The following is a 273901-nucleotide window of genomic DNA, read 5'->3' on the forward strand; positions in this document are numbered from 1 at the left end:
GGGGATAAAGAGCCTCTTCTTCCAAGCAGAAGAGCCAGGGGAGCAGGGCTGGGATGGAAATCATGACAAGGAGTGGGATGGACAGAGACCAGGACAGAAGGGAAAGGGTGTGAGGGAGAGGGCTGGGCATGTGGTTCCTGGGATTTGGCACCTCTGCAAGGATGGATACTTGTTTCTGATGAGATCTTTATTACATTTTGTCATTGCAAATTTTGATTTATCTTTAATTAGAGATGAAAACCAGGTATAAACTATCCTGGAGCAAAGGAGGATGTGGAAAACACCAACCCTGGGATGAACCAGGGGCTGAGCAGCCCCCACTCCTGGGGCACCACATCAAAAGTGGGAATAATTTCTTTTTACAGAGAAAAAGTCATCACAAGTGAGGGTCCCTCATCCTCAGAGAAAGGGCAGGGGGCCTTGCCCTGGCTTTTCCCAGCACAAATTGCCCTTGCAGTCCCCACAGCCCCCTGGGCAATCCTGGCACAGCCAATTCCCATTTACAACCCAATTTTTGCTGACAGCTTAAGGTGCAAATGCACAGAAATCCATTCCAAACTTCCTGAATATGGATTTTGTTATTAGTGGGAGGAAGAGCCTGTTATTCTGGCAGCATCCCTTTATGTAGGAAAATTAATAAACTCAGTATAAATGCTCTGTTTCCATCAGCTCTGGGCTGTCAGTGCTGGCAGCAGGGAGCCACTGCAGGTTTGGTGTGAGTGGGTCCTTCACTCTCCACATTTAACTCTTTCTGTGCTGCCTCAATATCAATTATCTTCTAATCAATTGCTGTTTCCAGGTTGTTTTCCAGCCCCTGCTGTTATCAGTACCCTGAGCCTGACTCTGGCCCCAGCCCATGGAGCTCCTGAGCCCCCCAGTTCCTCTCAAGGTCCCACCTGACTGGAGGTGTTTTGAGGGAGAGGAACTTGAGGAGCTTCACTTTGCACGGACATTGTTGAAGGGGTGTCATTTGCACTGGCAGGAGCTGGTACCCTGCTGTGATTGGCATCTTGATCAATCAAAACCCTCAGCTATGGCTCCCCCTCCTCCTGCAGAGCCCTACTTCACTCCAACCTCGATGTAGTTATGAAGCAATGCCTGTGGTTTTATAAGATTATTGTTTTACCCAGCTGATGGTTTTGGTCCTGTGAAGCACAGGCCAAAATGTCACCACCAGCACTGCCATCTCCCTCGGGTTCACTGCAGGTGGTGCAGATTTTTTGTGGATTCTTGCACGTCTCAGAGCCTGGAGAGAAGGAAAGCCCTGGATTCTCCTGCATTTAGGATGAGCTGGTACACAGGTCAGACAAATGCCAGGGAGGAGTCCCCGTTATTGGGGTAAAACTGCTCCAACAGGGACATTTTCAGCAGTATTACACTGTGTAGTTAACTTTCAGCAGTATTACACTGTGTAGTTAACTTTCAGCAGTATTACTCTGTGTAGTTAACTTTCAGCAGTATTACATGGTGTAGTTAACTTTCAGCAGTATTACACTGTGTAGTTAACTTTCAGCAGTATTACATGGTGTAGTTAACTTTCAGCACTATTGTGCTGTGTACTTGACCTCGCTGACCTTAAATAATTGCATCTTAAAACAGTCTTAAAGGAGCTAGTTAAGGGAGGGAGTGCAGCTGGCCATATTTCAGCATTGATTTTCTGCCAGCTCGCTGTACTTTGGATAACTTGAACTCCACAGATCCCTTGCTGAGCTCCCCTCCCTGGGATGGGGCTGCCCCCAGTGCAGCAGGACAGAGGGACAGGATGGGATGGGCAGTTTGTGTTTCACCTACTGAGACCCCCCCCCAGATGATGCTTAAACCCAGATTATGTGTAAACAGGAAGAATTTCCAAGTTTTTCTAAAAGCTTTGTAATGTTTTGAAACAACTTTATCTCTTAATTCAGAAGTCAGTTTGAATAACCCAAAATGAGATCAGCGTGGAAGGGCTGGAAGATCATCTAACAAAGAGCAGCAATTCCTTCCCATTCAGCTCAATTATCCCTGGCTCAGTCTTGGGGAAACAGCCCGATTGCTTTCCTGCCAGCTCCTGGCTGCAGAGTTAATAACATCACAGGCTGCGTGTGATGCACCAGAGCACTCTGCAATTACTCCTGGAGAATCGCCCTGGGAGGGGCTGGGAGGGCTGCAGGGGCTGGGGGCACGTCGGGAGGGGCCTTGTGTCCCTGAATGTCACCCTGACCTTGCTCCTTTTAGTGTCACCCTGTCCTGGCTCTGGTTGTGTCACCCTGTCTTTGATCCTGTTGAATGTCCCCCTGTCCTGGCTCCTGTTGAGTGTCACCCTGTTGTGGCTCCTATTGTGTGACCTGTCCTGGCTCTGGTTGTGTCATCCTGTCCTGGCTCTGGTTGTGTCACCCTGTCTTTGATTCTGTTGAATGTCCCCCTGTCCTGGCTCTGGTTGTGTCACTCTGTCTTTGATCCTGTTGAATGTCCCCCTGTCCTGGCTTCTGTTGAAATGTCCCCCTGTCCTGACTCCAGTTGTGTGTCACCCTGTCCTGGCTCTGGTTGTGTCACCCTGTCCTGGCTCCTGTTAATGTCACCTGTCCTGGCTCCAGTTGTGTGTCCCCCTGTCCTGGCTCCTGTTAGTGTCACCCTGTCCTGGCTCTGGTTGTGTCACCCTGCCCTGGCTCCTGTTGAATGTCCCCCTGTCCTTGCCCTGGTTGTGTCACCCTGTCCTGGCTCCTCCTTTCGGGGTGCTCCAGCACGGACAGACCGCACTGGTCCCAGGCGGGATGAGACACACCAGGCTGATCCCCGGATACCCCCCCCAGGATGAGGCACACCGGACCCATCCCCGGTGTCCCCCCCCGGATGAGGCACACCGGACCCATCCCCGGTGTCCCCCCCTCGGATGAGGCACACCGGACCCATCCCCGGTGTCCCCCTCGGATGAGGCACACCGGACCCATCCCTGGATCCCCCCCTCGGATGAGGCACACCGGACCCATCCCTGTTCCCCCCTCGGATGAGGCACACCGGACCCATCCCCGGTGTCCCCCTCGGATGAGGCACACCGGACCCATCCCCGGTGCCCCCCCCTCGGATGAGGCACACCGGACCCGTCCCCGGTGTCCCCCCCGGATGAGGCACACCGGACCCATCCCCGGATCCTCCCCTCGGATGAGGCACACCGGACCCATCCCCGGTGTCCCCCTCGGATGAGGCACACCGGACCCATCCCCACTCCTCACCTCGGATGAGGCACACTGGACCCATCCCCGGATCCTCCCTCGGATGAGGCACACCGGACCCATCCCCGGATCCCCCCCTCGGATGAGGCACACCGGACCCGTCCCCGGTGTCCCCCTCGGATGAGGCACACCGGACCCATCCCCGGTTCCCCCCCTCGGATGAGATACACCGGACCCATCCCCACTCCTCCCCTCGGATGAGGCACACCGGACCCATCCCCGGTTCCCCCCCCGGATGAGGCACACCGGACCCGTCCCCGGTGCCCCCCACAGGATGAGGCACGCCGGACCCATCCCCGGTGCCCCCCCCGGATGAGGCACACCGGACCCATCCCCGGATCCTCCCTCGGATGAGGCACACCGGACCCATCCCCGGTGGAGCCGGGCCGTGAGCAGCAGCAGCAGCAGCAGCGTGCGGCAATTCTGCTCCCTGGCTGCCGCACCGAGCCCTGCAGCTGCCGGGGCTCCGGAGCTCGGGCTGGCACCCGAGGCAGCACACAGGGGCTGCGAGGGGCTGCGAGGGGCTAAAAAGGGCTGGGGCTGCTCATTCCGGCTTTGCAGAGCCTGGACCAGTCCAGAAACAGCACCTGGGCCCTATGGAGGCTGAGGATGCTAGCGACGGGCACCCCCGGACAGGGGGATGGAGGAGGGCTCTGCCCAGCTCCCCCCGGGCAGGACACAAGCTGTGACAGCCCAAGCAGGAGCTGTGTGTCTGGGGAACACGGGCAGAGCGGTGTCTCTCACCTGCTCCGAGCCCTGGGCGGTCCCAGGCAGCGAGAGCCCCGAGAGTGGCCGTCCCTCCTCCCGGAGGGATGCTCCGGGCTTGGCTGCACCGCCCGGCTGTCCCAGCCCTCGGGCACCGCGGCTTTCCCTGCAGATCCTGACCTCGGCTCCTTTATTTCCAACTCCAGGCTGTGACCGTTCCACGGTCAGCCAGACCCATGGACTTGTCCCCCCTCAAAACCAGGCAGGAACTGGGATTTCAGCAAAGAAATAATAAACTGAAAGAAGAAGAAATAAGAAACTGAAAGAAGAAGAAGAAGAAGAAAAAATAAATAAACTGATAAATTCAAATAAATAAACAAAACAAAAAAAATAGGGAATACAAACGAACCGTTAAATGAACACAAAGTGTAAATTCCCAGTTACAGAGCGTTTCCAGCCCCTCTGGCTGCTGGGGAAGGGGCAGCCCAAGCCCGGTGCCCCTCACAGGCTCCCAGTGCCGAAGGGAAGGGACGGTGAATTAGAGGTGTCAAAGATTCTGTCAGCTCAGCTGGCAGCCTGAAGAACCTGGTGGTTGCAGGTGGTTTGGAACCCGTTTTCCAGGCAGTGATAATTTCAGATCAACCTGTGCCTGTTTCTGTGTCCTCAGGAGTGCCACGAGCAGAAGCCAGCTCGGGGGTGATGAGGTGTCCGTGCTCCCCGTGCTCTGCTGTCCCCCCCAGGACTCCCTAAGCCCAGCCTAAGGGGAGGGGATAGGCCAGGCTTTAACTCCTCACTGCAGTGAATAAACGCTGGGCGCTTTCACCATCCCTGGTCCATTCTGATTCCATCCTCACACCCAAAACCTTCCCTGGCTCGCCTGCCAACGGCGTTTTCCAAGCTGGATCAGCCCTGTCTCTGGCTGTAAAAGCCAGCAGAGCAGCGAGAACGATCGAGGGCAGCACACGGGGAGCCGGGGAACCCCTGACTGCAGGGAACCCTCCCTGTGACCACTCCCCGGCCGCTGCCACACTGCCAGGAACCACAAACCCAGGCTGTAATCCCTCCTTAAGCATCTCGGCAATGAGAGGATTAACCAGGGATCTGCCGTGGCCGTGTGCCATGGCTGAGCCTGAGAAATCCCGACGGGAATTCCCGTGCACTCCCGAGCTCCCTCCCGTCCTCCTCTCCCACACAAGGATGCTCCCGTGTGGCAATTAATATCGCTTGAAATTAATATTGTGGGAATTAATACTGCTTGGAAAATGGGTTTCAAACCACGTGCAACCACCTGGTTTTTCAGGCTGGCAGCTGAGCTGATAGAATCTTTGACACCTCTCTAATTCACCGAAGGGAGGTTTTTTTCCTGTGCCCTCCCCATTTCCCTCCCGCCCTCTTCTCCCACACAGGGATGCTCCTCCTGTCCCTGCTGTGCTCCAGCCCTGGGCTGTGAAAAAAAAACCAAAAAACATACAAAAAAAATAAAAAAAAAAAAAAAAAGCTGGGATTTCAGCAAAGAAGGTTGAATACATAAACTGATAATCTCAAATAAATAAATAAATGTAAAGGGGAAAACAAAACAAAAAAAGGAAAAAAAAAAAAAGTAAACCACAACCCAACAGAGAATGCAAACAAACCGTTAAATGAACACAAACTGTAAATTCCCAGTTACAGAGTGTTTCCAGCCCCTGTTGATGAGCAGCGCCCCATTTTCCAGCCCTCACCCAGACCTGTGGGGAGGGGATGGATGGGGCAGGACCTGTGGGCAGGACACCTGCCAATACCTGGAGTCTCCAAAATCTCCCCCCAGACTGACCCTTCCTGCTACAAACTCTGACCCCCAGGTGCAGCCCCGCGCTGGTCCCCAGCGGGATGTCCCTGGGGCTCCCTCGGGGATCCAGGCACGGTCACATCGCTGCCAGCATCCCTGCTCTGCCTCTCTCTGCTCCATCCCCCCGGCCCTGTGGGGGCACAGCGCCCTCTCAGCTCTGCCCCCAGCTCCCCACACCCCGCACAGACATTACTTTTAATGATGTGCAAATCGGCTCAGGGCACAGCGATCAATCCCGGGCTCGACACGCTGGTGAGGTGACCTGGTGGCTCTTTGTTCGGGGGCAGCAGCTGAGGAGGAGGAGGAGGAGGATGAGGAGGAGGAGGAGGGAGGGAAGGCTGCTCTGCCCGGCGCTCCAGACACGCAGGAATTGATTCGGGATTGTTTCTGAGCAGCCAGCGATCCAACAATCAGATCTATTTCTCTCGCAGGTCTGAGTGCAGAGCTCTATTATTCATACTCTGGCTGTAAGTTATGGCCAGTGTCGTGTCAAATGTACCAATTCCAGCAGCTTTAATGGAGTTGGCCTCTGCACCCCTCGCCAAGTGGCAGCTGATATTTTCTGCCCACATCCCTTGTATCTACAAGGGGAAAATATCGAATGCTCCCTGTGGCTCTTGTTCCAGTGCCTGTGAAGGGGAGGGGAGGGCTCCTGGCCCTGGTGACACCACGTGTGACAGTGTGCACATGGCCAGGCACGTGTGGCTCCTGGCACTGCCACACCAGGGCACCCCAGGGCCACCCTGTGTGTCATGACCAGCTGGGCTTTGCTCCAGTGGTGGCACCCAAGGATCTCAGAGAGGAGAAAAGCCCAGCTCCACGTGCTCACAGCCCTCCTGGCCCTTTGGCCACCACTTTGCCAGCCAATGGCCAGTGCAAGCTGCCATGCAGGACCTGACTGGGAGCCTGGGCATAGCAGCGTGCAGGATGCTCACTTCCAGCCAGCCCTCCCTCATCAGCCTCTCTCAGCTCATACCAGTGAAATACCCGAATGGGTGGAAGGAAAAAACTTGAAATCCTGCCACTGAGAGGTTGGAGTTTCCCCTGAGCTGCTCTTGCTGCCTTCTCCTCCTGCCCCAGCCATGGAGAGGCCGCAGTGGAAGTGAGTGTCGTGTGCTGGGCATGGGGATGGGGGGAGGAAATGCTTCCTGCAGGTGGGAACATCCTCCAGAGAGCTGGAGGAGCAGGGCAGTCCCTCTGGAGGAGGGCAGGAGGGTGGGTGGTGCCAGGGGTGCTGTGGGAGGCCCTCAGTGTGCCACCACATGTTCCCTCCTGCACACCCCTTCCTGACCTCATCTGGGAATGCTCCAGCACTGGGAGGGGCTGGGAGGGCTCAGGGAATGTTCCCAAATTCCCTGGTGGCTACACATCCTATCCATGCTCCAACACTCCCACTGCAGCTGGGACAGAGACCCTGCAGACATTGGTTCATGTTCTGCTGCTGCTCAGAGCTCAGCCTTTGGCCCATAATTGAACCAAATGTTTTAAAACAAGCTTTGATCCCTTGGAAAAGGCAATTCTCCTGGCTGCCCCCATCAGCATGGCACCTGTAAACAACTGGCAACATGCCCACCTCCTAATTTTAGTAACTAATTACCTCTCGTTATCTTGCATCAGGCAGGTGGCCAGCATGTCACCAGGTGATGAATACAGTTCACACAGCAACATGAAGCTGCATCCCTCACTCACCACCAGAGCCATCCTGTTTGCCCTCTCCTTGTTTGCCTTCATAAAGCAGTGAGAAAGGCAGGAAATACAAGGAATCAGTATTTACTGCTGGATGAGCAGCTGGGAAGGCAAAGGAGCCATAGGGCTGGGCCAGGATCTTCTGGAGGCAGGAGAAGTGGCTTTGAGGAATTTGTAATTAAGATTTAACCCAGGAGCCTCTAATGGGCTTGTAAATCCTCTGCCCCTCTGCATGACCAGTGCAGCTGTGAGCTGCTGACACCCTGCAGAAGGATTTTAAACCTAAAGGTCTTGAACCACAACAAGACAGAAGGAGGATTTCTCTTGATTTGCTTTCCACTGGTTTCCCCCCCCACCTCCATTCTCGCATGAGGCTGGGAAGGACCCATTGTATCCCATTGCATCCCATCCCATCCCACCCTATCCCATGGATCCCATGGATCCCATCCCATCCCATCCCACAGATCCCATCCCATCCCATGGATCCCATCCCATCCCACAGATCCCATCCCATCCCGCCCCATCCCATGGATCCCATGGATCCCATCCCATCCCATCCCATCCCATTGCATCCCATCCCATCCCATCCCATGGATCCCATCCCATCCCATCCCATCCCATCCCATGGATCCCATCCCATCCCACCCTATCCCATGGATCCCATGGATCCCATCCCATCCCACCCCATCCCACCCCATCCCATCCCATCCCATCCCATCCCATCCCATCCCATCCCATCCCATCCCATCCCATCCCATCCCATCCCATCCCATCCCATCCCATTCCATGGATCCCATCCCATCCCACAGATCCCACAGATCCCATCCCATCCCATCCCATGGATCCCATCCCATCCCATCCCATCCCATGGATCCCATGGATCCCATCCCATCCCATCCCATCCCATGGATCCCATCCCATCCCATCCCACAGATCCCATCCCATCCCATCCCATGGATCCCATCCCATCCCATCCCATCCCATCCCATCCCACCCTATCCCATGGATCCCATCCCATCCCATCCCATCCCATCCCATCCCATCCCATGGATCCCATCCCATCCCATCCCATCCCATCCCATCCCATCCCATCCCATCCCATCCCATCCCATGGATCCCATCCCATCCCATCCCATCCCATCCCATCCCATCCCATCCCACCCCATCCCATCCCATCCCATCCCATCCCATCCCATCCCATCCCATCCCATCCCATCCCATCCCATCCCATCTCCATCTCCATCCCATCCCATCCCATCCCATCCCATCCCATCCCAATCCCATCCCATCCCATCCCTCAGCTCCTGCACGTGGCTGGTCACAGGATTGTGCACTGAGCCAATAAATTCAATTGTGGTGGCTTCATCAATACCAATTTTGATGATGCTAAAAAGAGCCTGACCAGAGGCACCAAGCCTGCTCTCCAAATTAAAACAGACCATTGTTTCACCCCTGAAATTGTCCCATTTTTTCACCCCTGAAATTGTCCCATTCCATCAGCCATAAGAGCATCGCTCAGTCACCTTGGGATAACAGGTGTGGGGGAGCTGGGTGGGCTTGGTAGGAGGAGGCAGTGGGTGAGTGTCCGGGGCAGGAGGGCAGCTGAGGGGGGCAGGAGAGCAGGTTGGGGGTGTTTGGGGCTCAAACCTGCCGAGGGCTCAGTCCCAGCCTCACCCAGGCTCCTCCAGCAGCAAGGGCAGGCGAGCACTTGCAATAATGAGGTATTCAGCACTGACACCTTTTAATTCCCCAAATGATCAACTTGCAGCAGATTAGAGCTGGGATGGCTATTTAATTAACAGACACGTCAAGCTTGCTTATGAGTCATTAAAAAAACCCACCCTAATGATTGACTTGTTAATACGGAAGAAATCAATTAGATTTTTTTTCATTCCTCCTCTGAAGTTTTTGGATCCAGCCAAAAGGAGGGAGGAAAAAAGGATGCTGGGATTCAGCAGAGCTTTATTCTTTACAGAGGAGGTTGCAGGAGCAGCTGGAGGCAGGGATTTGGAGGAGTTTTGGGAGGCAGGGACTGAGCCCTGTCCCAGGATGCAGAGGAGGATGTGAGCAACTCCTCAGCACCAGGCTGTGTGACAGAAAAGCTGCCCTGCCCTCCTCAATCCCCTCATTCTCTCCTCCAGGGCCAAGTTCCAGAAGTGAAGTGATCTGAACTGCCTGGCTCCCTGTGTGGCTTTCCCAGAGAGCCTGAAAGAGTGGATGGGAATGACTGGAGTGGGAAGGGGGAGGCAGGGTGGCTGCCCCGGGGCTGGGGGTGACCCTGGTGCTGCTGGGGGAGGGGGGTTATTGCAGCAGTTACAGAGGGGTCCTGCAGCTGCTGAGTTCGTGATGCATCCAGGGAAAAGTGGCTGGGGCAGGAAAGGCTGGACCTGAGCAGGAGTTGTCTGCTCAGAGAACTTCAAGGGCAAAGAGGATTCGGGAGAGCCCCGAGCTCAGCAGGGTCAGGGAGGTCTGAAGATCTCCCGAGCTCCACATCAATGTCAGGACAGGGAAGAGCTGGCCCGACCCTCCTGCTCCCTGGGGAAAGCCCGCGAGGGGTTAAATGCCTTTCTCACACACAATTATGTATTGCTGTCTTCGGAGTCTGACTTAATGCACAGGAACTCTGATTGCTCAAGTCGTAGATTGCCTCTTGACATTAATTACTATGTAAATCCGGCAGATTAACATTGTCAGATGATGAGTGGCAAGTCTCACTCGCAGTCAGTCTCCCAGGAGCGCCGCGGTTGCAGAAGTTGCCATAGCGATTTTTTCCTCTTGGAAAAAAAAAACAAAAAACAAACCAAAAACCAGATAATAGAATAAATTCAAAACAAGCCAGCACATCGCTGTGCTCCCACCAGGCGCTGCTGCTCTCCCTGCTGATCCCAGAACCTCAGCCGGACCCTGCTGGGGCAGCAGCTCAAGTTGCATTTTGACCCATCAGTGGGTTTAATGCTCTTCAAGTGCCTGTCTGGCTCCTCTTAGTGCTTCGTGCCGAAGTGGCCGTGATGGGGGGGCTCATCCCCCCTCCCCAGGAGCTGCCTGGCTCCTGCTCCCCCACTTTGGTCACTCTGTGTCCCATGGGGGGCTCATCCCCCCTCCCCAGGAGCTGCCTGGCTCCTGCTCCCACACTTTGGTCACTCTGTGTCCCATGGGGGGCTCATCCCCCCTCCCCAAGAGCTGCCTGGCTCCTGCTCCCCCACTTTGGTCACTCTGTGTCCCCATGGGGGGCTCATCCCCCCCCTCCCCAGGAGCTGCCTGGCTCCTGCTCCCCCACTTTGGTCACTCTGTGTCCCCATGGGGGGCTCATCCCCCATCCCCAGGAGCTGCCTGGCTCCTGCTCCCCCACTTTGGTCACTCTGTGTCCCCATGGGGGGCTCATCCCCTCCCCCTCCCCAGGAGCTGCCTGGCTCCTGCTCCCCCACTTTGGTCACTCTGTGTCCCCATGGGGGGCTCATCCCCCCCTCCCCAGGAGCTGCCTGGCTCCTGCTCCCCCACTTTGGTCACTCTGTGTCCCCATGGGGGGCTCATCCCCTCCCCCTCCCCAGGAGCTGCCTGGCTCCTGCTCCCCCACTTTGGTCACTCTGTGTCCCATGGGGGGCTCATCCCCCCTCCCCAGGAGCTGCCTGGCTCCTGCTCCCACACTTTGGTCACTCTGTGTCCCCATGGGGGGCTCATCCCCCCCTCCCCAGGAGCTGCCTGGCTCCTGCTCCCACACTTTGGTCACTCTGTGTCCCCATGGGGGGCTCATCCCCCACCCCCAGGAGCTGCCTGGCTCCTGCTCCCACACTTTGGTCACTCTGTGTCCCCATGGGGGGCTCATCCCCACTCCCCAGGAGCTGCCTGGCTCCTGCTCCCCCACTTTGGTCACTCTGTGTCCCCATGGGGGGCTCATCCCCCCTCCCCAGGAGCTGCCTGGCTCCTGCTCCCCAGGAGCTTTGCTCATTCTGTGCCCCCCTCGCACTGCTGGGCACGGTCCTGGCAGGCAATGTGGTGCTTTTTGGGGAACAGAAAGTCCCTCTGGGTCTGCTTGAGGAGGAGGTTTGATGTTGTTATCCCAGCCTCTGAAGCCAAACAGTGCAAAGAAAAGGGAAAAAACCCTCGTTTTTCACTCTAGATTAAAGATGCATGAGCAGAACGAGCAGGGCTGCTCACCAAGGAGTCAGGGGCTTTGAAGGTGAGCTGAAAGCTCCCCACATAAATTGATAAACTTTCTCAGATCTGTGGTCAGGAGAGCACGGGCAGCAGGCTGCAAGCCTCACTGTGCCTGGGGGTGCTTTGGCCTGGCCCCCCAGCCCTGTGCCCTGGCTCATGTCAGCCCTGAACTGCCAGCTGGGTGCCCGAGATGCCCCCGGGGCTGCTCTGGTCCAAGATATCCTTGCCAGTGCTCTCCCACAGATCACCCAGGGACTGCAACAGGGGTCCCCCAGGACCCCCCAAATCCCACTCCTCCCCCAGGCTGAGCCTGGCATCAGCCTCTGCTCCCCAGGGACAGACCGCGGGGCTGGGTGGGCCCTGCAGCACCACCACCTCTGTGTGCCCTGAGGGAAGTTGCACGACAGAGGTTGTTTATTGCCTTTGAAAGGCAAGAATATGTTCCTCATCCGTGTCACACTTCTAAAAATACCAGACGTGTTGCCCCGACTCTCCTCTCGTGCGCTAATGACAGCTGAGGAGCGACGTCTGTATCATAATGGATGAGAAACAAGTGCCTCTGTACCCGGGAGAAGGCTGATTATTTTACTGGCAAGATACATTAAAAAATGCCTTGTGACACAAAGTAACATTAATGTCAGCGAGCGGCAGCGCGGCGCCTCCGGGGAGCCCCGCTGCTGTCACCCTGATTAAATTAGCGCGTTCCCCGCATCCAGCCGCCCATCAATATTCATCTCGGGGTGTGCCCGAGCCAGGCTGCTGCTGCCTGACGGCCCCGAGAAGGCAAAACAGCCTCAGCCGCGGGATGCAGGAGCGGATCGGGGGTGGTTGCCCTCCAGGCAGTGCCCGAGCATCCCCCTCTCCATCCCCCGAGCATCCCCCTCTCCATCCCCCTGAGCATCCCCTGAACATCCCCCTCTCCATCCCCTGAACACCCCCTGAACATCCCCCTTTCCATCCCTATCCCCCTCTCCATCCCCCTCTCCATCCCCCTCTCCATCCCCCTCCCCATCCCCCTCCCCATCCCCCTCCCCATCCCCCTCTCCATCCCCCTCTCCATCCCCCTCTCCATCCCTTGAGCATCCCCCTCTCCATCCCCCTCTCCATCCTTCTCCATCCCCCTCTCCATCCTCCTCTCCATCCCTCTCCATCCCTCTCCATCCCCCTCTCCATCCTCCTCTCCATCCCCCTCTCCATCCCCCTCTCCATCCTCCTCTCCATCCCTCTCCATCCCCCTCTCCATCCTCCTCTCCATCCCTCTCCATCCTTCTCCATCCCCCTCTCCATCCCCCTCTCCATCCTCCTCTCCATCCCTCTCCATCCCCCTCTCCATCCTCCTCTCCATCCCTCTCCATCCTTCTCCATCCCCCTCTCCATCCCCCTCTCCATCCCCCTCTCCATCCTCCTCTCCATCCCTCTCCATCCCCCTCTCCATCCTCCTCTCCATCCCTCTCCATCCTTCTCCATCCCCCTCTCCATCCCCCTCTCCATCCCCCTCTCCATCCCCCTCTCCATCCTCCTCTCCATCCCCCTCTCCATCCCCCTCTCCATCCCTCTCCATCCCCCTCTCCATCCCTCTCCATCCCCCTCTCCATCCCCCTCTCCATCCCCCTCTCCATCCCCCTCTCCATCCCCCTCTCCATCCCTCTCCATCCCTCTCCATCCCCCTCTCCATCCCCTGGCCTGAAGAGGGGCAGGGATGTGGCCAGACAGGGCCCTGGACTGATGCTCCACAGAGAATTCCTGCTTGGTCCAGGGGATATTCCCTCAGCAAAGAGAATTTTCAGAGTGAAATGAATTTTGGAACGAGAACATGCTAAACCCGTGGGTTTGGCTCAGTGTTCCCTGCTTTCAGAAGCCCCAGCCCCTGGGAACCCACAGGGGCTCCTGGCTGGAATGCCCATGCCTGGATCTCCTGCCTCTCCTCAGAAGGTAATTATGCCCTACTGGGCTCTGCAAAATTCATGGCTATAAATGTCTCCACACGAGCAAGGTGCTGTAACTCATGAGGAATCAAATGCCAAAATGCTGCTGAGGAAGAGCCGGAAAGAGCTTTAATTGCCCCAATGAATCAGTGTCATCCCAGGCTTCCCAGGCACCACCAGCCCTGCTGGCAGCCTGGCCTGGGGATGTTTCCAGAAGTGTGGATCCCCCTGCCAGCTCCCACCCCTGGAAGTGCAGCCTCAGTCCTGTGCAGGGCCAGACCTTGCTCCCAGTTTTCCCCCAAAATCTCTCCTGGACCCAAGAGCAGGATCTCCACGTCTCCAGGAAGGAAAGCAGAGGATGATCAGGGCCTGGGGAGCTGCAGGGACACCCCAGCACTGCCAGCTGCCAACGTGGGATAACTATCCCATAACTCTGCTGCTGCAGGGGAGTGGTGATGAGTGAGAACAGGCTCAGGGCTGTGTCAGGAGCTGCGCAGGGGCTGCCCTGAGCTGAGCTCTCTGGAAGGTGCCAGTCTGCTGGGTGAGGGAGCCTGGACTCGCTGCGTTCACATGGGAGCTGCCACCCACCTGAAGCATTGCCTGTAGGACCTCACACTGGTTTGGGTTGGAAAGGGCCTTAAAACCAATCTCATGCCACCCCCTGCCATGGGCAGGGACACCTCCCACCATGCCAGGGTGCTCCAAGCCCTGTCCAGCCTGGCCTTGAACAATGGGGCAGCCACAGCTCCTCTGGGCAGCCTGTGCCAGGGCCACACCACCCTTCCAGGAAAGAATTTTTTCCCAAAATCTAGTCTAAACCTGTTATCCTTCAATTTAAAACCATATTTCTGGTGACCTCAGCTCTATCCTCAGCTCAGGGCTGACTTGCCAAGGGATCCAAGCACAGCAGCTGGCACTGGCACTGCTCCTGCTGCCATTGCCACAGCGTGGGTCCTGTGGGCTCCCAGTGGTCAGTGTGGTTCACAACCTGTTTAAAACTGAACTCCCTGGGAACTTGTTATTCCAGGGATTGCAGCCATTAAGGGCTTGTTAATATTTATGAAATAATTAATAGATGCACCTCTGTTCTTTAATAACTCATGTAAAGTTGTGCTGGAGAAGGCAGTACTGGGTGTTCTGCTCAGAGCAGCTCAGAGCAGGAGGAGCCTTTAATTATGCATTAAACACACACAGATTTATTGCACAAAGTTATGAAAAACAAAGGCATTTAATTCAAGAAATAACGAGGCAAGTTCTGCTACCTAGAGAGCCATGTTAACGAGGCAACTGGCTGTGGAACTCTGCTCCAAGGAAAAACATTTACAGGGGCCTGGCCCCGTGGTGGTGAGCTGGCTCTTTATGTGGGACATTGAGTGCTCAGCAGGGCAGGGAAGGGCAGGCAGGGCCACCCCAGGGCACACACACCATGTTTTCTGGGAGCTTTCCCACTGCCAGCTCCTCTCCATGAGCCCAGGATGTTCCTCTGCTCCAGGGATGGCTGTGCAGGTGAAAAATACCAGTCACTTGTTTTTAAAATTTTAAAAGTTTAATGATAATAAAATGGTTATTAAAATAGCAATATAATTAGAGTAATAATAATTTGGACAATTTGGATTAGGACAATATGAGACAATAGAAACAAAAAGTTACAGATGTCCAGGTACCTCTTTCTGGGCAAAATAAGCCCAAAAAAGGACACACTTTAACAGAGGATTAACCCTTAAAAGCAACAGCCTGTTGCATATTCATACACCTCATCCAAGATGCATAAATTCCATTCAAACACAGGATTCTGTCTGGGCAGGGTCAGCTTCTTCCTCTGAATCCTGATGGCATCTTCAGGGCTGAGCAAGGCAGGAAGTTCGTTTCATCTCATAATGGGGCAATAAATTCTCTTTCTCTGAAAGATTCAAGTGTCCTGTGGCTGCTCTCTCAGTGTGAGTCCTTTCTTTAAAAAAAGTACCCTACATAGCACAGTTTCTATTTCAACATTTTGTTATAACCTAAAACTACATTTAACACACTACTTAAGAAAATTAACAGAGCATAACTTTCTAACGTAACACATATAAAATTCATTTTAATATATGCAAAATGCCAATCATAAATACACATTTTTCACACCCCCCATGCAGGCTGAGGGTCTCTGGAGTGGCACTGGAGGCCCTGGTGACAGCACACACACAAACTGCTGGCCAAACCACGATCCGTATTTTCAATTTTCCAAAAGATTATGTTTTCATCGTCAAAGATGTTGTCTGCTGCTTTTTGACCTGAATAAAGTGAAAGACAATAGAATCCAGATGAAATTTATATCCACATTAATCTTACCCAGCCTGGTGCTGCTTCCAGGTGCTGCAGCAGGAGCGGATCCAGTTGCAATCAGGTGCCCACCTGGGTCTGAGTGATTCCCACTCTGATTTAACAGGATTAAATGCTGCTGTAAAATGCAGCTGGTCCCACTGCAGGGAGCACAGCTTCCCCCTGGCAGGGGGCTGGAAAAGCTCAGGGGGATGTTTTCCACCAGAAACATCCATGGCAGGGGAGGGGTGTGACCCTGTCACCTCCAGACATCAGAAGGTGACAGTGGGGTTGTCATGGCAGCTCTGCTCCAGGCTGGGCCATGCAGCTGCTGCCAGCTGGGCAGGGTGATGCTGTGCCCAACAGGATGATGCTGTGCCCTGCAGGATTCTGCTCTGCCCAGTGGGGACACAGTCCCAAGCTGCCCCAAGGGAAATAAAGGTTGGATATTAGGAAAAAGTTTTTTACAGAAAGGGTGATAAAGTTCTGGAATGTTCTGCCTGGGGAGGTGGTGGAGTCACCATCCCTGAGTTTAAAACAAGCCTGGATGTGGCACTGGGTGCCAGGGTTGAGTTGAGGTGTTGGGGCTGGGCTGGACTGGATGATCTTGAAGGTTTCTTCCAACCCAGTGATTCTGGGAATTCTGGGAATGATGCTGTGATGAGGGGATGATGCTGTGCCCAGCAGGATGATGCTGTGCCCAGCAGGATTCTGTTCTGCCCAGCAGGATGATGCTGTGGTGAGGGGATGATGCTGTGCCCAGCAGGATGATGCTGTGCCCAGCAGGATTCTGTTCTGCCCAGAAGGATGATGCTGTGTTGAGGGGATGATGCTGCACCGAGCAGGATGGTGCTGTGCCCAGCAGGATGTCGCTGTGCTGAGCAGGATTATGCCACCTCAGCGTTTGGACAGCCACTTCCAGCCCGATTTTGGCAGCAGGGGCAGCTGCCGGGAGCCCACGGCGGGGGCCAACCCGCCCACCTCGGCCAGCAGAGAGCATTCACTTTGCTTTGTATCTCCTCCTGCAATTTGCATTTCAAAGCCTGTCGTGTGCTGCCTGTGTCCCCGGACAGCTCTTGTGCAGCCACAGGAGCTCCAGGCCAAGGTGAGGGCCACTCACAGCCCTCACAGACACAAATCCCTGCCAGGGACAGGCTGGATCCCCCAAGCCAGATCCCAGAGCCAGGCGTGGTGGGGGTCCAGCTGTAGCAGGAGAGCAGTGGGGGAAGGAGAGGGAGAAATTGGATTCAGAGGCAGCAAATGCAGCTCCCCAGAATGGATGTACATTTTCATTATACACTGAGTAATTGGTGGTAATACAAGAGATATGGGCAGTATCATTATAGACCAGGCTGTGCTGGAGATGGATTATCATCATCTGTCATTATCTGGGCTTCCTTGTGGCTGCTAAAATTGTAGAACATGATTTTAATAACCCTGGAAGGCAAGAATCATTTTTCTTTTGTCACTTAACAACTTGGCCTCATTCACTGATACCTTTAAATAAGAAGGGGGGATTAATTTCTAGTGGGATAAATGCAGACCTGGTTGTTTCCTCCTCTCTTCATTTGCAAAGGGGCCCCCTTCCATGCCTGACAGCTTTCAAGGAAATTGCAGATAATGGGGACAGGATGTCAGCGTGGAGCAGGGGCCACAGGATCACCCAGAGACAGGTGGTGGTGCTGACACAGTGCCAGCCCTGGAGGGGGTGGTACTGACCCTGTGCCCCCCAGGAAGGGCACTGATGGCACTGGGAACTACAGCCTGAGGCTCAGGGAGTTTTGCCCAGGAGATTTGGGCAGTCTCAGAGCCATCAGGGCGGTGCAGGCACCCCAACCTTCAGTCCCACCTAGCAGGGCACAGACACAGAGCCAGGGGATTGTGTCACTCCTGACCCCCCTGGACACTGTCCGGCTCATTTGGGGATGTTTCATCTGTCACTCCTCTTGGCCATGGAAAAAGCCAGCAGCAGGAGAGGGACAAATCAAATTACAAGGCAGCTAATGAAAATAACGGGGAATAAAGCACTTCTGGAGGCTGCTTGGTTGGATTCCTATTTCCCTGTGTCACTGGGTTCAAGCAGGGATGTTTATAACCTCACGAGGACATTTCATTGCCTTTGTGATTAGCTCAATTGACCGTGGATTTTTGCTCTCCCAGATTTTGCCCCTGGAAGAGGAGCAGTGCCAGCTCCAAGACACATTCCTGTCCCGCAGCTCCAGCTCCCCTGTGCCTTCCAGGGGCCTGGCACTGGCAGCATGCCCCAGAGTGACATGGATGGGGAATGCAGGGGGTCTCCACAGCCCAGATGGGGGGTTCATTCAGCAGCAGCAAGGGGGGAGCACTTGGGAGAGCTTTGCCCCTTTTCCATGCAATGCTCCAGCCACGAGCAGCTGTCAGTGCCTGCCTGGGCTGGCGGCTACCTGCAACTATTGACTCTGAGTAAATAATCCCCAGGTATCCTTTTCTCCTGATAAAAGCTGGGTTTTTTCTATTATTGTCAGAGGTGTTTATTAGAGCAGAAAAATAATAGTGCTTTGCTTGCAGCCTGATTGCTGGGAAGTGACGGGAGTGGCCAGGCAGCCCCGAGAGCTGGGATCAGAGTCAGAGCTGCTGCCTGGCACCACGGGCACAGCCAGTGAGGGGCTGTGCTGGGGGGGTGAGAAGCCCCTGCCCAGGTGGTTTGATGAGAGGCAGCATCAAAGGGAAATTTCTTTTCAGCAATAGCAGAAGGAGGAGATGCTTCACAAATCTGAGCTCTGGAGTGACTCAGCAGAAAAGAGCAGGAATTTCCAGGAATATGAGGGGTGAGAGGCTGGTGCAGGGCTCAGCCAGAGCTCATGGGGAGGTTCCTCTGCCACAAATATCTGTGCAACAGAGGCAGGAATTTAAGGACAGGAAAGTTCCTAGTGGTGCCATGGAGGATCTCTCCCTCTTGCCCATGCACCCTGTCAAACCACTCTGCCGAGCTGGAGCTGCAGCCCCCTGGCACCACTTTGGCATCTCGCAGAGCAGAGATGAATAATGGCAGCACATCCCACCCCTCCTCCCCTCCCCATGCCCATCAGGGCCTCCCCGGATCTGCCACGCAGAAATTAATCCTCCTGCCTCATTAATTGCAGGAATGTGTCGGGAGCTGTTCAAGGTCAGCCTCCAGGACCCCTGCCATCAATCCTCTCCAAATTGCAGCTGCCTCGCTGGGGAGGAGCTGGCAGTGGCACAGCAGGGACAGGCACTGGGGACATCTCTGGTGTTGGGGTGACCAGAGCCTGCAGACACAGGAGGGTCCTGCATGGGTGTCCCAGGAGTGGCTCCAAGCATGGGCTTCTGTCCCAGGAGTGGCCCCATGCTGGCAGGGTACCCATGTCCCCCTGTCCCCTGGTGATGCCATCCAGAGCCAAGGATCCTCTCCTGACCACCTCTGCCCACTTGATGGGGAGCCCTCTGCTCCCTCCTCATTGCTGATGGCTGAGCAAGGGGGCAGCCTGAACTAATTGCATTTTACCCAGCTCTCCTCACCCATTAGAGACTGCAGAAGCTTTTACACTTGGATCTTGCACCTTACATGCCTGTTCTATTTTTTTAGGGAATGAAAAGAAGAAAGGGAAAATCCCTTTAGGGGAGCTGGGCTTTGCTGCCTGCAGAGCTGCTACACACCAGGAATGTACTTGATTCTGTTTAAGAGCAATGATCCACCCAGCAGGGATGGAATCAGAGGCACTGGGAACAGAGAGGTTGCTGAGAGGTCCTGAGCACCAAATGTGGGGCTGCTGCCTGTGGACTGCAACCAGAGCTGCCCACAGGGTCTGGCCATGCCCAAGGGCTGCTGCCCAGTGCCTTCAGTGCCCATCCCACACACTGCAACCAGGAAAAACCCCACAGTTGCTTCCCCTTTCCACCTTCCCCCTTGCCTGATGGCCTCAGCCTTGGGAGGCTCTTCTGTCACCAACTGGGAGCCACTGCCCCACCACTCACCCCAAAACTGCTTTGTGAGCATCCACCCTCCCTCCAAACTGTGTCCTGCTGTCCTGCACCACGGCTGTGCCACCTGCACCGTGGGACCCTCTGGCACCCAGCTAGCTCTCACACCCCGGCAGCCCCCTCCCCACGGATCCCCCTGCCCCAGCCCCTCTGCCAGGCTGGGACACACGGCTCAGGATCCCTACAGGGCTGGCACTCTGCACCCTGCCTCGTACTCCTGTCCCACGGCAGGGACGGGATCTGGGAGCTTGTGAGCGTGACTCAGAGCCGAAGGGGAACCGAGAGCGCTGACAGGGGGCACGGCACGTCTGCTCCATCCCCGCTCCCGGGGGGCTCTCCCGGCACATTGCCGCGCTCGGAGCCTCCTGGGACGAGCCTTTCCCCGCGGAGCAGGGCGAGGCGAGCCCGAGGACAGGGGTGGGCTGGTGAGGGATGCAAAATTCCCTCCCCACGCCGGATCCCAGCCTGCGGCGGGGCCCCACCGGCGGCGGGCGCTTGCCGGTGTCCAGCTGGGTGTTTGCAGCGCTACGCCCTCGGTTCCCACGGAGATGCCCAGGTCGCCATGGCTACCCACGGATATTCCTGCTCGGCTGGTAAACAGCCCGCACGGCACCGGCTTCCGTCCCGGAGTGCTGGGGGTTGCTACACCCCAGGGAAATGTTGCGAGGGCAGCTCCCCCGGACCGGGCAGGCGGTGGGCATCGGCCCCGTGCCCCAGCCCAGGCTGCTGAGCCTCCACTCCACTCCCACCAGCAGCCTGACCCGTTACAAGCAGGGCAGATTTGGGGGAAAGTGCCCTTGCTTGGACTGTCGGGGTTGTGAGGTCGGTGGTGAGAGCCCCAGGCCATCCCCTCCGGGTCTGCAGGAGGCAACGCCAGATCTCCCCACGCTGGTCTCCCACCACAGGGACACACCCTGCTCCCAGGGCGCTGCTCTGGCCCCCCAGATTTTGGCAGTGCTGGCCCATGCGAGCCCTGTAGCGTGGAGATGAAACCCCGCCCCAAGCCAGGGTAAACAGCTCTTTGCACAACAGCCGCCGTGGTTGCGAAGGCTGTGAGTGTGGGAGGGTTGAGCAAACCTCTGTTTACCCCCATGCCAGCCCCATCCCACCAGACGGGGTGGGCACAGCAGCTCGGCACGGCCCCAGGCAAGGAGCTGTGAAATAACACGGGTTAAGGGTCAGAACTGGGAGATACTGGTGGGAACATCATGTCACGGGTTGCCCTTGTGGGCTGCTCACCCTGGGCCAAGCTGGACTATGTGGACGTGGACATGGACACAGGTGTGGGGATGCGAGCTGGTCCCAGGTGGCATCACACAGCTGGGTTTGCCTCCTGCCCCTTGAGTTGTTCATTCCCTGGCCCATGGCCTCCTGCCACTTCCCCCAGCGTCCCTCTGCCGTGTCCCCCAGCCCAGCAGGGTGTCCCCAGGGCAGCTGCAGTGAGGAACTGTCTGTGCCTCATCCAGGCCGTGCCAAGCCCAGCCCTGGAGCAGACAGGGTGGAGGCCGGGCACTGCCGGGGTGCCCGCGCCCCCTGGGCTTTCCTGCCTGCGGCGAGCGAGGAGGGGGTCGCAGACTTCAGGGAAGTGTTTTGCAATCACCTTCTTCACAGCGTCACAGCAACTAACGGCCCTGGTTTTGAGGAACTAACGGGAAAAGCAGCATGTTAGCAAACACTCCGAGCACGGCCAGCCGCCGGCCGCCGGAGCCCCGCGCTCGGGGCGGGCGGTGAGCGGCTCCCGGGCACGCCGGACACAGAGGACAGGGAGGGATGGAGGCGAGGTAGGGATGGAGGTGGGGTAGGGGTGGGTGCCACTCAGGTCCCACTGAGCAGCATCTGGTCTGGGGCTGCTCTGCTCGTCCCCTGCCTGGGACAGCCACACGTGCCGAGTGCCCAGGGGTGGCCGCTGTCCCACACTCGAGTGCTTTGCCTCCCTCTGGATGTTGGCTTGGGGGCTGAGGAGCTGCGGGCACCCGGAGCTGGGCACAGTGTGGGCAGCCCCTCCTGGACCACGAACGTGTCTGGGACACATTCGGTGCAGGGGATCCGGCCAGGGGCAGAGGCAGCCACCGCTCCCAGGGCCATTCCCAGCAGCAGGCAGGGGACAGCCGGGAGGGGCGTGGGCAGGACCCCGCAGCCCCGGCCAGTCCCGCTCTGCTGCTGTCGGTCATTCGCTTCCCTCTCCCAGCTTATCGCCCTCCGCCCTCACCCGCCCTCAAACCGCAAATCTCTGCCCGGCAGCGGCTGGAGATAGTGGAGATAAAATCAGCCCGTGCCTGCGGCCGGGCACAGGGTGCTGTGTCCGGGATGGGGCGCGGGGCCGGGACGGTGAGGGCGGTGCGGGGGGACCCGCGTTCCGGGGTCTCTCCGCTGCGCTTCCCACGCCGGCGGCTGTGGCGGCGCGGGCGGCGAGCCGGGGGCGGAGGTGTCAGAAGGGCTGAGGGAAGGGCTGACGCTGACAGCGAAAGGACATTCTGCTCCAGGAAGAGCCGGTGACAATGGAGCCCGGCTCCTTCAGCCCACCTCGCCCCCAGCCCTTGCCGACCCCCAGGACAAGCCGCTTTCTCCGATCCAGGTGATGCCAAAGCCACGGAGGAGACCATGGCCAGGCGCGGTGCTGGGACGCCCTTCCTGCGGCAGCTCTCCCTGCTCCTGCTGCTCCACCTGGGCGGTGAGTGCGGGGTCCATCCTGTCCCTTGGCGCAGGCACACCATCCCCAGCAGCCTGTGCCCTGGCCGGGGCCCCGGGGCAGGCAGGAACGGCGGGCACGGGCAGGATGGGGCCTGGCACGTGCCCGTGCCTTGCCCAACGCTCGGCTCTTCCTCTCCAGAGTGGGGGGCCCATCTAAGGGAAGAGGCTCGTCCCTGTGTCCTGCCTGGGCGCTGAGGAGCTGAGATGGGTTTGTCACAGCTGTGCCCAGGTTGTGACATGTTTTTCCTGCCCGCAGGGACACTGGGCTGCGCCTCGGTGACTGTGAGCCCCCCCATTGTGCCCCTGGGCTCGGCTGTCACGGCATCCTGCACCGTCCAGAGAGAGCTCTGCCAAGGCTTGGAGCCGGGGAGGGTCCGGATCAGCTGGATGCTGGACAACAAGCCTGTGGCTGGGAGCCAGCGCCAGGGTCCAGGGGGCACAGAGGTGTCCAACCTCACCCTGCCCCGCTTCAACCACACCCAGGCCAGGCTGTTCTGCTGTGTGGAGTGGAATGGGACCAAGCAGCGCGTTGGCATGGCCGAGATCAGGGCAGGCTGTAAGTCTGCTGCCACTACGGGTTGCCCTCCTCTCCAGCAGGGACGGGCACTTGCTCAGGCTCTTTCTCCCCCAGACCCTCCTGCAAAGCCCCTCAACCTCAGCTGCATCCTGAACCTTGGTGACTATGGGCTGACGTGCCAATGGCAGCAGGGAACCGACAGCCACCTCCCCACCAGCGTCGTGCTGAAATGCATGGGGTAAGTCCCGGGACCATGATCCCCTGCCAAACCCCACAGCAAGGACCCTGAGCCCACTGCCCTGTCTGCTGCAGGAGCAGAGCCCAGGCAGTGACGGGCTGCACCCCGCGAGGAGGGCACAGCCACTGCACGGTGCCACGCCGGCTGCTGCAGCTGTACCGGCAAATGGAGATCTGGGTGTCTGCCACCAACGCCCTGGGCACGGCCGAGTCCGAGCACCTCCGCATCGACCCCATGGACGTGGGTGAGTGACAGCACACAGGTCAGGGGCCAGGGAAGCTCGTCAGCGGTGACAGAGGTATTAAAGTGACATTAAAGCACGTGGGGCCCTGAGGTCCCATTTTACGGGCAGGTTCCGTGATGAATGTCCTGCCGGGATGAATCGGTGCCAGCGCCGCGCTGCAGAGCGAGCAGCACACACGGCGGGTTATGAGCTGCCAGTTGACCTGCTGCACTCCACAGCTCCTGCAGCAATTGATTACCCATTTATTCAGCAGCTCTATTAATAATGGATCCTGTGCCTATAAACTATTTATAAAAGGAGCCTTCCCAGATGGAGAGACCTACCCGCCCTGATCTGGGGCTGGGGAAGGGCTGCCCAGGAACCAGCTGAGCTCTCCTGTGGCTGTGCCACAGACTCACCCCCGAGCAGACCCAAACGTGGGGTGTTCCAGGCACCAGGCCCCATGGAATCTGTTTTCTCTGCATAGGCATTAATGCAGAGCTGTGCCAGTATTGCATTACTCCATCCCAAGCAGGGGCACACACCAGCTTCTGTCCCTTGCCACCAGCCATTCTCCTAAATGTTTTGGGGTGGTTTCCCCCATTTCTTGCCTCAGCACCCTGGCTGCAGCTCCTGCACTAACAACAGGCACATGTGAGGTCATAGCTCTGGGCACTGCCCACCACACACCTCTCCAACTCTCCCCTGCCCTTCTACAGCCAAGCTGGACCCCCCAACCCTGCAGAGCATCCAGTCCATCCCCTTCCAGACCGACTGCATTGCCCTGGCCTGGGATGTGGCATGGGGCACAGAGCACATGGAGCTGCAGTGTGAGCTGCGCTACCGGGCACCCGAGGACCCTGCCTGGGCCCTGGTGAGTGCTGCTGGGGCAGGGGGGCCGGGCAGGAGCCAGGACCCTCCCTCTGCTCCAAGCAGTGGAAGCGGAAGGGTCCCCATGTGAGTGGGACCTCAAGGTGTCCCCCGAGCCCACAGCAGGGCCAGCCCCTGCCCGAGGCAGGAGCCAGCACAGCCCTCGTTTGGCTGCCCCCAGGTCACCGGCATCATGGGCCAGGCGGGCACGGCGCAGCGCTGCGGTTTCCTCTTCGGCACGCTGTACCGCTTCCAGATGCGCTGCCGGCGCAGCTCAGCCTCGGCACTGGCCTCCTGGAGCGAGTGGAGCCCGGGCAGGAACTACACCACCCACGAGAAGGGTGAGTGTCAGTCACCTGGGGGGGGTGCCCTCTGCCCGAGCAGGTGGCACAGTGCTGGGGACACACAGCATGGTGCTGGGGACACATGGCACAGTGCTGGGGACACAGGGCACAGTGCCAGGGGCACAGGGCACAGCGCTGGGGCACAGGGCACAGCACTGGAGGCACAGGGCACAGCGCTGGGGGCACAGGGCACAGCACTGGAGGCACAGTGCACAGCACTGGGGGCACAGGGCACAGTGCTGGGGACACATTGCAGAGCATTGGGGACACAGGGTACAGGACTGGAGACATAGGGCACAGCGCTGGGGGCACATGGCACAGCGCTGGGGGCACAGGGCACAGGACTGAAGACATAGGGCACAGTGCTGGGGACACAGGGCACAGCGCTGGGGGCACAGGGCACAGTGCTGGGGACCCAGGGCACAGCGCTGGGGACACAGGGCACAGTGCTGGGGGCACAGGGCACAGCGCTGGGGGCACAGGGCACAGTGCTGGGGGCACAGCCACACAGGCCCCTCTCAGCGTCTCCCACCTTGTCCTGTTGCAGCCCCCACAGGGAAGCTGGATGCTTGGTGGGGAGCTCAGCCAGCCAGGGCCAGGGGGAGGCTGGAGGTGCAGCTGCGCTGGAAGGTGAGCAGGGGGTCAGGGGGCATTGCCTGGGGGGCATTGCCTGAGGTCCCCGCAGGTACTGACACCCACCCACCCTGCCCACACCCAGGCCCCACAGCAGCGGGAGGCCAACGGGCGAGTGCTGGGCTACCGCGTGAGCCTGAGCCCCCGGAGGAGGGGCAGGGACCCCCCCACCATCTGCAACACCACCCACACCCAGTGCAACTTCTCGGTGCCCACGGCGACCAGGAGGGTCTATCTCTCAGCCTACAACGCTGCCGGCGAGTCAGCACCGACCGAGGTGATCCTCCTGGAGAGGACAGGTGAGGGCAGTGCCCGAAACCTCCGCGTGTGCCCCGGGGCTCTGCTCGCCCCGAGCAGGCTGCACAGCCAGGGCAAGGAGAGGGCAGACTCCAAACCCAGGTGCATAGCGGGAGAGGTGCTCTCCTCTCCCGCCATCCTGGCTGCTTGTCCCACGCAGGTCAGCCCCTGGCTGGGCTGCGGGCTGTGCCCGGGGGCGAGCGCAGCCTCTGGGTGCACTGGGAGGCACCGCTGGCCCCAGTGACCGCCTACATCCTGGAGTGGCAGCGGGTGGCAGCAGAGCCTGGGCACTGCAGCGCGTGCTGGCAGATGGAGCGTGACGGGGCAGCCACCACAGCCCTTATCCAGGGTAAGGGGGGCTGCCAGGGGGCCCTGACCCTCTGGTCAGCTGTCCCAAAGGGCTGGCACCCATCCTGACCAAACCAGGACCCAGCCCTTCTGCCAGCACACTCCCCACCCTCTTTCTTTCCTCTGGATCCACCCCGAGAGTGGGTGGGCTGGTGCCATGGTTCTGGGCAGTCTCAGCAATGCCTGAGCTCCCAGCCCCCTCTGCTCTCCATTGCAGATGGCATCGAGCCTTTCCAGCGCTACAACATCTCACTGTACCCCCTCTACAAGGGCACTGTCGGGGTGCCCGTCCACACCACAGCCTACTCCCAGCAGAAGGGTACGTGGGAAGGGTGCCCCACCACCTGGACTTGGCCTTTCCAAAAGGAGGAACCACCTCTTCCCCATGTACCCCACATCCAGGGGCTGTACCAAGGAGCTCAGCTTGGGGGGCTGGATTAGTCTCATCTCTGAGTGAGCTCTCAGCCCTGCTACAGCATGGGCACCCGCACCTTGGGAGTGGGACCCCCCCCATCAGTTCCCACCCGAGGCAGTGGCTCTGCTCAGCACTTGGTCCCCCCTTGTCCTGCTCTTTTCAGCACCATCCCATGCCCCCAAGCTTCACCTGAAGAGGATCAGCAAGTCAGAGGCCGAGCTTTGCTGGGAGCCACTGCCAGTGGAGGTGCAGAATGGCTTCATCACCAGCTACACCATCTTCTGGGCCAGCAGCATCACCAACATGGCCAGTGAGTCCTGCCCCCAGCACCACTGACCTGGCCCTGTGTCCCACCTCAATATTCTGGGTGGAGATATCAGGAGCCCCTGTGTCCTTCTCAGAGGGTCAGGGAGTTTTGTGGGTCCCTCACAGGGCTCCCTGCCAGCAGAGCCCTGAGTGCTGGGCAGGTGGGGGCACTCTGCCACACCAACAGCCCCGTGTGTCCCCAGGTGCCACCGTGAATCCTTCCCTCAGCTCCTTTGCCATCCGGGGGCTGAAGCCATCGACCCTGTACAAGGTGCACATCATGGCATCCACGGCTGCTGGCAGCACCAATGGCACCAGCCTGACCCTGGTGACCACAGTGCTGGGTGAGGGCTCCGGCCAGCCGGGGCAGGGGGACATGGGAGGGGACCTGCAGCCCCTGGTCCTGCCCAGCCTCGTGGCACACACAGCTGGCAGCGCCCACTGCAGCTCCCTGTGACCCTGTCCCTCTTCCCAGATGACACAGAGATCCAGTTCCTCTTCCTGAGCCTTGGGCTGGTCTTTGTGGGGCTCATGGTGTTGGTCATCTGCTTCCAGAAGAACGAGCGGTGAGTGGCAGAGCCCTGCCCAGGCTGGGGTGCCGGTGGGACAGGGTGGCCTTGGAGAGCTGGCATCCCTCCGGGAGCCAGTCCAGCACTGAGGCCACCCATTCCAGCCCGCCTCGCTGAGTCCCCTCATCCCCGTGGTCCCCAGGATGAAGGAGCAGCTCTGGCCCAGCGTCCCCGACCCTGCCAACAGCAGCCTGGGCAAGTGGGTGCCGACAGCGGTGCCACAGGTGAGAGCTGCTCCCCCGGTGCCCACCCAGCACGTGGCCCCCGGGAGGGACAGCAGGGACAGCTGGCACCGCCCGTGACCTCCCGCTGCTCCCCAGGAGCCGCTCCAGCTCCTCGCCTCGAGGGAACCCGGCCCTGCCGCCATCTCCACGGTCACTGTGCTGGAAGGGGAACCGGGCAAGCAGCAGGGCAAGGAGCACCCCGCCCTGGCCGCCGCCGCCCCGGCGCTGCCGCGGCCCTACGTGCGGCAGGAGGGTCCCGGGGAGCCGGTGCAGTACGCGCGGGTGGGCGGCGCGGGGTACCGGGGGCAGCGGCTGCTCCCCGAGCCCGCTCCCCGCTTCTACGAGAACCTGCGGGGCCGCGGGGACGGCGGCGGCGGGGGGGACTGGACGTTCCTGGAGGAGCCCCCCGCCACCTTCCCGCTGCTGCAGGGGCTCCGCCTGGGCGGGGCCGAGGAGCTGCACGAGTGCCGGGCGGAGTAGCGCGGGATGGAGCCGGGCAGCGACACCGGCTCCGCCAGCGGGAGCCCCGGCGTGCGGGGTCCACCCGCGGGGCTCCAGCCGCAGCTCGGGACGCTGCCCGGCTCCACCCCGCTCGGTTTGCGTGTCCCCTCCCGACCGCCTCCCTCCGAAATAAACGGGAACGGGCTGAGAACAACCCGGGCGTCTCTGCGGGAAGGGAACGGAGACAGGGATGGGGACAGGGGCGGGAACCGGGACCGAGACCGGACCAGGACGGGGACGGGACCGAGGCAGGGATGGAGATGGATGGGGATGGGGATGGGGATGGCACTGAAACGGGGACAGGACGGGGATCGGGACTGGGACAGGGATGGAGATGGAGATGGAGACGGGACCTGGATGGGCACGGGGACCGGGACGAGGATGGGGACAGTTAGGGGAGCGGGAGGGGTCCGGGACTGGGACAGGGGAGGGGACCAGGATCCTGGACGGCCATCGACGCGCTCGGCGTTCGCTCCCTCCGTCCTGTCTCGCCGCTCGGCAGTCGCGCCTGGGCAAGATGGCGGCGCCCATGGCGGCGTGTCGGTGAGCGCGGGCCATGCTGGCGCTGCTGGGCCGCGGCCTGGCCGGGCCCGCCCGTGCCGGGGCCGCCGTTCTGGGCAGGGCACAGCCCGGTGAGCGGCACGTGGGGCTCGGGAGGCCGCTGGAAGGGCGGGTGGAAAGGGAAGCGGACCCCGCTGGAGGAATTGGGAGCGGCCGGGGCCGCGGTGGCAGCTGAGGGTGCGGGGAAAGGGCGGTCTCGGGGGTGGCCGGGGGTCCTCAGGGGGTCACACACCGGGCTCGTGGTCTGTCCTCTCTGAAACGAGACGGGGCACCGGGTGACCTTGGGGGTACCCGGGGTGCGGGGGTCCCTCGGAACAGCGGGGCCAACGGGGGTGGCCGAGGCGGGCCCGGGCGAGCGGCCTGAAGCGGGTCCTGATCCCAGCAGTAGGGCCCTGAACGAGCGGCTGGAAGAGTTTGTTCTTGAAAGGTCAAAGAATGACCGAGTCCCGGCTGATGATGAATATTCGCATCTGTGTCACACAAAGGTTGTCCCCAGGTGTCACTGCCCCTGAGCTCTGACAGTGTGGTGGCCCAGAGCAGCCCGTCCACGTCACTAATGAGATTAATTAATCAGTTAATTCAGCAGTTTGAATCCTCTAAATGATCACATTTGCCCGGGGGAGCCCTCACACTGCTCAGTGTGTGCAGTCAGCCCTGCTGCTCCAGCCCTGGCATTTGCCCACTCTCAGGCAGCACAGCTTGATTTGTGTTAGCAGTGTGTGAGAGCCATCCTGAGCCACCCCACACCTCTGGGACTAAAGGTCTGCCTGGGCACTGATCACCCAGAGTGTGTTAGCACTGTGTGAGAGCCACCTTGAGCCACCCCAAACACCTCTGGAACTAAAGGTCTGCCTGGGCACTGATCACCCAGAGTGTGTTAGCACCGTGTGAGAGCCACCCTGAGCCACCCCACACCTCTGGGACTAAAGGTCAGCCTGGGCACTGATCACCCAAAGTCTGTGTTAGCAGTGTGTGAGAGCCACCCTGAGCCACCCCAAACACCTCTGGGACTAAAGGTCTGCCTGGGCACTGATCACCCAGAGTGTGTTAGCACCGTGTGAGAGCCACCCTGGGCCACCCCACACCTCTGGGACTAAAGGTCTGCCTGGGCACTGATCACCCAGAGTCTGTGTTAGCAGTGTGTGAGAGCCACCCTGAGCCACCCCAAACACCTCTGGGACTAAAGGTCTGCCTGGGCACTGATCACCCAGAGTCTGTGTTAGCCCCGTGTGAGAGCCATCCTGAGCCACCCCACACCTTTGGAACTAAAGATCTGCCTGGGCACTGATCACCCAGAGTCTGTGTTAGCAGTGTGTGAGAGCCACCCTGGGCCACCCCACACCTCTGGGACTAAAGGTCTGCCTGGGCACTGATCACCCAGTGTGTGTTAGCAGTGTGTGAGAGCCACTCTGAGCCACCCCACACCTCTGGGACTAAAGGTCTGCCTGGGCACTGATCACCCAGAGTCTGTGTTAGCAGTGTGTGAGAGCCACCCTGGGCCACCCCACACCTCTGGGACTAAAGGTCTGCCTGGGCACTGATCACCCAGAGTGTGTTAGCACCGTGTGAGAGCCACCCTGAGCCACCCCACACCTCTGGGACTAAAGGTCTGCCTGGGCACTGATCACCCAGAGTGTGTTAGCACTGTGTGAGAGGCACCCTGAGCCACCCCAAACACCTCTGGGACTAAAGGTCTGCCTGGGCATTGATCACCCAGAGGCTCAGTGCTCTGACCCCACACACCCAGCAGTGTTTGACTGTACAGAGAAGTGCACAGTACAGAGCATTGACTGGACTGTACAGAATATTTGAGTGGAGGAGTGCACACCTGTCTGAATCCTTTCTGTCTCTCCCACCCAGGCTGCAGTCCTGTGCTCCAGGCAGCCAGGGGCTATGCCAGACCTGTGACCAAGAAGAGGAAAGGTATGTCAGCATCCACAGGAGCAGTGTTTTGCTGTTGGCATGCTCAGAGCTGTACTTTAATGGCACAGGAATAATTCCAGAAATAGTTCCTTGCAAGTTCAGGAGTTACTTAGAAGATTCCCCTCCTCCTGAGTGTGGGGATATGAACAATTGTCAGTAGCAGGAGATCTGTGAGGGTGGGCAGGCCCTGGCACAGGGTGCCCAGAGCAGCTGTGGCTGCCCCTTGATCCCTGTAAGTGCCCAAGGCCAGGCTGGACAGGGCCTGGAGCACCTGGGACAGTGGAAGGTGTCCCTGTCATGGCAGGGAGTGGAATCAGATGGGCTTTAAAGTCCCTTCCAGCCACAACTCTTTTGGTATTTTGTGATCTCTGAGCTCAGTGGATTGTTGTAAATACATGTACACCATATTGCAAATCCAGAGTGCTGAAGGGAAGAGACTGAACCTATTTTTGCCACTCAGTTCTGCCCTCTTGGCTGGATCTGCTCAGTTCTTGTTTGGAGCACAAAGCCAGTTTCCTTCAGAACATGTCAGAGCTCTGACTTTGTCCTGCTCTTCCTCCAATGTTTCTCTCTCTATAGACACCCCCAGCCATCTGGATGACCTTCCTCCCAGCATGCTGAAGAAGGATTATGCCAATCTCCCAATCATGAACAGGTATGGACAGGGAGAGGGAGTGGCTGCTCTCTCCAGGGGTTTGTACCTTACAAATAAGGTGTGTGGAAGCTGGCACCTGCTCACTAATTGGTTATTAATGGGCACAAAAATGGCAAAGTCAGTCTGGAATCAAATTTACAGACACAGACAGTGGTCAGTGCTGGTTGCCCACATCCTCTGTGGGCTTTGTAGTCCATAAGAAAAAAAAAAAAAAAAGGAGGAAATAATCTTGAAATACTAGAAACAGCCATCTTGCAAATAATCTGTGCCTGTCTTGAACTCAAGTGATGGAGAATGTCATTAAACAACTCCACGTGAATTCAGCTGCTGCCAGATTTGGGCTCTGGGGCTCAGCACCGTGGTGCTCTGATGCAGAACTGCTCGTGTGTGGTGCAGGGAGGGCCCCCAGTGGCCCAACTGTGACTTTCACTCCTCTCTGAAGGAACCAGCCTTAAAATTAAATATTTTTGCAGTAAAACTACTTTATACTCCTGTAATCTGAGCCATGATTTTGCTTAGGAAAGTGAGCACCTGTTTATGGCTACCAGGTTTGGCAAGAGGAGTGTCCCTGTAAATTTGTAGAGGTAATTAAAGCTGAGAAAAAGGAGTGTGTTCTGAGAATCTGAGTTAATTTCTGTTGTTACATAGAATTGGTTTTGGTTTATAAGCTAATTTGCCATCTCCTTGCAGTGTGGATGATGTGGTGAAACGGCTGCTGTCCCTGGAAATGGCAAGTCAGGTCAGTGTCATTCTGCTTGCTGAAATAAAACAGATTTAATGAACACCTTCATGTGAGACTTGTCTGTGTTGTTAAATATCTTTCACTTGCTGTATTTCTAAGTGACTGTAAACATGGGGTGATGAAATACAGTGTAAATCTGGTTTGCTCTTTAAATTTATCACACTAAATTTGTAACAATTGCATATTAAATTGAGAGAAGTATCCAGGGGTGACAGGGCACTGAGCTGTTCTGCTGCTGCTCATGGCTGACCCCCTGTGTTCTAGAAACCATTGCACTGGACAGCAGATGTCCTTCAAGTTATTTTTACTTTCCATATGCCCAGAAAACAAACAGGTAGGAAAGTGGCACAAAGATCTCCACGCCATTCCTCTATGCTTGCCACTTCAGCTTAAAAGGATGTAGAAGCACTGAGTGGAGGTCTGAATTGCAAAGCCTTTATCTGGGTGCTTGGGAAGGGAGCTGAGTGTTCTGGGACAGTGACAAGCTCTTTTCTGTGCCCCACAGAGGGAGAAGTTGAAAGTAAAGACACAGCAGCTGGTGGAGAAGGTCAGGAGGTCTCCCAATGACAATGGCTCCTTTGAGGTGCAAGGCAAGTTAAAAAAGGGAGGGGTATTGTTGGCAGATGAAACCTCTCTGCTTCTATTCAGCTGTTCCCACCCCAGCACTTCCAGTTTGCTGTAGAATTCAGGAGAGTCTCCTCCAGGAGAGCTGCTGAGGGGCAGGTAGCCTGCAGGATGCCCTGCAGGGCTGCTCCAAGTCTGGAAATGTTGCAGAGGCTGCTGGGGTGCTTCCAAATTCCTGCTCCACATCCACCCTCCAAAGGCACTGTGTGCATTATTCTGCTTGGAGTGCTTCTGTGACTGAAGCACTGAGCTGCAGCTGTTACCAAAATGAACCAAGTTCAGCCACAAAACCCAAATGTTTCTCTGCATCAGAGAGCTGTGGCTGAGGCACAGTGGGGACAATGCAGGGACAAAGGCAATGTTGCACTGACCAACACTGACAACTCCTTTGTCATCAGCAAAGCCCTTCAGTGCCTCAGGATGCCACCAGCCCCTCCCTCCAGAGCCTGAAATCCCAAAGACCTGGCTGCTGCCTTTGGAAAAAAACCCTTTTATTGCTGTCTGCTCCCCCAGAGCTTAAATCCCGTGAGGTGAAATAAACATCAAATCTCTGGAAACTGAATGAGTGCTAGAGGAATAAATGCACAGATTAATTTATATCATGTGTTGCTAAAACCTTACCCTCTAATTAAGCAGCCTCGTAACAATCACAGCCCTGCAGGATGTGTGTTCTTGTTTGTTGTGCTCTGTGCAGTGGGCAGGGGCTGCTTTGGGCAGTGTTTGCTGTGGGCAGGAGCTGCTTTGGGCAGTGTTTGCTGTGGGCAGTGCTCGTTGTGGGCAGTGTTTTGTTGAGGACACAGTTTTGCTGTGGGCAGTGGTTTTTGTGCTGCTGTGGGCAGTGTTTGTTCTGCTGCTGTGGGCACTGTTTTGTTATGGGCACTGTTTTGCCATGGGCAGTGTTTGCTGTGGGCACTGTTTTGTTATGGGCACTGTTTTGCCATGGGCAGTGTTTGCTGTGGACAGTGTTCTGTTTTGGGCACTGTTTTGCCATGGGCAGTGTTTGCTGTGGGCACTGTTTTGTTTTGGGCACTGTTTTGCCATGGGCAGTGTTTGCTGTGGGCACTGTTTTGTTTTGGGCACTGTTTTGCCATGGGCAGCACCTGCTATGCTGCTGTGGATCCCTGCAGGGGCAGCAGTGCTCAGCTGGCAGCTTGAGGCAAGGCAGATGATCCTGGATCACCTGGGAAAGCTGCTGCTCTCACACAGCTTCTCTCTCTGTCCTCTGCAGTTGCTATTTTGACTGCCAAGATTCGCACGCTCGAGGAGCACCTCCAGAGGCACCCCAAGGTAACTCAGGGATCTCAGCCCACAGCTGCTCAGGTGGTTTTCTCAGTTTATAACGAAAGGAGTTTAATCCTAGGGATTATGGCTTTCCTAAGGAGGTTTATGAAATAGTTACAGCTGCTGCCTGGTGCCAGTGTGGGGAGCTGCTGGCTCAGGCACAGCTGGATTCTCGCCCACTCTGCTCTGTGTTCTGGGTTGTTACTGTAGTGGAGGAAACAGCTGAGCAGATTCCTTTGGGCAGACTTGAGCTTCATTTCTCCTTGCTGCAGATGTGGCTTCACCCCTTAGTTTGGACTAGTTAATGATTGCAGCTGCAGTAATAAACAAAGAGCAAAATCTGTGCTTGTTCTGCTCATGGAAATGTTTGGTGGACAACACTGTGTCAATGTCCCACTCCCCTGCCTGCAGCTACCCGGGTTCAGGTCCAAATTTGAGACATCTTACCTGAATTTGTGTTCATAAAATAGATATCAAAGATTCTTTATGCTGGGCAAAAGGTGGGAAATGGATTGGTAACTGCATTCTAAAGAAGTGAATAATTGTTACTCATGAAAACTTGAAAGGTACAAGAGAACAGAATTGAGCTTTTTACTACAAGCCACCAGAAGCTGTACCAAGTGTTGAAGTTGGACCTTTTGGAATTCCTTGGCTGAATTTTTTACATAAATCACTTGTATAGGGCAGAGGGAGGGATCCTGTGAGGGATTGCCCTGACTGGTGTGGCTCAGGCTACTCTTGTGCCCTTCCAAAGAACAGCCAGACAGTCAGAGCCAAGTCACAGATTATTTTCATATTTAATTTCTGGCAAAACAAAGGGAAATGCTTCTATTATCCTGAAGCAGCACACTTCAGGAGAAGCAGGTTTTAGCCAGAAGACCTTCCCTGCAGCTTTGGCACAGCCTGAAACTGTACAGAAGCTGAAAATAGTCTTCAGGGAAGGTGAAGGTGCAGCCATGGAAGGGAGAAAGCAATTCCAGTGCAAAGTAAATTACATCTCCTTGGATCAGCTTGTGCTGACCTGATGTACTCGCAGCATCTGCCAAGAGAAATTGTTCTAAGACTCTGTCCTTAACCTTATCATTGCCCTTCAGCCAAAATCTGCTCTGTTCTCAGTAATTTACTGAGAACAATCTGCTGTGGCATTCACTTTTTCTGGAAAAATCCCTTTGCCCAGGATTTCTCTCCTGGGAAGCTGAGAAGCCTCAGAGAACAAGAAAAACAATAGTCATCTCATTTGCTTCTCCTGTGTTGTGCTCATGTGGAATGTGTTTGGAGATTGTTTACCAACAGGTGCATGTTCTCAGCTTCCCAGCAGAAAAAAATCTTGGCGAAGGGATTTTTCAGAAAATATGACAGCAACACATCATTCCTTCCTCCATCTGGGAGCAAGGCAAATACAATAACCTGCCTGCAGTGGAGTGAATTGTGGGTGCTTTGCAGGACAAAAGGAACCGCAGGTTCATGCTGATGGGTCTGGACAGGAGGAGGAAGATGCTGGGCTACCTGCGCCGGGTCAACTACAGCACCTTTGAGAACACCTGCACCCAGCTGGGCATCCAGTACAGCCCCCCCCAGCCCTACACCCGCCACCTCACCAAGCGCTGGATGGTCAAGAAGGCTTTGTGCATCAAGGTATGGAGCAGAGAAAACCCCTCTGTAAAAGTGTGGGAAATGGGTTTTGTGGTGTTCACGTTTTCTGGAGAAATCCCTTTGGTCAAGAAGGCTTTGTGCATCAAGGTATGGAGCAGAGGAAACCCCTCTGTAAAAGTGTGGGACATGGGTTTTGTGGTGTTCATGTTTTCTGGAGAAATCCCTTTGGTCAAGAAGGCTTTGTGCATCAAGGTATGGAGCAGAGAAAACCCCTCTGTAAAAGTGTGGGAAATGGGTTTTGTGGTGTTCACGTTTTCTGGAGAAATCCCTTTGGTCAAGAAGGCTTTGTGCATCAAGGTATGGAGCAGAGGAAACCCCTCTGTAAAAGTGTGGGAAATGGGTTTTGTAGCATTCACATTTTCTGGAGAAATCCCTTTGGTCAAGAAGGCTTTGTGCATCAAGGTATGGAGCAGAGAAAACCCCTCTGTAAAAGTGTGGGAAATGGGTTTTGTGGTGTTCACGTTTTCTGGAGAAATCCCTTTGGTCAAGAAGGCTTTGTGCATCAAGGTATGGAGCAGGCTGCAGAGGGAAAATCCCCTCTGTAAAAGTGTGGGCTCAGAAGTCTTTTCCAACCTGAAAGATTCAGTGATTGACTGGGTGGCTGTAACAGAATAATCTCGGATGGTTTCCTGGAGCAAGGAAGGCACAGAAGGAGGATTTGATCTGGCTCCTGCTGGAACCACTTTGCCTGCAGCAGACAGCCTGGGCAGCAGCTCTGCAGGCAGCTTTATCTCTCTCCCTTCTGCTTCTACAGGTGTTCCAGGAGAAGCAGAAGCTGCAAGCAGCTGAGAGACTGAAGAAGAGGAGAGAGTGGCAGGCGAGAGTAAAGGCTGCACGGGAACAGCGGGAGAAGCAGGTGCAGGAGAAGCAGGTACAGGAGGGGACACCTGTGTAGTGGCACAGCCAGGCTGACAATAAACTCCTGCTCAAAGACCTGAAACCTCTTTGCTCGTGTGGTGTGGTCTGTGCCATTCTGAGCACCTGGGAAGGGCAGCTGGTGGTTTGAGTGGTTTAGAAGTTTCATTTCAGGCTGAGTGCTGGGCAGGTCTGTCTGTGAGAGGAACTGGGGGCTCCAGCATTACCCTGCGGGTCTGTCCGTGGGAACAGCTCAAGGGCTGCCTGTGCCCTGTCAGCACAGCCAGTCCAGGGCTTTGTGCTGCCACATCTTCTTAGATATTTATAAACTGAAACTTAAAACATTTAGATCAGACATAATGAATGAATTCTTCCCTGTGAGGGTGGGCAGGCCCTGGCACAGGGTGCCCAGAGCATCTGTGGCTGCCCCTGGATCCCTGGAAGTGTTCAAGACCAGGCTGGACAGGGCTTGGAGCAGCCTGGGACAGTGGAAGGTGTCCCTACCATGGCAGGGGTGGCACTGGGTGGGCTTTAAAGTCCTTTCCAACCCAAACCATTCTTCAGTGCACTGAGGTCGTGCTTGTGCGCTGGGATGATCCACACGGGGACTGGGGTGGTGGCACAGGGACAGGGACAATGCACACGTGCACCAGGGATGATGCACACATGGATCAGGACCGTGCACACAACTCACACCAGGAGGATGCTCATTCACACCGGGATGATGCACACACTCAGATCACGATGATGCACACACTCAGACCGGGACGATTCTCGCTCACACCAGGATGATGCACACACGGATGACGATGATGCACACACTCAGATCACGATGATGCACACTCAGACCGGAACGATGCTCGCTCACACCGGGATGATGCACACATGGATCGGGATGATGCACACACTGAGATCACGATGATGCACACACACACCAGAACGATGCTCGCTCACACCGGGATGATGCACACACTCAGATCACGATGATGCACACTCAGACCGGGACGATGCTCGCTCACACCGGGATGATGCACACATGGATCACGATGATGCACACTCAGACCGGGACGATGCTCGCTCACACCGGGATGATGCACACATGGATCACGATGATGCACACTCAGACCGGGACGATGCTCGCTCACACCGGGATGATGCACACATAGATCACGATGATGCACACTCAGACCGGAACGATGCTCGCTCACACCGGGATGATGCACACATAGATCACGATGATGCATACACTCAGATCACGATGATGCACACTCAGACCGGAACGATGCTCGCTCACACCGGGATGATGCACACACTCAGATCACGATGATGCACACTCAGACCGGAACGATGCTCGCTCACACCGGGACGTTGCGCAGGCGCGCCCCGCCCGGCCAAGACGGCGCTCCCTGATTGGCCCCGCGGTTGCCCGGCAACGGCGGCGGCGGTGCGGGGAGCGGGGCCGGGCCGGGAGCGGGGCCGGGCCGGGAGCGGGGCCGGGCCGGGAGCGGGACCGAGCCGGGGCCATGTCGGCGCGGACGCTGCCGCTGCTGTTCCTGAACCTGGGCGGGGAGATGCTTTACATCCTGGACCAGCGGCTGCGCGCCCAGAGCATCCCCGGAGAGAAGGCGCGCAAAGGTGAGCGGCGCGCGGCTCCCTCCGCTGCCGGTGTCCCGGTGCCAGCGGAGCCGCTGCCGGTGTCCCCTGGCACCGCTCTGCCTCCGCTCCTGGTGTCCCGGTGCGAGGTGTCCTCTGGCACCGCTCTGCCTCCGCTCCTGGTGTCCCGGTGCGAGGTGTCCCCTGGCACGGCTCTGCCCCCGCTCCCGCCTCCCCCAGAGCGGCTCGGGTTGCTCCTCCCGGCGGTGCCGCTTCCCGGAATGCCACAGAAACAGAGAATTACCTCGGCTGGAAAATACCTTTAATATCACCCGGTCCAACCCATGCCTCATACCTCCCCATCAGCTAAACCCTGGCACTGAGGGCCGCCTCCATCTGTTTTTAAACTCCTCCAGGGATGGTGACTCCACCCCTCCCTGGGCAGACAATTCCATTTCCCAACCACTCTTTCAGTGAAGAATTTCTTTCTAATTTCTAACCTAAACTTCCCTTGGCGCAGCTCAAGGCTGTGGCCTCTCCTTCTGTCAGCTGTGACACAGGGACACGCTGTGCTGACACCAGAGGATGCTGCGGGCTCCCTATTTCTGTAATTCCCGCAGTAATTATCACAGAAACCAGCCCTCAGTGTTTTGTGCTCTCCGCCGAGCAGCGCAGCTCGGTGAAGTTCCCTAAGTTCCTTCCCAGCCCGAGGGTGTTGCTGAGGTTGGTTTGGGAGGTTCTCGCCCAGAAGGAGAAAGTGGAGTCCGTGTTGGTGTTTCTGTGCTCAATTCGGGGGTTAAAGCTTCAGAAATGCACTTTTGGACTCAAAATATCCCAGGATTTGGTTATGTCAGCCCAGCTCCTGGAGTGTGTGGGGCAGAGCAGGTTGCTTTGCAATGGGAAGGAGTTTCCAGGAGTAAATTTATAAATCTCATGCAGACTCAGAACGTGCAATTGTGTGAAATTCAAATACCAGTACAGCTCCTGAAACCCTGGCTTTTATACAATCTCATTTGGCCAAAATCCTTGTACAAACAGAGCCTCGTGTCTTCACGTGGGCCGTGAAACTCCAGCTCCCAGCCAAGCCCCTCTGCATTTACCACTTCAGTTTAAAGCTTTGCTTTGCAAGTCCTTGCACCTCTCTGTCGGGGCAGGGCATGGGGAACGTGATGTTTTAATTTAAAAATCAACTTGGTATGAGCTTGGTATTGTTATCCCTTCTGCCTGTCCTTTATGAAGTGCTAAACAACAAAGGGTTCACTGTGTAATTGTATTGTTTGTGAGGGGGAAATTTGTAATTATTCATGTGTGTTCTGATGAGGGGATGATGTGACAGAAGTTTACTGCTGTTTATTCAGGGACAAGTTTAGGATTTTAGCTAAATTAAATCTTGATGGAGTATCTCAGCAGGAGAATTGGACTGTTTTAGTTTGTCCACACATGGATTTATTTTTTTCCTTCAAAAATATTGTGTGTTAATTTCACTGAGATGTGGTTCATCCACACTGAGGTGTTTGCTGATGCTTAAAGCTGTTCATTCAAATGTTGGTTACTTGTAAGTGCAAAAATACAGCTCAAAACTACCCAAGCTCATGCAAAGGGTAAAATTTGATGTGCACTGAAGCAGCAGAATTTTATATAAGGGGAGGGTGAGGTTCTCATTCAGTGCTGAATGCTGATGAGAAGAGGCAAAATCCATTAGTTAGCTTCTTTTTTTTTTTAAGTTTATCTCTTTCTATTTTCTTTTCTTCTCCTTGCAACTCTCGTTCTTACATCTTGAACTGCTGTTTTGTTTTATATGCTTCGTGTAGATGAATGGACAGATGTGGACAGGAAACGAGGTACAGTAACTGCTGGCTGCATGCACCAGTCCAACCCCACGTGCACACCTGGGGCTCATCGTGCCTGAACACCTGAGGCTGTTCCTGCAGCCTTCAGTCAGTGTCACAAATGAACAATAATGTTCACCTGCTCCTTAAATTACTGTAAATCAGTGGGAAAAAAAAAAAAAAAACAGACCATATCTTAAAATCATATGGCCTCAAAAATCAGCTGTTAATTTAACCAAGAATGTAAATGGATCAAAGCTTTTTATCCTCGTGGTCTCGCCTGCAAAAATGGTATTTGTGTTTCTTTACCACTGTTTTCATGCAAGCATGTAATTGTGTGAGCATTGTGCAGGTTGTTTTTCTGCTTAAATGCAGGAATATTGGGTCTATTCCATTTTTCCAAGGTTTTATCTCATGCATTGCTCAGGGTTTGGACAGGTGAACTCCAGGGATGATTGAAGGCATTCCCATCCCAGCTGCTTTACCCACCTGTGCTGGTGGTCACACCTGGCAGAGCCATCCCAAAGGAGCAGGAACCCACAGCTCATCCTGACTGGAGGATCCTGAGGGTGGGATTGAGCCCTCAGGTGTTTCCCTCTGGAATCTGCCCTGGAACAGGAGCCTGCAGCAAGGGCTGTGCTGAGCAATGAGGAAATGAGTCTCTTGAATCTCAGGTTTTTGTTCAGTGAGCATGAGCAGAACTTACAGGGTCTTTCTGAGCAGCCCTTTTTTAGGAGGGATCAAGGTTGTGATTGGTGTTTTGCAAAATAAGCATCATTTTGGTAGGTTTTAATATTTACTGTAGGAAAATGCTGATGTCCTGAGTTTGCCCCAGCTTTTTTCTTACCATTGCCTCCTGTCTCCAAGCACATCCTTTAACTCAGAAGCCCAGGGACAGATTCCATCCCATCCCAAACAAGGAGGAGCTGCCCAGAGCTGTGAGGCAGGTCCCAGGTTGACCCTTCCCTTCTCCTGTGAGAGAAAACACTTTGCTCAGTGCTCCAGGGGATCTCAGGAGGGTTCTGATGTCACCCCCTGGGGCTGTCACTGATGGAGCAGTGACAAGGTCCCTGAGGAGCCACCAGCCCGTGGCACTCAGGGTGACTGTCCAGAACCCAGAATGTTCCTTCTGCTGCCCCAAACATCCTCCAGCATCCCCCAGGCATCACCCAGGCCTAGCTCCAGCCTCATGTCATGCATCCCAGCCATGCCAGTGACACGTGCTGTTTGTCACCAGAGACTGGGGGAGGAGGCCAAAGCCACCATCACCCCCAGTTCAGTCCTGTCCATCACACTGCCTATACTGGTTTCCCTCCTCTCATCCCAGTTATGACCTCCCCTCTCTGCTCAGTTGCTTTTTCTGTGTTGCTTGTGCCACGTCCCTGGGCCATTGCTCTGGTGTCACCTGCCATGGCCACTCCAGGGCCCCTCTGAGACCTTTGCTGTGTCATTATCAAACATGTGAGAGATTTATTATCAATTTGCCCTTTACCATGATTGATTTTTTTTTAATGTCTTTCTCAGTTCTTTTTATAGCCCACACAAGAGGTTTTAATTTCAAAAGATAATTTATGTCTGTGGTTTTTGTGTTGAAAAATCAGTGTACTGGGAGGTGTCTGTTCCTGCTGGTTTGGGTTGTTTGTGGCTCTCCAAAGACAGGAGAAGTCTTTTTGTGGGCAGCACACACAAGCAGCTTAAAAATATTTTCCTTAATTGCAGTATAAAGCAGAAGTTCTTATTTTTGTCATAATTGATTCCCTGCAAAATTAACTAGATACTAATATCTACTAGTACTAATATATTTTATTTTCTCCACGAAAAATAGAGGATTTCTGCCTGAGATTGCAAGTAGGGATTGTTTTATGGCCAGTTTGTTTGAAAGGAAGGAAGGAGGGACTTTCCCCCCATTTTTAATTAGGTGTATTCTTAATCCAGACTGCTCAGGAGCTGAGATCTGTCTGTGGTTTTGGAGTTTTTAAACCAGGATTAGGGAGCCCTGTCAGGTTCAGCACAGGGCTGCTGAGCTGTGTGTGAGGAACCTGGAACCAGCAGGTTTAGAGAGGAGAGAGAATCACTTCAGGAGGTCTCTGCCCTTGGGAACACAGCTCTCCCTGCCCTGGCTCCCAGCAGTCCCCAGGGAGTTTATCCTCTGGGAAGAGATGAAGTGACAGGGAAATTAAGAAATTACCTTTGTTTTGTCTGTTGGGGTAGGGCAGCTGTGAAAAGCCAGGTGTCTGACCCCCCAGGAATCATTAAATCAAACCATTGGTCACTACCACTCTCTGTATGTTCACTTTTTCTTCTTTTCTTTCATTTTTTTTTTTTATTATTTACTTTGAGATTTTTCTAATCCACAGGAATTGTCTGGCATTAGGAGCTTTGTAACAGTCATCTGCTTAGGAAAATCCACACTTGTACAGTAATCTGTGACCTGATGTATTCCTTGACCTTTTTTTCTTTTTTTTGCTGGAGGAATAAATGTTTATTGATGATAACTCTTTAGAGTGGATCAGGGAGATAATAAAAGTGGCAGATCCAGCACAAAAGCTCAGGTGCAGCATCTGCTTGAAGCACTGCACAATGTTCTCCATCTTGTTTGCATTAAAAGCTCAATAACCAGAGCACAGCCCTCGCACTCAGCACTCCTGAGCTCTAAGAACTCCTCAGTAACAAAACAGTTCCATGGCTAAATTTGCACATTAAAAATTAACCACAAGTGAGGAAGTTTGGAGTTCTGCATTTGAAACTCTAGGGCCTGCAGATGTTTCAGCTGTGAGAGCCCTGAGTGGGTTGATATAGATCCCAGGGATATAAATGCTTTATTAAATACCTGCCAGTGTTAATCTGATTGGAATAAAGATTACAGAGAGCCCTGCAGGAGCTTCTGTTGAGAAGTTAAAAAATAGACTGGTGGTGTCAGAGGGTGTGGAGGAACAGGCACAGCAAAGATCTACCACAGGGCAAAACTCTCCTTAGGAAGCAGAACTGCAGCTTGTAATGTTATTTTTATTATTTTTTAATTATCTGCAGCAGATAATAACACATCAGAGCAGCCTACAAACAGCATCATTTAAAAATGAAAAGTGCTAACCATAGCTGTAAAACCAGGGCAGCAAAGCCAGCCTTATTCCCACTGGAAACAGGGCCTGCTGCCTTCAGCTCAGGTGGCATCTGTGCCCTGGGGGACATCAGGTGGCTGAGGCCAGGTGGGGCTGAGGCAGAGCTGGGTGCAGAGGTGCTGCTCAGGTGGGGCTGAGGCACAGCTGGATGCAGAGGTGCTGCTCAGGTGGGGCTGAGGCACAGCTGGATGCAGAGGTGCTGCTCAGGTGAGGCTGAGGCACAGCTGGATGCAGAGGTGCTGCTCAGGTGGGGCTGGATGCAGAGGTGCTGGTCAGGTGGGGCTGAGGCACAGCTGGATGCAGAGGTGCTGCTCAGGTGGGGCTGGGGCACAGCTGGATGCAGAGGTGCTGCTCAGGTGAGGCTGAGGCACAGCTGGATGCAGAGGTGCTGCTCAGGTGGGGCTGAGGCACAGCTGGATGCAGAGGTGCTGGTCAGGTGGGGCTGAGGCACAGCTGGATGCAGAGGTGCTGGTCAGGTGGGGCTGAGGCACAGCTGGATGCAGAGGTGCTGCTCAGGTGGGGCTGGATGCAGAGGTGCTGGTCAGGTGGGGCTGAGGCACAGCTGGATGCAGAGGTGCTGCTCAGGTGGGGCTGGATGCAGAGGTGCTGCTCAGGTGGGGCTGAGGCACAGCTGGATGCAGAGGTGCTGCTCAGGTGGGGCTGAGGCACAGCTGGATGCAGAGGTGCTGCTCAGGTGGGGCTGAGGCACAGCTGGATGCAGAGGTGCTGCTCAGGTGGGGCTGAGGCACAGCTGGATGCAGAGGTGCTGCTCCCCCTCTCCCATTGTGCTCTGTCCCTGCTGTGCACAGGTAACCCCGGCGTGCCCCTGGCATGGAGCAGGAACAGGCTGTTCTGGAGCAAACCACAGAGCCTAACTTTGTCTTTGCAGTTATGAACGACATCATCAGCACCATGTTCAACAGGAAGTTCATGGAGGAGCTGTTCAAGCCCCAGGATCTGTACTCCAAGAAAGCCCTGCGCACCGTGTACGACCGGCTGGCCCACGCCTCCATCATGAGACTCAACCAGCCCAGCATGGACAAGGTAACAGTCCTGCTCCCCAGCTGCCCTTCACCAGGTTCTGTTCCAATGTTTAACCCCTGGCTTTTCCATTTTGAGGTGTTTTGGAGCAGCTTTCCATGTGAAAATGGTTCTCTGTCACAGTCATATTTTCTGGAAAAATCCCTTTGCCCAGGATTTCTCTCCTGGGAGGCTGAGAAGCCTCAGAGGAAAAGGAAAACAAATTCTTATCTCATTTGCTTCTCCTGTGTTGTGCTCACATGTAGAATGTGTTTGGAGATTGTTTACCCACAGGTGATTGTTCCATTGCATTCTGCTGGGATTTGTTTTCACTCTTTGGCCAATCAGTGCCAAACTATGTAGAGACTCTGGAAAGAGTCACGAGTTTGCATTATTATCTTTTTAACCTGTAAGTATCCTTTCTGTATTCTTTAGTATAGTTTAGTATAGTATTCTTTAATATAATATAGTATCATAAAATAATAAATGAGCCTTCTGAGAACATGGAGTCAGATTCATCATCCATCAGGGCACCTCACAAATACAATAGCATTGCTCACTGAGCACTGGTGGCATTGGAGACCCAGCAGGAAGGCTGGGGATGGGACTGCAGAGCTCTTGTATTTTAAGAAATGAAGCTAAAATGGTTCCTTGTGCCACAGGCAGGTGCTGGCCTGACTGAATCCCCCTCTCCATGCCCAGGAGGTTTCCAACCAACATTCCTGTGTTCCTTTGCAGCTCTACGACCTCATGACCATGGCCTTCAAATACCAAGTGCTGCTGTGCCCTCGGCCCAGGGACATTCTGCTGGTCACCTTCAACCACCTGGATGCCATCAAGGATTTCATCTCTGACTCCCCTGGCATTCTGAACCAGGTGGATGAGACCTTCCGGAGGCTGATCGAGGTAAGAATCCTCAGGAAAAGGGTGGGACACACTGTGGTTTGATTTTATGGGGTTTTTACCTCTTACAGATGAATTACTACATTGGAGAGGGCTGTGAGTCAAGGGGCATTCTTTTACTGGCCCACTTTAAATCAATGTGTTGCTTATTCAGCCTGATTTAAGTCTCCACTGATTTCAGTAGAAATTAAATCAGACTTTTAGTGGCAGACAATAATTATTGATAGTGCCCAGCAGCCCCCTTGGAGCATCTCTGTTCCCCCTGCAAGTGGATCAGAATATTCAGCTGTACTTGTTTGTTCCCTCTTTCCCTGGATGGATCATGGCACACCTGCAAACCCTTGCATGATGATTTTCCTTTTCCAGACCTACAACCCTCTCTCTGATGGTGAATTCCAGCTCATCAGGCAAACACTTCTCATTTTCTTCCAGGACATGCACATCCGGGTAAGAGTCCAATCCAACTAGGCAGGGACAATAACAGGGAATTTGGGGTTGGAATGTAAAGGGATCTGCTTATAAACACTGCAGGTTTGGGTTTGTTGTTTGTGCTTTTCAGTCATCTTGATGTGCTTGTAATTGCACTCAAATTTCACAAATTGAGCACATATACTGCAATAATGCTGAAGAATTCTACAGTATTATGAAAAAAGGAATCTCTACTAGTGTGATTTGGATGGATAAATCCATTTTTCCTTGTAGGAGAAAGTTGATAGCCTGAGCATGAAGTCTTGATGTTCTCTAAACAAATTGGTCACACTCACATGCATGAATAGGATGCAGTTTTTAATATAATTTTTTTAATGTTAGATCAGTGTGCCCATCCTTTGCACCACAATTCCACATCACTGCCTTTGTAAAAACATCCCTCCACACAGACCAAGAGCTCTGGGAAACCTTCCCCAGCCCAGGCAGAGAGGCTGAGGCTCAGACTTCAGGGAATTTGGATGGGAAGGTCTGTAGGGGATTTCCCCAGGCCATGATGTTTGTGATGTCCTTTTGCAGGTCTCCATCTTCCTGAAGGATAAAGTGCAAAACTCCAATGGTCGTTTTGTGCTGCCAATCTCAGGGCCTGTCCCCTGGGGCACAGAGGTGCCAGGGCTCATCAGGTGAGCTGGTGCCATGTGTGGGGCTGCCAGGGAGCAGCAGGTCATCCAGAGGGCTCAGAAATCCAGCTCAGACTGCCAATCCTGTTGCATGGATAGCTGAAACTCCAGTAAATACTATTTAAGATGCCTTTATTATTATTATTATTATTTATCTAATATTATTTATCTATTATTTAACTATTATTTATCTATTATTTATATATTGTTATTATTATTATTATTATTATTATTACTACTACTACTACTATTACTGTTTAAAGGTAAAGGGCAGAATTTGGGACTAAGTCACCCAGCAGTGAAATGCTGAGCTGCTTTTGGGAGTTTTCTATCATAAAAAATTAGCTATTATTAATTTATCCCATAACAGAGGCATTTAGCAATGTACAGAATTATTATTATAAAGAATAGTAGTATTATACATAACATAATGTTATTATTATACACAATAATTATTGGTAGTATTATTATTATTATTACTACTACTATTATTATTATTATACTACAGAATAGAGTTTTATTCCCCTCATGCAGAAAGCAGAGGAATTAGGTACTAAAATCAGGACTGAAGCTACTAAATGTTCCAATAATGCCTGGTTTTTAAGGATATTCAATCACAAAGGAGTGGAAGTTAAAAGGGCTGAGTTCACCACTGCTGGGAATTATGTTACTCCACAAAGGGAAGGATCTTTTGAGCTTTATGGAGACAGAGTCCTCAAACTTGGAACAAATATGTAAGTAATTTTTCTTCTGTGTAGAAACCTGAACCAAATGCTGATGGGTTGGTCAGAAGCACATCTTCAGCCTGGTGTGGTTTTGGCCTCTCTTGCTATTAATTATCAGATTGACTTTGTTACAAGGTGCTGTCCTGTGTGGACAGTGTATAAAGAGCTGCAAAAAACAGGCAAAACTTTGATTTATGTCCCCAGTGGAGCTGAGGAAAGAGGGTTCTCACCTGGTGCTGCATCTCATGTGAAATGTGATTTAACGTAGCCACAGTCAAGAAATCCTCTCTGTTCTCCATGTTTGCCTTAATGTACATTTTCCATCCAAAGAGATCTGTATTCCTTCTCACAGCTTTGTCCCTCACACACCTCACTGCCTCACTACTGCACCACACTGAGCTGCAGCTTCTCATTGCAGTTGTTCAGTCTTCAGGGAAATATCCTAAAATTCTGCATGCTGTGCTGCTCCCTCTGGTTCTGTCCCTGGTCCCAGAATAAGCTGTTCTTCCTCGTGTTTTCCCTGCAGGTACAGCATGACCCGGCCAGTGGAGACACACATGTCAGGATCATCCAAAAACCTGGCATCCCAGGCAAAGGTCAGTGCTGTCCTCCTCCTGTCCCTGCTTAAACTGGCCAAATTCTGAGTCTATAGGTATGAGACAAGGTCAGGGAAGCTTTTCTGGTGTTCTCAGAGCTTCAGCCAATCCTCCCCAATACTTTGAAGCCAGGGGAAGGGCACATTTTCCCAAAGAATCCACACACTCCTGCAAGGATATTCTTGCTTCCATTTTAATCTCCTCAGAAAACAGAAAGTTGCCTTTACAGATTTCTCACATCCAGTTTAGCTGGAAAAGTATCTTGTGCTGAGTGCATAAATTCAGTCAACCATTTCCAGCATGGAGCTGGTGATTACTGTGGTCATCTACACAATCTGTCCCAGGAAGAACAGGGAAATAAATGTGTTTATATCCCTTTGAAGGACATGAATGGAATATCAGGAATATATGAAGGACATATATGGAATATCAGGAATATATGAAGGACATATATGGAATATCAAAGCTCCTCACAGCCCAAATCTCCCAGGTAATTGCCCAATGAACCTATTCCTGTTTCCTGCAGGAGAACATAGCCCCCAACCCTCTTGCTAAAGAAGAGCTGAACTTTTTGGCCAGGCTGCTGGGAGGTTTGGACATCCAGAAACCTGCTGGTGGCGAGTCGGGATTTCGGCTGAACTTGTTCACCACCGACGAAGAGGAAGAGTATGATGGAGTCCTTCTGGGTCTGGTTTTGGGGTGCCTTGTGGGGAGTCCTGGAGAGCAAAGCTGGCCCTAGAGAGCTTTAGGGTCAGAGGGTTGTGTTGTTATCCTGCTCCAGATATCTCCTGTGATGCAGCTTTTCTCCCAATGCCACTGGACAGAAATATCCCCCCCAGCCATTTTAGCAGGATGTTTCTATCTGCTTGTTTCCACTGCAGAAATATTCCTGCTGTTCTGCACTTAGCAAAAATATCTAGGACAGAGAGAATTCTCCAAACTGGTGTGAATACATTAATTTGCCAAGTAGGAACAGAGGCATTGCCAAACTTCATAGAATTCCAGAATGGTTTGGGTTGGAAGGGACCTCTAATTCTACTCTGCCATGGGAAGGGACACCCTCCTGTAGACCAGGCTGCTTCAAACCCCATCCAGTCTGGCCCTGTGAGCATCCTCTGATCATCATTTGTGCCTACAGTAGCCTGATGAAGTCTGATTTTTATTATTTCCTTATACATCTTCATGGCATTAACCACTCTTTTCATGTTTTTAATCAAGACACGCTGCACAGACCAGACCAGAGGAGTTGTCCTACAAGGTTATCAACATTGAAGCCACACAGGTACGTAACATGTTTCACATCACTGCTTCTCACCATCCCTGCCTTGTTAAGGACCGTGTTTCACCCAGAGTAGGGACTTAAAAATACATTTTTTTTCCATTTCACTTCAGCTTGTAACTAAGTAATGGCCAATTTTCTGCCGAGAGTGTAATTAGTGAATATTTACAAAGAAAACTTGAATCCTGACAAACAGCAGAGCAAGTTTTTAGCCGACTCGGGTGTGGAAGGGGCACGTCCCGTCCCAGCCCAGCCCCGGGCGCGGGGGACCGGCGGGGGCTGAGCGCGATGTCTGTCCCGCAGGAGCCGGCGCGGCGGGCGGAGCTGTCCCGCATCCTGGGCGAGCTGGACGTGGCGGAGCCGCGCCCGGGCAGCGCCGAGAAGGGCGAGGACCTGCTGGCACTGATGGACGGGCTCTGAGCGGGACACGGGGACAGCGGGACATGGGGACACCGGGACAGTCGGTCACCGAGAGTTGGGGACATTGGGACACCGGAACATGAAGACACCGGGACACGCGGGGATGGGGACTTGGGGACATTGAGACACACGGACACCGCGCCTGGCCGCCCCGCCCCTTTCCAGCCGTGGGCGGGGCGAGGGGCGGGGCCGCGCGTGCGCGAGGGGCGGGGTGGCTCGGGCGAGCGCGCGGGAAGGCGGCGGCGCGTGAGTGCGGGGGGGGCTCCGGTGTGCGGGAGGGGGATGGGGACAGGGACGGGAACGGCGGGGGGACCCGGGAGGGGACACGAGGGTGGAGGGGGAGTGAGGGCAGGGAGAGTGCGAGAAGGACACGGAGCACCCCAGCGGGCGGGGGGCGGGGAGGAACGTGTGCCAGGGGGGTGGGCGAGGAGAATGGGAGTGACTGGGGCGAGGGGTGGAATGAGAGCAGGTGAGTGTGCAGGTAAGTGTGAGAGGGGCCGTGTGTGTGCAGGTGGGCGTGTGAGCGGTGATGCGTGTGCAGGTGAGAGTGCGAGGGGCGATGTGTGTGCGTGCAGGTGAGCGATTGAGGGCTGCTACAGTGGGCAGGTGTGTGTGCAGGGATTGGTCGATGTGCAGGGGCTGGTCCGTGGGCAGTTGTGTGTGCAGGGGTTGATCAGTGGGTAGGTGAACATGCAGGAGTTGGTCCATAGGCAGGATTTGGTTCATGTTCAGGTGTGTGTGCAGGGCTTGGTCCATAGGCAGGATTTGGTCCATGTTCAGGTATGTGTTCAGGGGCTGGTCCATGGGTAGGGGTTGGTCCATGTTCAGGTGTTTGACCATGTTCAGGTGTGTGTGCAGGGGCTGGTCCATGTTCAGGTGTGTGTGCAGGGCTTGGTCCATAGGCAGGATTTGGTCCATGTTCAGGTATGTGTTCAGGGGCTGGTCCATGGGTAGGGGTTGGTCCATGTTCAGGTGTTTGACCATGTTCAGGTGTGTGTGCAGGGGCTGGTCCATATTCAGGTGTGTGTGCAGGGCTTGGTCCATGGGCAAGGATTGGTCCATATTCAGGTGCGTGTGCAGGGGCTGGTCAATATCAGGTGTGTGTGCAGGGGTTGGTCCGTGGGCAGAATTTGGTCCATGTTCAGGTGTGTGTGCAGGGCTTGGCCCATGGGAAGGGACTGCTCCATGTGAGGCACAGCAGGCAGGTGTCCCCAGCCCCTGTCCCACCACAGCCGCCATGGAGGTGAGCCACTCGGTGAAGGAGCGCACCATCGCCGAGAACAGCCTGGTGATCCTGCTGCAGGGCCTGCGCGGCCGCGTCACCACCGTGGAGCTGCGCGACGAGAGCGTGGCCGCGGGGCGCGTCACCAGCGTGGACGCCTTCATGAACGTGCGCCTGGCCGAGGTGACCTTCACGGACAGGCAGGGCGCCGTGTCCCAGCTGGACGAGCTCTTTGTGACCGGCAGGAACATCCGCTACGTGCACATCCCCGACGAGGTGGACATCCGGGCCACCATCGAGGAGCAGCTGCAGGCCATCCACAGGGTGCGCTACTTCGGGGGCCGCGACAAGGGCCGCAGCGAGTTCCTCCATGCCAAGCACAAGTGAGGGCCTGGCACTGCCCACAGCAGCCAGGATGGACCTGGGTGGACGTGCCCCTTTGGTGGACTGCCAGCTCCCTCTGTCCCACCCAGTGACATCCCACAAGGAACATTTTCCCCCAAGGACTTGGGGCTCTGCTATTCCCCCCACTGCAGAGGAGCAGGACTGGTTTTTGTAGTGAATAACACCACTTAAAGGCTCTGTGGGCTCTCTGCTCATTTCTTGTTCCATTGGCAGCTCGTGTCCCTCCTCCAGTGGCCAAAGGACCCTTGGTTGGACCTCCCATCCCACTGCCCCTGGGTCAGCCTTTGCTTGCCCGCTGAGCAAAGGACTTGATGTCACCAGCATGGCCACCCTGGGAGCTGGTGCTGCTGGCACTGAGCTGGGCAGGGGCTGGTTCTGGTCTGTGCTCATCTTCCTGCTGAGGCACCATTCTGGAAGTGTTGAGCAAGATGAAGGGGTGTGAACATGCAGGGAAAGGGGCAGCACCGTCTGCCTCAAAAAGCAGGAACATGCTTCACCCAGGACACAGAATGCTGGCACTGCCAGCTCCTCTGCTTCCTCCATCACCAAACCCTGCAGTGCTACCAAAGTCTGCAGCCCACCATAGCCTGTTCCCACAGGGACCCCGCGGGACAGGGAGCCGGGGGCTGTGCCCTGGGGGTGCTCGTTTGTACGGGCCTGGGGCTGGGCAGCAGCGCAGGGCAGACCGGGGGGCCCAGCCCAGGTGGTTCCAACCCTGCCGGTCCCAGCCTGGGGCTCAGAGCACGGGGGTTCTGTGGTCCCAGTCCGGGGATCCCAACCCCGGGTGCCCAATCCGAGGATCCAAACTCAGGGGTCCCAACCCAGGGTGCCCCAACCCAGGGGTCTCAGCCCGGGGGTCCCGGTGCCGCCGGGCGGGGGTCTGTGGGCGTGGCCATCTCGACAGGCCCCGCCCCTTGGCCAATCACGGCGCCTTCGAATCTCCCGCGCCCTCACCAACCCTGCGGGCTCTTGGCCCCGGCTTGAGCCAATCAGCGACGGGTTGATCGAACCACAGCCAATCAGCGTCCGCTGCTTGCTTCCTTCTCCTCTCCACGCCCCAACCAATCAGAGCGCGCCGCAAAACCCTCTCCAGCCCCCGGGGTCTCCTCCAATCACCGCCCGCGCTGTCGCCATCGCCCAATCAGCGCCGCCGTTTCCCCGATCTGGCGGCGGCCGGCAGGGGGCGGGCTGGCGGCGGGGGGGGGGGGGGGGGGCGGTGGCGGTGCGTCACTTCCGGTGCCAGGCGGCCGCCGGAGCGGAGCGAGGCCGGGCCGGGCCGGGCCCGGGGCCATGGGTGAGTGAGGGACGGGAGAGAGCGGGGGAACCGGGACCGGGCTGTGGGTGAGTGAGGGGTGCGACAGAGCGGGGGAACCGGGACCGGGGCTATGGGTGAGTGAGGGGTGGGAGAGAGCGGGGGAGCCGGGCCGGGCCACGGTTAAGTGAGGGGTGAGACAGAGCAGGGGAACCGGAACCGGGACCGGGCCGTGACTGAGTGAGGAGGATGAGAGAGAGCGGAGGGAAGCGGGACCGGGGCTATGGGTACGGGTACAGAGACGGGGGAGCTGGGGCTGGCGGTGAATGAGGAGAAGCAGGGACCAGGGTAGAGCGTGGGGGACATGGCCCGGGATTCGTCCCCATCCCGGTCCCACCGTGCGTTGGGCCGGGCTGGGCGCTGCGGGCAGACGCGCCGGTGGTACCGAGCGTCCGCCGGGCAGGGGGAGCCCCCCGGGTGCCTTGGCCGCCCGGCTCGGCTCGGTGTGCCGGTGCTCTCCAGGCTGGGGGGCTCGGTGTGGGCGCTGCTGCCAGCACGGGGGCATGACTGGGGGGCTGAAGGAGGCACAGCCCGTGAGTGGGGCTGGCTTTGCCTCTAGTCTGGGCAGGAACGTTTGAATTTAAGACTTTTGGGACCTCTGTGATGAGGAGGAGCCTCGTGTGCCTCAGCAGTGAGTAGGTGAGGGCTGTGCCTCTGAGTGAGGGTGAGTAACAGCAGCAGGTGTCGGAGCAGGGATGGACCCTGCCCTGCACTCCCTGGGAGCTCCCCCCGGGGGCTGGGGGACCTCCCACCCCCAGAACCAGATGCTGTCCCTCTCTGATTGTGGCCTTTGGGAGCCCTGCTGCCTGTGAAGCACTGAGGGTGTGAAAGGTCTCACTGCTGAGGGGGCCCATGGGACATCATCTCCACCCCTGCACAGGGGGTTTAGAGTTGTGCCCACCCAGCTGCTCCCTCCTGCCCAGGCTGTGCTGAAATGTGCTGCACCTGAGCTGGGGATTCAATTCTTTGCTAGTTTAGAGCCCTAATGTATGGGCTTAACATCTGCTGGTATGAACAGGTGTGCTGGGGGTGTGGGGCTGCCATCCCATGTCCAGAGGGAGCTGAGGGAGAAGTCGGAGCAGAGGCCATTGCCTGATCTGGTGGGGCTGAGCCGCCACCCTCTGCCATGTGCTGTGGGACAGCTGGCTCCTCTGAGGCAGCAGGGACACAATGGGGCACAGGTGAGGTGCCTGGCACCCAGGTGAGGCGTGGCCCAAGGGACAGCAGGGGAGCACTCACCTGCTGGCATGGAGCCCTGGGCTGGCAGCACTCAGGATTCAGGACATATTTCCCTGTTGCTGGAGGGCTTGTGCTGCATGCATTGATTGTTTCTCTGTGGTATCCATGCTGAAGGTTTGATCCCATAATTGTACTTTTTAAAAGAAAAGTTCAGCTGGGCTGTGACCCTCAGGATGTTTCAGAGCTTGGGACAGGCAAGGGAAGCCTCACAGACACTGAGCTGGGCTGTGATTCAGCACAGAAAGGACATCAACCTGTTGGAGCGAGTCCAGAGGAGGCACCAACCTGATCAGAGAGCTGGAGCACTTCTGCTGTGAGAGAATTGGGGTTGTTCAGCCTGGAGAAGAGAGCCTTCAGGGTGACATAACTGCCCCTCTCAGTACCTGAGTGGGCTACGAGAAGAATGGACAGAGACCATTTACAAGAGCCTCAAGTGACAGGACAAGGGGGCATGGCTTTACACTGAGAGAGGGCAGGGTTGGATGGGATATTAGGGAGAAATTCCTCCCTGTGAGGGTGGGGAGGCCCTGGCACAGGTTACCCAGAGAAGCTGTGGCTGCCTCATCCCTGGAAATGTTCCAGGCTAGGTTGGACAGGGCTTAGAGCAACCTGGGGTAGTAAAAAGTCTCTTTGCCCATGGCAGGAGGGTGGAAGGGTCTTTAAGGTCCCTCCCAACCCAATCTATTCTGTGACTATGAATAGAGACAGCCCTGGGGATTGTGCCTGAGCTGCCCACTGAACTTGGGGGGTGTTACCTGTGCAGGGGCTCCAGGTGCTCCAGGCAGGTGCAGTGTGTGTCTCCTCCCTGCCTGGGAGCTCTTGCTGGACAGAGTAGGCTCTGTGTGGCCATTTTCTGTGTGAAACAGGCTGGTTTGGTTAATATTTTTTTGCAAGTGTGCAGTTCCTGTCAGTGTGTTGTCACACTGCAAACCCCAGTAGCATAGGCCTGGCAGTGTGTGCAGGTAACTTCAACACGTTTGTCTCCAGGTAGGGCCAGGTGAGTCACTGCTGAAAGAAACTGCAGCCACACCTCGCTGGGAGGTGTCAGCACGTGTGTGGGTCACACTCTGTGCACACAGAGGTCCTGCTGCAGGGGCTTGTGGCATATTGATAGTGGCAGAAGCAATCAGTGAGAAATAAAACCTTGTCATACAACCCACCCCTCAGCACTGGTGGGGTTTGAAAGGTGAGCACAGCCTGACTGCGGGCACAGACCGGGTCAGGGATTCCTGTGCTGGGGCAGCAGTGCAGCCTCAAGTGCTGCAGCTGCATTTCCAGGCTCCTGCTGTCAGAGTGTTGGGCTGGAATGGGGATTTTTCCTGGTGGATGTGGCCTGTGCTGCAGCACGAAAGGGTTAAGCTGAGGTTGGTGTTTATGTAACCAAAGAGGGAACTCCCAGAGATGAGTCCTTGGCTATCTCATGTGTTGATGCATCAGAAGGGCTTGAAGAAAGCCTGGCTTGTTGCTTGCGCCGTAGTTACGCACTGGAACCCTGTGCTTCAGAGTTTCCCTGGCTGCCGGGGGGGGCAGCCAGGATGGAATTTGCTTTCCCTGCTGTGTGACTTGGCCTGTGGAAGCCTTTTTCATCCCTGAGGAGCTGGAGACTGACCACAGCTGTGTGGAGGTAAGGTGTGCTGGGCTCCTGTTGGGGCTCCCAGGTGCTGGGCTGTGCCTAGTTTGTGTGCCTGGGATTCAGCTGATCTACAGGTTGGGCTGAGGAAGGAGGATCTCCAGTGGGGCAGTTCAGAGGAGTTCCTGTCTCCCAGCTTGTAGAGCTCAGCAATCCAGACTCCCCTGGGTGCCTTCCAACAGCACAGGACTCTCCCAGCCCCTCGTGCTGCGCCAGTGCCCCAGGATTCTTCCTACTCCTGTGGGCAGAGAAACTCTGTGCCTGGTTTTGAGCGAACTTCTCGGTTAGGGAAGAAGTTGAATGAGTCTCCTCTGGGTTCCAAGAACCCTGTGAGTCAGGGCTCTGTTTCGGGAGCAGGCTTCCCTTCCCGGAAGGGCAGCGCAGCGGAACACAGGCTGCACTGAGTCATCCAATGGGCTTTTTTTATATAGATATATATATTATTGCTTCTCCTGGAGGAGAGCCTCCAGTAACTAACAGTTAACATTCCTGCACAGGGAATCTCCTCTGTGCTGTGCAGAGGGAGAGGAGTGAGTCCACCCTCATGCCCCCACTCCTCCTCCCCACATGCCCATGTGAGATGATGAGCAAGGAGCCAGGGGAGAGCTGAGGCTTCCCCTGTGCATTCCACATTATCTTTAGGGATGCAATTGTTCCTGGCTGATGTCGGGAAGGCTGAGCTAGCTGCAGGAGAAGGGACAGACAGGATGGGCCTGGCTTGGCACTGAAGAACAAAACAAAAGTCCTGTGACTGAAACTTTGAAGGACACTATGTCCAGAAAGTAACTTTTGCCTGATTAAGAGTCATTCAAATATTGCACATCAGCTTACTGAAGTACATGCTACCACACATGACTCTCTTGCTCAGTTTCCCCCTAGATCATGCTGTGTGTGACCTGGGAGGAAGAGGATAAGGGTGGGCTGTGGATGAGGGGGGGCAGAAATTTCACCTTTTGAGGAGGAAGAAAAGCTAAAATACCCTTGGATACACTTGGTGGGTGACTCTCCTCTCCCTGCTCCCAGGGTGGGATGATGTCTTCTTGGTCTTTGAGGTCTCTGGATGCGCTCCTGGTCTCTGAGGACCAGCTGGGACACAAGGGGTGTGTTTCTGACAAATTTCATACACCTAATGCAACAGCCTGCTTTCCTTGGGATCTGCCCCGCAAACATTCCCTTTAATCCCCCAGCCAGTGACTCCTCCGCAGGCCTGCCCGATCCAAGCTCCGCCTGTTCTCAGGGAAGCGTTTCCAATGAGAGCCGAGCTCTGTCCCTGGGCGTGCTGATGACTCGGCTCTGAGCTGTTCCTGGCCGGGTTTGCCCGGGAAGGAGTGAGGCAACCCTGGGATCGTTGCTCCTTGCAGTGACACCGACCTGCTGGTGTTCCATGTGGGAAGCTGGGCCATGCTCCAGCTTTTACCCATTTAATGTTTTGTTCATGGAAATTTTTAGGTCATGTTCAACACAGCTTCCCATGAGCCAGACTTAAATGTGACCTTGGATTAACCATCACTGATAAATACTGCCCACTGTGGTATTGGGGTGGGAAAAGGTGCAGCCTGATGCTGCTCATGTGATTCTACTTTTTAGCTTTATTTTTGCAAACATGAAGGCTGCACAGAGAATGGACAAAAACCTATGGAGCAGCTCTGCAGCTTTCTCCCAAATGCTCCAGCTTTTGGCTTCAGGAGGGACCGCTGGGCAGGAATGCTGCTGCAGTGGGTGATGGAATGTCTCCATCTGTGGGCTCCAGAGGCAGGTCCCTGCAATGGTGTGAGCTCCTCCAAGGAGCTTCTTCTCAGCAGTCCTGAACTTCCAGCAGGTGCTCTTGGGCTGTGTCACCTGCTGCTGGTTCCCAGCCCATCCACTGCCTTATTCACCATGATGAGCTCATCACAGCAGCAGGGTCAAGTACTTTGAGGTTCCCAGTCCTCACACAAGAAGTGTAACCACCACTGAGCTTGTGTTGTGCCCTTGGGGCAAGACAAGCCCCCCAAACGTGCAGTGGGGCTGGACCAACTGCTCTGAAGCCATGAGTGGTTCCTGTGCTGCTGAGTAATCCTGGTCATGCCCCAAAGGTACCTTTTCCAGCTCCAGCTCTGAGCTGTGGCTGCTGGACTGCAGGACCTGCTTATTCCTCATTCTGGGATGAAAAGGGCTTTCCTCATCTCATGTTTTCCATTGTTGTTACACCGGGCACTGGGACATGCAGTAATTCAGGAATTAAACAATTCCCTTAAGCTACATAATTAAAAGGCATTACATTTAGGTCCCCAAATTAATTGATTCATAATTATATTAAAGCCCTAGCTGGCACACTGAGAGGCTTTGGACTGGCTTCTCCAGTGAGGTGTTTGATACATCCCTGTGTCACATCAAAATTAAGTATAAATTTCTGTGCTGGACTTGTAGCTTTGTCTATGTGAGGGACCATTTTTGTTCCAATGGCAGGACAAGGGAGGAGGGTGGTTTGATTCAGCTTGGATCTGGGGGGAAGGGATGCGTCTGTCCACAAACATGTGGGACTTTCCAGTTCTTAAGGCTGAAAAGAAAAAAATCATTTTAACATCAGCTGGATCCGTCTTGAGAGGGAGCCTCTTACATTACTGCAAGGAACCAGGACAAACCCATGTTTTAAACACTCCATCCCAGGGACAGTGATATCAGATACTGATCTGACCCAAACTCTGTTAACTCTAGCATGATAAAAAGCTGCTGGTGGTGGCAAGGAGTCTCTTGGTGCTCAGTCAGGTGTGTTTGAGATGCTGTTAAGCCCAGGCAGGTGCTGCATGGCAGGGGTTCAAGTGGAGCCTGTGTTTGTCCCTGCTCTAAAGGCCTGCCCTGCATCACTTTGGAAATGGGTGACATGGGAGTGTGCCCAGCAGTGCAGGAGCTGAACTTACAGAGCCTTTTATTCTCTCACCAGGAGCTTCAATCCTTTTCCAAGCCCAAACAAACAGAGATGTTTGGGGCCATACAGGTTCAGTGCACCCTGTGTTATCATAATCAAAATAATCCAGAATCACAGCATCAATATCTCATTTCACTTTACAGAGTCCTCGACCTTTTGCCCATCCAGCCTTCTCCAAGGTGACAACTCCTGCCTCCTGAGACGTTGGAAAACCTAGTTTGGAAGAAGAGTAACGATACAGTTGATGCTGAACTACGTGAGTCCTCAGGTTGTTTTGATTACAGTGACACCATTTGCACCAGCAAGCCAAATTGCACAATGGAATGATCTCAGAGTTCCTGTGCAGGGGGTTTCTCCTGTAGAAGTGTTACTCACATGTTTCCAGCTGAGATAGTGATGTGCAAGGAGAGGAGGAGTTCATAAGGATGTTGGGTCAGGGATGCAGAATGAACGGAGCAAGGAGCCCATGGGGGTCAGAACTGTGTCCTGTTCAGCTCACTGGGATGGTGACACTGCTCTGTGGAGGTGTGAAGGTGCTGGAGTCAGGAATGCAAAGGGATGCAAAGTCTGCTGCAAGGCTCCTCCCTTTATCTGCTGGCTGTTGCTGGTCCTGGACAGGTGCTGCTGGATGAATCAATGCAGTGAGATCAGCTTGTGTCCACAGAAAGGGTGGGACTGCCAGAGGGTGAACTTCACTCACAGGGAGGTGATTTATCAATCTCTTACGTGGTGAAACACCTGGGATCTTCTAAAACAAATATGTGCAAAAAATATTTTCCCCTGTCTGTTGTAGTAACCTCTTAGGGAAGGACTCCTGGGATTGGGTTTGAGTTAGGAAGTGGTGCTGTGCTTGGTTCCTCTTCTCATCTACCCCCCAAAGTATCATTAAAAAGTGAGAGCACTTTTTTATGAAGCCATTTACCAAAATCTAGAGATGAAGAGGAGCTGTACTGGGAGGAGAGCTTCCATTGGCTGGAGCTGATGTATGTGGAGAGCTCACACCACACCCAGCAGCTCACCTGAGAGATGCTTCTCCAGCTAAACTGAAACAAGACTTTTCTTTAGTTTTAGTCATAAGCCTTGAATTTATTTGGCCTTTTAGGTCTTGGCTGTGCAAATTCTCTTTAGATTTCTGAGCAGCAGACAATGGACATTGGAAATCAGACTTTCTGCACTACCTGAATTAGGAGGTGGTAGTTGAGTTTTTAGTTGTTGTTGCTGAATAGTGGTGATGTGTGGACCTTGAATAAATTCCTAGATGCAAACCATAAGATTCACAACTAATAGATCAAATGGAGCTTTGCCCATAGTGGTTGTGCAGGAAAACACACATGTTGTCACCAGTGGTGCCTTTCCTTGGAATGTCCATTGGAGCATTTAATAGTGTGTTAATTCTGAACACAGCATTGATTCCTGCACGTGGAGGCTGAGGTGACAGGGTTTTATGTGCTGGAGTCCAAATTCCAGCTGCACTGGATGTAGGTAGATGGAAATGTAATAAGGTCAGAGTCTAATGAGGTACAGAGAGAGGGGACTTTTTTCAAGGCTAAAAATACATTTTTGAAAAAACATGGTGAACTGAACTGAATCTCACAATAACTATTGTGCTTGTTTTCTATGCCCTTGTTGGGAAAGGTGAAAGACACTAATTTTTGTGGTCAGTTTTGTGCATTCTTGGCTGTTTGAGGAACAGACTCGAGCCTCTGAGGGACTCAGTGGGTGGCTGTGATGCCTCATGTGGATCCTCTGTGGAGGAACCCCCAAAAGGCTGCAGCAGCAGCAGACACCCATACACAGGACTAACTTGGGCATCTCCTTTCAGAGCTTTTAGAATATGTTAATTTGCAAACTTGTTTTTGCTGTAAAACAAGCTTTAATTATCTTGACTTGTTCCCACTATGTCTCTCAAACAACTGTTGTAGGAAATGTTGCCCTGAATAACGAGGCTGATTTATGCCTTGAGAGCTGCTCTGAGCCTGCAGCCCACCCCTGGTCTGTCAGCAGGGAGCCAGGGCTGTGTGTAGACACACAAGTAGGCAGAGCCACCAGTGCATCTGTAGGTGAGAGCCTTCCAGTAGAAATCAGGGATAACAAGAGAAAATAACTCAGTGGCTCATCAGATGTGATCTCTCTTCTCTTTCAAGAGCCAAGGATGAAGCGGCGAGCATCGGACAGAGGAGCTGGGGAAACATCCGCTAAGGCAAAGGCTCTGTGTGCGGGGATTTCCGGGAATAACGCCAAGAGAGCAGGTCCTTTCATCCTGGGTAAGCAGGGAGGGGGCTCTGCACTTGGCAGGGTGGCTGCTGGTGGCAAAACTGAAAGCAAAAGGCACTCTGGAGTGAGGGGAAGCAGGTGTGTAACTCTGTGTCGTACCTGAGAGCGCAGGTCGCTGGATGTGCAGAGCAGCAGCCTGGGAGCTCCTGCAGCTGGCCAAGCTGAGGAGATGTGGGATGCCAGTGCAGCAAGGCAGGCAGGGCTTGGGAGAGAAATAGGAGATCTTGATTTTACCCCCTTGGGGTTTTTTTTATGGGTTTGTTTTGTTGAACTCTGTTCTTCAGCTTTGTTAAATACCAAATTCATTGGGGTTTTTTTTTGTTTTGAGCTGTGTTTGACCCTGCTGACCTGGGATGTGTTGTCACATCAGCATGGGGGCAACTTAACAATTCACTAGTGGTACTCAAAGTGGTATGTACCAAGGCAAGGCTGCTCTGCCAGCTCTGGGCAATTGCTAGAATAGTTGTTGGTTCAGAACTGTCATCATAGACTTCACATTGGAAACCAGTGGAAGATAGTTGGAGCTGACTGATTTAAGGTGAGGAGTGGAGACTGTATGTTTACTTGCAATCTGGACTAATTTGGACACCCCTGAGCCATCCCTGCAGAGGTGGCAGCTGTGTTCCCAGGTGTGGCAGTAACAGTTGCCATGGGTGTTGCTGTGAATGTAAGAGCTGTGTGGTTCAGGCATGCAGAAATTAGGATTTCTGCAAACAGCTGGGCCATGTGTGGGCTTTGATAAATGTTTCTCCAGAGAACAAATGTAACATTATCCCAAAAGGTTTCAGAGTTCAAGACCTTTTTTTTTTTGCCTTTAGATTTGTGAAAATGCACTCAAGCTCCTGCAAAAAAGGGAACTTGGTGCAAGCAAACATAACTAGTGACAGCTGATGTAACCCGGGTTAGTCACTGCTGCTGGAGGGAAAACAAGTCTGTTTCTGCTTTGTGCTGTAGGTCCACGTTTAGGTAACTCCCCTGTGCCAAGTATTGTTCAGTGTTTGGCAAGAAAGGATGGGACAGATGACTTTTATCAGCTGAAGGTAAGCAAACTGCAGGCTCCCAGACCTTCAGGGCTCTCCAGCTTCTGTGCAGAAGCACCTGGGCAGTGAGTGAGTGGTGTGGGCTGAACCAGTGCAGTGGGACACAGCTGCTGCAGCTCCCCCTTGGCAGGGCCAGATCCATGTCCAGATCAGCCCTGAGATGAGGCCTCTGCTGCTGTGCTGCTCTCCCAGAGCCCTTGGATCTGTACCTGAATGGGGCAGCTCCAGGAGGGAAAAAGCACCTGGGATATTTGCAAACAGCCACCTTTCCACCTTTAATGAAGCTGCTGCTGTGCATTCTGCACAGATGGTGCTGAGTTCAGACAGGCCCATGGCCAGGACACAACCATCAGAGCACTTCTGAGCTCCAGCTGTAAACACATGGAATTGCCAAAAATGGGAGAGGGCTGGGGGCATTTGTGTGCCTCTGGGAACTGTAAAGGCATTTTCCTTTTTCCTGAAGATTCTCACCTTAGAAGAAAGAGGTGATAAAGGAATAGAAACCCAGGAGGAGCGACAGGGCAAGATGCTGCTGCACACGGAGTATTCACTTCTTTCCCTGCTCCACAACCAGGAGGGAGTGGTCCATCATCACGGGCTCTTCCAGGTACACTTGGTCACCATCCAGGCTGGGGCAATGCCAGGGACTGCTGATGGATTGAGCTGCTTTTGTTTAATGTACAGTTTGTGCTGACCCTGCTCTTGTGTGTCCAAGTTGCAGCACTCTGAGGTTAACCACCTCAGAGCTGCTTCAAACTGGAGCTCTGGAGAGTACAGTTGGATTTTGGGAAATGTGAGAACATTCACAGATGCTCAGCACCCCCCCTTCAGACAGAACAACAGCTATTTCGTTGGAAAAATAATTAGCACCTTTTAGAATTAAATTTGTGCTTTCTGGTCCCTATACTGCTTATAACTTGTCAGAGGGGACAAATAGCCAAGAAACTGTTTCAGCAAGTTAAACCAGTCCCTGTGCTGGTCACTTTTTGTGTGAGTGGATTGAGTTGCTGTTGGTGCCTTCAGGGCTGTTCACTGATGTGAGGGGCTGATTGCAATTACTGCTCTGGGTGTTGGTATTGCCTGACTTGCTGGTTACATTTTGCCAAGACACTTTTCACTTGAGACCATCTGTACTAAATCTTAAATAAGCCAAATGTCCAGCTCAGCTGTGTCTTGTTTAGTGTCATGGAAGAACTGCTAACTGTGCCTTGAGGTTTCTGTTCTTGTGAAAGGTGTGTTGGATCCCTCTGTTCCCAGAGGCTGCTTCACTGCAGAGCTGTCCTGGGTTCAGCTCAAGGTGTCTGTGTGCATAAAGAGCTTTAATGCTGATGTGCACACAGAGCAGAGACTTCCTCTGCCTTCCGCACTCCTCCTAGGAAAAGTTTTTGCCAGTGGGGGTGGGGAGGTCCTGGTTGTGGGTGCCTCATCCCTGGAAGTGTTGGACAGAGCTTGGAGCAATCTGGAATAGTGAAAGGTGTCCCTGTCCATAGGCATGAATGAGATAAAATTTAAGGTTCCCTCCAACCAAACCAGCCTGGGATTCATTAAGTAGAGCTCCTGTATCTTTTTGAAATCCTGCTTCAGGACAAAGACCAAGCACTGTGATTGCATTTGCTTATTTTGAGCTGACCCCCCAGTTATTTATTTACTCTGCCAGGCTCTGTGCATGTGCCCTGGAGCTTCCCTGAGGGGTTGCTGCTGTGTTTGCCTCCCCCAGGACCGAGCTTGTGAAATCATAGAAGATCTCGAAGCCAACAGGATGGTCAGGAAGATGAAGAAGCGCATTTGCCTGGTGTTGGACTGTCTCTGTGCTCATGATTTCAGTGACAAAACAGCAGATCTGATCAATCTGCAGCATTATGTCATTAAAGAAAAGAGACTCAGCGAGCGGGAGACCGTGGTGATATTTTATGATGTGGTACGAGTGGTAGAAGCATTACACAAGGTGAGAGCTGGGGAAGAGAGCTCCCTTCCAGTGCTGGCAGGCAGAGTTTCCCCACATTACAATAGGAGATGCTTCAAAACCTCCTGGGGCAAGCAGTGGCCAGGTTACAAGGCATGGATGTTAGCAGTGTTCTGCATAAGACCTCATGCCCCAAGCCCTGAAGTGCATTCCCTTCCCTCCCTGCTCCTCACGTTTCTGGATGATAATGTGGTGTTTGTGGGCTGTGGAGAGGGGCCAGCTGGGCTGAGGGCAGGTCAGGTGAACCACAGGGTGGTAAGCTCAGACAGGGGCAGTCAAAGAGGAGAGCAGAGCCTGATCAAACACAGGAAACAGAAACTGTTTCCTTGCGAAGCAAAATAAATCACAGTGTAAGAATTGATTGGAGATCAGAACCTCAAGCTGCAAGTTTTGAGATCAATTTTGAGAACTGGAATTGAGATCAGTTTTGAGAACTGGAAACTATTGTAATATAAATGGATTCTGCTGATGTTTGATTCATTGCCCAGGGCAGTGCAGTGTGGGTCTGGTAAAGGAATGCTCATCAGATTGCTCTAACCAAGCCTGGACACCTCAGTTCCAGGTCTCTTGGGTACACTTAAGTCTGTCTTCATTTTCAGAGTAGCAAATTTGCTTGTTCTGTACTGATCACAATCAAAAGTGAAGGGCACAAAGTAGTCAGAGTGAAACCTGACCTGAAACCTTGACCTGGGTTATTTCAGAGTGTGCAGATGCCATGATTTCTTTTTAGTGCTCTAGTGCAAGTATGAAATTTATACTTCTACAAATAGGCTTTTGCTCATGTAATACTCCTATATTTTTTACAGAAAAATATTGTGCACAGAGACTTGAAACTAGGAAACATGGTGCTAAACAAAAGGTAAGTGTGCTGGAGAGCTGCTGGCCTGGCAGTTGTCTTGTTTCTTCCTTGAAGCAGATTTCTAATGCAATCACTGCCAAAGGCAGCACTTGTTGAGTGCTCTTCTGCAGGAGGGTGAGGGAAAGAGAAGCAGGCTGTGCAAAACCACAGATCCAGCTCAAAGTTATATAAATTAATCTCCAAAAATTAATTTAGCCCCACCTAGGTAGTTCATTTTCCCCACCCAGCTTAGTGGCCCCTTCTCAGGACTTATTTTTGGATTCTAACTGCTCAATTTTATAGTAATTTAGGAACCTGCAAGAGAAGTATTGATTTTATATATATTAAAAAGAACAAAAAAACCATGGTGGTTAGTTCTGTTCCCATCATTCACCCTCCATCATGCTAAAGGCATTCCCAGCCCTGCTGGCTGTTCCACAATCACAGCAGTGTTAGATCTGACTGCTGCCCTGCTGTGTTTTTGCTAGCAGTGAAATATTGACTTATCTAAACAAAAGCACTTCTGTCCAGTGTGTATTTGTGTATGAAATGGCTCCCTTGTTCCATTGCTGGTTTGACAGGAGCCTCTGGAGCCTGGCAGGTGCTGAGTGCTGGTGCAGACCCAGAGGGACCAGCCCAGAGAGATCAGGAGGACCTCAGGGCAGGGGATGGTGGCCTGGCTCTGCTTGGTGGCCCTTTGGAGCTGCTCAGTGCCTTGGGGTCTGTGTTCCATAGCTGGCAGCCTAGTTCAGCTCAGATCCTCTGCTCTCTCCTCCAGGATTACATTACTGACTAAATATTTTGCACTTACTTGAAGAATGAGTGGAATTCATCCTTTTCACACTGTCTGGGTTTCTGTGGAATGAATAAAAAGCAGGAAGGCTGGAGTTCTGCAGGCTTTGAGTCTACAAAGCTTGCAGGTTTGCTGGGCTCACAGCTTGCTGCTTTCTCCTCCCTAACACTGAAAGGAAACGGGTTTTATCTGCAGAACTTGAACTTCTTGGTTCCCCCCCCACACACACACAGCTGCTGCTGCTTCTCAGGGCCACCTCTAAGTTGTTTCAAGTTGTTTCTGTAGAGCTGCTTTAAGATAAATCTCTTCTGCTTGCTGCTTTGATTCTCCTCCTTGCTGGAAGAGGCAGACAAAGGTTGGTGCTTTAAAGGATCCATGCAGAACTTCCCTTCTTTTCTGGGCACTGAGTGCAGGGGAGCACCCCACCAGTGGAGCTACACCCAGGGCCCCACTAGCAGGGGGAGGTATTTGAAGCTTTGAACACACTTGCCAGAGTCACTCTTTGTGTTACATCTCTGCTTTTGCTTTTTTCTCAGCATTGGTGAGGGAGAGCTGCAGCCTGTGCAGCAGTGAGTCACAGGGAAGGGTGGGAGAGGCGTAAGAGCCATCTCCATGGAGAGGAGCAGCCCGTGGGGCTGAGCAGAACCCTTTGTTCTGCTCCAGCCGTGCTCACAAAGAGCCAGGGCCCTTCTCAGGGCAGGGAAGGAAGGTAACAACGTGGCACTGCAAGGGCCTGGCAGGCACATCCCACCTGGGGCTCCCTCAGACTTCCTTCCCCACAGACATTAAAGCCTCTCAGGTTTCCTCATAAACCAGTTCAGGAGGAGTTGAGTGATTACAGATTAGATCAAATTTCAGGGACTAAATAGAAGCAAGCGACCCTGAACATTTTAGTGTCCTGTAGAACACTTAGTCTTTTAAATCCTTAACAAATCCTGCAGCTTGTTATTCAGCCAGGGAAGTCTCCTGACAGTTGAAGCTAACACTTCTTAAACACAAGTCTGTCTGTTTTAATAACCAGCTCTCCATGGCCAACCCGCACTTGGTTCTATTTCATTTGTCTGTGAGACTGGCTGGAAATGTTTCTTTGTTATTGTGACTGACTTAATCCATTATCTCAGGTTCTAGTTGTGAAATACTTTTCAAGAAATCTTCCAGACAATGTTTTTGTATTCACACCTCTACATTGTAAGTTAAAATCCAAATTATCTGAATGACAGGGAAGATTAATGGAACAATAGTTTTGTAATTAGCTCACTTGCACTGGAAAAAATTGTTAATGTGAGCTGGCAGTACCATAGAGAAGTAGGGGTGAACTAATAAAGAAATTCTGTATACCTGCAGCTCTCCCTTTTCTATGTGAGGCTTTTGGGTGTTGATCAGGCTTTGTGTTGTGCACACCTGTGTGGAGAGCAGTCCTGTGGATCAGATGGAACTGCCACCAGGCTCCTGTGTGGGACTCTTGAGTGACACAGGCGTGGTTGTGCTGAGTGTGATCACAAGTCCTGCAGCTCCTCTGGTGACTGTAAACACACAGTGCTCAGGGGCCAGGCATGGGGCAGCTTCCACAGGGTGTCTTCCCTTAGCTCCCAGAAAATGCAGTGTGGAGAAGATGGCAGCTGGGAAGTGCAGGGCACAATCAGCAGCTAAAATAAACCTCAGCTTTGTTCACACTGATGCCCTCCAGTGCTCAGGCAGCACCTGAGGCAGATCCTGCAGCTCTGGTGCTGCAGGCTGGGATGTTCCTAGGAGATCAGGCAAGGCTGCAAGATGAGCCAGGTACACCCTGTGCTTACAGCCACGCCGACACAGGCCACATTGTCACAGAGCCTTTCACTGCCCCTGTCAGTGCCTTGCAAGCCTTGCTGGCAGGCATGGAATCCCTCCCCTTTGGGACAGAGTTCATTTTACAGCTCTGTGTGTCTTCTCCCAGCACTTCAAGCCGCCCAGAAAGCCCCCCATAGCACAGTCCCTGTTGTGGAGTCAGCTTGCTGTCTGTGCTGCATGGCCTGTGTCCCCTGACACCCTGTGCTTCTCCTCAGGACTCACCGGATCACCATCACCAACTTCTGCCTGGGGAAGCACCTGGTGAGCGAGGATGACCTGCTGAAGGACCAGCGAGGCAGCCCTGCCTACATCAGCCCAGATGTGCTCAGTGGTAGGAATTCCCCTCAACGCTCATTTCACTCATTTGTGCCTCCTGACAGTAAATAAAACACAACACCTGTTGTGTTCCCATGTGCACCTTCAGGAGAGCCTCTTAATTAAGGTCCACTTAGGAGACTTGGTCTGGTTTTCCAGCTGGGAAAGTTGGAGGGGAGGAGTGAACCTGACTTTTTTCTTAAGGCTTGTCTGAACTTCAAAGCTGCTTCAAATCTGGCTGTTCCCAAACGAGTCTGACTGCAGACAAATGTTGTTTCCAGTGTCAGAATTCAGCTCCTGAGGCTTTCCTTAAACTGCAGGTAAAACCCTGGGCCCAAGGGGCAGCCAGTCCAGATCCCACCAGGATATCAGTGCATTCCAGCTGTGCATAAGAGCAGTTCATTCAGCTGCTTCTCAGTTCCAGGAGGGAACTAGTGACCCTCTGGGCAGCTTCTGGACCAACTGAGAGGAGTTACTTAAAATTAAAGGAATGATGACAGCAGGCCAAAGCAGTCTGGGCTGGATCCCCCCCTCCAGCAGCCTGGCCTGTGCCTTGTCTCCAGCAGAGGCTTTGAGCAGAGTCTGGCTCTAGCACAGAGCAACTTTCCCTGGTGTCCCCCTGCCTTTAACTGTTCCTAGTGCATGGGACCATCAGGAACAGCTCTACTTTCTGTCCAGTTGCTTCAGGAGGTTTCTCTCCATGAGCTCTCATCTCTGCTCTGTTCATAAATCTTTGGGACCAGATGGGATCCACCCCAGGGTGATGAGGGAGCTGGCAGAAGAGCTTGTGAAGCTGCTCTCCATCATTTACCAGCAGTCCTGGCTCACTGGGGAAGTTCTAGATGACTGGAAGCTGGCCAGTGTGACACCCAGTCACAGAAAGGGTGGGAAGGAGGATCTGGTAATGATAGGTCAGTTAGCCTGACCTCAGTACCTGATAAGGTAATGGAACAGTTTATACTGATCTCATCACACTTACAGGATGGCCAGGGTATCAGACCCAGCCAGCAGGGCTTTAGGAGGGGTAGATCTCCTTTTGTGACCAAGTTGGATATTAGGAAAAAGTTTTTACAGAAAGGGTGATAAAGTTCTAGAATTGCCTGCCCAGGGCAGTGGTGGAGTCCCCATCCCTGGGTCTGTTTAAAACAAGCCTGGATGTGGCACTGGGTGCCAGGGTTTGGGTGAGGTGTTGGGGCTGGGTTGGACTTGATCTTGAAGGTCTCTTCCAACCCAGTAACTCTGTGACTCTGTGCTCCTGTACCAGCCTTTGAGCAGGCTAGGGGTGGTCCTGGTTGTCAGTGTAGTGACCCAGGCATCATTTTGGGGCTTTTTTTCTCTCATGCAGTGTTGAAGGCTGCACACAGAGGTAGGACTGTGCACACAAAGCCTCTCCCTCTTGTAGATCCAGATATGAGGCATTAACACATGAGTTAACTTGTTCCTGGTATCCCAAGCAACTGTATTGCACAAATGCCCTCAGAGGGAGCCAGTCCTGGAGGATCCAGCCCCAGTGGACTCCTCTCAGGAGGCAGCAGCAGTAAATGTAGCCAAGCTCTTCCATCCTGATCTGCCAGGCAGGTTTGAGGTGCTTTCCTCCCAGCAAGGAAGGGAGCAAAGGCAGGCGAGGAGGTGGATCCTGGGGCTTTTGCAAGCCTTTCCTGTTCTGCAGGATATCCTGAGGCCCTTGTGACCAGATGGATTATAGAAGCCAACTGCTCTGCTGGAGCTTGGAGCAGTTGTGGCTCAAGTGGCTGAAGGAGGCTATGAGGAGCTGCTCCTTTCTCCTCCAGGGTGCTGATCTATCCGGGCCTCCAGCTACCTTCTCATGTTTCTTCTCAGGGCACTCTTGTGGTATAACTGGCCACGGGGCACTGAACAGGCTGTCTTGGCTGGTACCTGACAGCTGAGGCTGCTTGAGACCCTGCAAGGCACAGCCTTAGCTCAGGACTCATCCTGCTCTGCCCTGCCTGGCTCTCACTGCCATTGCACTGCACCCCAGCTCTGGTGTATGCCAACAGCCCTTCCCATGGGGTCCATCCTGTGCTCTCCAAACCACTCTCCCAAAACTGCTCAGTCTGCAGCTCCCCTCCAAGTATCAAGGGGGAAGTTACTTGAGGACATTCCACCTTCAGGCTTGGCACATCCCTCCCTCTGTATTGCCGGTGCTCCTGGGCAGGGGGAAGCTGGAATGCCTGAGGAATTAATCATTGTTGTGGGTCTCCAGGAGAAGCTGTCTCTGCTGAGGGATGGCTGCTGAAATGTCAGAGCAGGAAAAGTTGGAGGAGGAGGGAGAGGTGCCTTTTTCTGAGCATATAAAGCAAAGAATAATTAGTACAAATACCAAATGCTGCAGCAGTGACTCACTGTGTGAGTCAGAGGAAGTCTCTCCCTGCGTCCTGTGCTCTGCTGTAGCACTGGGGTTTGATTATGTGACCCTGTCCATGCTGCTGTGTGCTGATTATTGTGACCAAAGGGACTTAGAAGCAGCATTTCCATCAGGTGAATCCTGGGGCTGCAGCAGTCTTGGATTAGGGTTTGTCTAGTGGCTTTGTCTAAATGTTTTTGTGCAGGAAAGCACCTTCTGCACACTCTGTGCCTTTACATCTGGCTTCAGTGGCTGTGAGCTAGATTCATCCCACAGTCAGTCCCTTCTCCATGGGCTCAGCTTTATCCTTCCTGGTCTTCTTTCCTGCATCCTCCTTCCCTGTGCTCCCTGGTCCTTGAATTTCCTCTACCTTGCAAGCTGGGTGGCTCTGTGTGAGGGACACTGACCCGGGAGCTCCAGCACAGCAGTTCCAACTGCCTGATGCTCTTGGTTCACAGCAGGGATTTTCCTGCTCCATGGGGAACAGGAGGACACTTGTGTGGAGATGGACAATTTGCTCATTCGCAGAGGATGTGCCTTGGAAAGAGTTTTGGTGTGATGTTATGGGAAGCCTTAAGTGTTTTGGTTAATGCTTAGAAAAAGGGTCCCATGTGAGGGTTACTCAGCACCTCTGCTGTGGGAGGTAAGGGGGTTGCCAAGGCTGAGCTTTCCAGGATTTTCAGGCTGTGTGTGCCCTCTCCCTGCAGGCAGGCCATACCGTGGGAAGCCCAGTGACATGTGGGCGCTGGGGGTGGTGCTGTTCACCATGCTCTACGGCCAGTTCCCCTTCTACGACAGCATACCTCAGGAGCTCTTCCGCAAAATCAAGGCTGCCGAGTACACCATCCCCGAGTGAGTACAGCCTGCCCTTCCTGCCTGCCCACGGGGGGCTTGTGAGCCAGCTGCAGCTGGAGGGGCTCCCCTCAGCACCCCAAGGGTCACAGCAGTTCTGACAGCAGGCAGTGTGCAGGAAGCAGGAGCAGGGCTGGGACAGCTTGTGGGAAAGTGAGGCAGGCTCAGAGCAGTGGTGGCTCCTGTAGCTCCTGGCTCCTGTCTCTCCTGGCCTGTGCTCCCAGCATGTCCATCCTGCCACACTGTGCCCACCCCAGGCTCACCCCGTGTTGTCTGTCCCAGGGATGGCCGGGTCTCAGAAAACACTGTGTGCTTGATCCGGAAACTGCTGGTCCTGGACCCGCAGCAGCGGCTGACGGCTTCTGAAGTGCTGGATTCCCTCAGCTCCATCATAGCGTCCTGGTATGTGCAAGGGGAGACACAGGACATGCTGTCTCTGGCCACAGGCTTCGTTGTTACAGCTGTGGCTGGCTCACCTCACCAGAGGAGAGTCTGGGAACTGCAATAAGCCTTTAATCCCATGTGTCCACCAGTGCGTGCTGATGGATACAGCTGGAGAGGCCTGTGCAAGTGCTTATGGCAGCCATGGCCATCCCACTGGGATCATCCTGGGCCTGGGTGAGGGTGGCTGAGCCAGTGCCATGCTCTGGATCCCAATGCTGTGCTCTCCTCCAGGCAGTCCATGTCCTCACTGAGTGGCCCTTTGCAAGTGGTGCCGGACATAGATGACCAAGTGGCTAATCCTGAAAACCCCCAGGAGGTAGGTTTCCCTGCTTTCCACAGAACTGCTTCTCTGTGCTGCTGTGCCAATCTGTCTGTGATGGCACCCATTGTGTCCCCCAGCTGGGAAGGGGAGGGCGGGGAGGACACAGCCGAGTCCCTCACGTTGTGCAGCGGAAGGAAAGGCCGATGCTGCTGGGAGCAGGAGGCACATCCAGCTGGCTGAGCTGCCAGGAAGTGAGCTCGGCCCTGGAGCTGATGAGAGCAGCTCACTCTGCTCCCAGCAGCGCTCACTCCCTCTCACACAGCTGGGAATGCCGGGAGGAGGCAGCAGTGTTGGCTCTGGCTCCCAGTGAGCTCTGCCATGGGAGCAAACATCCTGTTTTCCTGCTGATTTGTTTCATGCTGGAAGTGTTGGCCACAGCCTGGCTGCCCAGGGACAGCAGTGCAGGATCTGTGACGGTGCCGCAGGGACAGGGGTCAGGCAGCTGCAGCCTCAATGCTGCCAGGGCTGGGATGAGCCATGTAAGGACAGAGATGCTGTGTCCTGGTGGCACTGCTAGCTAGCTCACAAGGAGTCCTGCCTGCGTCCCCAGCAGCAGGTCCCTTTCCTGCGTTAGGACCCCAGGTATCCCGTGGTAGCTCAGGCCCATCGGAGGAGCCGTGGGGCTGCCAAGTGTGGCTCTGACAGGTCGGTCTCTGCAGGTGAAGGTGACGGAGGAGTGCTCCCAGTACGAGTTCGAGAACTACATGAGGCAGCAGCTGCTCTTGGCCGAGGAGAAGAACACCTTGCATGAGGCCAAGAGCTTCCTGCAGAAGCGGCAGTTCGGGAACATCCCGCCGGTGCGGCGCCTGGGCCACGACGCACAGCCCATGAACCCTTTGGACGCGGCCATCCTGGCCCAGAGGTACCTCCGGAAGTAGCTTCCCATGCCCCAAGAGCACGAGCACCACCCTGCAGTCTGCCCTCACCTCGCCTGCTCCAGCCTACAGCAATACCGGTGTCCCACGATGGGGAATAATGTAGCAATCCCAAGCTCTGTCCAGGGACATGCACTCACACCCGCTCCGGACGGAGAAGACTTTTGGAAAAGCTAGTTTTGGAAGCAGCAACCTCTTGGCATCTTCTGGAATCTGTTTTTTAAAATCGAAGCCTAGATGACTAATCTGCTTTTGATCATGACTGTAATCTACCTCTCTTGTCTTTTTAACCATGCTGTTCTCTGGATCGAGCAAAGCCCGTGGGAAAGGAGGAGACTTCCAAGGGTGAAGCTGCTGGCACAGAGCCGTGGCCATGCAGCGCGGGGCCGGCCCGTGGCGCCCGCTCCGTGTGGTTTGAATAAGCTTGGATTTATCAGGGTTTCTCGAAAGGCAGAATTTCTTGAAACCTCCCACTTCCCTTCATCTGCATCAAATCTGTTTTTGTTCTGACGTGCCACCTGGTCTGGCCGTGCTGGCCAGTCCTGTGTGGCCACCGCTGTGACCGGAGAGCCCGGCCACCACCTCAGGCAGGAGATGAGGAGTCGTCCGGGCAGGGATCAGATCCTGTCCCCAGTTCAAAGGTTTTCCAGGACTTGGCCTGCCAGGGCCCCTGCCCCCTCTCCCACCTCTCACTGATTCCTTTAGTTTCTGAGGATCTCTGATTTAATCTTATTTTTCAGTAGCATATCCCAGGTGCAGTTACAGTTGCATTAATTCTGATTTAGCGTTTCCCCCTCAGTTGTGGTACAGATGTAATATATGAGTTATAATGTGAAAAGCTTCCCAAAATAATTCACCTAGAGATAGGAGGGGCTGGCTGAAGTCTCTACTGTATTTCTTCCCAGCTTTTCTTGCCATCCCAGCCCAAACCTGGGGCTGCCTCTGCCAAGGACATCCTGGTTTGTCACCTGGTGCCACTGGAAGAGCTTTGGCCTGTGCTGAGAGCAGGAATGATTGTTTCTGAGCCTCACTTATGAACTGGATGCCTGTCTTGCCAGATGAACTGTTCTCACACAGAGCTCCCAGGGCTCCCAGTGCCCTGCCCAGGGCTCCTGCTCAAGGCAGCACCTTCTTCAGCTGCCTCCTTCCCTGCTCCTGGCTGCTCCCAGCCCTGGCATCACCCTCCTGCTAGCCCTGTGAGCAGGGAGGCTTGGAGCTGGGGGGGCTGCCCTGCTTTTTGGGGCTGCACTGCTCTCTGGGCCCAGCTCTGGCAGCACAGTGGGCGTGGGCAGGGAGTGAGTTGCCGATGTTTGTAGCGTGTTGTTGCCTTTTCTTGCCCCAGGCTGGGGAAGGGGACGGGGTCTAAGCTGGGCCACCCCAGCAGTGGCTTTGTGGGGACAGGGGGCTGGACCTGAACCTCCCTGGCCGTGTCGGGCATTACGTCCTGCCTGCGCCTCGCCAAGGCCCTGGGGCCAGGCAGGGCCTCGTGAACACTAACACAGACCAGCTCCCTGCACCACCCCAGCTGAGCCAGTAGCCCCAGCTCTTTCGCCTTATTTATTTTGAAGATGGTGGGTCTGTCCTGTGGGCCCATCCCCCCTGTGCCACCAGCAGCAGGGCAGGGATCCCCTGAGCACCCCAGCAGGGCCCTGCTCTCTCCTTCTGGTTCTCTCCTGCCTCATTCCCTGTTTATTTTTACTGTTTTTCCCCAATGTTAAAGCAAAAAGCAATATTCTGGGACTCCCTGAGGCTGTATCACACCAGGATCCTGCAGTGGCAGCACCGGTCAATTCACTTGTGCTAAGGCAGACTGGAAGGGGGTGGTGCAGGGGGCATGGGGGCCACAGGGCCATGGCGGGACAGAGTCTGTTGTAAGGAAAAAAAAAAAAGAAAAAGAAAAAAAAAAAAGGAAAAAAATTTGTATAAAGACGTTATTTTTGTACTACATCGGAACTACTCCTGCATGTCGGCAATAAAACTTCATACGACAGCCCGGTGACCCCACAGGGAAGGGGTGGGAGGAATGGGGGGGATGGGGGATTTTGGGTTATGCTGTGCTCTGGGAGGGGGGGCAGGCTCACAGATCAGCGGCCCTGAGTGCCCCTTGGGACCCCCAGCCCTGTCCTGCCCCAAGGCCCAGTGCCCTGAGTCCCGCTGAGCCTGTCCCTCCCAGGCCGGCCTGGAGCGGCCGCTGGGGACAGCGCTGGGATGCGCAGCCTCGTGTCCCCGAGGTCCGGCCCCACCAGCCCTGGCGTGTCCCACACCTCGACCGGTGGGGCTGAGGGGACCACCCTGCGTGGCCTCCACCTCCGTGGGGCTGGCACCGGCCCCGGCCGCTCCCTCAAACCCACGGCGACCGCTGGGCTGAGCCCCCCAGCCCGGAGGGCTCGCCTTGGCTCCGGCACTGCCAGCCCAGCCTAGGCTGGGCACAGCCAAGCCCGGCCTGGGCGGAGGGGCGCTGGACAAGGCTGGGACGGGGTCTGGAGCCGCCTGTGGCCCCGCTCCGGGGCGGTTCCAGTGCAGGGCCGAGCGTGGCGTCCCGGGGGAGCGGGACGAGCCCCGGCCCCGCGCCCCGCTCAGCACCGGCCGGGGCTGCCATTGGCTCCGGCGGGAGCGCTGACCGCCAGCCGCCTCCGAACTATTTCCTGTTGCTGCAGCGTTAATGCTAAACAGACCTTGCTCTCTCTTCCCTCGCTCCAGCCAAAGTGCAGCGGCTCTGCCGCCGCCGCCTTCCCACCCCGGTGAGTACCAGCCCCGGGCACCGCGTGGGGCTCACACCGGGCACCCTGGGGCACCTCGGCACGGCCACGGCGGCTGTCGAGGCTCGGTCCCGGCCCCGCTCAGGTGCTCTGGCATTGGGGAACGCGGGTCTGGTGGACGCGGGCGCAGTGCGGGGACACGGGAGCTGAGGGCACAGGGCTCGGTGACACACAGCTCGGGCTAGCGGCTGAAGTTGCGGAGCAGGCGGCTCGGGGACACGGTGACGGCACTGAGAAGCTCGGGGCTCAGCTCTTGGGGACCCGCAAGGCCCTACAGCCAGCCCGGCCCCTCTCAGCACCCGCCACCGGCAGGGGTTCCATGGTGGGCTGTGCCCCTCCAGCCCCACCACATCCCCTTGCCGGGGCAGGCTGTGCAGGAGCTCCATGGGGAGGGCACCCGCCCCTCCTAGGGACTCTGCTGGCCTTGTTTTGGGGTGTCCCCTAGAGGGGCTGCCCAGCCCCAGAATGTGCCGCGGCCCCTCAGCTCTGGACCGTCCGGGATGGTTTTGCTGATGTGTCACATTTTCTGCATTTCTTTCCTCATTCCTCCCTCTCTGGAGCTGTTTCTGGGAATGAGCTCGTCCCCTGCCAGGGCCAAATTTTCTCCCGCCCTGCCCTGCCTGCTGTTCTGCCTCCCATCCTTCCCACTGCCCCGCTGCCCATCCTTCCTGCTGTCCTGCCTCTCATCCTGACCGCTGGCCTGTCCTGGTGGCCTTTGCACTGCACCCGGCCTTGTCCCTGCCCTGCAGGGTCCCATGGCAAAGGGCCAAGGCTGGAGCTGGGCCAGAGCAGCATGGGGGACAGGGACAGGGACACTGCCCCAGCAGTGTGTGGAGCACCGGCAGCCTGGTGCTGGGACCCGGCTCTGCCCCGTGACCCATCCCATGGCCGGGCACGGGACACAAGCCCTGGCCCGGTGCCACAGATCCGTCTGATGCCGTGGCCAGGAGGAGCCGTATCCGTCCCGGTCCCTCAGGAAGGACGGAGGGTGGTGGGAGTGGGACGGCTCCAGCTCAGCATCTGTGGGGTTCCAGCCCTGGGTGGAGCAGCCCAGCCCAGGCACGAAGCCCTGCTCAGCTGGAGCTCATCAAGGAGCCCCTGGGCACACCCAGGCACGGCCTTGAAAGGGACAGGGCACTTGGGGGGGATCCCAGCCCCTGCAGAGCGTTGCTCAGCCCGTGTCCCGCAGATGCCCAGCATGTGCCGTCCCTGGAGCCGCTGAGAACTGCCAGGCACAGGATGGAGAGTCGCCGGAGGGACATGGAGCTGCTCAGCAACAGCATGGCCGCGTACGCCCACATCCGAGGTGAGCTGGGACGGGACTGGGAGGCCACCGCGGGCCCCCGGCAGGCGCGGGCAGGTCCCTCACCCCCTCCGTTCCCCCCACAGCCAACCCCGAGAGCTTCGGGCTCTACTTCGTGCTGGGCGTCTGCTTCGGGCTGGTGCTCACGCTGTGCCTGCTGGTGCTGCGCTTGTCCTGCCGGCCCTCCCCGCGGCCCCCGGCGCGCCCCGGCGACCTCAGCGAGGACGACGAGGACGACGACGAGGACGAAGAGGACACCGTCGACCGCGCAGCGTCTGAGTCGCTGCTGCCGGTGACCGAGATCCCGCTGGAGAGCCACGGCCCCGGGGACGGGGCGCTGGCCGTGAACGTGTTCGCGTCGGCCGAGGAGCTGGAGCGGGCGCAGCGGCTGGAGGAGCGGGAGCGCATCATCCGCGAGATCTGGCGCAACGGGCAGCCCGACATCCTGGGATCCGGCACCATCGGCACCCTGGGCCGCGTCCACTACTACTGAGCCCGGCAGCTGCCCTGGCACGGTGTCTGCTCCCCCCACGGCTGATCCCACACCGTGCCAGGAGGGACCAGGGGGACAGGGGGGCTGCTCGCTGCCCCTGAGCTGGCGGAGCTGCCTTGGACTGTCCCTGCACCACCGAGAGCCAGACCCCGGTGTCACGGGCGCCCCCGGGGCTGGACTCGCCCCCACCACTGCGGGACACGATGCACTTTGAGCCATTGGTACGACGGCTGGCACCAGCCGAGCAGCCCCGGGACACGCGGGGACAGGGACAAGGACAGAGCAGCCCTTGCTGCCCGGCTCAGCCGGGATCTGGTGGGGCTTTCACCCGTGGGGCAGGGCTGGGCTGTACTTCCCTGTGAGCCGTGGGCTCCTGCCCCACAAACATGGTGCTGTTGTACACGAACTAGAGCCCGGCGTGGCGGGTCCGGTGTTTTGGGGGCCCTGGACACGGGGACGGTCTCGGCCCTTCCCCGAGCTAATTCCTTTCCCGGCCCCACTAAAATTAGCCGGGTCTTTTCCGGCGCCGCCCGCCGTGACCCCACGCCCTGCGGCCGGAGCAAGGCGGATGTTCCCGCTGGACTCTGAGCCGGCCGCTGCTCCCCAGGGATGCGGCAGCTCCCGCCGGGCTGAGCCGCATCCTGCCCCATCCCATCCCAGCCCCGCGGGGTGCCGGGCCCCGCTGCCCCCTCCCCGGCAGCTTTATAAAAATAGCTCCTTCCCAGGCTGGTTCCCCCCCCCCCCCCCGCCGCCAGCAGGATCCAGATGTTTTCCAGATGTTCTCCAGTGGCTGGAGGCCAGGATGTGCTGGGGCTGGGACTGGAGCTGGCCTGGGAAACTGTGCGGGGGTGGAGGAGGAGGAGAGGGAGGTGGAGGGGGAGGAGGCCCTGCCCCAACCCTGCCACGGGCCCTGGAGGGACCCCTTGTGCCATGGTGGGACCCTTTGTGCCTGGGAGGACCAGCCCAACCCTTCAGGGGCATGGCAGCCCTGAGCAACCCCCACACAGCACTTTGTACCCAAAATAGTTTATTTTAAACGATTTCTATTGGTCATGGGGCTGTTATGTTTCAGGGAGCAGAGCCTGGGTGTGGGGTGGGCATTGGTATCCGATGGGTGCAGAACCAGGCTGGGGGGGCACACGGAACCATGTGCCAACCACCTGCCCACCCTGCTAACAGGGCAGCCCCTTCCTCACCCGCTCGACCTCCACCTGTGGGGAGAGGCTGTGATTGTTGGGGGGCACAGGGGACCCCAGACAAGGCAACCCCTGGCAGGGACTCACCTGCAGTGCCTGGCGCTGGGCCCGCTCCTGGCACAGCTCCTGCCGCAGCTCCTGCAGGTCCCGCCTGCAACACACCACGGTGGCTCAGCTGGGGCCAGGACAAGCAGCCAGGAGCCACTGGGGACCCCCCGACACCCCCATCCCCACTCACAGGTGCTGGACTCGCATCAGGTCCACAAGGATGTGCAGGGTCCGCACCTCAGCCTTCAGGTCCTCCAGGGCCAGTGGCCTCCCCTCCAGCCCCTCCAGCCCCTCTGTGCTCCACGGTGGGACAGGTGCCTGCCCCGTCCTGGGGACAGGGGCACAGAGGGCAGCACGGGGCAGCCCCTGGGGCTGCTCCCCCCCATGGGGACCCCCCGTGCTCCCCAGGGCCAGGCTGGGTGGCCGCTGGCCAGGCACTCGTGGCCGTGTGGCTGTGGGATGGCTCAGCCTGGCTGTGGTCACTGACACCACATTGAAGCTGTTTGCATCTGCCCAAGAAACAGGAATCAGAACAGGAATCAGCCCCTGGTGCTGGGCAGGGCCTGGCCACCCCTGCATGGCCCCTGCATCCTACCTGGGTCACCGGCTCTGCCCCACTCCATGTCAGCTGAGATGCTGGGCTGGGGGTCACTGGGCCTGGGGACAGCAGAGGTGTGAGTGGCAGAGCCAGGGAGGTGCCAGCCCCTCGCCAAGGCCAGCCGTGAGCATGGCCCTGGCACTGGGACATCGCAGTGGCCCAGGACACCCCAGCACAGCCACGCTTCTTACTTGGTGGCCAGCACGGGGGCTGGTTTGGTCTTGGCAGGAATGGGGGGAGCAGGAGCCATCCTCTTGGTGAGTGGGAGCTTGGTCGGCTCCATCCTCACTGGTGCTGGGAGCTCTGGGGAGAGGAGGAAGAAGCAGGGCTGGGGCCAGGACCAGCACTGACAAGAGAGGGGCAGGAAGCGCTTCCTGCTCGTGACATGCCCTGGCCCAGGCACATCCCTGTCCTTCCCTCTCCTCCAGCCCAGGACTCACCCGGGGGGCTCCCTGTCCTCGCCCTCCTTGTCCTTTGCTGTGGTTGCAGCTGCTGGGGAGCAAAGGGGCTCGTCAGGTGCTGGGGAGGGACCCTTGTTCCAGCCTCTCCCAGCCCCAGACCAGCCCCGCACCAGCCCCACTGTGGTCGGTGCTTCCTCTGTGTGAGGCGGAGCAGGCAGCTGCAGAGCTGCCGTGAGCACTGCAGCACGGGCAGGGTGTCATCCCCACCATCCACAGCACAGCACAGCACAGCACAGCACAGCACAGCACAGCAGCATCCCTGAACTGCTGAACCCTGGGGTCACACCAGGGCAAACCCACTGGCGTGGAGGGATACAGGACATCAGGCCACAATGGACCACCGTGTCCCCATGGCAGGCCCCTCTGTCACCACAGTTGTCCCTGTGGTGGGCCACCATGTCCCTGTGGTGGGCCATTGACCCCACGGTGGGCCAGCAGCCCTGATGCTGTCTGGTCCCTGCTGCTGCCACCAGCACAGCCCTTGTCACAGAGGCCTCACAGACACCAAAAATGGTGCTGGTATTACCCACCCAAAGATGCGGCTGAAGCACTGAGGGCTACGGGATGAGGACACCCCTACCCAAGGCCCCAGTGCTCTGGTGGCACAGGGTGATGGTGCCCAGAAGAGCCCAGATGGTGCCCAGAAGTGCCCAGCACCCTGCCCGCCCCTCACCAGCAGCTCTCCCGGGCCCCAGGGCCCGGCCCAGCCCCGGAGCAGTGCGATCACACACGGGCGCTGCCCTTGGGACGATCCCGTGAGCGGCACCCGCGGCTGCTCCCTCCTACCTGGCGCCGCGGGGCTGCCCCGAGGCCGAGCCGTGCCGTGCCGTGCCAGGCTGCCCCGGCCCCACACCGTGCACGTGATGCCGGAGGAAATCGGCTCCACGCTGGGAAGGAAGTTGAAGGCGAGCGCACCTCAGTGCTGGTCCACGCCGCATCCCTGTGCCCTGCGGGGGGACTCCTGCTCCCCGAACCCACCTCGTGCCCTTCCGGGGCTGCCCGGCCCGGCCATCCCGGCGGGCCACCAGGGCCGGATGGACACCAGGGCCGGATGGACACCAGGGCCAGGCTCACAGGACTCTCTATGTTGGGTTTGGGCTGAGGGAGAGGCTTTGGATGAGGGTGGGACTGGAGGGCGCTGGGACCGCGGGCGGGGAGCGCTGGCACAGCAGAGCCCCCCCGAGCCGTGTCTCCCCCGGCCACCCCCAGCCTGGAGCCCCCATGCACCTTCTCCGGCCCCGGGCAGGGCTGGGCCACCTGTGCCACCGCCGGGGCTCGGTGCTGTCACTGTCATTGGGATTCCTTCCCTGCGTGACGGAGCCGTGGCTCCGGGGGGAGCCGGGGCCAGCGCAGGGCCGGGAGGCGCCGGGCCAGGACCGCAGCCGGCCCGGGGTGACGGCTCACACCCAGCCGGGTCTCACAGCGGTTCTGACACCCTCGGCTGGAGGGGAAGTGAAACCCAAACCGCAGAGGGGCCGAAACCCACAGCCCGTGAGTGCAGGGGGTGGTCACGCTGCAGCTGGGGTGGTCACGCTGCAGCTGTCCCTCCGCAGGGCCTGAAGGGTCAGTGTGACACCAGGGATCCTGCCTGGTCCTGGCCGCTGCCTGCTCCAGGAGACAGCCTGGATATTCCTTTTGGCCAAACGCATCCAACCCAGCAATACCAAGCAGGGGGCAGGGAGAGGGGCTGGGAATCAACCACAGGGCAGAGAAGGATGGCAGAACACAGGTTCCACTGCACTCCCCAGGTGTGGCCACTCAGGCCAAGGAACATTGGGCACCCATTGCCTCAGGCTGGCTCAAGGCTGAGTGTGAAGGGAAGCACCAGGCATTACCCCAGCACTGTCCCAACAGCTCTTGGCCAACACCATTACCCACAGCAGCCAGGAAAGCTGAGCTCCTGCAGCCCCCCCAGCAGCCCCCCAAGGGATGGCAGCACACGGGCCTGCACCGCCCAACACCGGGACCAGCCCCTGAGAGCTCCTGGGAGGAGCTCGCTGTGGAAGGATGGAGCTGCTCCTGTGCACAGGTGACACAATCCCTGCTGGCAGCAGGCAGGGGCTGTGGCTGTGTCACCACTGTCCCCAGGCAATTACTGCCAAAACAGCAGCTGAATTATCTATTAGTGCATAAAACCCAACAGAGAGTTGCTCCCCTGTTGCTCCTTGGTCCTTTCAGGCTCCCACCCAGCAACTCAGGACACAAACCAAGCAGAGTTACACCTACGACTTATTTTATTGTATTTTATTTGCATAAACAAACTTCGGGGCTTTGCTAAACAAGAACTGTTCAAGTCAAAACAAACCAAACTCTAGCTGGTGTGTGGGGAACAGCACAGCAATCCTGGGGAGAGGGACAGGGGGAGCACGGGCACGGCTGTGCCTCCCCGCCCAGGCTCAGACCTGGCCGGGAACCCTCACAAACTGCTCCAGAATATCTTTAAAGTAGAAGATAAGAAGAAATGCATCCTAAGGGCCGTCCTCAACCAGCTCAGGAGGAATTTGCCTTTTGGTTTTATAAAAAGATTAATAAAAAATATTGAAAAATTCTCATCTCCATTTATATTTTTCCCCAAGAAGAATTCGGAAGTTCCTTAGAAAACTGTGTCACCTTGGAAAGGGCACTCAGGTCACAACCAGCTGCAGGGAGGAGACACAAATGCTACAAGCAGTTTGGGGTCCAGCACACACCAGGCCTAATAGTGAACACAAACAGTGGCCAGAAGTAGGGTGTAATTTTTTTTCTCTTTTAAACCATGCTAATTTTGTTAACTTCCAACATAAAAGGAAAACAATAATTTTTAAAAGGTCCTAAACTCAACTGTTACATTAAAAAAAGTTAAAAAAAAAAAAAAAAGTCATAGCAGTTTGGTCCCAACAAATGAACATTTAGATGTTTACTCACATGCTTCATTATTTTCTTATTTATAAGAACCAAAAATAGTTTCCAAAATTATCTCTGAATTGATGCTACTACGTATGTAAAGGCCTAAAATAAGCAGAATTTAGAAAATTGAATACACAATAGGGGAGGAAAATTTGAGCGGGCGAGTGAACCCCGACTATCACTGGGTCAAATTATAAAAGAGAAACAAAATGTCAGGACAGGTGAGGTCAGGTGGGCACAAACTAAAACCACATCGTCCTCAAAGCCTGTTACCAAAAAATAACGGACCATCCATAAGGTCACAGAGAAGGGAAAATCTGGGGTCTCACCCAGCGCTTGACCGTATCCAGTCCAGAAGGGAAGTCTTTGGGAAGAGAAACTCCAGGAGTGGATCCGAGCGTAAATGATGGATCAGTCCCAGTCCGTGCTTGGGGAGGCTGAACTCTGGAAATGCAGTTAAATAACGTCGGGATGGTTTCCGAGCTGCTCTCCAGGGCTCTGCTCAGCACGTGGGGATCACCCTGACACCCCAGCACCAGCCTGACCCCTCCCCTCCTGCCAGGGCTCCCAGCACCGCGCGGACCCCGCGGCTACTCGGCCGTCGTCTGCAGGGCGTCCTTTTCCTCCCGGTTTTCCGTTCCGCTTTCGTCGTCTTCGATTTCTCCCTCTTCCCCACTGAACTTGTCATGAGCCCACTTGGGGCTGGTGCTGGACTTGCGGAACATGAAGCGGCCTCTTCCCCGGGGGAAGGCGCCACGGCCGCGGCCCCTGTTCACCCACTTGTCCGTGCCCTCGCCCTCGCGGTCGTCGTGCTGCACGGGAAGCCAAGGACAGCAGGTGAGACAGGCTGGCACCGCCCTGCACCGCGCCTCTGCGACCGCCCTTGGGGATCCACTTAATGGGAACCACTCTACAGGGAGCAGGAACAAGCTCTCTTTAGGCAGGAGCTGGCAGCCTCCCGTGAAGCGTCACCCGAAGCCTTACCTGGTGTGTCACTGACAGCGGGTGCTTTCACTTCTAAAGCACCTGAGACCGGACACACCTGGAGCACACGGGCGTCTCAGCACCCAGGTACGTACCAAGTAGTATTTCTTGCTCTTAGGTGTGTACTCAGGGTCCCACTCCTCCTCTCTGCTGCGCTTCTGGAAGTCGTTGTTGCCGCCGCTGTTGCTGTTGTTGTTGCCTGAAAAGTTGCCTCTGCCCCATCCTCTCCCTCGAGCTCTGAATTGCTGCAACAGAAAGACAGAGGAGAAAAATAGAACAGCTGCAGAGGCAGTATCCTCCCACCCCAGCCAGCTTCCAGGGCTCCCAAGATACCCAACATCCCATCCAAAACACCTCTAAAACCCATCACTAAAGCAAGAGGACAGCTTTAGTGTGGCCACATCACCTCCTGCTCTTGTGGTTTTGGGTTTTTAGTTTATCTGATCACACAGCACATCACAGCTCCTGTAAAGCTGATGAAGATCACCTCAAGACATTTCCAGGGCAAGCCCAAGCAGGTGAGACCCCTCTGTACATGAACTCCACACATGAGCATGGCCAAACCCCAGTGGAAGCACTGCTCAGCATCACTAATGCTCAGAAGCTTCCAGGCTTTGTTCTGCTGGAGTTTACTGCCCACAGCACACCCCCAGCAGCCTGGTTTATGTTCTAAACCTGAAGTAATTGCACCGGAGCTCATCAGCCTGGGGGCTTCTCCTCCAGGGCAGCTTTAACTGACAATAGCAACACACAACAGCCACTTCCTGCCCACTTTGGGAATTAACCCTCAGAGCACAGGTGGAGACCATCTGGGGCAGGAGAACACTTACAAAGGTTCCTCTCGCTCTTCCTCTCTCATTTGGACCAGAGAATTCCTTAGTCCCAAGCCGGGACTTGTCAAAGCCTGTGGAGCTCTCCTCCCTCTCCTCAGTCTCCTCGGGATACTCCTCTGCTTTGACTGAGTGAGAGGACCACGACGACGACGAGCTGGACCTGGATCTCTCACGCACCCGTCGGTGTTTCCTGCTCCAGTGGTGGGAACGGAGGGAGTGGGACACAACAGCATTAGGCACTCAGCTGTGACCCATCAGATACAAAACCACTTCTTTATCACTCTCTTATCAATGCCATGCTCTCCTTTTCCTACTACAAGAGGAAAAGCCATAGTAAGAGCTCAGGCTTTAACACAGGGCCCAAGACCTCTCCTGAAGGAACTTGTTGCTCCTTCCTAAGATGTTTACATCCTCTGCTCTCAGCTTAGCATGCATCCATGGAGTTTTAGTCAAATGGAAAATTAAGCTAATAGAAAAGGATTAAATGAACATCAAAGCCAAGTCATTTCAACATGGCTGTTTCTCTCTTGACACAACAGGAACAAGAAGGAAAGTGACTCACCCATCCTGACACATGGAGCTTTCCCATCTACCTTTTACAATTATTTAGTGTTTCTGAGAGATACAATGATAGCGAGACGACACGCAGAGGGGTAGCTCAGGCCACTGGAGGAGTTATGTCACAGGGGCACAACTGAGTGCACAACTGTTGTACACGGTGTCGTCTCCAACCTGAGCAGCAGAGACACGAGAGGCACAAGGAAATGGCTACTGGGTTTCCTACATACTTTTTCTTTGAGCCTTTGTGACTTTTCTCCGTTTTCTCAGCTGATCTTTCCCTTGAGTGACTTGAATCTCTCGAGTCCACCGACTCCCTGGATTTATCGCGTTTAAGATCTCTTTCCTTATGTTTTTTACGGCGTTCAATATCAAGGCGCAGATCAACAGGGTCGTCCTTATATTTCCCTTCAGCCTACAAATGCAGAGGAGAGGGAGGGCAGAGTTGAACACAAGGTCTGCAGTGCCCCAGCTCAGCACCATTTACTTTGCTACTGACTGCACAGACTTCTGGAGAACTGGAGTTTAACTGAGCACTAATGAATATTCCACTTTAAGATGTCAAATGCACTATTAAAGTAAGTTTGCCTTTGTCAGAATTCAATTTTCCTACACTTAAAATCACTGATTTTTAAACTTTTAATCTCCTCTTTAAACAGCATTAAAATAAACACTCTGGTAAGAGGGGAGGGAGACATGGAAGCTGACATTTATTGTACACCACAGCCAGCAAGGATGTGAACAACTTGGGAATCCCATCCAGCTGATTATGGACCACAAGGACAGTGTGGCACAGCTCTCTGATGGCCCATGGGTGCACCTGAGGTCCTGCTGACAGTCTCACCTGGGCAGGGGCCAGAGGGATTTTAATCCCAGGTCTAAAAGTGACACTCTGGGAGAAGCAAAAGCTTTTTGCTGCTTGGAGCTGCCCAAGATTAGTGATCCAAGGGGCAGGAGGAGGCCAGTGAAAGGCAGCATCCAAGGGGTCTGGGAGAAGGCCAACTTCTCATGGATAGGGAGGCATTACTATGTCTGTCAGGAAGATTTACTGGGTGCAGATGCCACCTACAGCTCCTTCCCCTGGGCTGGAGGGCACCGTGTGACAGGTGCCACAAAGCCCCACAGACACACTGTGTGTGTCTCCCACAGTCCTGCCAAGTCTGCTAAAGCAAGCTGGTGTCTCACAGAGCAAAAATCCACCAGCTGCATGAAAAATTAAAACTAAATTTACATTGCTAATTAAAAACAAACATAAAAGACACCTGGCAATGCTTGCTTTGAGCTGTATTTAAATTGGTACTTCAAGAAGGGATTAGGAGCTTCTTTGGGAAAGGAGCAGTTGTTGTTCCTGCTCCTCCTTTGAGCCCTGTGGCACCTGGGTGAGATTCTGCTGCCTGCCCTAAGTGACAGTGGCTGTGGTTTGACAAACAGGTAATTGGGCAGCAGGAAGCCTTACACCTTGTTGGTACCAACACCCAGCCTCAGCCATTGCTACTGCATTTACACAACACTCATCCTGGGAACTGTACAACTTGATATGCAAATTACATACATCAAATTAATCTCCTTCAATTAAATACAAAAGGATTAGTAATTCTCTAGCTGTTAAATTTTTACTTACATGAGTTTCTAACCACTTTTTTGTTTAAATTAATATGTCAAATAACGCAGGAGTGAAAGCAGGCATTTTGTTTTGGTATTTTGCTCTTCTACTTTCCCCAGGCAAAGAGCTTTAATTTCTACTCTGAGAATAAAACTGCTCCCAACACGATGGATGACAGATAAGTGACAAAATCAGCAGCAGCTCCCTTATGTGGCACAGCAAACACCTATTTGGGTTTGGGAGGGCACGTCTGTTTCACGGAAGGCTGGCGAGCTGTTTGGAAACCACGTTTATAACACACTCTGCCAAGCTGATGCTCAGAGTTCAGGCCCATCAAATCCATCTCACCATCGTCCATGTCAAGCCACAAGTGTGTTTGGAAAAAATCGAAAACAAATATGAAACAAGTAAGGTTTCAGCAGGACTGGTTAAAATCTCTTCAATGTAAATATGTATGAAGGTGAATAAACAAAGGTTAAAATCTCAAACATTTTACGTTAAGCCTTTTTTATGATTGTTTACAGTGAGTGCAATGGCTTAACATTCATCTACTCAGCAAAGCTAAAACACTCAATCCCAAATGCTCTGGATCTAAGACAAGTGCTGAATGTTAAAGTAACAGCAATCAACAGAAATGGCACAGTCAGTTGTTAGAACAAAATTTATCAACTGCTTAATAGTGTATCTGCTTTAGCTCAGCATTTAGTTTTACTTTCCTCTTTTTGACATGCATGTCTCTGAAAACATGGTTGGCAAAATTGCACGTAACAATGGAGTTAATCATACTTACAAGCAGAAAAATATCACAAAAAGTCTCTTCTCTCATCATGGGCACTTGTTCCAAAAATCCTCTCTTTTTTCTCAAGCTCACCTCAATTGACTTTGGGGTCATTTACCATAGTCTAACCACTTCACAAAGGTTGTTGATACATTTTTAATAAAAATTAACCCTTTGTAGTTCATTTTTAGAATTATGCCCATCCTTAAAAGAAAAACACAAACTTAAGTAGAGAGTAATTTAAACAAAAACATCACTGTTAAGTTCATGCCCAATGCACTCATTTTGTTGAATTAAACTAATCAGAGTAACAGTTCACCTTGAAGCCAGGATCTCTGGAGCTTTTCGATTCCTCTTGAGAGAATCCATGTTTTCTAAAAGTACTGGGAGATATATCTATCCTCCTAAAGCAAAAAAAAAAAAAAACCAAAAACCCATAGATATAACTTTGTTCATAAAAAGAACCTTAAGATTTTAGACCAAATGTCCTTTAAAGCAGACCAGTATTTCCAAAGGTATTTAAAACTCCCCATATTTTTCCTATTTGTGTTTTTTGGCTGAAGCTAGTTACACACTTTAATTATTCTGGAATTATTCCAGGGTTTAAGAAATGAAATCTAGAGTACTTCTGCAATGTTAAAATAGTGTCTAAATGCACCAACCTGTGGATTTCAGGGCTCTTTTTGTTTTTAGCTGCATCTTGTTCCATTCCTTTCTTTAGATATTTGGTAAAGCGTTCATTCAGTGTCATAGCTGAAGACCCAAAGTGATGCTCTGTCAGGGGTTTGAACAAACAATATCAAAATATTAGTGCCAGTTTTGTAAAAAGACAAAGCCCACCCATGCCACAGCCTGTTAAAACCCAGGTGCAGGTTAGTGAAGCACCATGGGGATGAGCTCTAATGCTGCTGACAAACTGTAGTTTCAGTTTTTGGTGTTTCAGTGAAATGAACACAATTTCTTCGAGCAAGTCACAAACTCATCAGAACACAAAGTCCTAGACTCTGAATATTTCTCAGGTAAAAACAAGAACAGCTTCTGCCTGTGCAGAGGAGTATTTATGTAAATAAAGATGATCGTGATCATGCTGCTGCTCTCATCACTGGAATATCTGCTGGAAAACAACTCCAGGCATTTTGAGTGCACAAACCCCACTGATCTGGGCAAGGCAGGAGTGAACCTTCCCCAAGGACACACGGACTCCTGACCCACCTCTTACATGATGGACTATAGTCACTATGTGCTGAGCAAACAGTTCAGAAGGGCTGCGCTGCGACTGAGCCGACTGGATATGATGGAAAATGGAGCGGAATTCCTGCTCCTTCTTGTTGCTGTGCACGAGATCCCGGCACAGCTTCCTCTCCTGAGCCAATATGCCACTGGGACTGGAAAAAGAAGAGCCCATGAAACAGAAGAACAGGGTGAAGGGGAACAATTTAAAGTGTTTAATTCTGCAGGAGCTGGGAACTCACTGATGGTTTATGTTGTTATTAGGGAGGCACCCACGAGTACTCAAAAGCATGAGCAAGGAGCTCCTTTAAACATCCCTAAACACACTGCTCCAGGTTACTGTGATAATTCAGGTCACTATTCTAATGCTGCATGAAGAATAGGAGTAGTAAAACACATGGCAGAGAATCAAATGGATTTAAGCAGCACAGTAGCTCCCCTGCACAACTCAGCTTCCCTCAGTACCCCTCAGCCACTGAGTACCTGGCTCCATCTGGGGCTCTTCCCAGAGCCTGGTGCATCCTAAACTAATCTTACACAGGCAAAGGTTAGGAAAAAGTTAATCTCTAGCTCCCAAAACCACAAATTGTGATGCAATGTTGCTTAGCCTTCCTCACACTTGGCAAGCACATGGGGATCTCAGGAAGAAAAACAGGAAAAAACATCACAAGTGAGATGCTCAAAAGCTGGCAGATCCTTACCGTGCAAGATCCTCATCGAAGGAATCCATTCGAATATTGACCTGGGCCTCACGAGTAATTGAAAAGGAGGATTTGCCAGGAGTTAGCCCCTCTACTTTCATGCCTGGCTTCTCCTTCACCTCAGAAGCCTTCCTTGGTGGAGGGGAAGAGCTTTTTTCCTGGCTTGACTTGTAAGTGGTCACTCTAAAATTCTTTTCAGGAACAAAACCCCTGTGACCAGGTTCATTTCTCTTGGATCCTGGTCTTTCTTCTTTTTTAGATCTTTCAGAATAGCTTTCCTCCTCCATTTCATCAGGCTTCCTTTGCTTCTCTTTTCCAGGTGGCAGGAACACCACACCTTCCCATTTTCCTGACCTATCCTCTTCTTGACTTTTACTTGAAGTCGCTACGACTTTAGACATAAATTTGGGCTCATCATCAAATTCCGAATCTTTCCGGCCCTTTGCCTTGTCTTTCTTGTCCTGCTCATCTGTTTCATCTTTCCCATAATGACCTTCCTTGTGGAACTCTGGGACCTTGAGCTTGTCAAAGTCATCCCTGAACTTGTAGCGCTTGGGCGACTGGCTGCTGCGGTATCCCTTCTCCGAGTCAGCTTTCGATCCATACGAGTCAGATTTTGCCTTTCCATCTGTTGATCCCAACTCAGAGAAATTCCCTTTTTCTTTACTTTTTTCTTTCTCAGCATTAGTTACTTTCTGGTCTTTGTCTTTCCCGTTCTCAGTCTTCTGCTCTTCCAGATACCTGATCATAAAGAGACATTACAGGAGATTTCTTATTAGAGCTCAACGAGGTCAATTCTTCAGTTCAAAGAGTCAAACTTCAGAGAACACCAAGCTATGCATGTACTGAAAGCTGCCTCTAGGCCCTAAAATAATTAAAATGTCAAGCAGATTACTCAGCCTGAATTCAGACTTTTGTTCTTACTAAATTCAGCAAATGTACAAGGAGATGGATATGCAGAACTGATGGAATGAGGCTCAAGGACAAATCAAACCCAGCTGACCCACAGATGCATTGGAAGGAAAAGAGGAACATCTTACCCACTCTGTTTATTTACTTACAAACCTGGTTCGGGAGAACAACACATCAAACCTTTCAAATTGGACTGTTCTGCTTTTAACAACACTCTGGAAATAAAAGCCTCAAAAGCTACTTCAAATTTGGGTTGCAAGTTTCATAGGTAAGCTAAATATTTCATGACAGACTGCAAACACAAATAAAAGCAAACAGGTTAACAGAGGAGAATATGCTGCTGGGAGAGATAACACACTTCTGTTGAGAACAATTCAGCTGGTTTATAGCATCTGAACAGATTTAAAGCATTCACAAATCAAAACCCTGGCTCTGTGGGACAGCAGGAAAGCCCACGGACACCAGCTCCATGCTTTGGAAGCCCAAATCACAGGAGTTTTTTCCCTTTTTAAATTTCAGACATCCTTAATATAGAATCAGCTCAAACCATCTTTAAAAACAATAAAGACTTGAAAGCACTTGTGAATGGTGCTGTATCTTTTAAAACAAAGTGTCACCTTTGGGCACAATCCGCAGTGGATTAATCTAGAGAATGATGGAAGCAGATGCCTTCTGCATGGAAGGCTGTCTTCATTTTAGAGATGTATTTGGTGCTTTAGTTTCTCATCCTACCACACACACAGGCACGAGCACTGCAGCTGCACCTGCCCCAGGCTGCCTGCAGCAGGATGTACAGTAGGATTTAATTAATTTCTTCTAATTTACAGTACCTAACAATTCCAGAAGGCACCACTAAAAATATCTATAACCAACACATATGTAACTGGGAAATGTGAGCTTCCAGCTGCCAAGAAACCTCCTTGGGCAATCTCCACTTCAAATGTTCACGGGCTATGAATATTTTTGCAGCGAATATATACAATGTTTAGAACTATCCAAGCTGGAGAACCAATTCCAACTTCCTACAACTCTGGGCTGTGTTTTTTCCATAATTCAGAAAGGACCAGGCCCAGAGCTGGCAGTATGCTGGCACAGCTTCCTAGCTGGAGCCCGCCCCAGCCCCTTGCCCTGCCATTGAGAATCCACATGTGCAGCTGGCTCCTCAAAAGTAACCCAAAAAATAACCCAGCACCACAAAACACATCACTTGCCTCTTGGAGAAGGCTCCTCCCCCAGGAGCTGTGCCCTCCTCCTTTGGAGTGGCACCATACAGCGAACTGACGGGTGTGGGGCTTTTGCACACCGGGCTCTTTCTGGTGGGGCTCATTCCTGCCGAGCCGTGCTCGAAGGGGCTCTGGTGGGAGCCCCCCTGGAAGGAGGTGGAGCTGCTCTGGGCAGCAGAGCCCATCGGGGACGGGCTGGAGCGCGGCGGGCTCGGCTTCTGCACGGGGCTGGGCCGGGGCGAGCGCCGCCGCACCACGACCGACTGCAGCGGGCTCTTGAGGGCGGGGCTGCGCTCCCGGGGGCTCAGCTCCGACACCGACCCTCTGGACGTGGAGCCCGTGCCATAGCTGCTGACATCTTGCCACGGTTTTGATCCCTCGGATGCCTTGGCATCTTGAGCCCCCGCTCCTGAAAACTGCTGCTCCTTAGACTCGTCTCCTTGGTTATCTCCCGCAGCCTGGGATGCCCGGGCATCCTTGGAGGATGATTTCTTCTCCTTTCCAGATTTACGCTTGGAAGACTCAACCCGACTATGATTTGAGGATGAGCGGGAAGAGGAAGACCTCCTTGAGCGGTCAGAAGATGATTTATCAGAATTCCTGGAATGGCTTCTGGACCGTGGGGAAGGAGACCTCCTCTTGGGCGAGCGGGAGCGCGACCTCCCCCTGCGAGGGCTGTAGGCCTGGCGGTAGTTTTGCCAGTTGGACCTGTAATTCCCATATCCTCCTCGGTTGTACTGGCCCCAGGGATAAAACCCTCGGTTTCGGCCACGGAAATAATACGGTCTCCGGTATCCTCGGTTGTGGCCTCTGAAATCACGGTTCTGATAGACTCGTGGGTGGTTCCTTTCTCTGTTGTGAGATGGAGAATAGGATCTTGAACGAGACCTAGAACTGATAAAAAAAAAGAATTACACAAATATTTTATGCAATAGTTTCTTTTCATAATTTATTTTTGGAGTTTATTCTTCGGCCACAACTTTTTATTTGAAGACGTATTATAAAAAGACTTTGAAAAACTCGTTTCTAAGCTTTTAAAAAAAATTCCTTTGGTTTACCTTTATCTGACTTCGCTGTGAACAAACTGCAGTGGAAGTAACTTGTACCTGTGATACTGTGATTTCAGGATTATTGCAGAGACCATGATAAGCACTCTTTGCTCTCTATTTTGTTGGGATGAAAATGGCTGCTATCCAGCTTCAGAAAAAGTTACAGATCTCAAGCATCCAGCCCTTAACAGCTTAAGGTCATGGTTATACCTCACCCACAAAGAAGTAATTTTTATCCAAATCATGCTACTCTTATTGCAACCAACCCCACATCTCCCTCTCTTGACCCAACTTCAGATGCACTTTAAAATTCCGATAATCCAGATGAAAACTCACTTTTTAGTCAGGCAAGTTCAATAAATGGCTACACCCCAAAGCAGCAGGGCAGCAGTGGGGTGATGGGCACTTTGCCCTGTGGGTTTAAGCTCCCAAAGGTGCACCCCATGGCACCATCCCGTGGCTCCATGGCTCCATTCTGTGGCCCCATCCCATGGCACCATGGCTCCATCCCGTGGCCCCATCCCATGGCCCCATCCCGTGGAGCTCCCGGGCAGGGACAGCTCTGGGACACCTCTGCCAGGCACCACCAGGTGCCGCTGTGGACGCCCCTGCCCGCATCCACAAAACCCAAATCCAGGAACGCACAAACCCTGGAAAAATGCAGATTCCAGTGACTAACTGTCCCAGCAGCTTCTCCCATTAAATTGCTGTGGTTGTGTAACTGTTTAAAGGTCCCGTTGTAGCTCAGATGCCAGAGCTACAGGAAGGACTGGCCAAACTAGGAATTTGAAATAGAAAAGAGATTTTTTTCCAAATGGAATTTTAGTAAATAACATTAATTGGAAAGGTTTCCACAGCCCTTTCTTGCATTCCAAGCTCTGGCTCTGACACACATGTTGGTCATACTCCAATGGACACGAACTTCCCCACGCAGATCTCAGTGCTGCTCCTCACCTCTCACACCCCAAACCCCCAGAACCAAAGGAGAACAACCTGCTGTTGGAATTCCTACACGGTTAGCACACATGTGCAGTCAGAGATAAACTTCAGTTCTATTTTCATTCCTTCCTCCTACCAAACAGGTCACAGTTTAGCAGGAAACTCTTATTCATACTCCAGTCATTGCTAACAAACAGCTTAATGACCATTTTAACAGATTTTTCCATCCTTCAAACAAGCAAAAAACTTATCTGAGGCACTTCTTCATTCAAACAACAGCGACCAGAAGGAAAAGCAGAGAGGCAGGAGGCAAGGACCATTTATAAGAAGTTCTAGTCCAAGGCATGAGGAACAGAGACGCTCAATTTTCAGACAACTGCTGCATCTGTGATCAATTATCAACAAGGACCTGTCGTATGACGCTTCCAAAATCTGTTCTAGTGATTTAGAGAGGCTGCAGCAGGAAGATTTCACTCCAAAAGTTGCAGACTATTTACCAGAAATCTTTTTAGAAAAATACAGTAAAAGTTATGCAGTCAAAGCAACACCAAAAGTGATAATTCCCCCAACTCTGTCAGCCCCCAGAACTGTAGGCACTGCACTGCTCCAGGGCTAAATCCCCAGCATTTACAAGAAGTGAGAAATAAAGTCATAAAGAAAGCAGAAGATATTAGGCAGTCTCCAACATAGCACTGTAACTTAGGAGAAAAAGAAACCTACCAAAAGAAGAATAAAACAATTTGTGGTGCATCCTGGAGTACCCAGCAATGGCCTTTTATGCTGAGATCCCACCAGACCTACCTTGGAGCACATCCCAAGGCCAGGCAGGGGGGCTGGGCTGGGCCGACCCCCTCCATTCAGACTCCTTTTTTTTTTTTTGAAAAAAAGGAATTATTTACAAAGCAGAAGTAGCTTCATCAGCAGCACAGAGGAAATAATCATGTTTACACAGGGTGCCTTTTTCTCAAGTTCATTCACAGCTAGGAGATATTCCCAAATGAGCAAGGACCTTCCAGCATTCCAGTTTCCTTCTGCAAAGGACTCAGTTGGACTCAAGTCTCCGCCTCTAATCTAGTTTTGTCATGTCCTTCTTTCTCCAACTGTACATTCATTAGAGCTTCTGTACTTTTAAAATCTCTAACTGGTAACTCTTGCATGTGTTCACAGCCCAGAGGTTTTCAGAATACGTGTTATTCATATGAGTGAAAAGGCAGGAGAACACCATTACACCCCATCCAACTGGAATGGCTTTGCCAGATGCAGAATGCTTAGCCAAAAGAAAAGGAAAAAAACAACATCCAAGGAAGACCCAAGCCTGTAACTGGCCTGCTCAGAAACAATTCAGGGAGACAGGAGAAACTATTACACACACTAATAATTTCTTAAAACTAACTGCAGCAAAATTATCTTTTATCCACTTCATCCGTCAAGTAGGATCTTCCCAGTTACCTGGCTCCTGCACGCTGAGGGGAGGAGCAAGGGAAGAATTGGAAGGAAGAGGAAGAATATTATCAGGAATATATCAAGAATTGTCCCCATCTTTCACAGCAGTATCTAAAATTGATATTAAAATTTGCTTGAATTCACTTCTCAAGAGGGGAAAAGCAAACAATGACATCTACGAGTCTACAATGACATCTACAAGTCTGGGATCCATTACATTAATGCTCCTTAAAAAAGCCAAAGTCTCAAAAGAAAGATCTTGACTGTGCTGACAAACATCTTACTCTCCTATTTATTTATTTATTCACAATTTATTCTCCTAAGTGACTGAAACACCCAAACAGCAGAGGTCGGCAGGAAGCAGCCTGACACAAAGGACATTATCTGTCCTGGGATCTAATCAAAGTCTCTCCCTGGAAAGGAGCTAAGTGACAAACCACCTGCAAGGGAGGAAAAGCCCTGCCCCACCCTTTGGCTGCACACTCACCTCAGTCTGCGTTTCCTGGAGCGGGAGATGGAGCGGGAGCGGGAGCGGGATTTGGAGAAGGAACGGGAGCGGGACCTCGACCCAGACCTCGAGCGGGAGGAACGCGAGCCAGACTTGGATTTGTTAGTTTTAGACATCTCTGCAAGCACCTGTCAGTGCACCTGAGGGAAACAGGGACATAGAAGTATTTGAGAAATGAAGCATGTGGTTGATAGGAGAGGACAGGCAGCACCTGGCAGGCTGACAGACTCCAGGGATGTGGAGCTTGATAAGGCTGGAAATAGGAATGTTTGAAGTGCCTGCTAGGAACAGATGAATGGTGCTGGGCTCAGAATAGAAGGTTTATTTCAGTCTGAAGAGGAAAACTGCAAAAAGAATAGAAGGCTCTAAACCCAGAGTAATCACAAATGAGAGTGTGACAGTTGAAAGCACCAAGTTAATGCAAACCTGGGAAGGGGCAGGGCCACGGTGCTGGCCGAGGCAAACTAGCCTGTGGAAGTGAAAATTCCATGCAATTGCAGCCACATCCCTGTCTGTGCAGCCAGCTGCCACTGCTTTAAAGGACAGGGAAGAAATAAAAAAGCTTACCATCAAAAAACCCAGCCCATAAACTTTTATTTAAACTTTCAGGGGCAATCAAAAAAGAGTTGGTACTCCAAGACACAGGAATGTGACCCTATTTGCACAGCTCTGCTCAGGTTCAGTCCTGTCCTCTCTGCTGGTTGCAGAGCTCCTGCAGTTGCTGTGATCAGTCACCAATGTGGATCACCCAGCCAGGAGTTCAGTTGCAGCCAAAATAAATCAGATGTCCTTCCAAATAGTCAGAGACAGAAGAGATTACACTGTAGCACTAAATGACTCAAAATAGCTGTAATTATGAATTACCTGGGCTATTTTCAAGCATGTATCCAGGTAAAGGTTAGAAAGTCCCTTAGAAGATGATTCAGGAATAGTCTGACCCCACAAATCTTTCAGTTACACCCTCTCTGATCTGTTCTCCTTTACCAACAAGTAAAATTTGCATTATTTGCATATTCAATAAGGAATCAACAAACTTTCCACCTAAAATGACTAATGAAAAAGAGCCAGAAATAAAAAGGAACTATGTTAGCACAAAATTCATCTCTTTTTTTTACCCACTGTTTAAAAATAGAGACATTCAGGTACATAAACACAACTGACCAAGTGTGCCTGCTGCTGTTATACCCATTTTAAGGAAATTCCAGAGGACTGACTTGCAATGCCTTCACTTCCAGAGGCTCTCCAAAATTACATATATGGTTACTAAAGGACTCAACTTCTGCCAGGGCATTTCTAGGAAAAACACAATGCCCAGCACAGAAGCAGCTGCTGGGAGAGTGGATGGTGGTTCATCACCAGAGATGGGACTTTCTAGAAATGGGAAGTTGGCTTCTATTTTTAAAAAATCATGTTACATGCTCCTGTTCTTCCCTTTAACTATACTAAAGATGTTAGATCGATTCAACTGAAGTATTTTAATATATTCCACATCAGAAAGCATGTAGGAAAAATAATAAAATTGATGTTCCTGTTCTGTTAGGAAACAACAGATGTTGTTTTATTCCTGTTACCCCAGGGATGAAAATCAAAAAATACTGCCACTGAGAAATAAAGTTTATTCTTCTGCTTGGCCATTTTTCAGAGAAAGAATGTGTGAAAGGATAATTTTTAAGTATTTCCTTTTAATTCACTGAATATGTCTGTTGAACCACTTCCTGCAACACTTCCTACTCTGTTGCTCACAACAATCCAACGCTGAGCATTCGAAACCAAAACATGGAAGAGAAGAAAGATGGTAACAGGAACTACTGCAAGATACAGAAGATGTGGCACTAACTCTCAGGAAATCCCAAGAAGACCCCAAAATAGATTTTTAAATTACCACTTTGATCTGCTTAATAGTTTTTGCCTTTCACTTTGATCTACAGCACTTCCCAGCCAAACCACCCTGGGTGTGCAACGTGTGCCAAACGCTCACGTCCTGGATTCTTTATCTCTGCCAACATTTTCAAGTTGATTCATTCCTAACATATGAAGCAACTCCTACTAGGATAGAAACAGAGTTGCTATGCTCCATCAGCACTTAAAAGGTTAAACAAACTGCACACTGGAGTCACGTCAGCTCCCCTGAGTTAACTGCAGTTGTAAATTCACTGTGATACACATTTAGTTTTAAGAATGACTGACTCAGATAAAATATGTTCAGGAAAATACCCTGCTCTGAAAGCATCTGTTCTCATAAAAAGGATTTAATATTTTTTAAATAAAGAGGTGCCTGTAAGTGAAGCAAAGACAGACTCTGAGAATTGCACCGGCTGCTTACCTCCCATTCCCATTTTTCCCCTGCCCACAGAGCTCCTGGAGATGCTGTGTCCTGAGCAGGGACTGCAAGCAGAAGCATTTGCACAGAGCCATGGGGACTCATCCTTAACCTGCCAGAGTCCAACTTCCTTCCTACAGCTACAGAACCCCCAACACCAGCTTCTCCTGCACCTGGGAAGGGACAAGGCTGATGTTGCCAGCAGGCAAGCGTGGCTTCACTCATCTAGAAGGCATGTCCTGCTAGAAGCACTGCCAGGGATTTTCCACTTTTGTTTTTTAGTTTGTTTCCTCTGCAGGCCCAGTTCTAAGCTGTCCAGCAGATATTCCCAAGGAGTGTGGTCTCCCATCCAAAAACATCCACAGTTTTTGGATGTGATCTGTGTGCTGAGTTTAGAAGCTCTGGTAAGGCACCACCCCCTGGGAAACAGACACCTGACAGCCTGTTCATCTGTCATAAAACCACACTGCCTAGAACAAACTTTGCTTTCTCCATTCCAAACCCTCAGGGCAATCCAGCAGACCACTGATGGAAACAATAGAGGAGCAAATGCTTCCACTAAAGCACCACGATGGACTTTGCCCAGAAGGCAAACTATTGTCAGGAAACAGTGGCAGGAAAGTTAATGTTTTACGTCCTGACAGAACCCAAAAGAGAGGCACAACTCTGCTCCACTCTGCAGCAATAAAAAAAGGTCACCATTGAGAGTCTCTCACAGCTGGGCCCTTCCATGAGCTTCCACAGCTTTGGAATTTAAATGTTCACAATAGTTAAGGAAAACTTCTAAGGCCACTGACTGAAATCACTGCAATGCTCAAGCAAAGAACAAAGCTGGAGGAGGTCACATGATACAACAGGGGATTTAACACTTAAATCAATGTGACATTTAATAATCTGGCCAGTTATGATATATGGGGGAAGCAGTGCTCTTCTCCCAAAAATCACCAGGGCATAAATCCAGAGATTAATCAATATAATATTAAAAAAACAAAAAGAGGTACTACTTTTTCCAGGACATCCAGGATTTTTGCACCAAATTGCTCTACTTTACCCTTATATTCTGCATTTACTTGGGAAGACAAGTCCAAACATTCCAAGACACAAGCTTGATATTTTTCTTCTAAACCTGCTCTGTATTTTTTGCAGAACAACACTGAAAGCAGAAGTTTACCATCAGTCTAACTTGCAGCACGCCCAGAAGAGACAAGATGTAAGAAGGTCTATTACAAATCCCAAGACAGGCAGTTTTACCTCTTGTGAATATTTTATTTGCTGTGCCTACCTGCTTGAGCAGGCTCACACCTTGCACCCTTCTGTCAGATTTCACCGTCTCAGCTTTGTCAATTATGAAATCAGGAAGAAAACCTGAAATGAGAAGAAAGTACACCTTTGTACATGCATTGCTGTACTGCCACCAGAGGTGAACTGGCTGCCCTAAGCTCCTGCTGCACCCAAAAGGTTCATCAGATCCCCAGTGTTTCAGGGAACACACACACCACAGCTGACCAGGAATTTCTTCATGGACTTTTATGGAAAATGTAGGTTTCAAAATGATCGTTCATGCTTTCAAAATTTTAAGTCTTCTTCCTTCTTTGCTCCACCTCCCCTGCCCCATCCCACCTGCTGTGAACACACATCTGTCAGTGCACCTGTACAGCCGTGCTGGAGTCATTTCTCTCAGCCCATTTGAATGGTCTTACTGGGCTCAGGACTAAGGATTTTCCCATATTGTTAAAGGAATCCACAAGCCAACAGAAACAATTCTTTTCCTGACAATTCATCCATCAGCATATCGCCGTCATCCAAGGGAGCCACCAGTCCACTGGGAGCTTTTCTGACAGGTCTACAGTTACATTTCAGAATCCTTCCATGCACTGCTGGAGGGGTGGAGGTTTTAGAAGAGAAAACAACAGTAAACACAACCTCAGAAATTACTCCATGTTATTAAACCTCTGAGCTAACAGCAAGAATGTCACTTACTCTGTGTTCAGCCATAAAATAGACTTGTTTAAAGGTATTAATTTCTTGTCCTTACTTCACTGGAAAAGGTTTCAAGGCTATTTGAAAACTGTGCTTTCTCTGAACTGGTGATTAAGTCCTGTTCTCACCCAAGAGGAAAAGTGGTGTTGCAAAGTTTAGTGATTCTTAAATCCTGCTTACCAATCTTGGGAAAAAGCCACAAAGAACAACACGCCACAGACTTTTTTTTATTATTTTTACTGTTGCCTTGTCCATCAGTCTAAATGTCCAGAAAAAGAAATCTCAGCTTATATCTTACAAACACCTTTGACTTTCAGCCTTTCACAGTGGCAGAAAGAGTTTGCCATACCCATTATTTCTTGCTTTGTGACCCTGGGGCTCTGGGGTTTTTTTGCCTATTTCCCAACACCACTGTTACCACCACAATCCCACATACAGAGGTGTCATCCAGAGCAAAACCTGGATTCTCCTTTGGAGAAAAATACTATTCTTGTGTTTAAAGCACTACTACAGAAAAAGTAACCAAGTCAAGACACAACAAGCAGGAGTAGCAAACCTTTCTTCTAGATAGTGAAAGGAAATTGGGAAACGTGCTCAACGCTCTCTGCTGAAGTGGAAATCATAGTTCAGGAGTTTCTTATTCCAGAACACTGTAAAGAACATTTCCATGTGCCAAGTCATGGGTCAAACTGAAAACCTTGCTGGTTGTCAAAAAGCCTTTTTCCAGGAATCTGTTCCCTGCTTCCAACTGGCCTGTGTTACTTTGTGACTCTTTCCATCTTCCACTCCTTTGTTCCAGGTCTTTCAGGCAGCAGGAGTTGGGATTTCAGCCCTTCCCCAGCTGCTGCAGAACAACCCTGCCCAGAGCAGCCAGCTGGCACATTCCAGCTGAGCCCACTCCATCCCCAGGTGTCAGTGAGGATCCTGCACAGGGAGAACCACAGCTGGCCAGCTTGGAGAGGGGAATGCAGCATGCACCTCCCTGCCAAGGCAGCTGTTTGTGTTCATATCTGAGCATAAACCCCAAAACACTGGAAACAAGTGACATGGCCTCAGACACAAGCATGGTGTGGTGAAATTCATTACAGTTTCCGTTTATCACACCGTGTTTGCAAACACTCAGCTCATAAATATTAAATGTTTTGTAAAAGCATTTGTAAGAAGCTCTCTGGAAGTGCTGTAGGAAAACAAAAATTTGCTTTTTACTGGCCAGCATTTGAGTGAAGCTGTTGTGATTTATTTTGCTGTGAGGCCCAAAGCAAATGAGGTGGCACCTCATTAGAGAGCACATTTCTGCCCGAGCCTCTTGGCATCCATTTGGTGTCACCAGCACAGACATTCAGCTCAGGAGGAACAGCTGAACTGCTCCTTCATTTGCTCAACACCCCTCATTACCAGGAAAGAAAAAAAATTAATTATCCTTCTGCCAGCTCTACAATTCCTAATCCCAAAACCCAAACAAGATTAGTTCATTCTGAAAAAAAAGGAATAATCCCACAAAATACCTCACAAAGTGTGCTCTGTACAATGAAGCAACAATAATCACTGCAAAAATAAGCTTATAAAGAGTTGCAGCTCTCTCCACGTCCCTGAAGTGCAGCAGCAAGTGCAGAGAGCAGACTCATCTTTGTTAGCTAAGAATCCAACTCCTAACACCTCACTTTCTACTGGATTCTTCCTTTACAAGCTAATTTTTGGTGCAAAATGCTTTAAGTATGTTCTTGATATCAATGGAAACCTTGAGGGGAAGGGCAGAGCCACCTGCACAGCTCCTACAGCCAGCCAGGGAGAAGCAAATTAAAATGTTAATTATAATCAAATTTCATGGGGGGGAACAAAAAGCAGAATGATTTCTCTTTCCAGATCCAATACCAAAGTGTTTTCAGAAGATTTCTTACACACATTAACCAAAGCTACAACTACACCTACCAATCTCCTCAGTCCCAGACAACACTGCTAAAAAAAAAAAAAAATTACTAAAAACCTAACCACAAAATTGAGTATTCTACTCTAACATGTGCTAAACATGCTTGGGGGAGAACATCCAAAATTATTCTGCCACAGCAAGAGAAACACAAATTTGTCAGCAGCAGTTTCAATTTCTCTCTAGTCTATGTGCTTTCAAAATTAAGATCTTCCTTCAAGCACATTTGGGTTTTCACACCATTAAACAAATCCCTAAAAAAGTTTAACCCTGAGCTCCAGCCCTGGGTTCTGATAATTAGAAGCAGGTTTTATGGAATGGTTGGAAGAGAATTTACAGGTTCTTGTGGAAGAACTGATTCTGCAGACTGTAGTGCTGAACAATCCCTTTCCAATTAATTTGACCATCCACAAACCCCTATCAGTGACGTTTTGAAACTGGCTATTTGAGAGACACTATTTTATAAATGTTTGAGCTTAAAAAGTCTTATGTTGTTATTCAGACAGTTTAGTGACAGGGAGCTCAAGGAAACAATCCAAGAAAAAAGCTGATTAGAAACCTGGGTCCTTTTGTTACAGAAGTTGGGTGGCTGGAATTTCTGTTAAACACAGAAGAAAACATCCATAATTTTTTAAAAAAGGGAAAAATCATTTTCATCAGCTTTTTCCCTCCAAATTTACACAGCTTGGGAAAATCAGAAAGATCAGGTCTTTCCCCAAACTGATGGCTTTCTCACAGCACAGCCCTGCTGTTCTGAGCAGCTTTGGATGCTGGGGGGCTGGAAATCTGTGCCTGGAGTTCTGCAACCACCACAAGAAGCAAAAAAAGGTCAAATTTACTCCCCTTAAGAAACTATTCACAAATTAGTTAACTGAGAGAATTCAAACTCGTGTGTAAGTGAGTTCTCAGCAAAGGGAGGATGAACTGCACCCTCCAGGACACTTCCATCCTCTCAGGAGTCTGCCAGCTGGAGCCCAGCAGGCGCCACGCACGCTTAAAAACGTGGAAGTTCTGCTTCCAAATAAACAGCAAGTAACAGCAAAACTGTTTGACTGGGGGCTCTCTGGAATTTCTTCTGCAACACACAGTATAGTTACAGCCAAAAAATCTCCTGAGGAGTTACAACTCTCCACACGTTTAACCTATGAGAATACAAACTCCAGCAAATTTCATTTATAAGCTGAAAAGAGCAAAACTACTCACATATTTTCAAGCCAGCACTTCATTTTTCTCTACCTTAATGGGAATCCCACTACCTCAGGGGAAAACAAGGAAAAGGATTTCCATGACCTAGTATAACATTTAAAGTTCTTTAATTGTGGCATTATTGTAAGAACAAGGCACCAGACCAGGCCATCCCTACACTCTGACAGACTTCAAAACAGAGAGAAATGCCTGTCCACAGGAACCCTGTACATATGGAATAAGTTTATTTGAACAATTATTTGAACACTTATTTGAACAATTTTCCATGCTATGTTCACGTACCTTGTACAAGTGTCCCATCAACTCTGGTTCTAAACACTGCTTCTTTAGAAGCAATTGACCTGAGTAAAAAAAGGAAAATCAAATTTAAATCAAACCAGACACCGGCAAATCCTTTTATTTTAGCAGCACAAGAAAGGATTCTGATTGCAGCCATTCATCTCAGCACCATTTCCCAGTAAAAAAAAGGCCACCAAAATTACCTCATCTGATCAGACAGTGCATACACAGGTCTTAACTTGGGAAACCAACCTCACCTACAGCCCCACAGAAGCAATTACTGTAATTATTTCAGGTGTAAATTACAATGTACACCATGCCACCTGGTATCACATGTCCAGCCCCGTGTTAAGGCACAGGTTAGTTAACATCATTAATGCTGAGCTTCAGTCCCTGCAGGACTGAATTCCAGCCTGACACCCCACAGCCCCATCACCTTCAGTGCTCCCAGAGCAGCCACTCCCGGGGGCTCCTTGCCCCGCTTTCCTCTGCTGCTTTCACTCAGCCAAAGGCAGGAGTGACCCCAGGCAGCAGCAGGAGCAGTGCCCAGCCGAGCCAGCTCCTCACCCTGCGGTCCCAGCAGGGGCTCTCTGGGGTTTGCACACCCACCTTACCCTGTAAATCATGGCAGGCTAAAAATGGCCGGGTGACGACTGTGGGGGTGAAATTGTGAGCAGGGCACTTGCTCTGGGATCACTGGAGCCGTGAGCAGGGCTGTGCACAGGCCTCACTCTCGCACACCAGAGAGGCACAAGCTGCGTTCAGGTGTGACAGGAGGAAGGGCATGGACAGAAAACCCCTCCTTGGGTAGGAAACAACCCTCAGAGCAGCCAGCTGCCATCTCTGTGTGCCATTAGCTTCACTTTTTTTTTTAAGGCCCGGCAGCTTCCGGTTACCATGGAGTGAGGCAGTGCAAACACCATTCCCAGCTGGCATGAAATGTGATCCCGTGATTTCACTATTCATAGCTCTGACATGATAAAGCTAAATTAAGCAGGAACTCTTCACTTCTCCAAGCTCCCAGCAGTGACTCCCTCAATGCCCAGGCTCTCCTAGCACAGTTTCTCTGTGAGGAGGGGAAGGATGTTTCCTTTAGGGTAGGAGACTGCAGACCCACACACCCAGCCTGTCATCTGGAAACAAAATGGCACCGGCTCCTTCCCAGGCACCAATCTGTCCCAGCACCAGCAGGAACAAAGACCTCATGAGCTGCTGGGGCCAAATTTAACAACTTCCTCATCTTGGGCCCCACTACAGAATCCCACAGAGCAGTTTAAGCCTGGCTCCCAGGCCTGTCCAGCACATGCACCACCATGTCCAGGAACAGCAGCAGCTCAAGGGGCACTGGCACAGCCCCACTGCCACCAGCAGCTGTCACACAGCCTGGCACCATCAAGCTTCCCAGGGAGCCAGAAGAGCTTCTGTAACTGCCACCACCACTCCTCTCTCTTCCAATGTCCACGGCCTGAACTATGTGGCTAAATATCCTGAAATTCCTGTCTCAGTGAAGAACTCCCTGTACCACCATAATTCTGAGGAAACCACACGACCCAAACCCCACATCCAGCCCTGGCACGTGCAGCCATTAAACACAGCTCAGGATACTGTAAACTTTTCCAGAAATGGAGAAAAAGTTCAAGGGCTCCGTGGCTGCTCAAACAATTAACGAGTTCCAACACGACAAACTGTCCTTTCACAAAGACAAAGCCAAGTGTGCTGAAAAATACTCACACTTCTGGCAAAACCACTCTATTCCTTCAGGGATACAGCTAGGGAACATCATGGCCTTACAATGAAAAGCATCCTCAGGATTATCCAGTCCAGCTCAGCACTCCCTAGTCCTCCCAAAGCAACATTTCTTTGACAACAGAGAAAGTGGGAACAGGTAAACTAAATTTAGATCTGCTGATGTGCATGGATAGTCACTTACTCTATGTGTTGGTGTTTTATAACTGTAACATTTTTGTTTTCTAATAGCAACACCCATGACAGAAAGTGTTCACCAGCATTCCTGCACCTCAGTATGAGCCCACATGCCTGGCCTGACCTGAACATCCATTTTCTTTAATACTTTACACACTTCTGATTTATATCAGCTGGAGAAAGCAGCAGACAGCTAAATTATATTATCATAACCCCATCAGCAGAATATCCATTTTTTTTACAATACACATGACACAGCCTTAGTTCCATGAAAAAGAACTGGAAGTGAAGGTCAGGGCACATGGCTGGTCCAAACCCCAGTGGCCAGGGAAGCCTCTTCCCAAACAGCACTTGCTGAAGCACTGACAGCAGAACTGTCTTCCAGAGACACACAACTCACAGACAGGGAATTAGGAAGGATGGAAAACAGCAGGGTATAACTCAGCAGAGACATGGGCAGACAAAGAACAGGGGCAGGGATCCATGGCTGCTCCACCTGCTGCTGCCAACACAGTCTGGGTGAACACGTGGCTGCAGCCAGAGCACCACTGCTCTTTACAGCACCTTGGGAAGACACCTCCTTCCCAGGGCCAGGTCATTTCTTTACAGATTCATTTAGGTTGGAAAAGACCTCCAAGATCATCAAGTCCAGCCTGTGACTTGTCACCCAGCCCAGAGCACTGAGTGCCACATCCAGGTGTTCCTTGGACACTTCCAGGGATGGGGACTCCAAACATCTCTGGGGAGCCCCTCTCATCTATTGCCTGACCTCCCCTTGCAATAACCTGACAGGTAAAAGGTTTCCTTTCTGGATCTCTGGACAAAAAGGATGTGAAAATGAGATAAGGGACAGCCCTGCACCTCCCTCATCCCACAGACAGGACCCCTAGCTGGAGGGGAAGGGTTCAGACCCCAGAACTCTGCAACCCCCTGTGACCAGACTGTAGCATTTCCAAATCACAGTCATGTGGAGCACACACCAAGGCCCATCCATGGGAGCACTGCCTCAGGAGCTGCATTCCCAGCCTTCAGCTGCCTAAGGACATTGGAGGAAACTGTTCAAATCAAGTTCTTACTTGCCCTCCCTATTCCTGCTGAAGTAGGGACAATAATTCCTAGAAGGAAGGATGCAATTCAAAAATATGTGGCAGCACCCAAAGAAATGTTAAACAAAAATCACAAGGCCCTAGACCTTCCAGAGGATCCCATGACACAAAAATGTACATTTGCAAAAGCTCTCTACACTAACTGTCCTGTTTTGTCCTTTCATCTGCTGTGAGATTGTGCAACCCATAAGAAAGGTCACACAGCCAGCCATTTCCTCACTCCCTGCTGGGCACCTGTGAAGTTCCAGAGCAGGACAGAGCAACCACAGAAGACTCCAGGAGAAGACACTGCTGTATTCTAGCATTTACTTTCCTGTGCCTACACTGACTCTCTTTTGGGAACCTGGGAGGCAAAGCTTTGAAACACCTTCTGAGTGAGTGGAGCCAAGGCTGTGACACCCAATCCCTGCGAGCAGCTCTCCCAGCCCAGCACCCACCAAGGGCACAGTAAAGCCCACCCGAAATGTCACACACCATCAGCACTGACACAGCATCTGCCCTTGCTCTCCATGAGAGGGAATTCTCAGGAGTCCTTCCAGAGAGTAACTGGATGATTTAATTGTGCTCTCAGGAAAAGCAGCCTGAAAATGTCCATTTGCTGATGTGACCCTGCTGCTGCAGCAATAAAGGCTCTTCTCCTCCACCACCAGCTACAAGACAACCCAGACCATCTTCCAAATGGTTTTACATTGTTCATTTCAAACAGCAAATCTGTTCTTGTGCCACAGCACCTGGCACATCATTGTACACACAAAAATCAAGGAGTCCCCCACCTCTGACAGGTCCTGAAAGGATGCTGTTGCATACACCACACAAACACGAGTTCACCTGCTCCTCCCAAGGCAGGGCACAGGGAATGGCTTCACAATGAAAGTGGGTTTGGATTGAAGATCAGGGAGAAATTCCTCTCTGTGAGGGTGGTGAGGGCCTGGCACAGGTCACCCAGGATCCCTGGAAGTGTCCAAGCTGGGACAGGGGAAGGTGTCCCTGCACATGGCAGGGGGTGGGACGGGATGAGCTTTACGGTCCATTCCAACCCAAACCATGCCATGATTTGGTGATGCTATGGAGCACTGCTTACTCCAGCATGTCACCTTCCACACAAACACCCAAAACCCCATCCAGGAGGGAAAATAGTGACAATCACCTTGGGAAGGCTTTGAAATTAATTTTTAGAAACCTCAACCACGTTCATTTCCCCAAAACAATACGAACTAGCAGAATAACCCTTAATCACTACATGGAAAATAAAAACTCAGGCTTCACACGTGTGTCTGAGCCACTGCAACGCCTCTTCTGCCACATCGCCTGTAGTTCAGCCAAACTTCACGAGTAAGCAGGACGCAAAGCAGGCAGTGAGAGAGCTCCGATCCTTCCCGCCGCACCGGCAAACGGGCGGTGCTGAGCGCCGCGGCGGGAGCCGCACACCCGCGGGCGTTGGGACGCGGGGTGATGGCCGCGGCTCCCTCGAGGTGCCGGGCCCCGCCCGCCTCCTCGGCGGCCCCGGCAGCGCCTCACGCGCCGCAGCAGCACGCGGAGCCCCGGAGACCGGGATGGAACCTCCGGGACAGACCGGCGGAGGGGGAGACCTAAAGGGCGCGGCCCCGAGGCGCGGGTGGAGGACGGGGATCTCCGGGAATGGGACAGCAGAACAGGCTGCCAAGACCACAGTGGACCACGAGTGTCCCCGGGAAAGCGCCGGGCAGGCCCAACCGGCCCCAGGGCCGCGAGGAGGCGCCAAGGCCTGCCCGGGCCCAGGCCTACCACGAGGCGCCGCTGGGGCCAGGCCAGAGCGGCCCCGAGAGCAGCGAACAAGCCTCGCCCGGGGACATGCGGGGCCAGGACACCGGGAACGGGGGGGAGCAGCGCCGCGGTGAGGCCCAGGAGGGGTGGGAGGGGGGAGTGGGCAGAGCCGGGGCGAGGTGGCTGCGGAGGGCGCGGGGAGGAGGGAGGGGTAAGGGGAGCTCCCGGTGGCGGCGGGGGGGGGCGGAGCCGGGACCCCACGGACCCCCGGTGCCCCTGCACTCACCGGCGCCGCTTCGCCGCGGCCCCTCCGCACCAGGCGCCCCCTCCGCCTCCGCCTCACGCACTTCCGGCCCGCGCGCGCGCTCTGCCCGCCCGCGGGGGCCGCCGGGAGCCGTAGTGCGGCCTGCAGAGCGCTCCCCCAACCTGGCCCCTCCGCCGAACTACGGCTCCCGGCGGGCGTCGCGCGCGCCATTCCGCCACTTCCTCCTCCGCCCGTGGCGCGGCAGTGCGCGCAGCCCTTCCGGCGGGGAGCGGGACCGCGGGCGGGAAATGGCGGCGGGGGCGGGGCGCGGCCTCCTCCGCCGTGCGGGCGGCCAGGGTGCGGCGCGGCCCTCGCTGAAGGGGCCTTGCGGGCCCTCTTCCGTCCAGCCCTATTGTAACCCTCCCGGTTTGTCCTACGTGCGGCTCCTGAGGGCCTGGGAGGGAAGGGGTAGCCATGGGACATGGCCCTGCTTGCGGGTGGGGCCGCCGGGATGTGGTTTCCCCCCCATCGCCGGGGGGAAGCGATGGAGCGGGCACCGCTGGGGGCTCCGAGGGCGAGCCCGGGCACGGGGGCCAACGTGCCCCGCTGCTGTGGGGGCCGGGAGAGCGCCCTGCCCTGCCATGCCCAGCCCAGCCCTGCCCAGTCTCCTCCCCGGACACAGAGAAACACGCCGCGGGCATTGTCCACTTTTAATTGTTGTCAAAGGTTGTCTGGATGCATAACACTGTCACAAGGGCACAGAGCAGCGTGGTGCCGGCCGGGCCCGGGGACGCTGGACACACAGACATGCGGGGGAACGTGGGGACCGGGAGCTGTGACACGGCTTCCCCTCCCCGAGCCCCCCCAGAGCATCCCCACGCCCGGCTGGCTCTATTTACAGTATTCACAGACGTTGTACCCAGCGAGTTAAATAACTACATCATTACACCACACGTCTGGGGCGGCTCCGGCGGGCTGCGAGGGTGGGCTGTCAGTCTGATAAGGTGCATATTTAAAATAAAATAAAAAAACCAACAAAATGAAATAAAAACGAGAACAAAGAGAGGAGCCAGGCGTCCTCGCCGGGGCCCTGCAGCCCCTGGGCGCCCGGGAGGAGCAGTGAGGGTCGTGTTCTGACGACAGCTACGGGTCTGCGTGGGCCGCCAGGGTCAGGGCACGAGCAGTGGCCCCTGGGGACATCAGCCAGGCCCTCACAGCACCTCTGTGGGAGGGGAGAGCGGTGTGAGCCTGGGGTGCTCACAGCAGCATCCCCCCACACCCCTCCCGCTGCTCACCTGTCACCTGCGGGGGCTTCACCACGGCCTGCTTGAGGAAGGGCTCCTTGTCGCCGAAGGGGATGATGCTGCCGGGGCTGCCACCGTGGTGGGAGAGATCCCGCAGCTCCTTGGAGCCCTCGGTGCCCGAGAAGCCGTTCTCGTGCTTGCTGGGCTGCACGCCGTTCACCAGGGCTGCCGCCTCCTTGGAGCTGCGGGATGGGAGGGCTGGGCTCAGCCCCGACCCTGCTGCCCTCCGGCTCCCCCCCGGTGTCCCCGCGCTCACCTTGGCTGCAGCCCCTCGCCCACCAAGCCCTTCGTTCCCCCCGGCGTCCCTGCGCTTGGGGTCTCCGTCTCCGGGAGCTCTTCTGCCTTGGGGATTGGCCCCAGGTGCTTCTCATGGCCTGAGGACATGGCAGAACCTGGCTCAGCCACGGCCCGGGCCAGAGCATGGCTGGGGGAAGCAGCCCGGGGTGCCCACACACCTGGGACATCTTCCTGCTCGGCTGCTTTCCCGTTCACCACCTTCTTGTCGTCCTTCTTCTGCAGGGACAGGAGAGCTGTGAGGGGCTGCAGGCAGGGGCAGGAGGGCTCTGTCAAGTGCCCTAGTCCCCAGTGTCCCAGGACAGAGGACAGGCTCCCACCTTGGTGTCTGCTGCATCCGACTTGCGCGTCCTCTTCATGATCTCCTCCAGGCGCTGCAGTCACACAGGGACTCACACACAGCCCTGACCACCCAGACCTGCCCAGGTGCCAGGCAGGATCCTTTCCAGGGAAAAACCTGCCATGCCCCATGCCTGGAGATGCCCCCCAGCCTCACCTTCTTCCTCTCCAGCCGCTCCTGCTCCTCACGCTGGAAGTGCTTCTCCCTCTCCAGGCGCTGCCGCTCAGCCTCTTCGCGCGCCCGCGCCTCGGCCTCTTCCTTCTGCGCCACAGCAGGGCAGGAAGGGATGAGATGTGACAGGGGGGAAAGGGATGGGGCAGGGACTGTGGGGATGTGCTGCCTGGACAGCTCAGCACAGCCCTGCCCCATGTTCCCTCCTGCCACCCTGGGCCTTGAAGGGCTGGGCTGGTTCTCACCCCTTCACCCCCATGGAGAGTGAATCACAGAAGAACATCCCCGCCTTCCTCCTCCATCCCTGCCTTTGTCCCCCCCCTCCTGCAGCCCTTTTCCCCCACACTCTGTCACCCCCACCTGTCTCTGCAGCCGCTCCACCTCCTCTCGCTCAGCCCGGGCTCTCTCCTGGGCCTCTCGTTCCTCCTGCAGCCGCCGCTCCTCCTCCCGCTGCCGTGCCAGGGCCTCCCTCCGGCTCTGCTCCTCCGCCGCCCGCTGCGCCCGCTCCTCCTGCACCCGCCTGCGGGGAGGGGGCCCTTAGCACGGCAGGAGCCTGGGGCTTGGGGCCAAGGGGACAACACCCACCTCTCCTGCTCCTCCTGCTCGCGGCGCTCCCGCTCCTCCCGCTCCCGCTGCTCCCGGGCCTGGCGGCGCTTCTCTGCCAACAGCCGGGCAGCCTCCTCCCGGTCCGTGGTGCCGGCAGGGGGTCTGGCTGGGGGGCTGGCCGGCACAGGGCCAGGGGCTGCAGGGACTGGGGGGCCTGGGGGAGGCAGGCAGCGTCAGAGCTGCTCTGGCTTCTCCCAGCCCTGCAGCTTCCCCAGTGACAATGTACCCACCTGCTGTCGGCTCTGTGGGCACCTTGGGGGGCTCGGGAAGGGCTGGGGGTGCCGGACCCCGCTCCTCCTCCTTTCTCTCCCGTGCCTTCGCCTGGCCCTCCTGCTCCCCCCGCTCCTCCCGAGCCCTGGCCCGCACCTTGGGGGAGGAATGAGCGCTTCGAGGCAGGGGCGGCTTGTGGGGAGAGCTGAGGGCTGGGCTGGGGGATGCCGGGCGGGCCTTGGGGGTGGCAGGGGACGAGGGACGGTTCTTGGGAGTGGCAGGGGACGAGGGACGGTTCTTGGGCGTGGCAGGGGATGAAGGACGGTTCTTGGGGGCGGCAGGGGATGAGGGACGGTTCTTGGGGCCGGGGCTGCAAACAGAGAAAGAGACAGTGTTAGTGGGGCTGGAGCAACTCATGGGTGGGGTCAGGGGCTGGGAAGCCTCAGGGTGGGTGGGGGGTCCTGACCTGCTGTCAGCCGCAGGCAGGAGCCGGGGCTGTGCTGTGGGCAGTGACTGCCGCTTCCTGAGGCTGCGCTCACGGGACAGGGCGCTGCGCTCCTTGGCATTCTCCCGATCCTTCTCCTTCTTCTCCTTCTTTTTCTGCTCCAGCCAAGGACAGACAGAGATGGCGTCAGCACTAGGTGCTGGGCTTGGCTGGAAGCCACACCGTGCCCCACAGCTGCCCTGGCACCCCTGGGAGTTGGCACTCACGGGCGAGGGCTCGGTCCTGCGGCGCGGCGTCACATCAGGGCTGGCGGCGGCCGCCTTCCGGCGCTCCCAGCAGCGGTGCGGCAGGCGGTGGTTGTGGCAGGGGCTGAGGGGGCTGGCGGAGGCTGAGCGGGGGCACACGGGCACTGGGGGAGGAGTGACCAGGGTCAGGATGGAGCCAGCACCAATGCCAGCTGCCCACTGACTCCAGGCTCCCTCATCCTGGCTCCCTGACTGAGCCAGGACCCGCGTGTCCCTGACCCCTGGGGGCTCACCCTGCTCCTTGCCATTCCCAGCCAGCGTCACGGCGCTCCGGCTGCGCGCGAGGAAGGACAGGGTGGGCGTCATCAACCGGTCCACGATGCTGCTCTCCCATGGGCTCAACTGCAAGCTCCGGTCTGGGGAGGGAGAGGGGCCATCAGTGCACCACAAACCTCCAGACTCCAGTCCTGCCCTCACAGCCACCGCTGGGAGGGAGCAGCGGTGTTTCAGCAGCAATTCCACGGCGCATGCACAGTTCCAGGAATGCCCAGAGCTTGGCCGTGCTGGGGAGGGGTCCCCACGGCCCCACACAGCTGAGCAGGATGAAGGGCCATGCCCGTGGGTGGGCGGCTGGATGCCTGTGGACGGCGCTGTGACATGACAACAATGGTGCCCTTGTGTCCTGTGGACACCACAGTCACCGTGTACCAGTGGCACCAGGTGCCACCCTGGTGACAGCAGCCCCTGCCCACTCTGCCCTCTCCTTGTGCCCAGCAATGGCACCCTTCTGTGCCCCTGCCCTGTGTGAGCAAGGCCCTGACACATGCCACAGTGTGTCCTCATCCCACGGGAGCTGTGCTAAATCACCAGGCCAGGATTACAGCACCCACGGACGGCGATGGCTGGCTACACAGCTGGCTCAGCTGGGCACCAAGCTGCCACTGGCTGCCCTGCAGCACATGTCACCAAACACCCTGCGGCGCATGGGAACCACCCATGGAGACAGGGCCCCTCTGCCCCTCTCCACTGGGCGTCTGGCCAAGGGCAGCACCGGCTGCTTGGAGGGGAGAGCACAGAGCCATGGATGCTGCAGGGGGACAGGGTGGCAGGTCTGGCACGGGCCCAGGGAGATGCTGCTCCCACCCGGGCAGTGCTGACAGCCCCCAGGTGCCTGTCCCTGGGCTGAGCCCCAGCACAGGGCGGTGGGAGCTGCCTGCGTCACCATAGCCAGCGGCGTCAGCTGCTCTGGCTATTTATACCCGTCCGGGAAGGCGCCCATCGCCAGGCAACCCCGAAACACAACAGCAGCCCCGGCACTGGACACATCCCTCTGTTGGACACATCCCTCTGGCATGGCTGCAGCCCTGGGCAGCGCTCCCAGGGCCAGGATGACCTTGCAGCACCACGGCCACAGAGCTCTGTGGCACCCAGCCCCAGGAGCCTGTGGAGGCACTGTAACCATGCCCAGCCCAGGAGGGCAGGTGACAGGCAGCCCCTCTGTGGCTGCACCAGCACCCACCGGAGCTGCCCTGGGGCAGGGAGCCAAGCTCCCATCCCTGTCCTGGCGCCCCATGGGGCTGCCACCACACAGCCATTCCTCCTCCTCCTCTTCCTTCTCCTCCCAGCCCACACAGCCTCAAGGAGCCACAGGCTGGTTCCAGCCTCCTCCCCCAAACAGCAAACGGCTTCTCCTCTCTCCGCGGGCACCTGGGGATGGGGAACCCTGGCATCGGGGGCCTGGCTGTGCCCCCTGCGCTGGGGCAAACGCAAAGGGCTCTTACTTCTACTGGGAGAGTTCCAGAGGGTGGCGGAGGATTTGGAGAGCCGCTTGTTGATTATAGAGTCGACGTGTTTGGGGAGGTTTACAGCGGACACCGAGCACCGGCTCGCACCTGGAGGAGGGAAAAGACACAAGGGCATTAAGGTCCCGGGGCTGGGGCCAGGCCCCCCACATGCAGCATGCACGGCCGTGCCAGGGCACTGGGGCAGAAGTGGAAGGACCAGGGGAGATGCTGGAGTCCAGGAACACAGCACAGAATGGAGTAGGATGCTGGAATCCAGGGACATGGTACAGAGTGGGGCAGGAGATGCTGGAATCCAGGGACACAACACAGAACGTGACAGGAGATGCTGGAGTCTGGGGACACGGCACAGAGTGGGACAGGAGATGCTGGAATCCAGTGACATGGCACAGAGTGGGGCCAGAGGAGATACTGGTGTCTGGGGACATGACACACAGCACTGGCATTCAGTATGGCAGTGTCTGAACCCTGCTGGTCATGCTGGGATCATGCAGGGATCTCATCCTCAGAGAGCCAGGGTGGCTCCAAGGCCCCGCTACAACAATATTCCCAAACACAGTCCTGGGAATCAGGAGCAGGTGGCCGGGGACCTCGGCAGCACCAGGCGAGCATCCACCCTGGGGGAGCAGAGTGAGGGCAGCAGGTCCAGACAGACATGAGACAACATCACACCGGTGCTGGGTCACTATGGCACTGCCAGCACAGTGCTGGTGGCTGGCAGCACCTCCACAGGTAGCTGGGATCTCCCCACCCTGCCTGGCTCCTCTGGACAAACAGCCAGGGAAGCTCAGGGCCGGTGGAGGCAGGAGATTGGTGAGTGACAGCTGGCAGCAGCTCCAGCAGCACATCCCGATGGGAAGTGGCAGGGGAAGGTGTCCCCTTGCCAGACCCTGCCAGGTACTGCACCACAGACACCCAGAGTGTGCCACGAGCCACAATGGCACACATGGCACTGAGACAGGTGTACCCATTGGAGCCTGGACACACAGCCCAGCCAGGTACAGCCGGGCACACAACACCTGAGCACACACGGCACTTGGCACACGGTGCCAGTACACACAACCTGGCACACAACACCTGTACACAACCTGGCCAGGTACAGCCAGAAACCTATACACATCCTGGCCAGATACAGCCAGGAAAACACCTGTAGACAGCCTGGCCAGGTACAGCCAGGGCTACCACAGCTCCCCCATGGCACGTGAAAGCCAAACAGTTCCTAGGGACACAGCACTCTCCTCTATGTCACCATCCATGCCAGCCAGTGCTGGCACTTGCCAGCACAGCACAGCAGTCAGGGGACAGTGGAGACCTCCACTTGTCCAAGTGCTGGATCGTGCAAGGTGTCCCCAAGAAGCCCCCACGGAGCAGGACCAGCTTCTGCAGCCACACATACAGCCATGGTCACCTCCATACTGGACCTGGAGGGGCCAAGCACTGCCCCCACCCAGGCTGGGGGACAAAGGGACACGCCACAGCACAGACCCCAACCAGAGCCTGCAGAGGCCTCGTGCAGCCCCACAGCTCCTGGGGCCAGGGGCTCTTCACAGCTGCTGGACATCTGGCAGCATGGCCATGGCATGCTGAGGCAGCCAGGGCTGCCCCCAGGCAGTTCACTGAGTGGAACAGAGACTGTGACACACAGCCTCCAGCTTACACCCAGCGCCACAGGAGCAGGGAACAGCCACAGAACCCCATCAGTCCCCAGCACAGCCCAGAGTGATGGCAGCATGCCCCACCAAGTGGGGCCAAGCAGGGTTTGAGGGCTGGCAGAGAGATGCCCAGCTGCCCCCACTGCTGTCAGAGCCACAGGGTCCCCAGCTGCCTGTGCCCAGCCCAGCACTCACCATCCTTGTGTGCAGGGGAGCCGTGGTGCAGGGCCCCAGCCCAGGACCACCGCTGCTGCCGGATCTCTGCCCACGTCTTCTTGACCGACCGCTGGATTGCTGCCTCATAGCGCTCCTGCCCGAGGGAGAGGGACAGGCTGAGCCCAGCAGCTGAGGGAGCGGGGCTGGGGCCAGCCAGAGCCTCCCAGCATGAGGCCATGGCAGCGATGGGGATGCTTGGAGGGAGACAGGACAGTGATGCCTGCCCTAGCCAGGGCACATGTGCTGAGAAGCTGGGCACAGTGCAGGCTCTGCACCAGGAAAGAGGGGCAGCAGAGGATGGGTGGGCAGCTCCCAAAGGGTTCATGAAGCATCTCCTGAAGGGCTGCTGGAGCCATGAGAACTCCTCAGGGATTGCATCCCACGTGCCACCCCAGCCCCCTGCCCACTGCACTCATGACACCCATCCCCATCCCCACCTTATTCTTCTCCAGCTTCTGCCTCTGCCGCTCCTCCAGGACCGCCCGGCGCTTCTCCGCCCGCAGCCGCTGCTCCTCCAGCCGCTTGCGCCGCTCTTCCAGCTGCTTCTCCCGCAGCAGCCGGGCCTTCTCCTCCTTCTCCAGCCACAGCACCCGCTTGGCAGCTGTGGGGGGCAGCAGGGTGGCACCGGAGGCACAGCACCGGGCAGCCCCGTGCTGGGACTGCGTGCCCATGCCGGTGGCGTGGGGCCACGGGCCGGCTGCGGCCGGGGCACGCGGGGCAGGCAGGGCAGGCAGCATCAGGGCCGGCCGGCGAGGGAGGGGTTTGGGCCAGGACAAAAGGAAGGCCAGGAGCCCGCCGGGAGCCCGCCGAGCAGCGCAGTGAACAATGGGGGAATGAGGGTGGAAAGAGCGCGGGGACAAGGAGGCCCCATGCTCAGCGCAGGGGCCCTGCTCGCCCGCTGCCCCGAGCCACTGTGGGGCTGCCTGGGGCTGCCTGCACACGGCAGAGCCGGGGACCACGGCTGGTGGCACCGGCACAGACCCGGGGAGTATCCAAAGCAGGGAGCAACAGTGTGTGCTGGGGGGTCAGCAGCATGCCTGGGGTCAGCAGCATGCCTGGGGGTCAGCAGTGTGCCTAGGGGTCAGTGATGTGCTGGGGGGTCAGCGGCATGCCCGGCAGTCAGCAGTGTGCTGGGGAATCAGTGGTGTGCCTGGTGGGCAGGGCTGCCAGCACTACAGTTCGCACCCAGGCTCAGCTCACCACAGCTAATGGGATTGCCCATGACCCGGCAAAGCTCCTTAGCCCCTGCCTCCCCCCATCCACTTTCTCTCCCAGCCCCATACCCAGGTACTTGGCCCGTTCCTCGCGCCGCTCCTTCGCCTGCTTGTGCCTTGCCTGGGCTTTCTGGGCATCTGCAGAGGGGAAACACTGTCAGGGTAGTGCCCAGCCCCACCAGGCACCGATTGGTGCCCATGGGGTGCAGCATCACTGGAGCACCACAACCTCCTGGCACCCACCTTGCTTGGGCCGGGGACTGGCGGCAGGAGATGGTGAGGGGCGGCTGCTCCGGGGGCTCACGTCCTTCGAGGGCCCAGCTGTGGCACCCAGGGAGCTCTTGGCATCAGGAGGGGCCCCCTCGGTGGCAGCTGGGGCTGGGGGCTGGCTCCCGTGGGGCAGCGTCTCGGCGGAGCAAGGGGCGGCAGCGTGGACGGGGACAGGCTGGCCAGTGGGGTGGGACAACACCTCTTCTTTGGGGTGCTCCATCCCAGGCGGCTTGGGGGGTCCTGGGGGGGACTGGTCACCCCGGGGGGGAACACTCTGTGTTGAGGGGACCACAGTGGCAGGGCTGGGGGACACGGGCTGTCCTGGCAGTGCCATGGCTGGAGGGCCGGGTCGGTCACGCTGCGGGGGGCTGCTCTCAGAGGGGGGCATCACGGCCGGGGGGCACACGGGCTGCTGGGAGGGGGGCACGGCTGCAGGGACGGGCGAGACGATCTTCTCAGAGGGGGTGATGGCTGCAGGGACGGGTGGGACGGTCTTTTCCGAGGGGATGACATCTGGAGGGCCGGGTCGGTCATGCTGAGGGAAGCTGTGCTCTCCCTGCAGGGCACCCCCAGGCTTAGGGGGTGGCACAGAGGGCAAGGGGACGCTGTCTCCCATCGGGGATGGTGGCTTCCCTGCAAGAGGGACAGAGCAGAACACAGGGTCACTCAGTTGGGGAAGCCTGTGGAAGACTCATCCTCCCCAAACACAGCCCTGTCCCCCCAAACACAGCCCTCAGGACCCCAAGGAGGGCAGTGGGACCCCACCTCAGCCCTGCTGCTGCTGCTGCCCCAATCCTGGGGGGACCCGCAGCGGGTGCCAGGCGCTGGGCGCACAATGCACAGAGGGACAGCCGGGCTCCGCCAGGCACTGCCACCACAAAGCTGCCCTTCATCCCCTGGCAGCTGCCGCCTGGCCCTGCCATGGGGGGACACGGGGCCAGAGACCCTCCACGGGCCCAGGGACCCACACACTCCCCTGCCACTCCCCCAGGGGGACAAGGACGTCAAGCGCTTCCGCGGCACAGCCGGAGGCAGGATGGGCGCGGGCCGTGGCCTGACGTCACCGTGACAGCCCGTGGCCCCCATGGACCCACAGCCATGAACTCATGGCCCAGGAATGCACACCAGGCTGCCAGACAGAGCCCCCTCCCCGCGTGGGGCCGGCCGTGGGGCAGCCTGGGGGATCTCCCCCATTCTGGATCACCCCTGGGCACCCTGAGGGAGTGCTGAGCACAGCCCAGCGCAGTGCCAGCACCTGGCAATGCCATGGCACAGGCCCTCTGTAGAAGTGGTGTCAGAAGTGTCCACAGTGACAACAGTGGTGGTGACTCCCCTGGCCCCCATTATCAGCCCTCTGCAGGGTACTTGCCAGGATCCCAACTCCAACCCCTTTGCAGCAGCAGCACTGTCACTCCTGGCCAGAATGACGCCAGACCCACCCCAGGACACACAGTTCCAGCCCCATGGACACCACTGCAGTGAGCCCCTGGCTCCAAGGGGGGATGGCAGAACCCCAGTGACCAGCAGCCACCACCAGCTGATGTCACACGCCGGCTCAGCCACGTTTGCAGAGCTCTCCACAGCTCTCAGTGAGGGGCAAAGTGTGGGCTCTGCAAACACAGACGGCGCCGCTCCTCACCCACCCACAGCTCCTCACCCACCCCACGGCTCCTCACCCACCCCACGCTGGAGTCCTCAAAGCAAGGGTCAGCCCAGGCTACCCAAACAGGCACTGGGCACTGCCAGCCTCCTGCACTGACAGCATGGGCACACCCCAGGTCCCCTGGTCCCCGGAGAGGGGCAGGGGGTGCTGCTGCAGCCCCCCAGGCCAGGGCTGTGCCAACAGGGTTCCCCTACCCTGGACTCCGTGGGGACACAGGCAGCCCTGGCCCCCCCGCAGACTTTCCGGGTATTTTCTGCTGCAGGAAGCCAGCCCATCCCCTGGCCCCGATCCTGCACATCCCATGTCCCCAGCACTGCGCCCTGCGAGGCAGCCATCGGTCTGATGAGGGGCTGGGACTGGGGGGTGCCCCGCTCTGTCCCCTCAGGGCTGCCTCAGATGGACAGCCACAGGCAGCAGGGCTTGGCAGCCCCCAGGTGCCAGATCCCAGGATGGCACCTGCAGTGTCACTACATGTGTACCAGCGGGGAGGGGTGATGCTGGGACCACTGTGGTGGCACAGCCAAGTGCTGCCCACAGGGTGTGAAAGCATCAAGGCCAGGCTGATCCTCTGAGCAGATGGAAATACCTCAGAGAGCCCTGGACACGTGGGGAGCACTGGCAGGGGAGAGTGGGTGCCTCCTGCCACTCCACACAGCCAGGCACAGAGCCCAGGACACGTGGGGAGCGCTGGCAGGGGACAGTGGGTGCCTCCTGCCACTCCACACAGCCAGGCACAGAGCCCTGGGCAGGATCTGGCCTGCCCCACTGGCAAGAGAGACAACAGCACCTGTGGCCAGGGCAGGGCTGTGGGCACGGCCAAGACCTCCAGGCCCAGCCAAGCCCCCCAAGGTGGGGCAGGGCCAGCCCTGCCGCCATCTGTCCCTGTCGCTGCTCCAGCACGGCAGCTGCCCTGAAACCCAACGCTGCCTGCGCCCAGGCGGCGCGGGTGTCCCCTCTCCCCCGGCCGGGGCATTCCACACGGATTAGCTCCCGTCCCCCCAGACACGCAGGCACGGCTGCCCTGCAGCGCCCAGCCCCATGGCACCGGCCCCGCTGCTGCCACCGGGACGGCGCCGTGCCCAGCACAGGGCGCAGTGCTGCCCGCGACGCCGCATCACCCGGCCCGTCCTGCCCTTCCCGTGGGTCCCTTTGGCACTGGTGCCCGTGCCACCGAGCACCAGCGGCACATCCAGCCCGGCAGTGCCCGGTGCAGCGCGGTTCCTTGGCCGGCACATGGCCAGGGATGCTCAGCCAGGCGCAGGCAGATCCCCGTGCTGTGAAGCGAGAGCACATCGAGGCCCGCAGGCGCCGCTCGGACCAGCGGCCCTCGTTAACTGTCCCTGCAGGGCACTGCCCAAAAGGACAGGGGGGGCACCCGCCCGATGTCACCTCAGCTCCCCTCAGCTCCGTATCCTTGTGTTCCCGCTCTGCAGCACAGCCAGGGCAGCCACAGGCTGCTCCATGTGCAGCGCCCAGCGGGGCAGGGGGCATCAGCAGGGCTGGTGGTGCACTGGAGGTCATTGCTGAGCAGTGGAAAGCCACCAAAGGTGCTGGTGTCACAGTGCCTAGCCACCGTGGCCATTGCAGCAGTCCCTGCTGTGCCAAGGACAAGACCCTGAGGCCAGCCCAAAGAGCCACTGCTGGCCCTGCAAGGCTGCTCCCCACAGCTCTGGGGACATCCGTGTGTGCAATACACCCTCAGGCCCTCCTTGGTGCAGCTGTTCCCAGCTGCCTCCCTGGCCTTGACAGCAGCCCCATGGGGATGAGGCCCTGGGTCTCTCCTGCCAGCAGGTCCTGGTGCAGGGCAGGAAGGCAGCTGTGGCCACAGAGCAGGGATGGCTCTGTGGGTGCTGGTGTCCACTCTGCCTGAGGTCACCAGAGCACTGTGGGATGCACCAGGATGCTCCAAGCCCTGGGGGTGCTCCAAGCCCCAGTGCTGCCCCTGATCCCACCCCCATCTCAACAGTCAGATGGGCCTTGGGGCTGAGCCTTGCCCTGTCCCACCCAGCTCCTGGGATTCCGCTGCACTGCAGCAACCCTCTCACCTGGATGACAGGGACAGTGAGTAAGTGCTCCTGACACATCCCTGGAATGTCCACAGCACATTCCCAACACGTCCCCACTATGTCCTCCCTGCAGGCACAGCACTGACACACGCCCTCAGTGCTGGCTCGCATGCCTGGGCAGGGAGATATGGGCAATGCCAGCAGCCCCCGCCTTAGGGGTGGCCAGTGCCACCCTGGCAGCCGCCATCAGCAATGACACCCTGTCCTCAATGGGGACAGCCACCTGCAGCCTGTCCCCAGGCACATGGGCACTGTCACCCATGGCTGGCTCCTCTCCCCGCCACCTTGGAGCCCATGAAACAGAGCTGGCAGCTGCTGGGCTTCAGCCACCACGCCCCACCACTGCCCAGAGCCCTGCTCCAGGGGACAGGTTGGAGCTGGGCAGGAGGGGACAGGCAGCAGCTCCCCTGCCAGGGCACAACCAGGTGCCAGGCAGGAGAAAGAGGCATATCCTGCCTCCCTTCCCAGGGTTTGTGTGCTGCCAAGGCTCTGGGATAGGGGTATGGGGGCAGCCATGGGGGAACTGCACCAGCCCCTGGCCCAGGGCAGAGATCACTGAGCTCCCATGAGCCAGCAGTGATGTGCCGAGCTGGAGAGCAACAAGGGGAACTTGGGATCTCGTGGCGAGAGCAAGGCCAGAGCCAGGGGGTTTCCAGGGTTTAAAACACACATGAAGGAAAGAGCTGGAGCTGCTGCTGCCCCAACACCCCCACAGCAAACCGTGGCTGTGGTCACAGTGCAAGCCCAACCAGCCCGAGGGCAGGGGCAGGAACACCTGCCCACCATCCATCTGGCATGCTGGCAGTGGCGACAGGAGGTGCCCTCGTCCTTGGGGCGACCCGTGCGGCGCCACCAGTGCCCAGGGCAGCCAGCCCAGGCGTGCTCCTGAAAACCTGTCTGCTAGCATCATTCTGGGAAACAGAAACCTGGCTGGAAGGCAGGGCATGGGGCTCTGTGCCTGCCAGCATCCAGCCCCTTGGGGAGCAGGTCAGTACCCCCAAAAAACAGGTCCTGTGCCTCACAACATGGATGTGGCACCTACCGGGGCTGGGGCCGTGCAGGATCCAGCTCTGTTCCCAGCAGGCTGCCTGTGGGGCTGCCCGACCCTGCTCAGAGCCCTCCAAGGAGCGAGAGCTGTGCTAACTATTTTGGACATGGCACCACGGGACTGTCACATCACCACTCTGCACGTCGCATCACGTTGCTCTGACGGTTTCGCAGCAGCGGCTCCCGCGCTGGGAGAACTCCCGAGCTGCTGCTCCCAAACACAGGCACTGGCGGGCAACCAGCTTGCCCTCCCTCGCCTCCATGCCAAGGGAGAAGGGCTGGAAAAGCTGGGGAAACCTGGATAAGGACAAACCTCTGCCTGCTCCCTGCCTTGGTCCTCGTCCCTCTGTACACTGCATCCCTCTTCCCACCTGGGCAGCTCCGCAGGTCACACCCTGCCCTGGCTGCCCTTCAGAGTTTCTGGCCTCCAGTGCCACTGGCTGCCCCACACATGATGGGTCCCAGCCCCTTGAGTGAAATCCCATCCATGCTGGTGGCTCCGACCCGCTCTAGGCAGGACAGGAAGCAGCCCGGGCTGCCCAGTCAGGCAGGTCACCCACACGGGACAGGTCAGGATGGTCTCTGAAGGAGGACATGGTGCAAAACCGCCCGTGCTCCTTCAGCACCATTCTGTGCTCACAGAAGAGCAGCCAGTGACCGACAGGGTGGCCGGGAGCAGCCAGCCCTGGTCCCGGGGCCGCCACAGCATCGAGTGGGCAGGCCAGGGCGGGCGGGAAGGCGGCGGGGGCAGACAGCGGGACTCAGACAACATGTCTGGCGCAGGACGCGTCGTTCGGTCAGCGATGGCAGGACCCGCGGCCGGTTGCTGCGGGAGCCGCCGATTTTCAGCATCGCCGGGAGCCGCAGCCATCCCTCCCTGTCCGCGGGCCCGGGCGATGGAGCACTGGGGCCGAGGGGGAGGGGAGCCGCCTCTCCTCTTCCTCCCGCGGTGGGAAGCGGCTCCGCGGAGCTCTGCTTAGTCACAGCGAGCGCTGCGCTGGAGCCCCGAGAGGCAGCGCCAACCCCAGCCCCGAGCGCGGCCCCGCCGCCGCCCTCCCCGGTTCATCCCGGGGCAGCGGGACCGGCCCTGCCGGGATCAGCCGCGAGTCCACGCGGCGGGGAGGGGGCGGCCCCGGCGGGCGGGGGGCAGTGGGTGCCTCCCACAGGGAGCATCGCCCACCGGCCGGCGGGGACGAGCCGGGGCGGCGCCGGCGCCGCCACCCCCGGGGCTTCCCAAGGACAGTCCCGCCGCACCCCCCCCGGCGGCGGGGCCGGGGCCGCTCCGGCCCTCCCCAAGATGGAAGGGCCGTGCCCGGGCTTTGTCCCTCCCGGGAAGCCGCCCCGGCCCCGGCAGTGCGTTCCCCCCCCTCGCCCCCCCCGGCTCCTCCACCGCCTCCCCGGGCCGCCGCCCCGCTCCGCTCCGCCGCATTCCGCGGATCCCGCCGCCGCATCTCCGCCGGCACGGCGGGCCGCATCCCGCACCCCCGGCAGACCCCGCACCCCCGGGCCGCATCCCGCACCCCGACTCCCTGCGGTGCGGGAGGGGGCCCGGGCACCCCCCGGAGCCGGTACCGGCGCCGCTGCCGCCGCGGATCCTTACCGAGGGGCTGGGGCTGGGGCCGGGGCTGCGGCTCCCGCCCGGCGCAGCTCCGCTCCATGGCGCGGCAGGCGCAGGGGCTGGCCCAGCCCCGCTCCCCCCGGCCCGCGGGGGAGGACGCTCGGCGCTCCCCGCCCCGGCCCCGCGGCCCCGGCAGGGGGGAGCGGCCGGGGGATGCTCCGCCTCGCCCCGGCTCCAGACACGGCCCCGCAGCCCCGAGCCGGCGCCGCTCCTCCCGCAGCCGCGGCTGGGACCCTGCACCCGTCACTCCCGCCTCGGGCCTGTCCCCTCAGCGCTCAGCATCCCCCAGATTTGCTCGGCCACTCGCCCACCTCCAGCCCCTGCTCTCCCAGATTTCGGGGCTCGCACACACATTTTACGATGCTCCGGTCACGCGCGAAGCGCTGGCCCCGCAGCAAACACGCCCCGCCCCGAGCAGCACCGCGATGCACAGCCAGGAACACCCGGACCGGCTGCCCCCAGCCTCAGGCACCCCAAAAAGACACCGATTTCCCGTTTCCGAGCCCCACCTCAGCTGTTCGAGAGGCCTTGGAGCTGCTGCTCCCCCGCTCCCCGTCACACGTGAGCCTTAGTCACCGCCAGCAGCCGCCTCCGCTGGCGGGGCTTCCCCCCGCTCGCATCCCACCCTGCCCCGGTAACCGGCAGACAACAGAGGCCTCTCCCGCTGCCCGGGCAGGAGCAGCGGCCCCCGCTCAGCGCTGAAACCCCTTTGGGCCCTGCTTGGATGGGAATACAACAGCACGGCCAGGGTAGGGGGCGAGTGGGCAGCCCCAGCAGTGGAAGGAACACGGCTCCAGGCGCTGCAGGGGCACCGGGAGGCAGGGACATGTCCTTGTCCACCACGTGGCCAGCCTGCTCCAGGCATCCCGCAGAGTGCCCGACTCTGGGTGTGTGGATGAACGAAGTTAGTTTTCTGCGGGCAGCACCCATCAGAGATGCCTGTTTTGGGGATGATGTCACTGCAGGCCAGGAGATCCCCTGCCACTCATCCTCCCTCACCTACCAGGCAAACAGGTTTACCGAAATCCCAGCCCTTTTCCTTGGAAGTGCATTCCCCTGAGTCAGGGATGAGGAGCTCCTCAGCAGACGGGGCGGCCCCACTCTGTGATGCTGCAGGGGTAGCCCTACACCCCAAATCACCCTAAAGTCATCACCCTCCTACAGCCTCTAGCCCTGCACCCTCTCACCTGGCTCAGACAGAGCAGAGGCTTCCTGAAACTCCCAGAGCCTCACCTGCCAGCTGACTCCCCACCAGGGAATGCTGCACAGCCAAGCCTCAGCTCTGGGAGCTGGGCGCCCCAGGAGGATGGCAGGGAGAGCAATGTCCCAAAGAACTCACAAAGCCAGGATATGCCCTGGGATAGGAAAGGGGAACAGCCCCACTCATATTGTTGCATGGCTGAGCCTCCAAGGGGCTGTAGCAGCCCCTCAGCTCTGTATTTTCATGGCACACAAGGGATCTGGCAGAGCAGGACTGGAGCCACTCCATGACATGTTCCAAGGGTGACTATGGGTGGCTTCCAAAGCTTCGTTGTCTGTGGGTCCCACAGCACCACCTGGAGCAGATGAGCATCTCAGGGCTCTGTGACAGCCTTGCACTGGATCCAGCCATGTCCACAGTCCTTCTCCCCACAGTGGGGTTAGTCTGGAGCTGACTGAGGTGAGGAAGGGGCAACTGGGTGTACAGGGCCTGTGGCCGTGGTCCAACAGTGCAACATGAGAGGGCTTGTGGATGCCGTGCCAGCCCAAGTCGATGGGATTATACAAGCAGGGATTGATCAATCACTCTGCTGCAGGCAGAGCCCCGCTGTGTTGGGGTTCCTGGGTCCAGCCCCGCCGTTCCCGTGGTGCTGAGAACAGCTGCCCCCCCTGAGCCGATGGAAAATCCGATGAGCTCATGATGAGCACGGCACCCAGCCCCGGCTGCTGCATGCCTCAGCACTCCCTGTGCTCCTCAGCCCTGCAGCATGGGGTGCAACACTGCCATGGCTCCATCGGGCCAGTCTGGGCAGGGGGCTGCACCCTCAGGCCCAACACCTGGCCCTGACACTGACTGTAGGGACCCAAAGGAATCAGCACCCCAAAGTCCAAGGATAACTACTGCCACAGCTCAGCCCTGCCAGCAGGAGCTGACACTGTGTGAGTCTGGGAGCAAACAGGGATAAGGATGGCAAACAAACCCCGCCAGCACCTCTGAGCAAAGTACTGTGTGGGACACCCCATCCCACCCATTTCCACCTGCTCCCTATCCCTCTGCTCCCACCTCTCTCCTCAGCCCCAGGACTTTGCCCTGGCCCCAGGCTGATCCCACCCTGCTGCTCTGACATGGTGCCCACGAGGGCTGATGTGAATCCCTGTCCCCAAAGCACTCCAGCTGATTCCCTCTAGCCATGGGGCAGTGACCCAACAGGACCCTAGGGATGAGTGTCTGTCCCTGTGTCCTGTCCTGGGGTGGATGGATGCAATAGGAACCCACCACCAGCAGCATGTCAGGGGAACAACCAGATCCCCAGCATGCTGCCATGGGGCTACACCACGGCCCATGGCAAATCTCAGCTGCTGCAGGACAATCCCCTGTGGGTGTCAGTGACAAATGGGCCAGCAATGGGCTGAGCCACAGCGGGCTGCGCCCTGCCCTGCCGCAGCTCGAGCCTGCTCTGTAATTATCCCAAGCCGCATCTGTAATTAGTGTCCTGATGTCATGGGGTCAGGCCTGGGCAGCCCCACGCACTCCCCGCCACCCCCACCTTGGCCTCCGGCCTTGGGGCTGGAGGAGATCACAGTCTTCCAACACCATCCGGAGGAGTTCCTGCCCAGCTCCGGCTCCCCGCCAGCATTGCTGCCGGAATCACATCCCAGCGCTGTTCCACAGCCCCCGAGCTGCTGCAGGGTTGGATCTGTCCCTCGGGCCAGCGCAGGGTTTGCTTGCTCCAACCACTGCCCCCTTCCCTGCAGCATCCTGCCCGCTCCCTGGATCCTGCCTGGGAAGGAGAAGGGCCAGCCCCTGGCCTCCCGAGCCTCCCAGGGCTGCCAGTCACCGCTCCCTCGGCACAGGGAATGCGCTGGAGCAGCCCTGCGGTTATAAATAGAGCGGGAGGAGCAGGCACGTGTGGCCGCAGCACACGCGGGTCCGGCGGTGCCCTGTGGCCGGTGTGGGGCACGAGCAGGGTGTGAGACTGCAGCAGCGCCTCGGGGTGGGACAGCCACGGCAGGAAGCTGAAAGCACTGAGCAGGGCAGTGTGGTCCTTCTCCAGGGAGATGCCAGCGCTGCGCCGGGAGGATGGAGGGGAGGCTCCACACAGCTGCCACGGAGCACCAGCACTTTATTGCAGGGCAGAGAACCACCACACTGCCCGCGGCACACGGGGTACATCGCATCCCTTCCTCTGCCAGCACCCTGTGCCCACCCCCGCCGCTAACACGTGCGTAAGGGCCGGGCAGTGCCGGTGACACTGAACCGCGCATTCAGCACCTCCGAGGGCGCCCTTGTCTTCTGGCCCGGCTGCTGCCCCCCAGCGAACAGGGTGAAGGTGCCGGGCTCCAGGCGCCAGTCCTGCGCCCAGACAGCGCGCTGCTCGGCCAGCACCTGGAAGGTCAGCTTGGCCTCCCGGCCGGCCAGCACAGCCACACGGCGGAAAGCCACCAGCTGCCAGCGGGGCACCGGCACGGATGACTGCTCCCAGCGCAGGTACAGCTGCACCACCTGCACGGAGAGATGGGACTCAGCACAGCGGGACTCCCCCTTGCAGGAGGAGCTCGGGCACATCTGTACCCCGCACAGCCAGATCAGGGCAGAGCAGCTGTGCCCACCTCCTCGCTGTCCCGAAGCCCCCTGTTCTCCAGCACCACAGACACAGAGAGGTTGGCACAGACGGGCAGCACTGGGGGGCTCAGCACCAGGTCCCGATAGCGGAAGGTGGTGTAGGACAGCCCGTACCCAAAAGGGTAGAGCGGGGCCTCCTGCCCATAGTACCGGTATGTCCGTCCCTCCATGGTGTAGTTCTCCATCGGTGGCACCTGTGGGACAAGGGTGAGTGGAACAGGGCAGGGCTGGGCAGGCACAGGCAAGAACCACAGCCCTGCATCCCACAGCTGCTCCAGCCACCAAGGCAGGGAAAGGCTAAGGGTGCAACCAGCAGCCCTGGCCTTACCTGGTGCATGCCTGCAGGCCAAGTGGCTGGCAGCCGGCCAGCTGGGCTGGCCCCCGCCTCGCCCAGCAGGACCCTGGCAATGGCCAAGCCGGTAGCCTGGGCAGGGAAGAAGCAGGCCAGGATGGCCCCCACGCCGTTGTGGGCCTGAGCCCAGCTCACGTCCAGGGGCCCCGCGTTGAACAGCAGCAGAATGACGGGGCGCCCAGCAGCTGCAGGGAGGTGGCTGTCACTGAGAGGCCAGTAGTGGCACTGCTGGGATGGCCCCAGAGTGTCCCACAGATGGGGAACACCTGGGTGGGTTGAGGTCCCACAGAGCCCCTACCCGCCTGCACAGCATCCTGCAGCAGCTCCAGCTGGTGCCCCGGCAGAGACAGGTCACTCCGGTCTTTCGCCTCTGTTTCCACATCTACCCCTGGGTGGGGACAGCCAAGGGAGAGTCCCTTACACCCCTGCGGGCAGACAGGGCAGAGAGGCACCGACCGCCTCAGAGGTGGCTCATGGGCAGCCCCTCTCTCCCAGATCACTCCCTTTCCTCTGGCAGTGGCCACCCAGTGCCCTCCCACTCCCACCTACCTGTGCCCAGGCAGACCAGCACCACATCAGCTGCCCTCACCACCCTCAGCAGCTCTGCCCGGGAGTACCGCTTGCATCGTGGCTCGCTGCAGCCCGCTGTGAAGCTGACATTGGCCCCCAGCATCTCCAGCCCTCTCCTGCACCAGGGAAGAGAAGAGGACACGGGCAGCTGTGCCCCAGGGTCAGGGCACAATGGGGACAGCCCCCTTGCCTGGCAACCAGCCAAGGGCCAAGCAGCTCCAGCAGCAGCCCTGGAAAGTGCCCAGAAGAGGAGAACAGTGACCAGGAGAGGGGGACATGAGGTGGGACCGCTCTGTCTCACCGGGGGGTGTAGATGTATTGAGGGTCTGGCACTGGTGCATAGTCCCCAAACAGTACCCGGGGATTGTCAGCAAAGGGACCCACGACCTGCAGAGGACAGAGGGGTGAGGGGGGGCACCAGCAGCCCTGTGAAACCTGTGTGTGGACCCAGCATGTCCCCCTGCCCACCCCCTTGCAGGGGCTCACCGCGAGGTGCTGGCCAGACAGGTCCTGGGCCCGCAGGGGCAGTGTCCCCCGCACGTTCTTCAGCAGCACAAAGCTCTTGACAGCAGCCTCCAGAGAGAGGTTGAGGTGCTCGGGGCTCTGCACCACACTCAGGTCCAGGGAGCTGTAGGGGTTCATGGCTGGGGGGTCAAATTCCCCCAGCCGCATCCGTGTATAGAAGAGGGGCCGGACTCGGTCACGCAGCATCTGTGGAGACCCGACCCAACACCTCAGTTGTGCTTGGCAGGGGCAGCCCATGCTCTCTGCCCACAGCCCTGGTCCCACTCCCTTCAGCTCACCTGCAGTGTGATGTTGCCCATGGCCAGAGCCTCAGGGATGCGCATGAACACGTTGTTCCTCATGCCATAGGAGAGCTCCAGGTTACAGCCAGCGTTCACCGAGGCTGCCATGCCAGGGAGAAGGGAGAACTCCCATCATGGCTGTGTCATGCCTGGGGACTGACCCCATGCCCAGCCCGTGAGCTCACCAACCGCTGTCTCCAGGAAGCTGTGTGTGTAGTGGTGCCCTAGCATGATGAGCTCCACAGCCCCCTCGTCGCTCACCACGTAGCCATCAAAGCCCCACTCGCCACGCAGGATGTCCGTCAGCAGCTTCTTGTTGGCACAAGCAGGAATACCATTGATCCTGTTGGAGAGGGGATGGGGCAGTCAGGAGAGCAGGGCACTGGCCATGCCAAGGGCAGCCCAGCCCATGTGGCCCCTGCCATGCTCCACACCTGTTATAGCTGCACATGAAGCTGTAGGAGCCAGCACGCACACATGCCTGGAACTGGGGCAGGAAGGTCATGCGCCAGTCCCGCTCCAGCACCTGCAAGCACCATGGCAGAGTGGGGTCAGCACCTGGAGAGTCCCCTGCCCTCTGAACACCCCCTGCCCCGCTGTGCTCACCTTGGCATCGAAGCTTAGCCTGGAGACGGGGATGTTCTCAGGGCCTCCGTGCACGCTGAAGTGTTTGCAGCCAGCGCTGGCCTTAACATAACGGGGGTGCTGGCCCTGCAGCCCCTGCACAAAGCTGCGGGCCAGCTCCCCACTCAGAAACGGGTCCTCCCCATAGGTCTCCTGTCCGGGGCACAGGTGGGTCATCTCTGGGAGCCCTGTCCCCACATCCCCACAGCCTGGCAGGCCATGGCCACATCCAGCTGGTCAGCCAGGGTCCTTTGTGGCCCAATCCCAGCCAGGGATCACTGGCCCAAGCTGGCACCTGGTTCCTCCCCCACAGTGGGTGCCTCATGATGTTCAAGACAGGGCTGAAGCAGCTGAGCCCGGTGTGGTCACTGTAGCGGCCAGCAGCAGCAAAGCTGTTGTGTTTGGCTCTCACCTCGGTGGCCGTGGCATTGGCCACACGGTAAATGAGTTCTGGGCTGGGAGGACAGCACAGGGGTGTCAGGGCAGCATAGGCAAGGGGGGACCTGTCTCACCAGGTCCCATCCCACACCCCTGGTCGCCGGTGCTGGTACCTGAAGGCGGCGGCAAGCCCCAACGCCTGCGGGAAAGCCGTGGCCCATCCAGGTGCCTCGCCGTCGCCCCGCAGACACTCCGTGTTCCAGTTGTAGGGCCCGATGCCCAGCCGCGGGATGGGGGGCGCGGGGCCGTTCCCCATCGCTCCCCCCCTCGCCACCTGCAGGGCAGCGGCGCTGAGCGGGGAGTCCCGCGGGGTCCCCGGAGGGGGTCCCGCCGCCCCCTCACCTGCAGCACTAGCTCGGCGGGACTCAGCCGTCCCAGCAGGTCGTCGAGGCGGCGCTGCCAGGGCAGCGAGGGGTCCCAGAAAGGGAAGGGGGGCGGCTGAGCCCGGACCGCCCCCGCGCCCAGCGCCGCGCTCAGCACCAGCACCCGCAGCCCCAGCGCCGCTGCTGGGAGAGCCCCACACAGCACGGCAGGGCTCGGGCCCCGCGATCCGCACGGCATGGCACGGCTCGGCTCCCGGGATTTGCACAGCACGGTTCGGCCCGGCCCGGCCCGGCCCCGGTGCACCAAGCCCCCGCAATGGGCGCGGCGGGGCGGAGCGCGCTGCAGGCGGTCCTGCGCCCACCGGACGGGGCGGAGCGCGGTCGGACGGGACGGGTCCGGGGGCCCGGGGCTTTGCCAGGTCCCGGTCGCCCCCCGGGCCGGTTTGCGAGATTCACCCCGTGCAGCGGGGTCTGTGTGCGGGGGGCGGCGAGCCCCGAGCCCAGCACAGCCCGGCCCCGCCGCGGGGACAAGTCGCGGCGTTTCGGTTCCGCCCGTCTCCTGGAGCATCTCCCGTGTGCGGGCGGGAACCGGCAGAGCCACCCGGCGCCGTCAGACCGGCTCTCGGTGCCCTCGGCTGCAGCGGGGCCTGCTCGGCCCCTGCCCGGGGCCGGGGAGCAGTAACGGCTCCGCCTGGGAGGGATCTCCTGTGCTCGCTGGGCGTTATGGCACGACACGGACTGAGATGCCAGCGCAGGTGCCCTATGTGCCCCTCATGGCCCCCAGGTCAGCACGGAGGGACACTGCCAGGGACCTCTGCAGTGACCAGGGACACGGTGTCTTCTTACGTTGGATATTAGGAAAATGTTCTTCCCCCAGAGGATGCTGGGCACTGCCCAGGCTCCCCAGGGAATGGGCACGGCCCTAAGGCTGCCAGAGCTCCAGGAGCGTTTGGACAACGCTCTCAGGCACAGGGTGGGATTGTTGGGGTGTCTGAGCAGGGCCAGGAGCTGGAATCCATGGTCCTTGTGGGTTTGTTCCAACTCAGGGTCTTCTAGGATTCAATGATCTCCATCAGCCACCAGCACACTGGGGCCACTGTGGCGGTAGAGCACAAGGCGGCATTTGGGACTGGGAGCAGGAGGGGACCTGGCGCTGCAGAGCTGGACACAGGGAGAACAGCCATGCCATCAGCACACTGGCACAATGGAGGTGCTGCTGGCAGCCCCCCAGCCCGGGACAACCACACCATGCCCCAGTACTAGCCTCGCAGCTGGCCGTGTCGTGGGGATGCAGCCATGTAAGGCAATGCCAGCAGGTCACCGAGCCCGGCCGGTCCCCACGCTCCCGCTCGGCGGTGACAGCGAGCCAGCTCCCAGCTGCTGGATTCCTGAGCAGCCAGCAGGAGTGGGGCGGTCCCTCTGTGCCCAGAGCATGTCCTGCCCCCAGCACACCACCCCCTGGTCAGGGTTCAGTATTCGCTCAGTGACAGATCTGGGATGGGGACATAATGGGATAAATAAATAAACAACAGGAGATTAAAGAAATAAGTAAACAATGCCAGGCACACTCTGGGAGCAGAACCTGGTGCACCGTGGTGCCATGCTGGCTTGGGGAGGGTCAGGGGAAGCTGGGTTGTTCCAGAGAATATTCCCTGCAGTTCCTGCAGCCCCAAGCCAGGCTGGTTTCTGTGACAGCCTGTCCTTTGCCCTGTTCTTGTGGGGCCATTTGCAGCCTCACAGGGTGGAAACCTGCTTGTGTTCCACATTGAGCCACAGCCTAAGGATCTGAGCTTGCCCAATCCTGCCAGCACAGGGCTTGCTTCATCTACCCAGCTGTCCTTTCCCCAGGAATCAGCCCCTGCCGAGCCCCTGGAGCCGGGCAAGGAAGGCACGGAACAGGCTCCCCAGGGCCTGGCCCTGGCAGAGTTTAAGGAGCGTTAGCACAATGCTCTCAGGAATACGGTGGGATTGTTGGGGTGTCCTGTGCAGGGCCAGGAGTTGGACTGAATCCTTGTGGGTCCCTTCCAGCTGGGGATAATCCACGATTCTACTCCGATTCCAAGGTGGCAGTGTGGTACTAAGGTGGGAGCAGGAGCGCAGCCCCGGTGCGCCGGGAAAGGCCCCTTTCCCATGGGGCTGGGGGGCCGCGGGGAGGCCTGCAGGGAGCGGGCAGCACGTAGGGAGCAGAACCGGGGCCACCATTGAGTCACCGGCCGGGCAGGGGCCGCAGGCTGGCGGTCGAGGGCAGCGGGAGCGGCGGGGCCGGGCCGGGCCCAGCACGGCCCCGATGGCGGCGGCGCCACAGTTGAGGCGGGCGGTAGCGCCCCCTGGCGGCGACCGTGGCCGTCACCTCACGCTGGTATTGGGCGGTGCCTCACTGTCATGTTGGCGCGCGATGCAGTCTGGGATTTGTAGTCCAGCCGGGCGGGCGGGGCGCGGACGGCGGCTCTGCGGGGACTGCGTGTCCCGTGGTGCCCCGCGGTGTCCCGGGGATCCCTTGGTGCCCGCGGCGGACGGAGCGGCCGGGCCGGGCCGGGCCGGGCCGGGCGGACACGATGTCGCGGCAAGGCGGGCGCGGCACCGAGAGCAAGAAAATGGTAACGGCGGGGCCGGCGTGGCGAGCGCATGGCGTGGGGCACCCGGGGAACCGGCCCGCGGCGGGGGTGGTCGGGCCGAGGCCTCAGCGCCCGGTGCGGCGGGGCCGGGCAGCCAGCTGCGGCACCGGGCGCTCCCGTTTATGGGAAGTTCGCACCCAAAACGCTTCCCTGGCGTGTCTCGCTTCCTCTCTCCAGCTCATTCCGCGTTATCAGCCAGGCTGAGTCGGGAACTGAGAGTTGGAGCCCAAAGCTCCAGAGTTGAGCTCAAATTCTGGGTCAAACCAGGTCGAATTAATTAATTTTTAATGAAAAATAATTAATAAAAAATAAGACCTGGGGTCTTCTCCCTCCTTGGCTGCGAGGAGGGGTTGGGTCGGGCTTAGCTGCCCTCCCTTCCCTCTCCACACCCCAGGGGATTCTTTTCTAGGGATTCAGCTCCTTAAATACAACGATTTTGTAAAGAATTGTGTTAATTCACTGGCGTTCTGACACTTCCGTAGCCATAAAACAGATGCATTGTGTGGAGACTGTACACTGCTCTGCAGTGTCAAATAATAAAAATACTGGGAGAGCTTTGGGCACTTCAGTTACATCAAATGGGCTGAAAACGAAAAAATTGTCCAAATCTGTCTTATTTTAACAGTTTAAGTTGCCTTTAATAACAACGTCCCAGCAATAAGTGAGATCAGCTCTGGGTGTGCTGGAGCTGATGGTGGCAGGTGACGCTGCCGTGGCCTCACACGGTGACAGCACCTCAGGCTGGGGACAGCTGGATTGCCTCCATCCATCCCCATCCCCTCTCCACCTTTGTCTTTACTAAAACAGCTGAAACCCTTAAAACCAACACTCCTTGTTCTGCATGTCTGTTAAATTCTCTGCCAAGTCTCTGATTCCAGCTGAGCCAAAGGAACTTCCCCCTTGTCCTTCCAGTGATGTGAATTGCCCAATCTTTAGTTTTCCAAGGAAAGCAAATTTTTAAGTGAAACCCCCAAAAAACTTGTCAGTTCTTTAGATCCAAAGTGGGGCAACAGCTCCAAGCAGCCCCTCTGGTTGTTTTCATGCCTGAAGCCTTTTATCGTTGTGAATGGCAATTCCAGAATCCCAAACTGGTTTGGGTTGGAAGGGACCTTAAAGTTCATCCCATTCCATCCCCTGCCATGGCAGGGACACCTTCCACTGTCCCAGGTGGCTCTAAGCCCTGTCCAGCCTGGCCTTGAACACTTGCAGGGATCCAAGGGCAGCCACAGCTTCTCTGGGCACCCTGTGCCAGGGCCTGCCCACCCTCACAGGGAGGAATTTTTTCCTAATCCATGAACAAGACAAGGTGGAATTCCCTGTGTCCTCTATTTCTATTTGTTTGGGGGTGTTTCCTCTGTGTGTTTGTTGTGGCTTTGTGTGAATTTATAGTGATCTGTCTTGTCACTTAACTCTGATCTTGTCTCTTTTCCCTCCCTGCCTGCTGCTGCTTTCATTCTCTAGTATTGGTATTTGCCATTCATTTCACCTTCTGCCTCTCTGCAGCTCATGGTAGGTGACAGATCCCAGGTCAGCCCCTGTGATCCCTCTGCATGCCAAAACTGACAGCAGAAACCAGTGCTGGGGGTTTGTTTGTTCCCCAAAACACTTCCTTTTGCAGAATTTTGCTCTGCAGCCTGTAATGACCTTGTTAATCACTGGTCTGGCTTAATGGCTCCCAAAAAATGCTCTTTGATGTCATTGGAGGGTGAGGATTGAAGGTGGTGGCTGGGAGAGGAGAATTTTTTCCTTTTTTCACAAATTTTCTGCAAATCTGACAATTGTGCAAAGAAAACGTGAGTGACTGGTTCTGGCCAGTCCCAGGACATGCACAGCACCTGAGAGCTGAGCTGGCCTGGGCTTGGCCTCCCTGAGCCTGTTCTGGGTCTGAGGAGCTGACTTCAATCTGTGAAGCAAATTCTGTGCCTGGACAACTTTCTAAGACCAGATGAATCCTTTTTCTTGGTAGGGAATTTCATAAATCCCTGAGTGGAGGAGCATTTTGGGCCTGTTGAAAGGACCAGAGCTGGAGCCTAACGGGCACTGCCCGCTTGTAACATGTTCATGAAACAGAGGGAAGAGTTTGAGTCAGATCTCAGCTCTAGGCCAGTGCTTGAGGTACATTCAGGGCCCTGGCATGGCACCTCCAGCTATCCAGGAGGTGTTGGTGTCTTTCCCAAAATCCCAGAATGGTTTGGGTTGAAAGGCATCTTAAAACTCATGCAGTTCCACCCACTTCCAAGGGCAGGGGCACCTTCTAGTAGCTTGCCCCTTCCTCCAAGCCTCATTCCAAGGAGAATGAAATTGTTGCCAGAGCTGGAGCTGGGATATCTCCTTATGAAACTGGAGCTGGGATCTCTCTTTATGAAACTGGAGCTGGGATCTCTCCTCATTAAACTGGAGCTGGGATCTCTCTTCATTAAACTGGAGCTGGGATCTCTCCTCATTAAACTGGAGCTGGGATCTCTCTTTATTAAACTGGAGCTGGGATCTCTCCTCATTAAACTGGAGCTGGGATCTCTCTTTATTAAACTGGAGCTGGGATCTCTCTTTATTAAACTGGAGCTGGGATCTCTCTTAAACTGGAGCTGGGATCTCTCCTCATTAAACTGGAGCTGGGATCTCTCCTCATTAATCTGGAGCTGGGATCTCTCCTTGTTAAGCACCAGATTCCTTTGAGACAGCAGGTCCCTGTTCCCCTCTCGTGCCGAGGTGGCGGCGCTGGACTCGGAGGCAGCGGAGCCCGGGCAGGTTCTGTTGGGTGAATTTTCCTTTCCTGTGCACAGAACTCGGAGCTGTTCACGCTGACCTATGGTGCTCTGGTGACCCAGCTCTGCAAGGACTACGAGAATGATGATGATGTCAACAAGCAGCTGGACAAAATGTGAGTGCATGCACAGGTGGGAGTGGATCTGCCCTGCTGGAGCTGTGTGGGAGCTGGGATCACAGCAGGGATTGGTTCCTCAGGTTTTAGCTTTTCTATTTTTCAGGTTCTGTGCTGCTTTAGTGGGTGGTTCTGAGCTTCATATTAGGGGATGGTGAGCTCTCTGCACAGAGTAGGGAGACAAAACAATTCCTTCTCTAGCTGGGGACCAAGGACAAATAATCCAAATTTCAGGCCCAAAAGCACAAACAATGTGGGCTGAAGAGAGAAAAGCAGAAGGATGAGGCTTCATAAACTAAAGCTATAATTGGACAATTAACTCCAATATGCAAATGGAGCAGAACTGATAAAAGTGAGAGACCTCTTGACCAGTTATCCATTTTTTTTGTGACCATTTTGGTTCATCTTGGGTGTAGCCCTGGCTGGGCTCTTGTGCTGCCCAAGGTGGATCCATTGAGGCCTTTAATAAATCCCTGCTTTATTCTTTAACTCTGTCTCGTCTCTGTTTTAGCTCAGCCTTCACCAGGCATCAGGATCACAGCAGGGATCACAGCCACATCCCTGTGTGCTGCTCCAGGAGCAAAACCTTGGCAGGCTGAAGTTACTTAACACTGACATTTCTCAGACTTTGCTTCTTCACTCTCCTCTTTTATAAATATTTGTTGTGTTTCTGAAGCTGTTGCTCTGGTCCCTTCACAGGGGTTACAACATCGGGGTCCGGCTCATCGAGGACTTCCTGGCCCGTTCCAATGTTGGGAGGTGCCATGATTTCCGTGAAACTGCAGATGTTATAGCAAAGGTAAATGTCCAAGCACTGCTTTGTCAGGTTATTTTTTGGGTTTTGCATGTGAGGATGGAATATTTGCTACTCACAGGACTGTTCTGGGAGTTTGATGAGGATTTTGGGGAGGGGAAAAAAAAGGCTTTAGCCCAAGTACTGCTGGCTGGTGGGAACTGGAAGAAAGGAGAAATGTTTGCAAACCCCTTGAGTAATTTTACAAAGATCAAAGCTGTGCTGTTGCCTCAGCTGTTCTTGTTCCTCCTGTTTGCCACAACAGATTGCATTTAAAATGTACCTGGGCATCACTCCGAGCATCACCAACTGGAGTCCTGGGGGTGATGAGTTCTCCCTGATCTTGGAAAACAACCCCTTGGTGGACTTTGTGGAGCTCCCTGACAACCACTCAACCCTCATCTACTCCAACCTGCTCTGTGGGGTGCTGCGAGGTGCCCTGGAGATGGTGAGCCACATCTCCCTTCCCTTGGGATGGGGGTATGGACAGCCAGGTGTCAGCAGATACTTACTTGAGTTCTGGTCTGTGTTTGTGACTTCTGGGTTTGCTTTGGATTTGAAACGCATTCCCAGGAGAAGGGCAGAGCTGCAGGAGCACTTGGCTGCTGTCATGTGTGGCAGCTGAGGCCCAGAGGTGGTGCCTGAGCCCCTTCAGCTCACAACCCAAGTTTAAGCACATCTCCCTGAGTTTGTATGAAGCTCCAAAATCCTCACTCTGCAACTGCTGTGAGGCCTAGCTGGGAATTGGCTGGAACAGCTGTGTCTCAAATTTAGGACTGTGTAGAGCCCTGTATGTCATGTCATGCCCTTAGAGCCCTTAAGCTGGTGCTCCAGGATCATTCAGTCCCTGGAGAAGCTGCTGTGAGGAGGGAGTTACCAGCTCCTCTCTGCTCTTCCCTCACTTAGGTGCAGATGGCTGTCGATGTGAAGTTTGTCCAGGACACCCTGAAGGGCGACAGCGTCACAGAAATACGGATGAAATTTATCAGGAGGATTGAAGACAACCTTCCAGCTGGGGAAGAGTGAACCACAGCCCCATCTCCCTGGGGACTGGAGGGACCAGCTGGATGTGGCCATTAGCTTTCCTCACAGATCCATAGGGATCTCCTGCCCCTGCACACTCAGACTGACTCACTGACTGTCTCAGATGTTGTTTTCTTCTACTCTCACATTCATCCTCTGTAGAAGATGATTGTCTGGTTGCTGTTTATTTCCCTGGTTCATTCTGAAGCTTTTTCATCAAGTGATGTCCTTTTTCCTCCCCCCGGGGGCTTCCTAAGCTCAGTTTCCAATTGTGACCTGAGCTGTGTGAGAACAACTGCTCAGACTCCAGGAGAGCTCTGGTCTCTTCACATCTGCACTGGTATCAGAGGGCCAGAATTGGAGACCAAGCTACAAGAGCCCACTGATTCCCTGCTAAACCCTGTCCTTCCTTAAATGAGGTGTTTAAAATCCATTTGGAGATGTGTGTAGTGTTTCTGTAGATCAAACTGGATTCCTGCACTTCATTCTAAAGTCACTGGCAAATGTGAGCTTGATCCAAAGGGGTGGCTGGGGAGAGCTGCTGGCACCAGGGCAAGGGCTGCTCTGCTCAGGGGGCTGTGGCACCACAGAAATCTGGGAGTCCCATGGCCTTTCCATTGTCCCTTCCCTCAAGGTGAGAAGCCTCACCTTGGGAGTAGAGGTCAAGCACTAGTGGAGCATATTTTACATGGAGAAAGAGTGGCTAAAATGTCATGGCTGCTCCACAGTGGGCACAGCCCAGGGCTGCAGGAGGAGTCATGGAGTGAGGACCAAACTCAGACTGAGGCCTGGGAGGGGTTAAAGACATTTCAGACTCTGTCCTGGTGTTGGAGGATGTAAAGGCTGCAAGGTGTGAAGGCAGTGGTGGGGTTTGTTCTCCCTCACTGGTGTTTTGGCTACAGTAGAATTTCCCAGTTACTTGACCTGTGGCACTTGCTGCTCTCAAAAATAAATACATAAAGAAATATTAGATAACAAAAAGCAATAGATTGGAGCATCAGGTTCCTCTGCCACCCAGAGCCAGAGAGCACAGTCAGACATAAGGCTCCCAAATCACTTTACATAGCATGAAGGCACAGCCCCTCGAGGTCTTTGTGAGCTCCAGAATTTGTGTTGGTTGATGCCCGAATGTGAGGTGAGAGGGAGCAACCCACTGCTTGTGCTGCTCTGTTTTGGCTTTTCTGGGGGAATGTTGGGTCATCTGGCACCGGGTGCCTTGCCCTGTCTCTTTTTTGCCCCAAAGAGTCCCTTTGGATGCCCTGTGTGACACGTGCCCTGTGAAGGGACAGGCTGTAAGAGCAGTCAGAGGCATGGCAGTGGCCCAGCAGTGCCACTTGGCTGTTGGTGGCAGAGGTGCCACATGGTCACATTGCAGAGCTCAAAACCATCCCTTATTTTTCATTGTTGACCATTCCAAGTCACTTTAAAGCTGCATTTTAGGAGCAATTGCATTAAAAGGATCGTGGTGTCAATTCTTTGGTCTCCTCTTGCCTGTGTTCTGGTGGTGGGTGCTGGCAGGGTGACAGTGGTGACAGGGTGCCCAGGGCTGGCAGGGTGATGGCAGCACTGCCCCAAGAATTCATGGCTGCTGGTGGGCCTGGAAGCTGCTGCCTGGAGGAACCTGCCCAGCATTCCACACACGGAGGGACTGGGGCAGACCCTCAGTGTGGCTGGCTTGGGGTCTGTGAATCCACTGTGTGCTCAGTGCCTGGGCCTCTGCCACCAGCCTGAGGCAGCTGCTGCAGAGCCAAAACTCTCTGTGGGCATTTACAGTGGCAAAAAAAATCACCTGGAGGGGCATCTGAGCCTCCTCTGCTGCCAGCTCAGTGCTGCTCCATGGCTGGCACTGGCTGTGTAGTGCTGCTGCCAGGAGTGTGGAGACAAGGAGCAGCAAGGGCTGCTCTCCAGGAGCAGTTTGTGCTTCCCTTTCTTGTGTGAGTGCTCCCCAGGAGCCCTGCCCTGGTGGGATCTCTGCTCTGTGCTCATGGGCATTCCCTGCTCCAGGGTCACCCTGCAGTCACACTCCATCCTGGGCACTGAGTGCCCAGGCCTGTGCCCCAAGCTCTGCCAGCCCCAGGGATGGGGAAGTGGCAGCTTTTGCAATAAAGTGGGGTTTTTTCCTCTGCAGCTGGTGAGCACCACGTGCTGCTGGCCTGGCCAGGAGTGGGAGCCAGCCAGGGCAGCCCCAAACAGCACCAACATGCACCCAGCTCCTGAGGCTGTGTCCCAGAGGGTCTGGGGAGAGTGAGATCCCTTGTCCTCACCCCTGCAGAGAGTGGATCCTGGACTCCTGCTCCCAGCCCCTTGGGAATTCAAGTAATTTGCTGGGGCGACAGGGTCAAAACCAGCCCAGACCTTCTGGAAGAACAAAAAGCAGAAATTGCATTAAGTAAATTAAAACTGTCTACTACTGAGCAGCTCGCTGCAGACAAGGGAGAATATGCAAAAAGCTCTGTTTGAAACCTACTAAATATTACCATGTGCTGTTTATAGGAAACAAATGGGGAAAGGCATCTGCATCAATAAACCCCAACGTGGCTGGGCTTGGACTGAAGCCTTTCCACGGCTCTGGGTTATTGAATACCCGTGGCTTTCATGTGGTGCCAGCCCTGACCCCTGACACATACCGCGGAGGGGAAAGTTGACTTGTGGGAATAATAGACATTCCTAGGGAGCCATTTAACCTGGCAGGAAAAGAGGCAGCTTCCAACCTTTCACATCCCTGTGTGATATTGGAGATGACAATAGCAACAAGTCAAGGGGGAGGACAGGGGATGTGGGGTGGGAGTGGTGCTGGAGAGCAATGCTGCAAGACCCCAGTGCTGGGGGGAGCCCCCATGCAGCCCCATGTGCCCTCACCAGCCTGAGCACCCCACGATGGCATCAGCCACAGCACCGTGTCCCAGCCACATCCCAGGCTCCCCCAGCAGCAGGATGCAAGAGCCTTGGTTGCTGCAGTGCCTGTGGAGGTGGAAGGAGCTTTCCAGCCCTTGTCCCCCCTCCTGCAGGAAAGTGGGACATTGGCTGGTGTTCTGATGGAGCACGCTGGCAGGAGCTGAAGGTCAATGTGTGACTCACAGGGTTCAGGGTGAGGGTTTAAACCAGTTCATGTCCCCAGTGTGGGGACATCCTGGCCAGCGTTGGAAAACCTGGACAGCCTGGCTGCTGCTCCTGGCTGGTGGCAGCCCCAGCCCCACTCCCCACCCTTGCACCAGCCACGAGCAGGTGGTCCCTTCCTTACTCTCCAATGGGAGGCAGAGCTCCCAGCCCCCCTCCTGTCACCCAAAACAGGGTGGGTGACATCCCTGGGCACTGTCCACACCCCACAATGCAGCACTTGCTGAGGGGACAGGGATGGTGCCAGGACAGGATCCTGGATGGGACAAGAGACTCTCTCTGGGAAAGGAGCATTTCCGGGCTGGTGTCCTCACTGCCGGGGCAGCTCCCACAGCTTTCAGCCAGATGTGCTTGGCCAGGGTGCTGGGCACTCGCTGAGGATGCAGAGGATGTTTTACCCCAAGGGCTCGTGCACGGGGGACTGGGCTTGTTGGCAGGGCTGGCACAGTGCCCATGGCCCCAGGCAGCCAAGGTGAGGGTGAAGCCAGTGGGGACAGGTGGGTACCAGCCCCTCAGGGGGCTCTGGCCCTGTGTCCTAAGCACCTGCCTCATGCAGCTGTGGGATACTCGGGGGGTGGGTACCACTCAGGTGTGGATCCAACTCCCCCCCACATGCCCAGCTGTGGCCAACCTGGCTGAGCATCTCCCCGTGCCTGGCACCACATGGGCACCAAATCCGTGAGAATCTGTTCTCTGGCTGATAATGATCTGGCGACTTTGGGTACCTGGATGTTTTTATAACCCTTCCTGGGCCCCTGGGCCGGCTGCAACACGTGTTTGGCTACCCTGGAAGCACAGGCAGCTGACAAAATCCTCTCTCAAGGCACGGCCACGCTGCACCCCCCTGCCCTGGCCCAAAGGCAGGTTCCAAAGCTGGGAATGCCTCTGGCAGCAGCGCCGGGTCAGGGCAGCCCTTTGGCGATGCTCCTTGGCACCCGCCCTCCCGAGCATCCCTTGCCAGGGCGAGGAAGAGGAGGAGGCGTCTGCAGTTCCTCCCTCGGGTCAGAGGACACAGGAGCAGCCCCGGCAGCGCTGCTCGGAGCCGAGCCACATTCTGGTGGCGTTTGGTATTTGGGGTGACGGGAAGGAAGCTCCATTGTTCCTCTTTTATTGTTTCGCGTTTCCTAAGCGGGATCGGCACCCTCCTCCCACGCTCTGCCCGGCTGCGGAGCGGATCCAGCCCTGTGAAAGCCAGCACTGCTGAGTGCCGGGCCAAGGGAAATGCGGGGACAAAATCCTCCTTGCTGCAGCACAGACACGTGCAGGGATGGCCAGTGGCTGTGGCAGGGATGGGGTTCATCTCAGTGCCCTCCTGCCCTGCTCAGGTCCGTGCTCCCGTGGTGCTTTTTGTGCTGAATGTGGCCGTGCAGCTCACACCAGCCCCTTATTTTCTACTCTTCACTCTGCTTTGTGCCCATGTCCTGGGAATTCCTGCAGTGCAGCTCCCAGACCCTCTGGTGCAGCCATTTCCTGGCTGTGAGCTTGGATTTTTACCTCAGGGAGGAGGTGGGAACCATGCTTTGGTACATCCTTGTACCCCCATCCTTGTCCTGGTGCTGGGCTGGGGAGGACTCCCAGAACCTTCCAGCCTTTTCCATGTCAAACACTCTAGAGGCACCACACTGAAGGCTTTAATTAGTTGTTAATATCCTTTTTTTGCCTCTTTTTTGGGTTCAGTTTAGTGCAGTTTGTAGAACACTTCAGTCAGATTTTTACTCCAAGCTTCTCAAAATATTTTAAGCATTATTGAACAGAGCCCTGGGCTCACTCAGCACCCCAAAACCTCTGTCCCATGGGGTGGCTTCTGCTCCAGCATCCCAGGGCTGGCTTTGTGGAGTGTCCAGGGCAGGTGTTGGTGACCAGGGTGTGAAGCAGGGAGGGATTTGGGACAGGAGCAGTGAAGAACCACAGGAGTGGAGAAAACCTGTGGAAAACTGTGGAAAACTGAAGGGGTGGTGGAAGGGGTGACCCAGTTGCAAGGAAGGAGGGTGACATTGGCCATTGCTCCATTCCCAGCCCCATGGCATGACCCAGTGAGGACACTGGTGCTCTCCCTGTGTGGAACAGCCCAGTCCCCCATACCTCACTCCACCCCACACCCTCAAACCCCAATAATTCCAACCACCAGCAGCACCTCCATTCCCCTCTGGAAGCCACCCCCAGCTGCTGGTGATGCAGGATGTGGCACAGGGACACGGTGTCCTCCCAAAACTGCTGCAGTGCCCGTGGGATGGGAACAGCTCAGGCACCAGCTCTGCACCATAAACACCAAAACCACGAGCTCACTGTTCCCCAGGAACCCCAGGGCAGCAGGGCAGTGCTGCTCCAGCCTTCCTGATTTTCCACAGGAGAATTCCCATTTTTCAGGACTCAGAGCCCAGCACGGTGGGTTTGCCCAGAGGAAGCTGCTGGTGCTGAGCAGCCTTGGCCCACAACGAGAGCCAGGCAGGAATTTCGATGAGAAATGTTTGTTTTCTTTTAAAATAGTTTTAATTGTGGCTTCCGAGTAAGGGAGCCTCTGGAATGGTCACTCTTTCCCTGAGCCTGTGGTGAATGAGGGGTTTGGGGCTGAATTGCTGGCAAATGCAGATTTGATATAATTTTGTCTCTCTGTTTCTTATGGTGTAGATAAATCACACCAAGGAAAATAGGATTAAAAGCAGTCTACAGTGAATTAGGTGGAAATGGGGAGAGAAAAAGGAAAGGAGGAAAAAGTCAGGAATGCAAGGGGGTAAGGGACACTCCCAAGCTGAGTCACCAGGCACAGAGAGAATCCCCTTACTAAATTTAACCTCAGACTGGATCAATGGATTAAGTCTAAAGGATTTACCAACACTTAATCATAACAATACCTCATTAACACAGCAATAGCAGCACTTGATCAATTGAATAATTTAAGTCATACAGAATGACTCAAATGGGATTTTCTATAACCATCACTCTAGTTGAATTATAAATCTAAAGTAGCAACATCAGTAACACACGTGGACATAAAGAGCCTGCACAAAGGAGCAGACCTGTGAGAAATTCCCCTCCAGTTCAGCAAAATACTCACATTGATTGATGCATCTTCTCAAGGGTGGAAGGCAGAGCCCCGTGGGGTGGGGGTGTCAGCCCAGCCTCCATCATCATCATCATCATCATCATTGGTCCACTGGGTGTCACAGGATGAGCTCCCAGAGGAATTCTGCTCTGAGGGAGATCCTGGCACAGCTGCTGCAGCCCAGGAGAGCTCAAAGTGGTCACTCAGGATCACTGGCTGCAGGGCTGTGAGATGACTGATTTCAGGCATCAGTGGATTCCCATCCTAGGCACAATCCCAATTGGTAGCTATGGGAATTTTCCTCAAAGTGTCCAATAGCTAAAATATGATTCCACTCAGGCTGTTTTTCAGCTGAAAAATGAAGTCTTGAGGCTGTTTGTGAGAGAAAGCAGGAGCTCCTGAGAGATCAGGAATTCTGGGAGCAGAGTTAAGCTCTGGTAAGCTCACCTGCACAGAAAACATTAATTAAAATGGACACCTAATGAGCCAAGCTGTCCCTGATCCCATCCTGCCCCCCAACCCTGATCCCATCCCCAACCCCATCCTGTCCCTGCCATGGCAAGTGGCTCACCACAAGCAGGACTGAACCAGGTGCCTGGATGACCAGAGATGGCTGCAGACAAGACTTCCAAACAGTCCAGTTAATAGAGAAATGAGAAAACAATTTGAAAATTTAAAACCAAACCCCTCCCAGGATGAAGCGAAGCCCCAGACGTTCCTTGCAGCCCCAGGATTCTGTTGGCTTCTCCCTGCCTGTCACACAGACACAGGAGCTGACTCGGGGAAAGTGCTCGCCAGAACAATGTCTCTTTTTACAGCAAAAAATTATTGATTTTATTTTAATTACTGCTAGCGCTGACATCCAAGAGCTCAGGGAGAAGTTGCCAGGCACTGGGCTGGCTCTGCCCTGGGCTGTGGCTCCTTGTCCCTGTCCCATGGCAGGCACAGAGCCCCCCACAGCTGCCCGCGTGCCCCGGCTGGAGCCAGCGCCTGCCCGGGGCTGGGACCAGCACTGTGGCCTCTTGCCCAAGCTCTGGGCCAGGGCTGTCACTGCTCCCCAGGCTGGAGCCACTGCCTGCCCGGGGCTGGGACCAGCACTGTGGCCTCTTGCCCAAGCTCTGGGCCAGGGCTGTCACTGCTCCCCAGGCCCCGCAGCGCCGAGCCATTGCTGGGAAGGCTCTTGAGCAAGATGCCACCGAGGAGCTGGAGGGTGTTCCCTGCCAAGGGGAGAAATCCAGTGGCTTCCTCGAGCATGGAACACTGGAGTGACCTGGTGGGACCTCAGCTTGCCTCGTGCTGAGGAGCCTGGAGGGGACACAAAGGCAATGGGGCTGCCCTGGCCTCCTGCATGCCCCCAGCCTCCCCCACTCCCACATCCCTGGAGCTCCCACATCCCTTCACTCCAGGGTTCAGCATCCCTCTGTGCCACACTCCTGCATCCCCCAGGGTTCAGCATCCCTCTGTGCCACACTCCTGCATCCCCCAGGGTTCAGCATCCCTCTGTCCTCCACTCCTGCATCCCCCAGGGTTCAGCATCCCTCTATGCCACACTCCTGCATCCCCCAGGGTTCAGCATCCCTCTGTGCCACACTCCTGCATCCCCCAGGGTTCAGCATCCCTCTGTGCCACACTCCTGCATCCCCCAGGGTTCAGCATCCCTCTGTCCCCCACTCCTGCATCCCCCAGGGTTCAGCATCCCTCTGTGCCACACTCCTGCATCCCCCAGGGTTCAGCATCCCTCTGTGCCACACTCCTGCATCCCCCAGGGTTCAGCATCCCTCTGTCCCACACTCCTGCATCCCCCAGGGTTCAGCATCCCTCTGTGCCACACTCCTGCATCCCCCAGGGTTCAGCATCCCTCTGTGCCACACTCCTGCATCCCCCAGGGTTCAGCATCCCTCTGTCCCCCACTCCTGCATCCCCCAGGGTTCAGCATCCCTCTGTGCCACACTCCTGCATCCCCCAGGGTTCAACATCCCTCTGTCCCCCACTCCTGCATCCCCCAGGGTTCAGCATCCCTCTGTGCCACACTCCTGCATCCCCCAGGGTTCAGCATCCCTCTGTGCCACACTCCTGCATCCCCCAGGCTCTGCATCCCGGCCGGGCAGGGCTCAGAGCCCCTGCTGTGGGTGCTGCTGGCTGGGAGCCGGGGAAGCGAGCGTTAACCGGGGCATTCCGGGGAGCAGAGCCCCAGGAATGAGGAAGTCGGAGCGGGTACCGGAGTGGAAAGGGCTTGGCAGGGGCTGTGGAAAATGGAGGCCTAGAGAAATGTGACAGCAGGCTGGCCTGGCCGGCAGTACCACACAGGCGTAGTTAAGCCTTCAAGCCTGCCATTGTTCTCCCCTAATTATTCCCACTCCCTGAGTATTACACCCCATAATTCAGGAAAGCTGAGTAATGGAAGAAACAACAGCAATTTTAATCTCTCAGTACCGGTGGTCTCCACCAAAAAAATGCTTTCAAGAGCTCTGCGGTTGCGACTTCCTCGGTTTGGTGGGCAGTGCAGGGGAGGGGGAGCACCGGCCTGAGGTGCTCAGCTGAGACCAGGGGCGAGGAGGTCAGCAGGGATGGCACCAGGTGATGGGAGGTGATGGGAGAGGAACATGCTGGATGCTGGGAGCATCCCCACCTGGTACCACCTGAGCTCCATGCTGGCAGCTGGACTGGCAATGAGGTGGTTCCAGCTGGGGACAGCCCCCTGTCCCCTGCACGGGGGGACCTGGTGTCCCTGGTGACCTTGGTGTCCTTGGTGGGGAGGACCAGAGCTGGGCAAGGCACTCTCACTGCTGACACTGTGCCTTCTGTTCTCTGTTAAACACACAGAACTGGGCATCAGTTTTCGGTCAAAACATGTTTTCCTTCCTGGGAGCTGGCTTTCAGGAAAGGAAATTCTGAACTCCCTAGAAATGCTTTTTGACAAAAGCCACTGCGTGTTTGTTCCCTAAGGAGCAAGCTCTGGGTAAACACATTCCCTCTACTGAAAGGAATGAGACCAGGAGTCAGCACCAGGGTTTTCTGGGGGCCCCAGCAGGAGCAGGAGGGACCCCCAGCCCTGTCTGTGCCCCTCTGCCCACTCCAGCACCCCTGGCCAAGTCCAAGCACCTGCACTGTCTCGCCAGCCCTGTTCCCACTGTGCCTCTGAGCATGAGTAATGTGATTGGTGGGTCAAAATGAGCCTTTATTCAGCATCACCTGCTCATCAGATCTTGGGGAGCAGGAGGAGGAGGATGGGCAGCAGTGCCCTCAATGAGGCCAGAACAGATGCACTGAGCTGGGACCAGGCATCCCTGGGGAACAACTCGAGGCCAGGGTGTCTGCCAGCCTTCATCTACCCTTCCATCCCTCCATCCCTCCTCAGCTCTGAGATGCAGTAAAAGCACTGAAATAAGCACAGAGCTGCCCCAGCTGCTGCAGGCACAATATTCACCTGCTGTAAACCACCACGGCCGTCTTCCCGCCTCTTGGAAGTTTTGGCAAGAGCAGTGCTCGCTGAAATAGTGAAGTGACAGAGCCAGGCAGGGACCTGGCACACTGAGGAGCCCGTCAGGGCTGTGCAGGGATTGTGCTGGAGCCGAGGGGACAGAGCCAGTGGTTTTGAGACACAGTTCAGCATCACCTCCCAGCAGCTGCTCTGCTGGCTGCAGCGTGCTCAGGTCTCCGTTACAGTCAGCACAGCAACGGGAGGTCACATCCCCCACCCCAGATACAAACAGGGGCCATGTCACTGCCACCCTGGCAGCCACATGACAAGCCACCAGCCCTAGGGGACAGATCCCCCCACTGCCACCCCTTAGGGCTGACCCTAAGGACCCGCAGCTCAAGATGCCGTGTCCCCGGGCGCTGTCCCTTGTCACATGCCGCCAGCCCCGGAGGTGACCGAGCGGGGCAGGCGGGGTGGGGCGGGGTGGCCCAAGGTGACGGTGGCGGTGGGCGCTGCCTCTGTGTGGTCTGAGCCATCTGGATGCACTTACAGCAACGCTGCGGCAATTGCGGGGAGATCAAAACTCTTCAGGGCAACCTTGATTCCCGGTGCATTTTTTGCATTTTTGAGGACTCGAGTCTATAACCTGACAGCGGGAGGGGTGTTGCCTGCACAGCCCTGGAGCTCTCCACACGGTGCTGCCGGATTCTGGGAGTGATGCCTGGGGCCAGATCCTGGGAGTGATGCCTGGGCTGCCCCAGCACCGCTGCAAGATCCCTGGGAATGACCCTGGCCAAAGGGTGTTGGGTTCTTTGTCTGTACCCAGCACTCAGAGCAGGCTCTGCCTCTGCTGGGGGGTCAAACCCCTGAGCAGGGCCCTGCTGCACCCCAGGGCTCCTGCTCACAGGGACAGGAGGGGCCATTCCAGGTGTCCCCATCCCTGGGGACAGGGGAGATGCCAAGAAGCAAATGACAGCCACACCTGGCTCATGGAACAACACAGTCCCATCCATCCCCACCTCCCTCCTGGGGCTTCCCATCCCCTTTGGAGCTCAGATGGGGAAACTTATCCCAGCACCCAACGTGGGGCATGAAGGGTGTGAGATTGTGACAGCTTTGGTTGGCTGAAGCTGGGCTGCTGTCACCTCACTGCTGTGCCTGGGACATCCTGGTGACAGCCACGGGGAGTGGCTTGGGCACTGGTGCTGTACTGGGCACACTGGAGCTCTGCTGTCACCTCTGAAACAGAGGATCCTCTGCAGCCTGTGGTGACATCCATGGGGAGGCAGCTGTGTCCCTGCAGCCCGTGGCCCTGCAGGACTGTGACAGCGTGGCCCTGAGCAGCAGCTCCTCTGAGAGGTGGCAGCCCTGGTAATTAATCATTAGCTCAGCCCTTGTGCCCTTCCAGGGCAATGGAGAGGGCATGGGGGTGTCACAGGGGACACAGGGGTGTCACAGGGGACACAGGGGTGTCAGAGAGGGCATGGGGGTGTCACAGGGGACACAGGGGTGTCACAGGGGGCACAGGGATGTAACAGGGGACACAGGGGTGTCACAGGGGGCACAGGGATGTCAGAGAGGGCATGGGGGTGTCACAGGGGACACAGGGGTGTCACAGGGGACACAGGGCTGTCACAGGGGGCACAGGGATGTCAGAGAGGGCATGGGGGTGTCACAGGGGACACAGGGGTGTCACAGGGGACACAGGGGTGTCAGAGAGGGTATGGGGGTGTCAGAGAGGGCACGGGGGTGTCACAGGGGACACAGGGATCTCACAGGGGCCACAGGGCAGGCGGGTCTTGCTCCCATGCCAGTCCTGCCCGTGCTGACTGACTGGCTCACTCATTAGCAGGAGTGGGGCCGTTTGGCTTTTCCCTTCTCCTCCTGGAAAGGGGCCACTTACTGTTTTACAACTAAAATAACAAATTATTTCATAGAGGCTGGAGCTGCCGGGAGCTCTTGGGTCACGGTGCTGCACTGGGGCAGGCACAGACCCCCAGGCCCCCTCCCTGGTGCTGTCACAAGCCACATCCCAGGGTCCCCAAAATGGGCCCATGTGAAGCACACAGTTCCCACAAGCATGGGCAAAGGGGGCACAAGGGATGGAGTACGAGAAAAAGAAGCAGCAGGGCAGCATGTGGCATGTCCCCATGATTGTGTGTCCCTGGTGATGCTCATCCCTCCATGGGGACACCAACCCAGGGACCCTCAGCCCTGCATTCAGCTCTCCAAGGGGAACAGGCTCCGTGCAGCAGCAGCCCCAGCCCCCCAGGATGGCACCTGCATCCTGTGGCAATGCCACATCCCAGGCACTTGGCTTCCTCTGGGAAAGGGCTGCTGAACTGTGCCCCAGCTTCCTCTCCCGGGGAAGGCGATGGGAACCAGCCCTGGTGCCCGCTCCCTGCCCTCCCCTCTGGCACTGCTCACACACTCCTGGCCCTGCAGACAGATCCCAGGGTGCCTCAGGATGCAGCACCACCAAACAGGGCCCCCAAGCCCCCTCCCCAGGGTGACCTGCTGACAGCCCCCACAATAGTGCAGCTGATAAAACCCTGCAGCCACACTGCCCTTCCCTGCCCGTGCCCACTGTGCCAGCCGGGTGCTGGGGGGTGGATGGGGGCTGGAGGAGCTCAGCTGGGGGTGCCAGGAGCCTGGAGCTCACCAAGACCTGGGCTGATGTCTCTGCTCTGCCAGCCTGACCTCCTCAGAGAATGACCCCCATAAAATGAAGCAGCAGCTGTTTGGTGGATAATAAAATGTTTTGGGTTTTTTTTTTCTGTTTTACAACTGGTTTACTGCCTAGACGTTTCAGCAGCTCGGCAGAGCACCAGGACAGCAAACTTCCTCTGTGTGCTGTGGGCAGCTCCCAGACAGGCTGCAAGACCCTCATCCCATGGGATGGGTCCCCAGTACTCATGGCAGCACCCACCCCAGCCACCAGGGCAGGAATGGCACAGGGAGGGGGCATACAAACGGGGAGGGTGACAGCAGCTGGGCGAGCCTGCTCCTGACAGCTCCTTTCTTGAGCCACCTCCTTTCAGAGACAGCTGGGTGCCGTGGGGTCAGCCCAGCTCCACATTGGAGCAGCCCCCAGGACCCAGGGACTCCATTCATCCACCAGCTCTGGAGGCAGATTTACTAGCTCATAGCCAGGGGTGTTTATGGTGGGCTGGAATGTGCGTCCCCAGCACGTGATGAATTTACAACGTGCCAACGAGTGGATTTATTCCAACCCCACTGTCAGTGAATTAATCACAGCAGCCACGGGGAGGCTGGAGGTGCAGGTGGGGAGAGATGCCCAGGGAGGGGGGTGGTGGGGGCACGTGGGGGCATCACAGGGACGGTCCTGCCTCTGGTCCTGTTGAGCTGTGATGAGCTCCAGGGCTGCTGCATCCCCTCCAGCACTCCTGGGAAGTGCCAGCAGCCTCCAGGACTGCCCTGGGGAGAGATTTAAACTTCAGCTTCCAATTCCACGTGCCATTTCCAAACAGAGGTCCAAGGGCCGCCAGCTACCACCTGGGCTGGTGCTCTGCAGACAAGGGAGCCCTGGAAACCGTAGGTGAGTGCAGTTTTTCCATGCATATGTATATAGAAGCAGAGTCAGCTGCCAAAGTAAATACAACCCTTCCCTTTCCAAAAATGTCCTCCAGGAATTGTAAAGGATCCTGGAGCAAGAATTCTGTCTCAGATCCTTTTTGCTTTCTATTGGGGGAAGTGTATAAACTCGCTCCACTTCAGCCCCAGCAAAGGCAACGTGAGAGTGTTTTTTTATGGCATGCACCAAAGGTGCTGGGAGCCGGAGCCACCATGTGTACCCCGGGCAGGGCTCACGCAGGAAAACAATCCCAGTAAAGAGCTTTACAGCCACCGAGGAATGTGGAACCTCCACCAGCCCCGGCCGAGCCTCGCAAAGCTAATTGCTTTGGGATTTGCTCTTTGGGGGGGTTGAGTCTCCATGGTTGCTGCCTCAAAGGGTCCCAGCTGCCCTTGCGGTTCATTAGGATGCTGAGCGGGGAACTGGAGATGCTTTTAGGAGGCTGCAGCGGTTGTGGGGTAAGGGAAGGAGCCCTGCGGTTCCCAGCTGCAGCCCTGCCTTCTCCCGTTACAGCCGGGGACCCTTCCTGCCCCGGCGGGGTCGGCGACGGGAGCCGGAGGTGGCAGCGGCGGCCCCAGAGCTGCAGAGCCGGGCGCTGTCCCTGACCCCAGCGGGACCATTCCCTTCAACCTGACCCAGTGCGACCCATCCCGGGCTGATTCCTCGGGGAGGGATGTTTTCTGAGGCCGATGCATCCTCGTGTCTCCCCGGGTGAGGGGTGCAGTGGCGGGTGGTGGCGTGGTGCTGCGCCCGCGGCCACCGCAGCCCGTCCTTCCAGGCTCGCGTGTTTTCTTAACTGATCTTTTCTTGCTCATTTAAGTGACTTTGGAAAATGGGATTTTGGCTCTTAAATCGTTCAGGGGCTTTTGAAAATTTGACTCTAAATACTTTCCGAAGTGCATTTGTATGAAGTAATTCTCCCCAACCTCCCACAGTGGTAGTCAGATTGCATTTAATCCATCACTGAATGTTCCCGAAGGCTGGGATCTGGCACCACGCTCCACACGGAGCCGTGGCTCACCCTGCACTGTGCTGACACTGCCACTCGCTGCCCGGTGTCCTCCTGCCTGGGCCACCTCTCACCTGCACGTCCCTGCTGGCACAGCACGGTGATGTCCCCACCCCCTTGTTTGCCCTTGTCACCCCATGCCAGCACCCTGAGCGGGCACAGCAGCACAGCCCAGCTCTGCTCGGCACTGCCAGCTCAGCTCCTGGCCCCCTCCCACCCCCATGGCACATTTTCCCACTGAGCACCAAGGGCTGGTTTTCTGAGCACAATTATCCATCTTTGTGGAAACATGGAAATGATATTCCAGCACACGGGGCTGATTCGATTATGTCCGTGACCCACCGAAATTAAGTTAAGGCATTTTTCAGCCCCAGATTGAATTATGTCTCCTCCCTCTCTCTTGTTCCTCCTGTGCAGAGCAGCTGGATGGCTGGGACAGGGAGGCACCCTGAGGTGCAGCAGTGCCCGGGGGTGCTGTGGCACTGGAGCTCTCAGTGGTTCAGTGTGGCCCTGACAGGGCCAGCACAAGGCTGGGGACACCATGGAGCCCTGGCCCAGCAGTGGGTGCAGAGCTGCCAGGAGATACAGGCAGCAGAGCCACTAAATCCCACTCTAAGCCTGGCTTCCCTCTCCTGCTGAGGAGGAGAACCATCAGCGGTGGCTCAGCACAGTGCTGAGAGGCATCAGTTGTTTAGCTCAAACAAATAAACAAATTTTAAGTTGGATGAGTTACTCAGAGTTATGGCACTGGGTAAGTTGTTCTCTTTCCTTGCTCAGCCTGGGATTGCTGCAGCTTCAGGCTGTGAGATGTGAGCTCACACCTGGATATCTTTTGGGCTGGAATAGAGTTAATTTCATAGAATTTTCCCCAACAGCTGGTACAGAGATGGGTTTTACCTTTAGTATAAGAATATTGAGGGTCAGGTGTTGCTTGGTAATATTTATTCAAGTCCTACATATTTTTCAGTTCCTTGTTCTCTGCCAGTGAGCAGGTGCACCAGCACCCAAACCAGAGGATCAGGGGGCTGCAGTCAGAATAAGCAGTAACTCCACAAGCCATAAAAGAAAAGAAAGAACACAGTGAGGGGTTAGAAGACCCCAGAACAAAAATGGACATTGCTTTGCAGCAGGAAGAAGCCTGTGCATGGCCTGGAGCAGCCAGAGTGGCACAGCACAGCCAAGGTGGCATGGCCAGGGCTGCAGCCCAGGCTCCATCCTGGGGAAGGGACAGGCCTGGGGAGGAAGGAGCCAGCACAGGAGCGATGACAGGCAGCAGAGGCCGGCACCGAGCGAGGCTGCAGCCCATGGTTTGCTCTGTGGGACAGAGGAATGTCTGTGCTGGCAAATGAGCCTCTGAGCAGAGGAAATGCTTTGCCAGTGAGAGCTCTGGTTAAACAAGGCTGGTTCATTTCTGCTGGAGCTGCCATGCCAACGGAGGCCCCTGCATGCTCTGCCCTGTGCCTGGGTGCTGCAGGTGGGACAAGGGCATGAGCAGGAGAGCTGGTAAGGCCAGAACACTGTGGTCGTGGTGCTGAGGTGGTGGCAGAGCAGCAGCTGCCAGCAGCCATCCCGCTGGGGCTGCGGTCCCCGAGCAGTCACCATGTGTTCAGCCGGGCTCAGCCCTGGCTGGGAGCAGCCTTGGGGCTGCTCTGAGCTGCTTACCCTGTGGTGGGGACTGTGGTAAAGGACCAGCTGCGGGTGCACCCCCAGCTCTGTCTGCTCAGGGCACGGAGGGGACCCCAGCCCCATCCGCCCTCGCAGGGCACAGCACATCAGCATTCCTGGGAGCAGGGTCCGGCCCCACAGCGGCTGCTCTCCGGGGGAAGGCATTGAGGGGGGATTAGCTGTCTGATGCCCCCCTTGCTCAGGCGCTTAATACAGAAAACAAACACCCTTGTGCACCCAGCGGCCTCCATCCCGACGGGCTTTCTCCGTGCCCGTTGCCTGAGCAACCCTAATCTGCCTCCCGGGGCACACCGGGGCCCTGCACCCCGCGCCCCCGCACCCCGGAGCTGCGGCAGCGCCGGCGGTGTCCCGGCTGTGCCTGGCACGCGGCTGCCAGCGGGACGCCCCGGCTCCTCCGCCCCGGGCATGGGCAGCGTACGGTGCCCGGGACAGGCAGGTGCCAGCCCCCGCTCTCCTGGGATTGGGGCACCTCTGTCCTGGTGTGGGATTTAAAACTGTGCCAAGACACGAGGCAGCAGGACCCGGCTGCACTGACACCATAGTTCCAAACTGTTCTGCCCAGGGCAACAGGATTTTCAGGGTGGCAGAGTTGCCCACCACAGAAGTGGGGATCATGTCCTGCTGAGGCCCTGTATCCACAAAGGACATTGGGTGAGAATGGGGGCAACGCTGCTCCAGGCTTGGGCTGCCCTACGGGCCAAGAAGGGGAAAGAATGTTGGAGCCCACTGCGCTCCATCCCAGAGGTGGGCAGCACCCAGTCCTGGGGGCTCTGCACATGGAGGGGGCTCTTTTCCCACCCTGTGGCTGCTATCGCTGGCATCAACATCCCCGGGGCACAGGGCATCCCTGCTCGGGGAAAGGCAGGCGGGTCTGGGGGGGCCGTGCCCACGGGCCCCCTGTCCCGGGTGGGGTGGCGAGGAGGGGCCGGGGGGGCGGGGGCAGGGGCCGCGCTCTCGGGGTGCGGTGCGCGCAGTCTCCCTCCTGCGCCGGAGGAACGAGCAGCACGGCCGGGCTGGGACCGCCGAGGGGAGAGAGGAAAAAAGAGGGAAAAGAGAGAAATCTCAGCACCCGCTCCGGCGCGGCCCCGCTCCGCACCCCCCCGCACCTTTGGTCCCGCTCTGCATCCCCCGCACCCCTGATCCCGCTCCGCATCCCTCTCTCCGCATCCCCTCGTCCCTCTTCGCATCCCCCGCACCTCCCGCGCCCCTGGCCCCGCTCCGCCCTCCCGCCCGCCCCGCTCCGCCCCGCGGGGTGCCCGGCCCGGCCCGGCCCGGCCCGCCGCTCCCGCCAGCGGCCGCCCGTGCCCGCCGCTCCGCTCCCCTCCGCCGCGCCGACGGGAGGTGAGGTAAGGTCCGCGCCGCTCCGCCGGGATGGGGTCAGGGCTCCCGGTCCCGCTCCTGGTCCCGCTCGCCTGCGCATCCCGCGGGCTGCGCCGGGCTCGGGCAGGAGTTGATCCCGTGGATTTCCCAGTCACGAGTCCCGCTGTTCTGGTGCCTTTTCCCCGAGGAACACCGCAGGACGCTCCAGCCATCCCGCTTCGGGCAGGTTTGAGCCCGCTTTCCTCTACTTTACCTTTTCTCATCCTTTCTCCCTCCTCTGACCCATCTCGGTCACGTCCCGTTCCCAGCGAATCCTCCCCAGAGCCTCTGCCGTCTCCCAGTGCCCAGCCCCTTCTTTCTGCTCTTAGGAAATGTTTGTGAGAACAAAAGTGTTTTGGGGAAAGTGCCGTGGCCTTTGGGACAGCCACTGCTGGCACTCACTGCTGCAGCCCTGCCTGGAGTCTTGTCCCCTCCCGCAGCTCCCAACATCTGCACCCGGGTACCGGCAGCGTTCCCGGATACTGGTACTGTGGTGCCTTCCAAAAAAACCTTGGGAAACACCAGGTGCTTATTTTTTTAAGAGTGTTGCTGTTAATTGGCTCCTGAGCTACCAGGTTCTCCAGCTTTGAACATTCCCAATAAGCCAGGAAAGATCCCCCCTGTACGGTAGCCCCAGGCCAGGCAATAACCTACCGGAGATATTTCTCATCTATGGGCAGCTTTGCTATAAGGAACATGTTTAATAAATCATAAGGCCGGTGAATTCCTGGGATTTTTATTGCTTCTGTAAAAATGCAGTTTTGATCCGTCTGCGAGGGATATTGGGAAACAAAGCGGCTCCTTCAGAGCCGGATCCTACGAATTTAGGACACAGACCTGACAGCAGGCTTGGTGGCTGGGAGCCCCCTGGGCAGGGGCAGTGCCGTCGTGGGGCACAGGGGCTCTCCTGTCCCTGCTCTTTCAGGAACCAGGTGCCTGAAGCCCCATCTTGGCTTTCCTCACTCCTCTGGGGCTCTGGACACAGCCGAGTGTGTGGAGCTGAGGCAGCGATGCCAGGGGAAACATCACAGCTGGAAACGCAGCGGGGCTGCACCAGGCTTCCAGTTACATTTTTCCTCCTTGCCCTGTTGCCCAAAGGGAAAAGAAGCAGCAAAACCCAAAGTGCTAAAAAATGGGAGAGGTTCTTGCAGGAAGACTCGCCTGGTTTCCGTCAGCCCAGCTGACCCCATCTCCCAGCAGTGGGGCGGTGGATTGTCCCAGCTCCCAGACTGGGCAGAGGAATGGCAATAAAGCAATTTTCTTTGCCTGTTCCAATCTGAAAACTGGGGTTTAGAAGCAGGAGCAGAGCCAAAACGCAAACAGCACACAGAGATGTGAATCCAGCAGCTGTCAGGGGCTCATTGGGATTTCAGAAACCACGAGTGCTGTGGCCAGGGCAGTTGGTTGTGGGTTGAAATAGGTGGTGGAGGCTTTGCCCCACTGCACTGGGCCAAACTGAGAAGCCAGGCTGCCCTTGTCGGAGGAGGCAGCAGTTTGGTGATCGGGATTTGTCCCGTCTCCTGCCATGCCTTTGTTTTAGGCTGTGCAGAGCCCGGCCACAGAGGCGGGGAGGGAGCGTTTCTTTGTACAGGGAAGCATTTAAATTCTTTGCAGTGATTCATATATTCCATTCATATGAAACACAGTTCTGCCGAGTGTGAATGGGGACTGCGGGGGGATTTTTTTAAGGCAATAAGCCCTAGAAGTGTCAAAAGTTATTCACACCTTGGTGAAATCAAGGATATTTCTGTCCGTGGCTCTTGGCAGGGGCTCAGCACAGCTCGCCTTGCGTTGGGTTTTTGGTTTCCCACTTGGATACGGAGCAGGGGGAGCACAGGGGCTCCCATTCCCTGTGCCCGGTGCTGGAAGATTTCCTGGTGCCAGAGGGGCCTGGCATGGGCTGTGCCCAGGGGTTGTGGCTCAGACTCCCTGGGGTCACGCGCCCAGAAAGCCCCAGGGCTGGTGAGCAGCCACCTCTCGGTGAGCCCATGGCTGGGCAAGGTGCTGTCCCTCGAGTGATGGTCACCAAGGCTGTGGCCATAGCTACAGACCAGCTGTTCCCATCAGGGCAGAGCCTGCCCTGCTTGCCCTCAGCAGAACAGCCCAGAGAGGGGCCTTTTTGGGAGGTGCTGGGACCTTGGTGAAGGTCTCCTGGGGTCAGGCATGACCCTGGAGTCACTGGAGCTGCTCTGAGGGGCTGCCAAGTCCCTGTTGAGGAGCGTTAGTTTGGGGGGAATCAAGTGGAGTGGCTGAGGGCCAAGATGTGGGGGCATCACCCCGGTGCCACAAGGTGCCCCAGGTGTGGGGGCAGCACCCGCGGGGAGCTCCCGCCTCTGCTGGCTGCCCCAGGATGCTTTGAACCACTGTAAATCCTCTCCGAAGGAGTTGGGAAGACAGTTTTATGGCTGCTGGGGAGGCAGATTAGCAGGGTGTTGTTTTCAGAGCTGATCCATCATGGGATGCCGGAGCTGCGTGGTGCATCCAAGGCTCGGCTGCCGGCGGGCGGTGCAGCCTCTCGCGGGGAGGTGGAGGTGAAACTGCCTGGTTTCAATGCTCTGTCTGCTCACTGGGTCTGTGATGTGGGGGACAAAACCTCCTGGTTTTGGGTCCTGGGTGCCATGTCCGGGCTCCTCACATTCTGCTACAACAGAGGATCAAGGGGATTTGGGCAGTGGCACCTGCAAAAGGCATTAACCCGCTGGGGAGGGCATGGAGTCTGTCCCCACACACCCCTCTGTCATTTGTCTCCTATTTCATCTTGTCCACAGCCCAGGAAGGAGCAGAGTTTCCATTCCTCTGCACTAAAGAAAATATCTGTGACAATAAAATCTCGTAGTTCAGAAGAGAGAGGGATAAAAAGACACCAAATTGAATTTGTCTTCCCTCAGTTTCTCAATCCCACGTTTTTCCTTCTGGGAGAGGGTGCAGGCCATTGACCCTGTTGGGCACGTGCTAGACTCTGAGCATCCCCAGTCCTCCATGGACTTTGTCATAGCTAATTAGAGAGGGAAATTAACTGATTTAACAAAGATGGGGTGGGATTGACACATTCCCATTCCCTCTTTTGCACTCAGGGGTTCCCTTTACAAAAGATACACTGGGGCCATCTGGGGAGCAGGGCAGCACCCTGCTGGAACCTGGCTGTGTCCTGCAGTAATCCAGTGGGATTGGGACCCTCAGGGTGGCTGGTGAGGCAGGGGTGACACCCCACACCAGTGTCCCCCCAGCTCTCCCCTCCTGCTCAGGGCTCAGCTGCACATTGCTTCCCTGCGTTGGCGACTTGGACGCCGGCACAGACATAATAAACCGCTTTTCCTTTTCCCCCTGTCACCGGAGCCGTTCCTGAGTCACATCCCTGGCTGCCTGGCTCTTCCCCAGGGCTGTCTGCTCTGGCTGCATAACCCTGCACATCGGCTGCAGACTTCAAAGCAATGGGATCCATCCCGGCCGGGAAGGGCTGCAGGGATGGCAGCGCTCCGGGAAACATCTGCACGGGGCCGGGGGGGCAGGGCTGGCGTGGCTGGTGGGATGTGATGCTCTGCTCCCCAAAAGCCTGGCTCACCCCTGGGCATTGCTTGGCTAGCCCAAAGAGCTGCAAGAGCTGGACTCTTCACCAAAGCCACATCCTGCCCTGTTCTCCCATGTTCTTGCAGGAGCATCCCAGGAGCAGGGACCCCATGACTCCTGATGGCTGCTGCCCCCCTGCAGTGCTCCCGAGCTTGGCTGGGGGCTGCAGGTGGGAGATGGGTCCTAAAAAGGTGGCAGTGTGAGGGTGTCTGCTGTCCCCTCAGCCCAGTGCTCCCATGGCCTCTGGCCCCAGTGTCAGCTGAGTTCACAGAGTGAAGCTCCAGCTCACAGGCAGCAACTGCAGCCAAAATCTGCAGAGCAGCCAGGTCTGGTCTCCGTGACCTTCCCTGGGGCTGAGCCCATCCTGCTGGCCCATCTGGAGATGTTTGTCCTCAGAGGCTCTTCCAGGCTCCTCCATCCAGGACAGGGCTGGGCAGGGAACAGTCAGGGAGGAGGACAATGACTTCAATGTCCACCTGCTGTGGATGCAGTGGCTGATGCAATGCCTTGCCCAGCTTGGTTGTTTTGCACCAAAAACCTGAGTCCTCATTTCTTGCAGCACTCCCAGCCTAAGTTCTGCCTTCCCCAGGCAGGATGTGGCCCCAGAAATTGCCCCAAGCCAGCAGATTTCTGCAAACCTGCTGCACGCTGGAGCAGCCTGGCAATGCTGGACCCCTGGGACCTCGCAGTGCTCCTGTGCCTGCCCCACAGGGCTCTGGCTGTCGCTGAGAGCCTCTTTATTGTTCTGGTGGAGGGTTTTGTTTCACTGCTGCCTTCCAAGTTCCCAGGGATCTAAATTCTAAAGCAGGGTCTTGTAAAGAGCCCTGTCCAGATGGGCGAGATGATATTGCCATATCAGATGAGAACTATCCCTGTCTTTATCCACAGACAATGCAGCAGTGGGAGCAAACAAGGATAGAGCCTTTCTTCTGAGGCACATTAGCCAAATAAGAGCTTTCACTTTGTTTTGTGCCGAAACCCAAGGCCCTGAGGCCAGACCACCTCAGGGAACTGCCCCCATCCCTGCAGCCACGTGAGGATTTGCACTTTTCCCCATTTTCCTGGCAGGGCAGGGCAGCAGGTCCTGCCCATCTCATTGCTGGGGTGTTCCCTGTCCTGTCAGAATGGTGTCCATGCCCCCAGGGCTGGGAAGGTCTCAGCAGTGCTGCAGGGATGGGGCAGCACTCAGGCCTCTTCTGTCCTTGGACACCACAGAAGGTGGAAGATGCTTTGGTTGTGCCTCATCATTGTGGGATAGTTGAACCCTCTCAGAAGAGTCAGGGCATCCGAGGCTGCTCCATGCACTCACTTGTGGTGATGCACAAACCCTGTGGCCAATTCACCTGCTTTCAGATTTCATTACAAGACCCAGAATTCAGCCCAGGTTTGTTTTAAGAAGTTACCGGAGGCTGAGAGAGCCTGGGACTGATTTATGGCTTCCCATCAAAATCATGTGGTTTCACCACGAAACTTGGAAGCTCTGGCTGCATTTTTCCTTTGGAGATTTTGGCTTCACTCCAGGGCTGGGAGTGTGAATCCAGGGTGTGCATCAGGGCTGGAGCATTCGGGTGCTGTGACTGAAATGGAGGAGATATGGATCACCAAGGAGAATATTTAATGTCAGGACAACACAGCCATCGTTCTCAGGGAAGCACTGATAAGGCAGTGAGAGGCTTGGCACGGCACAGAGCTGCAGCAGGTCCTTTGCTCTCACTGTAGCTTTCATTTCAACACTCAGCACTTATCACCCTCACATCCTGCTCCATGTCAGCAGCCAGAGCAGCATCTCCTGAGCTGCTGTGCCCAGGCAGGCTGGGAAGTTCCACTGCCCTCCCTGAAGCCCTGCTCTGGACTCACAGGGTGAGCTGCCGGTGCCCACTGGGGTTAAATATGTGGGCTTTTGCCAGAGAAGCATACTTCCAGCCTCAAACATGCATTGTCAATGACTGCAGAAAGGTATTTCTCACTGCTCCATGTACTGTGAGCCAGCAGACAAGAACAAGACGACTTTTATTGCTATTTCTTCATATTTCCTGATATTGCCAGTCTGGCACTCACAACCCACAGGCAGATCCTGACCTGGGCCTGGGTTTGGATTACAGTGGTGATACCTTTGTCTTTGCTTTGCCTTTAATTTCAGATGCTTTGGGCCCTGTAGGGCTGAGCTGATAACCCTGGAGGGCAGCGCCCACAGACCCAGGGTGGGCAGCTTAGGTCAAGGGCAGACCCCAAACCAAGCCCGTGCCCAGGCACACAGAATCATTAAGGTTGGAAAAGCCCTTCAAGATCATCAAGCCCAACCTTCAACCAAATACCCCATGCCCACTAAGCCATGCTGTGAAGTGCCGCATCTGTTTTTTGAACACTTCCAGGGATTCTGACTCCATCACATCCCAGCTGGACCCAGGCCAACCCCCTGCCCCTCACAGCTGCTCAAGGACCCCAAAGCCTAGTGATTGCCATGGGCCCACAGACCCTTGAGGGTCACATTGTGGGGGTCTCAGCCCCTGGCTCATGGCAGGGCAGGAACAGAGGAAAAGAGCTTTGTGTTACATAAATAAGGAGGTCAAACCCTGCGAGCTGCTCCTGCTGCGCGCATCCTGCCGAGCATCCCCCGGCGCGGGGGCCAGCGGGACAGCAGAGTCGCTGCAGGGCTTGGGTGCCTTTATGGTTTCAATTTAATGGCTTTTTAAAGTCAAGATGAAAGGGAGAGCCGGGCAGGGCCGCAGCAGTTCCCCTGTCTGCATCCGAAGGAAGCTGGTGGGGCCGTGCCGAGCACCGGTGGCTCCGTGCCCGCTTCCCGATCCTCCGCTCGCTCCTTCCCACCGCCGGCACAGACACGTCCACACCACGAACAGACTCTGTCCCTGCCAGCTCTCTGCTGTGCTGGCAAGTGCCAGCTCATGTGGCAGTGTGACATGGCCCCTTCAGGCCTGGTGGGGGACACTCAGGTGTCCGGCACTACCCCAGCAGCCTGGCACAGTTGGTGCTGATGGTCTCTTCCATTCCACCTCCCATAGCCACTCATTAAAGACCACACGTGATGTGGTCATTGCCAAGCATCAGCTACGGGCCAGGACAAGACCCCAGCACTCCTCGAGCAGCCATAAATTGAGCTGTACGAGGAGTCTGTAATTATTTTATGCCAAGCCTGGTATTTTCCTCCCCCCAGGGAAGCACTAGAGCGAACAAGAGCAGGCCTGTGCCAAACCATGCCCGGGCAGTGCTTTTATGAAATCTTGGGTTCGTCAGAATTAATTTCATTTAAAACATTCTTCTCGTTTTTCATAAAGCACAGCAAATCCGCGGTACTTAGGGCAGGAATGCAGCCAGAGCGCTGCCGGGCAGGCGGGGAATTACCCGCGGCAGATGGGCTGTGACGGCGGGGTCGCCCACGGCCCCGAGCTGTGCTGGCCTCGGCTTCCTGGGGGCATCCAGCTGGGAAGAGATGCTGGAGTGACCGGCTGGGAACAGCCAGGCATGGAGCTCCAGCAGCCCCATCTCGTCCTGTGCTCCCAGGGGATGTGGGAGTCCAGGTGTTTTGTCCCCAAAGGCTGTGGCTGTGGCTGTTCCCATCCCAGTGCTGTCCCTACACGTGTGGGATGGGGGCATCACTGACTCTCTGCTTGAGCCCCCTGGCTGGTAGCAGCTGGCCCAGGGGTGGAACCTGGTCCAAAACCAGAGCAAAACTTCTCAGATTGTCAATAATTCAAGTGATTTTTGGGGCTGGGAATACCTGACTGGGGCTGGGGGCAGAAGCAGTGTGGGGACAAGGGTTGGGAGCTGGTGCTCCTGCTCTGCACGGGAAGGTGTGAAGACCAGAGCCATGAGAGAAACAAACCTCTGTCCTCTACTGCTGGGACATGGCAGGGGCTCCTTCCCAAAGGCAGGACCTCTGCAGGGCTGCTGCTGGAGGGCTCCTGGCTTGGGAGGGAGAGCAGTTCCTTGGGTCCAACCCCAGCAGGAGAAATAGCTCAAAAATCCCATAATTCTGGAGACCTGACCCGCTGGGAAGGGATGTAACTCCCCTCCCTTCAATCTTCCACTTCTTGCAGCCTCCCAGGACAGGACCCAGATGAGCATCTCAGCTACTGTGTCCTCTTAGGATGCAAACAGGAGCTCGTGACCTTGGGTGACCCTGGGGCAGTGAGAGGAGACACAGGCATCCCTGTGGGAGCTGGAAACCAGAAGGAGCCAATGGGTCCCTCCAGCTGGTCCTGCTGCAGGCTGGGATCATCCCTACCATGCTGGGAACCTTGTTTGCTCCCAACTTCCACCTCCTGCCAGGCCAGTGAGCTCCAGCCTGCCAGGAAGCTGGCATGGGTGAGAAGGGGGATTAGAGAGTTTAACAGGTGTTGAACCTCATCTTTCATCCTGCTGCAGGAAATCCATGGCTTCATCTTCCCTGTCCCTGCACGAGCCCTGCCCTTTCCCTCCACGTGTGCTCTGCTAACTGGGATGAACTGGGAGATGGAGCAGCACTGGGGTCTGCACCATGGCCAGAGCCCTCCGAGCCCAGTTTTGGCTGGATGGCACTCCAGAGGAGTGGGCAGCAGCTCCAGCACTGCCTGGCACAGCCAGGTGCCCAGCTGGTGGCGTTTGCCAGCCTCAGGGTCGGGTTAATCCGCAGTTTGCCATGGAGCGTGAGAGCTCAGGGCTGGGTGTGCTGTTTATTTTGGTTAAATTGAGTTTTCTCTGGGAGATTGGGGGGCACAGGGGGCCTCCAGACAAGGGGCTTTTGTGAGCTGAGCTGCAAGCCGATCCCCTTTTGTGGTTTTGCTTTTTTGGATGATACAATTTGTTATTCCAAGAACTACCCAGCAAATGGACCCCATTAGCTGAGTCCCCAGAGCAGCTGGAGCTGGAGCTGGCATTTGCAGTGCCTTTGTCTGCATCCACCTTGGGCCCACCAGGAGCACTGGGGCCATGGCATTGCTTTGCCCCTGGATGGTGCTTGGGGGAGATGGGGGGGCAGGAGCTGCTGTCTCTCCTTGCTAACTGTGCTGACAGAGCATCTTATGGGATTAGCCTGGGCTGGGACCAGCAGAAAGCACTGGGTTTGTTGAATTCCCTGTCACACTCGTGTCCCTGGCACACACTGACAATAACTCAGTTGTTGCCAGGCTGCTGGGGGCTGGAGCCAGTGCTGGGGCAATCCATCCAGGGGCAACCCTTTTGGCTGTACAGGGCTGGACCTCGCCCTCATGCTTGTGGGAATTCACATCCCTCTCTTCCTTTGGGCATGATCAGCATCCCCCGCACTGGGGGCAGCATTTGGGATCCCACTGGCATCCCCCACCTGCTCCAAAGGGCCCCTGCACAGCTAGCACACAAAGGGCAGCTGCGTGAATGCCGTGGCATTCTGGAGCCCGGCCCCGGGGCCGTGGTGTCGGGGCACGGCCACCTCGGGCCACCAGGGCCCGGCGCTGCAGCCGGAGCATCCTTGGCCCGCTCGGCGCTGCCACCCGCAGGGATGCTGCTGGCTCTGTTTGTTTTGGCTTTTTCCTGCATGTGAGGGGCTGGAGCTGCGCAGGAGCCAGTGGGTTAATAAATGAAAGCGTCGGACACCTCTCTGGGTGGTGCTGAAAGCTCCTGAGTTAGCCGCACCGCCCTGACACAGAGCATGTGGCTGCCGCGTTCGGGACACACCCGGGGCTCTTCCCTCTTCCCGACCCCGTTCTGGCCGCTCCTGCACAACAATCCCTGTGTCCCCCTCCCAGCCCCACTGCACCCACCCCTCCTGAAGTGCTGGGACACCCTGCCCTGGCCAGCTGGGATGGATCCCTGCTCCCACCAGCCTCCTAACGGGACATATTCCCCAGACCTGGCTGGGCTCTGTTCCTCGCTGGCCCCACAGCGAGGAGCAGTGTCCAGCCGTGGGCAGCAGGCACAGCCATGCCCAGAGATGAGTTTGCCACAGGGGCTGGGTGCGAGAGCATCCCTAGGGCACCACACAGAGGGGACATTGGCTGCCACCAAGTAGCCCCTTGGCCATCTCTGGTTGCTGAAGAACCGGGAGGAGAGTGAACCTTAGCACTCCACCTCCGGCACCGTGCTGGCGGCGCTGGGCTGGTGCGGGCAGCAGTGGCCGGAGGCCGTGGGACACTGGCCTTGCACGGAATTTCCTTTCCATTGGCTCATCAGGACCATGGTCCGGCCCTGGCAGAGCCCGGCGGGGGCCGTGGGAAGGGGCAGCCCTGACTTCCCAACAAAAGGAGCCGGGCAGTGGGCAGGAGACAGTGCCGGGAGCCAAGAGCAGGGGCAGGACCCGTGCAGGGCTCCTCGAAGCAGCCGCCTCCGCTCTCCGCTCACCGCTGCCCGCAGTGCCCGGGATGGGGGCGGCCGCAGCCCCCGGTGCCTCCCTTGGGGCAAAGGCCAGCACAGATGGGGGCTCCTGGCGCCCAGCCCCGACCACAGCCCTCCTCCCTCCGCGCCCCCGCCATTCCACCCAGGGCCTGACATTTCAACGCGCCGAGCCTTCGGAAAACAGCATTTTAAAGCTCTTGCTGTAAAAGCGGTGGAAAATGTCCGTGGGCTTGTGCGGGAAGGCTCCCGGGAGCGGCCACGCCGTGGGCGTGCCGGGCGCTGGCTGAGCCCTGCCGGGGCAGCTGGGCTGGGTGGGATCCTGCGGAGCCCCACGTCTCTCTGAGACACCCCTGCAGTCACAGCCAGCGCTGCTCATCCCGGTGGTTTCTGGAGCAGGGCTGAGGCTGGTGCTGCCTGTCCCCTCGAGACACTGAGGGGACTGTCACCTCACCGTTCCCTGGCATTGCCTCCTGCCATCCCTGCCTCCAGAGCTTTTCCTGTGCTCTTCCCACACCAACTCCAGGCTGAAAGCTGAAGGGTTCCTTGGGCTCTTTTCTCTTCTGTTTTTCAGGGTTTTTTTATGGTTGTCCTCTAGAAAAATTGGCTGAATAGGTCAATTTGATTTTCTCCCCATATTTCATTGCTCAGAAATGCCAGGCCAGTGTGGCAGTGTGGCACCTGTAGCAGATCCCCAGTGCCTGCCCAAACTGGGGCTGCCACTTCCTAGAAGGCAACAACATGCCCCAGGTTGGGTCTGATCCCCTGGATCAGGTCTGATCCCCAGGTTTGGATCTTTTCCCAGACCTGGGTCTGTCCCGGGGATCTGGGTCTGCAACTAACACGGGGAAATGATTGGCATAACACTTGGGGTCCCTTGGGCTCAGTAACCGTGCCAGCCCCCTCCTGAGCACCTTGGCAGCCTCCTGGCACCTGTGCCCAAACAAGGGGGTGCCCCCTTGCCAAGGCAGGGGGTCCTGGCCAGGCTCACTGGCAGGAGGAGACCCTCTGGGCAGTGGGTCCCGAGTGGAGACCGAGGGAGGTTCCCACATGACACAGCCTGGGGGAGAACTCGCAGGGAGCTGAGTGCTTTTCCAGCTCCAAGCCCAAACAAAAGGTTTTGTAATAAGTGTCTCCCTGTCCTCGGGTTCAGGGTCCGGCTTTGTGCCCTGGTGCTTCCGAATGGGAACATCTGAATGTAGCAGATGGGAGCACAGGGGGGCAAAATCAGGGACTGACCCTGAGGGACCAGACCTGATCCCATTCTCAGTCCCCTGGGACACTGCAGGAACACAGAGACAGCCCTGAGCACCACTGGCTGTGTGTCCATCCTGGCCAGCGTCTCTAACAGAAACAAATGAGTCCTACTAAGAAAATATTCCAGATATTCTGCACTGCTTTCCACTGGTGCTGGAGCTCCAAGTCCCCAGTTTTGCTTGGCAAAGGGTCAATGGTAACAGCGACGCCCAAGGCAGATGCTCTGGAGCTGTGAAGGTCACTGGCTCCTCTGGGCCTTTCTTAGCCAGCTCCCAGCACTGCCCCAGCTTCTCCTTCCTCCATCCTGCATCCAGAAGTGGTTTTTCCTCTGGGATGATCTGGGACACATGAAATCCATACCATTTCCCTCTGGGCTGCCCTGTCCAGGTCTGGTTGCTCTGCAGGTGCTGCATGCCCTGGGCAGGGCAGAGCTGCCTGGTGGTGTCCCAGTGGGAGGAGAAGAGCAGTGGGGGATGAACACAATTTTGGGTGTGGGGGTCCAGGTAAGGAGGGTGATCTGGAACCCTTTGAAGCAAATTCAATGGGATGCTTGATTGAACTGGAAATTTGGAGCCTGGAAAGGAGAGTGTGGCTTTGGGTCGTGGCACAGTAGTGATAAATGATACTGAAAGAGGGTTAATGACAGGAATTATGCACGTGGGGACACTGAGTGGCACCTCATGGTCCCCAGGACATGTCACCCAGCTGTCCAGGACTGGTGCTGTCCTGTGGGACTCTGCTGCCTCTGCACAGGCTCCTGTGGCATGGGGGTTTGGTGTAATCCTCAGGAAAGCAGGGCCACTGGAATTCCCTGTGAGGCTGTCGACTCTAAGACAAAGGAAATGTGGAAACTTAAAAAAAAAAAAAAAAAAAAAAAGTAGAAATTTCAAATTGAAAAATCAAAGCAGCTGATTCAGCAATGGTGAAACATCTTGTGACAGCATCAGGCAAATTATTTCCAAACAAAATTCTGGGAAAAAATCAGCTTGATTTTGCACAACCCACAACTGTCCCAATGGAAGGGCACAGGGGGGTTGTCCATTGGGATGGGGGCGTGGAGCCCCATGGTGCTGTGGGGCCTCAGGAGAACAGCCTGGCAGAGAGGATGCCCCCTAAAATGGAGACTGCAGGGCACAGGGGAAATCTGAAATCCAGCCAGGAGCATGAGGCTGTGCCAGACAGGAGCGTGGGATATGGGAGTGTCTTGTCAGAGTTTCCACTGAGCACCTCGGGCTGGCTGGGGTCTCACATCAGCTCACAGAAATTAAATTAAATTAAATAAGATAAATACTGCCTGAAACGTGCACTCCGTCCCTTTCCCTGGGTGTGGAAATGGGGAAGCAGCTGCACATGGCTGCCGTGCCAGGAGTGCTCCTTTATGGTGCATGGCCTTGGGGGCAGCAGGGGATGGGGATGGGGATGGGGATGGGGATGGGGATGGGGATGGGGATGGGGATGGGGGTAGAAATGGTGAAGAGAGGGGTATGATGAGGGGATGGCGAGGGGATGGAGAAGCCGATGCTGGCGCGGGGCCGCGATTTACCGAGGCGAAGGCAGGACCGAGGCACCGCCCCGGCAGGTAACCCCATCCCCCAGCGCCGCCCGCCAGGGAGGGACGCAGCCGAGGCTCCCGCTCCTGAAATTTATTTTAATGTAAACCTAGCTGTAAGGCAGCTTTTTCTCATTTTTAAACTATTTCATATCAATCCTTGGCCTGACATTTGTTTTCTTTGAGTGCGGTGGGGAGCGCGGTCGGCATTGCTGAGGATATCTCCTCTGGAATCTTGGCAGAGGCGGCTCCCTATCTTTGAAGAAACGGCAAATGCAAAACAGAAGGCCGATATTAGAGAAGCATAAACAATATTTTTTTCCCCCGTTAACCCCAGGAAAGGCGCAGGGGCCGGCTCGGCGACACGGTGCCGAGGGGACGCCGACCCTCCCCGGCCACACGGCACCTGCCCGGGCTGACCCCAGGCAGGGACACCGCAGCCCCGCTCCGGGCAGGTCCTGTCACCTGCCTTGTCCCCAGGGGCTGTGACCGACCCGGCGGGACAGGGAGCGGTGGCAGCGGGAGGGGTTGCAGTGGCTGGGGAGGGGCTGGTGGAGCCGGGGGTGCCCCATCCAGGGTCTTGCCCTGTTGTGGGTCAGGAGCCGAGCTCTGGAGTCTCCCCCGAGGAGATGCAGCTCCGAGGGTGAAGCGGGTGCCACCGGGTGATTTGTCAGAGGGGTTTGTGGAGGATAACCGCGGGGAGGATGTGCGGGAGGGATGATGCCCGGGCGGGCAGGCACAGGCAGCAGGGCTGGAACCAGGCAGGCTCACCTGGGGGGTTGCTAAAAAGCTGGAAAAGGAGAGGAAATGGAGATCAAAGGACCCAACAAAACCAAAGAGACAGGATTTCAAACTCTGACGTTAAAATAAAATCACAGTTAGGCTAAACACTGCGAGGCAGGCTCCTGTCTGAGCAGCTGGGCAGGGATGGGGGATGTTCCTGGTGTTTCAGACAGGAGGAGATGTTTTCACAGCAATTCACACATTTGCTGTGGTACCTGGACAGGTGCTGAGGGAGGAGTGGAGAGTTCAGGTGGGAAAGCCACAGGGTGGGGACACTGTGGTGAGAATGCTGTGCCAGGGACTGAGCTGCTGACCAGTAGCACCAGCTGTCCTGGGGCACTGGGAGCTGCTGGCTCCATGCTGTCCCACTGCTCTGGAGCTTGTATTTACCACGGTGCGAGGCCAGCACCTCTTTTCCCTGGGAGAACAGGTGCTGCTGCTGAGGCTCCTTGTTGCATCCAGAGCCACTGAGGGCTCCCCAAATGCTGTTATGGGCTCCCACTGCATCCCCCTTAGCAGGGGTCCCCTTCCATGGGATGGGTGGGCAGGGCTGGAACAGCCACAGTTCTGCTGCCCCACATGTCCCAGCCTGCAGCCCCCCAAGGGGGGGAGCAGCTTCTTCCCTGCCCCAGAAAGCTCATTATAATCAATCCAGTGACCCCAGCACGAGGCTGGAAGTTTAAATGTCTGTGGTTGATGGCCACTTGCCTGCAAATTCCCTGGGATAGGAATCGCTCCCTGTGGGTCCCTCCAGGCTTAGCAGATTTCTTTGCAAAACACCCCTTTGCCTTAGAAAGTCATTTCTGCACAGGAGCAAGGTGGGTCTGACCTGCAGAAAACTCCAACTGCTTCCCACTGCTCCCACCAGGACTTACCTGTCCCCGGAGCAGGGCTGGCCCAGCCAGCACAGGGTCCTTGGAGAGTGATGCCCAAAGCTCCAGCAGCTCCCCGGGGCTCGCAGCCCCTGTCCTTCCTGTGGTGTCTGGGCAAATGCTCCACATCCCACACCAGGAGCCAGGCAAAAGTGTCTGTGCTTGGTCAGGGCCTGAACCTGGGTTCACAGAGCAGTTTGGACTCTGCACAGCCCCTGTGCAGTCCCCTGGAAAGGGGTTCCAGCCGAGGGGATAGAACCCTCCAACACCCTCAGCACCCTCATCCCTACTGCAGCCCAGTTCTGGCACTTGGCTACTGCTCTGCTCCTCCAGCCCTCAGGGACAGCGTCACTGCTGCCCCTGGGCAGGCCACCATCCCACTGGGAAGAGGAGGAGGAGGAGGAGAGGGGAAGAAGAAGGGAAGAAAAAAATGAATCCCCACAAAAATGTCTTCATAACAGGAAACGTCTCATAAAATACCTGTGGTTTGGCATGTGTGATTCGACTGGTCAAACTATGCACCTGGCAGGGAACCCTGCTATTAATGCTGCAGCTCTGGTATTTCAGTGGAGTGGAGGCTGGCGGGGGGGTGAGACCGGGGATTTGGGGTGCAGAAACTCCACTGGGGCCAGAGCAAGGGGGGACAGGTCCCTTGGGTCCCACTCACCTCCGCGGGCACCTCCCAGCTGTACACCAGTGAGGGAACTGCAGCACCCCAGGGATGCTGGGAGCCAGGCTGAGCCTTGCCCCAGGCAGGACCTGGTGTTCCTGCAGCTTCGAGCCAGGGTTTTCCACCCAGACCCAGACCCAGACCCCAGCCAGTACCAACCCGGGGGTGCCCGCCTGGCTCTCGGGTGCCCACCCTCCCGCAGGGATGCCCACAGCCCCACGCACACCCGCCGGGGCTGTGCCGCGCTGCCGAGGAGTTTTGACAGCTGGAGGTGAGGGATTAAGCCCTGAGCCGTGACCTGAGGCTGCGCTCCCGGCACACACGCCAGAGGTCACTAATCCGCTTGAGCTGAGCCCTGACCCGGCGGCCGAGGGATCAAGTGGTGGCACCGCCCCTGGGGTTGGCATCGCTGCAGGACCCCGGGTCCCCGGCTCCAGGAAGTGTGAGCTGTGGGCAGCTTGCACCACAGCCATGCCATGCCATGCCATGCCACGATCTGCTAGGCTGTGCCATGACGCACCATGCCATGCCATGCCATGCCATGCCATGCCATGCCATGCCATACCATACCATGCCATGCCATGCCATGCCATGCCACGCCACGCCACACCATGCCGATCCCGCTCCATTCAGGGCCGGGCATGGGCAATGTGTGCCGGAGCAGGTCCCTGCAGATGGGGTGGGTTGTTTTTTCATCGTCAAGGAAAATGTTTTCTTGTTCCCTGGGCTGCTGGCGGGCGAGGCTCCGGCTCCGGCTCCGGCAGCGCGTACAGCAGCCTTGGACGGGATCAGGTGTCATGCAGTTAAGGACAGGCTGGTGCCAAGTCTCCCCCGCGCTCCGGCGCTGCTCAGCCGAGCTGCTCCCTGATGCCTTTGGCTTTCGCAGCCCGGCCTGCGGAAACAACGTGCTGTTCTCCCTCTTCATAGCTCACTTTTCGTTTTTGACTCGGTTTATTATTATTTTTAAAGCATGTGTAGCGCAAAGCAAATCATCGACCTCCCGCTGGAGCCGGGCCAGCCCCGTGTTGGGCTTGGAAATCCTCCCTGCTTTATTTTTTATTGTAAATGACCGGAGGATGGAGCGGCTCGATGGGACACGGCGGCGGCCAAGCCGTGCTCCAGCCCACCCACACGCGCCGGCTGCTCCCGGTGCTTCCCTTTCCCTGCATCCCCCCACCCCGGGCCGGTGCCAGGAGCTTCCCACGGCTCCCCCCCAGCCCGGGGCCAGCTTCTGCCATGGTTTCCAGAGGTGGTGGCCGTGCCTTGTGATCCCAGGGCACAGAATGGGGACAGCAATGGGCATGGGGATGGGATGAGGCCTCATCGGTGAGCCTGGGCATGCAGTTGAAGTGCACCAAATTCCCCATCCTGCCTCATCCCTGAGCCTCTCTGTGGGGCTGGTGTGGCCTTGGGATGGATGTGGGGCCGGAGCTGGGGTGAGTGCCAGAGAGCACATGCTGTGCCCCAAACTGACCACGCTTTGACTGCCAGGTTTAAACAAGTTCCCCGTTGTGCCGACCTTCAGTCACAATGGCAGATCCCCCGTGGATCACATATATTGACTTAAAAAATAATTAGCCTCAAAGGGAGCAGGCGCGGGGCCGGCCAGGCCCTTCATTAATATTTAAGTAACAGGGGCCATAAATCAGCTGCAGCTCAGCCAACAGCCCTGGCTGTGTCCGTGGGGAAGCGGGGCCATGGTGTTCACAGAACATTGCCCAGTCCACAGGCATGGGAGTGCTGACATGGGCTCTGTGGGGAGAGTGGCACAGTGCGGGGGGCAGCAGCCCTCTTCCACTGGGAATGGCCAGGAGCACGCCAGGAACATGCTGGGAGCTCACCAGGCTGCCCAGCACAAGCCACCAGCAGTTCCGGAGCGACGGAGGCAGCACGGGCTGGTTGTTATCCTGCAAGAACAAGGTGACATTTCTTGTCTCTTTTCTCATGGTTTAAGTGTGAGATTTTTTCCCTGTTCCCAGTGCTTTCATGGCGTGCCAAGGGTTTTTAACACGTCTGCTCGCCGCCTGCCAGGGGAGCCGACACTCGCACCGTCAGCGTGGCGGCGGCGGCTCTGAAGCCGTGCCAGGGGTCTCGGGGCTGGGTCGGGGCCCTGCTCCCCCCAGAGCAGAGCAGTGGGGGATTGCCGGGCCCCATCCTGCTCCAGCATCCCCAGAGAACAGCATGGACCCCTCAAGTGCTGCCCCTGTATGAACCCTCCTGGCTCAGCAGCTCCTGCTGGGCTTGGCTTTGTGTCAAGGGATGGTTTTGGTGGCACTGGAGTGTGCTGGGGGGCTGGAGCTGCCCCTGAAGGACAGCAGTCTGGCTGGACAGTGCCCAGCCCGGTGGCTGCAGTGCCCAGGCACAGTGGAGTGAGCCAGGAGGGGCTACAACTGGGACCCCCAAAGCATCCCCCCTGCTCTAAGTGGGGAAAAAAATGAATCTCATGGGATTTCTGTTGGCCGTACAAAAGCAGGTTCTTGACCCCAGACCCCAGGAGGACAGGCAGGTGACCCCCAGGAGGATGGGCAGGTGACCCCTGTCTGTCTGTAGCCACCCCATACACATGATGGATCTGCCACCACTCACGACCTGCCAGGCGAGATGGGAGCATCGTGTGGCTGCTCCGTGTGATTAATTATCAGTTCATAACACAGGAGATTTCAAGCATGAAAGAGCCTCTCCACAAGCACGTTGTGCACACTTTATCCATCATATGAGACTCCAGATGTTTCCATTTCATTGTTATTAAATCACTGCCTGGAGAGCCTGGGTAGCAGGAGGCCTCCTGCCCCAGTGCTGGGCACGGCCGGGGGGGACAGCACAGCACCAGAGACCCCTTTTGTTGAGGGACATGTACCTGGGAGCTCAGGCCAGGCTCCCCCTGCTGCTCTGCAGAGACTGGGGCAGTTGGAATGACCCAGCTGAATCAAGGAGGTGACAGAGGACACAGAGGAGGGAACTCAGTTTCATATCCAATATACAATGAAACCTTGGTCAGATTCCCTTGTCCTCCCTCTCCCTTCCCTCTGGCTCACTTTTTCCTGAATCCCACATCTCTCCAAAGGCTGAGGTCTCACAGCAGGAGGATGCAATGCCCAGGAGCAAGGGGCTGAACCACCCCAGGTGCTGCTCCCATGGCAGCATCCTGAGAAAACAGCTCAGTGGAGGGGAGGAGCAGGGGTGAATCCAGCCCAGGTGGGAGAGGAGAGAGCTAGGAAGGGAGGGAGGTGAGATGGAGGCACAGGGGTCATACCAGGTAAGGAAAACAAGTAAATAGCTGATTCAGGGGTTTGTTCTCCTCTTTTATTTAACAGAAACTGTATTTTTACAGCTGCAATCCCTTAGAATGGGATTCTTTTCCCCTTAAACAAATCCTTGTAAAATAATGCTTCATAAAAAGAAGCGTTCCTCTCCTCGACCCTGAAGACAGAAAAACAATAATGCCGGCGAGGCCCCGGCCGTGCTGCCAAGGAGGCCAGGGGTGGCTGTCACCCGTGTCCCTGGCAGTGCCACCCACCCACAGCCACGGCTCAGGGTGCCACAGTGGGAATGGCACCGCTCCAGGCCCGTGGCACTGGTGGGATGGGCAGAGCAGAGTTCCCCTTCCAGCATCTGCCACAGCCACCTGCATCCTCACAGGGTCCATCGTGCTGCTAATGGCAGGGCCATCCCTGTCCCCTCCAGCCCTCAGCTGACTCCCAGACCATTTTCCAGGCACAAGAGCAGCTGTCAAGGCTGCCTCGTCCCTGGAGACTCCAAAAACCTGCCAAGCCCTTGTGGCATCAGGAACAATCCTGTGCCAGGGCTCCCTGCTCCCTTGACTTAATTTGCTTTAATTTTGTTTTAATTTGGGTTGTTTTTTCTCTAGGCTGCCGCTTTTTTTTTCACTGCTGCTTCAGCAAAAGCAATTCAGGAAATTCCGATGAAATCCCAGCATGCAGGAGCCCTGCCCCTGCTCCCTGGCAGGACAGGCCAGGAGCTTAATTCTCATTAATAACCACCACAGGTCAATTATTGCGAGAAGGAAGAAAAGCAGCAAAAAGCTCTTTGGCATCACGTGTTGTTTAAGCTTCCGAAAATAAATGTTCTTTGCAAATCAATCTGTTTGCAGCTCCGCACGTGGAGCTGACAGGGAGAGTTGCTGGAGGAAGAGAGTATTTATAAAGGGGGTTTATTTTAAATAAACAGGCACTTAAGGCTGAGGCTGCTGCTCCCATCCCTCGTCCTCTGCGAGAGTTCCCGGCGCTGCCCGCGAAGCGCCGCAGTTGAGCCACAAACGCAGCAAATCTCTGGTTCCCACCTTGTGGGTTTGGCCCAGCACCCACTCAGGAGGCTCAGCACCCACTCAGGAGGCTCAGCACCCATTTGGGAGGCTCAGCACCCGCTCGGGAGGCTCAGCACCCTTCCTGGCCCCCAGGGAATGCAGGACTTGGCAGTAGCAGCCTGTGCCTCCCACAGGGGCCGTGGCTCTTGTGAGAGGATCTCCTGCTCACTTGAGGGATGTGACAGAAATGCTGGGCTCAGTGGGCTGCAGGTCTCATCTGCCTTTTTTCCCACCTCTTATATTTGTTAAAAATGCATAAGGGATGTGAGAGCTGCCACAGACACTCAGGGCAGCTTCTGTAAGACTCCACTGGGCACCCCCATGGTTGGTCACAGTGCAAGATGAGGGAAGAGCCTCAAGCTGTGCCAGGGGAGGTTCAGGTTGGACATCAGAAAGAATTCCTCTGTGGAAAGGGCTGTCAGGCATTGGAATGGGCTGCCCAGTGGGAAGTGGTGGAGTCCCAATCCCTGGACATGTCTGAGGAACAACTAGATGTGGCACTCAGCGCTCTGGGCTAGTGGCAAGGTGGGGATCAGTCACAGGTTGAGCTCAATAGACCTCCAAGACCGTTTCCAATCCTCAGTGATTCTGGGATTCTATTCTATAAACTGTATTTACCGTGCATCTCCCAGCTCTGGTGTGTTGGGAAGGGCAACATCTTCAGGATATCTGCTCCACAAAAAGGCAAATTCAAGGGAGTCCCGCTCCTATGGGGATCATTGCCAAGCTCCCAGCTGGTCCTGGTGAAGGGGGGTGTGTACCCAATGTCACTGTTTCACTGTTGCTTTGTCTGCAGGAGCCGTGGGAGCAGGATGCTGCTGGACGTGGTGGCGCTGCCGGTGATGCTGGGCACGCTGGTGCTGGTGCTGGGCCCCGGCTCGGCGGCGGCAGGCGGCGTGGGGGGCTACGCTCAAGTCAAGTACATGCAGCCCATGGTGAAGGGACCCCTGGGACCCCCGTTCCGTGAAGGCAAAGGGCAGTACCTGGGTAAGGGATGCACTCTGTGGGACACGGGGCAGTGGGAAGGGGACGTGGCACCTACAGCCATTGGGCACTGGTCACCCTCTACCCTTCAGGCTCCTGGAAGCTGCCTGGTACGGCTGAGGGTGCTGCTGTCCAAAACACTTGGCCAAGCATGGCTGGATCATTTGGGTCTTTAACCCAGTGCAAAAGAACAGGGTGGACAAAGGTAGAGGCTCAGCAGGGAAGTGAAGCCCTTTGCTGGGGCTGGGACAGCACCTTGGTCTAGGAGCAAGGGCACACAGGGGACCCTTCAACCTCTGGCTCCTGCCCTCCTGCCCATCCCCAGCAGCAGGAGGCACAGAAGGCAGTGTCTGCACTGAAGGCAGAGGAGGCACCCGCTGTCTCTGCCTCTCCCTGCTGTTAAACCTGAGCTGTCCTGGCAAGACTTTTTCTACTCCTCCACCTATTCCGTTTCCCTGTCTGCATTTTGCACCAGCTGGGAAAGGAAAGAATGCCAAGGCTGGAGCTGAGACCCAGCCTGGCAAGGGAAGAGCAGAAGAGAGACATTTCCTCTCTTGAAGAGCAGCAACCAGAAACTCCAGACCTGTTAAATCGCTCCCCACTGAGTGATGCACCCCCAGAGGGACTGAGGCACCAGGGTCATTGCTCTGAACAGCTGGGGCTCAGAACCCCCAGCCTTCTGTAATCCCCTGTCCCCAGCTGCCCTTCTGCACCCACCCCAGAGCTGGCACCACCACGGGATGGGGCACTGCTGGGCTCAGGTATCCAGACCTGCCAGGTCAGTGCTTGGTCCTTGGGAAGAGCCACTGGAGCCTCCCCATGGGTTGTTACAGACCTGGACCTTCCCAGGAGCTGAAGTCTTGGCTCTGGGAGGAGAAACTGGAGGAGGCTGGGCCACCAGTGGCTGATTTACTGGAGGGCTGAATGGCTTATCAGGAGTTCAGCCCAGCACATGTGTCAGAAAACACACAGCAAAACCTGGAGCTGAAGTGTGCTACAAGCCCCCCCTCCCCACCCCCTTCCCAGCTGTTGTAAAGCTGCTCCCTGAATCCCAGCCAGAGCCAAAACCTTCCAGCGTAGCACAGGAACACTTCAGCTGCTGGTGGGACTGGATTCAAATCTCTCCCTGCTGTTCTCCCTTCTTTTTCCCCTTCTTCCTATGCATGGGAGTGACTTGTATTGCCTCTGAGCAATGCTGCCTATGGTGGGGAGAGCAGAGAGTGTGCCAGGCTGGGGCAAGGAGTGGTTTGGACAAGCTCTGCCAGGTTAGACCAGGCAGAGGGGACACTGAGGCAGGGCAGAGCACAAAGGTCCCTTGGACATTACTCCTCTAAAGCCCATGGGAAGGAGAGGACAGGTGGGGGACAGGAGAGAGTGGCACAGGGACAGCTGCAGCCCGAGCCACCGGCTGTGGGGCCGCACAGAGGCAGCTGGGGAAGCCGGTGCCTCCTGGATCCCACCGAGCTCCCATCTCTGCTTAACCTCTAATTTGGCAAGGAAAATCCCTGCTGGCCTTCTGCCCTGCTCGGGGAGCTCAGCTGACTCGCCGAGACGGCGCAGGGCTGTGCCGTGCCCCTGCGGGTTACCCCGACCCGGGGGGAGCTCTGCGGGGCCCCCCGGGCTGCCCCAGCCTGGCCGCGGGGCTGGGGGTTCCCTCCTGCCTCCAGGTGCCATCTGGTGAGTGACAGGTTTCCTCAGGGTGCCAGACACTTTTTCTCACCCAAAAATAGCTGCCCCAGAGCACAGAGGGAGCTCAGGGGAGGAGATGCTGCTAAATGCTGAAATGCTCAGAACATTGAAGCAGAGATTTGCACAATGGGGGTTTATTTTGGCTTAATTTAAACCATGTAGATGGCCCTGCAGCCAGGTAAACCCACGAATGAGTGCTGTGCTGGGGCACCCACTGCTGGGAGACAGTCTGAGAGGTGCTAAAACACTGATCCCACACAACATCCCTGTGAGCCTGTGAAACTCTCTCACGAGACAAAGCTTGGCAGCAGCTCTGGAACAAGCTCGGCCAGGCTCCGCCACAGAGCAGCCAACCTCTCCTTCCTGCAGTGTCATCTGGCCGTGCTGGCCAGACCCGCTGCTGGCTGCTCGTGGCTGGGAACCACTTCCCATCCTGCTGGATTATTCCTCTGCTGGCCGGTCTGCGCTGCTGCGTCCCTTCTCCAGGCAGGAGGGGTCCTTACTGGGATGAACACAGCTCCAGAGGGGCTGCAGCACCCACCTGGCCATGTCCATGCTCCTCAGGAGGTGGGATGCTCCGTGGTGGGAGCTCCCAGGGGTCATTCCTGCCCTGTGCCCCTCCTGCTGCCCCAGCTGGCTCCGTTAACATTCACGGCAGCTCGGTTCATGCGGCAAGGGGAGCACAGAACCCCACGCTGGTGCTGTGAAGTGCAGAGCTCCGAGACATGTGTCTGTGGTAAGACATGAGCTTTTGAAATCGGACACCAGTGGGGCTGCAGTGTCCCAGTTTCTCTCTGCTGACGGCCCCGGTTTGGTTTTCCCGTCTGCTTTTTTGGCCGCCTGCAAGCTGGCAGCTCTCGCCTGGCGTTTCTCTCCACTGCCTTGTGTGAGAGAGAGTGTGTGTGCTTTTTCCTTCCTTCGTGGGCTCAGCTGTAGATCCTTGTTCTGATTCCATGCAAAATGACCTAGAAAACTAATTCATTTCAAACCATTGCAAGAAAATAAAAAAATAAAAAGAAAAAGTGGGGAGAGAAAACACATTGAAATCATTTACTGGAGAATTTTTTTCCAGAATCCAAACCCCACAAATAGTGCAGCACTGCACAGCTCCCTTGCCCTCTTTTCCACACCATTTTCCTGGGTGAGGAGCAGAAGTTTGCAGAAATCCAGTGGCAGTGTCATGACAGACAAGTATTTCCTTCATCAAGAGAGCCAAGTGACCACAGCTACAGCTGGGGACGTGGGCCAAGCTTTGATTTATAGATAAGCTCTAAAAATGTTTCCATCACCCAAGGAAAACACAGCGGCACCAGGCTAGGGAGGGCCAGAGCTAATTGCTGTGTTCAGGGCAGGCAAAGCCACCTCTGATGCTCCAGGAGCTGTGCCTGCTGCTGCCACAGTTATTCTTTTCACGTGTCTCAAATCTCCCATAAGCTTTTCCCGTTGACTGAGGAAATCTCCGTGCTGGCGGATCCCAGCACCACGTGTGTCCGTGCTCCCAAAGCCCAGCCTGGCTCACTGAGGGGGCCAGACTGGCAGACCTTGTATCCTGCTCCCACCCCAGGCAGCATCCATCCCCATGCCAGGAACTTGTCCATATAGATCTCTTCCCAATTGGAATGATCTCCCTTGGGCAGATTTGATTTAAATTCACCCAAGATGTCATAGCCCTTTCCTCTGCCTTTCGCATTTCTCACCATCATCACATGTACATGTGACTGTTGAGTATTTCCTTCATTTCAAACTGCCCAAAAAAGAGTTTGTCAGATTTATTCTTTCTCACCCTTTCCTGGTGTCACGTGGGAGGTGACACCCTGCCTGGGCCAGCTTCGAGGAGTTATTTATGCTCACGTCTGTGCTTTCCATGCTGAGCTGTGGTGGGCATGTCATCTGCCTCTCTTTGCCTTTGGAGTCTCTCAGCCCATTAGTTTCTTTCTTATATCCGTTTGCAAAAGACCTCAATAAATTCTTGAAATGTCAAGTGGTTGCGGCCTATTCCCAGCTGGGCTGACTCATTTGGACGGAGCTGAGGCTGCATTTCCCTCCCAGCTCTTGGCTTCTGCTCCATCCCCAGAGCTTTTTTGCTTTTTGGTTTTTCTCTGCCTTGCTGGACTCGGGAGCTGTGCCAGCAAGCACTGTAGGCATGGCCTAACCCATACATCCATCACCTCCTCAGGCTCTGGAGTACATGTCCAAGAGTTTTCTTTTTAATCCAAAAGGATTAAAGGTCTCCCAAAGCTCTGGACTTGCAGGACGGGGTGAGGGATTATCCCCAGTCTTGGCTCGCTCTGTCACCATCCTCTCAGCTGAGCCCAGGCAGGAACAACTGAATCCCACGGTGCTTTCGAGGCCGCTGGGAAGCGAGGCAGCAGGAGGTTTGAATCCAGCTCCAAAACCACCCTGCAGTAACTCACCACCAAATAGCCCTGCCAGAGCCGACAGCAAGCACTGGCACCTTCCATGGTGTCACCTGACATCATGGAGGGATGTGAAGCTGGAACGAGAGAACTCTGGGCTTTGGCCTTGCTTCAGGACAGCCCTGCTGATGTGGGGCCCCAGGAAGCTGCTGTGGCCATGTTTCAGTGGAAGGGTCCCCCTTCAAGCCCAGCCCAGGCTACTCAGACACCCTGGCTCCAGCATCCCAAGGACACTCCTTGCCCACGGCCAGCTCTAGTGACATTCTGTGTCTCCTCTCTCCACAGACATGCCACCACTGCTGCCCATGGACCTCAAAGGGGAGCCAGGACCGCCAGGGAAGCCTGGCCCACGTGGACCTCCCGGGCCCCCAGGCTACCCGGGAAAACCGGGCACGGGAAAGCCGGGAATGCACGGCCAGCCTGGGCCTGCTGGGCCCCCGGGCTTCTCAGGCATTGGGAAACCTGGCATCCCAGGGCTCCCCGGGAAGGCGGGCATGAAAGGGATGCCCGGAGCCAAGGGCGAGCCTGGCATGCGTGGGGAGCAAGGGCCGAGGGGCCTTCCCGGCCCGCCGGGGCTGCCCGGGCCAGCTGGCCTCTCTGTCAATGGGAAGCCGGGTCCCCAGGGAGGCCCTGGCCTGCCCGGGTTTCGGGGAGAGCCTGGCCCGAAAGGAGAGCCGGGTCCCCGCGGAGAAAGAGGGATGAAGGGTGAAAACGGTGTGGGGAAGCCAGGCTTACCAGGGCCCCGGGGGAATGGGGGCCCTCCCGGCCCCGCGGGGCCCCCGGGGCCTGCTGGCATTGGGAAGCCTGGCCTCAATGGGCTGCCGGGCGCGCCAGGGGACAAGGGTGACATGGGTCCCCCGGGCGGGCCGGGTGTCACCGGGGAGCCCGGCCCTGTGGGGCCGCGGGGACCCCCCGGGATCGATGGGATCGGTGTCCCGGGCGCCGCGGGGGTGCCGGGGATACAGGGCCCCATGGGACCGAAGGGAGAGCCCGGGATCCGCGGCCTCCCTGGCCTGCCAGGCCCCACGGGCTATGGGAAGCCAGGCATGCCTGGCCTGAAAGGAGACCGCGGGCAGCCCGGGGCACAGGGAGCCATCGGCGATAAGGGGGAGCCCGGTGTTGATGGTGAGCCGGGCGAGCCAGGCCCTGCGGGCATCATCGGCCCGCCGGGCCTGCCGGGGTCCATGGGGCTGCCGGGCAAGCACGGGCTGCCCGGCCCCAAGGGGGACGTGGGGCCAACGGGGCCCCCGGGAATGCCAGGGGTACGCGGAGACCAGGGCCCAAATGGCTTTGCAGGGAAGCCTGGGGTGCCGGGAGAAAGGGGCCTGCCCGGGTCACTGGGACCTCCCGGCCCAATAGGCCCCAAGGGTGAACCAGGGTTCATTGGCCTTCCAGGGGTGCCTGGATTAACGGGCGGCCCCGGGCCCAAAGGGGACGGTGGGATCCCGGGGCAGCCGGGGCTGAGGGGCCCCTCCGGCATCCCGGGATTGCAAGGACCCGCTGGTCCCATGGGGCCTCAGGGGTTACCAGGCCTGAAAGGGGAGCCCGGGCTCCCTGGCATTCCTGGCGAGGGGAAGACTGGCGAGCCTGGCATGGCCGGACCCATCGGCCCACCCGGAATGCCAGGAACACCGGGGCTGAACGGGCCACCAGGGCCACCGGGGCCACCTGGGCCACCAGGAGCGCCAGGAGTGCTGGACGAGACGGGCATCGCGGGGCTGCACCTGCCGGACGGTGGCGTGGAGGGGGCTGTGCTGGGCAACGGGAAGCCGGGCAAGCCACAGTACGGCCGAGGAGAGCTCGCTGCCCGCATCGCGCCGGCCTTCACCGCCATCCTCACCTCCCCCTTCCCCGCATCCGGCATGCCCGTCAAGTTTGACCGGACCTTGTATAACGGGCACAATGGCTACAACCCGGTCACCGGGATCTTCACCTGCCCCGTGTCTGGAATCTACTACTTTGCCTACCATGTGCACGTCAAAGGGACCAACGTTTGGGTGGCTCTGTATAAGAACAACGTGCCGGCCACCTACACCTACGATGAGTACAAAAAGGGGTACCTGGACCAGGCCTCGGGCAGTGCCGTGCTTGAACTCAAGGAGAACGACCAGGTCTGGGTACAGATGCCCTCGGACCAGGCCAATGGGCTGTACTCCACGGAATACATCCACTCCTCCTTCTCTGGGTTCCTGCTCTGCCCCACATAACAGCTGTTGGGCACGTTTCCTTTTCACCCACTTTAGCCATAAACTTTTTTTTTTTTTTTGATAAAAAAGTGTTTTAAAATTTATACAAAAAAGAAAAATCACTGGGAAGAACGCGCAAGACATTGTCATGGGACCTTGCTTCACGCTGTTTGATCCATGAGTCAAGAGGGTAAATCGGGAAGGAGACATCTATCCATCTATCTTTCTTTTTTGGGGGGAGGGAGAAGGGAGGGAGGGAAGTGACTTCCTCAACAAAGCATATTTGGAATAAGTATCCCAGTGACTGGACATCAAACACAGGAACACGCTTGGGATGGCAAGGATCTGGCTCTGTGATCCAGAGAGGAAGACCAGACCCCCATGGTCTGTATCAAGTGCCCTCATTTCCCATTTGGAATGCTAGATAAATAAATCCAGCTGTGTCATGGCTGATGTGTTGGTAACCAACACAGGGTCCCAGGCACTTACACAAACCCATAGAGCAGCAGGGATCCATGCTGGATTGAGAAATTTCCTTCCAAACCATCAGATGCCCAAGTTCCAGGCTTGCTGACGCCTGTTTTTCCAGACTGTGCTTTGGGGCAGTCTCTCCGATTCACTCCAGATTCAGTGTGGTTGGATTTATAATCCTAAAGAGTGGAACACTTTGCATAAGCACCTTCTTCTAAGAAGTAAATATTATTTTTAACCCTCCCCCCCAGCACCTTTAGGAATAAAATCATCCAGGCACTGGTACCTGGGAGGATGCCATGACCAGTTCCAAAGGCAGTGAGGGAAGCTGGGACCCCCGTGATGAACAACGATCTGCTCTCTCCATTCACCTGCTGGGAAGTCCAAGGGCTGGTCCTGTCCCATCTGTCTCTGCAGCCCAAAGACTTGCTTGGCCTCAGGAGCATCTCTGCCCACACAAGGATGGCAGTGCAAGCCCAGCTCACGGTGCTGCCAGCTGGTGTGACATAAGGAAGTGCCACTGATGGACAACTTGCTTTTCCTGTCTCACTATTTTGGGATGTGTGAACTCTTGCATTGGTGTCCCCCCTTTCTCTGGGGATCTTGGAATTAAGAAAAAATCGTGCTGGTTCTAACTTTCCACACAGTGATTTCACCACGGTGCTATGACCCATATAAGAACATCACTTCCGAGTGTAGTGCAATACCTGTGACAGGGCACCAGCCCAGGGGCCACTCTGTGACTTAGGTTAAAGAAATCAACATTTGCCTGTTGTTACCACTTTGTCTCTCTAATTCTTGGAGCATTACTGACCTGAGCATGAGCTGCAGGGCTCTGAGCCAGGCATGATGGCACTGCCCCACACAGATCCTGTGGCTTTGCAGGTTTTCTCACAGTAGAACAGTCACTGCCACTTCCAGGACAGGGATGCTGCTCATCCCAGGCCAGGAGCATGCTGCTGAAGTCAATCCATGTGCACATCCCACTGCATGTCCTTCTGCAAAGGCACATCCCTGAGAAACAGCAACAATTTGGTCACCAGCTCTGACCTTTGCATTTTCCCAAAGCCTGTTTGATGGCCAAAGAAACGTAGCAAGACTGGGACTGGGCTTGTTTTCCAGATGGACTCTATGAGATATTTAAACAACTTCTCTTTTCCTATTTCTGTTTTGCTTGTTTGTTTTCTCCTCAAGCCTGTCCTGTGTTTCTGCCTCTTGCCATTCAGGCCTTCCTTTTAAAAACTCACCTACCCTGAAATTAAGAAACACAAGAAGGAAATTTGCAGTTGGAAGGCCAGTGCTCTGGCTGTGTGTCCCCTCCCTGGGATCTTTTCCCTGTAAATTTCTCTCCTTAATTAAAGCTGCAAGTGTCATGCAGAGATGAACCTCCAAGCTGGAAGGTGTCTGATCCCACTGGACATTTTTAACTCCTGAAGGCATGGTCAGGACCATTTGGGTTGTGATCCTAACAGGTTATTTCCCAGCAGGAACAGTCCCTTAAAAGTGGAAGCTCAGATGTTTTTTCCAAGCCCAGGTTTGGTCGGAGAGGATGCTGGGAGGGGACTTGGCTCCTTTTCTCTGGAGAATAGAAGGATTTGAGCTGGTCCAGCCTCGTGCAGGGCCAGGAGCTGCCACGCCTGGTGGGAGCTTCATCCTGCTCCTCAAAGCAACTTATTTATACTGTACCTAATCTACAGCCCATCTCTTCTTGTTCTGTTCTGCTTCATTCCAAACTTCTTGTTCGAGCTGGCAAAAAGCAACGACCAAACTCCTCACTGTAGCCACCCCCAGATTAAGTTTGTGCTGTAGATACAGTTTTGTAATTCCACTTTCCTATCACGTGCAGAGCAAACCCATAATCACCCCTAGCAGCTATTTAACCTCTTACATTTACACACTAATGGAAAGCAAAGATATTACACGCACATAGTTAGGCTAAAAAAACGATGCACAGGATGAGGGAGGCTGTTCACTCTCCAGAAGGATTTTTTTTTTTTCTGGAATACTGAGTACATATTAGCCAGCAGAAAGGATTCTTTTTTGTCGTGTGTGTGAGCGCGTGGGATTTTGGTTTCAATCACAAGAATAAAAAAGGTTGGGTTGGATGAGGTATGTCTATTTTTAATGCTGAAAACTGCATTACAATGTGCATTTTTATATACAAATTCTTACTATTTTTTTTAAATTTGCCTCTAGTATCTTCATTTCTAACCTAGTATATAGAGGTTTTTAGTTTTGTAAATACTTATTACATGCACTGTCCTAGTAAAAGTTGGTTTAAAATGCACTCTTTGTGACCCAAAACTGACCTGCTCTTCACAACTAAAACTGCAGTACTTGATTGTATTGACAAACATCAATAAAACTTATTGTATAGAGGTGGGCTCAGGTGTGCTTTGTCCTGGGTCTTGCTCTGCCTCATACACTTCTCTCACACTCTATTTCCACCTCAAATCATCTCGCCCATTCCCAGCAGATTCCCTAACTGATATCCTTATGCAAAAGTTATTGCATGTCTCTTGTGATCAAGGAAAAGAGTCCTGTCTCCAGCAATTCAGTTTTAGAGAAGGCTGAAACCCAGATCCTTCCAGCCTGGGGATTATTAATTTCAGGGACTCAAGTTGAAGTCTTAGTGATTCCCTTTCCCTTTGTGTGGTTCTTTCCCCATTATTTTTTTATCCTACATCACACACCTTGTGCACAGCCAGCCTCAATCCTGAGTGAGTCAGGAACACTCAGGACTGGTGAATCATTTGCAAAGCACCTTCACAGACTCACAGTCCAAAGAGAAGAAAATGTGTTTTCCCACCTGATCTCACCTTAAGAGGTGAAACATTTCCAGGGAAGCTTGGCTGACACACAGGCACCTTCAAAAGCTCATTCCAAGGAGCAAGCCATGCTCCTGCTGCCATTCACAAGGTTCCCAGTGAATTCCCTGGTCTCTGCACCATCATCACATGCTGGATTCCAGCACCAGAACTCCTTCCACAGGCTGAGAAGGAAAAGGGGCCTTTCCAAAGGCCCTCCTGCAACGCCCAGTTCAACTCACCCTTGTAGCAAGAACCACTCCTGCTCCTCTTGGCACTGAGGATGCACAACTTCATGACTTGAGTGAAAACACAGGAGCAGTGGCTACTTAACAAAGATAACTGAGGGATTTTACTTCTTTCCCAGGAAACAAAAGGGTTTAGTACAGATCTAAATTCAGGCTCAAAGAGCTCCAGTCCTTAAACAAGAGCTCTTTGCTTGTCAGGAGTTCCAAACATTTAAAATTATAAAGCTGCTTTAAAAGAAAAATATCTTTTTTTAAATAATTAAATGAATCTGGTTGTCCCTCTGGCAGAATAATGTGGAAAACCTGATATTTTACAGCTCAGATCTGCAGCACAATACAAAAATATACAACAGACCAAAATTCCACATGTTCCCAGGACAAGAATCCATTTATACAAGGAAAACCCATTATAGCATCACACAAAAGACTGGCACTTGAAGGAAGCAGACAACAGGGAAAACTGGAAGGACCTGTGGCAGCCAGATTCCCACATGTGCATGCAGCCTGACACAGCCACCACGTGCTGACACCACTGGGGAGCACCACAGCCACTTCCCAGTGTCACAAGACATGCTGGAGAAATAACAAGAGTTACACTGTCACATTTAAGTTTATAAACATTTCCATGTGATGACTTTTTGTTTTCAATTATTAAAAAGCTTCCAATCCTTTCTAGATGTGCCATTCCCAAGCTGTTTCTCCCTTTTTGACCAGCTCCACTAGGAAAAGGTTTTAAATGTGAAGTTCTGGAACACAGCTGTGCTAGAATGTTCTTGGCCACCAGCACCAGCTTCTTTTCAATATTGATGTCCCCAATTAACCCCCTTTCCCTTTAATTCTTGATCAATTTTTACCAAGTACAGGGGCTGAGACTTTGATAAATTAACTCCTGCATCCTGCTCAAGTCACTTTTGGGACTGACTGCAGCAGAACTAGGCATTCTATCCCTGTACTACTTGTACTCCCCCAAACTGCACTCGACAGGAGCTGGACTCTCATGATCCTTGTGGGTCCCTTTCAATTTGGGGTATTTTGTGATTTAAACAGGAATCTCACTCGGTGCTCTGGGCATATACAGGACTTTGAAAATACAGGATGCATGGATTAGGAATACAGGAACAGCCAGAGTGGCTGCAGCAGTGTGACAGCAGCTGTGCAAGGGGGCACAAAGTGCAGCAGGTGCCTGTTGGATCACAGAGCCAAGGACACAGGAGGAGCAGCAATTAGTGACACCTTCTCCCAGCTGGGACTGTCTGCAGGCATCAAAGGTCTCTCACAGAGCCATCAGCAATGCAAAGAAATCCCATCTCTGGGCCTTCCCATTCTGCCTTTAAGGCAACAAATGTCCCTGGAAATCTGCGCTCCATTATCCTAACTCAGCACAGGTGACACCCTGGGCCACCAGGCCTCTCTGGTGACTCCTATGACATCCCTTATCTGGCCAGCTGACAATGACCTGCTGCTGTACCAGGGGTGTGGAGACTGGACAAGCCACTGACCACCAAAACACAGCCCATGGACACAGGAGCAGAGGAAAACAGGGAGAAAGTCCATGGATTCAGACAGCCACCAGTAAGTGCAATGACAAATGGCACAATGGTGGACAAAGCAAGCAGCAGAAATCCATGGAAAATGAGACACTTGTTTGCACTCAGGAAGCTGCAACCACTGTCCAAGTGCAGCCAATTCCCAGCTGACCCGTGACTGAAGGGGAGGTCTCCTCTTTTCCAGGCTGGCTCCTGCTCCCAGCTGACAGCAGCAGGCACCCTTCCCAGGTGAGGCTCGCTGGCGTCGCCGCTGACACGGATCCACTGCTGGGTCTGACCAGGGAAGAAGAGCTGACCATCCCTTTGCCTTCAGGAAAGCCCTGGAGCTGCCCTGGATCTCAGAGCCGCTGGCAGTAGAGTTCATAGAGGCTCTTGGCCATCCTCTGGGTCTCCTGGAAAGCCTCACAGCTCTGCTCCCAGCTCGGGGGCACCTGCTCCTCCCCATAGTAGGCGCCGGCGATGGCCCCCGCCATGGTGGCGATGGTGTCCGTGTCCCCCCCCAGGGAGATGCAGTAGATGATGGTTCTCTGCAGGGCATTGTAGTGGGCAGGAATGTCAGGATCAGCGTCCATGCAGCGCAGGAAGGAGTAAATGGCAGTGGGGACGGAGCGCAGCGCAGCGATGCCATTGCCTGGAACACACCCTGTCAGCACCCTCTGGCCTTCCTTCCTTTTCCCTTCCCACTGGTGACTTTCCATAACAGTATCATGGATTTCACCAAGAAAAAGTGCAAATGTTTGTCCTCAGAAACCCCCCAGTTCCCCAGTACCACTCACATCCTGCAGAGCAATTCCCAGTTACCCCAGTATAGGCTGGCCATACACATCTACTCATTCCCACTCAACATGATAACCCAACAGCCCTTAAAAGGTCTTGGAATGTTAAGAAACATTATACAAGTTGAATTTCCCTTAGCAAGACATTTTTTTCCTATCAATACACTGGGTTGAGACTCAGAATTCCTGACTGGTGAGCACAGGCTGCTTTTCCAGCATATTCTGTGCTTGACAGGCAGCATAGGCTGAAGAGGAATCTAGGGGAACACACATCTACCAGGCTTGCTGAGTTAGTCCTGCTTCCAGCTTTCCTAAGAAAGGTACTTACCCAACTCAAACAATACATCTGCTTTGGGAACACTGCTGAGCTCCAAAAATTCCTTGATTTTCTTGAGACGCCTGGAAAATGGTAAATCCTCAAATCCCAGCCTGCAAACAGAGAGGGCAGTGAAGAAGAGAGAACGTGAAGAGCCAGAACAAACCACCACAGCAGGGCTGGGGCTTTCCCCAAGCTACTCACGCTCGGGCATCACTGAGAGACTTGTCATCTGCCTCCACGTGCTCCATGTGGCTGATGAGCTGCTCCAGGAAGGTTTCCTTGCTGAGCCCTTCCTGCAATGCCAGGTGCACAGCCAGGGCCTGCAGGATGGCCCCGTTGTAGCCCAGGGAGTTGGCGTGGGTCAGCTCTGCGCTCAGCTTCGCAAACTGCCAGAGAAATCCCGGTGTCAGCAAAGCTTCCTGGGACACTCCCCTGGCTGCAGGGGCACCCAGAGAAGCCCAGAATCTTCTGTTACCTTCTTGACATCCTGGATGTCAGAGTAGACAAGAGGGATGCCAGCCACCCTCATGGCGCCGCCGTTCCCGTAGGAGCCCTTCCCGTTGAACTGAGCTCTCGCAGGCTCAAACACGTCGCTGCACTTGGGGCTCAGGAGCTTCTTGAAGACATTGACCACGGCCATCCCATAGCCCCTGTTGGGTTCCTTCTTGTACTCCTCAGCAAACCTGGTGTGGGCAGGGGGGAAAACACCCGGGGGGTTTGGTCTGTTACTGGGGTTTGTGATTGGAGGAAGCTTCTTGCTAAAGTGAATTAATAACACGCATGTAAATCAGTGACAGCCAGGGCTCAGTGATTCAGTTCTGCAGGAAACAATTCCCGAAGAACAGTGTGAAAGAAGGATGTATAAACATCACCTTCCATAACCCACTTGTTTCCCTCTCAACTCTGCCTCAAAATAGAAGCAAACTAAAACATTTCCGTGGGTCACAACCACAAGGAAAGTCTTTTGTTCAAGTTCAATGGAAGAGTTTTCTAAACAAAGAAATGCTTTCCCTTAAGTGGAACCAAATGCTCTCAGGGCTGGGGATTCAACAGGGAAACAGATCATAAACAGAGTCAAGCTGAGCTCACTCCTATTCCCTCACTAAATTAAGGGCAGTGCAAACATAAATAGCAACAAATAAACATGAAAGAAAATGTTTCTGGAATCTCCAAGCATTCTCCTCCCCAAAGGTGAACACACACAAAGCTGACACACAGCAGTGCTGCCCTGTCAAGGCAGCTTCAGACTCCACACTGCAGCTGATGCTGCTGCAGAGTCCAAGGCATGGCAAAGCAAAAAGATTAACAAACTAAAGGATTAACTGCCTATTTCCTAACTTTTTCCCCTCCAAAAATTAGTAATTAGAATTAGTCTGCCTCAGCCCCTGTCCCCTTCCACAGTCACAGTGATGGTTACACCTTCAGGAAGCCTCATGCTCACCTCTTGGCCATGTCAACCTCATCAAACTCCTGCTTGGCCAGCAGTGACTGCACCACCGATCTGCTCATGGCCGTGTCGTCCGTGTAGGGCAGCGACTCTGCAACGGGAGGACAAAGAGTCACACCAGCAGCCAGGGACAAACTGCTCCTGCCCTTTGCCAGCACCACCCTCATCTCCAGGCCTGAGTGTCACAAGTTGCCTGGGACAGATGGGGCTGCCCATGGATTCCTGGAAGTGTCCAAGGCCAGGTTGGACAGGGCTTGGAGCAGCCTGGGACAGTGGAAGGTGTCCCTGCCCACGGCAGGAAGTGGAATTTGATTATTTTTAAGGTGCCTTCCAACCCAAACCTGACTGGAATTTAAGTTCCCTGGCACTCTGAGGTTGACACTGCCATGGTTGCCAGAGTAACGAGACACAGCCAGGGAGCTGCATCCACAGCTATAATGACACAGAATATACTTCAAGATTGGTAACAGTCAGGTGAAGATGTCTGACATCCAGAGGCATATATGGACAACAGTCAGGCCAACACAGAATCACAGATTTCCAGGATGGTTTAGGTTGGAAGGGACCTTAAAGCCCATCCTGTTCCACTCCCTGCTGTGGGCAGGGACACCTTCCACTATCCCAGGTTGCTCCAAGTCCTGTCCAACCTGGCCTTGGACTCGTCCAGGGATGGAGCAGCCACAGCTTCTCTGAGCAATCTGTGCCAGAGCATCATCACTCTCATGGGTAACAATTCCTTCCCAATATCCCATCTAACCCTGCCCTCTGGCAGTGGAAAGCCATTCCTCGTGTCCTGTCACTCCATGCCTTTGTCAATAGCCTCCATCTTTCCTGCAGTCCCCCCTCAGGCACTGTAAGGCTGCAATCATTTCCTAAGAGTTAAACATCTCTGAGCTTCTCTCACTCTTCTCCTCCTCAAGTTTTGATACCTCTGCTGCCTGCCGACATCCCAGCACTGCCACACCCATTCACAGCACATTCCACCTCATCTCCCTGGAGTAGGAGCAGCAGGGGCCGAGCAGAGCAAACCAGGGGTCCCTCTGCATCAGGGTGTCCCTAAGGAATCTCTAGGGACTCACGAACGGGTGTTGAACCCCCACAGCACAGGGGCACAGAGCAGAGCAGTGCAGGGGACAGCCAGGGCAGTCACAGCAGAGATGCCCCACAACCAGGTGAGGGTTTAAGCACTGGGGGCACCCACGTTTCGGGGGAGCTGAAGGACTGGGGATTCTGCAGGTTGGGCACACCTCAAAGCACAATCCTGGGGGTGCTGAGGGAGTGGGACACAAACTGGACCCCAAAGCCCAGTTCTGGGGAGTGCTGGGGTCTAACCTGAATCTCTGGGGTGCCGAGTGCCGTGCATAGCGGGGTGTGTGTGAAGGGAGGACCGGGGGACATCCCCCGCTCCCCGCCGCGCTCCCCCCCACGCACCTCCACGTGCGCTCCCCGCCGCCTCCCCTCCCTCCTCAGGCGGCGCCGGTTCCAGCCCTTTGAGGAAACTCAGCAGCTCCGGCAGCTTCACGACGCTCCTGCCTTCGAAAACAGCTCCCAGGCAATCCCCTAACAACGCCCCGGCCAAGCAGCCCCGGAACCGAGCGAGGCCGGGCCGGGGACGAGCCGGGACCCGCCCGGCGCCTGAGGCCGGACCCTCCGCCGCCATCTTGTCGCGCGCGGCGCCTTCTTCCCCCGGGCCGCCAGGGGGCAGTGTGCGAGGCAGCGCCCTCGGACCACACTGCCCCCTGGCGGCCCGGAGGACCGAGGTGCCGAGAGCACACCCGCCTGCTCCCTCAAACCTTTCCTGCAATCCAGCTGGATTTAATCGCCGCGGATGACAACTGGGGACAGGCCCTTTATTGTTTATAAATCTCCTCGGAGCGCGGGAGGCTGTAAACATCATCCAAGGGCCAGACAGTTATAAAACAAACTAGGAGAAGAATTCCATTCTCCCCAAACACGACGCAGATGTCGCTTTTCCTCGCTGCGGAACTGAATCACCGGGAGTTTTCCATTCCCCCCGCGCTTGCACAATTCCCGGCGCGCTAAGCCAGCTCCAGCTGACTTTCCCTCGGCAGGTTCCTGGTGCGGCTGACAGCATCGACCTCTGGGTCAAACTTCTCCACAGGGACCACGAGTTTTCTCCGGGTGTCCATGCACTTGTTGTCGAGCTGCAGAGAATTGGTTTTGTAGCCAATATCGGTCTGAATGCGGTGCAGTTGTCTGTAAAGAGCGTCCAAGGCATCCCTGGGAATGAGCAGAAGGGTCAGGAGTTGAGATCAAATGGGAACACACTCCCCAGGGAATGGTCACAGCCCTAACCCTGCCAGAGCTCAAGGAAGATTTGGAAAATGCTCTCAAGCACAGGGTGGGATTGTTGGGGTGTCCCGTGCAGGTCTCAGTGATTCTTGCGTGTCTCTCCCAACTCAGGATATTCCATGATTTTAAACTGGACAGGAAGCACCCAACATCCCACTTTCTGACAGCATTTGGCCCTGTACAAGGAGTGAACTCATCAGATACTCATTGTTTGGGGCAGTTAATAGCCAGCCCACACACTGCTCTGGCAGGGCAGCAAGAGATGTGCACCCAGGGAGCTGCCAGCCCACAGCAGCACTTCTGTTCCTTCCTTCTCACTCTCTTTTTTGTCCCTTTTGGAACAGTCAGGGCCTGGATGAATTCTGAGTCAAGCAGGGGCTGTGGGAGCCCCATTCCCCTCCCAGCACAGACCCCTTGTACCCTACATACACCAAGCCCAAACACTGCTGCCCCTCATGAGCCCAAGTCCCATGAGCACCAAAAGGCACGTGCTGGAGGTGTGCCCAGAGCAGGGACACCCAGAGCCGTGTCCCCTCAGGGCAGCGCTGGGCCCTGCTGTTCCCGGACAGCAGGACACTCACTGTGACTCTGTCCTCTTCTGCTGGAGTGCACGGATTATCCCCTCCAGCTGCTGGACCTCGTCTGTCAGTCCAAACTGAGCCTGCAGGGAGGAGGGGACAGCACTTAACAGGGCTTGACAAAGGCCACAGTTCCCTCTTTCCCCTGTCCCCCAGCTCTGACATTATCCCCTTGCTTTGCTATGTCCCTGTAGGATGCATTGCTCAGCTGCTCCAACACTCATCCATGTTTTCCAGAGCCCCCTTCCCCTCAGCTCCCTGCAGGGAGCACGGCAGGTGAGGTACCTGATCCCGGCACAGCTCGATGTGGGGCCGGTACGTGCGCGTCTCCAGGCGGGTGTGAGCCACTTTCAGATCCAGTGTTCTCTTCCTGATATTTTCCTCCAGCTGCCGGATCTCCTCCTCCATCTCAGCAATCTCCTCCAAGGTCTGAGGATAGACATGTGTCATGAGGGACAGCCCGGGATGCAGACTGGGAAACTGCCCCCATGTCTCTGGGAATTTTGCTGTGCTGGGGATAGATTTTACTCAAGGGCTTCTGGGGACTGAACCTCTGCTTTCACATGGACCAGTATGGTGCTGCTGAGACAAGGGGTGAAATAAAGAGGCTGAAAGTGCCAGAGAAGCAGTTGTGAGAGGTGGGATACTGCTGGGATCATATGTGCCACTGAACAGCAAACACGTGGAAACTACACTCGGGCCGTGTCACTTTCCATGTAACAAAGAGCCTTTGGGACTCAGTTCCCAGCCAGGGTTGTAGTCAATGACCAAAGAAACAGCACTTACATTCTTCTCCTGCCATTTCAGCTCACTAAGGGCTGCTTCCATGTCTCTCATCCTCTTCCTCAGTGCAAACTCTGTAGCTATACGCTGAGCATCCAGCTCATTGTTTGTCTGAGGAGACAACAGCCCCAGTCACACATGGCTGCAAGGTGTCTGTGTCCCCCCCAAGCTGTGCCTGGAAGGTGGGACAAGCCCAGGAGCAAAACCAGTCAGGTTTGGCTGCTCCCACATGTGTGCAGGTCACACTTCCCCAGCAGCCAGAAGGTGGGGATTAATGGCCAGGAACATGTCCTCCAGCTTGCTGAGACTGCTGCAAACTTTCCAGCATAACCAAGCTCCTACTTAAACCAGGAGGGAAGCTGCACCCAGACAGATCCAGAGACATGCCTGCTACTCTCCCACACCAGATCCAGAATGGCAGCACAGATTCCAGACCAAGGAAGCAGTTTACCTGGGCAATGGTAAGTGTGATTGCTCCTCGGAGATCAACCGAGGCTTTCAATTCTGCCTCAGCACGCTCCTTGTTGCGCCGGCTGTTCAGCTCCCACTCCTGAAGTGCAGTTGTTCTGTGAAGAAGTCAGTTAGGAAAATAAATTGAGTGTTCGCAAGACATTTTAAAGGAACCACCTGCTGCAGGCCAAGGTGGCAGCACAAAATGATTCTGGAAAGCTGGAGGTCACATCTTCCCTGATCTCCTCAGAGACTAAACACCACCAGGCCCAACATCTGCTCCACCAGGGACACATCCAAACCATGGAAAGGAATGCCAGGCAACTGAAAATGTGCAGCAGGTCCCCTTGAGCTGGGCCAGAGTGTCACTGCTGAGTGTCACTTACAGCCAGGCAGGAGGCAGGCAGGGCACCTGGCCCCCACTGGGTTTGTGGTGACAATTTAGCTATCTCCCAAAAATCTGTGGCTTCCCCATGCCGCAGCCAATTTCTGTTCTGAGCCTCTCCAAAACTGTTCCCACCAAGCCTGGACACAGCATGGAAGGAAAAAGCAACCCAGGGCTTGGGGCAGATTTAACCACAGGAGGACAGAGTTTCCTTACCCATCTGGGATCCGTGTTGGGTTGACCTTGAAGGAGATGTTGCCAGAGGTGGGATTGAAGGACACGCACTGTCGATCAAGCTCCAACGCTTCCACCTTGTGCCGGTGGTCACAGCTCAGCTGCTGACGAGCTTCCTTTAAGAGGCTGTGGAGAGCCAGGCTGGAGTCAGCACGGAGCAGGCCCAGGGCAGGGGCAGCTCACAATTCCTAAAGCCTTCATCACTATGTCAGTCACCTTAGTGAAATGAATGATGAGCTCTGGTCCTCCCTGGGAACTGGGCCTGACCTGCCCAGCACTGCCTGCCTGGCTGGTATCACCCTGGAGAATGGAGCTGTGAAGGATTCCCACAGAGTATCAGGGCCTGGGAGCTTTGACATCTTGTGGCCACTGATTCCTAAAGCAAGGCAGGTGGCACAAGAGATCTGGGACAAAATTTCCAAATGGTCCTTGTGAAGTTGCCCTTGACAAACCCTTTCCTGCCAAATCCCCAATCTTGAAAATCGTCCAGGGTACCTGTGTGGTTCCCTGCCTGCCTGCCCATCTCAGTGTGGCATTAAAGGCATTAAGTATCTGGGGCCAAGCAAGGAGAGCAGAGTCATCAGCCAACAGCTGTAACTCCTCACCAGAGCTGTCTGAAGGCATCATCCACTCTCTGCTGCAGGTCTTTCTTGGTTTTCTCAATCACCTTCACCTCTTTGTGTAACTCCTCTTCCACAGGATCCCTCACCACATCAATGTCACGACGGCTCTCACGGAAAGTCAGGCACTCAATGGCAACATCCAAACACAAGTTCTTTGCCTGGATGGCATTTTCTGCTGCTTCCTTCACCTGGAAGAAGCAATCAGGTATCAGAGATTTCCCACCACTATTCCCTATGTAAATCCAAACATTTTTGAAGGATGGTGTTAACATATTTCTTATTATCCTTCAGTGCTTTATATAAAGTCCAAACAACAAAACCCACCCAGAAATCCAAACAGAAGCGTGTAATATACAGCTGCATGAGATGGCTTTGCTCAGCCAAGAACACAGTGGTTTGTTTTCCAGAAAGTCATTCCATCAAGTATGGATCTCAGTATAAAATATACACATATATATATGTATATAAATTTATCTAGTGAGAAGCCCCCCCTTGAACTCCAGATGGGCTTGCCCATTGCACAAGACAAGCCTCAATTATTCCACATCCCATGTTGAGAGTGTAAGTTCATTTCCAGCCATCTGCCTTCCCAACATACTTTGCTTAAGGCATCAATTTCCAAATCTATGTCTGCGAGGCATTTGGCCAGGGCCTCTCTCCATTTGTCCACAGTGGTGATACGATCTTTGAGGTGGGTTCGGCTGTTGTGCTCATCCCATTTTGCCTGGAATTAGAGAGAAATGCCATTACTCTTTTTAAAATTGTAGTTGTGAATCTTGCTGAAACCTTTCCCCGTTTTCAGGACTGACTGAGCCTCTCACAGGAATACAACACGTTGCCATTTGGAATCACAATCATTTACACAAATGGAGAGCACAGAGAACAACATCAGTGGCAGTGAATGTGAGAAACACACATGGGGATTTAGTGACAGTACAGATATATCATTGCAGGTGGGTTTACAGGGAGTAAATGTCCATACTTAGCATGTTCTGTACAGGTAAAGCCCTTTATTCCCTCATCCATACACCCAAATCTAGACACTCTCCCCAGCTCCTCAGCCCCACTATCCTGACAAAGCTGTGAGCAGCCCCCCTGGCAGAGAGCTCACCTGGTTGCCAGTGTCATTGCGGAGAACTCGTCCTTCCTGCCGGATGTGATGGGAATTAAAACGCTGCTGTTCGGCGTTGGCCGAGATGAGGCGGGAGTTGTTCTGCCAGTCCGGCAAGGTGAAGCGCTGGCCTGGCTTTACACTCAGCGAGGCCATCTTGCTGAACAGGTGACTGAAAGGGAGCAGAAGATTTGTGTGTTTATTCATGGAAATACACCTGAAATGGAGCTGCAGCCAAAAACTACAAAGCTCTTCAGGAGAAAAGCAGCAGCAAGCTGCAACCTGGCACCTGGCCTAATGCAGATACATGTCCTTAAAATGGGGGAGCGCAAGGGCAGGTGATGGGAGGCATCCTCTGCCTCGGTCTGGGGGGAAAAACCCTGTCCCATCTATCCCTCACTAGGAATGTAACTGTTTGCAGGGACAAGGAGCTGCTCACAGCATATGGTATTTACTGAGCTTCGACAAAAACGGCTGAGGATGTGACTGATTCTGTTGTGCTGCCGCTGAAGGCTTAGCGCAGGGCTATGACCCCCGGGACTCCAAGGCTTTGAAAGAACAGCAGAGTGTTCAGTCTCCTTTTTTACCCAGCACACCCTGCACAACGGGCAGAAGCTACAGACCCCACTCCAGGAGGTCCGAGGAGCTCCCGAGGGGGCTGCAGGTGCCCAAACCCACGGTCGGGGTCAGTTCTGGGGCAGAATCCCTTGGCAGCGGGATATCTATTCCATGTCTGCCCCAGCCCCGCGGGCACAGTGCGCTGGGCGGAGCTGCTTGAGAACCGACCCCAAGGCTGACCCAGGAGATCCTGAAGGAAGGAAGCCCGGAGAGAGGGCACAAAGGGCCGCGGGGCACAGGGGTCCGACTGTAGGTGAAGGGGAAAGAGGGGAAGGGGAGAAAGAGGGAAAGGGCTCAGCAGCCGGCTCGGAAGGAGCCTCACCTCGGCTGCTACGAGGGCACTCAGCTCCTCCGGGCCGACCATGCTCCTGTCCCGCCGCAGGGCCGGGCCGGGCCGCTCTGTCCCCTCACCGTTACCGGCTGATTTCCCCCTCTCCCCTCACCGTTCCCGGCCGATCCCCTCTCTCCCCTCACCGTTCCCTGTCGATCCCCTCTCTCCCCTCACCGTTCCCGGCCGATTCCCCCTCTCCCTTCACCGTTCCCGGCCGATCCCCTCTCTCCCCTCACCGTTCCCGGCCGATCCCCTCTCTCCCCTCACCGTTCCCGGCCGATTCCCCCTCTCCCTTCACCGTTCCCGGCCGCTTTCCCCTCTCCCCTCACCGTTACCGGCCGATCCCCTCTCTCCCTTCACGGTTCCCGGCCGATCCCCTCTCTCCCCTCACCGTTCCCGGCCGATTCCTCCTCTCCCCTCACCGTTCCCGGCCGCTTTCCCCTCTCCCCTCACCGTTCCCCGCTCTCGCCCCGGGCTCGCGCGGGGCCGTTGCAGGGCGGCCCCAGCGGCGGCTCTTGGGGGGTGTCGGTGACAAGGACACCGCAAACCGCAGCAAAGCGGCGCCCAAATCAGCGACAAATACTACTGTTTAAAAAAATCCCACGAAATGCCCCATAAAGCAGGAAGGAGCCAGGGCTGTCCACTTCCAGAGCCCTTTGCCATTTCCACAGCAGCCATCCTGCCCCAGGATGGCTGTGTGCACTTCAACAAGCTCTTGTATTTTTTAAAAATTTAGTAAAATGGCATTTGTATTTTTTAAAAATTTAGTTAAATGGCATTAAAATACAAAAAAAGACAGAAAGTAAATGGTTTTCAGTCCTTGGATGTGCCTGGTGCCTCCCTCCACATCCACCCACCCAGACCAATATCTGCTCCCTGCTTTGGGATTAAATAAAAATGATGCAAGTAAAAATAAAGCCTCACACATGTGCATTTCAAAAAAAATTTATTTTTCAAATGAATACAGTTCGTTTACAATACACTCAAGTTGATGGTATCTATAGCCAGCAGAGATCGATGACTGCTGTGTCCTATACACAGTCGTACAGAGGTTACAGATGCCTACGAGAGGGAAGGAACAGTGAAAGAAGTCGACATTTTACTGTGCTGGAAGGAAAGCAACTCTTGCAACAGGTAGAAAATTTTGGCAAGAACAATTTGTCCAGAAAGGGAAAAGGGGCAGAGGACACGGCTTCTGCTTAGCAAGTACATCTCAAACACCGACACGTTCCCTCCCACCCCGCACGGCTGCAGCCCACGGTACAAAGAGGCACACATGGTCAAGATGGTTAAGTAAAAATAAAGGCTTTTACCAGTTTGTTTGCCATCCATCTACAATCTATTTGTGCAACGTCTCAAGTCACAGCTCTACTTTAGTCTTGAAACATTTCCCTTTTGCTTCGAAAGCCCCCAGGACCTTTACGGTGGGAACACATTCAAGCTCCTGCCGAAGCAATGGGACACCAAAACAGGGGAGCAGTTACCAGCATATGAGAAAGAGCAGACACATGGGACAGGATCAATCCACCAGACTGATTTATTAGAATTTGATTCAGAAAAGGAATCCCAAACAGCATGAGTTTTTCTTTTTTTGAACAATATAAACCCATGGTATTAAATACACAAAATTTCTATGTGTGACATTGCTTCCAGCAGTCTCCAAAACTAACACAGCTCACTGGCCAGTGAGCACACACAATGCCACCTGAGCCACCTTCTCCCCAAAATCCTTTCATATTAGCTTGTAACCAAATGCTACCAATTACTGTGAAAGCTCTGAGATAACACCTGCTGACAAACAATGTCCTTGTCCATGATCACACACCTCCAGCCTGGTGAACAGCCCAGTTTTTCCTCACCAAGCACCATCTATCCACCATGAGGCTGCCTGGGGAGCTGAACTGTTTATACCAAGGGAAGAGACAAGAGCAGGAAGGAGGGTCTGTACCACTGCTCCCCTGGAACTCTGATCTGTACACCAGTGCCTGTAAAACCAACATTTCTGACCCAAAACTCGCTCTGCCTGCCCCACTGCTGTGCTGCAGCTCACTTTTCACACCTGCCTGCAAACAGACACCAAACACAATGAGCTAGAAGCAGATTTTTCTACAGGAAAACAACATGTAGTTGTCTCAAGGAGAGATTCAACACTGAAAACTGCAAAAATGAGAAGATTTCACTGAAAAACAGAAATCAAGTTCAAAAAAAAGTAAACACTACAGCCACAGGAGAGAAGTGATGCACAAAAGCGAGTACCCAGAAGAAGCCACTCTGCACTGCAAAGTTGCCAGAAGCCAAACTCCATCTCTGGCATTGTTCCTCTCACCAAGTCTTGCTGGTGTTCAATTATCCTCACTACTTCAGGAGCAATACTCAAGTTTTCACTTTGCTGGCACACCATCAGGTTCCAAAACTTCCAAAAGTTCTTTAAATTCAGCATTGCTCCAGTGGGCATCACTTTGCTATTACATCTGAGTGGACACTACCTACCAAGACACATATTTTCTACCAAAGAAACTGGTTTTGAAGATATTTAAGAGATTTGCAAGTGTAAGCAAAATGAAAGTTTATTAGTAACTATTTTAAAAGCTAACTTTTGCACACCTGTACTGAAATGGGTTGTGGATCTATGATTTATGGGCAAGCATGGCCCTAAACTCAATATACAGCCATATTTTTGTGTTGCTAGATAGTGTTATAGCATTAATTTTTCAACTGCCAAATGCATTTGAAAGACCTGTGTAATTCTCAGCAATGAAAAAAAACCCTTTTCATTTAAATAAACTTGCCCTCTGAGCATCTGTTTTACAACAAATGGGTTAGTATAAAGAAAGCAAGATGGCAAACACAGGACTGACCCCGAGGGGCAGAGCTGCAATGGGATGGGAGGGAAGAGCTCCAGCTCCCAGGAGAGATGGGCCCCAAACAACTGGAATCACTGGAAGATGCAAATGTGCAAGAAGTGCACGGGTTTGTATCATGAGGTTACCACTGTCATGACATGGTTCACCCTCAGATCACCCAGTAACTCGCTCTCCTAAGGCAATGTGAATCATCACAAACATTTTCCAGATGAAAAATGAGGCAGAATCATTTCCCCCAGGTCAGAAAGGGAACCTGCTTCAGAGCCAGCTGGTTCCAGAACTCCTGGCTGGACAACTTGCCAATGTCTCAAAACAGCTTCAAATAGAACCTGTTGAAAAAGCTCTTCCATTTTGGTCTGAAAATCCACATTTTTAGCAGCTTGAAGCCCAAACTGGCATCTAAGCACACATGTGCTTACTTCTGCACAGTGCAGTGTCTACAATGGGGCCTGGTGCCAGAGGATGGGGGATTGTTCCTCTTTCCACACCCAAGTGACCACACGATTCTGTCCCCAGACATTGCCACCCCTGCTGCTGGCAAACTGATTTTGGAACTGATCTGTGACATTTAATCCTCACCTCCACGTCCCCCCACTGAGCCAGAGCTTTGCACTGCTCCCCAACATTCACTGGACAACATTCCCCATGTCCCTGCAACCTCCAAACGGGAGAGGGGAGAGGCAATGGAGTGTATGGAAAGCTGCAGGAGCACAGTAAAGAGTGAGGACATCACTGGGCAGGCAACATTCAAATAAAGGCAGAATTAATGATTCTCATTAGATAAACATATCAAGGTTAACTTTTATTTTAAAAAATTGCAAGTCTACCAGGAAGTAGGTTTATTTGATGACATTACTCTCCAGAAACCAAAGCTTCTCCTCTCTGGGTAGTTCTAATTCACAAATAATTCAGGGTTTACTTTGATTAAGTAAATTCAACACAAAACCAACTCTGACAAGGATTTTGAGCCTTAAAAACAGTTCAAGAAAAATACTAACCATCCTACCAATGCAAATACTAGTTTTTCCAGCTCTGTTCCTGGTCAGAAAAAGGCACATACTTGCTCTCAGTGAGTTCAAGTCCAACACACAAAGTTCAGGATACACAAGTTCATGTCTGATGTCCCTGAAAGGTGTGAGCTGATCACAGCTCACCTAACACCCACCCACCTCCTACCCAGTCCTTTGTTTCTACAGGCTTTTGTCACCATCCCACCCCCACCCTCACGTCCAGAGCTGATCTGTGCTCCACACAGCCACAGCACCCTCAACATGGCTAATTCCATCCAGGCAGTGGAGGGAGAGAGACCCTGGTCAGGGAATGGGGAGGTAGGTAAGAGCAGAGCAGCTGCAGTGCTACAGCAAAAGGAACTCTACACCTGCCTGCTGCTGTTCCTGGGAGCCAGGCACACCTCCAGGCAGCCAGGAATCTCTCAGGGAATCTGTGTTGCACAGAAGGGCCACATATTGCTCACAAAACCCCTTGGGTCAGTGCTGTCTGAACCAGCAGATCCACTGGAAGCTGCATCTGCTTCACCCAAGGAAGGGATTCCAAGGTTTGGATACAACCACAGCTTGATTTCAGGGGACAGCTGTCACAGGCACTGCCACCTGCTCACAGCACGGTCCTGGAGAAGAACAGCCACCCCTAAAAATATACAGGAACATGCTTTTCCTCTCATATATTAGTTTTTGAATTAGCAGTCACAGAATAACAGAGTAGTCTGGGTTGGAAGGGATCTTTTAAAGCTCATCCAGACAAACCCCCTTGCTGTGACCTGGGACCTCTAGACCAGATTGTTCCAAGCCCCATCCAATCTGACACCTTGGATGTTTTCAGGGATGGGGCAGCCACAGCTTCTCTAGGCAACCTGTGCCAGTGTTTCATCACACACATTGTAAAAAACTTCTTAAATCTAATTTGAACTGAGCTCTCTCAGTTTAAAACCATCACTCCATATCCTGTGGCAACAAGCCCTCCTAAAAGTTCACCACCATTGTTCTTACAGGCCTTTTCAAGTACTGAAAGGTACTGAAGGGAAACACCAGCTGTCCAGTTTTGCTTTTTTATTTACTACAGGAGGCAAAGGAGGCTCGGCTGCTGCTTCATTAGCATCAATATTCTGTTTTAATGTTCCCACTTGATAATTTTTTTAAGGAGTTTGAATAACTCCAACAACGCTCTGCTATTTTGAGTCCGCCCTTTCTGCCTCTTCCCCCTTTCTTCTTTCCCTTGTAGAGCTGTCCCCACAGCCACAGGATCTCAATGTCCCACAGGTTCTCCATATCCTAGAGGAGGTCCTCCCTGTTCACCTGCAGCTGCTCCTTTTTGTGTTTTGGTTTGCTGTTGTTTTTTTTTTTTAAGGTATTTTAATAATGTTCTATTTTCAGTAGCTTGTTAGCTCTTATTTAATTTGGATACTTTAATCCATCATGCACCCTCCAATGACTGCAACAGAAACATTTCTACTGGAATTAAACCTCGCATGAGGCAGCTCATGGACACCAAGGCAAGAGATTTATGTCCAACAGAAAACTGCTTCATCAGGTGCAAGTTCATTCCTTTTGATAGAAAGAAGAGGCAGCAACTTCCTTCTAAATCTCAACAGGTTCAGTATGAGCTAAATATAGAGAGAAACAAAGCAGTTGGTTGACAGGCAGGGGAGGAATGGAGGGTATTGCTGCAAACAAGCTGATGGTGCAAGACTTTTGGCCCTTTTTAGTCTAAAAGACAGAAAGAGCTACTACTAAAAGGGTCAGGAGACACAGTTTTGGCTCAGAATTTAGACTGAAAAATGCTTTCTAAACCCCAGCCTAGTAACATTGAGAAATTGGAAATATAAAATAATTGAACATCATGGCAAGCTTAATACCAACACAGTGGCATTGGGCACTGCAATAAGACAAGAAAGTTGGTACAAGCTACGAGAGACATTGGATCATGTCTCAAACTTGAATCAGAAGAAATTACAGAGCAAAGAGAGTCAACTTGTGCCTGGGGAGCTGCAGCACCCCCTCAACAACGAGGTGTGGGCAACTCAGCAAGGGCACTGCCCAATGCTGGGAGACTCTGAACCCCCCATATTTCATTGATGATGTCCAGAAGCTCTGCTTACTCCTAAAAAAGTCTGGACACAAACACATTCCTGCAAAGAGACCACTTGGAATTACTCAGTGAGTTCTGTGGTTAAGCTCCTGATATTCAAAAATATCCTGACATCAAGTTATGCCACATCTTGAATGCCCAACACTATAAACAGTAATAAAATGCACAAAATCATTTTAGTTGTAGAGAAACAAGGTACCAATGAAGCACTTGTCTATGGCGAGCGGGTTAATTGTCTCCTCTCAAACACGACTGGTTAAGCCAACTTTCTTTGGAGAAGAAAACCAAAACATTCAGAAACTTCTCCTGCCTAAAAATAAGTATTAAAAGCAACACACAGAGCAGACACACAGACCTATGAGCTGCACACAGACCACCAATAAATATACAGAAACACTACAACAAAGGACAAGGCTCATCATAAAAGAAAAGTCCCATAACTGCTACTCAGACCAATACCAAAGGAAAGGGAAGTGTTTTTTGCAGGCATGTGCAAGCACATTACAGTGTCAAAGCACAACTTTGCTATTATTATTACTTTATGCAGCATTACAAGGTTACTGAGGTGCAGTGTTTAATAGTCTAGTCTACAGCTTTTCCTGACTGCAGGAACGCTCACCAAACTCACCATGGACCCACCCCCTCAGGGCATCACCCAGCCACCAAGCTGCTCCCATCCAGAGCATCCAGCTCCCAGCTGGCAGTCAGAAGACCCACTGATCCATCCCAAACACACACAAGCCATGTGAGGACCAACCATCTCCCAGACCATCCTCCTAAGACACCCTCCAGTTTGTACTTCCCCTAAGAGAAGCCATCCTTCAGGAGCTATGCATTCCTTTCAGCACCAGCAGGTCCCCATGGCTTCTCCCACACCCCAACCCCCCAGTCCCCTCAAAATGAAGAGGTAAATGACATTGATCAAACCCAACCTAACCCCAGCCTACCAGGTGAATTTGGTGATTGCTCCTCAATGCCTCTCCCTCCAAAGGAAAACATCTTCCTGGTTATTCTTGGTCCTGACTCAGAGAAGCTGATGCTTGAAAGTACCTAAAAGATACCATCAAACACTTGGCATTTTCAATAATTTATCTTAAATTTGCAGCCACGTACAACTGGAAAATAAAAATCTACAGCACCATCTTCTAAAAAGGCACTTTCTGAGGACTGTCTTGCTTAAAAAAAATAAAAGTCACTCCAAGTTTTAAACAGTGGAACTGCTTTGTTTGAAAAGGACCCTACGGTAACAACCCGTGTCAGGTGAGGGGGTACCTCAGACAGGATGTGAAAGGCCAGGGCACGTGGGATGGAAAGTGGATGGAGTCTCCCCAACACCCTCATTCCTGCCAAACCAATGCTCTGATATTTTCCTTCACACGCCTCTCCTTTACAGCTCCTTCCCCACTATATGCACCTTTGCCTACTCAGGGGACAACAATTTGGGTTTTAGTGTCATGGAGATCAGGATTTTTGAGATTCTGCTCGGGAGGTAAGATGTAGGATCCTGTATCTATCTTGCTCATACCTCAACTACAGAAAGTACAAAATCTTCTACCAGCAGAAAGCATCAACGAGCTCAAGCTCTAACCATGATATTTTACAAAAACAAGGAGTGAATTGGCTAAGTGAAGTTTGATTTCAATAAGTGCCAAACCAAAAATGATATTCCAAACATGCAGCATCAACCTAAAGTACCATCTTTGGGTAGAAAAGACAGACAGAAATCTTTCCCTTTGACACCCCTATGGAAATTTTCACTAGATCCAAACAACTTGCCATGAAAGTCCACAGCACTGAAAGGGACAGAGCAGAGACCACGATGGCCATTTAGAAACAACCACCTTTGAAAACTGAATTTACAGGTCCAACACACACAATCTGAACTTTTGATTCCTTGGTTATAAAAGTGCTTTGAGTAAGGTTCTAAACCCTCAGTTCACAAAACAGGGAAAATACTAAAAGTGGACAAGATATGAAGAAAGTGTAAGAAAAGGGAAGAAAAAAAAAAAGGGCCTTAAGCTTGAGCTTGGAATTTCACCAGAGTGAACTTTAAGACTAGTAGAAAACCAGTATTTGTAGCTGGAATTTTTACAGCAGACTACATGGTATCTCATGTTGAGCATTTTATAGGACAAGTATTTGTACATGAAGAAGTGAAAATCATTTAGGACCAAGAGCATCTTGAAATAATTTGACCGACAACTTCCAGAAACCCATTTTACTCCTGAAAACCATTTCTGTGGCCAAACTCCCAAAAGAACACCGGAATGAATACTATAAAAATAACTTTTGGACACGTGTAACCAGATGACACATGGAACAGTGACACAGCGATCCTGAGTCAAATGGCCACGGCTCAAGTCCCTAGAAAGGGAAAAAGGCGACTTGCAGCGGAGCCACTCCTCCTGTTGGCAAATGTCGCGAGTTTAACGCCTCAACCACAAACATCCTGGGATTCTCTCCAGCTCTGGGTCTAGCAGTGGCCAGGTGGGAGGTTTGGGCAGGGCTGGCTGGGTGAGGAGGGGCTCGGTGATACCCTGGGCCTGCCCCCACCACGGGAGCACTTAGTGGCACTTGTTCAGTACAAGTGAGGTCTCGGTGTCTGAGGAGATGGGAACTGCTTTTCTCCACAGGCAGAAACCCGAGGGCGGTGTCTGCAAAGCAAGAAGAGCCATCAGCCTGTGCCCATATCCCTCTTTGGACTATCCACAGCCAGCTCTCGGCCAGAGAGGGGGATCTGCTGTGCCACTCAAGATTTCCTCAAACAGCACATAAAATTTGAGATTTTTTTTTTTTTTCTTTTTCAAGGAGAGCAGGTACAAAAATAAAAGAAATCCATATACTCTGAAAATATACTGGAAACTGCCACCACAGATGAGGTACCATTTATCCCGACCCCCCACCCCCAAACTGCAAACATCAAAATATATATGTTTTTAAACAAAAGAAGAATATCTGGCTATTTAATCTCAGTTAAAATGACAGCACCCTTTGTTACACTTGATATTTCACACCATTAATTCTCTTTTGAAAAAAAACCAAGATATCTAACTAACCTTGATTCCTTGCTTTTCTCCTCATTCCTTAGTGCAGTAATTGTCCATCTCCATTTAAATAAATATAGCAGCTACAGCATCATAAATGTGTGGCCCTCACAACGTCAGTAACTTGATATCGTAATACAAAGAAGTATCGGCACTTGACGTAGATATTTGCAAAACCAAGAAGAGAGATTAAAACTTCCAAATACTCTTCACATGAAAACCAGGTACAATGTTACCTTGACAACTGAAGTCACTTTGCCAATGAAGTTTCTTTAGTTTTTGGTGAAAGTAGTGAGCAAAAAAGCTTCTCAAATCCGAGTCACCGAGCGTGGGCAGGGTGAGAAGCAGCTTTGAAAGGAGAGCTAGAAGGCTTTGTAAAAAGGAATTTTCAGCTAAATGCCAGAAGTCCACAAGAACTCTTTGTAAAATAGTTTTTTAAAAAAAAAAAAAAAAAAGTTCTCTGTTTCAAAAGAAATTTCTGTATAAAGCTTAAGCTGAACCTTTTACAAACAGCATTGCTACTGAGAGAGCTTTAGGAGAAAAGTGTCAGGTCACAGACTGGGAAAAACATCTGAGAGACTCACTGAGAAACCACCTCGCTCAAAGGACTCTGTCACACCCCGCTCCCTGCACCAGGTGTGTCCAAAGGCACCCACAGGGACAGGGCACTCCTGAGCTGGGACCCCTGGCTCGGGGGGTCCCCAACCCCTCAGGGCCTGCTGAGCCCCCAGCAATCCCCACCGAGCACCCCCAGCCAATGCCCACCCCCCACCGCTGTTTCCAGTGCAATTTTAGCTTTGCCAAGTTAGTCTTTGACATTATTTTCCTTGTTGTTGAGAGATAAAATAGGTATCTACACCAGCTGTTAGTAAAGCTCTTGCAGACAGTGTTGTGAACAGCACTACGGACATTTCCATACAATATACAAACGCACAAAATACAGTACTTGGTTTTTCTGGCAGAAAAAAGGGGGTTCATGCCTGGTGAAGCAAAATGGGCTCAGATTTTAGGCTCAAAATACAGTATATTGGCAAACAGCAGATTTGGTGAGAATGAGGAGAGAAGCTACTTAGACCAACCAGGTTTTCATGTGAGAGCAGGTGGAGGTCGGGAGGGCTGGGATCACAGCAATGCCCATACAAACAGCTGCAGTAAATATACTATGAACCAGTGCAAATAAAAACAGTCAAAAATGCAGTTCACGAGTTTACAAAGTGCAAAACTCCCCAGTCCCCTCGTTGAATAAATGCTCGTCTCTGACATCTTAAACATTGGTTTTAAAGTGGAATGAAAGAGTCCCATTGGTTTGTTTCACATTTCGGTGATTTAACATGTTAGAACTATCCCAGCCCTCTTTATTTGCAAAGTGAAATGAAGTTACCAGTAACTTAATTTTAAAAGGAAAGTCACTATCAAAGAGGAAAAAAGCCTAAAAACTTTTATTAATTCCAGACATTTTACTGATGTCAAATAGGTTTAACTAAGCATGTAAAAACTGAGATCTTAATACAAAACCCTTTCCATTTAATTCAAATATGCTCCACATTTCAAAGCCAAAAATAAGGCCAATTCCTTTGTTAAATCAAAAGACTGCAGCGACAAGTAAAGCTTGCAGAAGTCTAGAAGCATTTTTTGTATTTTTTTTTGATTTAAAAAAGGAAAATTCAAGATTCCTTCTGACTATAAAACTTTCCTTTCAAAATTAAGGCTTTTACTTTGTCCTTTTAAAATCCTGGAGGTGTCCATTCTCCCACAGTCCGTGGTACAGACACTGCTTCAGTACAGCTCAATGGACACAGTTTTTCTTTAGAATGCTTATTGCACTAAAAGATAGCAAAACAAGTTGTCAGTTTCTTTTTTTAAAAATAAACATGATTACATTTCTAAAAAATAAAAGTTGATGTTGACCATATGTTCCGTAATAATTAAATTAAAGCATTATTATTACTCTAATAAATATAAAAGAAACAAAAGGAAGCTAAACTTCAAACACACATACATATGAATCACATTAAGGTGTGAGAGGCAGCAAGTAAAGTAGCAGGTTTCTTTTTTTTCCAAAAAGACCTTAGCTCTAAAGTTTCAGTTCTGGTGGTTACTGTAAGTCATCCCAGAAAACCTGGGACATCAGATCTCTCGTGAGGCTTCAACAGATTTGACTTGCCAGATAGGAAAAAATTGAAACTTTTGGACTAGGTAAAACAGCAGCTTTAGTAAATTCCCCCAGGGAGCAAGAAGAGTTGGGTCACTACTGCCTGCACATGAACCACGAGCTTCTTGAATTGCTTTTGAAAGGGAACTCTTGGAGCTGAGAACCCCAAAGCTGTGAGTAAAGACACAAAGGCAGCCATTGGCTAAATTAGGTTCAAATTATTGAATTAGTGTGCAAAACATCTTCCCCCCTCACTGTTACCTAGCTAGTGCTGTACATTCCAATGCACTTGGATATGTTCACATTCGAACGCTCGATGGCAATACTGAAAGAAAATTCCTCAATGCACGGGGGTTAAAAACTTATTTTCTTTTTTGCACACTTCCCTTCTCCAAACAATCACTGTGATTGTTTCTGAAAGGTGGTTTGTTTTTTGTTTTAAATTACACAATAGATTTTAGTTTATTATTACTATCCTTTTTTTTTTTTTTTTTGCAACAATAGTTGTGCTGCCGAGCAACTTGAGGTAAAGGCAGAAAAGGGTTAAACTACGAGAAATAATAATTAAAAAAAAATTATGGCGGTGGCTTCCCACAGGAGCCCGCCCCAAAAAAGCAGTTGGCTGGTTTCATATTGCATAATAGTGCTGTGTTCCTGGATGAAGTAAACAATCTTCCTCGTGTCAATTTAAGGGTGAGCCTCTCGCCCCTGCACAGCGACAGCTCCAGCACGATGGGAGGCACAGCCCCTAAACCAACCCCCTGGAAACATACATTGTATGTGGCTTAAGTTCTCAGTTCTCCTCTCCGTGAGTGTCTCCCGGGTCATTGACTTAAGCGAAGTACATCGTGCGTAAGGTGTCTTGGTGAATCTGTACAGCCTTCGCCAGGGCCTGCGGGTCTCGCCCGTTGCTCTGTCCTGACACGTGGCTCCCTTCAGCACTGCAGGGAACGAGGGAGAGACAGGCAGGGCTGTAAATTGTATTAATTCGGATCAAAAAGCTGCTTTCGCATCTCTCTGACAGAATCACTGAGGTTGGAAATGACCTCTAAGGTCGAGTCCAACCTGTGAGCCATCCCAACCTCATCACCCAGCCCAGAGCACGGAGTGCCATGTTCCGTTGTTCTTGAGCACCTGCAAGGATGGGCACTCCACCACCACCCTGGGCAGCCCCTTCCAATGCCTGACCACTCTTTCCATGGAGAGATTCCTCCTGACATCCAACCTGACCCTCCCCAGTCAACAGCATGAGGCTGTTTCCCCTTGACTTGTGTCTTGTTCCCTAGAAGCCAAACCAGCCCTGGTTAGACCCTCCTGTCAGGGAGTTGTAGAGACTGAGAAGATCCCACTTTTCTCCAGGCTGAGCCCTCATAGGGCTGACTCTCCAGGCCCTTCACCAACACAGCACCAGTGACAGAACTGGACACTGAGAAATAGATCAACTCTCATATTCACCCCGCAACCTTGAGGCTTTTGACAAATCTCTTCGCCATGGCTGCTCAGCTTGTTCATCTAAAAATAAGCCTTTTATAAATAAATTGATGGCTTGAAGGTTATAAAATATTTCTGACGTACAGAGTTAGATAAGTGGAAGCACTTAACATTTGGTTCATTCATGACTACTCTGGTCCTAAAGCAAAAAAATTAAATTGGTGGCTTGCCTCAGACCACATCAAAATCATAAAAAAATACTTCAAAACTGAATTATTTTTATCGGAGTGTTATTCAGTAGAATCCACCAACCCACTCTGGTCTGATGTGGAGCAGCAGCTGCCAGGAGTGATGATCTTAACATCAGTCCTAGAGGCAACAAAAACTGAGCGCAAGACCTGCAGGAATCACCCACAGTCAGGTGCCTTTAGGCCTGACAGTGGATGAGAGCAGTGAGGACTAAACCCTGAGCAGAGCCTGTGATGTACCTGTCGTGTTCCTTGTCCACGAGGTGGTAGCGTGCTCTGAATGCCACCAGGTGAGCGTAGTAGGCGGGCGCGGGGATGGAGACGGAGCGGGTGCAGCGCACGTACGTGTGGCACAGCTGGTACGTCAGCAGCTGCAGCTCGTCTGCTGTGAAGCAGTTGTCATCCCACAGGACGTGGTAGTGGGAGGGACGGCTGGTTCCCTGCAGAGATGGGGATGGAGGGTCACTTGGCTGGGTTGCCATAAACAAGTCAGCCTGGCCCTATCTAGTGTAAACTCTGACGTAGCAGCAGCCGAACGAGATCAGTTTTATGTATTTAAAGATGAGTAAGTCTTACATATACATGATTATATTGCTCTATATGTTCTTGCTTGGATAAAACCCCTCAGTGATCAGCATCTGCTCCCAACATGACTAAACCACAATTACAGCTCCTTTTACCTACCTTCAATTAAACTCTTTCTCATGAAACATCCCAGAGAAACACCCAGTGCTTTTAAATCCTTCTGGTTCCTGAGCACCCTAACTGCAAGTATGAACACTAGAAACTCAAGTTAAATCTTACAGTGCACCTGAACTGGGTAAATAGCTGTGCTTTAGCCAAGCTACAAGTCTCTCCTTTTAGAACAAATATATCTGAAGGTATCAATTTAGCTGAGGTTCTTTATGCCTTGCTATATTAAACACAATGAGCTGCAACTACACCCAGAATTTCTGCCTCAACTTTGATACAAATCTTTTTCCACGGGGCCAGAAAGCAGCTTGCTCAGACACAGTGTAAAGGCTGACAAAAAACCCATTGAAATGATTCAAAACTGGAAAAGAAGTCATGCCCAGCCAACCTAAACAAAACTGATGATAATGTGGTCAGACTGACCTGATAAAAATTTAAAAAATAATTTTTTTTTTTTACATTTTAAGCAATAGCCTGATACAAGTTGAAATATTCTTTCAGAAATTATAATGTTACAAAATAAAGTGACCTCTTCAAAACAAACTTTAAAAATCACCACTCACCATCAGTGCAAATTTAAATGTGCAGCAGAGACCACCTGTTAAGCAAATCATCCTCTAAGTCTCACATTAATGTTTTATCTCAGATAAAATCAAGCTAAAGGAACATTTCCCTGCTATGTAACTATTTGTAAACAGGTGTCACAAAAAGAAGAAAAACAATTTGTTCTAAATTCACATTTTATTTACTTACACAAATCATCCATACCTGTATTCCAGCATGGCTACAGAGGTAAAAATCAAACTCGTAGGGGTGTGTAATGTCTGTATCTACAGTTGTCCCAGCTGGAATATTGCCACTTCGTCCAACCTAGAGAAGAGGTTTGGTAAGTGCAGCCTCAGCTGTTTATACAGCTCAACTGTAATGAAAAATACAAGTTTCTAATCACCACTGGCAAGGTTTCGGCACATCAAGTGCCACAGAACTGTTTGGAATGTGCCTCTAGATCAGCCTTGGAGGTTTGACAAGGACACTGGATGGCTCTCCAGCACCTCCAGCACATCAGAACTTTCCAGCTCAGACTGAGGAGCTGCACAGACATTTGTATTTAGAATTGTCAGCTTCAGTTCGGATTGATTAACTCAGAAAAAAGGTTCCACCATTTTGTACTTTCTTCTATTACTGCTGGAGATTGGTCCTGAGTAGTCACACGGATTTTAGCTCCAATGTGATGTTGTGGGGGTTTTTAACAGACTTAAGGTCAATGATTTTCAATTTGGGGCCTCATTTTATCAAATCAACACTTCCCTGCAGGCACATTCAACCAGATGGACAGAAGCCCACGCTAATATTTTCTCCAGCAGCCTAAAAGCTCCTCATGAAGCTTTCCCAAAAGGCTCCTCAGAGGGCAGTGATTACCCTTTCTGTTCTGTCAGCACAGAACAGCCGCGTATGATGTCTCTTCTGCACCACAATGTAGGTTATGCCAGGCTGGTAATCCTTCTCCAAACTGATGCAGGCTTCTCTAATGGCCAGCAGTTCATAATACAAAACCTACAAGCACAAGAACAGAGGGGTTTTGGTTTTCCTTCCACTGTAATCTACACACAACACCTACCAACTTGCTGTAGTTAACAAGAACAACTTTGGCACACAGCTGGTAATCTCAGAAAATACTTAGAGATATGTGATTTCTCAAATTTGAAGACTTCTCCTTCCCAGACAGAAAAACAGCTGCAACTCTTCTTACCCAACAAGATTAAGAAATTCTCTCCTCAATTATTTTGTGTAAATGTAAGCAACTCAAACAGTACAAAACAAGACCTGCAGCCACTACGGAGTAAGAGAATCTTTCCAGAAACCCACAACTGAACCAACCTGTCGGAACTGTCCCTCAGAGACCCCGTCCCTGTAGAAGATGATCCGGGTGGGCTTGAACCGTGTTGATTTGTAGAACTGGATGAGCAGCTCCCTGACCATGGAGGCCAGGTCCTGGATGATCTCCTGCCGGGGCCTCTGGACCCTCACCGTGGCACAGTACCGGCTGGGGTGAGCATCCATGCTGCCTACAACCTGTAGGGAGAGTGCAGCAGGGGAGGCTTCAAGCTCAAATCTATGCCAAAACAATTAAAAAAAAAAAAGCCAAGAGTGGCAAGTACAAGATGTTTGTGCTAAACAACCACCACAGTAACACTTTCAACAGGAACTTGTACTTGGTACAGGTTTAACACCTTTTGCCCCCAAGCATCCTGAAATGCACCTGCAGAATTTGGCTTTTCACTAAGGCATATTTTTGTAATCCAGACAGACATTTTTCTGTGACGTTTTCTCACCTTTAACACTGAGAAAAACCTCAGCTTCCCTTAGTTACTTTAAACACAGATGCAGTTTCCTGCAATCAATGACAACTAAAATACCAAGGAGACGAAGTAGGAGAGGAGTGACCAAGCCTCCAATCACCACCTTGAGTTCCTGGACTGTACCAACACAAAAGTTAAGAAATATCAAAAACATTTCTGCCAAAACAAGCCTTTAATGACACTTTTCTCCTTAAAAAAAAAAAAAAGTTACTAACTGTTGCAGTAAGGAAGAAAAATAATCAAGAAAGGCCTCATAAAATCAGGCCCTGCTCTGGCTGGCCTGTCATTTCTTCTAAGGCAAGCTAGCTATTCATGTGAACACAGAATGGGCTTTTTCCACCATGAAGAAAATGGAGCCCTGTGTAATTTATTCCCATAGTTAATGTCACCAAGCTGTGTTATTTCCTTGAGAATATTTCTGCAGAAATACAGAAATATATTATTTAACAATGCCATTTTACCTTGATTTAAAAATTAAAGAGCTAAGGAACCACTCTGAAGTTTAAGGCAGTTTTTTTATTTTAAATACATGATCTTTAATATCATGTGTACAAGGAACTGGCATAAGCCCTAGAGATATTTGATATAGACATAGCCCATGAGTTGCACTTACTATTCTAACATTTATCCACAATGAAAAAACACCATGTAAATTTAATAAAACTTACAGCAGCAATGGAAGGCTTCTTTCCATCTCCAGCTGGAGGGTGAGTGACATCAGCTCCCAAAAAGATCACTGGCTGCTGGAACACAGAAGGTCTTCAAAAAGAAAAAAGTGCTAAGTCACACTCGTAGCTGAAGAGCTGCCACAAGGTCATTGCTCATGGGGGTTGTTTCTGTCTCAGCCTTATCAGGTACCCGGGCCAAGGCTCAACAATGGGATCTTTGTGCACAAGAGGTGAACTTGGAACCCTCCCCAGCAGAGCCCAAAACACACTGCAAACACACTGCAAGAACTGGGGCATGACTCTGGTGGGGAGCAGCCCCAGGGCTCCAGCAGAGTAGCACAGCCAGGGGCTTTAGAGGCCCCATGTGAGTCTGGGGGTTCCCTGAGCCCCACTGAGCTATAGCACCAGCATACACATTATACTGTTCTGCAGCACTTGAGCAGCAGGATGGTCTTATACTGCCTTTAAAATATTTTTCCTCACACAACTGTTCCTCATTTCAACTTTGATACTGATCAAACATTTGACAAAAACCTTGGCTGAAAACCTACTGCACAGGCCAACCACCACCCTGAGCCTGTGCTGGAAGGAATTTAATTCTACTTCAAATACCCCATACTATTAACAAAAGACTATTTTAATTTAAAACTTGGCCACATTGAAATTTTGGGTGCTAAGTAGCAAACGTAACCACAACTGTTAAAAGAAAAGTCTTACCGTTGATGAGGTACAAGGATGTTGTTGATTCCTCCTAGTTTAACATTAATCTTCAGGCACAGATTTGAGAGGGTCTGTGGAGATGTTTTAATGACGTTCTTGACCTGAACACACTGTGTGGCCATTCCCAACAGCGTGTCTCCCACGCGCTTCACCTCCGCTGGGAAGCAAACACAAGGAGACAACTTGAGTCCATCTGAGGTTATTGCTGCATTTTGATCTTAGATAAGTCACAATAATTCTAGTGTACATACTGTGCAGTAACTCCTAACTTATCTGCATACTAAGACCTGCTTCCAATTTATCTTCAGACAGAAAACAGTGGTGTCTAATACCTAAAGGATGGTTCTGAGTAATTTTTAACATATGCTGGGCAGCAGATTTCTCCGAATGATACCTGACTGAACAGGTAAAGGCAGAGGTGTGTCCTTACCATACACAGGTGTCTTCCCTGGCAGGATGACAATGATGAGCTGAAGCCCTGAATAGGTGTTCTTGAGGTGTCGGAACATGGGCTCCACGCTGTCTGCACCCTGGGCGTACTTGCAGAAGCAGGGCTGGCCCTGGATCGGCATCCCGGCGTCCTTGGAGATCTTGCGCAGCTGGTCTGTGAAACCCCTGCAGGTGAGGAGATTTTTAGATTTTTGCAGTAGCAACAGTACACAATAAGCAAAGCACAAAGGGACGGACTCTTGAAAGGAGGATGATTCCAAATAGCTTTTAAAGCAGCGTTTAAAAATGTTTGTTATGTGAAGGATGTACAGCTGTGAAACACCACAGACCAGAATGGGCTAAAAAATAGTCTAGACAGTACTTTGTTCAAGGTGTCAGAAAGGGCTATATACAGTGATAATACAAGACAAACACCCCACAGTGTACCCAGTACAATGTTTTGATTGTAAGCAAACCAGCCCAGATTCCCACCTTAACATCTAACATTAAACCCAGGTAAAATGCTCATTGCAATCCTACATTCACGTTTCACTCCATTAAGAGAACAGTCCAAAGCCTGAACCACAACATGCCTTACTTCAGAATTTCTTCTCTGCACTGTCTCTGTGTTGCAAAGCAAGCTATGGCCCACATCTTGATCTCCACCCCAGTGTGGAACTGTTTCCCTCTCATGTCCCACACGCCGTGGCTTGGTGTTGCCACAGTTCGATTCTGGGGAAACAAAAGGAACAGACACCCAAGTGACTAAAAAAGAAGCAGCTGGTGCTATTTGCAGTTTCAGGATAAAAAAAGAAGAGTTTATTATTCAAAGTCTGATCCCTGTAGAGTCAAGGTGTACAGGAAATCACTCCTCAAAATGGAAAGCAGAGGAAAAGCCAAAGCCTCACCCGTCCTCCGTACTGCAGCATCGGGGCTGGGAGCACACGTCCTGTCACATGGGCCATCTCATCCCTCACTTTGAACTGGAACTCTTGGACAAATGGATCTGCATCATAATTTGCACTTCTCACCTAGGAGAGATTTACGTGTTACAGAAATATCTGATTGCAATCCATATAACAAACCCTAGGCTAACAGGAACATTGCAGAAGTGTTCTTACATCAATTTCATTGAAAAAGGCTCAGATGTGACTGCTCAATACTATCAATCCATCCCCAATGAAAACAATTACTGCCATGAGATCTAATGGATGAGGTGGTCTCTGTTCCCTTCATTACTCAAGTGCTCATTTTCAGTTTGTTCATTCAAAAGCATTTTTTTGAGCATTTCCTCACAGTAAATTAAGTGTAGAGATGATAATGCAAGAGCCTGTACTATGGACTCATGCTATCATTGCATGCCATTTAAAATAAATCCTATTAAAAAAAGTAGTTAAAATCTGTTAAGTTAAAGGACAAGGAGGAATGAAAAGACTAGGAAGTTTTGCATGGATGTAATCCAGCCCAGTGACACTCTGAGCAGTGTCCCATGGAGCTGGGATTGGGGCACTCACCAGTCTGCTGATCTCCTCCTGCCTGTCTGGTGCAGACCTGGCTGTAGCTTTTATCATGGTTGATGTCTGATTGTCTGTCAGCTTCTTGATGCACCTCTGGCCAGCCACGATGTTACACACCTGCAGGGGAAATCAATAATTCACATCAGAAGCACTCAGACCACACCACACTGCACACATGTGACACTGTGCTGCCACTATAAACCCCAACAGGTTTGAACAACTGCTCATTCTCTCTTGTATTTCTACACTTCAAAGCACTGTAGGATGCAGACAGTATTTAGTGAAATTTGAGAGTGTAAACTCATAAACACACTTGTATTTCAAAGAGCATAGATTCTTAATGTTTTGTAAACTGACAGAACACACCCAAATCCAGCTGATCTATCAGAGTAAGGCTCTTACTTCTAAAGGCAGGTAGGTGTGTTTTTGTTCCTGTCCCACTTGCAGACAAGGAAGGTGAGGGTATTTCAGCTGGAGGTTGTATTTCTCTCTGAAATACTGTGCTACTGTCCTCTCCACAGTCTGGCCATTTTCTAGCTGTAAAGGAAAGCTGAGAAGACAGACATTTCAGTAAAATATTATTTGTCAACTAACATTATCCCAAAATGAATGAAATATCAGGTCCTGTTACTCAGTGTGAAACTATCCCACACTTCATGCTCTTACGTTTGATGACTTGCAGGCCGTCTTGTTACGTTACAGACACGGTACTTCCTTCTCATTGTCCCACAGTGAGTCACTTCTACCTTTAGACCTGCACAAAAGCATCAAAAAAACCTGATGCCATAACTACACAAACATGTACACAAGGTTTTAAATGAAGAACATAACAGCTTTGGGATCAGCATCAAATAGCACAAAGAAATTATTATTCACCAAACATTTTTACTTTCATTATAATTTGAGTTCTGACTAATCCTGATGATTATCCTCACAAATAAATCATGACGTAAAATACTTAATCTTCAATGTCTTCTGAATTTCATTTAAAAAGCATTGACTGAACATGGACAGCAGTTTTCACTATATCCTCTGTTCTCATTCTCAATCTTGTACATCTCTCCAAACTATCAGTTCCAATGTGATTGAGAATAAAAGGACAAAACCAGCTTTCTACTTTAGCATCTTCCCCCCAGCTTTGTGTCCACATTCATCCTGTAATTTTCTTTAATTTCACTGACCAAGTTTAACTTTGCATTTTGAGAATCTCGTCTCAAAGCACCCAGCCTACACACCAGAGCCTCTCCAGACATATCTCTGCCCACGACAATCATGACAGTGGCAGCTCCAGGAGGCTCTGGAGGTTGTTGCTGTGACTGTGCACACACTGTGCTGTTCACACAGAGCAGCCTCAACATCTGCTCGGAGCACTGAGCTTATCACACGAGGGCTGCACAGCATCCACATGCTGCTGTCCTTCCCCAGCTCCACAGGACAGAAAGCAGCTAAAAACAAAGCCTGGGTACTCAAAGGATTCACCTCCAGTAGTAAAGTCTAATTTTAGTGAAGTCTAGTACTACAGGCCTTTGAGAGAGCAACTGGATGGCTCATCCTGTTGAGGTTTGTGTGGACTGTGGACCACTGCCTGAACACCACCCAAAATCAGGTCCCAAGGTACCAGACTCCAGACTGTGTTTAGTTTACTGGGGACAAAGACATCACAAAGAAGCACTGACTGTACCTCCTTGCTCCCTGACAACACTAATTGCATCAAGAACATCAGTATTACTCAGAGGATGGCACAGTAAAAATAAACCACCACTGCCCTGACACGGCATTAAGAGAAAATAGAGAAAGGAAACCATGGGGCACTGTGACCACAGACAAGGGCTGATGAACACAGAGATATCTGGAAACCATTCCCTGCTCTGTCATTACTCTGCTGTGACACTACCAAGGCAGTGCCCTCCCCCAGTGCTCCTCACACACAAACAGCTCTAATGCAGGGCTTGTTTTGCTGTACATAGTCACGTCCTGGCTGGAGCTCTCAGACCCAACAGCAGCAAGGATGAGTCTGAGAGCAAAGGGATAACTTTCAATATTTTCTGACTATGGTAACAGAGCCTCTGAGGCACCTGAGATCAAGCAGAGGCAGTTTCTCAACCTCCAGTTACCTGCCCTACAGAATTAAGGCAGACAGGCAGATGTAAAAGGGGGCATGTTAGGACTAGTACAAAATAAATCCTGTGTTTTTTCAGTCATGACTCTTCTGTGAGCACATCCCTTTATGACTCCAGTTCAAATTTACTTTTTGCCTGCCCAGTATTTCAGTAGAGTCTAATCTTGCATCAAGTGTTTAAGAGCTGAGCTCCTCCAAGGCTTTTCTCTCTGCAAATTACACTGGAATGAAGGATATGGGAAAATACAAACCCAAGAAGCATATATGGAGTGAAACCACTCAAACCAGCAGCTTATGCAATTCCTTTGGAATGGAATTTGGCCTTCAGCTGCAAGTGGTGCTTATTTTTCCACAAGGCAATCAGTTATTAGGATTCACTATAACAACATTCTTTCAAAGAATCAATGCTAGCCCTGAAATCAATGTTCACTTTGCCACAGCACTGAAACAACAGGAGCCCACACACAATGCCAGGTGGCCTCAGGGACCCTGGGTTAGGAGAGCTTGGCAGCAGCCACTTACCTCTGCCCAGGCAATGAACAACGTGCTCCCTCTTTCCCTCTAAGCCACTGGGAATGTTTTTCAGCTCCCATTTCTGCAGAGCTGCATTGTTTGTCTCAGCATTAGAGCTACACACATGGATACTACAATTCTCTTGGCAGTTCCAGGCCCTTCTGATCCATGTTAAGCAGGCTTCCAGTTAAAACAATTCACTTAGAATTAACTTTATTGTGTTACCTGGGACAAAACCAACCCAATTCTACTCACCCTTTATCTCTTTGGTGAATTTTACCCGATGAGAATCAGTCAGAGGTCTTGGCTGTTCATCAATATTATGAATGTCAAGGACTTCACACATGAACTGAATTACGGGTTGTGCTTTGTAGAAGGCAGTGGCAGAAACTACAAAGAGCAAAATATGAAGTGTAAAAAAACCCCAGTCAAGGTATTGTGAAGCAGTTCATACATCAATATTTCTTAGAATTCCACGTAAACCTCAGGCACATTTAGAAACAGAATAGTGAGTTCTGCAAGAGTAAAATATCACAAAGCCAGCAGAAAGTTTACAGTGACACATCTCTCTCCAGTACAGTCATCCTGCTACTACCTGGAATTTCAGGGGTTTGAAAGGGTTTTTCCCCTAGAGAACATTTATTTCTAGAAAGCTGCAACACCCCAGAGAGACATTCTCTTTTACCTCTGTATGAAGCTGCATAGACAGGATTAATATATCTCTACCACAGACTTTTGAATATTAAAAGCTAACATAATTCAACATGCAATATAATTTTGTCAGTTACACAATCTGCTCAATTACTGAAACAATATCTGGTGTAGACATGAGCACTATTTTGACTATGCACAATTTGTGTTGGTGTAGGGGGAGTGGAACCCTTGATCTACTCCAATCTCTTCCCCTCCCCACATGCTTATGACACAATCACTTTAAGGGACAATATACTGGTTTTAAGCAGGACAGCTGACTTATTATAAATCATAAATTACCCTCTTGACAAAGTTATAAGCAACTGAAACAACACCTTTGGCAGGAAAGGCGAGGTGGGACTAGACAGAGCTCAGACACAAACTGTTCCACACGTTTAAAACTTTAAATGTCAACAACAGAAAAGAAACACTCAACCAGCATTTATCAGTTTTCCAGATCTCACGTACCAAACCTGCCACACATCTGTGCTCATACAACCCAACATTCTTCAGACATGTGTCACTTGAGCAGCCTACCAGCCTCACATGAGGCATCAACCAACACCTCCAGATGCCTGAGACTGCTCCAGATTTCTGAGTGACCCCAAATCCTCACCCTCCCCACCCTGGCAGCGTGTGGGCTGCCTCCAACAGCAACACTTTCATGGAGAACCTCATCCAACTGAACAACTGAAAAACCTCCAGTGATGGGATTTGAAGACTATTTCACAGCCTCAAATGAGGAAACAGAACAACAGCTCTGTGAATCACCACTTACAAAGGGCTTCAAATTTCTCATTCACAGGAAGGACTGAAAAACTTCTACTCCAAGAGTTACTACTACACTTGCTAATGCTGGTAAGAAAAACTTTCCTCACAAAGTAACAGCACAGTACATTACCAATTGGTGTAAGTTCATCCTCTTCTCCTACCTGAACTGCAGTTCTCACAGTACCTTGCACATACCAGTACTGGTTCTTTTTGGGACAGGCTGAGATTTTTACATTCATTTTTTAAACCACAGATGCTGTCAGAAAGGCAGTTTTACAAGAACAAACTCTGTGACTTCAGTCACACAAGAATCACCCACAATTTACGTAAACCAGAACACATGGACTTGCAAATTTTCAGCAAGACAGCTCAACATCTGCAATATTTTATTATGCTCCAAGCACAACCTGACTTGGAGTGCTCAATGTAGAGCAAGACAATTTACCTTGGGTTTATAAAGCATTTCAAAGACAGTGAGAACTGAATGCAAATCAGAGAAAACCTCAGGCAGCACCTGCATCTCCACCACTGACACTTTTCAATGAGGGTTTAACAACTAAATAGAGTTGAGTGCTCACAGGACGAGGGAGTCTGACACAGGCACCAGTTGATCTCACATCCATTCATCTGGGACTCAATACAGTGCTGCAGAGCTTATCCTTTTGCATAAGAAAGCCTATTCCAATCAGCCCTATTCAGAGAAGTGTTTGGGGTATGTTTTACAGAGTTTTCTTGGAAGTACTGAGCACCACTCACTGTGTACAGCTGCACAGAGACACAGTGTGCAGGCAACCTGCCTCTGTCACTGGGGATGCACCAATACTGAAATTAAGCAGGAAAACAAGCCCTGTGCAATTCCTTCTTATGTAGGGATATTGGTTTTTATATGGCAGCTAAATTTCTGCTCAGACATTGACATGATGACAAATGGTAAGGAAAGCAGACTGAATTTCTAGGTAACTTTTGCCATACATGTCTGGTCTGAATCTCAGCCCTGAATCTCCACTTACCATCAATGTTGAGCATCATTTTCCACATGGCAGGTCGGACAGACTGATGGAACCCAAACCAGACCTCCCTGCCCCCTCCCAGGGGGTGGTCATAGCCTTCTGGGGCTGAGAAGAAGGAGCGGCCCACAGGGGTGTACCTGGTGAAACAGGTGGCCACACATTTATGTTCTTGTTTTCCAAACATCAAATTCATGTAACAAAGATTATAACACACAGCATTATTATTTTTTGGCATTTTGTGCACCAGCAATCTGTGCCAAGAAGCAAGTATAAACAAAATACCCTGAATGCTTCTGTTCCTATTGCAGTGCTTTTAAATTTAGACAAAAACATTTACTACTTTTAGCAATGCACAAACCACTTTCAGTTTTTACAACAAATCAAGAACTACGTTAACTTACCCTTCCTGATCTTCTGCTTCAAGAAAGTGGAATCTCCACCACAGCAGATTCAGTACAACAGCCTTGTCTATACTGGCCTGACCCTTAAATTACCTTTTTCCTAATTCATAGGGAACTTTTGAATACAAGATACATTGAAAAACATAAAAACTACAGGGCAAACAAAGAGCTAGATGAAATGATGTTTCTCTCACAGGTAGAAAACAGCTGCTCCTGAGCCTCCACACCTCCGGTTTTGTAATGCCCAGGCATTAGTACAGAGGCTAACATTTCAGATCTGGGGAAGCTGAGGAACACTGGATTCCACAAAACCACAGGGCACTTTTGTTGGTTGTCAGCTGCACGCAGTGAAACCTATCAGAGCTATCAGTGAAACCCATCAGAAATCTGCTCAGAGCAAAGCCACTGCACTGCCTAAAGCCAACAAACTTCAAAAGTAACTTTCATTGACCAAATCAAACAAAATTAACCTTCTCTAAATTTCAGGGTCCTGAGATAAAATAACAAATATGAGACTTTGTTAGGACAGGTCCTGGTCCCAGCATGTATTTCAGACATGAGAAGCATGCACTGGTGACAGTGTACCAATGGATTAAAGAGACTGCTTTTCACAGGCACTGCCTTCACTTGGCTCAAGCTGAGCAGAACCAGGACAGCACTGCTGCAGCTCACTGGAACCTCTCAGCATTTCTATGAAGGCCTGTTATAAATGCCTGATGTTTCTTGATCTTCTCCAACACACACATCACCTGCTCTGCCTACAGAAACATTTGTACAGGACTGACTATAAGCTCCCTGTTCAGCTCACCAGCTGTGCTGCAGAGGGGAATGAACAGTTTCTCTTTTCACCTGTGAAGAAATGGGGATGAAGGTCTCCCAGTGGGGATACTTCAGGTAAAGACAGACTGCAGGAAGACAGTGAACCTACTTCATGGAGGGGAGGTGTCGTAGCACCACATCGACAGCATGAACAGGGTTAGTGCTGATAGGTTTGTCTAGTTCCAGAGGCTCAGGCAAGGTTCTTCCTGTCAAAACTTCATGCAGCAAGTGCCAGCTCACCCGAGAAACAAACTTTATTGACACTTTGAAGGGACGATCTTTTCCACCTTCTCCGGGTAGTGTCACATCCAAATCCACCTGGGCAGGGGAGAAAAGAAAGAAATAAAAAGCAGCTTTTTAATCTGGAGTCCTGTAGCCTTGAGATTCCACTCCTTCCCACAACTGGGAGAGACTCAAAAACTCAGATATTGAAGACACAGTACGTTTGATGAAAGAACATTATCAAATGCACAAAGTGAAGAAAACTGGGCCCTGACCTAGCAGAAGAGGATAGGATAACTTTTTGTCACCCCAAATCATAAAGCAATACATTCTAGAAAAACTCTGGCTTGTTTTTTCAATTCATCATAAGATCATGTGTTACAGTCTATGAAACGAAATGTTTTAACAGATTTTGCTGTAGAAAGCAGCTACTAAATTACATAGGAAGTTCTGAATGCAACTATTACATGAACATTTACACACACTGGAATTTGCAGGAAATATATCAGAAGGACTCAGTTTCAGTACAGATACTGTAAGATACATCCAGCTTTTCTGAAATCAGCAATATTTAAAGTTGGGTTTTTTCCTTTCCTATGGAGCTGCTATTAATATAACATGTTCCCAGTTATCTTACCCCAGTAGTGGCCACAGGAAGTGGATTGGCTGTATAGAGGCTTCTTTTCCCATCATAAACTGGTCTACGGTCCCCAAATATTGTCACTTTAAAATGCTGCACCATAGAGTCCACCACGTCCCTGGAAAAGGGGATATTTACACTGAAGATGTTTCTGAAGAAGATCAGACCCAAGCTGGCTCCCCCTCCCAGGTGTTTTGCTGAAGTAGTTGCAATAAACAATACTTGAGTGAATTATAAACACCCACTGCTGTTCCAAAAGGTGCTTCACATACTTTAACTAAATAAATAAACACTACAGAATAAAATCAGAATCATTGCAAATGCTCAGATACTGGGGAATATTGGTACTGAAATAATTTCAGAAACTCCTAGAAATTACCAAGGCCTTTGTATCATCTTTATGATGAAAAACAAGAACACTGTTACCTTGGAAAAAACCCACAAAGGGGTGCTGTGAAAAAACAGCACAAACCCTCATGTGGAAGCTCTGCCAGTTCATTGTGCTGTCTGCAGCAATGTTTATCTGCTCCTCGATGAGAGTTTTGAATTCTGCCTGCACTGGTTATAAACATGAGATGCCCTAACAAAAAAGGCTTGGCTTTAAGTCCTTAATAACATGAGTTTCTACAAAATCATGTAAAAGACTGATCCAATTTGCACACAATTATAGATTTGCCTCCCTCGCTTTATTATAAATTGATGGCAATAAAGATTAACCTGACACAAGCACAGAAATTACACTTGAAAAACCATGATGAAATGTTCAGCTTATACAAAAATGCTTCTTGATGTGAGCAGTAGATAAAACTTTTGGAACACACACAGTAGACTTTTGGAACACCTCCAACTGTAACAGGCCTTTGGGATCTGAATTCTTTGGGAGGTCTTGGTGTTTCAGTGGCACAGAATGGGAACACTTTCCTTTCAGCACAACCAGCCTTCCTGCACCACGTCCTGGCCAGGCAATATTAACCCAAAGTACTTCAGGAAGATGATAAATATTGACTTCCTCTTCAAGATGAATGAGCAGCAGCACTTTCACCTCCCAGCTGGGAGGTGGGGAAAAGGAAAGAAAGGCTCCCTTTCACAGCTCCTAATGTTATTCAACATTCCCATTGGTATAATTTACAAGACAAATGTATCTTCTCACCTGTTCACCCTCCGAGGACACTTATCTGGTTTGATATCCACCTCATAGAGGTAGACATCAATCTTTGGGATTTCAACTTGGAAGCAGTTGGCCAGCAGTTTAATGGGCTTGCCCATGGTGCCATAGCCGGGACGTCTGGGCACCATGAGCAGGGGCTGTGCCCCCACGGGTCCTGCAAAGGAAAAATCCCACAGATTAGGAGAAAAGCACAACAGACAACCCCCTGAACCAACTCCCAGGATAACCAGGTGGGCACCAGAGCCAGCACACTCGAGGAAAGGAAATCAGCTGTCTCCAACAGCATGGAATTCCAAACAAATGCTTGCCCATTATTAATCCTTAATCCTCCACCTACATCTAGGCTGTTCTCTTACTCATGAGCTTCAGTGATCAGCATGAATAAAATCAGGAGGTTTTGTTTAGGAGATTTCCTAAAAAAAAAAAAACCCAACCAAAAATCCAAAACAAAAAGGAAAAGAAAAAACAAAACTCAAAAACCCTTAACAAAAACAACTCCAAAAATAATGCATTAAGTTTTACAAGTCTTTTCTGAACAACCTGGTAATAACCAAGTGGCTGCAGAGTACAAAAATACAGAAGTCGCTCTGGACTGATGCACAGGATTTGAGATAAACTCTTCATTTCAGTGCCAATATCAGCTTAGTCTTGGAAGACAGATTATTCTTGAACTTTGCAGGCTGAAAATGGATGAAGAGTAAGACCATTACCTCCCATCTAACTGCCCCCATAAAGCCAATTTGCCAGAAGAGTAAAGACTCAGATTAAGACAGGATTGTAAAACTCTTGATTACTTGTAGGCTAAAGTAGAACAACCAGAACTGCTCAGAAAAACACCCAAACCTGCACTGAGATATTTTGAAAAGCAGCTAAAACACCTGCCCAGATTTGTTCCATTCTCATTTATTTAATTTGCTTTGCATCATTTAGGTGAGAACCCTCCACTCAAGATTTGCATTACTCATGCCTTACAAACCAAACACAGGAGTAAACATAGCCCATTTCCCAGAAATTTCTACTGGTATTTCCACTTAAAAACACCTCTTTCCAGTTAAGAAACAACAACAAACCCCAAATGCTTGGTTGCCTGAGTTTTAAGAAGTTACTTGTGGTACAAATGTCCTGATTTTCAGAGCATTTGAGTGAGGTAGTGCAAAGTTCTCCCCTCTCCTCCTACTCGGTGACGCAGGCAGCGATTCCAACCCACTCGTTTTCATAGCAAAGTTAAAATGTCAAGTGCTGGGAAAAATGGTTTTTATTTGCCTTTTGATTATCTCCATAATTTCTGTAAAAAACCCTGTATTATCTTGAAGGAAATCACGTCCTGAGAACAGGTGAACATCAAAGCCAAGTTCCTCTGTAACATTTGTCTGGCTCTACCCAGAAAACTACTGAAAAATTCTGAGTGGAGCTGGCTTGGAGCCACAAGATAAAACAAAACAGAAAGCAAGAAGCATCATTTAAAACCCGCTCACAGACTCTGCTTATGCAAAACTTGTTCCAAGCATCTGCTCTCTTCAACTTTTCCTTCATTTTAATACTCTCACGTGAGTAAAAGCAGCCCTAGAATTTACTCCAGCTATATTTGCAGAATATAAGCATAAGCAAAAAAGTTACTACTAAACATTTGAGTGGCATAAACAAGTCAACAGTTTGTTTTAATATTCTGAAGACATACACACCACATTTTATATTTAGTTCCTGTCTGCAGGAAAGAGTAACAAAACTGCTGAAATAAAGATAACATTAAAAAGGTTCTTTTAGTCTGGTCAGCCTTGTGTGTCCCCCTCACCCTGGAAGAAGTCAGAACCCAGATTTTGGCAAACAGGATTTTAAGTGACCAATAAATGAATCAGAAGTGCAGGTCTATACATTGTTCAGGTGTAATTTAAAAAAATGCAGCTATTTTGCTATTATTGTATGAATCATATGCTCCCTCGGACAAATGAACTTAAAAACATGAGTATGCCAGTACTGCCCAAGTACAGGGGCACCCACTGAGAAGACCCTGCTTTGAAGAGACACTGACTTGTCAGATTCTGTTGTGAAAGTCTTGTGTCAGTGGCCTCCAAGCTGTGACTCAAAGCCCAATAAAACACAAATAAAGAGCGATGCTCTGGGGATGGCTCTGCCGCCGATCTATCGGTGACTCACCCAACCTCATGCCTAAGTCCTGTGTCAAACCCATGGAAATAAACACACAAACCAAAAATATTCAAAGTACTGTTATTCTACAGAGTACAGGATGCCTGAGTGGCAGATCCTTTCCTTCAAGTCCTTTAACCATTGCAAAAACAAAGTGGGTCAAGGCTGAAAAACCTTTCTCAAAGCAGCAGCACTGTGAGGCCTTCACCACAGGGGATGGAGCAGCTCCTAAGTGCTTCCAGAGAGTTCTGCATTGCTCAGCTGCCCACAAATTTGAGAGGAAAAAACCTTTTTGTGTTAAAAAAAAACAATACTCTGCCATGACAGCACCAGGTACATACATACCATAGAAACATGGAATGGTTCAGGTTGAAGGCATCTTAAAGATCATCTAATTCCCATCCATGCCTCGGCAGGGACACCTTCCACTATCCCAGGTGGCTCCAAGTCCTGTCCAACCTGGCCTTGGACATATCCAGGGATGGAGCAGCCACAGCTTCTCCGGGCACCCTGTGCCAGGGCCTCCCCACACGCACAGGGAAGAATTTTTTCCCAATATCCCATCAAAGCCTGCCCTCTGGCAGTGGGAAGCCATTCCCCCCCCACTCCCATCACTCCAGGCCTTGTAAAGAGTCCCTCTCCATCTTTCTTGTAGATATATGCCTAGGATGTACTTAAAACTCCAAGTAAAACCCCCACACCAAGTCTGTTCAGCATGCTGGAGCAGAGCTCAATTCATAAAATCAGCTCAGCAAAGCTCCCAGCACTAAAACTCAACTGATTTATAACAGAAAACAATGAACACACAAACAAGAACTAAAACTGGTGTCTCAGACAGATTCTTGGAAGGCTTTCGTGCAGCAAGGGAGCACGTCTCAAGATCATGGAATGGTTTGACTTGGAAGGGATCATAAAGCCCCCCCAGCTGCACTGTGGAAGTCCCTCTAACGGCTCCAACGAGCTCCGAGTGAGAATCTTTTCTTCCATGGAAGTATCGATGTTCCAATCAAGCTTAAACACAGCCAAAAGGGACAGCAATTCCTCGGCAGCCCAGCCAGCACACGGACAAGCCTGGCCTGCATCCAAACACTGGCTGCACCTACCTAGCAACCAGAGAAGCCCTGTCGGAATAAAGCCTGAGCACAACGAGCAGGAGCTCAGAAACCTGCAAATGCTTCCAACACACCATTGTAAGAAAAACTGCAGCTTCTGGCACACGCAGCGTTTTTACAGAATGAAGAAAAACCCTGATCTCCAGCAGGATGCTAATAGGAAATGCAGATTTCCTTACAGAAAGGGCCATCCCCACCAAGCTTCCAGAAAAAATTATCCTCTTTCACACTGAGGCTTCAGCATTATAAAGCCAAACTCAAATAACAGAGATAACTTAGTAGGTTTATTTTTGTTTATACAACAGTTCTAAATCCAACTGGATGCGTGCTGGAACAGCCCAAAACACAATATCAAGGCCTGAGCAGGTACATACAACTTACTCTGGCTCAGGCACACGAGGCAGATTTGTGGAACCGATCCCAGCCTCAGGCTGGAGCTGCACTGGAGAGAGCTAGAGGGGGAAAAATAAAAGACTCCCTTTCACAGGGCCCCTGGCCTCTACTCAGAGGCCCAGCCTGTGGAGCTCTAAGAAAATTTTATCACTAACAAAAAATAACCTAATTCTGGATTTAAAAAAATACATAGAGAAGATTTTATTCAAACATTGGTTTCAATGATGGAGCTCTGTCTGCCAGAAATCATGAATTGCCTCATTTCTGTCACTCGGCCTTGCTGGGTGGCATTACATTATTTATGAGTAATGCAATCCATGTTTTCTAAACATTCCTCCTTGCAATTTAGGGTTTGGTTTTTTCCAAGGTTTCGGATACTAAGTCATGTTCAAACTCATCCAAAGCCAACATTTTGATGCTGTGCTCTGTGACTGCCAACTGCACAAGCAAATACTGGTGTGGTAACTCATTCTGCCCTAACAGACTTACAGAAAACACAGAGTGTTTTGGGAGAATTTAAAAGACAATCAATGCTTCTGAACCATTAAAAAAATTTAAATACAAAAATGTTTTAAGCCCAAAAATGCAGCTTATATGCACATAGTGAAGTTAATACCCAATTGCTCTGGGATAAGAGAATGTGCCAGCCCACACAAACGCTGCAAGAGTTTTCCCTGGAAGTTATTTCCACAGACCAAAATCTGGAAGGTAAAAATTAGCTCGAGAAGTACTCTTTGACACCTTCACCCCTGAGGAAGCAAAGCTCTGAGGATGAAACAATTTGTAAGGTTCAGACTGTGAGTCAAACAACTTCCACAGCAACTCCAGAGGAAATCTGCCACTGTATCTTACAGTAGAATAACTTTTGAAGGCAACTATGAATCACCCCCTTCCCTGCTCTACCACACCCACAAAAACGGGACTTTTAATGGGTCTCCCAAATCACTGCTCTGAATCAGAGAGAGAAAAGCCACTTCTCAGGATTTTCTCTGCCCAAAGTTTGTATGGAAAATAAACAGAACATTAAGGATGCCTGCAGTGCCTCATTAAAAACTGCAATTAAAAAACCCAATCCAACACAAGTTAACACTTTTAACACAAAAAGTTGTGAGCTTTGAAAGAACAATGTAGGACATGGAAATGAAGACAATGGCACTGACACAACTTGGTTACACCACAGAACATCCCCTGTTGGTTGAACCTCCCTGCCTTTTGAATTTTACTGAACATTCTCCTGGTGGAAGAATGTTCAATGAAGAATGTGCAATGCCTGACCTGTGCTGAGAGCAGCTTTTCCTTCACTTCACTTTCCCCACCGAACATTTTATTACTGTTCCTCAGTTTGGTTCCACAATAACCCACATCTGAACCTTCACATCCAGCTCCTACTTTCACTGATTTTCAAATTCCATGGACCAGGAGAGCCACAACACTCCCCAGATTCCTTAGCCTAAGCCTCTCACACAAACAGGACATCACTGTCCCCTCTCTGCTTATTTTATTCCATTTTTTCCCTTCATGCACAGAAAACAAAGCACATCTCAGTGTCTTTCTCTCTTTCATGACAGAGCTTTAATCCTCACTTACTCCACCAAGGATGGTTTGTGTCCTCCTGCTCCAAGACTTGGAACATGAACACTGCACTTAACACTTCCCTCATCACAGAGCAGGCATAAGAACCATCCATTGTGCTGGACACTGCCTGAGCCCACAAGGAACACTCTGCAGCAGCTTTGCTAAAATCCAACACATTGCAGCCTAAAAACAGGTAAATTCACTCCAAAGGAAAACCAAACTGTTTATGGGTTCCTCTTGCAAATCTGTTTATCAGGAGACAACTACAATTGCACCAGGTTATAATGAGAGTTTATTTAACACTGTGTAAGAGAGCATCATATGAATTCCACCAGACTGTTAAAATCCTGCACCTTAAAACATTCTCAATGCATCACAACCTCAAGCCAGGCAACAGCTGAGGTAGGGAGTTTTTCCAGCCAAATGCATCATTGTCCTTCAACCTCCAAGTATGTTAGAAAAGGATCTCCATATGGAGATGGGAAGGCACATTTTGTGTTGACACCTTCAGTCTCAGTCTGGTATTTTCACCACCTATTCAAGTGACAGGCATGGAACTCCAGGTGGCTTTGGACATTCCCTTTTCCATCGAGGTACAGCCAGGGAATTGCTGATTAAACACTGCCCAACCCTGAACCCTCCTCCACTCTTCTGCCAGATTTGGAATAAGTTATCTTGAAAAACTGAATCAGAACTTCCTTCTCCAACCCTCAAAATCAATTTAAACCACAAAGTTGATAAATACTGAGTACGTGCTTTCCCAGCAAAAGGATCAAACGGCCAAAAAGTGAAGATTTTCATAGAATCACAGAACGATTTGGGTTGGAAAATATCTTAAAACCCAACCCATTCCACCCCTGCCATGGGCAGGGACACATTCCCCTAGCCCAGGTTGGTCCAAGCCCTGTCCAACCTTGCCCTGGACACTGCCCAGGGATGGGGCAGTCACAGCTTCTCCGGGAAATAACCATCTCGTGATGATTGCTGCGAAGCAGCACACCCAAAGGCACAGGAATTAGCCCCAAAACTCAGCGTGCTGACACACAGGGACCAAGTACCCGGTGTGTGCCCGGCAGGAGCTGCTCGAGGGAGCGCTGCCCGGTCCCGCCGGGCTCTGCGGGTCCGTCCCTCGGGCACCGGCACGGCGCGGGTTACGCAAGCCGGGCACGCCGGTTATGAAATACCGACAATTCCTCCTCCACCTCCGGCACGGCAAGGAGGGCACGGAGCGGCTCGGCCCGGCTCTGCCCGGTACCGGGGCCCTGCCCGCGGGGCTCGGCTCCTCCCGCCCGATCCCCCTCGGGATGAGCTCGGCCCGGCCGCTGCCCCGCGGCACCGGGGCGGGCACCGGGACTTGGGGGGGATGGCGCAGGGGACCCGTTCCCCGAGCCCGCCAGGCCCCGCCGGGCCCGCGCTCACCTGCGCTGCCGATTTCCATTCATGGAGCTGGGGCGCAGCCGCTCGGGGCTGCGGCGGCCGGCGCGGGGCTGAGCTAGGCGGCGGTTCCTCCGCCGCGCTCCCGGCTGGGCCGCTCCCGGTGCCGCTCCCGGAATTCCCGGCGCTCCCGGTGCCGCTCGCGGCGCTCCCGGCCCCTCACGCGGCGGCGGAGGCGGAAGTGGCGTGGCCGCCCCGCAGCCCCGGCTCGCGCGGCCGCTCCCGCCCCGCCGCGCGCGCGCCCCGCACGCCGGAAATCCCGCCCGCGCTTCCCCTGCCCCCGCGCGCGCCCCGGCCTTTCCGGGGGAAGGGGAAGCGGCGCCGGAAGCGGGCGGGGCGCGAGCCGGCGCGGTTGCCGCGGCAACAGCGCGGGGGGGAGGCGGGAAAGGCGGCGGGAGCCTGTGGGGCCCTCAGGGCCGGGGCAGCGCGGGGGGGGCCCGCGGGCACCGGCGGCTGCCCCGGAGCGGGAGTGGCCGGGCCGGGACACCGCGAAAGCGCCGCGAAAACACACATGAGCCCAGCGGGAGTCCGAGCGGGAACACCGGGGGGTTGTTCCCGGCCCCGCGGTGTTGTGGTGTTTGAGTATAACGCGTTATATCTGCGGCGTTTACTCCCTGCCGCAGCAGCTGCCTGTGCGGCGGCTTCGAGGGCTTCCAGCCCGGTCCCCAGGGAACTCAGATGATGTCTCTCCTTAATCCTCACTAAAGCCGCCAGAAGAAGCCCCGCGCCCTGGTCCCGGGCACGGGCCATGGACACGGCGGGTGGGAGCGCCGGGAGCCGCCGGCACGGCCCGCACGCTGTGCCCGCTGCGGGCCCCGGCACCCGGGACACGCGGGACGAGTCCGGCTGCGACAGCTGCGGGAGCCAGAGGGTGCTCGGGCCCTGAACGGGCTCCCCGGGGGTGGCCACGGCCCCGACCCTGCCAGAGCTCCAGGAGCGTTTGGACAACGCTCTCTGCACAGGGTGGGATTGCTGGAGTGTTTGTGCAGGGCCAGGCATGGGGCTGGATGATCCCTGTGGATCCCTTCCAGTTTAAGGATATTCCATGATTCATGATTTGATGATTCACTGTATCAACATAAATTCAGAGCTTATGCTTGCCCTGTCCTCATTTTTTGAGACTTTTTAGCAATGTTTAGTACCGCTGTGTTAGGGATATTTTACACAAACTGGCACCAAACAAGCAGAGGGGTGAAAGGAGCAAATGGCATGTGGGGAAGAGATTAGAATGTGACAGATGCAACAGGCTCAGTGCTGGGTCAGGCAGTGACACCTTTATTTCCTCTGCCCTCAAAAGATTTTTTTTTTTTTTTTTTTTTGGTAAAGACAGTATATTGGGACTTTTCCAAGTGGGTTTGAACCAGCTACTCATTGTGAAGAAACAATGTCACTTTTTCTGGTAGTGAGAGGGGCTCTTCCCCTGGGAAACTGGGAAGGTACTGAAGAACTGGAATTTTAGGCTAACAGAAGTTAAAGATCCATAAACCAAATGTTAGGGTCATTATTAAGAATAACCATCCTGAAGAGTCCCAGCTGAATTAGTCTTTAAAAGCATAAATTTAGTTTTCAGGTAAGTGCCACAGTAAAGATTTTAAACCCATGCAAATTAAAGGTAACCTACTAGAATATTTCCTTAACTGAAATGGGGAGTGGGAAATGTGATCTCCAGGATGAAGGAGATACATGGGAGAGGCATCTCTGCAAACACACATCCCTCAGGGGCACCACATCTGGTCCCACAGCTCGGGCACTGTAATCAGCACCAGGGCTGGGGCTCAAATGCTAATCTAACACTTGAAACCAGTTTTCTGACCTGTTTTCCAGGACTCCAGACCTAGCTGCACAAGGCACGATTTGCTGTTGTACCTCACATAGAAAAAGCCCCTTTAAAACTGCTGTAGATTCTGTTATGTAGTAGGAATTATTTAAAATAGGTGATAAAACCCACCAAACAGCTGGATGTGTGTAGGACCTGCACAGGTGCCCAGCTCGGGACAGAACTTTCTGGTGCTGCAGTTAGGTAAATTAACTGACAAGTGCCTGCATGCCATTAGCAAGCACTTCCTTAAAATTCCTTGGCATTATTCAAAAACCTAGTTACAGCTCAACTGCTAAATCATTCATTGGCTTAAGGTCTGCCCCTGCATCTTTGTAAGCTAAAACAAAGAACTCCCACAAGGAACTCGGAGGATGGCAAACAGCCTTCAGTTCTGGACCCTAAAACAACCATAGGCTGCTGGCATCGGAGAACACTAGGAGATTTGCAAAGCTGGGAAATGTAAAACATGATGGGAAATGCAAAAGATGAGGCAGTGCAGAAACCCAGAGGATCAAGTTTAACCTCAATCCAAAAGGAGTCTGAAATCTGTCCTTAAAGCACCTCAGAGCCAAGAGTCCCTGAAGCACTCAGTGAGGCTGGAGGAACAGCAGATTTTGATGAACATTTCTGTTATCTAATAACCCAGGAGCCTGAAATCAGTCAGTTCTCAGGTGACATTTTAATAAAACGTGGAATTGTACTGTATTCACAGAAGTTTTAAGCATGCATTTGCTTAAGTGTTTCTCTCATTGAACTGAGATCTGGACAGTGAGGGGTGCTGGATCCTCTGCAGTGTCTGATGCAATTCAGCTCCAGTCAGCGTTTCCCTGTTTGTCCCCCAGCCTTTCCCGAGGGAATGGCTGGGATGCGCATGTCCCTTCCCCACCAATGTGACTCAGGAGTGTCACCCCGACATATTCACATTGCTTTTATTTAGGTCTTCTGCCAACAGTTACAGGGTAACAGACACTTGGGACTGCAAAGTCGAAGTTGCAAGCAAAAATCAGGACCAAGGCAAAAAAAAAAATCCACAAAGGCAATTAAATCAAATCCAATATAAATACAATGTTCTGGAGCTCTTTAATCATACTGCTTTCTTTAATAAAGAGGTGGTTAGGATCTTACAGTATTTTCTTTTGGCCTAATCCAAGGATTTTGTAACTCTTCACCAGTCTTAATTCCACACATACAAAAAAAAAAATTGATATTCAACCTTTAAAATATAAGCCATATTTTCTTAATAAAATAAGTTTTGTGCTGCTGCTTGTTTAGTAAGTACTGTACATCAAGTGTTCACGGCTATTTAACAAATGGACCATACAGAGTTCAAGCTAGAGCAAAAAAAACCCACAAGAAAAATAACAACCCAAACGGAGCGTCCTGTAAACACCCTATGTACAGTTCCACACTTGCTCATAGAAAGGAGGTACGAAAGGGGCTGGAAATCAAACACAAAAGCACTGGAGTCCTGGAAATTTTCTTTCACAACTATTGAAGTGCAAATCACTCAGGCAAGATAAGAATTTCACTTGTTTATTGCTCTCCTGCTGTCTGGCTTCCCTTCCTGAAACAATCACATTCTTTTATTTCACACTGATTTTCCAAGAAGAAAACCTTCCGCGAGGCAACACTGGATGCTTGGGCTGTTTGAGACATCGTGTGCGATCCCAGAACACCCCGACTGCCCTGGAAGCTGTGGGGAGAGGGCAGAGCAGCTCTTCCACCCCGTTCTGCTCAGATATGAGATAAAGGAAACAATAGCATTCTACAGGTAAATGAAAGCTACTCCTCTTCCCACACAACTGCATGCACTCAGCAACGCTTCCAGGCGCACTGGAGAAGGCAGAGACTCGGAGCTGATTGGGATGCCCGTGTGGGGTTTGTGGCTAACTACAGATCCTGATATGTACCTGGGGTAACACCTATCTGCTACAGGCAGCAAAACGCACCTCAACATGCAGCTACTCGTTTGCATCTCAGAGAAGAGAGGGGGAGAAATGCTGATGCCGGAGCGCGGAGAGGGTACGGTGCATAGTCCGGTATAGAAAACATGCGGGTCACTCCAACCTCTCTAAACTTCTTCAAAGTGGAAACAGGGCTTAAAGGGCACAGCAGCTACTGAGTTTGGCTTTTTTGTTTATCCAAAACCATGAAAACCCAACGCAGAGGGTGAAATAAGGGCAGAACACGATCTGCAAGTCAACAGCTGAGAGTTTCAGAAGCTGTGAAGCTTTTGTGTAGTTAAAATTGCTGTTAAAAGTAGGTGCTACATCAGCAAGTCTTCATTCATAGTTTTCTATGAACAGCCACCTTACAAATGAGTGCAAATCTTAAAGGTCCATTTTACATTTCAAGTCTCAAGGTTAAAAAAAATTGTTACAGAGCAACAAGCTGTTTCTGTAAATGCCCACACTATCTCTTTTCAAATGGTTAAAAATGGCACGTGCTATGCCACAGCTACTAAAAGACATTTCAGAATTCTAGACCCAACTAAAACACTAAAATTAAAACGAGGAACCAAAATACCTTTGCCCCTCACTGCAGAGCAGCAGCCAGGCGCGTTCCGGTGTAATGCTGGTGAACAAACTGATTTGCAGAGAGAACCTTGACCTTGACCCCGATTTTATTCTTAATGAGGAGCTTTCTAACACCAGGTGAGCGGGAACAGCCCCTCTGAGATTGTTTTGCTTTCAATGAACATAAGTCAGAGTTCGGAGGATGAGATGGAGGTGCTGATTGGTGTCACTATGCAGGCACTTGTGTAGAGGAATGTAGGCTTCTCATGTTGACACTTAGTGTTGATGTGTTCCCTACGCTCTAAAAGCCTTCCTAAGAGTTCCCTACCTACTGACCACGGATAGAGGTCCTGGTCTCCTCCCCGTCACCTTGAGGATATACAGCAGTGGAGGTTGACACAAGGTGCAAAGGAGGATATGAACCAAACAGTGTGGTCTTGAGGAAAACAGGACTGTGCTAAACGTAGGATCTTCACCAAATGTGACATCAGTGGGCTCAGCACTTAGTTTGCATAGCATAGTGATGTTGTCACTGTTCACAAACACGTTGCCCCAAAAGAAAACGGGAAGAGTGAATTCCCGGGATTAGGACAGCTCAATGGGCCAACATGACCGGTGTGGTTTTCACGAAGGCAAGGCAAGTTTCAACGTCAGAAAGTACAAACCAAAGAGGTGTAGATGTGCTTCTGTCCGCGCGCGGGCCAGGGGCAGCGCTCGCGTGGGGCCGCCTGGGAAACGCGTTCGGCAGGAAAATGATACCAGAGCTCTTCCCCTCAGAACGTGGCAGGAGCGTGCGCCTCGTTTGTCCCTTGAAGGAAGCGCTGTGAACACTTTCATAGAGAAAAACCCAGATAAATGTGCCCGGATGATATTGGTACTGAGCTGCCACCACGGCCCCGCCGCCGTGCGTACGGTCACTGTGCAGCAAAACGGGTCTGAAAAGCAGTGACCAGGTTCCTGTGAGGAAAAAGGCTGTTTTCCTGGAACAAGCACAAATCAGGAGTTTCCCCCCTGACAACAACAGGGATTTCATCTTTCTAAGGAACAAACTGGTGTGCTTTCAGAATAAAAACCCTGGGCATGAGAGCAGTGATACCATGACACAAAGAGCAGCAAAACCTAGCAGCAGAGAGGGTGAGAGCCTGGAGGTGCTGGAGGTGGGTGTGTGGTAGGTGGGAAAGCAGCCGGCCCAGGCAGACACGTGCCAAACACACACAGGCAATGGGCACTGTGGAGCACCCGGCACAGCACAGGCTGCAGCACTCATTGGACAGAAATGTTGGAGAGCTGAGGTGTGAGTACACAGCCTCAGGAAGTGTGGGGATGTAAACTCTGAGAATGTTAATGACTTGTGGATTTTGGCAACAGACTCAATATCGTATAAAAATAATGTTTAGTAAAAAAATCCCGGTGTCCATCATAAAAATTAGGGGGGGTGGAAATAAAAGAAAGAAAAACATGGATAGCGCATTCTGTCCTAATGGGATGGAGATGCCCCCATTTGTCAGAAACAGTTTTAAATAACAAGTAGTACATTGGAAACAAAAATGGGTCAGCAGCCATTAAACGTGTCCTGTATGAAAGTGCACATCTTTCAATGGGGTTTAACCACCGTGAGGTCGTGATCTGACACAAACTGCAACTGAGGACCATAGAAATTAACTCCTTCTGATGGAAATATGGACCACCATCAAGACAAGATTACTAGTTTCCTTACAAGATTAAAAACATTGAAATTTTGCAGCATCATAGTAAGGCACTCACCCATGGAAAAGTCTGTGACTGTTGCTTTGAGCGGCAGCAGCTGACTAGCTTGTAACACGAGGAAGACAGTTTTCAGTTCTGAGCTAAGTGCTAGGGTGCCTTACATTATCTGGGGGGAATTACTCGGGGGCGGGGAACTGTTAGTGTTACAATTCTCCTATAAACTAGTTGTTTTGTTTGTTTTTTTTTTTCCCTCAACCCATTAAAGCATCTCATAATCTAAAATATTAGTTTTATAAATCTAGTCTTCTGTTTTAAGGCTCTAAAAATCCCCTCCCCCAACCCCCACAAAAAATACCTACCAGCGCCTGGTGGGCAACGGAGGACCAAAGCCGCCAGTTCACAGTCAGGAGTCTCTAGTATTGCATCTTAAAAATGAAAACCTGCTTCCGCCTCCCGGGAGTTTTATCCCTTCCCTTGAATGCCTTCATGTGTTTGGTCAGGTCAAAATTTTGCAAAGCCAGAAAAAATTAAAAAAATAATCATCATCATCATCAGTCTCTTCCAATCCTACAAAGGTGTTGGATCGTTCTGTCCCATGGTGCTGGTCTCCTGCCTCAAGTCGACACTGCCTGCCCTGCAGTGATTTCTCATTGGAAAAAAAAACAAGGTGTCCCAATGCTTCCTTTTTTGTATGGCTCCTACAAATCTGAAAGCTTTCTTGAGTGAGGTAACAAAAGTTAGGCTTTCAAGCAAAGTACATGGTACGTAAAGTGTCCTGATGAACCTGCACAGCCTTCGCCAAGGCCTGGGGGTCTCTGCCGTTGCTCTGTCCAGATATATGGCTGCCCTCGCCACTGAAAATCAAGGAAATCACTGCGTAATTATTTCATATTTTGCCCCCAGGAACACTGAGAAACTCCCCCGGAGATGGGGATCAGCTGAGTGCTGGCAGCACAGGAAGTCACCTCACTGCAGTGCACAGGGATGCTGTGCATGCTGGTGACCGTGCCTGTACTGCAGATTCCAGCACCTTGAGGCAACTGGAAATGCTCAGACACCCCAGGAATGCTCCCACAAGCCTGGGATGAGCTCAGGGTAGGATTTAACTCTCCTTTATCCCCATTCCCGCTGTGCTGAGCCTTAAAAGGATGCAGCTACATGAAGGTCTTCCCCTAGACAGGCTCTGCTGCAGCACTGTCAGACACAAGCACTTTAAAACATCAAGGTCTCCTGCCCATGCCTGGCTCTGCCCCCCCATGGTCACAGGCTGTGCCCCTCACCTGTCATGCTCCTTATCCACGAGGTGGTACCGTGCCCGGAAAGCCACCAGCCGGGCGTAATAGGCTGGGGCTGGGATGGAGACGGAGCGGGTGCAGCGCACGTAGGTGTGGCACAGCTGGTACGTGAGGATCTGCAGCTCGTCCGCCGTGAACCGGTTGTCATCCCAGAGCACGTAGTAGTGGGACGGCCGGCTCGTGCCCTGGGAAGGAGGGGGCCGGTGTGAGAGATGCTGCTTGCACCTGCACGCAGCTCCCTCGCATCCCCATCAGCCCCTCCCTGATCTAAATGATCTGTCAGCCAGCCTAGGCAGGAGGGATGCCTGTGCTTCCCTGCTGTGAGAACCCTACATGGCAGCGAGGCAGGAAAGCCCTTAGCACCGAGGTGCAAAGCAGTACTAACGCTGCTGCCTGGTGCCTGTTCCCTCTGTGCCACACAGCTCACTGCATCTCCCACTGCATCCCCACCGACCCGGGCCAGCTCCTGCTGTCTGCGCAGGGGAGGGGAAGCCAAGCAGTCTCCCTTCTGGAAGCAGTTGCAGATTACACGAGTGCAGTTTTTCCAGTCCGGTTTCTGACTAATCTTGGCTGCCTGCAGCCAGGCAGCTGCAGAGCAGGCAGGGACGGCTGGCCTGGCTCTCCCGCCCACGGCCAGACAGCAGGTCCCTGCTGATGAGCGGGCGCCCCAGCGAGCCCGGCACGCTCAGACACCAGCTGACAAGCTGCTGAATTGGCTGCTCTGAAGGAGGAAAATCTCTTAGGAGAGACCCTTGGCTCCAGGAGAGAAAGCGAGTACGTGCCACACAATGCAGTAGCAGCACAGACCCTGCACCTGCTTGCCAAACCACCGCAGTGGCAGCTCGGATCCAACTATCCTCAAATCCTGGCTGTTGACAAGGCCAAGACAAATGCATGAGGACAATCTGCAACAGCAGCCAAAAACCCAGCAGCATCCCAAGAGCCCGCACTGGAGCACGGTACCTGAATGCCTGCATGACTGCACAGGTAGAAGTCAAACTCAAAGGGGTGGGTGATATTGGTATCCACTGTTGTTCCTGCTGGGATGTTCCCACTCTTTCCAATCTGCAGGGAACAGAAAGAGATTCAAGCACTGCAGAGTTTGGTTATTTCCAGTTGCCAAGAGCACTGTCTTTAACACAGCTGCCGTGTCCCAGGACCATGGTAGAGGGTCCCCATCTCCCTTTGAGATGTAGAGATGGTCTCCAAGTGCCCATTCAGGGGGGACAGAAGCAGCTCATCCTACTCTGCTCCCTGCCCAAATAGGCCTGCTGGTATTTTTTGCAGGCATCAACACCAAGCATGACATAGCCAACAGCATGGGAAAGAGAGCAGCAGGGTAAGGGCTGGGCAGGGGTCCATCCTACTACAGAGATGAGGAAAATGCCAGGGATCTCTGTAGAGCATGTGCTGGAGTATGCCACAAGATACTGGGGCTTTTATATCCTCATCAAAAACTGTCCTTAGTTCCCAAGATTAAATCTTCCTGCTCATGTGCAGCAGTCTGGTTAGACTCAATGTGATCATTAAATTCAGATGAAATCTAGGAACAGTGACAGCAATCAATGTTACTACACAGCACACATGAACAAGCTGTGAGCAAGCAAGGGGTTATTTAGACTGTCACGTCAGCAACTCCAGCTATCACCAAAACAACAGATGTTTTCAAGCTGACAGAGGCTATTTCAAGAGTCACCAGGATCATCAGCACCCAGTAACTCATAATAACAGCAAACAGCTGGCTGAGCTTCTAGAAGCAGACTAATCCATGTGGCTGTAGGAGTCCACTGAGCAGCACGTTTCATTCAGAACAAGCTCTCCCTGCCAGTGGTGAGATTTCCCCTCGGAAAGCCAGGGCTGGCTCTTCCATCAGACAGGGATGAATCAGCCGCCTCCAGCCCTGGCACCCTGCAGCACTCACCCTCTCGTTCTTGTCTGCACAGAAGAGACGGGTGTGATGCCTCTTCTGGACGACGATGTAGGTGATGCCAGGCTGGTAATCCTTCTCCAGTTTGATGCAGGCGTCTCGGATTGCCAGGAGCTCATAGTGAAGGATCTGGAAAGACAAGGGCACACAGAATGAGGGGACACACCAGCACCCAGCTGTCCCTGAGCATCCTTAAGGAACCTCATGGGAGCTGGGGCAGCCCCACTGGCCAACGGGGATCTGGGGGTTCCTCACCTGTGGGAGCTGCCCCTCAGGAACACCATCACGGTAGAAGATGATCCTGGTGGGTTTGAAGCGTGTGGATTTGTAGAACTGGATGAGGAGCTCCCTCACCATGTAGGACAAGTCCTCAATGATCTCTTGGCGAGGACGCTGCACACGCACCGTGGCACAGTACCGGCTCGGGTGGGCGTCCATGCTGCCCACAACCTGCAGCGACAGACAGGCCAGGCCATGTCTTACACCAGGAAGGACAGAGGGGATGTGGGACATTCCCAGCTCCCACACGAACAGCTGGCCATGGGCAGAGCACCTGAACTCACAGATCAGATGGGACAGCAAATACTGTTCAGGCCATCAGTGCCCAAAAGGGACATCCCTGGTCATGGCCACCTCCTGACGTCACCCTCTGCCATGCCCTTTTAAACATTTGTGGGAATTTCCAGTGAGACAACTTTGGTGGGTGCTACTGAATGCCGTGGCTGTGGGGGACTGCTGCTGCTCTGCCCATGCTTCACTTCTGCCTGGCAGTGAGAGGGAGTGGGGCTGCCCAAGACAACCAAGGACTGCTCCAGACAGCCATGGGTTGCCCAAGGATGTGGTAGGTCAAGTCACTGTATGGCAGCCATTGAGCAGGGAGTTCCCACTGCAGTGCAGGCAGACCTCAGACACGTCAGAGCAACAGCTCAGGGGCAGCTGGGCTTGGCTGTGACACAGAGCTGGGGGCACAATGTGAATCAAGTGCTGGCCCATGTTGGGGAACAAACACCCAGCTGCCTCCTTCCCCACACTAAGCAGTGACTGCGCCGTGTGCCCCACGTTCCCTGAGCAGAGGGGAAGCACCACAGACTCCACATCCTGAGCAGTGTGAATCTGCTGCCCCTGCCCTCCCCAACAGTTTCACTTTCACTTTGCAAACTGAGCTCTGGGGTTGGGGCTCCCCCACCAGAGCCAATGTGTACAATAGAAACTGTTTCTTTAGTTTCAGCCACAGACCCACTGCTATTGTTCAACCAGCAACACACCAAGGAATGGTCAAGTTACTTCAATGGCTCTACCCTCCTCCTCCCCTGCAGCTTCATAAAAGCTTTCACAAAAATTAAGAAAAAAGTCCCAATGGTCCTGCACAAACCACAAAAGATATTTTCAGAGGGGAAGCTCTGCCGCCAGGAAACAGACTGTTCTGTCCCACCCACACCTACAGCAAACAGCCCAAAGCCTTTCCCAACCCCTTCTAATTAAGAAAAAAACACTCCTCCAAAGACGCATTTGCATGCCAAGGAAAACCTGAGCTCTGAGTCCTGGAAAGTTAAGAACTTAATAGGAAAATGCTGACGTGCTTATGCTGCATGGCAACGAGCACAGGGCAGTGTCTCCCAGCCCAATGGAGGGCACAAGCTGGCCCTGGCCCTGCTGGCACAGAGCAGCACTTCGCTCCATGGATGCTCATTTTTCATTTGAGAAAAAGGCAAATCCTCCTGCAAAAAGGGCTCAGAAGCCCAGTCACCCCAGTTTCCTCCATGTCTCAAACCCCAGCTCTCCAGCAGGGGGAAGATCCCTGAAGGGCTGCAGCTGGACAGGGATGCCCCAGAATCACTCCAAGCAGCACCAAGCACCCGCAACTCTCAGAGCCACGCTCGGGGCCAGCACACCACGAGCCCCATCTGGTGGCAGCTGCCAGTCTCCCTGCAGCTCCCAGAAACTGCAGCTTCTCTGCACTCAGAGGCAGGAAGGGATTTGGAGGAAACTTCCCAGGACTCAGATAAAATCACCTGACAGGGTACGGGCCCACCCTGAGAAGTGTTATCATGGGGACAGCAGTAACACACGGACATGTGAATCCCGTTCCAGCTACATCCTGCACAGGTTTTGGGCACCAAGCTGTGAACTTACAGCCGTTATGGAGGGTTTCTTCCCATCTCCTGCTGGCGGGTGAGTGACATCAGCTCCGAGGAAGATCACTGGCTGCTGAAACACGGCAGAACTGGTGGAAGAGGAGAGAACACAAGTAGTCAGTTTTTGGAGCTATCTCCGGGTGATGTTCAACCCAATGGAGATGAGCAGATGATACCAAGGATATCTCCTGACCTCCAACTCTGGCCTGAACACATCAACACCTCATTATCAATGAGGTGAAACAAGTTACAAATCCCCATTTCAAAGAGCTGCTTTATGAAGACCCCCTCTTCACCATGTAAACCAGGCAGGCAGCACCACGAGGGACTTGGGCTACCATCCCAAAACTATGAGAGGCAGTGGCCATACGAACCGCTGGTGAGGCACAAGGATGTTGTTGATCCCGCCAAGCTTGACGTTGATCTTGAGGCAGAGGTTGGAAAGGGTCTGTGGGGAGGTTTTCACCACATTCTTGACCTGGACGCACTGTGTTGCCATTCCCAGGAGAGTGTCCCCAACACGCTTCACTTCGGCTGTGGGCAGAGGAAGCCGGTGAGCACAGGGCAATCAGCCCTGCACCACTTCCAGCAGCACCCTCAGGAATGGGGAGAGACAGCCCTGCAGAAGGCAGCCCTGCTGAGCCAGCCCAAAGCCCTTCTCTGTGTGCTCGCCCCAGACGCACCGTACACCGGCGTCTTCCCTGGCAGGATGACAATGATGAGCTGAAGCCCTGAATAGGTGTTCTTGAGGTGTCGGAACATGGGCTCCACGCTGTCTGCACCCTGGGCGTACTTGCAGAAGCAGGGCTGGCCCTGGATCGGCATCCCGGCGTCCTTGGAGATCTTGCGCAGCTGGTCTGTGAAGTTCCTGTGCCGGGAGGAGAAGCTGTGAGCCTTGAGCCCTTCTGCACACCAGCTGTGCCACTGAGCCCCACGGCCGAGTGCTGCAGCACAGCACAGAGACAGGGCCATCACATCACCTATTGGTGGCTCTAGGGCACCCAGCACATGCATGGCACAGGAAATGCAAGACCAGCACATGACAGCGCTGAACTGTCCCCTCTCAGTGCCCTCTTACCCACGTACTGACTCCTCCTAATGCAACAGAGTTGAGCCCTTCTCCCTTTGAAAGCTGGAGCAGTGGGGAACAAACCTGCTGCCTGCAACAGCTGCTTTCCAGGTGACTGCAAAGCTGATGCCAGCCTGCACTTACCACAATTCAGCCACACTCTGGATTTTTGGAATGCCAAGGATTGATCTGATGTGGCGAGACCCAGAGGGAACACAGGGCTCACAGCTCTGCTGCAAAGGGATCATGGGAGGAGTGCAGTGTCACTCCCACCTGCACCCAGGTACTGCAGACGTGGACACTCCGAGCTCTTCCAAACCCCAAACACTGACCATGCCGAACACCCAAAAGAGACACACAAAGTGCTCACTTCAGTGCATCCACTCTCAGTCAGGAGAAACCTAAGGCCCCAGAAGAATCCAAAAACAAAGTGACCATTTCCCTAAATCAAATAAACTGTTCCTGCTCTGTGTCACTTTGCTAGAGAAACATATTCTCTAAACTACCAAAGCTTTTCAGAAAGCCCAAAACTTCTCTGTAATAACTCATGGGAAGTTAGGATGCTTCCCACATGAATTACATAATTTCAGATTATTGGGGAAACTTAATCCTCAGAACCTCTTTTCTCTGCAGAGATTCAGACTAGAAGAGTTCAATACAGCTTTAAAGCTGGCAGTTTCATCTCCCAATACTGCAGCTCCCTGATGCAAAGAGTAGATTGAGGAGAGCCTGACTTCACAGGCTCAACTCACAAGTACTCACTCCAACCTGGCAGCTTTGTGATGGCTTAGGGACCATTTCCAGCTGTGACAAACAGGCTCTCTGGGTAAACCAAAAGCAACAGGAACTGGACACCCCATGTCAGATTGGTACCACAAGCAGTGGAGCTCCCTGCAGCTCCAGCAGTGGTGATGCCAGACCCCCAGTCCCCAGCTGCGAGCAGCAGTGTGGCTCTGGAGCCACTGTCCCTCTGGCTTCCCCCTCCCACATGGGCTGCCCCTTTCCTTACTTCAGCACCTCCTCTCGACACTGCTTCTGCGGGGCAAAGCAGGCAATGGCCCAGACTTTGATCTCAATGCCGTTGTAGAACTGCTTCCCTCGCATGTCCCACACGCCCTGGTTGGGAGTTGCAATGGCCCGGTTCTGCAAGGCAAACAGAGGGTCAGAGCACAGCCACAGCCTGCCCAGCCCCGCAGCCCCAGAGCCCCTGCATGGGCCGGGGCTGTGCTCCCTGTCCCAGTGCTGGAGCTGGAGCTGACTCCCTGCCAATGGGCAATCCACAGCCTCAGCTCCTCAGCGGTGACAGAAAATTCACCCGAGCTGCCCTATGCTGAGCACCCCTCTCCTCTTCATCTCATCACCAATGACTCTTGGCTACAACTTTCAGAACCAGTTACATTGCAAAAAACTCAAAGCCAAGGCACTTTGATAAAACATTCCAGCTCTAACAACTTTTGCTCAGAAGCAGTGTTTCCAGGTGCTGACAACATCTCCCTGCACAGTGCAGCCCATCCCAGGCAGCCCCACTTACCCGGCCTCCATACTGTAGGATGGGAGCTGGCAGGACCCGTCCTGTCACCTCCGTCATATCATCCTTCACCTTGATCCCAAACTCCTGAATGTATGGATCCAGGTTGTAGCTGGCATTCTTCATCTGCAGAGGGAAGGAAGGGCCATGGGAGGGAGTTAGACCATCTGCTCTATCCCAAGCATCTGCAGCTGGCCAGGAAATATGGACACCTGAAGCCCTATTCTCCACAGAGCTGCAGATGGAGCACCTCTGACAGGGGAGGTCAAGAGATCAACACTGAGGCCCAAACCCTCTCCTGCAAACTAACCCACAGATAACTGATTTTGAAACACACTAACCAATACAACTAACAGCACAGCCTGCTCCTGAGATTTAAGACTTCAACAGGATGGTTCAGACTAGCAAGAAACTTATCAAGAGTCCCAGAAGGAATACCAAATGTCCCTAACCATTTGTGTGGTCTGTTTGAGCCGGGCTCACCTGTGCCACTGTCCATTACATACACACAGGCACCTCTGTGGGAAGAGAGGGATAAAACCCACCATTAACCTCACCAACACCTCCTCAGCAGGTCACAGCTTTCCACCACAGAGCAGCTGAGGAGCAGGACCATGGCAAAGTCCACCATGGATACGATGCCATAACCTGCCATTGGTGCCAAGCCCCAGCCCTGCCCCCCCAGGGACTTGTGTCACGTACCAGGCGACTGATCTCCTCCTGCCTGTCTGGGGCAGACCTGGCTGTTGCTTTTATCATGGTTGAGGTTTGATTGTCCGTGAGCTTCTTGATACACCGCTGGCCTGCCACGATGTTACACACCTGCACAGGGAGGGGACAGACAGCAGCCATGTGTTGGGGACAGGTAAGACCCGAGGGGACCACAGTGGAGCACAGACCCAAACCACAGGTGCCAACACTCACCTCCAAGGGAAGGTACGTGTGTTTCTGTTCCTGGCCAACCTGGAGACAGGGCAGGTGAGGGTATTTCAGCTGCAGGTTGTATTTCTGCTTGAAGTACTGAGCCACTGTGCACTCCACTGTTTGACCACTCTCCAGCTGCAGCGGGAACCTGGCAGAGGCAGGACACAAGGGATGCACCTACTCAGAACAGATACTTCCAGACCTCAGGCACTATGTAGTGTGGCTGGGAAAAGGGAGCTGCCAAGCTCCCACCCTGAGCTGCCATACAACAAAATAAAACATCAGGGCAGATGTTTTTTGCAGGACCTGCCACACATGCCATGGTTGGGCACAAAAGTACAACACTGGCACTCAGAAGGGCTTCTGTGCCTGGTGTCCCCTCTGGGAGATGAACTGAACTGCAGGGAAAGACTAACTGGCCTCTCCAGGTAATGGACAGCAGTTGCAGGGTGGGCAGAGGGAGGCAGGAGGAGAACACTTCCCTTCAGAAACAGGGGGGGAAAAAAATCAAACTTCCTGGCTGCAGAGCTGAAAGGTGCCATGACACAGCTGGAGTACAATACCCACCCTTGGCCAGCACCAGCTACTCCCAGCCCCTAAAGAGCTCCATGAAAATGCAGAATTGACCTGATATTCTGTAGAGAACCAAAATTACAGGAGAGCCAGGCTGACTACATAAGTGAGGTGCCACATTCCTCCTGCACTCACCAAGCCCCAAGGCTGAGACCCATGGATGCAGGTGCACAGGAGACACTGAGGGGTGCCCAGGCCCAGCTTGCTCCCAGGCACACACAAAAAATTCCAAGGCAGACACTCATGTTAGCCCCTGACAAAGTCTCTGCTCTGGCAGTGAGTATTTTAAGAATGAAGAAAATCAAACCCGGAGGTAAAAAGTAGGACAATTCCTGGCATGTCAGCTCCCGCCCGCCGCCACACTCCACCTGCCAGACACAGCATCCTCTGAGCTCCCATCTCCCTGCATCCCACTCCACACATGGCACAGGGCTGCAGAGCCCCAGACACGTCTCCTTTTGCCATCAAAGACTGAAGCTTCCTGTTCAGCTCTCCCTAATGACACCAGCAGCTGTTAACAAGGAGAACAGTGTGGGTTTTTCCAAGGGCATCTGCCCACCCGCCTTACGTCTGGTGGCTGGCTGGCCGTCGGGTAACGTTACACACACGGTATTTCCTCTTCATCTGCCCACAGTGGGTCACCTCCACCTTCAGACCTGATGTGAGACAGGAAGACACAGCACAGTCATGGTGAAGATGGGAGAAATTCCCTTTGCCCAACTTCTCCGGGACACTGCCAACAGCCTCCTTAACTAATTTCCTGCTTGCAGATACCCCAACAATAGCATGAGGGAGGCAGTGGTGCCCCAGAAGACATTCAAAATGTGCAAATCCTGTAGCCCCACCTCACTGCAGAGGCTGGGTGGGACACAAGCCACAGCCAGTGTCAGGGGACAGGTTCCAGAGCTCCCTGGGGGCTCTACCTTTGATCTCCTTGGTGAAACGCACTCTCTGTGAGTCTGTCAGGGGCTTGGGCTGCTCGTCGATGTTCCGGATGTCCAGCACCTCACACATGAACTCGATGACAGGCTGGGCTTTGTAGAAGGCAGTGGCCGACACTGTGGGACAGACATCACAATGTGTCTCTGCTCCCAACCAGCCCTCCCAAATACACCCAGCCCTCCCCAGCATGAGAAATAATGTCACCATCGATGTTGAGCATCATCTTCCACATGGCAGGCCGGACTGACTGGTGGAAGCCGAACCAGACCTCCCTGCCCCCTCCCAGGGGGTGGTAGTAGCCTTCAGGGGGGGAGAAGAAGGAGCGGCCGACGGGAGTGTACCTGTGAACCAGGGCAAACCACGTCAATGGCACACACTGGGCCCACGGCAGCACCCCCGGACCCCTGAGCTGGCACTCGCCCTGCCAGCTGCATTCTGTTTCTTTTGCAGGAGCACCCAAGGACACAACTGGCATAGCTGCCTCCTCCAATGACTGTCAAGGCCAGTCTCAGCCACAGCAGCCTGCCAAGGGCAGCAGTCCCCTCCCCTCCCTGGCACAGCCCCAGTGTCCCTCAGCACAGGTACCTCATGGAAGCCAGGTGCCTCATGGCAACATCCAGCGCCTGGACGGACTCCAGTGGGACGGGGATCTGCCCGCTGACCAGGGCCTCGTGCAGCATGCGCCAGCTCACGATGGCCATCCATTTTATAGAGACTTTAAATATCCTGTCCTTGCCTTCCCCCGGGATCGTCACCTCAAAGTCAACCTGGGTGAAGGACGGAAGGGACAGTGACCATGGCATGCCTGCAGGGGTGAGGTGGGGTCGTTTTCTGCTGGTCTTTCCCAGGCAGGAGGGAGGTCACAGTGCCCATGGGGCTTGCTGCCTCTCTTACCCGCTCGTTCCCAATGGGTAAGGCTGTGACAGTGTAGATGTTCTTCTTCCCATCGTAGACTGGTTTTCGGTCACCAAAGATCTGCGGTTTGAAGTGCTGCACCATGTACTCCACGACTTCCCTACACAGGCAAGATAGAGGAGCAGGAGGAGAGAAGGGAGAGGTTTGTTTTGACACTTTCTTTACAGTCTGATACCTTTTGCAACCTGCCCAGTCCACCCCAGCCCCTCTCCCGAGGGCATCTGAGAGCAGAGCTGAGATCTGTGGGGCAGGAAAGCCCCTGGACAAGCAGCCACGTGCCTTGTCCCACAGCTCAGTACACTGGCTTTGGCAGAAGGAGTGTACATGGCACAGGGGAACACACAGTGGCTGGAGCTGCCTCAATGTGACTCGCTGCCGAAAGCACATGCAGCATCTGCTCACCAGCCCCTGGGGCACAGAGCTCCCCAGGCTGCAAGGGTAGGAGGGGACAGGCAGGGAAGAGTACATCAAAAAGAAAAACAAAGAAAAGTACATGATGGCCTGAGGTCTGGGCTTGCTATTTTTAAATCAGGGATTGTTGCCAAAATAGCACAGCTGCTTTGGAGCAACAGGGACTGTGCTGAGGCTCCAGACCCCTGACGCTCCCAGGCCAGGAAGCAGCACTGGCTGCACAAACATGGCTGGGGGGTCCAGCCACCTGTGGGCATCATGCAGTGCCATGACCCCTGCCACTGCTGTGACCCCTGCCATAATGGTGACCCTAATGGCTTCTACTGCAAAGACAGAGACAGGCACTTCTAGAGTCTCCACCAGGAAACTAGAAGCAGGGAACAAGTGCCAAACCTCTAATACTTGCCTTACCTGTTGACTCTGCGTGGACATTTATCGGGTTTGATATCCACTTCATAATGATACACATCGATCTTGGGAATGTCCACTTCAAAGTAGTTGGCCAGGAGCTTGATGGGCTTTCCAACAGTTCCTATCCCAGGCCGACGTGGTGCTTGAAACACCTGCTGCAAGGGGGGCAGGTATGCGCCTGCAGCTGTGGAAGGGAGCACAGGTCAGGAGGGCTGTCAGGGACCCCATACTCAGACAGACAGACAGACAGATCTCACAGAGTCACAGCACTCTCCATCACCACATCCTGAACTGGAAGGTGTCCCACTACCCCTCCTCCTGGCAGGAGGTGGCAGTGGCAGAATTCAGAGCAGCACACCAGGAAGCAGCTTCCCTGGGCACCATCTGGGGAGCACTGCTGCCAGCCAAGCTGCTGAAGGGCAGTGCCAGGCACAGGGGCCCCACCAACTCCCTTGGCACAGGCTCCAGCACTGCCACCTGCTATAGGAGAGCAGCACGACCTCCATCATCATGGTGCCCCCTTCCAAGGGGATGCAATTCCCTGGATACTCTGTCAGCAGGGGCATACAGACACATGCATTTCCCCTCCACTCCCCAGCAAATTCCAACTCACTGCTGGAGGAAGGATGCCACAAGAAACAGGAAATGCATTATTCCATCTGCACTACACAACTCCTTGAACTGCTGGGTTTTGCACAAAAAAAGCCCCAAAACAAATCCAAACCAATCCCAAATCCCCACCTGAAGCAGTGTGGGGACCTGTAAAGAGGGAAATACCAGTTTTTCCACAATTCCCATTACACAGACTCACTTATGAAGTTTGGGAGATGCAGGATGGCACCAGCACATGGCTACAGGACTGAGCTGCATTTCTAAATCAACAGCACCCTCGGACTCAAATGTATCTTAAAATATTGTCAAGGAATTATTCCACCCCATTGCTCTCTGAGGTGAGCTCTGCCCTTCCTGCCCCATTCCCATTTTGCCCATCTCCACCCCTCCAAGTCTGCACCTTCTATTTGTTCCTCAAGCACTGTGAGGTCCGAGCCAGCTGGGCTGGTGCGGGGATCGAGTGTGGGGGTATTCGGAGAGCTCCATCTGCGCGGCCAACTGTCCACGTCGGCCCACAGACAGCAACCCAGCTCCAATTCAAGCTCCTGAACACATGGTGCTTTTAGCACCCCTTTCTCCCATCCACTATCTTTTTAAATCCAAATTTCCATTCCAGGTTAAAAATACCAGAAGCAGAAAAACAGCAGAGCAGCAAACTAAGCTTCAAATTTGCCTTTTACTTTTGCACCAAAACTTTGCAAGACTTTTCCTGCCCCTGGAAGGCCACCAGTGCTGCAGGACACTGAAGGGATGGGAAAACTCTTGTGAGCATCCAGGGGCTGAACTGCTGGATTCAGAAATTAATTCTCTAAAGCCAACCTCCGCACCTGCTTCTGCCCTGCAAGAGAAGCTCAAAAGACTCAAAATCTGCTGGGAGCCCCAAGCTGGGGCTCACCTGGCCCCAGCACCTCCTCAGACAAGGCAGCACAGGACTTGGAGCAAGGTGGGGATCCCTGAGTCCACTGCAGGGCTCAGACCCTGCAGGCACCCACAGCTGCCCCAGGACAGGGTGACTGCCAGACGCCTGCAAAAAACATCTGCGCTGCACTTCCGAAGAAGCTCGTTTGAAGGAACTGATTTTCAGATGAGCTGCTCCCGGTGTAAGTCATGTCTCCACATGATTAACATTTCTTGGCAGTGGCCAGCTCTCTGGCTGCAAGCTGATGCATTTTTAAATCATGGCTCACAAGCAAGAGGTATTTGCCAGTGCTGCTGGAGCCTCCCAGTCCCTGAGTTTGAGTAAGGAACCATACCGCCCACCTGCAAGATCTGTCAGGGGACAGCAGCTCTCCGCTGCCTTTCCTGCAGCCACATCAAGGCCAGCACACACAGCTTCTCCTCCTCTGGATCATCTCACCCCCCACACAACCCTGGCAGCTGTGTGTGAGCAGGACCACACGCAACTCCGTGTGCCCGTGGTAACCCCACAGATGCAGGGAACACAGGGCAGTAAGCCACAGTTTGAGAGCTGCTCAGTGGCACTTGGGTGCCCAAAAAGAGCTAAAGGCACCTTGGGGCTGGCAGGAGTTGCAGAGGTGTGACCAATTTGCCCCACAGCAATCCCACACTTGGCACAGCTTTGGTCACTCCAAAACTAAGGCTTATCCATGCAAACCCTTTTGCCAGAGGATCCCCAGATGCTTCATGAACATAACACCCTGCATTAGGCTTATGAATCATAGCTGAAGGAAGGAGCCAGCCTCCAGCAACACAAAAGTTGGTTCAGAATTTTGATTGGACACAGAAGATAAAGCAAACACAGGGTAAGATAAATGGGCAGAGTGGCCAGAGGGAACAGCACCTGATGGCACAGGAGATGCTCTGCAAAGACCAGGGCAGGACCATGACCAGCACTGAGGATGGGCAAGTTCACCCCTGGGCTGACTCAGAGAGTTTTATTTTGGTGACCACAACACACCTGAATGCTGACAAGCCAAAGCAGCTGCCCAGGCAGCACCTCCAGCATGTGAGCCAGGCTCTCAAGCAGCCTTGGCTGCTTCAGCCCAGGTGGGATAGACCCCAAAACCCTTTGCTGAACATGCAGGCTTGGCTCATCCTTTCACATGCTACATTCCTGTCCTGGAGCACTCAGGGTCCTCCATGATTTGCCTCAATGAAAGCCACCCTCCTCCTGGCTCAGAGGATGCTGCCAGGGAATCCCGGATGGACTTCTCAGACAGACGTCTCTACTGTCATCCCCAGGCACCCCATGCCTGAAGCCAGCTCAGGCAGCAGCAAAGGAGCCAGCAAGAAGAAGCCTCGTTAAAAGCTACCCAGAGTGCATGGAAACAGGGGGGCTCCAGCACATAGTGGGGCTCCCGCATGGGGGGGTTGGCTCCTGCATACCTCGACTCTCCATGGCAAGCTGCACAGGCTCCCACTTTGTCATGTAAATGCAGGCGCCGGGGCCGGGGGCTGCAGGGCGAGTGTTGTTCCTGCAGCACAATGCGGCCAGTGAGCGGGATGAAATCCGCTGCCATTAGAAATTCCGCGGCCCGGGAGGAATCACAGACTTTCGCACACAAAGCCGTGCCCTGGGGACGCGCCGGCGGCGGAGCATCGACGCCCTTGCACCGGGTACCGCGGGCAGAGACGGCGGCGAGGGCAGAGCCACCGAAGTGAGAGCAAGTTTGAGGTAATTAGCGCTGGAATACGCTTTGTTTCTGTTATTTATTGTAACAGCTGGGGAACACGACCCGCTGCCCAACAGCTGCCTGCGCCGGGCGAAGCCGCCGGTGGGACGGCATGAAATTACCATGTCATTGAAATCCTCTCCAGCGCCGCATTCAGCCGAGGGGCCGCGGGAACGGGGCCCAGACAAAAGGGAGTTTTATTGCGGCGGCGGCGGCGGGTCCGTGCCGGCCCCTCTCCGCACACCCACCCGCCAAAATACAGCCGGGAATCAGGAAGGTGCAGACGGGGCCGCGGCACAACAAATGCCACCGGACAGGCAGCGTGGTCCATCCTCACCCTGAGACATCTCCATCCTAAACCACCCCAGAGTTCCCCGGGAAATGAAATCCCTGTCGGGGAGCAAAGCAAGGGGCAGCAACAGTGGGAAAGGCAGCTGCTGGGGTGGACGAGCAATTGGTATTCCCGATCTCCAGGCTCGACACCTACAAAACCACTGGCTCTAAGCAGCGACCAACGCCATTCCACACAGCCCAGACTTCAAAAAGTCCCATCTCAGCTCTGCCAAGCCAGTCAACGCTGCCTGTTCCTTCCCGAGTGACCTCAGCACTGCCAGGGTCACGCAGCTGTGAGTGCTTTTTGGTTTGACACCAAACTGAGTTTCAGCAGGTGATGCACACACGGGACAGAGGCTCCATCTGCAGCCATCAGACCTCAGCCTTAAACCTGTCTGTGCAACAGAACCTGGCTGCTGAGGGCACAGCTGAGCTGCCCAAGCTCTGGACCTGCCCTGCACTGCACTGGGGTGGCTTCATGAACCAAAACAGGCTCTAAACCGTTTTACTACAGGACTGTCATCTGAAAGCTGCTGAGTCCTTCATATCCTCACACTAACCATTGCAAAGGACACTGTGCTTCCCACCTGGAAATCACAGATGACACCCTAAAGTGCAAGCTATAAACCTGCCTGGCCGAATGGGTGTCCCTACACCATGGGACGTGCAGTCCCACAGGCTGAGCGGAGCAAGAGGGTGAAGCTGCGGGTGCTGCAACAGAGTCTAAGGAACAGCAGCAAGAAGGGTGCCAACTCCATCACACCTGCACGCAGGGGCTGTACTCCAGCTGCTCTGGCTCTGGAGAGCAGCTTGGTGATGCCAGCAGTGTGGTGATGCTGGCAGTGTGGACACAGCTCAATCATGAGCTGACCCGTGAGGGCTCTGCTAAGCTGGCCTCAGCTGTCCAGCAGCTCTCTTTTCCATCCCTCTGATGGGTTTGAGAAACACTGGCACAGCAAGTGCCAGCACCCCTGCTGAGCACTCCGGGTGACTCTGCTCAGTGACCCTGGGGTCCCTGCTAATGGTGCCTGAGCTGGGCGGAGGCTGAGACCCCCTGCCCAGCCCTGTGAGGTCTCCCGCTGCTCCTGCACTGCCCAGGCAGCAGCCAGGGACGCGCAGAGCCGAGAGCTGCAGACAAAGGCGGCCCCCAGTGTCGGAGGGACAGGACAAAAGCGACGCCGGCTCCTCTCCATGTCCCACCGCGGCCCCGGAGTGCCACCAGCTCCCGGAGAGGAGGCTGAACCCGCCCGTGGCTCTGCGTGGATCTCCCTGCCCAAGGAGCAGCTTCTCTGCCTGATTCGGCTTCCTCCTTGCGTCTGCCATCTTGATAACTTGTCTGTGTTTTGTTCTTCCCAGGGTTTAGGGAGAGGCTGCAAAGAGTGTTTTGAGATAAACCGTCCATGCTGTGTCTCCAGGCAAGGTGCTTCTCCTGGCTTTGTTTCTCAGCCTAATCCCGTCCCAGAACCAGGCATATGCAATTTTGTGTTTCCTGAAGATAAAGAGCCTCAACAGACGGAGCAGCTTTGGGGTTTTTGCAAGGTTCAGCACAGGAAGACAACGGTTGAGATTAACAGACTTTAGGAAGTTCGCAAGGGATAAACTAAAAGTTGTGGGAAAATAAGTTTAGTTTTTCAAACCACTGTATGTGTGTGCTTCCCTGAGTGCTGCCTGTGGGTCAGATGTCCTGGGTTTTCCTGCTGCCTTTCCAAGCATCTCCTTGTTGGGCACATCCAGGCACATGCCAGTTTCTGCTTTATTGCCCTGATAAGCCACAGCATCATCAGAGCTTGCGTGCAAGGCTCAGCCCACACTCAAGGTCTGGCACAAGCAAAGGGGTGCCACAGCAGGGCAGGATTCACAGCAGCTCTGACAACATGGATTCATGAGTCCCCTCCCAAGGGGTGAACCCAGGTGGGAGCAGATATCCCACAGCAAAATTTGGGGACAGAAGGGGAAAGTCCCAAGGGTGCAGCAGCTGAGCCCTACTCCCAGTGCAACCCTCACAGGCCCAGGGACTGAAACCCAAACCTGTCCACCGAGTGGATCCCCATCACAACACATGAGATTATTTTAAAGCACCTTAAGAGCATAATTTCAGGCTAGGGTAGGAGGGTGCCAGAGGCGTTATCTGCATGGCCCTGAGGCAGCAGTGCTGCTATCGTCCCAAGGTTCTGGCAAAGCCTGCGGTGGTGCCGCCAAATCACGGCTTCCAGAGGCCATAAATCAGCCCAAACACAAAGCACCCAGCAGCCAGAAGGTAACGCAGACACAGGGAGATTTCTGTGCCACACTTGAAGTGTGACACAGAAATCTCCCTGTCGTAAGAATGGACTGAAGTTTACAAACACTCAGCAGATTTATGTCAAAATCTCACCAGGCTGATGTGTTATGGAGGGTGGGTGCCAAATGAACCAGCACAAGAGAGGTGGCAGGGCAGCGACTGCTGATCCCCGTGCCTTGTCCCTCGGAAGGGCAGCAGCTCCCCATCCCCATTGCCCCATGCCTCAGCAGGACAGTGACCCGCGCGACTCCATCACCCCATCCCTCCCTCTGCCTTATTTTAGGCACCAAAATCCTTCTGCGACTCAGCAGCGCAAGTTGGCGATGCTCAGGCCAGGCACAGGAGCAAGCAGCAGCTGATGCGACAGCCTAGGGAACAGCTCTCCAAACCCCTGCGGAGCTGCCCGGCACGAAGGGCACTGCCAGCTGCTCGCGTCCCCAGCCGGGGTGTGGAGGTTGGGGCAGGGGACACGGGGGTACAGGGAGGCTCTGGAGCTCGGCACCGCGGGGCCATGCTCGGCCCCGGCTCCGCGCATGCCCTGGCACGGGCAGAGGAGACGCTTCGTGCTGTCACGGCACACGGCGTCGCCGGCCTCCCGCCAGCTGCAGCCTGCGCCCCGCTCCCTGAACTCGGGGAACGGGGAGCTGGGGGATGGATGGGGAGCTGGGGGATGAAATGGGAGCTGGGGACGGGGGGAACGGCAGGGAGTGGGGTGGAATGGCACCCGGGGGGATGGATGGGGGTGGAAGGTAGGGGGAATGGAATGGAAGCTGGGAGAAAGGTTGGAAAGCTCGGGGGATGCTGCTGCTGCTTTGTGCACAACAGGCCCCTTGAGCACGGCTCGTTCCGCGCTGTAGGGACCTGCGCCTGGACGTGACCCCGGCCCTGTGCCCCCTCCTGCGAGGTTTCTGCGGGTCCCTCCATCGCCCCTTCCCCAGCGCCCACACCGCTGCTGCTCTCGGGGCACCCGGGGGACGCGCCTGCCCGGCGGCCCCGCAGCCCCCCCGCAGCCCCGCTGCTCAGACCCCGCGCGCCTCCGACACCCTCCGATCCCCGGCATCGCCCCCGCACATACCGCGCCGCCGTCACATCCATCGCCACCCGCCGCGGTCCTCTCCGCACACCCCTCCACCGCGCTCCCCCGCCCCGGTCCCCACCCGGTACAGGCCCCCTGGCCCCCGCCGCACAGCCGCCCCCCGTCGCCCTCACCCCTTTCGCCCCCCGTCGCCCTCCCGGCGCTCCCCGGCGCGCAGTGCTCCGACCTCCCCATCCCCGCCGGCGGTACCTGCTCCCGAGGGTCCCGCTTCCATCCCATCCACGCGGGCGCCGCTCCGAGCCGGGGGCCGGGGCAGGGCCGTGCCGGGGGCCGGGGCCGGGCAGGGCCGGGGCCGGTGCCGCAGCCGCCTCACGCCCCTCACGCCGCGCGCACGCGCCGCCGCCGCCCGGCCCCGCGCGCAACAAAGGCGGCGCCCGCCGGCCCCGCCGCCATCTTGGGGCCCGCGGGGACCGGGGAGAACCGGGGGAACCTGGGGGCTCCGCTCGGGACAGCGGGGATGCCCAGCCGGGGCCTCGCTGCAGCTGGGGAGCGGCGGAGCGCTGTCCGCCCGCCGGCGCCCGGGCTTCCCGCTGCGCGGTTGCCACAGATATTTATTTCGTGGTTTTATTTCGTGGGTTTTTTTTGTTGTTGTTGTTGGTTTTGGTGGTTTTTTACGTTTTTTGTTTGGCCGGGCCGAGGAAGGGCCGGTCTTGTATTGGCCGCTGTACGGTCATTCCTGAAGTGCCCTGAGTCTCGCCAGGCAGAAGCAGGGCAGGAATTCCCTGTGGCCCTGCTCCATCTAAATGCAGAGAACTGGGCAGAGCGTCCCTTTCCCATCCTGTTTCCCACCACGTCCCAGACTTGTCCTTCCCAGGAAGTGCAAATCCTGACCCTGTGCCTTGACTTTGTCAGTAACATCCTAAACCCCAGGAGCATCATTCCCACAACGAGCCCAGGTGTGTGTTCCTGGCTGGGCCATTCCAGGAAACGGTGGAAAAGCCACAGGAATTGAGGCTGTCAAAGCATTCCCATCTCGTGCTGTTCTCCCAAAGCACGAGCAGCAGCTCCTGCTGACCCGAGGGAGTGGCTGGAGCAGGACCCAGCTGGGATTTTGGAATTGGAGCTTCACAGACAGCAAAGCTGTTGCACAGAATCCCACACATCACTCGGCCCTGCGTTCCTGAGGTTTGGTCCAAGAGGTCTTTACCTCATGTTTGGAAGACACCAGGATGAACAAACCTTGGGCCTTGAGCTCCTCAGGTTTCCATGAGGCTGAGCAACCTCAGTGGCAAAGCCCCAGGATCTGCCCTGCAAATGGAACTGACACCTAATGTGGGGCTGCAGAAGGTGCCGGGCATTTCAGACAATCCTGTCCCAGTTTGTCACAGCTCCCACGCTCTGGCCTCCTCCAAAAGCTTTTCCTGTCCTTCCTGCAGTATTTATAGTGCAGTGCAGCTGTCTGAGGAGACAAACCCTCACCTCACATAGAGAAGATGAAGCAGCCAACAGCTCTTGCATTTATTCATTGCATCTCTCTGATATAGAATCCCCTCTCCAGGCAGGTACAGTCAATGAACATCAGATTTTCTCTCTAATTTCCCAAACATTATAAAAACAGGCCCATTCTGAACCCTGCCCCTGGGGTTTGCAATTTCAGCTTCCTTTAGGATCCTGGGAGATGTCACCCATACGTATTTCTTTAACTTGCTAACTCTTAATGCATCAGAAATAGATATATTGTGGTAATGAGTTCCACAGGTAACACATTGTGTACAAGTTTTAATTAAAAGTTAAATAGTTTAAGACATTTGTTTACAGGCAACAGTATTGGTTGCTCACTCTGTACATTGCATTTATTGGACAGCAATAAGGAAAAACAGAACATTTGGCACGAGAATGCCAATTTTTTTATTATTATTATTATTATTTTTGGACACATGAACACAAAATATCCCTGCAGGCTAAAAAAAAAATACAATGCAATTGTACACGACCAGCATCTTATCTCGACACGGGGCTGTGAGCCCCAGGACAGTTTAGAAAGTACCTCGTATTGCTAGAGACATACATCCAGTCCAAAGTTAATAAAATACCATTTGAAACATTACAAGTCTAACAATATAGAAACCAAAAAATTACATCAGAAGTCAAACTGAACAAATGCAAACATTTTACATTGAAGTTGCAGCCTCTAGACATAGAAATATGAAAATGTCAATAGCAAGGTCTAAGAAAATCTGTGATATTTAGTGCAAGATCTTTCCTCCAGTGCACAGGGAAAGAGCCTCGCAGTGGATCAGGATCAGGATGGATCCAATGCCCTCTGGCCCTGCCTTCTGAAAATGAAAGCAGAGTCACTCCCTCGCTATTGAGCAAGAAAACTCCTACAGCACATCCACAAAGGGGTCGGGGCTGTCAGTGCCAGCTCTGAGCCAGGGCCCTGCCCCATCTGAAGGGGGTGGACACAGGGTGGACACAGGACAGCCCCTGCACCGCCCTTCGGATGGAGCTCCGGGCACCTGGGGAACTCCCAGCAACACAAGAGCCAGACTGGTGGAGACAGGCTAACTAGGGATTGCCAGAGCTTGTTCAGAGCTCAGCAGGGACAAAGCAAGCAGAACCGGGTGGAAAACAGGATTTCTGCCCCCTCCCCCCCTTTTTTTTAATATTTTTTTATATATATATCAACCACCCTCTTCCCCAACTCTTTGAACTTTGCTACATTTAAAATCTTTCACACCACAGAGCTAAACAGTGGCCAACAGGCTTTATTTATAAAAAAAACCCCAAAAAACAAAAATCAAAACACCCTAAAACTACAGCTACAGAATGCACATCTTCCCATTGATTGACACATGCAGAACGAGTCACTCAGGCCCACAGGGCTCACTCAGGTCCTCAAGTCCTCCAGACTTGGGCTCAGACCTGCCTAGGGCAGCACTGCTGCAACTTGGATCCTGAACTTCAGTGCTTTCCCCCCAAAACTCCAGCCCTGTGCCCGGGCTGGGCTCACACCAGCCCCACTCGGGTGCTGGCCCAGGGCTCACCAGGGGCTGATGCTCCACCTGGTCTGAGGTCAAATATCCAGTCACAGGCAAACCAAGGAGAGGCTCTCCCTTCCCTCAGTCTCAACCAAGAGTGCTTGGCACTGGACAACTAACTGGTGATAAAGTTCATTTTTTATGCACCCTTGTTAAACCAGCCCCATTCCTAGTGCACAAACTCAAATCAGGGATCTTGGATCCTACCACCTCCAACAGGTGCTCAGGTGCTTTTCAAGGTGCCAAAGTTCTCCGTGTGTGTTGGGTCAGTCAGAGTTCACTCTAAAAAGGGTTTTTGTGTCTTCTCCCTGAACGAGTACTGAGAAAAGCAGCGGTCAGTCTCCCACCCACATGTCCTGATTTTGTTACATAAGTGAGGTATTCTTTAAAAAAAAAGTTAAAAAACGTAAAAGAATCTTTTTTGTTTTTCAATCTAAACCTGTCCTGGCAAGTGCCAGGAGCAGGGTTCACTTCAGTCCCATTTTCAACAGAAATGAAGAGGTTAAACTTAATTTATGCGACGTACTACTGGCAAGGAGGTTATAAAACTGTTTGAAGATGTTCAGTGTACTCTGGTACAACTGAAAACAACAGCATTTAGAAATGTAAACTTTCATTTATTTACAAGCTTAAAGACTGAAGGAAACAGCATTTCCTATTGCTGAAATTTGGAGGGGGCTGGTTCCTAAGCTTTGGGACAGCAGACAACTTAGCAGCAAACCCCATACAAGTATCAGAGACCACAGTGCAATCCTTGGGCTCCTCAAACTCCTCCTCAGTTTAGGAATAAGCTTTAATCTGCACTAACTCAGGTATACAGTAAGGAATCTAGTCTTAAATTACTACGTTCATGGATTACAGGAATACCAGGGAAACCAGGTCCCTGTTCTGGATTACAGGTTGCAGCTGAAAAAAGCCAAGCAGATTAAAAACCCTAATTTCTAGGCTGGGACAGAATCAGCATTTGAGACTCACATGGGTTCAACATGCTGTAAATGCAATTGTGTGGGCAACCCAGATTCCCAGGGAAAAAAACAGTTCAAAATGCTGGTACAAGTCCTCAGGTTGCCTGTCACACAATACATTTCAACTGCACACGTTGGCCTTTCCTACACGGAACACCCAGTTTCCAAGCTTATAAAAAATGTTGTAGACAGGACACCAACAGTGAATATAAAACAGTTAAAAATAATTCTTAAAAAAAGCATGGAAATGTGTCTTTTCTAATTTGTTTCAGAAACTGCCAAATTGTGTGTTCAGAAAACGACACGAGAATGTTGGTTAAACTCATGCACAATCCTCAGCTAGAAAATTACACTGTTTGGGGGGGCTTAAAAAACAAAGATTTATTGCCAAAGTTAAACCTTCTATGAGAAAAAAGTTTTAAAATCACTTAGATTTATCAAACCACACAGCAGCATAAAGTGGGCACTTTTGTAAAAGTTTGCAAAATACCTAAAAGCTAAATTTTTTTTTTTTGTTTTATCATTTTTAGAGGGGGGAAATGATGGTTCAGTACTTGTTACGATACCATGGCAGTATTATTTATAACCATTATCATTAAAATCTACTGACAGGCATCACTATTGGTTATATTACACATTCACAGAACAAGAACCACCTATTAACTCGCAGTATAGTGCAATTGCTTTGCAGCCCAAGTCTGCAGAGATTAAAAAGATAATTAGTAAAACTGACAAAAAACTGCAATACCTGTGAAAGTTATGTTTGTTAAAAGGCATTTACAGTAGTGAAGTCTAAAATCTCCATAAAAAAATCTATGGCCCCACACGACAGAAGGATTACAGCGAGCTGGATAAAACATTTTGCCATCACATCATACTCACGAAGCAGGGCACGGAGACAGGGCAGCAGTCACCGTCAGCTCATGGGATGAGGAGAACTGAAAAAACCACAGCTAGCAAAAGATTTGATAGAAACCTTTCGTGCCAAGTCCTTGAAAAATTTCAGGATGATCGGCCTTTGCGCTTTGAGGTAAAAATTCAGTCCAATGCATCAGAAAAGACAAGTCTATGGATTTCTAGTACAGAAAACAATGAAACAAATGGCTCAATTGTGTTGGTGCATCAGACGTTGCAGTGAAGAACAAATTCAGTGCGACTGTCCGGAGCTGCTGGTAGTGGGCAGTCCGAAATCCCCCGGCCCTGGACAGAGCAGGAGGCTTCCAAACACTTCAGGACTGCATGGGTAGTTGTTTTGCCTCATCTTTCCAGGTGCTCTCAAGCAAAATACATGGTGTGCTGGGTGTCGTGGTGGATCTGCACGGCCTTGGCCAGCGCCTGGGGGTCACGGCCGTTGCTCTGCCCTGACACGTGGCTGCCCTCAGCGCTGTGAGCAGACACACACCCATGAACAACTGAGACAAGCAGCACAGCTCAGCTTCACTACCTGCTTACCAGGATGATGAGGCCATTGCTTACCTGTCGTGATCCTTGTCCACAAGATGGTACCTGGCCCGAAAGGCCACCAGCCTGGCGTAGTAGGCGGGCGCGGGGATGGAGACGGAGCGGGTGCAGCGCACGTACGTGTGGCACAGCTGGTACGTCAGCAGCTGCAGCTCGTCTGCTGTGAAGCAGTTGTCATCCCACAACACCTGGTAGTGGGAGGGCCGGCTGGTTCCCTGCAGAGAACAGGTGAGCAGTCAGCTGCAGAGCAACAGCAAGGACAGAGGTGGTATCTGCAGGCTGCACCTTCCAGCAGGCACTGAGGAGTCAGTGCTAAGCAGGCACCAACACACTCTGAGTCTGCCAAGCAACAAAGAGAAGTGACTTCTCCCATGGGGACAACTACAAGGATTTAGTCACACAGCCTGAGCACAGCAGAGCTGACATTACCTGAATTCCTGCATGGCTACAGAGGTAAAAGTCAAATTCAGAGGGATGTGTGATGGTGCTGTCCACAGTAGTGCCTGCTGGTACGTTGCCACTTTTACCCACCTAGTGAGAAAGGTTTATTATTAGTCCATGGGCTTTTTTGGAAGTGACCCCAAAATGCTTTCAAAGGTAGGCTCTATTGAAAGCTGCTGGAGAATTTACTGCTCAGAAAGGTGAAAATATATTAAGGTCGTTTACACAGGAGGAATGAAAATGTTCTCTGTGAATTCATTTTTAGAAACTTTGCCAAATCCAGCTGGTGTGTCATCAGAGGAAAATAAAACCCTTGCCAGCACCACTAAAACTGCAGAGTGGGATAAAGCCTACACAAGTAATTCAGGATCTGAAAATGCAGGTTCCTAAGATAAATTTATTTCATACCCTTGTTTGCCCTCACACCCCGAAGATCTGGGTTTTTAAGCAAACCTCAGATCAAGTGCTTCCCTAAAGAAGATTCCTCAGCTGGCCTGTGGATTTCTACCACAGGCACATTTTAGATGCACCTGGAGACAGAACAGGGAACAGAGTGAACAGCCAGGTCAGCTCATCATCAGGAATCCTGGACTATAAAAACCCAGGATACATCTCCAGGTACACAAATACTGGGATACTGAGCACACCTATTCCAAAAGGGGGAACAAGCTGTTCCATCTGATGTAGAGCACTAAAAAAAGGAGAAACTGGTTATTTTGGTAGAGAAAGCCTGCTACCACCCAGTACTGCTGCTGCTTTACAGCTTTAGTGGGCAAGACAGATCCCACCCTACTGAACCAAACAATCCCACTTTCCTGTGCCACCACCTCCCCCTCATGGAGTCAGTACTTGCCCTTTCAGTTTTGTCAGCACAGAACAGCCTGGTGTGATGCCTTTTCTGCACAACAATGTAGGTTATTCCAGGTCTATAATCTTCTTCCAAACTGATGCAGGCCTTCCGGATGGCGATCAGCTCTGGCCAAGCTACCTACAAGCAGAAGATTGAACTATTATGTGATGAATTCAGTAGGTATTTGATGATATTTTTTTTTACCTGTGTACAAATGCCGCATGGTAAGAAACACAAGCACACTGGTAAATTGTGCTTGCCCAGGACAATTCAAAGAAACTTAATTCATAAATATAATCCACATAAATATATTTTTTCAACAGCCAATCCTTTATAATCCACATAACTATATATCAATCCTTTTCATAAGCAACAAAAAATTATCAGGCAATACCTGTTTCATCTGTCCTTCCGACACTCCCCCTCTGTAGTAAATGATCCTGGTGGGCTTGAAACGAGTGGATTTGTAGAACTGGATCAGCAGCTCCCTCACCATGTTGGTCAGGTCCTGGATCACCTCCTGGCTGTAGAGCAGCTCCTGGGAGGTCTCCTGGCGCGAGGTCTGCACGCGCACCGTGGCGCAGTAGCGGCTGGGGTGCCCGTCCATGCTGCCCACCACGGCCGCGATGGACGGCTTCTTCCCGTCCCCCGCGGGAGGGTGAGTGACATCTGCTCCCAGAAAGATCACTGGCTGCTGGAACACCGAGGGCCTGTTTGGTAAGATTAAGTTGATTAGTTAGAATCACTGAATTCCAGAAGGGTTTGGGTTGGAAAAGGCCTTAAAGCCCAGCCAGTTCCACCCAGCCCACCCTAACCTCGGTTGCTCCAAGCCTGGTCCAACCTGGCTTTGAACACTTCCAGGGATCCAGGGGCAGCCACAGCTTCTCTGGGCAACCTGTGCCAGGGCCTCACCACCCTCAAGGAACAATTCCTTCCAAACCTCTAATCTAGACATACTCTCTTTCAGTTTGAAGCCATTATTACAGTCCCTCTCTGGCCTCCTTGTTGGTCCCTTTGGATACTGGAAGGCGCTGTGAGGTTTTCACACAGCATTCTCTTCTCCAGCCCAACTTCCTCATCCTGACTTGAGAGGAGAGGTGGTCTCTTATCAACTCATAACAATAAATAAGAACAGCAAAAAAGAAAGAGGGCCAGGAACAAAAAACCATTAAAGCTGAGGAAGGTGCATCCAAAGCACTGAACAGAACTAAAACCTGTGAGAGTCTTTAAGGGCCAAATTCTCTGCCTCCAGCACTTACAGTCCAGAAAGAACAGAAAGTGACAAGGACAGGATCAAACAGACCAAGTTACAAGCACTGATTCCAAGTCACTCCTCCTCACTCCTTCTCTTTCAATTTGGACGCAAACACAGATGCTTTTGGAGAGAGGAAAAGGAACACTGAGTGAATCCAAAGGCAGGAAAGAGACAGGAAAAAAACCTTGGTGAGTTTGGTGGCTCTGACTGCTGGATGGCTCTGACTCCCCTTGGCTCAGGGCTTACTGGGAACACTCCAAATGCAGACATATCCTCCACTGTCCACTCCAGACTGTGGGAATTTCTAAAGTATGTTTTATTTTGAAAAGTATCATTTTAGCAAACATAACAAAACAACACCATTTTCCTTGACAATGCAGACTTTACAAAGAGCTTTTGATTGAATCTCACCTTTGATGAGGTACCAGCACATTGTTGATTCCTCCAAGCTTGGCATTGATCTTCAGACACAGGTTGGACAGTGTTTGTGGAGAGGTTTTGACCACGTTCTTTACCTGAACACACTGTGTGGCCATGCCTAGAAGAGTATCTCCAACCCGCTTGACTTCAGCTGTGACAGAAAATAAGGCAGTGGTTCCTGCTTGCTCTTATTTTTTTCAAATGTTACTGTAATTCAGATCCTTGAAACTTCACTGACAAAATGTTCACTTTGCTCTTTGGTAATACACAACTTCTCCAACCAGGCCTGACAAACCAGCTCCAATCTTTTTAAAGAGAACCCATCTCCTCCTCTGCCTCCTTCCTGCCACCCACTTGCAGTACAACTCCTGATCACTTTACAGCCCCTTCTCCATACCGTACACAGGCGTCTTCCCTGGCAGAATCACCACGATGAGCTGCAGGCCAACATAAGTCAGCTTTAAGTGTTTGAACATGGGCTCCACGCTGTCTGCACCCTGGGCGTACTTGCAGAAGCAGGGCTGGCCCTGGATCGGCATCCCGGCGTCCTTGGAGATCTTGCGCAGCTGGTCTGTGAAACTCCTGAAATAGAAGTGGATTTGTTCTGGCCTTCTCACTATGGTTCACTCATCAGTTTTATCAGCCAGATCTACACTGGTTCTGCTATTTCACTACAGTAACTATTTTTTAGTGGTTCTATTCCCAGCAGGAGATCACTAATATGACTCTAATCCTCTCTGAGGAAGGTCATCAGCTACTGTAGTTTTACAAGCCCTACAGAAACAGACATTTGAGATAAACATCCTGAGGCAGACTCCCAGACTAATACTGATGCTCTGGTAAATTTTCAGTTATCCACCTAATTTATCTTAGCATTATTGAAACCATGACTTTTACCAATCAGTGGTTCACAGAACCTCTTTCTTTAGGATTCTGTAGAATAATGTGAAGGGCAGGGGAAAATCAATTTATACTACACAACACCTTTCAGAAACATGAGAAAAATACACCTTGAAATAGAATCCTGAATAAATAGGAAAATACTTACTTCAGCAAGTCTTCCCTGCACTGTTTTTGAGGAGCAAAACAGGCAACAGCCCAAACTTTAATCTCAATGCCAGCATAGAACTGTTTCCCTCTCATGTCCCACACACCTTGGTTTGGTGTGGCCACAGTCTTGTTCTAGGTAAAAAACAAAGGCAAATTACAAATCAAATGCTGCTCCATTTTGACTGTAGTCCACCAGAGGAAGATACACAAAACACCTCATGAATTTCAATACACTCAGGATAAAGAGTTTTACAAGACATGGAAACTCACCCTGCCTCCATACTGCAGCATTGGGGCTGGCAGAACTCTGCCTGTCAGCTCTGTCATTTCGTTATGGACAACAATTCCAAACTCCTTCAGATATGGATCAGGCCCACCAACCATACTGTTACTCTTCACCTGGGGACAAGACAAGTACTGATGTCACCACCCTGAAGCTTCAGGTGACTCTGCCCTCTTTGTCATCAACAGCCTTTCAGTTTAGAAGGATTTGTTTTAACCAAAACAGATTTTTTAACTTCTCCCTTGGTCATGCTGCTCAACAACACCTGCTCCAATGCTCTGGAAAAGCCATGAGAAGTGACAAACACAGACAGATTGTGCAGCTGGAAAAATACTCACCAGTCTGCTGATCTCCTCCTGCCTGTCTGGGGCAGACCTGGCTGTTGCTTTTATCATGGTTGATGTCTGATTGTCTGTGAGCTTCTTGATACACCTCTGGCCAGCCACGATGTTACACACCTGCACAGGAGCAGGGAGAGGTGCTGTGACACCGTTTAACAGAGGACACCCCACAGTGCAGGACTCAGATCCTTACCTCCAGTGGCAGGTACGTGTGTTTCTGCTCCTGTCCCACTTGGAGACAGGGCAGGTGAGGGTATTTCAGCTGCAGACTGTACTTCTGCTTAAAATACTGAGCTACTGTGCACTCCATGGCCTGCCCATTCTCCAGTTGCAGAGGGAACCTAGAAATTACATTTGTTCTAGTTAGACTTTGTCAGACTTTTTTACAGGAAAAAATGGTATGAAAAACCTATTCCAGACTACCTTTAGCAAATCTCTATTTTCCTTAGTTACTGAATCTCTTCTTTATGAAAAGATTTTAAACTATATACTGAATTACTCATATTTTAGCTATTTTAAAAATAGGAGCTTTTGATAACTGTATTTAAAAGCCAGGATATAGCTCAGTTTTCCTGGGTTAAAAGAAATAAAAAAGTAGTCAAAACCCACACTATTCCTCTACTCCACTAAGATTAAACATTCCTGTAAAGCCACAAAGCAGCTTCACCTCCAGAGTCAACTATTCCTGCATAAAAAATACACCAAATATATTCCAGATATATTTAATAGGTTGAAGATTTTAAGAACTGTCAGGCAGTGCTTGATACATACGTCTGGTGGCTGGCTGGTCGCCGGGTAACGTTGCAAACTCGGTATTTTCTCTTCATCTGGCCACAGTGGGTCACCTCTACTTTTAGACCTGAAAACCCAACAGAAACAAATTCAGGGACAGGAATCACCTTTGAAGAGGATGAAGGCAAAAAGGAACAGCCAGTTCTCCATGTGCCTTGCAAATATATTATGAGCAGGTTTCAGTATTTTCTTGCAGCAGCTTTAGGACAAGCTTTTACCTCTGATTTCTTTGGTAAACTTGACACGCTGGGAGTCTGTCAGAGGTTTGCTTTGTTCACTGATGTTCTGGATGTCCAAGACCTCGCACATGAACTCAATGATAGGCTGGGCACGATAGAAAGCAGTCGCTGACACTAAGATAAAAAGACAGGACAATTAACTGGGAAGCACAAAGAACTCTGTTACATGAGTGAGACAGAATCTCCTACACACCATCAATGTTGAGCATCATGTTCCACATGGCAGGACGGACAGACTGGTGGAAGCCAAACCAGACCTCCCTGCCCCCTCCCAGGGGGTGGTAATAACCTTCAGGAGGGGAGAAAAAGGAGCGACCCACAGGGGTGTACCTGAAAAAGAGAAGAAAATTAATACTCTGATCATTTGTTTCTGATATACTTTTTACATTCACACCTATAGTGTTTAAAACATGTTATTATGACAGCATGTTATAACTGTCAGCAAGCACACAAAGACTTTTCTGACAGGGCAGCTGGAAAGGGTACAGCAAATTCCTGTTAGAAACATGACCAGCAGACACAAGTCTAGTTCAGATCACATTTCCCTATTCTAGTGCAAATTTGTAAGGCAGGTGTTGAATTACACGGCTGTATCCCTCATCCCTTCTACCACAGGAGTGCAATGGGCAGCAGAGCAGCAGCAAGGAATGACAAACAGAAATGTTAAGATGGATAGAAGACATATCCAGTCAGGAAGGCCCCACAAATACCCACCTCATGGAGGGAAGGTGCCGTGTGATTACATCCAGTGCCTGTACAGAATCTTCAGGAACTTCATTCAAGTGCCCTGCCAGAGCTTCCAGCAGCATCTGAAGGCTGACGACTGACACCCACTGAATGGAAACCTTAAATGTCTGGTCCTTCCCCTCTCCTGGAAGTGTAACCTCCATATCCACCTGTCACAGGCACAAGAAAATTAAGCACAAGCTTTTGTTATGGATTGCAGACAGACACAACACTCAGCAATGGTACAGTTTTCTCCTAGATGTCCTTTGATTTTGTATTTTTGATTATTAGTTTGTGTAATGACCTTAAAATATTACAATTGCTTCCCTCAGGACTTTGAAAGTTTCATCTGAGAAGCTGCACTGAAGTATCTTTAAATGTAAATTTTAAACAGTGATTAGTATGGTGACATCAAAGCTCTGGAGAACAGTGAGTCATTTTTTAAAGTCAGCCAATTAATAGCAAGATGTTTTGTGAACCAAATGGGAAGGCAAGAAAACCTTTTGGTCATAAAGGAGACTCTCTGAGAGACACAAATCTCAGAGTTCTGGCACAGCACTTGGGATAATTCTCACACCCCACAGCCCAGAGGGTAACCGTGAACTCATCCTGGACATCCTCCAAGGCACAACAATGACCAGATCCCTTGGGAGATCAGTAGATGGGAGCAAGTTTTGTTTAGAGCTGGGGTGCACATGCAAGGCAGGAACAGCTGATCTGGCTGTTCCAGGAACACAAGGACATATCTCCACAGCACAACCAAACCCAACCAGAGTCATCATCAGCTACAATGACTTTATCATTCAGCAACAGAACAAGGGTCAGAACAGGGAAAAGGGAAGCTCCCACCAGGGTGAAAGAAAAATAGTCTCCTTGCAGCTCTAAGAGCAAAATGTAGTTCTCATGTCTTGTGATATTCTGTAGCTGAAGAAGTGGGAATTAAGAAACCCAAAGACACAAACTTCAGTAAAGCACCAGTGAGCTCCTAGAGTCCCTGACTGGTCCTTGTCTGTCATTTCCAAGACTACACCAATAGGTGTGACAGTATTTTGGGTTTATGTTAATAAAAGAACACTTTCCAAATGACACTGTAACAGTTTTCCCGTGGAGAAGTTAAAGCAACACTTACTCTGTCCCTGCCAATGGGTAAGGGGTGTGCTGTGTACATGTTCCGCTTCCCGTCGTAGCCAGGCTGCCGATCCCCAAATATCTGCATCTTGAAGTGCCTCACCATCGTGTCCACCACCTCCCTAGGCAGTGATTCATTAAGTAGAAGAACAGAAAATTCAGTAATAGTCTTACACAATTTAAAATTATTTTTACATTTTTTCTCAAAGGAGCAAGATATGAAAAATAGTAGTGTACCAAAGCACCCCCAGGTCACACCAGCAGCTGTGAATGTCACCTCCAGGCTAAGACACCCAAGTGGCACACACAGGTGTCTGTACAGGTATCTGTGCTGTCAGCAGAGCTACAGCCAAAGCAAGCAAAGGAACCTGGAGAGATGTTCACACACAGGAGCAGACACAAGCCTTGGGGTGGGTGAGAGCACTCTGTGGATTGATCCATGTGTGGACTCCAAAATCTACAAGCTGAAATGCCTCTCCTCAGCTGCTACACATGTTTGTGTAACAGCCTGTGGAACAATTACCAGGGACAGTGACTTGTAGACTGTAAAATAAAACCAGCTGGACGTCAATGCTCAGTACAGTTTCCAGAGCCTTCCAGATTACAGGCCAATTGCAAGAATATTATAGTTCACTGAAAAGCAACTGCTGACCACAGTACAAACACAAACAGGCCTTTAGCAGATGGAGAATTCCTAGGATGCACAGCTTCCTTACATCAGGTATAGACACTTAATTTAAATCAATAAACTTTTATTAAGTAACTCCTACCTGTTGACTCTTCGGGGGCGTTTCTCTGGTTTGATATCTACATCATAGTGATAAACATCAATCTTGGGGATCTGAACCTGGAAGTGGTTGGCCAGAAGCCGGATGGGTTTCCCAACAGTGCCCAGGCCTGGGCGACGGGGCGGCTGGAAAAGGCTGGCTGGGGGCCCTGGAAAGTCAAATAAATGTGTGTGAGATGTGATGGCTCACTCCATGCACCATTTGACTGGGCAGAAAGAAATCTTAAGCATTTTGAGGTGTTCAAAGAGGCTCAGCCTTCCAGCTGCTCAGAACTTCAAGGTAAAAAATGTGTTCCCTAAAGCATGTATAGGTAGGTGCCATAAATCATTCTTAAAATTTTAGTGGCATTTATTCATGACCACAGTTAAGAACTTCACAGAGAGGGAATTGAATTCTCTTCCTGAGAGGGAATGCAGCCATACAGGTATTATGTATTTTCATGTAATGCAAAGATAAATACATCCCTACCTCCATTTCTAAAACAAACCAACAGCCACAAAAGCCACACTTTGTCATTGTTTTCACTACAGGCTTAAAGTTCAGACATCAATTATCCAATTTAAAAAGACAGGAGTGAGGAAAGGTTTAGGCTTTCCTCTAAGTAGAAGGATAAGGGAGAAAACATTTGACAGGTATGGACTCCTAGAGACATGGAAGAGATATTTTATTGGGACAAAAGAAGAGCTTCAGGAACAGATCTAAGGAGGAAATTATTACAGGCCTGGAAGCATTACTCACATGCAAGCTGGTCACTAGGGAAGCCTTTAGTTACCCTCCTCAAAGTGTTAAGATCTGAGATACCATGTTAACGAGATTAAACTGACTATTTTTTAAATCGATCAGAGCCTCAGCTGACACTGCACATAAAGCAAATGACATTGGTATATTTTCATGGGTTTGTCTATATCTGAGCAAGGCTCAGTGTGATCAAAGTGCCTTCCCTCTTTTGTAGAGTAGCAAAGGAGAGGGCAAGCAGTCTCACTAGAATGCAGTAATAAACCTATCATAAAACTTAGGGCAAATGTAGCATTATAACCTGACAGCATTCATGTAAGACAAAATCTCAGAGTTTGTACCAGGAGAAAGCAGAGGTAGGTGACTCCTGTTTGGGTACACTTCAGGCTGCAGCAATAAACTTTAACACAACCATAAACTAAAGCCAGGACCAAATCCCAGGAGATTCCACACTGGATTTAAAAGTCATCCATTGGCTACTGCATTACCAAATGAAACTACCACCTAAGGACACCAGCCCTGGAATATTTTTAAGCAGAAGGAACACAGAGCATGTAAGCTCTGAAGCCCACTGCCGTGTCAGCTCTGCAGAGCTGCAGTGGCAGGGGGCTGTTGGGGACAGACACCCCACAGGACACGTTCCTGGCTCCACACCTGCCTGATGGATCATGCTCCCTCATGGTCAGACCAGTTGTGGGGTACAGTTAGTGTTTAAAAAAAGTTACAGTTTGTTGTTTTTAAAAAAACTACAGCTGTCTTGACAAGCATGAACCATTGAGGGCAATCAAAGTTTGCTGTGCTTATTTGGATACGAGAGATGATCCATTAATCCCATGCTAATTAGTCTGAAGGAAGTGCAGGCACTGACCTCCTGCAAGAGATTAAATGACAACTATATTTACCCATTTTCTTCCCTTGGTATTGACAAGTTCTGCAAACATGCAGAGCAACGCTGCCCTCTGTTCTGACCAAAGGAAATAAAACTTACATCTCCTTCTTCCTGAAGTTATTTCTCAAAGGATTCTAGAGAATCAGCTACAAACTGTTTTCCCATTTGAAGCCAGGCTGCCCTGGCATCACAGGATTTTTATCTGATCAGCGTGACTAGGTCTCTATGTGCTGTTATATTTTAATTTCTCTCACCCCACAACCATTAAGTACCAAGCACCTCAACCGAATTGCTTCAGACAGGAAGCAGTTTTCAAAACTGAAAGAGAATCTGCTTCTCCAGCTGGAACTCAGGGAGGCCAGGATACATCACACACATACAGCAGGCTCTGAGTCAGCCCTCACTACCTCAAACTCTGGATTCTTCTGGAATTGCACCTTTGTGTCAATAAACGTTTCCTATCACACCAAAATTAACATCACTTTGCTTATACCGATCCTTTAAATGGGAACTTGATGGGTCAGGTGTACAGGCCACTGAGGGCTAGAAATACATCCTGCAGGCAGTCGATGGGAGAATAATCATGGAATAGGACACAAGCAGGAAAGCAGCACATGCAAAAACCCACCAGTATTTAAGCGAAGTTTGTTAAAGAAATAAACAGTCGTATTTTCAGACAGCATCACCTTAAACTCTCAGATGTAGCTCAATGTCAAATATAAAACTTATCACTGCACAGGTTGCAGGGCGCGCATCGCTGTGCCACTACAGCCCTGCCTGTCCCCGTCCCCTCGCTGTCGCTGTCCCGCTGCAGCCCCGTCCCGCTCACCCCGGGGAGGTCGAGCCGCGTCCCCCGGTAGCCCCAGCAGCAGCGGGGCCGTGCGGGCATCCGCAACCCCCACGCAAAGTTTCGCGACCCGCTGCGGCTCCTCGGCACCGGGCAGCGCCGGCGGCTCCGAGAGGGCCCCGCTGCTGCCGGGGAGCCCCGCCGGGCCCGCGGCCTCCTTCCCCCGCTGTCACGGCCCGACAGGCCGCGGCCCCCGCGCCCCCCCGCGCCTCTCACCGGGTCCCAGCGCCTCCATGGCGGCGGTGGCGGCCTCGCTGCTCTCGCCGCCGGCCCCGCCGCCCGCCCCGGGCCCCGCCGCCGGCCCCGCCGCCGCCGCGTAGCGCTTGATCTCGGGAATATTGGCGGCGGGGTGGGGGTCCGGCGCGGACACGGGGGCGGCGGGGCGGGAGGCGGCGGCGGCCGAGGAGGAGGATGAGGAGGAGGCAGCGGGGGCGCGGCGGGGAGCGCTCCCCGCGTTCCGCTTCCCCGAGCGGCGGCGCGAACAATCCCCGCGCTGCGCCCCCGCCGAGCCCGCGCGCGCCCCCGCCGCCGCCAGCACGCGCCCGAGCGCGCTCCCGGGACGGGGATGAGGAGGAGGAGGAGGAAGAGGAGGAAAAGGAGGAGGAGAAGGGAGGGAGGAAGAGGCCGCTCCGCGCTGCTGCCCGGCGCCGCCGGCTCGCGCACGCGCGCCGCCCCCCCCGCCCGCGGGAGCGCGCACGCCGCCCGCGCGACCCCGCAGCCGCAACAGGTGCCGGCTGTGAATCACGGAATCCCGGAATATTTAGGGTTTGAAGGGACCGCTGCAGATCGTCCAGTCCTAAGCCCCTGCCAAGGCAGGGTCACCGGAGCAGGTGACAGGGACGCGTCCAGGTGGGTTTGGAACGTCTCCGGATAGGGAGACACCACGCCCTCGCTGGACACCTGTTCCAGTGCTTGGCCACCCTCGACATAAAGAAGTTCTTCCTCATGTTAGGGTTAAACACTGTGGTTTTGTTTATGGCCATTGCTCCTCATCCTGTTGCTGGGCACCAGCGAAAAGATCCTTTTCAGTGGTGCCCAGCAACAGGGTGAGGAGCAATGGCCATAAACTAAAACACTTCCTCAGCATAAGGATGAACTCTCCATGAGGTGGCCAAGCACAGGATGCCCAGGGAGATTATGGAGTTTCCCTGTCCAGAGAGATTCCAAACTCACCTGGATGTATTCCTGTGTCACCTGCTCTGGGTGACCCTGCCTTGGCAGGCCTGGATGATCTGCAGAGGCCCCCTCCAACCACAACAATTTTAAGATTTGGTGAAGAGTCTGGCACCATTCTCTTGTCACCTGCCTTTCAGATATTGGTATGGATTGATGGGATCCCCTCTCAGCTGTCCCTTCTCCACCATAAGCAGGCCCAGCTCCCACAGTCTCTCCAAACTCCACATCATCTTTGTGGCCTCTGCTGGACCCCCTCCAGCATGTCCTTGTCTTTCCTGTCCTGAGGAGCTCAGAACTGGACACAGCACTCCAGATGTCCCTCACTAGGGCTGGGTGTCAGGATTCCTTCCTGACCTGCTGGCTCTTCCCAGAGTGCATCTCATGCATGTGGCCCTTCCAGAGCTGCCTCAGAAGAGGTGAGAGCTGCTGGTCCTCCAGCAACAGGAAGGAGGAAATTGTCTGTCTGTACCTCCCCTGTTCTGTCCCAAAACTCGACACCTGTTTGCAAGTTTAATAATTAACCCAGAACTCCAGCACACTCTGTGACAGCTACTCTGATGGTGCCTGCCTGCCCACAGTGGTGCTGCTCCAGCTTCACCAGTCCTCCACTGCTCCCCAAAACCAGGGAATTCTCTATGCTCAATTGATGACACCCTGAATAACTCCAAGTACCAGCTAAACAGCCTCAGTGGGGTTTAAAACACCTGAGTGTCAGAATTCAGGAAGTCCTTCTGCCTGTCCTGGATTGCCAGGACCCCTGCCAGGGGGCTCAGAGACCCTGGCACAGAGCCCAAGACCCCTGTGACTTTGATTAATGACCTATGGAAAAAGTTACCAACTTTATATGAGGATCTGCTAGCCACAAAAGTATAAGTAGAATAATAATCAGTTTGTCACAGGGTGAAAAATAGATTTTTTGGGGGTTTTTAGAATGGGGTTCAGGGGGCAAGATGGAGGAATCTGGGCATGTCCTCCCTTTCTCCTTCTTCTTCTTGGCTTCCATCTTCTGCTGTGACAGTGGCACTTTTAGATTGGTTTAGAGTAGAAGCTCACTGTCTAACATAGGTGATAGGTATTGGAAAGTAATTGTAAATAGTGTACATGTAGTTTTTACTATGAAAAGATAACACCACTGCCCCGGGGGTGGCCAGAATGCCTCTGTCTGTCCTGCTGAGCAGACCTCAGCAGGAGAAAGAATTTTATAGATAAGAAACAATAAACAACCTTGAGACCAAGAACTGAAGAGCTCTGACTCTTTCTTCGACTGCCAGGCTGGGGAAAGAGACTTTCTAACACATCTCGAGGTCACTCTGAGCAGCTAAAGCCCCGAGACCTGACAAAACAGGATTTGCACAAGACAGGGGAGCCCCAGCAGTGAACCTCTCAGTGCTGTGACCACCAGCCCTTGAGGTGCTCTGTGGGTACAGAATGGCTGAGGATCCATGAGGGCTGGAGATCCACGAGTGGCTGGCACAACCTTGGACACCACCCAGGAGCTGCCTGGGAAGCATCAGGGTGGGAACCCACGGTGTTCCACTGAACAGGGTGTTCAGCTCCTGGGGACAACCTTGCCATGGCCATGTCCCCTTATCCTCACAGACAATAAATTTGTCCTCTGTTAAAGAGACAACACTTCCAGCCATGTGCCATTAAATAAAAGGCCGAGGGGCTTTTTGCCTTTTTAAGCAGTTTATGCTGTTTTAGCAAGCTGCTCCCTTGTGCACCTCCTGGGTTCTGTTTAACCAACAGCTCCCTGCTGACTCACCAGAAAATCAGAAGTCAAAACATTTTATAAATAATAAATACTGAGTCCATTTTATTTGCCTTTTTTAACCTGTGGGGCTGATATTTTCCAAGGTGAAACATCAAAATCTATTTTAAAATGAAATGAAACCTGAGATTCTCATATAGATCTGAAATTCTCTCATAATTCCCTGACAGCAGCTGATGAACACCTGAGGAAAAAACCAGTTTTACCAGACCAGTAACAAACTCCACAGCATCTGGCAACATTTCAATGCTATTATTCATCATATCTATGTATAAAAAACACGTATGTAGGGCTACACAAACAGCATTTAAAAAAACCCACCAAAGATATAATCTCTGTCTCAAGAAATCTGCAATACAAAGGCTCAGTCCTGTAAGATGTTGAGTGTGATAACCAAAGCCTT

General features: G+C 53.5%; 17 protein-coding genes across 37 annotated transcripts; 8 read left to right on the forward strand and 9 right to left on the reverse strand.

Moving 5' to 3' along the window:
* Positions 1-21413: 21413 nt before the first annotated feature.
* Positions 21414-28120, forward strand: CSF3R (colony stimulating factor 3 receptor). 3 transcript variants are annotated; one of them, XM_059868489.1, is made up of 16 exons: positions 21414-21571; positions 22366-22461; positions 22738-23037; positions 23113-23236; positions 23311-23480; positions 24179-24333; positions 24511-24670; positions 25221-25303; positions 25392-25605; positions 25764-25952; positions 26169-26270; positions 26530-26676; positions 26876-27016; positions 27148-27238; positions 27384-27465; positions 27562-28120. In XM_059868489.1, exons 2-16 carry the CDS (start codon positions 22392-22394, stop codon positions 27943-27945), a joined length of 2412 nt encoding a protein of 803 aa, XP_059724472.1. In that variant the 5' UTR covers positions 21414-21571; positions 22366-22391; the 3' UTR covers positions 27946-28120. The 3 variants fall into 3 exon arrangements, with proteins under 3 accessions (XP_059724472.1, XP_059724474.1, XP_059724473.1); XM_059868490.1 differs by having other exon boundaries at positions 21416-21571; positions 22274-22461; XM_059868491.1 differs by lacking the exon at positions 25764-25952.
* Positions 28121-28460: 340 nt separating this feature from the next.
* Positions 28461-36345, forward strand: MRPS15 (mitochondrial ribosomal protein S15). Of its 2 annotated transcripts, XM_059868512.1 has the most exons (8): positions 28461-28598; positions 30388-30450; positions 31030-31105; positions 31796-31844; positions 32353-32437; positions 33700-33758; positions 35196-35387; positions 36160-36345. In XM_059868512.1, the coding sequence occupies exons 1-8, from the start codon at positions 28523-28525 to the stop codon at positions 36298-36300; spliced, it is 741 nt and encodes a 246-aa protein (XP_059724495.1). In that variant the 5' UTR covers positions 28461-28522; the 3' UTR covers positions 36301-36345. The 2 variants fall into 2 exon arrangements, with proteins under 2 accessions (XP_059724495.1, XP_059724496.1); XM_059868513.1 differs by lacking the exons at positions 32353-32437; positions 33700-33758 and having other exon boundaries at positions 28495-28598.
* Positions 36346-37749: 1404 nt separating this feature from the next.
* Positions 37750-48979, forward strand: OSCP1 (organic solute carrier partner 1). Its single transcript, XM_059868506.1, has 10 exons — positions 37750-37895; positions 43691-43845; positions 44560-44727; positions 45091-45171; positions 45730-45833; positions 46436-46564; positions 47082-47151; positions 47678-47817; positions 48370-48433; positions 48734-48979. Exons 1-10 carry the CDS (start codon positions 37784-37786, stop codon positions 48848-48850), a joined length of 1140 nt encoding a protein of 379 aa, XP_059724489.1. The 5' UTR covers positions 37750-37783; the 3' UTR covers positions 48851-48979.
* Positions 48980-49048: 69 nt separating this feature from the next.
* LSM10 (LSM10, U7 small nuclear RNA associated) lies at positions 49049-50654 on the forward strand. 4 transcript variants are annotated; one of them, XM_059868509.1, is made up of 2 exons: positions 49049-49096; positions 50008-50654. In XM_059868509.1, exon 2 carries the CDS (start codon positions 50088-50090, stop codon positions 50457-50459), a length of 372 nt encoding a protein of 123 aa, XP_059724492.1. In that variant the 5' UTR covers positions 49049-49096; positions 50008-50087; the 3' UTR covers positions 50460-50654. The 4 variants fall into 4 exon arrangements, with proteins under 4 accessions (XP_059724492.1, XP_059724493.1, XP_059724490.1 ...); XM_059868510.1 differs by having other exon boundaries at positions 49056-49096; positions 50083-50654; XM_059868507.1 differs by lacking the exon at positions 49049-49096 and adding an exon at positions 49286-49840 and having other exon boundaries at positions 49871-50654.
* Positions 50655-51684: 1030 nt separating this feature from the next.
* Positions 51685-73464, forward strand: STK40 (serine/threonine kinase 40). 3 transcript variants are annotated; one of them, XM_059868502.1, is made up of 12 exons: positions 51685-51771; positions 57710-57834; positions 59711-59830; positions 60795-60880; positions 61344-61487; positions 62538-62825; positions 63650-63702; positions 66517-66632; positions 69689-69833; positions 70116-70235; positions 70509-70593; positions 71259-73464. In XM_059868502.1, the coding sequence occupies exons 3-12, from the start codon at positions 59719-59721 to the stop codon at positions 71475-71477; spliced, it is 1368 nt and encodes a 455-aa protein (XP_059724485.1). In that variant the 5' UTR covers positions 51685-51771; positions 57710-57834; positions 59711-59718; the 3' UTR covers positions 71478-73464. The 3 variants fall into 3 exon arrangements, with proteins under 3 accessions (XP_059724485.1, XP_059724484.1, XP_059724486.1); XM_059868501.1 differs by having other exon boundaries at positions 57710-57822; XM_059868503.1 differs by having other exon boundaries at positions 57710-57822; positions 62598-62825.
* Positions 73465-74060: 596 nt separating this feature from the next.
* On the forward strand, positions 74061-77082 carry EVA1B (eva-1 homolog B). The gene is made up of 3 exons (XM_059868516.1): positions 74061-74215; positions 75423-75539; positions 75623-77082. The coding sequence occupies exons 1-3, from the start codon at positions 74137-74139 to the stop codon at positions 76027-76029; spliced, it is 603 nt and encodes a 200-aa protein (XP_059724499.1). The 5' UTR covers positions 74061-74136; the 3' UTR covers positions 76030-77082.
* LOC132338718 (SH3 domain-containing kinase-binding protein 1-like) lies at positions 77040-79206 on the reverse strand. Its single transcript, XM_059868517.1, has 7 exons — positions 79119-79206; positions 78312-78363; positions 78063-78174; positions 77869-77930; positions 77464-77782; positions 77313-77376; positions 77040-77240 (listed from the first exon to the last, which is right to left on the reverse strand). Exons 3-7 carry the CDS (start codon positions 78152-78154, stop codon positions 77202-77204), a joined length of 576 nt encoding a protein of 191 aa, XP_059724500.1. The 5' UTR covers positions 78155-78174; positions 78312-78363; positions 79119-79206; the 3' UTR covers positions 77040-77201.
* Positions 79207-80548: 1342 nt separating this feature from the next.
* On the reverse strand, positions 80549-106846 carry THRAP3 (thyroid hormone receptor associated protein 3). Of its 5 annotated transcripts, none has more exons than XM_059868475.1 (14): positions 106747-106845; positions 101692-101750; positions 97949-98173; positions 97582-97664; positions 93959-94119; positions 90029-90934; positions 87906-88646; positions 87187-87359; positions 86637-86748; positions 86294-86378; positions 83824-84008; positions 83033-83225; positions 82298-82447; positions 80549-82030 (listed from the first exon to the last, which is right to left on the reverse strand). In XM_059868475.1, exons 5-14 carry the CDS (start codon positions 94093-94095, stop codon positions 81809-81811), a joined length of 2904 nt encoding a protein of 967 aa, XP_059724458.1. In that variant the 5' UTR covers positions 94096-94119; positions 97582-97664; positions 97949-98173; positions 101692-101750; positions 106747-106845; the 3' UTR covers positions 80549-81808. The 5 variants fall into 5 exon arrangements, with proteins under 5 accessions (XP_059724458.1, XP_059724459.1, XP_059724457.1 ...); XM_059868476.1 differs by having other exon boundaries at positions 97949-98176; XM_059868474.1 differs by lacking the exon at positions 97949-98173.
* Positions 106847-107400: 554 nt separating this feature from the next.
* Positions 107401-121985, reverse strand: MAP7D1 (MAP7 domain containing 1). 3 transcript variants are annotated; one of them, XM_059868481.1, is made up of 18 exons: positions 121850-121985; positions 115447-116106; positions 115273-115341; positions 114427-114590; positions 113969-114083; positions 112101-112211; positions 110613-110735; positions 110341-110483; positions 110096-110229; positions 109650-109999; positions 109399-109573; positions 109174-109333; positions 108799-108903; positions 108623-108676; positions 108464-108521; positions 108265-108382; positions 108000-108190; positions 107401-107926 (listed from the first exon to the last, which is right to left on the reverse strand). In XM_059868481.1, the coding sequence occupies exons 1-18, from the start codon at positions 121905-121907 to the stop codon at positions 107916-107918; spliced, it is 2799 nt and encodes a 932-aa protein (XP_059724464.1). In that variant the 5' UTR covers positions 121908-121985; the 3' UTR covers positions 107401-107915. The 3 variants fall into 3 exon arrangements, with proteins under 3 accessions (XP_059724464.1, XP_059724463.1, XP_059724465.1); XM_059868480.1 differs by having other exon boundaries at positions 108464-108548; XM_059868482.1 differs by lacking the exon at positions 112101-112211 and having other exon boundaries at positions 108464-108548.
* Positions 121986-125173: 3188 nt separating this feature from the next.
* Positions 125174-129371, reverse strand: LOC132338698 (uncharacterized). The gene is given in 16 exon segments (XM_059868485.1): positions 125174-125570; positions 125678-125884; positions 126019-126227; positions 126341-126430; positions 126592-126728; positions 126914-126999; positions 127099-127323; positions 127416-127519; positions 127604-127761; positions 127853-127944; positions 128025-128195; positions 128338-128497; positions 128594-128754; positions 128823-129208; positions 129211-129343; positions 129345-129371. Coding segments are annotated over 16 exon segments (2634 nt in total). The 3' UTR covers positions 125174-125282.
* A 1880-nt stretch (positions 129372-131251) lies between these two features.
* TRAPPC3 (trafficking protein particle complex subunit 3) lies at positions 131252-137587 on the forward strand. The gene is made up of 5 exons (XM_059868518.1): positions 131252-131400; positions 134202-134299; positions 134999-135098; positions 135358-135540; positions 135999-137587. The coding sequence occupies exons 1-5, from the start codon at positions 131359-131361 to the stop codon at positions 136116-136118; spliced, it is 543 nt and encodes a 180-aa protein (XP_059724501.1). The 5' UTR covers positions 131252-131358; the 3' UTR covers positions 136119-137587.
* Positions 137588-153236: 15649 nt separating this feature from the next.
* Positions 153237-182795, forward strand: COL8A2 (collagen type VIII alpha 2 chain). The gene is made up of 3 exons (XM_059868493.1): positions 153237-153332; positions 173467-173657; positions 178046-182795. The coding sequence occupies exons 2-3, from the start codon at positions 173483-173485 to the stop codon at positions 179965-179967; spliced, it is 2097 nt and encodes a 698-aa protein (XP_059724476.1). The 5' UTR covers positions 153237-153332; positions 173467-173482; the 3' UTR covers positions 179968-182795.
* ADPRS (ADP-ribosylserine hydrolase) lies at positions 175462-189239 on the reverse strand. Of its 4 annotated transcripts, none has more exons than XM_059868498.1 (8): positions 188993-189239; positions 187556-187652; positions 186590-186797; positions 186316-186500; positions 186124-186224; positions 181232-181431; positions 180436-180596; positions 175462-176308 (listed from the first exon to the last, which is right to left on the reverse strand). In XM_059868498.1, exons 1-8 carry the CDS (start codon positions 189219-189221, stop codon positions 176008-176010), a joined length of 1482 nt encoding a protein of 493 aa, XP_059724481.1. In that variant the 5' UTR covers positions 189222-189239; the 3' UTR covers positions 175462-176007. The 4 variants fall into 4 exon arrangements, with proteins under 4 accessions (XP_059724481.1, XP_059724480.1, XP_059724482.1 ...); XM_059868497.1 differs by having other exon boundaries at positions 175462-176316; XM_059868499.1 differs by lacking the exon at positions 175462-176308 and adding an exon at positions 176336-177696.
* Positions 189240-189397: 158 nt separating this feature from the next.
* On the reverse strand, positions 189398-194230 carry TEKT2 (tektin 2). Of its 2 annotated transcripts, XM_059868504.1 has the most exons (9): positions 194039-194230; positions 193526-193651; positions 192910-193115; positions 192287-192430; positions 191687-191801; positions 191239-191346; positions 190738-190881; positions 190456-190535; positions 189398-189802 (listed from the first exon to the last, which is right to left on the reverse strand). In XM_059868504.1, exons 1-9 carry the CDS (start codon positions 194192-194194, stop codon positions 189601-189603), a joined length of 1281 nt encoding a protein of 426 aa, XP_059724487.1. In that variant the 5' UTR covers positions 194195-194230; the 3' UTR covers positions 189398-189600. The 2 variants fall into 2 exon arrangements, with proteins under 2 accessions (XP_059724487.1, XP_059724488.1); XM_059868505.1 differs by lacking the exon at positions 191239-191346.
* Positions 194231-195916: 1686 nt separating this feature from the next.
* Positions 195917-229417, reverse strand: AGO3 (argonaute RISC catalytic component 3). Of its 2 annotated transcripts, none has more exons than XM_059868486.1 (19): positions 229219-229417; positions 222557-222728; positions 221404-221524; positions 220654-220862; positions 219325-219461; positions 217106-217240; positions 214885-214972; positions 214621-214768; positions 214216-214335; positions 213610-213732; positions 213300-213433; positions 212703-212887; positions 212270-212429; positions 211553-211643; positions 210403-210597; positions 209944-210078; positions 209293-209394; positions 208072-208271; positions 195917-207123 (listed from the first exon to the last, which is right to left on the reverse strand). In XM_059868486.1, the coding sequence occupies exons 1-19, from the start codon at positions 229235-229237 to the stop codon at positions 206985-206987; spliced, it is 2613 nt and encodes an 870-aa protein (XP_059724469.1). In that variant the 5' UTR covers positions 229238-229417; the 3' UTR covers positions 195917-206984. The 2 variants fall into 2 exon arrangements, with proteins under 2 accessions (XP_059724469.1, XP_059724470.1); XM_059868487.1 differs by having other exon boundaries at positions 195917-207093; positions 229219-229415.
* Positions 229418-231967: 2550 nt separating this feature from the next.
* Positions 231968-254669, reverse strand: LOC132338701 (protein argonaute-1). The gene is made up of 19 exons (XM_059868488.1): positions 254550-254669; positions 247406-247589; positions 246563-246683; positions 246250-246435; positions 245873-246005; positions 245650-245784; positions 245295-245382; positions 244154-244301; positions 243932-244051; positions 243233-243355; positions 242711-242844; positions 241316-241500; positions 241007-241166; positions 240631-240721; positions 238753-238947; positions 238492-238626; positions 237534-237635; positions 236556-236755; positions 231968-236129 (listed from the first exon to the last, which is right to left on the reverse strand). Exons 1-19 carry the CDS (start codon positions 254572-254574, stop codon positions 236021-236023), a joined length of 2574 nt encoding a protein of 857 aa, XP_059724471.1. The 5' UTR covers positions 254575-254669; the 3' UTR covers positions 231968-236020.
* Positions 254670-256064: 1395 nt separating this feature from the next.
* On the reverse strand, positions 256065-270869 carry LOC132338697 (protein argonaute-4). 2 transcript variants are annotated; one of them, XM_059868483.1, is made up of 19 exons: positions 270768-270869; positions 268063-268228; positions 267294-267414; positions 266153-266334; positions 265632-265768; positions 265418-265552; positions 265179-265266; positions 264601-264748; positions 264405-264524; positions 264054-264182; positions 263782-263915; positions 263131-263315; positions 262725-262884; positions 262498-262617; positions 261453-261768; positions 261062-261196; positions 260197-260298; positions 259783-259982; positions 256065-259690 (listed from the first exon to the last, which is right to left on the reverse strand). In XM_059868483.1, the coding sequence occupies exons 1-19, from the start codon at positions 270784-270786 to the stop codon at positions 259582-259584; spliced, it is 2706 nt and encodes a 901-aa protein (XP_059724466.1). In that variant the 5' UTR covers positions 270787-270869; the 3' UTR covers positions 256065-259581. The 2 variants fall into 2 exon arrangements, with proteins under 2 accessions (XP_059724466.1, XP_059724467.1); XM_059868484.1 differs by lacking the exon at positions 262498-262617.
* Between the last annotated feature and the right edge of the window lie 3032 nt (positions 270870-273901).

The sequence above is a fragment of the Haemorhous mexicanus genome, chromosome 27 (genome assembly GCF_027477595.1).
Source record: "Haemorhous mexicanus isolate bHaeMex1 chromosome 27, bHaeMex1.pri, whole genome shotgun sequence".
NCBI lineage: Eukaryota > Metazoa > Chordata > Aves > Passeriformes > Fringillidae > Haemorhous > Haemorhous mexicanus.

What these genes read in the sequence shown, in the direction of transcription:
- OSCP1 (XM_059868506.1), top strand. Translation starts at nt 37,784, where the DNA reads ATGTCGGCGCGGACGCTGCCGCTGCTGTTCCTGAACCTGGGCGGGGAG. An exon ending in ACCAGCCCAGCATGGACAAG is followed by an intron (nt 43,846 to 44,559) that starts GTAACAGTCCTG and finishes GTTCCTTTGCAG; the next exon opens with CTCTACGACCTCATGACCAT. An exon ending in TCCAGGACATGCACATCCGG is followed by an intron (nt 45,172 to 45,729) that starts GTAAGAGTCCAA and finishes GTCCTTTTGCAG; the next exon opens with GTCTCCATCTTCCTGAAGGA.
- THRAP3 (XM_059868477.1), bottom strand. Translation starts at nt 94,095, where the DNA reads ATGTCTAAAACTAACAAATCCAAGTCTGGCTCGCGTTCCTCCCGCTCG. An exon ending in TATAGTCCATCATGTAAGAG is followed by an intron (nt 86,749 to 87,186) that starts GTGGGTCAGGAG and finishes AACCCCTGACAG; the next exon opens with AGCATCACTTTGGGTCTTCA. An exon ending in GAAGAGCGAGAGGAACCTTT is followed by an intron (nt 82,448 to 83,032) that starts GTAAGTGTTCTC and finishes TTTCTGTTGCAG; the next exon opens with CAATTCAGAGCTCGAGGGAG.
- STK40 (XM_059868502.1), top strand. Translation starts at nt 59,719, where the DNA reads ATGAAGCGGCGAGCATCGGACAGAGGAGCTGGGGAAACATCCGCTAAG. An exon ending in AGCAGGTCCTTTCATCCTGG is followed by an intron (nt 59,831 to 60,794) that starts GTAAGCAGGGAG and finishes TTTGTGCTGTAG; the next exon opens with GTCCACGTTTAGGTAACTCC. An exon ending in ATCATCACGGGCTCTTCCAG is followed by an intron (nt 61,488 to 62,537) that starts GTACACTTGGTC and finishes TTACTCTGCCAG; the next exon opens with GCTCTGTGCATGTGCCCTGG.
- CSF3R (XM_059868489.1), top strand. Translation starts at nt 22,392, where the DNA reads ATGGCCAGGCGCGGTGCTGGGACGCCCTTCCTGCGGCAGCTCTCCCTG. An exon ending in GTCGTGCTGAAATGCATGGG is followed by an intron (nt 23,237 to 23,310) that starts GTAAGTCCCGGG and finishes TGTCTGCTGCAG; the next exon opens with GAGCAGAGCCCAGGCAGTGA. An exon ending in TGCCGACAGCGGTGCCACAG is followed by an intron (nt 27,466 to 27,561) that starts GTGAGAGCTGCT and finishes GCTGCTCCCCAG; the next exon opens with GAGCCGCTCCAGCTCCTCGC.
- MRPS15 (XM_059868512.1), top strand. Translation starts at nt 28,523, where the DNA reads ATGCTGGCGCTGCTGGGCCGCGGCCTGGCCGGGCCCGCCCGTGCCGGG. An exon ending in TCTGGGCAGGGCACAGCCCG is followed by an intron (nt 28,599 to 30,387) that starts GTGAGCGGCACG and finishes TCTCCCACCCAG; the next exon opens with GCTGCAGTCCTGTGCTCCAG. An exon ending in AATCTCCCAATCATGAACAG is followed by an intron (nt 31,106 to 31,795) that starts GTATGGACAGGG and finishes ATCTCCTTGCAG; the next exon opens with TGTGGATGATGTGGTGAAAC.
- TRAPPC3 (XM_059868518.1), top strand. Translation starts at nt 131,359, where the DNA reads ATGTCGCGGCAAGGCGGGCGCGGCACCGAGAGCAAGAAAATG. An exon ending in AACAAGCAGCTGGACAAAAT is followed by an intron (nt 134,300 to 134,998) that starts GTGAGTGCATGC and finishes GTCCCTTCACAG; the next exon opens with GGGTTACAACATCGGGGTCC. An exon ending in TGCGAGGTGCCCTGGAGATG is followed by an intron (nt 135,541 to 135,998) that starts GTGAGCCACATC and finishes TCCCTCACTTAG; the next exon opens with GTGCAGATGGCTGTCGATGT.
- LOC132338697 (XM_059868483.1), bottom strand. An exon ending in CGCCCCCGAAGAGTCAACAG is followed by an intron (nt 267,415 to 268,062) that starts GTAGGAGTTACT and finishes ATCACTGCCTAG; the next exon opens with GGAGGTGGTGGACACGATGG. An exon ending in GTAGCCATGCAGGAATTCAG is followed by an intron (nt 259,983 to 260,196) that starts GTAATGTCAGCT and finishes TGTTCTCTGCAG; the next exon opens with GGAACCAGCCGGCCCTCCCA.
- LOC132338718 (XM_059868517.1), bottom strand. Translation starts at nt 78,154, where the DNA reads ATGGAGCCGACCAAGCTCCCACTCACCAAGAGGATGGCTCCTGCTCCC. An exon ending in GCCCCCGTGCTGGCCACCAA is followed by an intron (nt 77,931 to 78,062) that starts GTAAGAAGCGTG and finishes TGCTGTCCCCAG; the next exon opens with GCCCAGTGACCCCCAGCCCA. An exon ending in CTGATGCGAGTCCAGCACCT is followed by an intron (nt 77,377 to 77,463) that starts GTGAGTGGGGAT and finishes GGTGTGTTGCAG; the next exon opens with GCGGGACCTGCAGGAGCTGC.
- MAP7D1 (XM_059868480.1), bottom strand. Translation starts at nt 121,907, where the DNA reads ATGGAGCGGAGCTGCGCCGGGCGGGAGCCGCAGCCCCGGCCCCAGCCC. An exon ending in CAGTCCCCGGCCCAAGCAAG is followed by an intron (nt 115,342 to 115,446) that starts GTGGGTGCCAGG and finishes TCCCCTCTGCAG; the next exon opens with ATGCCCAGAAAGCCCAGGCA. An exon ending in AGAAGCTGGAGAAGAATAAG is followed by an intron (nt 114,084 to 114,426) that starts GTGGGGATGGGG and finishes TCCCTCGGGCAG; the next exon opens with GAGCGCTATGAGGCAGCAAT.
- TEKT2 (XM_059868504.1), bottom strand. Translation starts at nt 194,194, where the DNA reads ATGGCCTCGCTGAGTGTAAAGCCAGGCCAGCGCTTCACCTTGCCGGAC. An exon ending in GATGCCTTCAGACAGCTCTG is followed by an intron (nt 192,431 to 192,909) that starts GTGAGGAGTTAC and finishes GGCTCTCCACAG; the next exon opens with CCTCTTAAAGGAAGCTCGTC. An exon ending in CAGAAGAGGACAGAGTCACA is followed by an intron (nt 189,803 to 190,455) that starts GTGAGTGTCCTG and finishes GCTCATTCCCAG; the next exon opens with GGATGCCTTGGACGCTCTTT.
- ADPRS (XM_059868497.1), bottom strand. Translation starts at nt 189,221, where the DNA reads ATGGCGGCGGAGGGTCCGGCCTCAGGCGCCGGGCGGGTCCCGGCTCGT. An exon ending in GAGGTTGACATGGCCAAGAG is followed by an intron (nt 186,798 to 187,555) that starts GTGAGCATGAGG and finishes TGCCCACACCAG; the next exon opens with GTTTGCTGAGGAGTACAAGA. An exon ending in GCCCTGCAGCTCATGCTCAG is followed by an intron (nt 180,597 to 181,231) that starts GTCAGTAATGCT and finishes TCCACTCTTTAG; the next exon opens with GATTATAAATCCAACCACAC.
- EVA1B (XM_059868516.1), top strand. Translation starts at nt 74,137, where the DNA reads ATGCTAAACAGACCTTGCTCTCTCTTCCCTCGCTCCAGCCAAAGTGCA. An exon ending in GCCGCCGCCTTCCCACCCCG is followed by an intron (nt 74,216 to 75,422) that starts GTGAGTACCAGC and finishes CGTGTCCCGCAG; the next exon opens with ATGCCCAGCATGTGCCGTCC. An exon ending in CGCGTACGCCCACATCCGAG is followed by an intron (nt 75,540 to 75,622) that starts GTGAGCTGGGAC and finishes TTCCCCCCACAG; the next exon opens with CCAACCCCGAGAGCTTCGGG.
- AGO3 (XM_059868486.1), bottom strand. An exon ending in TGTCCTCGGAGGGTGAACAG is followed by an intron (nt 221,525 to 222,556) that starts GTGAGAAGATAC and finishes CCCCTTTTCCAG; the next exon opens with GGACGTGGTGGACTCTATGG. An exon ending in ATCCTTGTACCTCATCAACG is followed by an intron (nt 211,644 to 212,269) that starts GTAAGACTTTTC and finishes TTCTTTTTGAAG; the next exon opens with ACCTTCTGTGTTCCAGCAGC.
- LOC132338701 (XM_059868488.1), bottom strand. Translation starts at nt 254,574, where the DNA reads ATGGAAGCGGGACCCTCGGGAGCAG. An exon ending in AGCGGGACCCTCGGGAGCAG is followed by an intron (nt 247,590 to 254,549) that starts GTACCGCCGGCG and finishes TCCCTTCCACAG; the next exon opens with CTGCAGGCGCATACCTGCCC. An exon ending in GTGCAGACAAGAACGAGAGG is followed by an intron (nt 237,636 to 238,491) that starts GTGAGTGCTGCA and finishes TGTTCCCTGCAG; the next exon opens with ATTGGAAAGAGTGGGAACAT.
- COL8A2 (XM_059868493.1), top strand. Translation starts at nt 173,483, where the DNA reads ATGCTGCTGGACGTGGTGGCGCTGCCGGTGATGCTGGGCACGCTGGTG. An exon ending in AGGCAAAGGGCAGTACCTGG is followed by an intron (nt 173,658 to 178,045) that starts GTAAGGGATGCA and finishes CTCTCTCCACAG; the next exon opens with ACATGCCACCACTGCTGCCC.
- LSM10 (XM_059868507.1), top strand. Translation starts at nt 49,575, where the DNA reads ATGTTCAGGTGTGTGTGCAGGGCTTGGTCCATAGGCAGGATTTGGTCC. An exon ending in AGGTGTTTGACCATGTTCAG is followed by an intron (nt 49,841 to 49,870) that starts GTGTGTGTGCAG and finishes GTCCATATTCAG; the next exon opens with GTGTGTGTGCAGGGCTTGGT.